Source organism: Coloeus monedula (assembly GCF_965178545.1).
Source record: "Coloeus monedula genome assembly, chromosome: 6".
Classification (NCBI taxonomy): domain Eukaryota; kingdom Metazoa; phylum Chordata; class Aves; order Passeriformes; family Corvidae; genus Coloeus; species Coloeus monedula.
This window is the reverse complement of record NC_138786.1, coordinates 52,874,711-53,110,792: the sequence shown is the minus strand read 5'-3', so window position 1 is coordinate 53,110,792 and position 236,082 is coordinate 52,874,711. Positions and strand designations below refer to the sequence as shown.

Sequence of the window (236,082 nt, the reverse complement as noted above, 5' to 3'; positions counted from 1 at the left end):
GCCAGGCCGGGCTGGGCCACGGCCATCCTGGAGCCATGGACCTGTTCCAGCCATGGAACCCCCCCCACTGCCTTGCCATGGGCAGCCGGAGCGGCTCGGCTCTCCCCCTTCTCCCCTGCGATAAGAAAAATTCAACATTCCAGCTGCAAAGCTGCAAGGCCGAGGTGAGATTAACCCTTTTATTGCCGTGAAGAGCTGAAAACCTGAGGGAAGAGAGAGAGGAGATGCTTAAAGCTGAAATTCTGTTGTGAAGCTATGATATATCAGAGTATCCTGTTGTAATTCCATGAAGATATGGGGGGTGGAGTGTTCAGCTCGTGAGCAAAAGCACCTGTGCTGAGATAGGCAGATGCTGACGCAGCTGTAATTTCATGAGAAGTTTGGACAGGGAGAGATGAACCAGATGAGGACTTTGGCTCCAAACGGGAAAGGAGAAAACCTCAGTTCCTAGAGATGCTCCCAGAGATAGTCCTAACAATGAAGATGAGGAAGACCCTTTGCTCCCAGGGAAGGAGAAGGGCCTCTGTTTTTGTTTCTGAATGACTCAACCTTAAAATTGTACCCCAAAAAAACTTCAAGAGTGGACCCTCGAAAGCAGTTGCAGGAAAAGCTGCAAGTCGGGGGAAGGGACTCACATCACGAGCAGAAAGACCTCTTCCTAAATGGACTGAACAATATTTGGAAGTGGGCGGCTGTCTCGTTGTGATAATGTTTTCATAGCAAGAGCAAGAAGAGACTTCTCTTCCTAAATGGACTGACCAAGGTTATGGAAGTGGTAAACAGACTGAACATCTCAAGGGTTGTCTTTTTACATTGTCAGTGGGAGAAGGGAGAAAGGTGGGGGGAGGAGAAGAGTTCTGAAGGTGGTATAATTTTTTTTTCCTCTTTTAGGTCTGTTAATAAACTTCTTTATATTCTTTCAAGTTTGGTGCCTGCTTTGCATTTCTCCTAATTCTTATCTCACAGCAGATAAACAGTAATGAGTATTTTAGACCAAACCACTACACTAAATTGGTGTTTCCACCCGGTTACAAACCGAACCCACGACAATGTTTCTACACACATTCCCAAGGGAGGGAAAATAGTACATTTCCAAGAAAACTGAAGATTATTGCGGTAATTTAAGAAGTCACAGATTTTCTGGCTTTGGGCAAGTAATTCAATCTCCCTATACCTAATCTTCTCATCAGCATAACTGGTGTGTCCACTGCCATGAAGACACTGCAAGAATCCCGATACATCTCAGAGAGCCACAAGTCTCTATTCAGGAGTAAATCATGGGAAAAGGTGGAAGTAACAATATTAGCACCCATCCTACACAAACACTCCTGTGAAAATATGTATATATTAAAAATTTAAAGTGCTACATATATCTTTCCCCAAAATCATAGTCATACAATCATAAAATGGTTGGGTTTGGAAGGTACTTTAAAGATCACCTAGTTCCAACCCTCCTGCTGTGGACGGACACCTTCCACCAGACCAGGTTTCTCAGGGCTCCATCCAGCCAGGCTTCAACACTCCCAGGGATGGGGCAGCCACAACTGCTGTGGAAACCTGTGCCAGTGCCTCATCACTCCCACAGCAAAGAACTGCATCCTAATATCTAATCTAAACCTGCTCTCTTTTAGTTTGAATCCATTCCCCTGTGACCTGTCGCCATATACCCTTGTAAAAGTCCCTCTCCCTGCTTCTTGCAGGCTCCCTTCAGCTACTGGAAGGCTGTGATTACATCATCCTGAGCTGTGCAATAAAAAAGAGGAAGTTTGACAGTGCACCACCACAGCAGGCTCTCAGAAAGGATTTTATGCCAGCCTACATTGCTAGCACTGCAGAAGGACTCCTGGCTGTGATGGAGGGAGGGGATGTCAGGACTGTTACTGACTTTCTGACTGCACTTTGAGCCGCTTTCCAACCTCTTGCACATTTTCTGCACTTTAATGAACAGAAGATGTAGTCAGTGACTTGGCAGCAGGCTTGGAGAACCAGGAGCAGAGGGATGCACTCACCTTCCTGGCCTGCTTTTCCCTACCACCAAGCAATAATGTACTCTTTATTGCATGATGATGTCAATGTGCAAGCCTCTACCGTTTTAGCAGAGGCTCTTCAGGTGTTAGACAGTAAAACACAGCTGTTGCAGTAGGAACAGTGATAAGCCCCAAATCCACTGATGATGCTGCTGCACTACCAGTGCTCTCTCCAGAGTCAGTGTCCCTATATATTTTTCTGCAATATTCCCAAACCATGTCTCCTTCAGATCTCTGCTTTACGCCTGTGAAGAATCTATGAGATGCTACCTTATATTGATAATGGTCTTTTTCCTTTGCAGCTAGCTGATTTTAGGTGATTTTACAACCTCAGAGCTACTTGGAAATTAGAAAGAAAACTCAGCTTTAGAACTATAAAGCATTATTTTCTGGGACTTTGAGATCAGCTGCTAAAGTCACATGGGAAAGAGTTACTTCAACTGAAAAACCTGGCACCAATGAGTTCAGAAAAGAGAACTTTTTCTAAATGCCAGCATTATTATGAGCTTATGTTAAGAGGGGATATATACAAAGGAATTTAAGACATTTTATCTTGCAGAAATAGAAAACAAGTGAAACTACAATGATATAATTAAAGCCTTCAAGCAAAAGCAAAGCATCTCCCTTAAAAATACTGCTACAAAGCAAGTTTAATGCCAGAGAAGAACCCCATGTTGTTGAGGGTGCAAAGAGCCTCTGATACCTATCCTAACTTGATCAATACTAATTCAGGGATCTCTGCCATAAATCTTTGCAAGCAGTGTGCACAGTCCTAGTGTAAATATAGACCCATTTCAGCAGCAAGTGTTCAGTCCTATTCCTCCATCATTAACTTGACTTTTTCCATTGGCCCAACCTGGAGAAAAAATAAAATCTAAGCCAGAAGTTTCCATAGCTTTTTCAGGAGCACTCCCAACCTTAACAAAGAATACTCAGACACCAGTACTAACAGTACCAGGCTCTGAATATCATAGGAAGTTCACAGTCTCACTTATCCACTGACATTAGTTCAGGAGCCACAGGAGTTTTCACATCCCAGAGTTCATGGGAAGTTTCTGTAGAGGCCCAATGGTCATCCTGCTAAGCCTGTTCTTTCAGTTGACAAGAAATGGATGTCTTTACTAGAAGGCTATTGCAACAACAAACATTCCACTTGACAACTGGAAACCCAAAAAATGGCCCAGCAGGAGGTTGGCTTGAAGACAGGCCAAGATATTAAAAAATTGTCCGAACATAAACATTTGTGGGTGTGTGTCTACTCTGTTAAACACCTTAGCATTTAGATTTAGCTGGACACCTGGTCTCCCAGTCATTGACTTGGCATGTGAATACAAGTTGTGCCAGAGGATTTCAAATACATGATGTTGAAAGTATATTTTTATACCTGTTGGCAGTGAAGAGCCATTAGCCTCCCAGAGAGGTTCCTGTAATAACAGGGTAACTTAAAAACAAAGCCATGAGGCAGGCAAAGGAGTTGTCCTCCTAGTTCTGCCTCCTGTTCCCCTAGGACAAAACAGTGTTACCAGTTCTCTTATCTATAAAATAGGCATAATTGCACCTTTTTACCTCACAGAAATAGCCTGAGGCTTAGGTTATATTGTCTGTAAATTCAGACTGGAAAAATACTATGAAGATGCCAGCTACTGAGCTTTTATCTTCCTTTCCTGAGTGATTTCCCAACAGTTTTTGCTCACTGTCACCAATCACAAGCGTGTTTGTTGAGTGACTGAGTGACATGCAGAGGGTAAATCTGCTGGGCTGGTAGGTAGTTATTAGCTCAGGTGACTGGACTCAGTGCCCACTCTCTTATCTCAGCGTGCCTCTTTGTGGTCCCTGGCATCTTCAAACTGTGATGCTAAATAGCACTTGGGTTCTGCTGGACACCTGCTCTCAGTATCACTGACTGCATGTGCTTACAGTCTTCTGGCCTTCTCCAGGGAAGGCCAGCAGCAAAGAAACCTGCTCCACCTGCAGCAAACCTAAGAGAACATAGTCCTCGTAATACTTCAAGTACTCTGGACTCAAGTCCTTCCCCAAATACACATTAAAAAAGTAATTATAATTTCTTAGCCATCATAGTATTATCACAGGCCTGAGACAAAGATGGGACCTATGGTAAGAGAAGATAAGACTCAGCATGGGTGTGTGTAGGTCTGCCCTCTCTGAGCCTTCTTGTTGACCAGAAGCAGGACAGAAAAGGGAAAGACTCAGCAGTTTAGTTAATGAAGCCCAAAATATGTATGATCTTTGAAAATAAAGACAATGCCAAGGAAAAGACTTTGGACTGATGCCTATAGGCAGCTTCTTCTGGTTTTTTTGGTCTGGTCATTTCTCATTCACTTCCAGGGAAGTACCCAGAGGTTGGCTATGGATTTCTATTTTGAACAAAGCACAAGACAACTGACTATGAATAGGGATAGATTCTTCCTCAGAGTGAATATAAACGTTGTGGACTGTTTAGTGTGCAGGTTATGCTTCTTTCTCTTGCCTTCTCCAACACACCAGTAAGCCCAGACTAAACACATACACAATTTTACGTGGAGCAGAGGCTGAGACAAACAGCAGAAGGTGCATGTCAGAGCTTGGCCACTTCTGCTTTAATTGGAAAGGGGCAGGCTTTCCAGAAGGTATGTGTGCCCGATAATAAACATGTTTCCATTTTACCAGGATAAAGCATGAAAAGTTGGAGCTAGACCAACCTTTCAGGGCACCTCACAATTTAGAGCATACTAAGCCACTCCTGTCCTGCAGCACCTCTGCCTCTGCCTCTCACAAGTTCAGCATTTCAGATATTAGCCAAGGCAGTTGTTTGTCTGCTGTGTTTCCCTGGGAATGGAAGAGGCCTTACATGCTGGGATCCTGACCAGGACATTTTGGGGGATCACAAAGCCCTTACCCATCAGCAGATCTGTAAGCAAGGCAGCTCTGTCTCAGCAGCACTCAGCTCTTGTACAACTGCATCAGTTACATTTCATGCTTGGAAACACCAGTCTTATCAAGGGATTTTATCAGGCTGGGAAGTTTCAACACTTGATATACAGTACCTTTGAAGCCAGTGGGACAATGACATCAGAGAATACCCTAAAGCCACCCAAGGTCATAAAGTTAATGGATAATAAAGGCATCTAGTCCCCTGAGAATAATGCCTTAGCTGCTCTGTCTTCAAATACAGATGCATCCAGAGGATCTGGAGTATCCCAATGACCTGACTCAATAACATAACATTGAGTGGGACAGTGCAAACAACAAGTAGGGCAGCAAACACAAGAGTGTTTAGGAAAACAAAAAAATGGACTTGAATCCACACAAAGACACCCAGCGAATTCACCTGGAGAAGATTATTTTTCAGACAAAGGGGTGGTTCCACACAGCAGCTTGGTGCCTGCTTCTTTCCTAGGTACGTTGTGTCCCAATGTTTCTCTCATTTCACCATTTGGGTTTATTTGTCACTGTTTGAGATGCCAGACATTCTGCAAAGCACTCGGTGACCATCAAGCCTGGTTATGCTGGACTGCAGTTTCTGGGAAATGCAAGGTTTTCCTTGACAGCAGTTTGCTGCTGTAAATACTATGATCACATTGCACAGGGTCTGAATGCCACCCACGTTCACGTAACAGGTGGGGCACACAGAGAGAGCTGCTGCCCCAAAGAGACTTTGAAGAGTGATTCTGGGAACCAAAGCAGGTGCTAGGAAAGAGAAGCTCAAAATCCAGCCACAGCTCAAAATCCAGCCACAGCTCAGAACAGAAAGAGAATCTGATGCATTTTTCTGGGTAACATGATGAGTGCTGAAGTTGTGATGATGCAGCAGTGTGTTACCTTAGAAGTTGAGGAAGGGTCTGAGGACAGAAGGCTGTATGAAAGAGAATTCTCATGCAGAGTAGTCCCAGAGCTGGCCAAGCCCCAGCAAAGCTCTAGGGAGCAAAGAGGAGGCTCCCCCATCCACCACCCATTCCCATTGTAGTGGGACCTTTCTGTTGGGACATGGCCAATTGTTGATGCCAAATTTACAAGCAAACAGAAAGATTTTGAAACACCTGAGTCAACAATGTATATTTTATTGCATGCCATTTCCACCAGAATTTCTACAAGTTTATTACAATTCCGCATTTCTGTTCCTTTCCTACTTCATTCTGCCCGCTGCCCTTTTGCTTCATGTTGTACTTACCCTGCAGTGTTTATTCTGTCACACTGCTTGCTTCTCTGCCTTGTTCTGTTCCTTTCCCTAGTCTCCTGATCCCCTTGCCCAGGTTTCAGTTTGGTGTCACAGATTTTCCCTGGGTGCCATCGGGGACAGCAGACAGACAACAGGGTCACTTCTTGCCACAAGAATAAGGAGAAACCTCTGCTATCTCACCCCTCCAGCACTCTCTGCAAAGCCTCTTCCACCTAAAAGACAATGGGACAAAGGGAAGAGGTTCTTTGAAGGATTAGATTAAGTTATAATCTTTTCTCTCAGACACATGGCAGTGCAGCTGCTGTACATGCTGGTAGACTCTACATGTTTCCCAAGTTGCTCTTGGCTCTTTCTTTTCTGACTTCTTTATTTTAGGGGCCTGTATTTCACCATCCAGCAGGGAAGCTCACTGCTCCCAGAGAAGAAGAAGGCAGGAAAAGCACAACCCCTCGCTCCAGCACTCCAGAGGATGCATCCCAGCAGTCGTAAATTACGTTTGGAACAGCCTTAGCAGAATGAAAAGGAAGGCAGTCACAGCTGAGCCAAATCCATGGAGCCTGAAGGGCACAAGAGTCCCCATAGGCATCTGAGTCATGCTCTGAGCCAGAGGCATGACACACCAACAAAGTGGACACAAGATCAGACACAGCTTTTGAAATATCTAGGAAAACGGCCTGAGTGAAGAGGGGAACCACTAAATCTGGGTTTCCTTCACTGTCAGGTCAGGTGTCCCTTCCAAAACTGTATCTATACTGCATACATAAGGGCCTGGATCAATATTCAAAATGCTTGATCTAAGAAATATTACCAAACTATAAGAGCTCCAATACTTCCTTCCATTTATCACACAAATACAAGCATCTATATTGACTCGCTGTCCCACCCACACACAAGATTAATAAACTCATCCACATTCATGCAGCGCTGCCTCACAAGTGTAACTTGAACTGAAAACAAAACAAAACACCAAGCAAGAAAAAATGAACAAAAGAGAAATTCCCCACTGGGACTAAAGCCATGCTCATGCCTTAGTGAACCAGCCCTGGACGTCTCAGACTTTTTACCAACAAGCCCTTGATGTTCTCTGCACTTGTATATAAAGTGCCCCCCACCCCCTCTGAAGTGCTCCCATGGGGTTCAGTAGCATTGAATAAAACATTCTGTAATATTAAATAAAGCGTATTAGGAACAGCTCAAGCATACAAGAAGAAGACAGGGAGATTGCAACAACCGGGGAGGGGCTGCACAAATATCAACAGAGGATTAGAATTCAAGTGATCTTGACAAACTGGAAATACAATCTGGAAAAAGCAATTTAGCATGAACACCTAGGAATGACCTGCAAGGTCAAGGTAGGGAACATTGTGGCACACAGCTGATCTACTGGAAGGGACATGGCTCACATCATGTGTCACAGGCTGCCCATAAGTGAATAATATCATGTCATGTTATGTTATATGTTATGTTATGTTATGTTATGTTATGTTATGTTATATGTTATGTTATGTTATGTTATGGCTCTTGTGAATATCTGATCCCATATTCAGATACGTGAGCAAGAGTGCTGTCTGCAAATACCCAAGGTAATCTCCCAGAACTCACTCCACAAGGCCTTAGGGTGTGGTTCAAGGAACTCCACATCAGCTGAGGAAAGAGTGGGATAAGAAGGTTCAGAGATCAGAAGATAATTATTAATATAATTTAGAGAAGAAAACACTAAGACTGAAACCATCTTCAGGTAACCTAGAAGTGCCTACAAAGAGAGAGGAAATATTTTCCCTGACCATTGTGGGCAAACATTAGAATTACAAAACCACTTCTAGTAGAGAAGGTAATTCCTCTGAGGCAGGTCAGAGGATTTGAGTAACAGATTAAAACCACTTTGGCAGGAACCTTTTAGGCCAAGCTGATCCTTCCAAGGCTTGTGCTACAAGACAGATACGTGTAACATCCGGATTTTCACCTGCAGAGCTCTGCACATGACTGTAGCTCTGCCCATGGATCCAAGGTGTACAAGATTCACAGAAAGTCACTTCCACTTATACCTGCATAAAATGCTTAAGGAAAAACGACCAATCAGGGATTCCTGTCTGTTCTCAAGTACTGGCTGCAGGTGTGTGAGTTCAGTAAAATCCAAGGTTCCTGTTAGGAGGTGGGTGATAGAGCAGGAGTGGGCAGCTCCCAGAGCCACTGATGCTGTGTCAAAGGGCAGGACCAGCCCACCTACCTGCTCTCTAATACCAACTGGTCATCCCCAGGTAGGACAGGTGTGTGAAGGAGGGAACTCAAAGCATCCTAGAGACACTTTGGTTCTTGATTTGATTTGACGGCTTTTAGGGATGAGAAGGAACCCAAATGAGTATTGGATTGGAAGAAGATATGGGGAATGTCAGGGATTTATTGAATGTTTTGCATTTACACTTTGTCTGCTTATTAATTGTAATGATGGTCCAAGAGCTGCTAAATATGGGACAGGTTCTCACTTTTTTCCTCTAGTAGTAGTTTCAGACCTCTTGTCTTTGTTTATTAGTTTGTGTGCTTTCTTTGCACAGAGGGTAAAAGCTGGATTGATTTTTGATGTGCTATTCCACTGCAAGATTTTATTGACTTTGTATTGAGCTGCTACATCTAAGAAACAACTGCCATACCATGGAAAACAATTTTTAAAAAAAGAAAAGTAAAAAATCCATCTGCTTTTCCATTCTGCTTCTGGAATTTACCCTCTAAAAGCTGACTGTGCAGGCCCTGAAGAAGATCCTGTTACTCTAAGCAAAGCTGGAATAGGCTACTTATTGTTCCAGGCCACTGGTCTTCGCCTTTCTCAGACATTGCCTGCAGAAATAACGAGCCGCTTAAACAGGGCTCCCTTTTGAAACTGTCAACAGCTTGAGTTCCCCATTTAAAGGCTCTGGCATCAGGGCACCCTGAAGCCAAGCAATGTTAGCAGGAAAGCAGAATTAATACAGAAGAGGAAAAGCCTGCAGGGAGGGGAGAGGCCTCTTCTGCAGGGAGAAGTGCAGCAGTGCTGTGTAAGACTGAGATCCAGGGCTCTGCAAAGGTCACTGGTTTGTGGCTTTTACCACCAAAAATAGGGTTTCATTCCCTCACTTCTGGTTGTGTCATGGGGTCAGCATTTAGCACAGAGCCCATATCAGCTGGTGCAACCCTTGTTCCCCTCTCTGGGACAATATTTCAGGGGGAGTCTGGTAATAGAATCACAGAAGGGTTTAGGTTGGAAGGCACCTCAACGACCATCCAGTTCCAACCCCTCTGACACAGGCAGGGACGCCTCTCACTAGACCCGATTTCTTGAAGTGCCATTCAATTTGGCCTTGAACACTTCCAGGGATGGGGCATCCACAGTTTCTCTGGCAACATGTTCTAGAGCATTGTAAGCAGGTTGAGGGAGGTGATCCTGCCCCCCTACTCAGCCCTGGTGAGGCCACATCTGGAGTGTTGTGTCCAGTTCTGGGTTCCTCAGTTCAAGAGGGACATGGAGCTCCTGGAGTGAGTCCAGTGGAGGGCTACAAAGTTGATCAAGGAACTGGAGCATGTCTCTTATGATGGAGCTGGGCCTGTTCAGCCTCGAGAAGAAACCACTGAGAGGGGACTCAGCCAATGTCTATGAGTATCTGAAGGGAGGGTGTCAAGAGGATGGACCAAGGCTCTTCTTGGTGGTGCTGAGCAAGAGGCAGTGGGCAGAAATCGATGCACAGGAAGTTCTACCTGAACATGAAGAACTTCTTTACTGTGGAGTGACCGCAGACTGGAACAGATTTCCCAGAAATGGTCTGGAGTTTCCCCTTAGTGAAGGTATTCAACAACCACTTGGACACAATCCTGTGCCACGTGCTCTGGAATGACCCTACTTAAGCAGGGAGATTGGACAAGATGACCCACTGCGGTCCCTTCCAACCTGAGCTGTTCTGTGATTCTGTGAACAGGCTCTCCCTGGAGCTTTCTCCTCTCCAGGCTGAACAACCCCGACTCCCTCAGCCTTTCCTCGTAACAGCTCTTACAGGCATTTTACCCCTGTTAAAAGGAGGCACCCCCTCTGAAGACCTCATGATATCAACCACAAGCACTCAGGGATGCCTCTCCCAGGAAGCAAGACCCCCCCAGCCAGCCCCCTCGAACCACCCAAAACAACTCAAACGCTATTAATGATCGACAGCAGGGACGCTCTGTCCCCTCCCCCCACCACCTCCCCAGCCTTCCAAATTTTTTTCAGCCTTTACTTCTGGTTCATGATGCAGCTGTTGCAGAGAAAGAAGTGCCAGGTCGAGGGCGGGGTGGGGGGGAGAGAGGGGGCTGCCGAAGGGGAGCCCAGTCTCGGCATCCCCAATCCCAGCAGCCGCATCCCCTTCCCGTCCCTGGCCGGGAGCCGCCCCGCACGGCCGCCAGTGGCTGGGGGCGGCCTGGGGGGAGTTGTCCCTTCGCCCCCGCCCCCGGAGGCGCGGCCCGGCCCCTCCGCGGGTAGAAAGGCTGCAGGGCGGGCAGGCAGAGGCAGAGCGCGGGGCTCACGCTGCCGGCATGGCTCTGGATTTCCTGGCGGGATGCGTTGGCGGTGAGTGTCGGGGGGCTGCAGGGGGGAAAATAATCATTAAGAAATGGTGCGGAAGGGGGAGAAAAAGGGGAAAGGATAAAGAGAGAGAAGGGGGTGAGAGGCGAATAATAACAAAAACAAGCAGAATAAAAGCTTAAAAAGGAAAAGGGGCGTAAGGGAAGGAATGTAAAAAGGTAGGAAATAGAGAAGAGGCAGAGAAAGGGATAGAAGGAAGCGCTGTTAAAATGCGGAAGAAAGGCAGGCAGGTCGGCGGGGAGGGCTGGGCGCGGCGCTGTTATTTTGGGAGCGGAGATGGTGCCGGGGGCGATGAGAGCGGCCCCCGCTGCAGTCGGGGCCGGGCCCGGGCGGGGGAGGCTCTCGGGGGTCCCGGGGCGTGCGGGCCGAGCCCTCCGCGGCCGCGCCGCAGCGCCGGGGACCGCCCGAGGCGGCCGGGAGGAGCGGGGCAGGGGGTCGGGGGTCTGGGGTGAGCGCCCCTACCTGAGCACAGGGACCCTGGGCAGCTCTAAGATGGAGAGGAGAGAATGCGAACACGCGTCCTGCGCTTCCCCGTGCATCTGCGGCCGGCCTGCCGCCTGCTATTTTTAGCAGTTATTAAATTGTGTTCAGGAGATTTATTCTCGCGTCTTTTCGGGTATTTGCGCTTGCTGTTTTCCTTGCCAACCTGGCAAAGAATTTTTTAAAATCCCTTTTTTCAGCGTCTCTTTGGCTTCATCCTAGTGCTCGTTGCCTTCCCTGGATTCCCGCAGGGTCGGCTGTACCGCTGGCCTTTCCGTGCCGAGCACAGTGCACATTGCTGTTGTTCTATCTTGGGTTATGTCGCTGCCGTGCTGGCCTTAACCAACCCGGACTGCACCATCCTGGAGCTGCTGCCACATCTTCCCCGGGAGAGGGAGGGCGGCTATCTTGCCACAAACGTGGGAAAGCTGCACTGACGCTCTTGGAGCTCTCGCTGTTGCCCGCGGCCACTAAGGACTGCTGGGTCGCAGAAGTACAGAGCCAGAGGATTCATTGCTCCAGCCTGTGTGCAAAATGCCTGTGTTCAGATTGGTGTAACTAATAGGCCTGCATGTGACTTCTAAAAAGTCCTTTGGTGCTAGGATAAAGCAAAGGTTTTTAGTAATGCATGGCCCTTCTGCAGGGCTGCTGTCACATCTGGAAAAGGCTGTAGGCAGAGAGCTGGGATGTTCTGCTGCCTTTGGAGATGCTTACACAGAGCTATATGTACATGAAATATTGTGCTTTAGAGGAAACCTGCATTTTCTGCCCACGGGACTTGCCTTGGGCTGAGGCCAGGGGTCATGGCTGCACATTCCATATGGCATGGCACAGTTTGTAATCACACACCTCAACGCCTACCTGGGGCTCAGAGGCTTGACTAGAAGCATAAAGGCACCTGGTACTGGCCTGAAGGACTGGATTGTAGATCTCTTATCTCCTGACCTGGTAGGATGCACTTTACCTGGTTTGCCAACCATGTTGTGCACTCACACCTCAGACTGGTACTCCTGCTTGGGCTACTGTAGCCCCAGACCTAGGAAGAAAATTCTGAGTAATAACAATGGCAATTTGTTTTGTTTCAGGTGCTGCTGGTGTGCTGGTAGGACACCCCTTTGACACTGTTAAGGTGGGTTGATTATGAAATATATTTGCCTCTAAGTAGAAAACTTAGTTTCCCCAAGGAGTGGGGGAGGAAAAAATATCCCCAGACACTGTAGGAGTGAAAATCTGTGTGGGAAAGCTTGGAGCAATCCTCCACAACCACTGTTAATAGATTTTTCGATCTCTAGCTCTTCAGAAGTGAAAACTTAGTAACATAAACCTTGGCCTTAAACTGCAAATGCAGTGCGGTAACAATGTGGTATTTGGAAATACAACCTTACATTTAACTAAATTTTGTTCTAAGCTTGCTTCTCTGCAGCTGTTCAACACTAACTGCTAAAACTTCCTCTCCCTGCATTTGTAACTCAAACCCACTTTGTTAGTAGGTTGAAAGACTCTGTTTTGTTTTCCCTTCAAGCTCTGCTAGTACTCCTTAATTTGTAGCACTAGCCAAAGGGTGGAAGTCAATAAAAATCCACAGTATGAAGCTTGTCTGGGGGCTTTTTCCTCCAAGTATTATACATTTTTCTAACTTTCCAAGTTAAAACTGATTTTCTGATGGTCTGTTAGTTGTGTGTGTTAAGCATACTTCAGCTACTATAAATACAAGATTTGACATCTCCTGGAGGGTCCCTCAGCCAGGGCTCTCAGAAGTCCAAGCCCATCTTTCAGAATGGAATGACAATTTAAGTCATCTTTTGGCAGCCTTACCCGAAGACTTGCGCTGGAAGAATAGAAGGGATAGCAATGTATTCCTTGCTAAAGTAATATATTGGGTCACTTGACTGCAGCAGACAGCATGCCACGTAGTAAATCTGTATTTGGAACACCTTTACCTTGCTGAATTTAGATATTCAAAGACTGTGGGCTGATAGTGTTACCAAGGACCCCACCATATATTCTGTATTCCAGTGCATGGTTAATTCAATACAGAATTCCCAAGCTAGTGGATATTGGTCCTCCTTGCAAGCTTGCAGTGCAAGCTGCTCAAACAGCAAAATCTGTCTTTTTGTTGCTCAGAATATGGTAAATTTGACAGTTAAATAATTCAGCTGAGTTCCAGAATGTATTTTCAGGAATGGTATTATCCAGGCTTGCACAATTTTTCTTATGGTGGTACAGGGCCAGCTGTCTTTTTCTCTCCCATCCTGCCAAGTTTTACATGCTTAACTGAAGGTGATGGGTCATTTCATTGAATCCAGCAGAACTACTAAAATTCTATGCTCAGACTAAAGGTAACTATGTGTGGGTTTTTTAGTTGTTTTTTTAAAGTGGAACAGCTTCTACTGTGTGAAACTAAACATTTAACTGTAAAAACTGGGGCTCCTATGCTGGTTTCAGCGGATGTATTATTGCAAAATAGATGTATTGTCTTTGGAAAAAAGCATCTTGCTTTACAACAGAGCAAATAATTTGTTTCTGGATGACTCTAAATTTTTATTGAAATCCAGTGTGGCACATGATATTTTCCATAAGAAGGTATTGTAGGCATTTGTCTGTGTTTTGTTAGAGCAAATACTAATGTTTGTGTTGTTAGCTGGCATAGTCACCACTGTATGTCGAGAAACTAACCCTAACCACCCCTTAAGGAGGAAAAAAAAAAAAAGATGTTGCATAACTTGTGTATGTATATGCGTTAAGAATTAACTCTTCTCATAGTTCTGCAGTGTTTAAAGGGCTCACTGGTAGTCACCTTAGACTGTGCATTTTTAATATAACTGAACAATGGGAAAGCTGCTTAGATAAGCCAAAGTTTTACTTCTGTCATGGCATTTAAGCTCTTCTTTTTTTTGGCTGGTGCTCATGTTTCACAGGGCGGGGAGGGGGATGGTGGGACACACAGGGAGACATTAAGCCGGTAAAGTCACCCTGCAAAACCTGCAACTGAGCTGATCTCAGAACTGGCAAACTCCTTATCCCTGGTTTGTTGATGTAATGTATAAAATTGCTTTTTTGCTTTTAACTGCCTTTACTTTCTGAGCTAGGGGCTGTCTTCATTAACAGCAAAAGTGTTACTTTGTTGTAGATGACAGATAAGCCTCATCACGGGAGAGTTACCTAGTAAGTATAGCCCAGGTGAACACTTCTGTTTCTCTCAGTCTTAATTTATTCTCAAATGTATTAGTTCAAGTAAAGAACTGAAAGACTTATGAAGCTTTTTCCCTTTTGAGTTTTAAACTGATGCATCCCTCTTGTACAGCTATGGCATGGAGGGAGCGGGGTTTAAATATCCCTTTTTTTTAATGTAGTTTTATTCTGAACCTTCTTTCTGCTATGCATTTCTGGCTGTATACACTCCCACACACAGTGCCTCTAAAACTGAATCTCAGGCACACTGCTGTTGAGGTCTTATCCACTACATATTTTTGGATGATGTTTTCATTGCTCAAATACTTCTGAAGTCACTGATTTCCCACATTATTAAGTGCTTGGACTGTTTTGGGGATGTGGTGGTTTGGGCTTTTTTTAGTCTTGAGTGCTTTTATAAAAGTCTTTAGTGATGTTAAATTACTGGGGGTTACTACTGGACGTAAAGCCTTAGTAACAGTGTTTCCACAAGAAAGAAGCTAGAATACTGGGCAATGAATGGAATAGGTGGATAAACTTTGCACATGATTCATCTTTCCTGTAGTTGTACACACTAAGGAGCTTCTTGAATATGGCATTACCATGCATGAAAATGCAAGTTTTATGTGCACTCATTGCCTTACGTGGCAGTTTTCTAATGTGGGTACCCTTATGTGACCAGCACTGTGCTCAAGAATAAGAGGTTTTTTTCATTCTTAGACCTGGAGAGTCAGTACTCTAAATATCCTACCCTACAGCAATGCTTAATTGGTTAATATTTCACAAATTGTTTAGACAAAAATAGTGGATACTGTATGCCACTAGGAAATTCAATCCATATATGCAATATGACTAATTCTAAACTACTAAACACAAGCAGAAAAGATAAAGTAGGAAGGTTCCTAAGCTGCAAATCCCCCAAAGCCTATACATGTAGAAGTCACAGACAAGGTTTGAAACAATAACAGTAAATTATAAATGGAGTAAAACCTTCTGTTTGTGCAAATGTGACAGCTTGTTAAGATTTGCCTTTGCTTGTAGACCTGTTCCTTTAACAGTTTTGACAGTCTGTCTACCCCCCAAAAGTCACTTGAAGTAACAAAGGATTTATTTTCTTTGAATCCTACTGTAAGCCTGCTTTTAATGCTGAGATGTTGCAAGACCCAAGGTGAACTCAGCCTCCCACTGTGGCTAGCATACACTAATGCATATACTAAAAAACAACTGAAAACTAAAGTTCTGATTTACAAAGCATAAAATAACATGTTGTAGGAAAAATACTAAAACTGTCAATTTAGTTTTGTTTTGAAGAAAGCTAACCTGAATACAGGATTCTGACAAACCACCTCCATAAATCATTTTCTAGACCCACATATTACAGGTCTTTCATTGTTGTGGTGGTGTTTATTACTTTAGGCAAGCAGATTAAAAAGAATTAAGTTCAGGAATTTTCACACAGACATGATATCTTTTTCTTTTGCTCAGAATAAGGGACTGAACTTTTTTGCCCTGGAGCTGCTGCAGCAGCATTGAATGGTTGATAAGCGTCTTTTCTGAAGAACATTGCAGCCCTCCATGCTGGAGATCAAACACAGATTTATAACTTTATCAATCCATGGAAATCAATGTATTGAGTTTATTGCAGTGTAGGGCTTTGCCTGAGCTAGGTAGAACTGAGACTTTTTAAAAGGGTGTTGAGGGCAAATAAGCATGAAAAAACAAAATTGGAATTTTCCATTAGAGGTTAAAAAGCATCTGGAAAAGGGCCTATCTCCTAAGACCACCAGTTATAGTAGCATCTGTCTCTCTAGCAGAACATACTGTTTCAGTTTTGGAAAAGTTAATTGATAACTAACATTTAAAGGTTTAAAACAGCTGTACCCTCACCAATTGCTTACCATTCAGCAGGCTAAAAAAACAAAACAGACTAAAATTTAAAAGGACAAATGGCTTTTTACTCCTTCCCATATGCAAAGACAGACATCTTAAGAGTCACTGCCCTGCTACCCTCTGAAAAAAAAAATCAGATCTCAATGAATGGGCCCAAATCTGGCAGTCAGAAACACTGTGGGTATTGTTGAAAGTTATCCTTTTAAAATTATCCTAATCTGATGCTTGACTTGCAAATAATTTTTTTATTAAATTGTCTCAGGTTTACACAGGTATTCCTTAGTGTGAACAGAAGTATTCTTGGCAGCTAAAGAAAGTCCCTATTGTAGCATTTACTGGAAAGCATCTATTTGAAATTCTAGATGGCAATGTACCCTTCCAGTTACTGGTTTGCTAAGAGTCACAAGAAATTAATAATCCTCTTCCCCTCATATTTTCACTCCCAAACTCAATTCAAAACACTTACACAAGATTTTTCAAATTATTGTGCCACATATGGCATTCCAGTGTCCAGCCTGCACTCTTGCATATGCATTGCTATAGCAAATCTCCACATAGGTACAAGGCAGTAGCTTGCCCTTTAGGCTGTTCCTGATGTATGAATTGGTCTCTCACACAACTTTTTATAGGTTCGTCTGCAAGTTCAAAATGTAGAGAAGCCTCTCTACCGTGGGACTTTCCATTGCTTTCAGTCCATCATAAAGCAAGAATCTGTAAGTACAAAATTAATGCTTTGCATATTGTTTTTATCTTTGTATATTTTGGCTCAGGAGGGTGGGGAAGCTGTTAAAAAAAAAAAAAAGACAAATGTTGAAGATCAAGAGATAAAAGTATATCCTGAACCTCCCCTGATTGTACAGCAGATATTACAGTCAGAACTTTGCCAGAAACTTGGTGAAGAAGATCACTAAGTCAGAAGATGGTATTTTGAGGTTAACATTTTAAAGAAAGTAAGTTATTTAAATAACTAATTTTCTGAGAATCTAAGCAATGAGTGAAGAAATTGGTGGGTTGTTTTTGGTGCTGAAGCTTTAGGACCATTGCTAAAAGGGTGGCTTCAAGCTTTACATAAGCTATTTAAAAAGAAAAAGTAAAAAAATTGCCAGAAAACTCTTCTCTGGATAGAGTAAGATTATTTTCTGGATGTGTTCAACTATATTTTTGTACTGCTAAATTGCTTAGATGTTTGTGTCCCAGGCAGAGATGAAATTTTTATTACAAAACAAGGTGGTCCTGATCTGGCCACTGTTAGAGAGCTGGGGTACAAGGGAGAGCCAGAAGGGCTGTGTTCTGCAGCTTGAGGAGGTTATCCACACCACTGCTAAAAAGGGTTTTTCCTCCCTTCTTCCATTAGGCTTTTGGACTCTATAAAGGTATTGGGTCACCAATGATGGGACTTACATTCATTAACGCGCTGGTGTTCGGTGTGCAAGGAAACACCCTTCGTGCTCTGGGCAAAGACACTCCTCTGAACCAGTTCCTTGCAGGGTCAGCAGCAGGGGCCATCCAGTGTGTCATCTGCTGTCCCATGGAGCTGGCAAAGACAAGGATGCAGCTTCAAGGAACAGGAGAATATAAACTAAAAACAAAAAACTACAAAAATTCTCTGGACTGCTTGATCAAAATCTATCAAAAGGAAGGGCTGAGGGGTATCAACAGAGGCATGGTCTCTACCTTCATAAGAGAAACTCCAAGCTTTGGCTTTTACTTCCTGACCTATGACTGCATGACTCGGTATTTAGGCTGTGAAGCTGAAGACAGTTACGTTATTCCTAAACTGCTGTTTTCTGGAGGGATGTCAGGAATTGTGTCCTGGCTCTCCACCTATCCCATGGATGTGATCAAATCGCGGCTTCAGGCCGACGGCGTCGGAGGCATCACACAATACAACGGCATCCTGGACTGCGTCCGGAAGAGTTACCACGAGGAAGGCTGGAGGGTGTTCACAAGAGGTCTCACTTCCACACTTCTCCGTGCTTTTCCTGTCAATGCAGCTACCTTTGCTACTGTCACTGTGTTCCTAATGTACATGAAGTCAGAAGACAACCTTCCTGAATGTGAACCAGGTCCAGTAATCCATCAGCCTTCCAGTTTGTGAACCTCATCTCTTTGTTGTCTTCATCCAAAGCCCAACTGGTTGGGTTTTGTTGAACATGAACACTTGACCCACACAAGTAGTGTAGATTTATGCTATCTATATAAAGAATCCCTAAATGTATCAAATGAGGATTTCATCTCACTACTTGTATAAACAACATCTTGCCTTATTCAGGACCATATCAGTAGTATTCAAGTAAGAGAGGGATCTGCCTTTAGAAAGTTGCTGTTGTGGCTCCAGAAGAGGTTCTGGAGAGTGTTCTAGCACCAGAAATTGAGTTTCCTTTCACTCAGGTTCTGAATGACTGAGTTGAGTTGAATGCAGAAATGTTTTCATGAAAGAAGTACTCATTTTGTATGTGACAGGAGTAAGTGTACTCCTCTAAGGTGAAGAAAGGGGAAGAAGTTTAATGTTGGAGGCATTTTGCAGGTAACCCCAAACTGTAAAGATGTGGACTAGCATTCAGCTAGTCATGTGTTTTACTTTTCCTCTGCTTTTATATGTCAATGGTTTTAGTAGCAACTTTGTTCATACTGATTTGTAAAAAAAAAAACCAAAAAAAAAAAAAAGGAAAAAAAAAAAAGAAAATATTTGTACCTAAATTACTCCCTGACCTTTTGGCTTCGAATAAATATCTTAAGCACAAAGTTAGCATCTGCACTCAAATGCACTTGTTCCTTTAAATCTCAAGGCTTGTAAGGATTTAGGGAAACTCAGATCAAGTAGGAGTGAGGTTATTTGCCTTCACCTCTGTTTCTCCTTTGGTGGGTGCACAGACTGTATTGAGTAGTTCAGCCCAGTAGACTTTGTTCTCTGAAGTTAATGCAACTTTGCACCACTTCTCCCACCATGCCCCATAGCAGCCAGTGATGTACAGAAGTCAAAGTCGTGCCTGTGGTATTGCACAAAATGTTTGTGGGTGCAATGTTAGCTTAGCAGCTTGAAGTACCTTAGAAATACATACATATTTAGGACTGGAGGTTTCATACCTTTCCAGAAAGTAGGGGTGTAAGTGTCTGAAATGGTTCCTGTTTAATATACTTGCATTATGAATTTAAAGAATACTGATTTTTATGTATTTAGTTACAGTGCTACTGGAAAGAAGACTGAAAAGGGTTGTAGAGAACTTTCTTGTTACATTAATCTGCTCTGATTTTTTTCTTTTCTTTTTTTTTTTTTTTTAGTCTGTTCAAGAACAATTGAATTAGCCAAAGAGCTACAAACAGTTATTTAAGATTTGAGATAAAAGTTACACATATTTGGCACAAATAGCTGTGAGGAAGGACTATATGTGTGTGAGCAGTGTTTTAAAACATATCAAACTAGTTCAGTAAGTACAACTTGTTACACTTTTGGTTGGGACAAGTGCAATATGTGTTTAATTTATATGAATTTTCTGAAGAAGCGTTATTTCATAGTATTTTGCACTGTAACAAAATATGCTGGAGAAACCTGTAAAACTGATATTTTTTTATACCTTGAAGGTATGGTGGATGTTTTAGTGCCTACTTGCACTGAGATTCAAATTGAATGTTAAATCTGTCTACTAAGCTGCATATGCACAACAACTCACAGCAAAGACCATTTACATCTTTGTACAGGAGTAAGTAATTCTTGTATATATATTGAGGGAATAAATTTTTTTAAAATTTTGCCTTTGGTTCTTTGAAGTTTGCTTTTTTGTGTTGCTCAGATGCTTCTTTGTGTTGGATTGAGCTTGCATGAGGGTGGGGTTTCTGGCTTTTGCCAGGGGAAACTTGCTCCATATCTGCCTTCTGTGCACCAGTGGGAAGGGCAGGGTCTTGCTCTGGCTTAGCTCCCATCACTGGAGCAAAGAAAGGAAGTTGCCTGACCTCACTTCTTCAAACTGACCTTTCCTCTACCAAGAGAACAATCCTGCTTTTAAAGCCAAAGAGCTGGCCCTGTGCTGGGACCCCTTCCTATTCTGCATTTATTGGTTTAAGCTGTGCTGGTCACCAGCAAGGCTGCACAGTTGTGCCTCTCCTCCGGACTCACTCCAGTAGGTTCATGTCCTCCTCTTCAGAGGTTACTTCAGGTACTAGCTCTACTAATTCATCTTCTTAAGGGCTAGATGCATGTGACTGACACAAACCCTGTCAAGCATCAATTTCCTGGATCAGGAAAGGGAAAGGCCACCACCTCTCTACCTGACCATGACCAGGGTCAGTTCCAGTCAAGTACCTTTTGTTCTCTCAGCGGGAGCAACAACTGTGTTCAACATTGAACTATGGAACAGAAACAAATACTTGGAATAAGCAAACAGTGTCTCCTTAGAAGACTAATACCATTAAAACAGAAAAGGGCTACACAATGTTTTACTTGCAGTGCTTACTAAAGCATTCTTTCCAGAAATTCATCCATCTGGAACTTAAATAATCAGTAGCAGACATGGGCTGTTACTCAACAAGCCTGAGAAGAGGGTAAAGCCAGCTTTCAGCCTAGTCTGATTTCACTTGTGTGAAATCCATGTGACTTCTAACTATCAAATCGAGCTAGACAAATGCCTCAGCCTTTTAAATCATGATACAGTTCTGTCCTGATAGATTTTTGAGATGTGAGCCAATTCAGACAGAACTACATCCTGCCTTCCCAGATCCTCCTTCCCGCACCATTATCAAGCAATTCCCCAACAACTGAAGGGATTAAGAAGGTAAAAATCACTGAAAATGAAACTCACTCACTATCCAGTCCCTCCTGCTCTTTCTTAAACTTAGATGGGTCATGCCAGGGTTACAAGTTACAGCCACAATCATGTCCAATTAAGACGAGGGGAAAAAAGTGACCATGTATAGCACTATATAACTAACTATAATTAAGTTACTATAGTAGAACAACTAGTGTGAAATTCATTTATCATGTCTGTAACATGACAATGTTTTTGTCCTCTCTGCCTTGTCTTTCTCTGCATATATGTATTGATAGGACAAGGGGTAATGGCCTTAAACTGAAAGAGGGCAGGTTTAGATTGGATATTAGGAAGAAGCTCGTCCCTGTGAGGATGGAGAGGCCGTGGCACAGCTTGCCCAGAGAAGCTGTGGATGCCCCATCCCTGGCAGTGTTCAAGGCCAGGCTGGATGGGGCTCTGAGCAACCTGGTCTACTGAAAGGTGTCCCTGACCGTGACAGGGGCTGTTGGAATTAGATGATCTTTAAGGTTCCTTCCAACCCAAACCATTCTAGGGTTCTATGATACAGCTTATTATTTGTTCAGGGAAAAGGGTAGCAAGGCATTCAAGGGATGAAAACCTGTCCAGTGCAGGTGCAGCACTGGCAGCATACTAAGGAAAAAGACTAAGACACGAATGTAAACGTTAACCTTGCAAAGAAAATATGTGTTAGTTCTTTGAAATTAAAGATATTTTTTATTATGCTGGAAAACAGGCAACAGTTTAATGTTAGCTGCTGTTAGCCCGACTTTTAATCTGTAAATAAAGAACAATTTAAAACCTAGCAGTGTGCCAAACACCATTAGATTAGCAGAGTGTGCAGTTAAACCCCTCTTCTGCCAGAAAAACAGGCAGAGAAAAGAGAAGCTTACCCAAGGCAACATGCCCTATCAAACACCACAGCCATGGAGACAGATGAAGGATCTCTGTGCCTCTGGGAGGCACAGCAAGAGATCAGGGAAGCAGAGAACTTGCTGGGCCAAACCTAAGGGAGACAGGCTTTGATATCAAGAGGAAGCAAATTCCATGTTCAGGAATTTATGCATGTCCATGGGCAGCAGGGGAGAAAAGCAGAGGAAAATAAGCCATTTTCATCTTCCCAGTACAATTGTTCTGCAATTTTTGTATTAGGGTTGTCCTCACTAATTGCAAAAGTGATTATCACCAACAGAAAAAGGGTGACATAATATGCACATTAATATGTAGGATATACAGTAAAAGCTTTTCTACTTATAGTTTACTACTAGTTTTGAGTTGACCTAGAAAGTGATTTTAAGCTATACAGGTTCATCAGTAAATAAACTGAAATCAAAGCAAGGTCTGCAGTCTGAATGCTCTATAGATTGATATAAATGGAAGAAAGTCAAGTTCTAATGTTCACAAAATATTCTTAGCGTGTATAAAATATAACAGCTAACACAGTCAAATTGCTTAGTTATCATTCACTATTATACCTTATTATGACTGTTTTTTCTTACTGAAAGAGCACAATGCATTTTTTATTAACAGTAAAATAGACTTGTACCATTTTAGCCATATCCATGTGTAATCAATAAAATACTAAAATCATAATGAAGCCTGACCTCATGGTCTGCACCATTTCCTATGTAAATCAAAATAGAAAGAAGTGTTGCTCAAGTAATTTGACTTGGCCAGATTAACGTTGGCATGAAATAAAATGAATATTCTTTTTCTAGGATTTGATCTACTTATTTTAAGCAGAGATTTATTGTAGATCAGGAATACCTCAGTGTTGCAATCAACCAGGCCATACGCTTTCTTCCTTGTGCACCGAGGTATTTTCACTTGAGGAAGAATTTATAAGAGGTACTTTTCAAACAGGTCAGTAATAAAGTTCAAACTTTTTAACAGCAATTAAAGGAGGTAAATGTAAAAATTACTTCTACCTTTAAATTAATCCAGGCAGTTACGTGCTTCCCTGCCAGCTCTTAACCGAGAGACTGTACATATTTTCATTTCACACTTCAGAAAAAATTGAGATTAAATCCCCTATCCCTAACCTATGCAGGAGGAAAGAATAAAAACAAGAGAACCAACCAACCAACCACACAAGAGGGAAACCTAAAGACCTCCCATAAGTATTATTTCTTACAATCAGTTTTCAAATCATAAACATTTGTATGCCCTTTGAAGCTATGGGAGTCACTGGATTAATATAAATCCATTGGAGGTTCAGTCAAAGCATCAGTTAAGACTGAAAACTGAAGGATTCTATATCAAAAGGCCAAATTTTCTGTTTTGCTGAGAAAAAATAAATGTGTTGGAAAATAAGTCAAAATATAAGCTGCATGATGCCATACATGTGAGGCAGTCAAAACCTTTGTAAGCCAAAATTGCAACTGGCAAGGTCAGTGAGGTCCTTGGCAAGCATCTTGCAGCTCTGAAGGAGACCTGACTTTGTGAACCCTTACATCAAAACACTAACCAACAAGGCAGTTTTCCACAGATTTGTCTTGCAACCAATTCCTGAGATGAGCTTTAGCCAAAGGACATTAGGACCTATCTGGTCACCAACATGTTTTATGTATGGATTTTCCACTATTTAACAAGCAGTACATATGCCACAGTCTTCATACACTCTATCATTTTTCTCAAAAATACTCGTTTTTCACATCCTTCTGAAATGCACCTTTTCTGTGGACCTGCTCCAGGGAGGAAAACAGGTTACTTGAGATCTTTGAACCCCTTAAGAGCACCAATGCAGGACTCCAATGCAACATTGGTCCTGTTCTGCAGTCTGCAATGGCCTTGCACACATTATGAGCAACAGCAGACTGAAGCAAAGGCCCTAATTGCCTCAGGGGACCTTGGACTTTTTAGGAAGCCACTGCTGAAGAGAAAGTGATATTTTACAGGTCTAGCAGTTCATCAAAGTAGCCACTCACAACCAAAAGCACATTCATTAACACCATTGGTAACTAGATTTCCACATTTCTCTCTTAAAGATATTAAATACTTGATGGGTGTATCTATACATGACCCATGTCACACTTGATGGTTTTTATTTACAGTCTTTTCATTGCCTTGCTGGTGCTTTTAACGAATGCACAAGTACACTCAGGACTCTCAGAAATCAGCACACAATTGTACTTCTTACTCTCCTGCAGGGGTGTGTGGGCAATTTGCTCTTTGACGCTGGCACACTCCAAGTCTGTCAAGGTCCACTGAACGCCACAGGACACCCTGCACACACTTGACCTCGCAGGGGCACCCTGACACTGCCGTTCTGTCTGCTGGTCGCACTGTGCAAACAGGTAATTCACCGCCCTCTCCTGGCAAACTGCTACCCGCGAGTTCCTGAACAGACTGAAACAAAGCACTGACATAGGTGCCACCCTATACCAGACCGATTAGAGAGGAAACACACGTAAACCTACACCACCACTTAAAAAGTGGTGGCAAAAGGAGCACCCGAAAGTCCTGCAAGGCTCCGTTTCTCTCCCTCCCAAAATTCACCAACATTTGCACAGAACTCCAGGCTTGCTCCTGAAGAGAGCTCCCAGCAGACACAGGAACCCAGCAAGAACAGCAGCTCGCAAGAGGGTATCAGGTCCACACCATACCACACAACAGCAGCCGTGGTACCCAACCAGCACCCAAGCTTAGAGCTTTTTCTCTTAGAAAAAAGTAACAGAAGACTTGGAAAACCCTAAACCAGGAGTTGTCTAATAGCCAGTTGCTATCAGGAACCTTATTCATTTACCTACAGCAACACAGTGTTTTCCTGCTACTTTAGGGGAAGCCAGGACTTGAAAAGTTCACATTAACTCTTACACAGAATCTGATGTGCTTGTCCTCAAAGAAATTCAATACCTTCCAGACAATTTCCAGAGAAAACAACTGAAAAAAATTCTAAGTGAAACTGCCTTAATAATATAGGATGATTGAGAGTACACATAAACTTGCCTAAGCTGGTTTGCTTTAGGCAGAGAGAATGAAATTGAGAAAAGGACCACTGATTCAATTACCTTACAAAATTAAACCAATAGCCAACCAGGTGGCATTTAAGCATTGCTGTAAAGCCATCATCACGCTCTGGCAACCTGACACTAGACCAATTCATATTATCAAACTGAATATTGAATCTCATAATACAAGCGCATACATCCCTGCTCTGGTTTGCTTCTACCTTTACAGATCACTGTGCAGATGTTTCTGCTCCTTGTGTTCAGCAGCAGGGTCACACTCTCTCTGCTCTATTCACTTTCCCATTCTTTTGCCCTGGGACTCTTCCCAAGGAAAGTGTTACTTATAAAATTATTCCATTTACACAGCCAGGAACAAGAATACTGAAGTCCAACTCTTATTTTTACTCCTGCCTGCAGAATTCACACCCAACATTCAGTTTTGAAATCCACCCTAGGTTCCCCTGGGTAGCTTTAAGTACTCCAGGAACATTAGTGCAGTAAAGTTCAATGCTGACACAAATAATCCTTTACTTCGCTCCTCAAGCCACCATCACACAGCAGATTTTAAAAGGTGCTGTACAGATGAAAAACTTCTTAAACTTATTCTGAAGTGCCATCATTATAGATGGCACATTGCAGACCAACCAATGCCAGTAGCAGGTGCCACTTAACCGATTAAGACTTCCGAGACAGATTTGTCTAGCAGCCCTAACAAAAATTCCAGATTTTCTCAATTTCTTCAAGGCATTAAGGGAACACTCAGAAGAATGATATTCAATACTGTCCCTGAATTTATTCATCTTAATTGAGCAGAACTAACCAGCCCAGTTTTCCAAAGCATACTGACAAAATATCCTGTGAGCTATGTGATGAGCACATGGAAAACACCTGTTACTACCACTGCCATGCCTCTTCATCCAGCACTTTGAAGTGCTTCACTTTCTTCAAACATTTTAAAGCCTCAATACTTTTGCCATTTCTAGCAATTTTTGCATCTTTTGCTTTTTACCTACTGTAGAATTAGCAGAGGGAAAGGATCTCCACCTGCCCTCAAAATTACATTACTGCTGACAAGCTATGCTGTCAGGATGTGTTTAGTATTTGGCTTTGTTGATTGACAGCTTGCAGCCATTATAGGGAAAAATCAAAATGCACGACCTCAATTCCAGAGTGACCCTCTTCAAGCAGAAGATGACTAAAATTAAGTGCAGGTTCAGCTGAGGTCCTGGCATTCCATTTCACTAAGGATTTATTGTCTCAGCATTTCGAACCTGAACCTGCAGCCCTCCTACAACCTTTTCAAGAAACACACTCTCCACAAGTAATTAGCATTTAAGTTCAGTTTGTTTTGTATTTACTGACAGACCATAAATAGACAGAGAGAGAAAAATCTAGTAAGTTCTACCTTTAAAGTCGGTCTGAGTCCAAAGGATATACAGCTACAGAATTTGCCTCCTTTCATTTCAACAGCAGCAGAACCAAACAAGGTAAATGTACAATCCAAATGAGAAGTAGAACGTGTATAACGAGTCAGCATGGAACTGTTTTGCCAGTTTTAAAACCACATTTCTGCCACCCCTCAGACTCTCCTCCCCTTACCTGAACTTGCTCACAAATTGGTGGTGTAATGCAGGAACTTGTTGATAGCAGGCTGGGAATGGTGGTTTCAAAGTCAACTCTCGCTATTCTCAAAGCCCATAATTTTTTCATTGAAAAACCTTGAGGAAAACTCTGGAATCAATTAAGCATGATGTTTTAAGAGCAAGGTGTGCCAATTATACTTTAAGTGCTTAAATAAGCTATAGCAGCTGCTCAATGCAAGTATTTATTCATACCCAATATGGAATTAAGTCCTTAGAAAGCAAGACCTTTCAAGCTACTGAGTGTTGTTGCTACTTACACTCAGGAGTATATCAAGTGCTACCGATCTGCGGCCTAGATGGAAATGTCTCTCTGTAATCAGATGCAATATAACCAGAGGCAATAACAGTTACAGCTCCCAGTTGGTCCTCAAATCAATATTTAACATAATTTAGTCTCAAATGTATGCTCGAGGTAACATAGTTCAGTCCCTAATATATGTTAAAGGATGAAGTACTGACACCTTGCAATTCAATAAATGACTTCATGACACAGGAAAGCAAACTTCTGTGCAAGCCTAGCACCATCACAGATACTGCTTAAGAAAAAAATATAAGGTCAATTAGAACTAGACTGAATTAATTTTATTTCCTTCCAAAAAGAATAGACACTAATTTAACTGTATACAGAATTTAATTTAACTATAACTATACAAGTTTCAGTATATTGTCCTGTTCAAAAACTGCTTATATATAAAAGAAAAAATACTGCCAAAATTCTAACGCATACTTTACAATTAAATGTCCCAACTTTCTTTCTACCCCTAATAACCTCAGACTAGAGTTGCAGTGTTCAGATTAATTTATGTATGGATGAAAATTCCCTTGGTCTTAAGTGCAGTTTCTTTATTACCCATGTTTTTGCCACTACCACCAACACTGGACTCAAAATTAAGTTTTACAGTATTAGCAATGAAAACTTTGATGAACCTTGTAAGAACAGAATTCAGAAAAAGAGTAACAACACTTTTTACTGCATTAAAATATTTTACATGCCTCTAAAAAATAACTTATGCATTTATCTGCATTTTCTTCTGTTTATTAATCTGTCACATTTTACTATAGTATCTGCTAAGTTTTCTTTGAACACTTGAACAAATGAGAAGTAACCACTCTTAGTTAGACCATCAAAACTCAACTCCATCAAGTTCTCTGAGAACTTCAAGTTCTTGTTGTGAAACAAAAGGTGTCCATAAAGGTTGCAAGAATTTTTATCATTACACTCAAACAAGTTAGCCAAAAGAAGAAACAGTTTCTTTTTTTTTTCTGGTATGATCACTCAAACCCTACCATTTCTCCACTTTCTATTGTTACTGCATTTAAACTTCCAACATTCCTTACCTTGACTAAACAAAGGTTCCCATTTAGTTATTTCCTGTACTGGTTTACCTAGTTGCTGTCCAGGCACACAGAACACTCCCCACTACACTGCCAAGTCTCCAAATCCACCGTTCCAGTTAATGGAAGTCTAGGTCACTCAAAACCAGAATTACAGTCAGCAATTCTGTTTAGACATACCACCTGATGTGGCATTACTTAATTGCATCACAAATCACTGTAATTGAATGCAAAGTAAAGGAAACTTGAGTTTATTTAGCTTCCAATTTCTGGGAGGTCAAGAGGAACTAGAACTGCTCTGGACAACAAAAGAAAATAGACTGCGCTTACAGATCATTTTCTGCCAGATTCTTTCTTTAGGACCACTGTTTTATTGTTGCCCTTTCTATTACATGGGGGATGTACATATTATCAGGTGTTAATAAACGGTCAGTGCCTGTACAATACATTCTACAACTGAGCACCACTTTCCGTAACTGAACAGGCAAAGAAATTACACTGAACATCAGCATCTGGCAGTATTTCTCCAAAAAAAGTGACTAAAATGGGTTTAAATTGATTAACACTATTAAATCACATCTAATATTTGATACTACATGATTTCATTACAGCTATACGATACAATTATACAAAATGTGTTAACATCAAAGAATACAACCAAAATTAAGATAGCAAACAAAACCTATATAACTTTTTTTCTTTACAGGAAAATACTTTTGAAGTATGCATGTAACTGCCCATTCTTTTAAAGAAAATCTACCGCAAGCAAGTTATCAACCTCCAGAAAATCACACATAGCATTACTACGCATATCCCCAAAAAGTGTACAATATGCACACTTGGAAAATACAAAATTAAAAAAAATTGTAAGCAACAGGTGAGCTTCATATTTATAAGAATGTGAAAAGAAGTCCAATTTTAGCACTGTTGTATAAAGAATTGTCTTTTCTGATGCAAGTTCATGAGCTGACCCGTCCGGTTGGGGCTGCACTTTACAAAACACCGTGTTCTTGAAACGGGGTTACAGAGCAAGGTGGAGCTTCTTAGCAATGTCACCTTAAAGTTTTCTGTGTGGTTTTTTTTTTGCTTTTTATTTACTACTTATCAAAACACGTCCTTTAGGTTTGTAGGGTTCTTTTTTTTAAAATTCTTTCCTAGAAACAATATACAAAGGGGAGGCGTATTTCTTTCCAACTGATTTTCCTGTAAGATGCTTTGAGTTCAAGAACGTTCTACTCAACTTTCACTGGTTGTTTTTGGCCTTAGCGTGTGTTAAGATGTGAGATTTCAGGTTGGTTGATTGCGCAAACTTCTTATTGCAGCCGTCAAACGGGCAAACGTAGGGCCTGTCACCAGTGTGAATTCGCACGTGTGTGCGTAAATTGAAGTCCAGTGAAAAACGCTTTCCACATCCTTCAAACGTACACTGTTGGAAGGAAAAGACACACTCTGTTAAGCTAATGGAACTCATCTCCATCACTGATCAGAAAAACAGTCTTCTTTAAATCACTAGACTGCACAAACATGAAGCTGGAGGCTGAAGATTGTTTGGGGTGAAGCTGTGGGCATCCCCTGTGAACTGCACTAAAAACTGCAGTAATTCAGTATATAGTATACACTATATACAACAGCATATCTATTTTCAAAGAGGGAAATAAATTACTTCCAGCTTGCAAGCAAGCACTTCCACTAAAGACACCTTCTCTGCATGTGAAACAGTACCTACCCTATATGACAAAACAGAAACAGGATTTCACTCAGAATTTCCTTCTTTCAGTGATGATTTTCAAAGATATACTCATTTTACCTGCTTTAAGATGGGCTTAAGGACAGAACATTTAGTGATACTTATATTTACCACACAAAATACTCAGTGTATGCATCTAAGCAAGTGCCTGAGGACTGCAAATCAAGTTTCTCAAATAATATATTTTAGAAAATAATCAACAAAAAATGTGACGTATCTTAAGTGTGTTCTGGGGAACACATATATGCTCAAGACTAAGAATAACTTCAAAGATTTATAGGAAGTATCATACGAAGAGGGCAGGGGACCTCTGGTGGCAGAAGCCCATGTGACTTGATATAAATGGAAGGAGATTCAGTGATTCCATCATTTTGCTGAAAACTGATGTTAATAACCTTTACTGAAAATTAGTACCCTGAGGTAACTGAGCAAACACACTCAAGTCTCAGCTGTCCTCAAGCACTAAGTTGAAAAGATGATGAGGAGAAAGACATTTTCTTAATTCTCTAGTAACTGCAGACTTCATTTTTAAAGAGGGCAACTTTACATCGTATTTTGAAAGGCATCTCCCACGTATATACAATTTGCCAGTTTCTAAGAGAAGTCCATGTAAATAATTAAATGATAGCCTAATTAGCTTAAGGGGACCCCCAGTTCTTCAGGTGCCTCAGTTGATTTTAGAAAAGCCCTAGTATGCCCAAGTCCTGTGGAAGCCAGGTTACAGTTCCAGTCTCCAGTGTTCCCAGAAGCAGTGGGGGTACTCATGCCTGCAGGGTAACAGTACCTGAAAGGGTTTCTCTCCGGTGTGAACTAGCTGATGCCGCTTTAGTTTCGAGCTCTCCACAAAGGCCTTGCCACATTCTGCACATACGTGTACTCGAGGGCCGTGAGTGTGCAGATGCTTCCTCATGGCAGAGTTGTCCCTGAACATCTTTGTGCAGCCCTTAAAAAGAACAGTGAAACTCAATTAGTAGATAAGCCAGTTCTCATAGAGAAGGTTTTATCTGCTACAGTACAAGCATTTTAAATGCTTTTATATCCTGAATACTTTCTTAAGAGTTGGCCTGAAAAGAACATCCCTTACATTTATTTTTAAAAAAGCAATACAAGAAAACTAAACATTTGAAAAGCTGACAAAAAAAACCCAACCTAAACACAATCCCAAACAAAAAAATCCCAAACCCTTTCCTCACTCAGTGTTATAAGCCATGTGCAGCCAAATGAATAATAGGACAGTCTCATGGAGAAGATGCAGCTCTGACAGAAGCAAATTAATAAACCAAACAAAAGCACTTAACAGGTCTCAGAGGAAAAAACAAACACAAAACAAAAATCCAACCAAAAAAAAAAAACCAGAAGAAGAGTTCATGGATACCTATGGATACTCTTTGAAGTGCTATATTCCAAGAACTACAGTACTACAATACATTATATAGTCTCTAATATACCACAGATTATTCCCTAGTACCAACTGGTATGTGCACCATCCCCCAACATTCTGTCCTCTTCCTTCTCTGTCCTCCTCATTTCTGAGAACAAACGGAGCAAGAGCGCTTCCAGCACATAACAACTTACAGGAACTACCTTGTCCAAACTGGCAGCTGCAACTGATCGCTACCATCATGAGACAGAGTGCCACTGCTGCTGCAGTTTAAATCTACAAAGTGATACTGGGCAGCTGAATAAGGTGGGACAACAGCCTGAGTTAGTGCCAACTCAATCGAAAAGCAGAAGATACATTAACTCAGGTACAGCATCAGAAATCTTAACCTGGGGGTCAACCCTTCATTAACAGAAGAATACCACTTTTGACTCCAGAGTATGCTTAAGCCAGCAGTGACCTGGGGCTCTATTTACCTAATCTTTCTACATTTTTTCACCTCTTAGAGACAATCAATAGAAATCTATCCTATGTTTTATAAATATCTTCCTCAAGATTCAAAATGCCTCATAAAATCCTATTAATAATAATAAATTCTATTTGTACTACAAGTGATGCTGTTTACATAAACAAGTGATGTTAGTTTACATAAAACTAACATCTACCAACATCACTATGTTATGAGGTATAAAATTTAACAACAGAACCTAAAGGACCATTAAACTGCTAATCTTAAATTCTGCAGGCTTCTATTTTTTTTTTTCTGAAACAAATACATTTAAATAAGCTTTGTTTCTTATAAAAAGGGTGAAATGTCACTTTCAGGAGTTCTCTCTTCAGGTACTAGAATCTCTTTGGGTAATTTTGAAGTACTGTGCCACCATTCATTGCACATAGCAGAACTGGGTGGGGCAAAGCAGCGCCAAAGTAAACAGACCATCGACTTTTTTTCTGCATTTATTTCAAAGTCCCTTCTTGCCTCTGAGAGCAGCAGCTACAGCTACAATATTTTTCTTTTTTTAAACTGAATTCATAAATGCACAAAGCCTACAAACACCACAAGATAGAAAATGGAAGGATAGAACATTCTTTCCCCCCCCCCCCTTCAGATGAAATTGAGGCTATGAAAAAGTAAATCAAAGAAATGAAGGTAGCATTCCTTGGTATAGTAAAAAGTAACTGTTCCTGTATTTCTGCATACTGTATTACAAAAAAACATGACACTTCTAGAATGTGGAGAATTGGAAATCAATATAAGCACAAAGAGGAATTCAGAAAATTCCTTACACCATGGCTGTCAGAAAGTAGCCTTCTATTCATGCTCTCTAATGGCTATGTCTAATAGCTATCTGCCCTCATTATTTGCTTAGGCTCACACTTATCTAGACCAGAAGTCAGCAAGATTGTATTTGTCTTTTTTTGTTACAGACTAAGTCAGCTAAAAGAAGCACTACAAAAGCTGGATAATGCAGTAAAGCCACATGCTACCAATCTAGGTGACTGGCAACATTTATTCAAGACAGAAGCTTCCCTGCTACCAGTGTGTCAGAATCGTTATCTCCAAGATGCCTGCCTCTCTCTTTCATGATGATGCACTTTCCAGCTCTGTGGAATGTAATTCAGAGTCTTCCAATAAAGCTGACTTTGGCATCTGCACCATAAATTGCTGATTCCTGATCTAGACTCCAAATCTGTCATAGTTTCCAAGCAGAGGATATATAGATCTTAGGAACGTACTTTGAACAGCTTTCAGAACATTCTTTCAAGTATGTATTCTTGGGTGTCGGGAAATCACAACAGTAAAACCAGCATGTTAGGGACTGTGCATCATGGTTACCAGAAGATTAGGGATGCACTAACCTTAAGACAAGGAATGGGAATAATATATTATTCAGTGAAAGGTTTTAAAGGAAGCCTCTAGAGAATGACAACTAAAATACATTTAACTGAGTATATTCTATTAACAGTAAGATATTTTAGTTATTCATTCTCAAGAGAAAACATCAATACAAAATTCTGATCTACAAATTCCTATCTACTCAGAAGCTGAGCAATTCACTTACTTTGTGAGGACAAGCTATCGTTCGTGGAGCATCATCTTCTTTAATTTTTCTTGGTTTCATTCTTAGAGATAAAAAAAATACAAAATATTAGTAGAAACACATTAGTAGACAGCTCTTTTCCCCTAAGTGCCTACATAATGAGCACATTTTATCCCCCAGTATTACATGTGTCAGTGGTACTCACTTTAACATTTTCAAAACCTTCACAAAAATATTACCAGTATAATTTAGCAATTGGAATGCTCTACTTTTCCAGAAGGACATCTCAAATACAGAATAAGACATTTAATACTACCTTCTTAATCCTCTGAATATGTGGAAATTGATTTTTTTCCCGACTTATTCTAATTGTAATTAGGAGGTTTTGTTTGAAAACTCCATTTTTGTTGTGCCAGTACCCATGTGGCCTATTTAACTTCACTTTCTCTCCATCCCTTCAGCAGAACATGAAGGAGTATAGGTTCAATCATTCTTCAGTATTTTCACCACACAAGACTTCTAAAGAAAACTCTACAGAAGCAGGGAAAGCAGGAATCAGGCAAGTTGTAGAATCTACACAGACCATGTAGACATCCGTTCCACTCACAAAAATGGTAATTATTCTTACTTTAAGCTATTGTACACATGGATTCCATTCTGGGCAACTGACAAGTAATCACCAATTTACTCCTTGTCACTAACAGGATCTTCACCATTATTTTATGGGTGCCACTAGTCTCCACTGCTACATAAGGAGCCCAGGAAACTATTGCTTGTATGTGTTAGATCTATTTCATATATAGTAAGACTCTCTGTACAAAACAATCTTAGAACAGTGTTACAACAACCAGTCAGAAGAGCCAGATGTGATTCTGGGGAAGTGCACTGCACTTTCAGCTGTCTTTATTTTTCAAACCTGTAGTGCTGTCTTCAAAAAATCAAAAAGAAAAGGTTTATCTCCTTTTAACAGTTGCGCTAGGTGGGTATAAATAACTGCACCCGCATACAGCTGGAGATTCCCTTAGGTAAGCAATGAGATTTTGCCCATTCCCAAACCTTGCTGTGGCAGCAGAACTAGTCTGTTCATGCGGGTTACTGAACTGCTTTTCCTGGCAATACAGCACATGACAGTTCCGTGTGACAAGGTGGCTACATATCACATCTGTAACTTAATCCAAAGGTTTGTTGGTGTACATCCTAGTCTCAATTAAATGAGTGGCTTGAAATTAACAAAATAATTGGAATTATCAGAATCACTATTCTTAATGTCAAGAAGGAAAAGTGTCTGTTGCTATCCATGACAGTTTTTAACTTGCATGAGTTTTGCTTCTGGAAACTGATATGAAAAATACAGGGTTGAGGGAAGACATTTCCAAGCAGCGCATACATGTACTTTTTTACATCTCTTTTTAACAGCTGATATGAGACTCGCTAAACAGCAACTCTTAAAACTTCCCAAGAGCTGTAGGGAAAATAAACTAAAATGCCTCTATTCTGACCACAAAAGCATTTGGTTTTTGCAAGCAGAGTCCAGACTTCTTTGGTACTGTCCCACTCCTACAGCTGAAATCTGCTCTCACCTGTGCCCTTTACAGGGACTGCTGAGAGAAGAGAGTGAATTAAGGCAAGAGCAGTGAAAAAACTCCCTCAGAAGTCCTGAAGACCCAGGAAAATTATCTTACAGCTGCCAATGGAGTCATATGTGATGGACAATCTCCTATGGCTCTGTCAGCTATCACTGGTCCCTCACTCTGTGTCCTTTCAGTACTGCAGATGTAGCACAGTTCAAGTGATCATCTACAAACTAAAGCACTTGACAGCCACTTCACAGACACAACACTAAAACCCAGGGATTTAGAGGGTGCTTTTGTTCTTTTCTCTAAGTGGGCACTCAGGAAACTCCTGCTGACTGAGCAGCTCCAGACTACACTTGGTACTTCCACACTACAGTCTCCTGCAAGGTTACAAACACATTTACAGATATTAACAGTGACTTGCAAATGGGTGTAATGTATTTGCATTGACAAAGTTCCTCTTGTGTACCACAACCAGCAGCACAACTAAAATTTCATCAACTTAAGGGCAGAAACATTCTGAACACAGCAAACTACATCTCTTCCTGTACAGCTGTCGCATCATTATCTTAATTTTCATTGTAACAATTTTTTTCAAGACTACAGACCAATTCAGTTTACCTTACTGATTGCATTTAACTTACATAATCCAACTTCAATACAGAATGGTTGTGCTGTGTTTAGTTTACATAGTCTCTTTGAGTAAAGTATTAAAATACCTAACTCCAAACAAGTGATTGGGATTAACTGACTGACTGTACTCTCCAGTGAGGTTCCAGACTCATAATACTACAGGTACTGAGGTTATAGGAAAAAGCACACACAAAAGTGGTCTTTACAGGACCCTTACAGAAAGCTTTCAATTACCTTTAGCATGGGATTCTCCTTATTATGTCTCTGTGATTTTTGAATACAAGAAAAGGGACAGAAATGAGCATCTGTTATTTTCAAAATGGTCACAGAAGAATGATTTGACAAGATGGGACATGAGAGAATAAAGTGTCATTATTTAATTCCATTAGAGAACAAACACCCTAAGGAGACAAAGCTGGTGCCAAAAGCACCTCCTCCTAATCCAATCAACCTGTTAAATGTTGGCTGAGTCATTCCACCAGCCCCAAAAAAAATGAAGCAAAAAAAATTTCCTAAGTCTGAGATCTGTGTCCCTGACATGATCAGAAGGAGCAAAACCACTATTGTTCCGAAGTCTTAACTGGCCACCTGTAAAGGGAGTGACTAGACCAAGAGAATTGCTAACAAGAGATGCGGCAAATAGCTTTAGTGGGCAGCGCCTGCATTTTCACACTTTGCGTTAAATCATCGTCCTGACACTTGTGTCTTGCCCCTGTTATTAAGTCAATCTTTGAGAAAGAAATGCTGCAACAGTGTCATCTCTAACAGGCTGTTAAGGTAGAGGGAGAAGAAAAATACCCCGGGGTCAGGGCAGTCAGGGAGCTTGAGGAACCAACTGCAGGTGAACGGGATGGTCAGACATGGGACAGACTGCAGCATTGACACACACCCTACATTTTTCAGTTCAGTGTCTGAGTAGGCATAGAACATCGTAAATGTCCATCCAGGACTTTTTAATGTTCAAGCTTTGTTTCTATATTCAGGAGTATCAGCCCAGAAGTATACTTGAACATCTGAACACAAATGACAAAACAGCTCAGCTAAAAAATGAGCAATTTTACATCTTCTCGCTTTCCGTAGAAGCACAGCAAGTTAAGCCTAAGATGCCGAACAAGACTGTGCTTAAGCACAGAGTTATATAGATAACCAAGCTTATCAACAAAACAGCAGCAGACACTGCAAGAGAAGAGATGGCAAATGGTGTCCAGGTTGTATCTCAGTGCCACAGGCAGGAGGAAGCTGCTGGGCCCTTTGTGCACCTGGATTAAATGCATGAGGGCATGAACAACACAGGCACAGCTACAATAGATCATTGTGTCAAAAACATCATCTTGCTCACAAAGCTGCAGAAACCATATGGACAATCCCTCAAAGAAGAATATAAAGACTTACATATTCACATGTATTAGAAAAAAAAGATCTTGGTCTTACTTTAAAATTAACTTTCTGCAAAAGGAGACCAGACTAAAATCTGGGCTGTTGATCTTAATTACACTGGCGCAGGTAGCTCTTGCTGGTGGTGGTTAGACTTTTGGTTCCCACCTAGTAGAGCAGCTCTACCAGCTCCATCCAAGTTTTCTTAGCCTGAAACATTAACCAAAAACAGAACTCTAACAAATATCACTATTTAATGCAACTGCAGACACATACATTAATACAGGGGTGGAACTTCAGAAACAGTTGCCTTTGCAGAAAGTCAATTTACATGGCAAGACCAAAATTTTCATTTCTGCGGTATGGTTACATGGGACACGCCTAGTAGAAACAACTGCAAATCAATTAACTGTGAAAATTAGGAAGGGTACCTTTTGGATCAAGTCACTGGAACACTACAATTAAAGGCTAAGTCTTAACTTGCACTGGGGGAGTGGAGGGAGGGGATGGATGACAGCAGAAGAAGCAGGAATGTGTGCAACCCAGCAGCATTACAGAATAAGCTCCATAAAAGCACGCTCCCATATCCGTAAGGAAGACTGAGTAAAATCACAGGTATTAAACCACTCAGTTTCTCAAAATAAAGAAAGCAATATTGTCACTGTGCAGTATCTGAAAGTTAAATCTAACCACCTCCTTTCATCTACACAGCTGAACTGAGAGTTCTTTACCCTAACAGAACCTTAACGCCCTCCCCAAATCCCTGTCAAACTCCACAACCTATGTACTTGTCAATCGATGCAGTTTTAAAAGTCAGCCATAGAAATGGCGTTAAAGCTGGGAAGAAAGGAAATATAATTCAAATAACAGTATAGAACTTTCCCCTTGCTCCATAATCTCCCTTTTTTTGCCACTGTTAAAGAGTTCTGTGTTCTCACCTCCTTTCTTCTCCCTCTGTACATAAATCTAAGCTTAACAGATTTACTCTCTCTCAGGCAACTCCTTTAACACATCCTAGAGGTTTCTGATGACCAGCAATGATATTCACCCGTGCTGATGGCCACACCTCCTGGGAACAGTCAGAGGTAGAAGAAATTACTCTCTCTCAACAGTGTTACTGGCACTGCTGGTATGTTCCCCTCATTTTGCCATTCCCCTTGTGCTGCCCTGCTGAGCAGAACCGACCTGAGCGTCAGAACCCTGTGCTACTACAAGAGTTCATTTGTGCTGAACAACTCCTGGAACTGGCTAGACTGGCTTTTGGATAAACAAGATGAAAGGGGAGTGGCACGAGGTGTCCGAGGAATCTATCTACAGTCAAGAACACCCAGTATCTTACCTGCTTGAGCCACAGCTAGGAAGAAAATTGTCATAAAGAGGTTCTTTCACTCCATGATTCTGGCAAAAATTATTACTAGGTTTGTTCCAGTTATGAGGAATATCATATGTGTAAACAGGGACAGTTACCTGTGCAGTATGGTACAGAGCAGGAGATTTCCCCTCCCCTAGAAGAACACTGGGTAAAGCAATTGTCACTTTACTGCCCTTTAAGCTTCTCTGTAACAAGAACAAAACCAATACAAAAGCATACACCTAATAAAGAGGCCTAAGTCATAAATCTGGATGACCAGAAGGCTTTGTCACTTCTAAGAAGGGTGTCCAATTCCAAACTCTAAAGCAGTTTCCTCTCCTTTGTTTTCTATGGGTTTGGAAAGTAGATAGAAAGGAAGGCCAGTCCTCACAATGGCTCTCCTTCAGAAAAGATATCAAGATCAGCAGAAAATAAAACCACAGAGATTAAAGTTTTTACCACCAGGACCCAATACTGTGCCAATTTCCCAGCTATAAGATACTCCTTCTTATTTCTTTGTTTTACCAATGTCTGTGTTCTGCTGTCTTTAGCCAGTTTAGTCATGTATCTGGAGGACAAGGGGGGGGGGGGCAAACAGGGATATCCTTTTCAGTGGCTTCCTTTGAGGGAATTTGCCATATGCACATTCTAGAAATATCCCTGCTACCTCCCCAAGTTTTCACTACCAAGCAGCTATGATTTCTTCGCAGCTAACTACTGAACTGTCATCAATTTAGATTTGGATTAAATATTTTATTCCACTTGAAGGGATTTCCAGTTTCCCAGTCAAAGGTGTCAAATGAAAACATGGTAATTTATTAGGTTTTGTCCCTCTGAGCAGATCATTCACAATTAACATTTCACATTCTGATATGATAGCCTAAGAGAATTCCACCTTTTTTTTTTCTTTTTTACTGCATTTTTAAAGCATGCTAGAGAAAATTCAAGATTCCTAAAACAGAATAAAGTAATCTGTAAAAAGTGATAAACTGCCAACCAAGTGTAACTTATGGTCATTTGCCTATGCATTACTGAACATGTCAATGTTCTGACACAGACTGTTTATTCACAATGTTTTCAATGGAATCATAGAATGCATAAAAGCTGTTCCTGGAAAAACTGCCAGAGTTCCAGTTAAAGGGTCCAGATTCCTGCTACATGACTCAATGACATATGCTCTAAACCAGGCAGTGAAAGACAACTGTATCACAAGAGACACTGCAACCACTCACTCTGTGAGAGCCACGGAGCTCTGAGCACTGGTGGCCACTACAATGATCAACTACTACAGGTCTGAATTATTTTTTTGAAGGGCTGTAGAGCTACAAACAACTTCAAGCATCAGGTTTGTCCCTGCATTACTTTTCACTAACTAGATCAGAACACCAGAATCTTGCTCAAAATCTATTACCACTAGAACTCAAGCTTTGTTTGTTTAAGCTTAACCTCAAAACTTTGTTCCTAATTATCAATGCACATATTTCAAGTCAATTATCCTTAATCAAAATAAGCTGCATTTGTTATAAACAGTGGACCTAGCCTGGTTTGGAGTAGGTAATTTCTACAAATGTAGGGTGAGATTCCTTCAACTACTTTAATGAAAACGAAAAAGCAACCCTACATAACTTTCTCTCAACTACGTACAATGCACTTAGCATAGAATTTTACTAGCCAGTTCACACTTCCTTATATGTGGACTGTCACAATTCTTTTTTCGAGTAATCTAAAAACAGATTTGTTATTCAAAGCCTTACAGCACATGAAACTACTTAAGTTTAGAAGTAACTTTCAACTTCATGTGCTGCTAAAAGTTTTCAGCATACAGCTACTGAGAATTTTGAAATTCTAAACTGTAAAGCAATGAGCAATGTTTGACAATTTCATAGAACTTTACACTAAACAAACATATTTTTTTAGCATGAAAAACTGTACTCCTTGAACCCCCAAAGCCAATTCCAGACATGTAAGCCCATTTTTTTCCTTCCAGCTTACCATGTAAAGTTTCTAGTAATACTGCACACTGCAAGGTCAACAACAAGACAACTGAACAGTAGTCGGCAGATATCAGTACTTGAATCCGTCTTACAAGCTAAGGAGTCCCTTCAACACTCTTCACTGCAAGAGGACTAAGACCTTAACAAGAAATATTCAAATTCTGATACACCCACACTCTTCAGTCTCAGAAGAATAAACAAACACAATCATTTAAGACATTAACCTACAACTGTAAGGCAAGAGTAAAAGTTTGACGGTCATCAATTCTGACCAAGAAATCAAAAAAAACCCTTTCTTAGAAGGTGCATGAAACTCTCATTTATCTACAATTAAGCTAAGAGAAGAATTTTTTACAGGTTTTGAGCAACTTGGGAATATTACTAAAGGCCATGTCCCCGCAAGGTGCTTACTCTACTGTCATGTATTTCTCTTCTGACTGAAACAGATTACATTTTATCTGCTGTGAGAAAGGAGGCTGTACACATAAAACTGAATCTTTTCACTACCCACTATAAATTCTAGCTCTGGAACTTCCTAGAATATTCTACTATAAATATAAAAAAGTGATAATTTTAAAATACTGCCAGCAGCCACTATTTTCTCAATGGAAACCTAACTAAAACATTTTACAATATTCTGAAATATGCAGACACATCTGATAGAAGCAGCCTGGTCATTTCAAGAAGCCCAAATCCTGACAACTGTTTCAAGTATTCAACCCAATCTGGAGAAAAAATATTCAGTATTTGCATGGAGAATACCCTGAGAGAAACTATTTACATTTCCTAACAAAAGACAGCTATTCAGTACTTCAGTGTCTAATAGAACCAAAGGTTTTAGCATGTTTAAAAATAATGGAGAACACCATTCTAAACACAACGAGTGGAAATAATGTAACAGTTTAGAATTGGAACGCTATATACACTCAATTGGAACACTGTACACTCAAGACATTAAACATTTGCTTTCAGAAAAAATTGTAGGAACTCTTCAGCAGATCCCAGAGAAAACCACTGTAACTTTGATAAATGATAGTAAAACAAGAAAGAAGAGTATCAATAGCTAGAACCACCCATCACTTTGGATAGAACCCTGTTTTCAGCTGTTTGTGATGTGCTTTTATACATCTCCAGATCAGATAGCCTGAAGCAGGAAGCAAGTCCTGCAGAACTATTTTACTAGGATCCTTCAAAATTCATAGTTCAATGGCTTTACAGAAAGTAATTGTGGGATGAGGACATGCTGTTATTCCTCCAGCACACACTACACTGTAACAGGACAAAACTAAAACTTGCAAAAAGCAGCAAGATCAAAAAGGTGAAACAGGGGTAAATGCACACACTGAACACCAAGATCCAGCTAACCAAGAAGCCAGACCAGAACTTGTATCAACAGTCCCTGCCATCTAGCAACTACCTGGAAAAAGACACACTCTCTGGCTACTAGGTAGTAAGGATAACAACATCTGACTGTTCACCTGCTCTGAGTATCAGAATTGTGCACCTGAGCTCTGAAGAATAGCCAGCTGCTAAAAAAATGAAAATGAATGTGGCTGTATACATGTTTTGCTTCCAGCTTGGGAAAATCTGGCAGTAGCAGCCAGAGAAAGCCGGCAGCCGTGCTGAGACATCTGGAGACACTGCACTGAGCGGAGCACAAGGCACCAGACCAGTGCAGCAGGGCCAACCCCAGGGCAGCACTTCAGCGGCTTCTCCGCTGCCCTCGCGGTTGCCCTCTGGTGGCCATCGGCTGCCCTGAGCACCCGGCACCAGAGCCGGGCCCAGCGGACACTTTCACTGCTCCCGCCTCCCTGCAAGTCACTCCACCACCACTTGAAAGTAAAAGTCACCTTGTCACTCAGGTCAACCTATTGATATGTAAACGAGTGACAATTGTGACTCACCAAAGAAAATCCAAGCAGTATAGTTACCAACGGAAACTGCAATCATCAGTGGCACTTGAAAGTGCAGGACACACAATTTAAGACCTTGAGCTTAAGCAGCAAGTGAAAATAAGTGGCTTTGCCAACTAAATACTGTAGCCTTGCCACCCAAATGCATCGTTTCACTTATCAGATCCTTTGGTGCTCAGGAATTTAAGGCTACTCACATGAAAAAAATGTTCTGTCATGTAAAATCACAGAACTGTTGGGCCTGGAAGGGATCTCTAGAGACCATCTAGTCCAATCCCAAGGCAGGGTTACCTAAACTGATGAGTGACGCAGTCTATCAATGTATTTAGGTCCTGTCTTATGCAATGGAACTAAAGACCACAAGTCATTGAAGAATTCACTGCTGAAAATAAAATCCCATCTCTTTAGTCCAGAACAGAGCGGCAATGCTGTGGTAAGTCCCTTGTTTCAGAAGATAATTAAATGGAATAATAAGCCATACTAAGTATACCATTTTGCCTAACAGCTTCATAATTAAACCAGTGAAGAGAAAACAATTTTGAAGTTCCTTTCTTCCTACTTACCTAGCAAATTCAGCCAGTTGCTTGGGGTCTGAGAGGTCAATGCCAGGTATTCCACCAGGAGGAAGTTTCTTCCCTGTCATGTACTCTGAGTAATCTGGAGGAGAATTCTCTCCAATTATCTGCTCTTCCACCACTGTTTCATGGTCAATATCCTTTTTATCATCTGAAATATACAAAATACTGAATTCAATACATACTGAAGATCAAAACAGCATACAAATTATTAGGCTACATCTCAATACAAATTCAATATTGCTGCACATTTAAAAGAATACACTGCACTTTCAGATTTCCACACTAATTGTGGAGAGCAAAAAGACACCCATACAGTTACAGCCTGAAGAACACAGAAAGAATACAGTGAGAAAAAAAAGCAGAAATTGCATATCTACTTTAAACACAAATACAGAAATTAGTGGAACAATCCTATGAATGTTGGCTGCACTTGAAAGATAATGTACTTCTCCTGAAACAATGCCTAAATATTTAATTCCCTTAACTTCTTCAGGACTAATCTTCACTACACCCACTCTGATACTCAGCAGCAGTCCCTAACTTTGCAGGCCTATCAGAAGAGCAGCAGACACTTAACCCTGAGATGTCAGGACTACCGATCTTTACTTCAGAGTCTTCAGACTCCCCTAACTTCCAACAGAAGTGTCATAGAGAGACAAGAAATTTAAAAATAACTGCTGATGGGTTTCAGCACCTGCCTGTAAAATTAGGTTTTCCTAACACCTGCAGACAGGTCTCAAAGAAAGCAAGTAACTTAACTGTGTGTCTCTCCCAAGGGGGCTTCCTCCTTCTGTGGCAAAGGCCAGCCTAAGCTCTTTCCCACTCTACTGTGTGAACAGCAGACTGGGATTATTTAAAGCTTTGATCTGCAAACCAGTTAAGATACTGCCGTTTTGTCTGCTCTAGAGCTCCTCCTATGAATTTGTGCTCAAGGACTGCAGTGAAATCAGGTGGAAGACCTGCTGTTGCTGTCCACTCACATTCATACCTCAGAAAACATTGTACCATGCATATTCTACCTCCTCTTGCTATTTTATAACAGAAATTGAGAGACACAAAAATGAGAGAGAACAGAAACATCCATCTATGTTCCTCACTGCAGTATTCACAGCAGCAGAAAGAAAGACCCAGCACCTACCCTCTTTTACACCCTCAAATACACCTAGGACAACAGAAGTATATATGGCTGTAACGACTCAGCTCAATGTAACAGACCTTGAGAGTACTTCTGCTATGTGTGTGGGGAGCAGATTCTGGAAATTGTTTTATACACAAGAGGCTATACAAAAATAACAGGAAGTTTTATTTTACAGATATTGTTTAAGTGTGGAAACACAAGGTGGTAGGACAGAAATAGTATTTCACGAATTAAAAAAAAGATAGGAAAATGTAAGGCAGAAAACAAAAGACAAAATGTTTTGGGAATTTTTTTTCCCTAAACAGAAACACAGGAAATAACATTAGTCATTACCAAGTAACTTAGGCTAGGAAAGAGAGAACAAGACACACAAATAAATGAAATACACCACACACAAATTTCTATTCAATTTGTAATGCCTGCTTTTAATGTTTGCCACTGAGCTATTTCTAGAAATGTTACTGCTAGTTTGGGGTTTAATCTGATCTACCAGATCAAATAGCAGTTCATGTATATTCCGTGGTGAAAGAGGAAAACAGGCTCCAACGCTGCAAAGACAGAAGTGTAAATAAGAAAATACTATTTGCAGCATTAAATTCAAACTACAAAACTGATTATTGACCCTTTCAGTTGTCCCCTCACCACACTACCTTTCAGCCCCTATCCGTGCTTTAAAAAAGCAACTGAATTTACTGTAAGCGAGGATTATATGCTAAATTTTACAGCAGTTGAAGGAGTTACAAATTCAAGACAATAATCCTCTAATTTGGCAACAATTTGTTCTTTCTAACCAAAGCTTAGAAAGATTATGTAGCAGTGCCTACACAGGGAGAAAAGACATCAAGCTCAGAATGGCATGGAATTTTTGCTAAGCTAAAAGTGACACCTTCTCTGTGCTGTAGACAAGAATAAGACCAGCTGCCCTCAACATGGCCATTTCCAACAGCTACCAAGAACGTGCAGTTTGTCTGTTTAATAACATTCATAACACAGACAAGTTTTCATTTCCTGCCTCACATGAGACGCATGAGTCAACCAGGAAATTCTGTACACATTCTTAAAGATCTTCTTTCCTTCCCTAGTGTAAAGGTTCACTATTCCACAGTGCTTTCTTGTTATTTCAGGACCAAACTGAAAGCCAGCCTTCAGTGCCTTTACCTTCCAAAAGTCTGACAACACAAGTCAATTCCACAGCTATTTAATTCCACAGACTACTGGAGCAAAACACAAAAAACTATCAACATATTGCTTGGATAGAGTAAAACATAAGAGAAACTATTGTTTCATATATATTAACAGTTGTGTGAAAATAAATAACCACCTTATTTTCCTGTAACAAAAAACTGCATCTCTACAGCAGCACACACCTCCACGTCTAAAAACAAATTTAAACCAAAACAATAAAATACGAAACAGTTACCTTGAAGTATTATGTTAGGCTAATACTTCTGAAAACGTAGCAGAAGACTTCAGGAGCTCTTTGGTATCCTGACCATCCTATGACATTATCAAGTCATTGGGAAAACAAAATGCTAACACGCAAAAGAAACCCCCACACTTTTTTGGAGGAAGTTTGGAAATGAAAAAACTTTACCAATGTCCTCTGTGTAGAAATTTAGCTTATTTGTGATGGCCTACAAACCTGGACTAGGCAGCTCAAAGTCTGGAGGGTAAAGTGCAAGCAAACTTTCACTCAGGCTGACAAGTTAACTGATAATTCTTGCTGCGAACTGGGCTAGTTAACTGCTTGATGTTTTTTGCCTTCAAGCAAGTTCTGATGCTCACTGCAGGCAAAACTAACTCCCCCTTTTCCTCTCATGAAGCATCAGAGATTCAAACATGTTGCATCCAAAGCAAAGAAAAACACAGACACAACCCTGAAATTACAGTGACACCTCTGGATGCCACCCATGCAAGTTATACACAGAGAGAACCATGGAGCCAGTCAGGAAAAGTAAATTAACTACTATATATACACTATCTGATCTACTTTGTTTTGTCCCTTAAAACCACCTGAGAGTATAGCAGACTCACATATAAGGCATTCAGCTTAAGCACTACTCTCAAAGATCCAATGCAGCTTTCCGTAATGAACTTGGAACGCAATTTTAATGGCCTTTTCTGAAAGGCACAGAGGATCTGAACGTGTGTCAATTAGTTAATAATCATCTTCACAAAAACATCCACTACCAGTCACTGCAACAGCTACATCCAGTATCCATCTATTTTACATAGCTGTAAAATACTCATTTGTTAGAGACACTACAGATATCTCCCTACATCCTTCTTTGCCAAATTACAATACGGTAGATACTCAGTCTAAACTGGGTTGCTCTATGCACCTTTTTAGGACATATCCTAACACATCTTCATGTTCAGTGTCCTCCCATCTGCACTTCTCTCACCACCCCCTAAATATGGGCAATACACATGTTGAACTGGACCCACTTAGGCCCTTCAAAGCAAATATGCCAAACATTTTTTTTTATTAAGACCAGTGAAAGTACAGTGTTTAGCCAGTCATGTCTTTTGACTACAGGTTAAACAACCTGAAGTTTTAACAGAACCAAGCCCAAGTACCAACTGAATTATGAAGAAGGAAGATAACTGGGGTAAAACTAATAACTGCAGACTCCATGCAAGAAATCAGAAACAAAACATTACTTTACTGATCACATTTTGCTCCTATTACCACACTTTCTCCATCCCTTGCAGCCCTTCTGTTGCACAGAAAAATCCATCCACCTTGGAATCCCATTATTTTGTACATTTCTAGACCAGCAGCTAACTCCAGCTGACAATTCTGGAACTCCCAGCTTTCTAAGATGACCCTCTTAACTCTCAATCCAAGAAGCTCTTGTCAGTATTTTTTCCTCATTTATTCTTGATTTTATCATATTCCAGTTCTACATCACCAAATCTCTAAGCCATCCTCCTCCCCTATTACTGAGCAGGGAAAATGCATTGTTGTTCAATCAGTTTTCATCTGAGGAAAACACAGTGCAAAAGAACTCGGAAGGTACACCTGGTAGCAAAGCAATGAGACCTGATCCTATCCTATAGCTTCCTCCTCAAGGCACCAAATTAAAATACATTCTACTTACCCACTAAAAGGATGAACAACATTTAGGCTTAAAATTTTCTTTTTATGATCACACGGTTAAACACATTTGCTTTTAGGAACAGCTGAAAAGCAATTACAGGATAAAGGATGTATTCGGCAGCTGTGCAGCACCAAGGCACTGTGGTAACAGCTTGGTTATTGCTACCACATTGCAATCTCCTCAGGCGAATTAGTTCATTGGTCATGTTTGGAAGCAAAGAACTGTAATTAGCTTGTTAAATAATACAGTTATTTAGCAGACACTTCTGAATGTTAAAATTCCATTTTGCACAGTATGTCATTTTTTAACCTAAACGGCTGCTAGGTTACTTTCCCTGACGTGCCTTGCACACAGATGGAGAACAGGTTCTTCTTTCCCTGTGTCACCCATCTCTTATTTCACACCACTGAGACATGAACTGACAAAACCAGTGCATATATCAGTAGTCATCATCTGACTTCAGCATTTATGAGACTGTGCTGAAGCACTATGACCTTCTGAATGGTCAGCATACAAGCGACTCGAGCGTCCCTGGGAAGGATGCAATAGCAAGTTAGACATTGTAGTTTGAAGGTGGGCTAAGAACCAAATTAATTGAGTTACTTTAGACGGTGAACCACATTCATGTATTTCACTTTCAGAACTGAAAATACATTTAAAACAAACACAGAGAATGGTCTACCTTATCAGTGGAAAATATGTCAGGGCAGACTCAATACTTATTATACAGCAGAAACCTATGTCATTGTCTTAATCAGAGTCAGAAACAGACTGTCATAGTAATATTTTAAACCAGAGAAATTATGACAAACTTTATAAGAAGCTCATTACCCATCTGTCATTGCAAAGCATTTTGGCCATCCTTGATACAGGCCCACAACTGAACTAAATGACTCATCTATCATTTATACTATGTAAGACAACTGGTCAGACAGCAGATGGTTATTTTTCTCACCCCTGCAATCTGATGAAGTAAAATGAAAACCCTTCTGATTTCTGAGACATTGAAAGTTTAAGAGATTTTGAAGAACCTTCTAGAAACCCAAAATGAACTCCCCAAGCTTCGCAATAAGGGTTCACAGCCCAGGCTTGCTGCAGTATCAAAAATAATTTCCAAAACACACATGTAACTTCTGTATCTTTGTTTTTCCCATCTAGGGATGGGATACTTGAGCAGTTTAACACCTGTGGGCAATGTTTGGTCGTGCTGTTTCAGCCCTGAGCTTGTAGACCATGCTAACAATCACAGTTAAAGCAAACACCTATGTCAGGTTTGAAAGCTTGAAAGAATCATTACCTAGAAGGAGATGCAGTTACACTAATCCATTTTTCCCCCCTCAAACTTAATCCCCAATTGCTTGAAATTTCCAGCATTTGGTGCAACCAGCATTTAAGCACCACCTTCCCAAATGTTCCTGCATCCAAGAATCAGTTTTGCAAGCACCATCTGACAAAGTGATTTCTCACGATCCTTCCCCTCCCCCTTCACTATTGTGTGTGCACCCAACCTGGAAAAACTCACTAAAGACAATGATTCAAGGTGAATGCAGCAAAGGTGCAAATGAATTCCACTAGATAAAAACAATTTTTCTAGTACAAACTGTGGTGTCTCACTTGCAGAGCTCCATTAATTATATGCAATTTTCTGATACATGTATTTGATATAAAGGAGAAACACTGTAGAAACATGATTGAACTATCCACCATATACGCCTCTTCAACCCTTTCAGAAATACACCTTCATTCACTTCTTACTTTCATGAACACATGAAGAAAGACATAATTCTATTCTGAATAACTGAAAAGCTGATCTGAACTAGAACAAGGCATTTCTGTTTCAAACTAAACACTTTAATCATGGGTCACAAGCTTGGTATCACCGTAGATACCAAGGTGATAAGAGAAGCTCTGGTAAGTCTAAATTGTTGCCAACAACAGTACTGCAATTTCTAAGTAACCACATAACAAGATGAGGATTAAGTAGTCTCCTTTAGTCATGTTGCTATATATTTCACAGATTATTTCTACACATTTCAAGAGCTGCTACAAGACATGTTATACTCGTTTATGGAAAAAGATTCATGATTGGCTAAATTTGGTACCACCCATGTACAAGCCAATATAGTAGCACCAGCAAACAGCAACAAGGAATTAATTCACATTGTCTTCCCACACTGTGGTGAGCAAAGTGTCCTTGTTCCCAATTCAAAATCCCATGCACAGCAATATAGGGCTCATTGTTTTATCTTGATGCATGGCCTTATTTACCATTTGTATTTTGATTAACTTTTCACTTAGCTTTTAAAACAGTCAATTGAATCAGTGCGCAAGCCAGACTTTAATTATGTTAAAATACAGATGCAAAACTACTACATTTCTTCAAAATAAAGTATGCTTGATTCTTTAGGGAAACTTTAGAACTACCTTTTTGCAAGCCAGTCGTTCTGGGCTTTCTTGGCATTGATTTAGTTTGGGGTTTTGGGGGGGAGACTCAGGTTGGGGGTTTTTTGGGTTTGGGTGTATATCCCTCTGCCTCAAGTTTTGTTTCTTTTTCAGTTTTCTCTGGCAACAATCCAGCCTCTGCAACTTCAGAGAAGGAAGGGGCGGGGAGGGGGAAGCCCCAGCATTTGACCACATCAGACCGCTTCTGCAACATTAAATAAGCTGCATATGAGGCATAAGAGCCTGTCCAACATTCTCAGTAAAACTTCACAACACTCTCAACTGAGCAGGTTAATACCAAAGGCTGTTTGAAGCTGGGGGGTTGCGTATGTGCAAAAGGAGGGGAGGTCAAACCTTAACACTTTTTCCCAATATATTTGATTTTGCTTTTGGAAGGGCGTTTTTTGGCATTAGAAGTCAAGTCAGACTAGGTATTCTTTAATCTTCTGCATCATGGATATAATTGAGTTAAATGTAGCAATGCAATTCAATCTCCAGTATATTTTAAGTGGGTATCATTCCTACTGAGCTTGCATGGTCATGCTCCTAAAGAAGAAAGCCACCAAAATCAATAGGGCTACCCCTGATGTAAAAGCTGTGTATGTAGAAAGAAAAGCAAATTTATTGATTATACACATGCTTATCTTCAGCCAATAATAATCAGCATGCAGTCCTAAGGAAACATCCTATCAGGCACTCTGAATTTCTGAGTGCAAATACATGCTAGAGACTGTCAGTTGATCTCAGTGAAGTCCTGTATCCTGCCAGCTCATGAGTCATACAGCCACTTGCATTCAGCTACCTCCAGCAGCTTCCACAAGCCAGGGGATTATATTAGTTTCCACTATCTTTTATCTTTCTTGGATGGTCAGTTCTAAGAAAAATACCAGGAAGGGAATTTATTCAGTTTCATACACTGATACACAGAAGAACACCATTTGGGAAACTTAATAAAGAAGAACTTCGATCAAACTCATTGGGCTGTCAACTGACAACATGCCAGTAGTGTCAGATGCTCAGTGAAACTTCCTGAAGTAGTCACCTGTATTTAAAACGAGAGCACAGATCCATACTACTGTGCTTTCCATCTTTTCAGGCAGGAGAACTCAGCTGTCCAATACACTTTCCCGTCGACACTGCCCTTTCTAACAACTACTGGTCATTTGCAAACATCACAGAGTGCAAACATTTTTGACTACATCAAAAGCTTCAAGTATCTCTATCTTACTAGACCCTTCCTAAAAAATTCGAAAGAGTACAAAAATTATGATATTCAAGACAGATTACCAACTCACTATTCAAAAAGCACCCGCCAATTTAAATATTACATGAACTGTATTATTTGACCTCTTTTTTTCACATTTACGTAACTTATGGACAGAACTCTGATTACAGAGCGTTGCTGCCGGCAATACATTTTTGTAAAAAGGAAAAAAAAAATAAAGTGGGCAGGGCAGGTGTATTTTAGGTTTACTCCAAGTCCCACAGATATTCAACACTTCCACAAGATTTTACTACCTTTAAAAGACACTCCCACACACACACCAAAAAAAATGCAAAAAATCCTCAAGAAACATAGAATCTCATACGACAAGGTCTCCCTGTGCCTACTTAAAAAGCTTATTTAAAACTTCAGACCTAGGCGAGGAAAAGCCGGACGGTTTCCGAGCGCCAGCAAGGAATTACCCCTTTCCTCACCGCGGATGCCAGGGACAGAGGTCAGCTCCGGAGCCGCCCCTCTCGGCTGTCACCCCCGGCGCCCCTCAGGCTCTGAAGGGCCGGTTGTTTGCGGCCGCCCCCTCCGAGCCGGCGGGAGGCGCGGGCAGCCCCGCGGGGGCGAAGAGCTGCTTCCCCTCGCCGGCACCGCGGGCTCCGGGCGGGGAGGCCCCACCCACCGCCCGCCCGCCCGCCCGGCCACCGCAGCGGGCCCGGGGCCGGGGCCGGGCGGCCCCCGGGCGAGCTGTACACGGTATTTCGGGGTTCGCCGCCCCCGGGCCGGGGAGCCGCGGGGTTGGGGCGGGCGAGTCTTTCCCCGCACATCGCGGTCACGGCCCGGCGCACACGCCTCAGCCGGGGCCGCGGGGGACAGGAGCGGAACGGCAGGCGGGGAGCCGGGCCGGGACACAGGGGAGAAGGAGGACAGAGGGCGGCGGCGGCGGCCGGGGGAGGGGAGGGCGGGCGAGGGGCAGGCGCGGAGCGGGCCCCGCGGGGAGCGGCGGCGGGGCGGGGACGGGGGGAGCGCGGGGAGGTTCGCCCCGCACCCCGCCTCCCCCTGCTGCAGAAACTACGCCATTGCGGCCTGGCCCGGGAGCCGGCGGCGCTGCCGCCCGCCCGCCCGCGCACCCCCCGCCGCCGCCATCTTGGCAGTCGCCGCCATGTTTGCCTCCTTCCCCCCGCCGCGGCCGGGCAGGAGCGGCGGCGGCAGCGCAGACCCCGCCATCTTTTCGGGGAGCCGCCATACTTGCCCTGGCGATGAACATGGCGGCGCCCATCGCACACATCAAAACATGGCCTCCCTTCAAAACAAAACTGTCCCGGCCGCACCGCGCGGCCACCGGCGGGGCCCGCGGCCCAGGGAGGGAGGGGTCCGGCGAGCACTTACCCGAGGCCCACATGGTGACCGAGAACTCCCCCTCCAGGGTCTTGATCTGCACCTGCTTCTGCTCCCATTTCCTGCCGCCGCCGCCCTCGGCCCCGCCGCCGCCTCCCCCGCTCAGGTAACTCTTCTTGCTGCTCTTCTTGCCGCTGCCGCCCTTCTTAACGCGGCCTCCTCCGCCGGCCGAGGAGGAGCCGCCGCCTCCGCTCTTGCTGCCAGCGGCGGCCACAGTGACCAGGGTCTGCTCGATGTACTCGTCCTCCCCGGCCGGGGCCGGCACCGGGATGAGGATCTGGTCCTCGAACCCGTCGTCGGCCCGCAGTCCGTCCGAGTCGTCCCCCCCCACCACCTCCTCGCGGGTCTGCACCAGGATCACCTCCTGGTGGTGGTGGTGCAGGTGGAGCTGCCCCCCGCCGCCGCCGGCCGCGCCGCCGCCCGCCCCGCTGGGGTCCCCGTCCGACACCAGCGGCTGCAGCGCGATCATGGGCTGGTGGTGGTGGTAGTGATGGGGCGGGTGGTGCGGGCCGCACTCCTCGCAGCACTCGTCCTCCTCCTCCTCCTCCTCGTCCTCCTCGCCGCCCACCACGGTGGTCTCGATGGTCTCCACCGGGATGGTCTCCACCTCGATCTCGTGCAGCTCCACGATCTCGGCCGGCATCTCCGAGCCGTCCGTGGCGATGTACAGGGTGTCTCCCGAGGCCATGGCGGGGCGAGGGGGGGGAGAGAGTGCTCCGCGGGCAGCGAGGGGGCTCCGCTCCGCTCCCCTCGGCGGATGGTGGGGCTCGGGCTCCTCTCGCCTGCCCTCCTTCTCCTCCTCCTCCCCCTTCCACACAAACACCAGCGCCTCGCAGCCAGCGACAGGGAGGGAGGGAGGGAGAGGGAGGAGGGAGGGAGGGAGGCAGCACCGCCAAATCCCGGCCGCGCTCCCTCGCGAGATTTCCGCCGCTGCCGCCGAGACGGACCCCAGCCCCGGGAGGCCGCTGCCGCCGGGCCCGCCCCCCCGCCGCCAGGCGGCCAATGGCAGCGCCCGCCGCGCCCAGGCGAGAGAAGCAGCCAACGGGGGCGCGCTGTGCCGCGGCGCCCCGCCCCCGGCCCTCGCCGGCCTATCAGGGAGCGCTGCGAGCGCGGGGCGCACCCCCGGGCGCGGAGCAGCCAATTGACTCGTGGCGCCGTCTCTGCTCCGCCCCCCCCGCGCGGAAGGGCCGCCCCGGCCCCGCCGCTCGCGCGGGCTCCGTCGTTGCGTCCGCGCTCGGTGGTAATGGCCGGGTCCGCGCCGCTAGGGGGCGCTGCGGCCGCGCGGCCGTTAACGGGCGGGGCGCGGCTCCGCCGCCGGGCGCGCGCCGTGGCCTGGGCCCGGGTCCGGGTCCCGGTGGGGCCTCGCGGGGAGCGCGGGTCGGGAGCGGCGGCCTTGTCGAGGGCGTTTCCCGGCCGGCCCCGCAGCCGAGGGCTGAGCTGCCGGCCCGGGGTCCTGTGCTGCAGCCGAAGGTTGTCGGCGCCGTACCGGTGCGGGCGGACGGACCGGCGAGCGCTGAGCTCCGCCTGAGCCTTGGGACGTGGGCAGGATCGGCGTGTTTGAATTTTACAGCTGAGCTGTATTTGGCACGTGGGAATTTTTCTCTCTCCTCTCTTTATTCCTTTTCCTTTGGAGGGTGGTGCGTTCCCCGCTGCGCGTGGCGCGGTGCTTTCCCGCAGCCTTGAACTGGAGGTGCGCCCGGACGCGCCGGGGACTTGCGGAGCGCCGGCTGTCGGTGCCGCCGGCAGCCCGGCCTGAAGGCACGGCCGGCGGGGCGAGCACCAGCTGAGTGCATGAACTCGCTTATCGAGAAGCGGCGTTTAAAATAAGCGAAGCACTGCAATTCAATGACTGTACAAAATTCCTGTACGTGAAGTGATCCCCTCGTTTAAACTATCGAGTGTAGGTATTTGCCTTAATTATTAACACATCTCTCCGTCCCTGAACTCCGTTGCTCCCCAGAACCCTTCCAACAACTACACAACAGTTCGTGCCTTGCAAATGCAGCAGCTCCGCGCTCCAGTCACACTCCACTTCCTTCCCCTTCTGCCAGCTGCTGCAGGACATCCTTCCTTACCCTATTAAGGAACTGCCGTGTGCAGGGGTTCCAAGGGAAAAGCAGCACTTCTGAGTGTATTGCACTCATTTGGTTATTAGCTTTGTAAGGGGTCAGGCCTGTGTGCATATAAATCAGGAGCAGAATTTGCAAAGAGACAGCTGCCTGTCTTGATACGAACAAGCAGATCTGAAAGAGTTACAAGTAGGAGATGCAGAGACATGGACTGAGTAATTGTAAAATGCTCCCTGCGGGTAGCAGAAAGTCCCTCAGAAGGACAGTATTTTATCTTCGGTCAGGGGTTAGTGTGCTGGTGGCTCTACAAGTACGTACATCTTGTACATGGAGGAAGTCTTGGGTTACACAAAATGTTAGTACTACCAAAGGTGAGGATTTTAAAACAAGTCTCACAGGCCTTCTGTACTCAGGACAAGATCATCTCCTCTTCCTCACTCCTTTTTTTTTTTTTTCAGCTGTTACATTACCTTTGCTTCCCCTTTTATGTTAACTACAAGTGCAGATTTACCTTATAAGTATTTCCAAGGCTGCTGCAAGTATATATTCCTCTTTAACCTTCAGTTCTTACTATGCCATTGCTTTGTTTGTTCATATCCCAAATTGCCATGATATAAAAACTGATATAAGATTCCTGCTAATAAATACTTTCTTCTTCTACCTCAACATCAAGTGTTCTCCAAGTCAGTCTAGTCCAAGTCTCAAGACACCAGTACTGAGCTTTGCCCTAATGATGAGATTAGGAATAGCAACAATTAGAAATTAGAAATAGCAACAAATTTACTTGTGGAGATCTGGGATTTCCTTCTCTCCAGTCATACTCAGCACTCCTATTTTAACAAACTACAAGATGTAGTTTATCAAGGCAAAATTCTCACAGACTGAAAGGCTGTTTTTAGATATTGTAAAGAGATTTCCAGAACTCTACGTTTAAATTCTGCCCCTCTGTTTATAGTTGGAAGGACACATGTACCAGCGTGGGAAAATGGTCTGTAGCTTTTAAGAACAAGATTTCAAAATTAGAATGAAGTCTCCCTAGTCCCTCCATAAAAGCTACATATAATAAAATTTTAAAAAAAAAAGAAGTGAGTCATTATGGTGTTCTTTATTTTTTTTAGGAAAAGTATACAACTCAGTTATACTTTATATTCTGAGCTTGCATGGAGAAAATATTAATGTCACCTACATGTTAGACATGCACTCAGTCCTGCTCTTGAATTCTCATCAGAGCTGACATTGCCATCAGAGCAAGTGGGACTGGGCACTGAGGCTCCCTGACTGGATTATTTTGGGTGAAGGGGGTTTTTTTGGTGTTAGTGTAAATGAGCTTTGTCAAATACAAGAACAAAGTCACGAGTCTCTCTTGTTTATTGAGATAAAATTTTTGGTTCAGGTCAGTGATAATAGTTAAATAATCTTGCACAACCTTGTTTCATTTTTGTGGTTTTCTTTTTTTTTACTGCAAGCAATTATATAATTTCAGACAGAAAAGGCACTTTTAAGTTTGTAAGTATCACCTAATTTTCAATTGTACTTTCTGCTTTCCCATACTTTGGCTTAAAGCTAATATTTTAAGACTTTGCTGCAACATTCATATTTCATTATTTTTCAGTGAAAGGTGCTACACAATACAAATATACTGCATCAGCCCTGTGTTTTCTTTATTATAGTTCTCTTTATCCTGAATGAGATGATCTACTTAACTTACATTATTTTCCATTAACAGCTTGACAAAAAAATACAGCAACAAGGAAAAATAAAGACGTGAAAGCTGCCCAGTGAAAAAGTGTTTAAAAGAAAACTTTGTCCCCTATCCAAATAGCAGCAGAATTTGTCCCCTTAATAATCTCTTATCTTCTTGCCCTATGCACCCCATTTTGCTCCCCATGCTCAGAACTCCATTCTGTTTCCTAGACACATTTAAAAAGCAAGGGGGAAAAAGGTTTAATTTTAAAAATGTAAAACCATCAATTGGAAACAAAAGTTATTTTTAAGCATCCATAACAAGTGTTTAGGAATATATATTATTTGCAAGCTCTGGATGCCTCAGATTTAGCTGTTTTATTGGGGGGGGGGGGGGGAGGTGGTGGTGGTGGTGTTCTTTCTTTGTTCCTTCCTTAAAATCTGCTGCAGGAAATTGTAGTCCGCCATCAGTCTGAAGAAACTAGATTTCTACTTTTCACATGCACACACCCACCAGCATTGTTTTATCTCCACTCTCCTTTCTTGCCACTGCAAAATTCCTGGTAGTGGTTTCAGGTGCACACCTGACTGAAAGAACAAAGTGTCATGGGTTTTCTCCTGACAAACCCAGCTTCTACTGTCCTCACAGCCCTCCTTTCTTTTGGATTGAACTGACTCACACATCTGCTTTTCTTAGCACTGGAAGGTGCAGGGAAAACCTCAGGATTCAAAGAGATGGCAACTTCAAAGCCAGCACAAACGGTGTAGTAGTTTTGTACAGAAATCATTTGGACAAGTTAGAAAGCTACGGGTTACTGAGAACTCACCTCTTTTCATTTTGGTGCACTCTTGAAAAAAAAAAGTAGACATCCACATTTACCTGAGCCCCTAGTACCATGCACAGGAAAAGGAAGGCAGGAGAAGAAAGGAGAGGAAGGAAAAGGAAGACAAAATGCATGCTCTCAAAGACATTTCTTACTCCTCTGAACTTCCTTCAGCTTTTAGTTTTTACATACACTTGGCATCAAGTACTACAGAAGATTGTATGTGTTGGGTTCTTGCTTTAGGGTGAAGAGGTACATCAGTGTTAAGTAGTAGAAAGGTCTGCTGACAAGTTACTGCCACCATGTGCATTGATGGGATATGAGGATAATTTGAAAAATCATGTTTTGTTTCAATTTACCCCAAAGAATACTAAACGGAATGAGAGACACTGACCTCAGTTTCACAGGATCACAGAAGGGCAGAGCTGAGATTGCAAGGGATCTCTAGAAACGGTCTAGTCCAAGCCCCTGCTCAAAAGTGGGGTCAAACAGAGCAAATTGTTCTGAGCTGTGTTCAGCTAAGCTTTGAACATCTCCAATAATGGTGACTCCACAGCCTCTCTGGGCAACTTGTTCCTGTGTTTGACTGAAAGAAGTTCTTCCCTGATGTTTAAGAAAAGCTTTGTGTATTGCAATTTGTGCATGTAGCCTCATGTCCTTTCACTGGACACCACTAGAAGAGCATGACTACTTTTTTTTTTTCCAATTTATTTGTAATTTTATTTTGCAATTCCTGGAATGCTTAAAGCATTTGTTAAATGCAGACTACCTGCAGAGAAATCAGCAGTGCTGCTCATAGCACAAGACGATACAGGGTGCTTGAGGCATTGCAGCACCCTGGTTTGGGAGAACTCTTACAACCCATCTCTCAGATATGTGCAATATAAGTTACCTCTATACATATATATTATACACCATATAATTTATCAGCACGTAATAGTCAGTACTCAACATCATTAGCCACTCAATCAATATTATGCTTTTACTCTTGTGCACCTTTTTTTCTTGTGGTGAGCTAGTAGTTTGCAGGAACCACGGTTGTCACTCTTATACTAGTCCAACTTTGTGTATAGTATCCAGTTGTGTGATATTTATGTAAAGAGCTATTTCTTGTTTCATACTACCCAACTAATTGATTGTCCTGACCCTTATCTCAGCTGCACCTAGCCCAAACTGGGTAGCTGTTCTTTTGAAAAGAATTACTTGGCAAATGCAAAAGTCTGCTGTATTTTAAGAAAAGAAAGATCACACAAAACAAGTTAATCTTTCACAAAGTATGAGTGAATTAACAAAATGATCAGTGCTTGTTTTCTAAATCTTTGGATGATTTTTGGGGTTATTGTTTTAGTCTTATTCCCGCCCTCTTCATTTTACACCAAAATAAAGGGCAGACATTTAAAGTGTGAAACAAGCGAGGTTTTCATAGCCAGCATCTACAGCCTTATCTCTTGCCTCTAGCAGGGTCTACACACCCTTTTCCTGATTTGTTTCACCCAGCCTTTCAAATTCACTGGTTTGGAAATTTCTGATATCCTATTTTTCCTTCTCTTTCTCACACAAACTATTTGTCTAAAGTTTAAGAAAGAAAGAAAGATTAGTCCTCCTATTGTAAGCCAACACCGATCACTAAACTGATAATACTTACATATCTAGTTAAATATGTGACATGGATAGCTTTTAAGATATTTTTGCTCTTATGTAAAGAAGACCAGATAGAAAGTCACTTACTGGAGGAAGAGAAAATCAGTAGTTGATAATAAAGGGTTCTCTTGTTAACACCCGTTAAAGATTTATCTAGGACTAATGAATAAGTTCTGCTAATTCAAGATACCAGGTTTTCCTTGTTATCTTCATCTAGAATGGCCTATTAATCAATTAAAACAGGAGAGGTCTTGAAGAGGAAAAAAAACCTCAAAAAACACCAGCCTTACTCAGGAAGAAATTTAAACTGGGATTTACAATGCCATTAAAGTAATTCACTAAGTAAAATGTTAATTAGCTGTGCCATCTTTCCCAGAGTCCTTGTCCTAGCTCTTTGCAGCTTCGCAGGAAATGCGGTTTTAACTTTACCTTTATAGTCCTTCGTAATTTAGCCTCTTTCATAATTTAGCTTCCTCATCTCCAGCCGATCTAATATAACTGCCACCATGCCTGGCTTTATGGCCCACTACCTTCTGCTACAAATGTCGTTGTCCTCTCTCCTCAGATTGCTAATTAAACATGAGGGAAATCCCTGATCCCAATTTGTGTGTGGACTCCTACAAGATACATTTAAAGCTTCATTGTGTTTTTGAGGCTGAGCACAGCGAGGAAGGATTTTCTCTCATCAGCCATCTTGCAGAGTAACGGAGAGAGGGTTTGGAATGCCACCATTCCAAACTAATTTCTAAGTTATGGTCATTAATCACCACAGTTTTATTAAACAGGTTTTTGTTGTAAGGACAAGATCATATGATCGGTTTTTCTTACTGTATGAAAGGATACATAAATCAGTGGGACTAATCCTCACTCCAGAAACTTTTAGTCCTTTAATTATTAATTGAAAATAAAAAAAAAATATTATTGAGTTTTAAAGCTGATGATCATAAATGAAGTTTTTGTCCTCCATGCCTGATTTCATGGCTGAAGGTATGAAACTACCCTTCCAAAAATCCTCAGTCTTCGCAAAGGAGTCATTACACCAACATAGGATATGTGTGGGCATATGAATAGTCTGTATCCTGCAAATTATAGACAACACAAAACCAGAAATTTCTGGGGAAATAATACCTATTAGTTGAGCCAGCATGGTACGATTTCACACCTGCCAGCACAGGCAATGTATGTGAATGAGTGTCCTAACTGCTCACACTGTTCCCTGGGGCCAGGGAGCAAATCTGCAGCTCCTATTCATGCTGATTGTCCTGCAAATAGCTGGGCTTCCTTATGCCTTCTCCCGCATATGCATTCCCTTGCATTACAGACCTGATGCTGGAAAGTGCTCAGCTCTCAGCTTCTATTGAAGTCATCAGATAGATCCCAGTAGCATTAAGGAAGATGTAGCCCTAGAGTTAATATTACATTTTAAATGAAAAATGGATTGAAATGAACAAGGCTAAATAAATAAAAATAAATAAGACATATAAATTGCTGCAGTCTCAAGGAAAGCCCAAGGGCAGCTATTTTTTTTATTAAACCAACTTAGCGAGGTTTTCATGAAGAAATAGATACTGTGACTCGACTGACAGTTTGCTAAACTATGAGCAAAGCCTTATACTCCTTAGGCATAGGCAAAGCTGATCAATGGTTTTTCTACTGTGCTTATACTAGAAGGATTTGTAACTCATCAGAAGAAAGATTATAATTTTGCTTTGTGAATTTGTAGTGAAACCCTAGTCCATCTTGGAGGGTCTATATATGTTGCTACAATATAAATACTAACTAAAAATATTTCTTAAAAATATCAATAGACTGTATGACATAATCTTTGGAATTCAGCACAGTTTGTTACCAAAGTTGTTCTCCAACTGTTCCCTGCAGAGGCAATTCTTCCTACACATCCACACTACAGACACACAGTGAGACATTTTCAAGTGGCTTTTTTATTCCTCTACTCAAAGTTTAGTCTCTGACTTCAAGAGGCTGAACAAGTATCCCTCTTAACCCCGTGTCACTCCTATTGTCAGAAGTGAGCTCAGCAGCACTGAAATGAAAGGTTTTAAGTGCATCAGGTTGAAACCTGAGTATCGGGAAATACGTTTGGAAACGCAGATCTGCAAGGGTGAGTTACAGTCCAGAGAGCACTACCAGACAGACCAGCGATGTACAGTAGTGTGAACTTTGAGAGAAGAGTGGCATCAATGTTTAGAGGGGAAGAAGAGAAATCCCAGTTTAATCTGGTGCTTTTCTTCACAGGACCCACGTTCTCTCATAATTCTGACAACTTGTCCACAGTGAACCCCTTGGGTTCTCATGTTTGGATAGATTACAAATGTTGTTGCTACTTTTTGTGTTTAAAATTTTTGCTGTGGAATAGAAGTCTAGCTCCCACACTCCGCTCAGGAGTTTGTACCAGGCTGCTAGTGAAGATTCCTGAAATGCCCAAGATTGCAGGCATGGTAGCATAAGCTATCCGTGGGAGAAGTACTTAGAGTGTGTAACAGCAAATACATCTTGTGAGAGAAAGCAATTGCAAATCCTCTGAACAACATAAACCACTCCGTGGAATAAATTACTTAGTAGAAAGCTTGTGATTCTTTGGAAAAGCTAAGAAATGCATCACGAGAAAAAAGTATTTATGTAGAAGAGGAAGTTGTTTCCATGTGAATTCTGCAGGAGCGGTCTGTCTAAATACATAACGTCCTGGAACACAGTGGTGTCGTTAGTTGCAGCAGCCCCGCATTTGCTAACCTCCAGACAAAACAGTTTAAAATTCCTTGAGGACGTATTTCTGAAAGAAGCGAGAACACTCGAGAGGTACCAACCAAGTCCGTCGCTCCTGCGAAGCGAGCCCTTCCTCAGCCCCCCTTCCGGTGATCGCTGTTACCTTCGAGGGGCCGTGGGACTTGGATGAACGAGAGCTCGTGGCTCGGCGGCACAGCGAGGACGGGGCGGAGCGGGGCGGAGCGGGGCGGGCGCGGCGGCGGCAGGGGGCGCGCTGCGCGCGTGGAGGGGGCGGCCGGGGGCACGGGGCGATCCCGGCTCCGCTCCCCGCCCCGAACGGGCCGGGCTCGCTGCGGGCCCCGTGCGGGCCGGCACTGCCGCAGGGAGGGGCGAGCCGAGCCCTGGCTGCAGCGGAGCTGTGCCGGGCAGCCCTTCGGCGGCACAGCCGCCCCCCGCCCCAGTGCCCCTCACCGTGCGGGTGCTGGTGCAGCCCGTGCTGCTTCTCCCGTGCTGCCCGTCCCGTGCGCTTCCCGCTGCTCTTAGCCTACGAAAGGAGCATTCCCACGGCTGGAGCTTTCCGCAGGGCCTGCTGCGGAAGGCGGGGAGGGATGCGGCCCCGCACAGATCTGGGAGAGCTGTGCGCAGCGGAGGAGCGGTGAGCCTGGGCAGCAGTGAGCCCATCTCCTGGGGAGCTTTTTGCTTCTTGGAACCTCACGTCTCATTTGGGCAGCTCTCAGGCAAAGACACCATGAGCCAGCCAGCATCCACCAGCGCTTGCCGAGTGCTGGGCAAACGCGGCTGTTGTGAACCGCCGGGCTGTGCGGAGGGTGCCTTACACCTAATATAGCCAGGTGTATCCAACAGCTTAACACTGCCAAAAGGAACATGGCTTTCTCCTCTAAGGCTCTTGCACCAGCTCCTCAGTACCTTTGGTGAGTTCAGCTCACAACTCTGGCATAGAGCTAACCCAGTGGAAAGAGAGATCCAGGATGACCCTGGGAAGGGTCTGCACAAGTGAGAGGGGGAAACAGCAAAGGGCTTATTGGCAAATTGTTTCTCCTGCGTTTACTTCAGTGTGGGTGTGTGTTGACATGGCTCATCTACAAACTATGCTGCCTATGAAAATTTGACTTTGTTCAATAAAGTATGTCACATTGCATACCAATGAGAGTATCAACCCAGAGAGTGGTTGCTATCAACCCAGAGAGTGACACCCAATTCTTCTATAAACAAGTAAATATTATAGCTATGTTTTCTTCTGGTAATGAAAGAAGCTCCAATTTATATAGGCAGAGAAGAAAGGTAATGCAGTAGCAGAAAATACAAGTCTGTCTTGGGACATGGAGCTCTTACTTTGGAGGAGAAAACACTTTATTTAGAGGTAAAATTCCCAGGTGACTTTATTTTAGTTCCAGAATAACAACTTTAACAAAGATTAGTTGTTAAAAACCACAAGGAGAGGAGTTAAGACCCACACACCAGGGCAGAATTAAGATACCTCAAACACCCAAGGCTGGCAGTAGTCACTAGGAGAGGTGTGAGCTGTTCCTCCTGTATTTCCTCTGTCACCTGTCCTTTCCATGAGCAGAAGGAAGAAGTAACTGGGTTGTGTAGTAGAAATATATTCATGCTGGGAAGCCAGCTGATGGGTATACACCTTTGGGTGAGGTAGGGCAAGTCTGCCTGGATGTGTGGAAATGTGAACCAGTATGTCTTGCTTCAAGTGAGTATATCGTAGGCCATGTCCTCAGTGGAGCAAAGGATTTTTGTCTTTTTTACCCTGGGATGCTGGAGATGAGTGTGAAGTGTACTTAAAAATATGTAAATGAGATATTTTGATGGTACCTTGCACAGAGTCAGCAATTGTGCTCTTCCTCTGGAGCATGCTAGGAATTTCCCTCAGCTAGGCTTCCCAGTAGTTCCCAGAAATCCTGAACAAGTATGGGAAATTAAATAAGAAAGGGAGGCTACAGCTGAGAGAACCCGACCATGTGAAGCACATTTGAACTGTGTAAAGTGTAGTGACTTTGTGAATCACAGTGTAGAGTTCACAGTCATTACAGTATTCATTAAAAGGGCTATTATTGCTGTGTGCCATTAGCACCCCTCCCTCCCTTTTCCATTGTGAATGATTTTACTAGGATGCTGTAAAACTAATGTACCAAATGGTCAGAACTGAATAATACTTTTGCCAGTTCTAGAAGACGTTCTAAAGCTGGTGTTTCTTGTTTGTCTGGCATCCACAATTACTCTTGAATTAGTATGATTTGTTTGGCTTATTATAGAAATATAAAGCATGAAATTCTATTCTCGAAACCAGATGCCAACTCACTGGAGACAGAAAAGTTTTCTGTTCTTCTTATGTGGTCAGATTGAGGCTATAGTAATGAGCTACATGAAGGAGATGTTGTTTGCCTACAAAGGAGATACTTAAGTTTCCATGTGTAACTTACCACATGCAATAGCACTATCCTATTGGACAAGCTTTGGGATGAAGTCATATTTGTTTTCTTTGTAACTGCATGGACTGCCCCACTAATTTGCTTTTTTAGTCACCTTCAGCACACCTGAGCAGGAAGTGACAGAAGGGTGTCATCACATTCAGTGTCTTTGGCTTCTCCACTGATACTGTCAACACACCAAAACGTTTGAGTCAATTAAAGGTTTAGACTGAGATACTGATGCATCTCTGAACAATCCATTTCTTCTAGAAACCTGTAATAACCTTAACTTGGATTAACAGTCTGTTATCTGGGTTCTCCTGCAACTTCATGGGAGAGCACCAACCGTGTGTTGGAGCAATGGTGAAGAAACCATCATACTTACAGAGAGCTGAGCTGTAACAGCAAAGTGATTAAACTCCTGCTCTTGCTGTAGGTAAAACTGTTTCCCTTTACACCATCATCCTTCCACTCAACCTGCTTCACACCTTTCATTATTCAAGGGTTTGCATTTTAAGGAAGTAGAGAGCATCCAAAGGAGGGCAACAAAGATGGTGAAGGGCCTTGAGGGGAAGACATATGAGGAGTGGCTGAGGTCATTTGGTCTCTTCAGCCTGGAGAAGAGGAGCCTGAAGGGAGACCTGATTGCAGTTACAACTTCCTTGTACGGGGAAGAGTAGGGGCAGGCACTGATCTCTTCTCTGTGGTGATCAGTGACAGGACCTGAGGGAATGATCTGAAGTTGTGTCAGGGGAGGTTTAGGTTGGATATTACAGAAAGGTTCTTCACCCAGGGGGTGGTTGGGCACTGGAACCGGCTCCCCAGGGGAGTGGTCACAGCACAAAGCCTGAGAGAGTTAAGAAGTGTTTGGACAATGCTCTCAGGCACATGGTGTGACTCTTGTGGATGGCCCTGTGCAGGGCCGGGAGTTGGACTCAATGATCCTTGTGTGTCCCTTCCAACTCAGCTGATTCTGTGATTCTGTGATTAAACGGGGAAAAAAAACCCCGACTCTCAAAAAAGCCTCCTAAAGCTCTCTAGCAGTCAAGCTTCAGATCAGGGTTTGGGGGTTGTGGGTTGTTTCATTGTTGGTGTTTTTTAGCCCTTATAGTTTCATGTAACTGTTCTACCAAGAGATCTTAAATAATTCCACTAGACTAATATAAGAGGTGATAGTGTTGCCAGTGTTTGTAGGCAAAAATTATTGCTGAAAAATATTTACATTTCATATTTATACATTTCAAGGCTGCATTTTTGTCTCTTTTAACTTCCAGCTCTAATAGGCATTTTTAAGGGTAGGAGGGAATGGAGGGTGCTAGAGACATTCAAGCTGAAACAGAGTTAAACAAAATTGGAGCTGATCCACACGTGATGTTGTTGTTGGAAAGACTAATGATAGGGATAGGGATAATGAGTGAAGATGGACAGGAGGTCAGGTATGGACTTGCAAAAGAACATAGTGGGAACAAGGGCAGCACTTTAATTTTGGGTTGTGTGTGTAGAAACATCACTGTGTAACATGTAACTCTGTGAATCAGAGAGGCTAGAGAGGTACAAGGTTACCTCAGTTTTAAGGTTAGCAAGTCCTTTGCCTGGTTTTGTTACCAAGGTAGCAGTGTGATTTCCTGCTACTCCAGCGGCGACCGTACCTGGGAAATGGGCTGCAGACTACCAGGAGTGAAGTGTGACGCAGCCGAGGGCTGGATTCTACCGGGACGGCTCACGAAGATTGTCAGAGCGCCAAGGAAATGTGTGTCACCCGCTGGTCACCTTTGCACTGTTCTAGGTCTTCCACCCCTGGGAGGAGCTCGCACAACTGGGGCTTGCCCTAATCCACGGTTCTGCTTAGGGCTCCGTCTCTGGATTTACGGCGTTTGGACTACATTTGCTTTCCAAAAGCTGTGTCTGGAAGTGCCCGGGGACCTGCAGCGCCGGAGTTCCCCTCGTGCTCTGGAGCCGTCCCAGGCAGCGATGATATAGTGGCTCTGCCGAGCCCCGGTGCCGGCACGATGGCGATCCTGCTGCCCTGCAAACACGCGCACCCCACACACCTCTCTTGGCTGTCTTCGAGGTCCCTGCAGCACGGCGAGCCTCGGCCGGCCGTCCCTTGTCCCCAGACTCAGCCCCGAGGCACCGTCCGCCCGCCGGACTCCCCTCGATACCCGGGAGGGGCTCTGCAGCTCTCCCGGCTCCTGCACACCCGCGCGAAGCCGCGGAGCTGTCCCGGTGCCCGCCTGCGGCGGCCGCGGGGCGGGGGCGGGCGGAGGAGCCGCCCCTCCGCGGGCGCGGAGCTATAAGGGCAGGGCAGGGCAGGGCAGCGCAGCGCGGCGCGGGGCGCAGCGGGAGCCATGGGGAATCGTGTTACCCGCGAGGACTTCGAGTGGGTCTACACGGAGCAGCCCCACACGCAGCGCAGGAAGGAGATCTTGGGTACGGCGGGGGGCTCGGGGGTGGCCGCTCGGGCAGCCGGGCCGGGCTGGGCTGCGCTGCGCTCCTGGACGGGAAGGGACGGACGGGGTGGGGGGCTCCGCGCCGGGACCGCCCGTGTCGGTGCGGCTCAGGGTGGTGTCCAGGCTGCGGACCGCAGCCCGGTGGGCTGTGGGGGGTTTCCCCCGAGGAATGTAGCGCTCTCAACTCTGTGCCTTCTGGAGGCAGCGGCGGAGATGCCGGCGGCCGAGCCGAGCCCGGCTGCGCCGAGCCAGGTCAGTGGGCGGCAGCGGCGGAGGGGCGACAAGGGCTGTGGCCAGCGCTCGCCTGCCCGCAGCGCCGCTGCCGTCCGGGGGTCCTGGCGGGCGCGGCTCTGCCAGGTGTGCCCGGGGCGCGGGCTGGGAGCCCTCCTGCGGGCACGTGTTCCCGGTGCCTTGGTTGTGCATGAAAGTAAACGGGGATGCGGGTGAGGCGTGCGAGAGAACAATAGCAAGTGCCCGCTGCTTGTCGGGGACAAGGTACACTCCTGTATTTTCGTGTTGTACACGCAGCGCTGAACTGCGCACAGGAGTGTGGTGGGTCGGGAGGTTTATTTTTGTGGGGTTTGGGCTATTCTGAACATCGTTTCTGAGAAGATCTGACAATTCAGAATCGTCACAGAATATTGTCGTGTGTCTCCTGAAAATACGTTTTCAACTTTTTTTTATTAATAAAAAAGATTTTGATTTTTTTTCTCCTCTTTTCATTTGGGTGAGTTGGTTGTTTTCTTCCCTCTAACGAGGTGAATAAAGTTTTTAAAGAACTTTTATAAAAAGGCAGTGGAGTTTCTGGCTGAGTTGCTGCACGAGGTATATGCTAATTGGGTGCAGGTTTTTAACTCCCCCACAATCTTACAGATTAATCCATTATTAATCTAAATTACAAAAACATTTCCGGTATAGTTGCAGTCGTGGAATATCCACGTCCAGGTTTGAATTGCATCCAGGAAAATAATAATTATTGTACTGTGTAATCATGATAGACAAATGATGTCAGTATAGAAAATGACACTTCTTGGTGTCGTGCTCCTCATCCCTTCAGTCAAGGGGACTACATTTTGGTGAGCTAAGGATAGGAGTGTCTATGGTGGGTCTCTGCCCTTGCTGCTCTCTTGCCTTTTTGGTTGTGCTATAGAATGGGGACTGCAAATCATGGTGAAGCTGTAAGGAGGTACTTGGACTCCCTTGTTGCAGCAAACTCCTTTTATGACTTTTCAGCTACACACTTGCAGAGATTTTGCCCACCCTCTCTTGGGGTTAAGAACAAGCAATTGGAATCAAGGGCCATCTTCTTTTCAGCTTCCCCTGCTCCAGCTGTGGGAGTAGAAGGAAGGGCAGAGAGAAATACAACATGGGAAGAAAGACATGAATGATCTGTGTCTGATGAGGCAGAATGGGTTATAAAACTAGTGTCATAAATACCAAAATGTTACCAAAAGTTACTGAAACTATCATAATATCCCACATAATATTTGTATAATGATCCTCACTCTATTATTCAAAGCCTAAGGTCACATAGTACCCAGAGTATATACTTATCAAAGTGCTTACTGTTTATTAAGCTGGAGTAGACAGTAAGAATCTTACATACATATGAACAAAAATCTATAAAAATCCATGTATTTTACATTTTTGTATGCAGCAATGCCTTGGGGACAACATTCCATGCTGGTAAAGGAAGTATTTCCTTCCCAATAGGTTAATGATTTAGTTGCTAAGCACTGAAACTTGATTGTTCTGTGTTTAGGCTGCAGCTTTTAAAAATGTTGGTCTCTCTCAGGCATGGCTACTTGGATTTAAATGCAAATGGAAATTATCTATTAGGAGAAAAAAATGGGCAAACTGACAAACACATAAGGCAGTTTCTTTCTACAAAAGTGGTGTTTCCTTGGGCTGTTGCCCCAATATGTTCCTATAGAGCATCTGAGAGGTAGAAAAGGTTCATCACAAAGTTGTTTATCTTGGCTTAAGAATTTGTAGCCCAGGTGTCTGTAAGACTTTTGTAGTCAGTGACTGCATCTGAATGACAACTCTGTGAGTCTAGTCTCCCTACCATGGGCAGGGACATCTTTTGCTAGCTCAGGTTGCTCAGAGCTCCATCCAACCCGTCCTTGAACTCTTCCAGGGATGGCCCATCCACAGCTTCTCTGGGCAACCGGTTCCAGTTGAGATGCAGAGCTGTGAGCTGTGTTTATCAACTGGGCTGGCTGGAAACTGGTTTTGTGGCAGGACACTGTTGCACTAGATGAGAGTTGTGATTCCTAATGGTTATAATTATACCAGCAAATAGATCAACATTTTGCACAAGGGAGAGGAGATACTTTCTCTCTTATCTCTTTGTAGTATCTAGGTATTAAAATGTAGCTTGTGCTTAGTACTGTTTGGGTGCAACTGCTTCTGAGTTCCAGTGGAGATCTCTTGCCAAGCTGGCACTTCGACCCTGATCACGTTATACATGTTCCTGAACACGTTATTCACGCTTTTCAGTTTATGAAATGGAATTGTTTCATTGCTATTCTCTCGCTGTCTTGTTTATGAAAAGCCTGTTACTGCCTTGTGTCAGGACTGGGATTTGTGTAATGCTGCAGTAAGCCCTGTTAGGGAAAGACCTGTTAAAACCTTCCTGATGGAAAAGTTTTTTCATCTGTATCTGCTTATCCTTTCTGTATAGTTACAAAAATGCTATTGGGGGAGATATAAAGGGGACATCTAGTGGAAATAGGATTTATTTTTCTGTCAGTAAGGATTTCTTGGACTGAAAGACTTGAAGAAACTATGGTTTTGCTCAGTGGAAGTGTTGACAGCTTTTCACTTTTGAGAGATGAAAAGATCATTGCTTAAATGCAGGTAACACCATAAGCATACAATGTATGGTCATTTCACCTGCAAACAATTTCCCAAATGCAAGCAATGAGCAATATGTTGTGACATGGGAAGAGTGAGATCATATTTGTGCCATGGGTTGGATCTAACTTTATAAAATTACTGCAGGTTGCTCAGAAAATGTCTTGCCTCACAGCATCCTTAGGGAAACACTTGTTTGCTGGTGAAGATGAGAGCTGAATCAGTGTTGCTCAGGATAGCCCAAGAGCATCTGAATATGATCTAACATCCAAGAATGCTTAATAGTTATGTAATTAGTTATTTGGCAAGTTATTTTGGAGTGGAGATGGTGCAAGTGTTTTATATGTGCTTTATCCTGTAGGAAGGCTGAGATGTTAGCCCATGGGGAGGGGTAGAACAAAATTAAAAGCCAAAATCCATTTTATGTTAGCATTTAGCTGATCCAAGTATCACTTCCAGCTCTGCTCTCTTATTTAGAGATTAATCTGCTATTTCTTCCAGCTGTCTCTTCTGTTGCCTTTTTAAACCTCACATTTATGAAAATTCTGATAAGTTGTACCTGCTGAAATATGCAATATATCATCTCCTTAGTTTAAATCAAGGCTCTCAAGTACATGTGCTTCTGGCAAAGAAACTATGTTTGCCCTTTATGTTGCAGCATGTGGTCACAGTGCTGCCACTGATGTGCACATCCTCTGATGAGCACACCCAGGAGCTGCTCTCCCAGTGCTCTTGCCAATTCCCGGTGGGCATCACCTTTGAAATAAATCACATGGGCAGAAAGTCACTGATTTAGGCATTTGGTCTTCTGTGGGAAATGTATTAAGTACGACTGAAGGCTTCAGTTTACCCCAAATCGCAGTTTTTTGTTTCAGAAGGAGCTAGAAGCCCTCTTTCTAGCATTCCTACCTCCCTTTACCCTGAACTAGCTAATAAACCAACATAAGCAAACAGGTTACAGCTGCTGACATAGTGACATCATCCACCTCTGTTGACACCGGCAGTGTGGCACCACTGCAGTACTTTCCCTCTGGTGGCCACTTCTGGGTGACCCACTGCCCTTCGACCAGCTACCACTAAGCAATTTAGAAGCTTGTGGGTGACAAATACAAGATTAAGACGCTTGTCCTTGCACAGTGGACATAAAAAACTTCAGTGTAATTAGTTAGGCCAAAAATGTTTTTTATTATTTTGCATGCTGGAGGGACTAGGAGACTGTGAAAAATCAGAAGGTGTTGTCATGCATGTTGTCTTCTGTGTGTCCTGACTCATACATTGTTTGAATTAATCACAGAATCACAAAATAATTTGAGTACCAGGTACATAACTACCTAGATCAGGTTGTTGAGAGCCTCAACAAACCTGTCCTTGAATGTTTCCAGGGATGGGGCATCTACAGCCTCTCTGGGCAACCTGTGATAGTGTTTCACCACTCTCATTAAAAAATTTCTTCCTTATGTCTAGATTAAATGTCTCCTCTTTTAGCTTGGAACTGTTACCCCTTGACCTATCACAATAAGCCCTACTAAACAGTCAGTCCCCATCGTTCCTATAAACCCCCATTAAACGTTGAAAGGCAATAAGGTCTTCCTAACACCTTTTCCTCTCTAGGCTGAACAGCCTCCATTCTCAGCTCTCTCAGCCTTTCCTCATTGGAGAGGTGCTCCAGCCCTCTGACAATTTTCATGGCCTTCTTCTGGACCTTCTCCAGCTGGTCCACATCTTTCACTGAGTACTTGGGTGTGCTGTGCTTTTATAAGCATGTTTGTGACCTGAGCTGCTACAAGGCAAAATACTATACTGTCAGTAAACTGTCTTCTTTTGTTTTGTTTATTTATTTGTCACAAATACCAGCTCCAGCATAGGACATGGAGTAGTAAATTGTACATCCTGTGCCTGGTGTCTCTTTTATTTGTTTTGGCAAGGACTCGTAGTCAATAGAATGTAGTCCAGGACAGCAGTATCACAGACTTTTTTTCCTCCTTCCGTTTAACAAAGCTTCTAAGTGACTTATGCTCAGGAGTAAGTCCACTTTGACTATATCAGTACGCTGCACTTGGTGTGAAAAGAAAGGAAAATTAAGAAATTAAATTTCTTCTCTTTTTACTACTAGTTTCTTTTCTTTTAACTACTAGTTTCTCAGAGATGTGGGCATGGCTGCTGCTCCTTTAAACCTCCATCACCATTATCTCTGTGGACAGCTCCTGCTCTTGTTCACTTCCAAATTCCATTTGTGCCAAGATGTGCAGGTGTGAAGTATGTGATATCACATCAATGAGAAATTGTGTTTGGTGCCACCACTGGGACTTGCCTGTCAGGGAGAGTGTCAGTAGGACAGAGGATGAGTGAGAGTTCAGAACAAGGTATTTGCTGTTGCCTGAGGAGGAGGAACAGCAGGACCTGGCAACCAAAGGCCTGTCCAGGAGCATTTGCTCCAGGCCTAACAGAGGATCACTGTAGGGCTATGGTGAGTGCTCTTGGATCTCCAGAGAGAAGCACCAACGGAAAAAAATACGGTCAGACTGATTTGTCAGTTTAAGCACTTGTGGCGAGTGAGACCTGCCTCTAGAAAGATGCTTGGAACAGTGGAGTGATCTCTGAAAAATTAATTCAGTCGATGGGTTGTTTCAGAATTGTGAACCCTTCTGAAAATATATTTGCAGCATTTGTTCTCTCTTGACTTGTGCAAGTGGGGAATGCTGTCTTTCATCATTGTGGAGCAGAGACTGACTGGGCAGAGTTAGTAACTACATTTACCTACTGTACTAAAGTGCCTGTGCTGCTTTGGCAGTGTGCTGACCTTAGAGGCAGAGAAGTCATCCTTGTGCCCTGCTGTACATCTACACCAGTGTCCCCACCCTTCAATGGCAGTACAGTGGCTCATTCTGGACAGATGGAAGCAGCACACATGGATAAGCTGCCTGCTGGCCTCAGCTAACAGACTCCCTCAATGAGCTGGAGGCTGGAAGATGTGCTGTGTAGACATCAGGGTAGCTGGGTCTCTCCTGTTCTCATTGGACTATAAAGGGCAAAACCTGGTCCCATGCAGTTATATCACTTGGTGGGTGTTGTGTCCTGTTCTGTGTTGTGTGTCCATGCCCTCATCCACCCCACTCCCTTCCCACCTTATACAGAAGGGATAAATGACGGGGTTGGGTTTTTTCTCCTCTTTCTGTGCCCTCTCTCTGTGCCTCTGATTCTCTGTTGCCTTTTTTTCACACAGGTGGGTGATGCCTGCTTTGCGTAGCACCTACAGACACTTGTCACAGCAGCCTTACAGGGATGTCCAGGCTTTTCAGCAGCAAGTGAGGCTCTTGCCTTACTAGCATTCTTTCAGCTAACTGCAAGGCATGAACATGGGGGAAAAATGAGATAATTTGTGTTATCACAAATTTGTCAGCACATTATACATAAATTGCAGTCATCAGGATCACTTAATCTGCTTTTCATGTGTCTCACTGAAGAGTGCTTGGCCTCAAGTTTGGAAAGGGTCAGCATTCAACATTCTGCATTTGAAGTGTTCCTGAACCAACATGTCTTTGGCAGGCTACTCCACCAGTAGCTTTTAGCCTCCAGTGAGCTGACCAGCACCACCCTGCTGCCCAAGCCATGGTTTCTTCATGAGGAGAAACCTGAAATTTTTCCATGCCATGGAAACAGGGTGGCTTTATCAACATTAATGATAAACAGCCACAGTATTGTGGTTTGAGTAGTATGCAAAAATTTACTGTTGGAGAGGAGTTAATCATGTGTTGAATTTAATATTAAACCCTGGCAAGTTACTTAGTAGCTGTCACCTGCAATAAGTGCGACCTACCTGCATTGCTGCCATTTGGCAGCGACTGCTCTGCTCCTTTTAAATGGAATCTGCAGTCCTTGTTGGCTGCCACAGAAAGAAATAGGTCAAAAACTTCCATTATTCTCAAATGACTGTATAAAGCATCTCTAAGCAATTTTCCCATCCCATTAAAATTTCTTTTTTGTTTTGTTTTGGGGGTCAATGTGGCCTCAATTTGACCAGGCCGAGGAACAGATTTGGTTGTTTTACATTTCATCTCTTCTGATGATTGCAGTAACTTATCTCTACCAGCTGCATGATGTGATAACCTTTGAGGTGCCTTGATTTATTAAAGAGTTTTCTGGCTTTTGGACAGATACCCCTAAGAAAGACATTAAGCTACATAAAACTGCATGTCTGTAACAGTTGTTCTGACCAGGTCATTGTATCATTATACTTTAGAGTGAACTTTGCATAAGCAGCACTTCGTGTAAAATTTTGGTACCTGTTCAGGTATGCTACTTCTGGCATGTTAACTTTTCTGGTGTGAAAAATAAAATTTCAAGAATAGTGAAAACAGCAACAAAAACAAAGCAGCAAAACAAAAAAACCCCTGGACTTTCTGGAGATTTTTATTAAAAAATTGTCTGACTTTAGAAAGATACGAACTTTTACTACAGCTTTCCTACCACTTAGAAAATATTTTTCTTTCCTGAACACTCCTCATGGTGACCTTGGCCTCCTTGTCCTGACAAGATTTGAGAATATCTTTTGTCCTCACCTTCCACAGCACTTGTACAATCTTTGTAATCTCTAATTTCTGTCAAACTGGGCTGAAGTTGGCCAAGAGGCTCAAAGGTTGTCAGAATGGCTGCAGAGCATTTCCACATCAACCTGCTTCCTTAAGTAGCACTTCATCTCTTTGAACTTCTGCAAACTTCTCATGGTTCACTTCTACAAAAACCTTCTCTGTGTCCAGCACTCAGTATCTGCCACTGCTTTCAAGGTCACATAAATTACATGTATTGTCTCCAGCATTTGTTTATAGTATACACAGCTGCATAGATGCAGATCATTGTAATCTGATTTTATTGTATTGGTATTATACTGTGACAGTCAGATGATGTTTACTTTTCTATTCATAAAATGGGCCCATGAAACTCACAGGGACACACTGTGTAACCTCGGGGTTCAGAATGAGTGACTTCTCTATGCACTTATCTGTGTAAGCTGCAATTACTGAGAAATGCAAAGTATGAGTTAGAGGAGGGAGGTCAGTTGTGGGTAAAAGCCATAAGGCAGCAGAAGGAATCATGTGCAAGTTAATACTGGAAGTGAGAAGTGTAGATCCACAAAGAGGAGATGTGAATCAATGAACAGCACCTAGAGGGTAAGCTGTACTCTGTATTTTATTTTCTTTCTTAAGGACAGATGAATGGCAGGTGGAACTGAAGATCAGTAAGCTGGTCCTGGCCTGACACAAGTCAGATCTGGCAAGCCTAGCCTGCATCACTCTGACACTGTACTGCAGTATTTGTGAGGCCTCATGAAGCTGTTGTGTGATTATCTGTCTGGCTTTTATGCCTACTTTTGGTATACGACATGGAAACAGAGAAAAATTTTCCATGCTTTACAAAATCCTGATAATATTACTGACTTAATTGTGATGTTACTGTGTGTGAAGAATTGTATGTTTTGTGAGCACTGGTAAACACTCAAATAATTAGGAATTTTTTTTAAATGCTGTGTTTGTCATCTAACCACAGAGCAAAACCAGGTGAGCCTGTTGCTCAGCTCTCTTTCCTCTGCTTGTGTGTTTGAAACAACAGTGTGAAAAGGACTACAGAGAAGGCAGTTGTATCCCTTTTGTGCAAAGTAACATCTGATCTGAGCAAAATACAAAAGGACATTAAAAACATGGAGAAGGTGTTTCTTAGAGCTTAAGTCCTGTGGGGTTTGGCATATTACTACTCATCACTGTGAAGCAATGCTCATTGTGGGGAAGGGACATGATGCCACAGAGTGACCATCAGGGTATTTTTTTTTTATATGTCTATATATATATACATATAAATATGTATATATCAATATCAATCACAATTGGATATGATGCTGGAACTAGTAAAACTTTCACCATAGTAGCAACCCTATTTTGGAATTAGCATTTTATAAAACCAGGGCCTCAAACATAGTGTGATAAAAACCACGGAGTCACAGTGTGATTGTGTTTACCTAACTATGATCTAACCAAATTTTTCTCTGCATTTTTTCCTTTAGCAAAGTATCCAGAAATCAAGACTCTGATGGGCCCAGATCCACATTTAAAGTGGATTGTATCTGGAATGGTTTTCACGCAGCTGCTGGCATGCTACCTGGTGAAAGACTTATCTTGGAAATGGATTTTCTTCTGGGCTTATGCTTTTGGGGGTTGCATCAACCATTCCCTGACCCTCGCCATCCATGATATTTCACACAATGTGGCCTTTGGCAACAAGCAGGCCAAGTGGAACCGATGGTTCGCAGTCTTTGCCAACTTGCCCATTGGCATCCCCTACTCTGCCTCCTTCAAGAAATACCATATTGACCATCACCGGTATCTGGGAGGGGACAGTTTGGACGTGGACATTCCCACAGACTTTGAGGGCTGGTTTTTCTGCACGCCGCTTCGGAAACTGCTTTGGCTGTTCCTCCAGCCTCTGTTCTACAGTCTGAGACCACTGTATGTGAACCCCAAAGCAATTACACGGATGGAAATTCTCAATGCTCTCGTCCAGTTTTCTGTAGACCTCATCATTTACTACCTGTGGGGGCTCAAACCAGTTATTTACTTAATAGCAGGTACAATTCTTTGCTTGGGTGTTCATCCCATTTCTGGGCACTTCATAGCAGAACACTACATGTTCCTAAAAGGGTATGAGACATACTCTTACTACGGACCTCTGAACTGGCTCACCTTCAATGTAGGCTACCACATGGAGCATCATGACTTCCCCAGCATTCCTGGATGCAGATTGCCCATGGTAAGGATAGCATGAGTGAGTTGGATTTTTATGAAAGCTGCTAAACTGTCTCAAAGAAAACACTCCAAATCATAGCAATTGATGAATTTAAGAAAAAAAGGGGAAAATAAAGAAAACAGCTTTTTTGATTTGTTTCTAATTAATTTTAAGCCAGAGGTTGAGAGAAATGTCTGTCAAACTGCTGTAATATTTAGTTTATTTGATGCAAAGTAGAACATCTGAGCTTCAGAGGGCTTGAGGAATACCTTTTGCATGATAAAATCCTCCAAAAAGGCTTTAAATGTCTTGATTTACATCTCTCAGCCACCAAGTTTCAACTCTTTGAAAGTTTAAAGGCCCATCTAAAGGGAGGCAGGTGGCAATTGCTACTGGAAATTTGTCTAATGATCAATCTGCTAACTATATTGCTTGATTAACATCAAAGAAAATTCTTCTGTTTTTGAGATAAGTTTTAGGGCATGTTCCAGCCTGACACAGATAGCACTAGAAAATAAAGCCGCACTCTCTGTGACTCCTTTTAGCTCTGCTGCCCCACCCACAGAAACTGAGGAGGCCTGGTCTGTCATTGGGAAAGTGCTGTGGCTTTCCTCCTTTGAAAGGCAAACCCATTTTTGTTTATGTTTTATCAGTTGTGGGAATCAAATTTGCAAAGCCCAGGTGTCTAGGAATGGTTTTCAATCTCCCTCCAGGTATGTGGCTGCTCTTGTGTGTTTTAATACCTGGGTTCCTCAGCAGGTGCTCACAGTGTTAGAGGTACGTGAGTTTGAAGGATTACTCCTACGTACAAGTTCTCTGACGTAACAGGAAGGAAACCTCTTTCTCTGGCCTGATGCAAAGTTGGGAACTGCTACTGCAATATATATCCTTTGAGGTGGAGGTAGACCTGAGGAACCTGAGGTTCAGGAGCTGTGACCTCCCCATTACTGATACCACGTGCAGCTTCTATGATGGCATACCCAGGCAAACCCTGCTGTATGGGTTCATGTTCTCCATCACAGAAACACTCTCTGAGAGGAGATTCAAATCAACTGGAGATTTTCTTGTGTAGAAGAGTATGGGAAGCCTCTATATAGCCTGAAATTGTGTTTCATTCACCTTCTTCGCTGCTGGAGGTCTGTCCTGGAGACACTGCCTGTTCCTGGCAAGGCCCAGAGGAGCTGGTACAGCAGCTTACATTCAGATACGAGGTTCCCCTGTGAGGCACTCCCATCACTGATACACCTGATAGCTCAGAGGGGAAGTGCATGTGCTTAGCTTTAGTTTCAAATGTTCAAACTTGTTAGATGGGCTTAGATACTTAGATTACCGAAATGTAAATAGAAGAGAAGGAGGTTAGCTCTGTATTCTGCACAAGGGAGGTGAGTGACTAATTGAACTTGCTGGGACTGTTGCTCCAGCCCTGATTGAGACCTGAAAAGCTCTTCTCCACCCACACCACAAATAGTTCAGCCTAATTCCTTGAGGCAGCACAGCAGCTGGAAGTGTCTGCCCTCCTGTGTAAAGAGGATGGAGTTATTAGCTGAATTTCATGAGCTTGTGTTTGCGTGTGTTTTGCTCTTTGGTAACTGTGACTCGCCCTGCTGGTGGAGGAGAGAGCAGACTTGTCAATCACTGTTGCCTGACAGAATTATATAGAAGACGTGGAGTCTAATGAGTGATCAATTACAAGTAAAAATTCCATTAAAAAGTGAAAATTCTTTGGCAAAACAGTTACTGTAGAAAATGCTTTGACCATAAAAACAAGTTGGTTACTCTTTTCTGCAAAATGAGAAAAAAAAATCTCTGCCTCTCTGGTGGAAAGAAATAAACAGATCCTCTCTGATTAGCTTTAAATCTTGAACTTCATAGCAGGTAGGAAACCTCACCTTGCTCTACTTTCCTTAACCTTCTGGCAAATTCTTCACTCAGCAAAGATCTGTTTTTTTTCAGATTTAGTCTCTTAGACACTTGAACTTCTAATAGTTGCATTGTGTAATGTGGATGACCTCTCAGTGAGACTATTTTTATTTTTAATTACTGTCAAGTAGAAAGTGGAATAAAGATTTCTATTTTTAAAAATCTATCCTGCATGATTGAGAGCAAGGGAGAAATAGGATTTGAGAATAACTGGATCTTAGTCTTGGAAAGCAACTGGCTTTTCAGCTTGCTTATCAGGAAAGTAAATTCAGCTTTGTCCTTTGTTACAGGTGTGTCATTCAGAATGTTCTGAGTAATGTGTTTGCCACTGGAAAGACCTTTACCCTAGGACTGTGACAGATGTGAAAGAGGAAGAATTAGGCTCTGCTCATAAGCTTATGGATATTAAAGATGAGTGACATGGGTGTGCAGTAAGAACTTGTCCCACTAGTATAATGAGAGATTACACAAGAGACCATGAAATTTAACACTGCAATGAAGGACCTGCTCTAAAAAAACACCTGTAGACTTAAGACTAGATTAGTCTTTCAATGAAGTCTTATAACTTTAAAATATTGCATTGTTTACCAAATGAGTAAAGAGATCCATTCTTCATTGTCTGTAGGATTGAGTATACTTATGGAGAGAGGAGACTGGAGAAGAAGGAGGAAGCTGCAATAAAAGTGGCAGTGTTACCAGAGGCAAGCTAGTTACTCATTAAGCTTGTGGGAAAAGGAAAAGACATGGTATGAAACCAGATTTATTAGACAGACAAGACTGGAAAACATGGTAGATGTGCTGGTTTTGAGTTGCAAATTTCTTTAACCCTATGATGGCCAGGAGGGCTAGCTTGAGAGTTCTTCACCCTGTGGTCGAGATGTAGGACTATAGAGGGAACTTCTGTAATTAGCCTTTGAGCATTCTAAATGTAATTTTGCAGCTTTGTGTCATAAGGTTCTCTAGTTTCTGTATAGCCCCAGGACAAAGAGCGTGTAACAGCCATGCTGACAGACTAGGCTGCATTTGACTTTTGTGCCTATCAGGTATGATGGACTAGGATTAGGGTCTTATCACTGTGTTCTACAAGCACAGAGCCAGAACAAAAGTTTCAGTCCAACAGGTATGATTTCTTACCCTGCCAACTTGATCTGCTTGAAGAAAAGCCTCAATATATCAGGTGCAAAGTGCCTAGTAATTGTCCTGCAGACTTTGCATTCTCTTGTTATCCTTCTCTGATAACAGAATCACAGAATGGGTGAGGTTCAAAGGGACTGCAATGGGGTCATCTGATTCAGCCTCCCTGCTCAAACAGAGGCGCCCCAGAGCACATGGCACAAGATTGTGTCCAGAAGGTTCTTGAATATCCCCATCTGACTCCGCATCACCTCTGGACAATCTGTTCCAGTGCTCGGTCACTGCACAGTAAAGAAGTTCTTCCTCATGTTCAGGTGGAACTTCCTGTGCATCAGTTTCTGCCAGTTGCCTCTTGTCCTATTGCTCGGCACCACTGAGAAGAGCCTGGATCCATTCTCTTGACACCGACCCTCCAGATACTTATCGATACTGATGAGGTTCCCTCTCTGTTGTCTTTTCTTGAGGCTGAACAGGCCCAGCTATCTCAGCTTTTTCTCATAACAGAGATGGTCCAGTCCCTTGATCAACTTTGTCACCTTTTACTGGACTTGCTCCAGGAGCTCCATGTCCCTCTTGTACTGAAGAGCCAGAACTGGACACTGCATTTCAGATGTGCCTCACCAGGGCTGAGTAGAGGGGCAGGATCACCTCCCTCGACCTGCTTCCAATGCTCTCCGTAGTGCACCCCAGGATTCCATTGTCCTTCTTGGTCCCCAGGACACTGCAGGCTCATGGACAGCTTGTTGTCCACCAGGACCCCCAGATCGTGCTCCTCAGAGCTGCTTTCCAGCAGGTTCCCCCCAGCCTGTGCTGGTGCCTGGTGTTATTCCTCCCCAGATGCAGGACCCTGCACTTGCTCTTCTTGAATTTCAGACAGTTCTTTTGCAATTTCCGTTTACAAACTAGCAATGAGTTAAGACTTACAGTTGAGATTTGTAAGGAAGAAGGTGGGGAGGAGTTGAAGAAAATGGACCACCTACAATGCAATAAATGAAGAGCTTGAGGAGCAGGATTTTGAAATACTTAATCACAGTGCCATCCTCTTTAAGGCAATCTATGATCTGGCCACAAAACTTGCTACCTGGAAACTGCTGCCTACAGGTTTTGTACTGTAATCAGAATGTAACACAGAGGATGACTCTTCCAGCCTCAACCATACTTCACAGATATCACAGAATCATTAAAGTTGGAAAAGACCTGCAAGATCATTGAGTCGAAACTTTGATCTAATACCACCATATCAGCTAAACCATAGGATGAAGTGCCATGTTGAGTCATTTCTTGAACACTTCCAGGGGTGGTGACTCCACCACTTCCTTGAGCAACTGTTCTAGTGTTTGACAAGTATCAGTGAAGAAATTCTTTCTGCTGTCCAACCTGAACCTCGCTGGTGCAGCTTGAGGCCTTTTATCTCTTGTCCTGCTGCTTGTTGCCTCGCAGAAGAGGCCGATCCCTACCAGGCTACACCCTCCTTTCAAAGATTTGTAGAGTGTGATAAGGTCTCCCCTGAGCCTCCTTTTCTGCAGGCTAAACAACCCCAGCTCCCTCAGCCACTCCTCATATGATGTTGCATTTAAAAGGGAACCTGCATTAAACTCCAATTACTTTCTGCCCTCCCACTATCCAGATTTTCTGTTCGATAAGGTGATAATTCTGTTTTATGTATGGAGATGCTGAAAGAAATAACCAAAAATGAGATGTTTTTGCTGGGAAACTTTTGTGTAGATCCAGTGTAAAAGAGAAACCTCTTTTAAAATTCTTTTCTGCCTTGTGATAGCAAGATGGGAACATGTATCTTAACAAATTTCCTTCTTTTCCATAAGAAAATCCTTCAGAAGCCCCACCTCTAACTGCATTCATTAAATTTTCTCTTTTCTCCGTTCCTTATTGCAGTTCCACCTTCCCCTCTCCATTGTTTCTGTACATCCCACATGGTTGTCCTGCCCAGAGCAGAGGGACCTTGCCAGCGATGCAAGTGGTGCCTGCCTTCCTGCACAAGATGCTGCTCGTGTTTGCTGAAGCTATTGGGCTGAATATAGGCAGGCTGTTTATTGGCCTCTTCTCTGAGCCATTTTTAACTACTTTGTCAATACTGCTTTTCAGTCAGCCTTTGGAGCCAGAGGACACAGCCTGAGGCATTGTTCCTAGGAGCTGAATGGGTTTCTCTGAATCTCCGTCCTTCCACTTCCATGTGCAAGGGGCAATACAGGAAAACTTCCTGAAGCTCTTGTAGTGGTCAGAATCTAACATGGTCAAGAGCCCTGCAGAATAGTGTAACTACCTAAGAAAACATGATTTGGTGCAGAGGGCAAGAAATACATGGGGCTCTGGAGAAGAGAGAATGGTAGACTTGCCATATGAACTTGAGTATCGTAGATGAGGGCTGAATTGCAGTTGAAAGGCAGAATTCAGGCAGAACGTCTAAAATGGAGTTAGGAGGGAAGGTCTAACCAACTGTGTGCTAGGGAATGACCATGTCAGAGCTGGAGTGGAACTTTTGGAGCCGGATATCTGAGCCCCCCTTTGTGTTTGCATCAGGCTTCATGAGTAGCCTTCATTCAAGGGAGTTTACTGTAGAAATAGTCCTCCCTCTCATCCTCTGGCTATTTCAATTACCCAGCTGGTAAAAGGGAGGATATAAAATCCAGATTAAATTATTTTTGACCAGGGTTACAGAAGGAGCATGGGGAACTAAATCTGCATCTCCAGAGATCTTAGCTGGCACCTGGAAATCACTTTTCTTCCAGTTATTAACAAATACTTCTAAGGAGAAATCCTGATATTGTCTGAATCCCATTGAAAATTAACTACTTTGAAGTACAAATTAATGCTTTAAAGCAGGATAGAAGAAATAATTAGGAAGCTTGAAGTATTCTGTGAAAGACAGAATACAGTCAGACCTGAACTGAATCTCCCATCTCCAGCACAGCACTACCATGCCACAAACACAAGGTGTAGGGACAGAGGTACAGAGGTGAAAGATCTTAATAAGACCTGTACATTATCCAACTTACCTCATAGAGAAGCATCTGCCAGGAAGCTGAATTAATGAGGTAATTAGCAGGGAGCCATAGTATCTTATAATTTAACTTTCACTGGGATTCTTACCTTTTCACAGTCACAATGCTGTGTTAAGGTTCCACTGTTACACCTTGGGTGGTGATGATACCCTCTTCTCACATGATGATTTCTGTGTAACCCTTTCACCCTTCACTGGAACTCTGCACTGTGCTCAGCATAGCTGGCTGTAAAATTCTGCAGGGTTTTTAAAGGGAGAAGTCATGGTGTCCAGCAAGACAAACTGCTCTATTCTGGAGCTTTGTTTGTCTAGGAGGTGGAGCTGCAGTAAAACCATGCCCAAGCAGGTAGTGCAAGTGTGCTATAGTTAACAGATTCTGCTGCTTTATAAATGTGTTCAAAAAGCAGAGCATCTAGTTGGAGCAGAAATAACAGCTGATGACTTGGGAATCCTCACAGTCCCCTGAACCTGCCAGCTCTGGAACCTCTCTGTCCTCCGGTTCTGGCCTTACTCCCACTACAAGCCCCACCCCAATGATGCACAATGTTTCTCTGATGGCAACAGTCTTAAGACTTGGGGAATTATAGCAGGGATGAAATTTTATTAGACTTGTGACCTAATAATGATCTCGCAGTATTTTTAATATCAGACTGCAGAGAACAGACCACCCCTGCAATTTTCTTTGCCTGCTGGAGGAACATGTCTCTTGGATTTGTATCATGGTAGCAGAATGGAGAGAAAACAAAGTGTAGGCAAGGTTGTGTCTGGCATTTTCTCAGTTGTTAATTTTCTCTTACGCAGAACCCTCAACAGAAGAATATTACAAGTGGAAAACAGGGCTTTAAATACAGTGTGCTGGAGTCTTGGCAATTGATAAAGTGGATAAGACATCTCATTGTGGAGATGACACCACCTCTGAAATGAGACAAAATAGTTCTGAGTGAAGGCAGGATCCATCGTCTTTCAAATTATGACACTGTGAGGCAAAACTTACATCAGAAATCTGCTAAGAAGTATCTAAATGCATTTAAGTACATCTCATTTGGCTGAACTTCAGAAGCTCACAAGCAATAACAAGTAACTTCAGGTTATGGCTGTGCTATCAGATCTGAATGTCAAGGTTGAAACACACCTGACTCTGTGCAGCCAAACAGCTCATTCTCTCTCTTCTTCTTCCAGGTGAAGAAGATTGCAGCAGAATATTATGATAACCTCCCACATCACCAGTCCTGGATTCGAGTTCTGTGGGACTTTGTTTTTGATGACACTCTTGGTCCTTATTCAAGGGTTAAGAGACTGTGCAAGCTGGCAAAGGAAAGCTAACAGGGTAGGTCTGCCTGCTGCAGTGGTGTGTGTTTGTTCATTGCCACGACTTCAGTTTTCTGCAGAAATAGAAGGATCTTTGTGTGTGCTGAATTAAAGTTGGTGCATGCTGCTTACGCCAAGAGGATGAGTGTGAAAATGAAGCAATTTTAGACTACTGATACTTTTTAATAAAGGATATTTGTATATGTAACCCTCAGAAACTACATTAGAGTGAACTATGATTAAGTGAACCTTAGGTCTAGGCTTAGAATTAACTTCCTGGGACACAAGAGCCTAAGCCCAAGGTTTGGCTTCGTCCACAGGGGAGAATGTTTGCTGTGTGTTATGTGTGAGCATGCATGTGTGCAGTTCAGGACTGGTTTCTCTTGATGCCAGATTGGAAGTAGATGCTCTGTGTGCACAGGACTGTGGAAGCAGGGAGGACTGGCATGCAGAAGTAAATGATACTCTCTGGAGAACACAAGGGTGCTCTTAGCTCAATGTCTTGTCTAATCTCTCATTATCTTCCAATAATTGCTAATAGCAGAGATTTTATATATGCATATATGTTTATATTTTTGTACGTCTGTAACATTATTTTAGTAGCTGCGGTTGGATCTTTATTCCAGGGCTTTGTCTAAACCTTTTCTGAATGAACTTTCATTCTTAGGATCTAATACTGTCACTAACTGACAGATCTGAACTGTGGCAAGGAGAAATCCTTTCTTTAGTCTTCCACCTACTGCCCTGATCAGCAGCATGGATGTGCCTCTGGAGGAACTGGGTGGTCCTTTCTCATTCACCTTTTCAACAGTATTCATAACTTCATGTATCTCACCTTTTTCCCTACTGTAAGTCCTCTGGGAAAAGGAGAGGTTCTAGTTTTAATTTTTCCTTGCCAAGACTCTTAGCATCCCTAGTCACCTTTCTTGTGTCTCCTCTGTATTACACCCCTTTCTGTGCATGGGAGTTTGGAGTACGTGTGTGAAGACATGGAGATGTCTTCATCTCCATGGTGGTATTTGTTCCTAACTGCTTTCAGAATAATGGTAATTTTTGTCCTCTGTCATTCAAGGGGCACAACTTGACATTTGGGAAGCACAGGATACTCTAGCTATATAAAATTGCCACTGGTGGTGTTAAGGGGATGTACCTGGAACACAGAGATAGGGTTGTTTCTCTTGCTATATTTCTTACTTGGTGGTATCGACATTAACCTTCATCTCTCATCTCCCCCCACTGACTACTAAAATCTTCCTGCCTGTCCTCTCCAACTAGAAACTTCTGGCTATCCTCAATAATTCTGCATCATCAAAAATATTAATCAACATAACCTTTCTCCAAGCAGAACAATATCTTGGGAGTCAGGAATTCAGATGCCATCTAGTAAATTCCCTCTACCATGGAAAGCTGGCAAAATATTTCTGTCCTTACTAAGTGGTTAAAAGAGAGACATATATATATATATATATATGGGTTCTCTTGCCCTGTAACCCTCTAACAGTTTGGTTTTTTTTTTCTTCTGGAAATCCATGGCTGTAACAAAGAAACGGATTATTGTGCAGCCTCATTGGTCCCTCAGAGTATGTGATTAGACCTGGGAAGCCTGATTTCCTCACTAAATACAATTTTGTTCCTTCCTTCAGCAGCACTGGATCCAGTGAGCCAGTTCTGTCTGTTCACAAGGCAGCTGAGCTAACCTGCTGCAGTTTGGGTTCCTCCTTCATGTACCCTTTCTCCATTTTTCTCACCCATATGATTTTGGCAGTTGGGTAAATAAATACCCAGGTCTGTTCAGCAGAGCAAGATCCTTTGTAATACAGGGGCTGAACACCAGTTTATTCACAGATACTGTTTTGTGCTTTTGGATAAGAAGAGCAAGAATGGGGCTTCTTCCAGCACTTCAGCCTTCACTGGTTCCTCAGTGAAACATACTTAAGACATTATGTCCTAATTATTAAAGCTGCTTCTCTCCCAAAGGAGGAGGCACTGGTGTGGGAATTTTCATTACCTTCTTTGTATCAGTGCTAATGTCAGGGAATTTCAGTTTTTTATTGATTTACTTCATATTTGCTGTCACTCTGATCACATATTCAACTTCCCATGTCTTTAGCAGCTGTTCCTCAACTCTCTTGTCCAGCTTAATAAGTTAATATAAAAACACAATAAAGATTATGCTGTTTTCCTCAATTTGACTATTGTCCTTATCCTCTTTGATGAGTGACCTTATGCTGTAGTTCCCTTACTCAGCTGTTTCATGATCCAGTTATCCATGTCCTGTGGACTACTAACCTAGCCTGACACAGAGGCTCTGGTGTAAATGAGCCAACCAAAATTGTCAGCCACTTCTTCACCTGCCTCCCATCAGTATTTCCATCATGGTCCCAGCTTGCTTAGCCTGGGCAGCCCCACAGCCCTCCTGCTCAGCATTGTCCATCTCAGAAGGAATTTGAAGTGGCTGGAAGCCTGCAGTGCCTGCAGATGTGGAAAAAGAGTTCCAGTGTGTGGGGGTGCTGCTGGAGAAGGCTGTGATCCCACTCTCTCCATGAGCACTTTGCTACTACCAATAATGTTGGCAGAAGGGTTTTTTTCATTAACCACACGGCATATGGGTCTGGGTTAAAAGTATGCTAGGGCTATGTATAGTTTTATTCCCTTTGCTTAAGAATTGATCCAGATCTCCATTGTGCAGGCACACTAGGGCTGTGGCAAATAGCTGCATGATAGGAAGGAGTGGAGAGTAATGTCCCCTTAGATTTCTGCCATGTAAGATGCCTGTGGCCTGCCCTGTTGCAGTGGCTCAACAAGCCCAGTATGAAAGGACACCCTTTTCTACAGAGGCAGCTGGCAAACTGAGTTACTGTCTGGAAGGAGGAAATCCTCTGCTAGAGCCACTACTGGAAATAAGCCACCTTGCACATCCCTGTCACTGGAGCTGTGGGCTGGGAACCAGCACAGTGCAAGTGATGCCAGGACTGCTCCCTGCCCCTGTCAGCCAAGCTTCCCCTTCCACCCCACACACTTTGCTCCCACTGCTGTTAAGTGGCCCTGTGCAAACTTCAGCTTATGATGTCATAATTATATGAGGCCTGCAAAGGCAGATGAAGAAAGTAAGAAAATCCCATTTACAGCAGCTGGCTGAAGTTAACACAGCGGCACGCCATATCCAGGCTGTACAACATGATTTTTACTGACCTTAGGCAGAATGCCACATTCCGAGGCAAAATGTGAACCATGCCAAGCACCAGCTTCGAGAACCTTAATTAGGATTATGGGAGAGTTTCACAAAACAGATGTGATCTTCAGTGGCAGCAGTTTTGAAGAGTACTTGCCATCATCAGGTATGTCATTAAATGGGTTTATAATCAGGAAATGCATGAGCTACTGTAAGAGATATATGCAACAGAGCATTCTAATCTCTGCTGTTACTGATGCTTGTCCGGGTTCTTCATACTGGAATGGCTCCTTCTCGTGGTCCCAGGGTTGTTGCAATGTGGTGCACATCAGTGTCTGCCTGCTTTAGTTCCCATGTGGAAATCTTGCTGTTCAACCTCTCTCTTGCCTTCTGTTGGCATTAAACATCTAACAAACATCAGTCTCAGTCTGGATCTCACTGTTGCATTAAACTCTGATTTCTCCCATTTCTCCCATATTTAATCTACAGTATAACTAGACTGTAAAAAAGACTAATTTCTAAAAGGCATTTGGGTTGCTTTGAAGAGTGCTGAACACCCCAAAACACAACGGGTAACATTTTACAGCTGATGGCCAAACAGGACCCATCCTGCCTCCTCTCCTGGGTCTCCTGAACCAGGCTAGCTGTCCCTCCTGTCTGCTGCCTGCTCCACCAGCAAGAGGACAACTACAGGCCCTCCTGAGCTGCTGCACCAGGCTCTGCTCCCAAAACCAACTCTCGGCGCCTGGCTTTTAAAACAAAATCTTTTTGGAAGCCTGAAGAGACAAAGGGAGCTTGGAAAATACTTGACAGATTTCAATAGCTGAACTCCACGCCCTTGGCTTTTGCACGAGGTTACCAGAAGATGGTATCAAGATGACTCCCAGGCAAAACTTGCGCCAGACCAAGTCGAGCTGAAATTCCCAAGATTGGTCTGGTGCGAAGAGCGGCTGTAAAGGAAAAAATTGCATGACCTGGATGATATGACTGGCTATGCACTGTTAAGTGTTTGGTGTCCTGTACCAATAAAGCTCAAGACCTGCACACCATTAACAAATTACTCCCCTTAAGCCCCTAGTCAGCAGTGCTGTGCTTGGGATTTCAGTTTGCATCCACCTAATGCCTTTAGTAGCCTTGTTCTGCATAAACACCTCCCTTTTATTACTAGAAACCTGCAAGAGTGTAGTTGATGAGGCCTGTGGTTTTTTCAGTGATGGCAGGAGATACAGTGGGACTGTAGAGAATAGTGGTGGCCTGAGAAGAGCCTTAAGCCACTGTCCTTCACTCACTTTGGCAAAAAGTGGCTGAGGTTGTGGCAGCCTGACTGCAGGATGTGCTGCTCAGGAGTGACATGACAGGGCCGGTCAGGTGAGAGAATGTCTGCCTGTGAGAGAAGGCAGGGCTGCTGCCATTGCACCAGCCACAAGGCACTTAGGCTCTCTTCCTCTGCTCTGCAATGCAGGAGGCAGAGCTGCCACCCCACAGTGAGTCTCAGTCACCTTCCTCTTATCACCAAGTGACAAAGAAGTGCAGGAGCTCAAGGGACAAATGAAACAAAGAAAGGCAGGGCCATGTGGACAATAAACAGTTTATTACCAATATGAACACAGATACTGTGATGCACCGACGTACCATTTTTTAATATTGTGATAACTCTGAGACAAAGAACTTGTTGGCTGACAACTAAACATGTCTCTTTCTTCTGGTGATGCCTCAATACATTTCTGTTGGCAAAGGATCTTCATTTACATTGCAGACTACTAGTAAAATTACTTTGAAGTCATCTATCAAAAGCAAATGGTTCACGTGTGTTCTTATCTACTACTAAAAAGAAAGGTAATACATTTAAATAAGCAAATACAAAATACAAAAAAGGCTGACAAATCCAATGTGCAGTGTCAGATGAAATCTAAAAAATCCAGAAATTTAAAATTTAATAATCTTTAGATTAAGACTTGTAAAATGAAGCAAATCCAAGGCAGCAGCAAGCTTCAAAGTGTGCTGAGTCTGCTAATAAAAAGGGTGTAAGAACAAAGACAGTGCCGGTGTCCTCTCTCACCATCTTGCATGACCTTGGTACACTTAGAAATGATCCAATCTTCCTAGCATTCTTAGTACCGTCCAAATGCTTTGCAATCATTATGTTGTACTGATTCTACTCAACTCCTGCCGTATGGCTAGAAAAGCAAACCAGAAAGTTAGTGCATAATGTTATATCCAGTGTGATGGAAAATGCTAAGTAGAGAGGCTGCAGAAAGTACACGCTGGTAAAAGGATGAGTGGAGGGTAAAAGGATGAGTAAGGGTAAGCAGTCAGCTGCTGGCTTGCAAACTGCAGTACTACTGAAAGAAGTTGCATCTGTGGTGTATGTGAATGCCTTATTTTGCATTGGAATGAACTAGGAAGGCTCTGAGGGCCAAGCTGCTGGGATGGACAAGGGTCTCTCCAACTGCAAACTGCCTCCAGGTTTTGTGAGCACACAGATCTAGGGCAAGGGGACAGGGAATGGATTCTAGCTATTTTACAGTCTCATCTTTTCCCCCTTCCCTGTGAATCTAAGGTGGGGAGTGCAGGGTGTGGACATACATCTTCATATGCCCTAATGCAGCCTTCAAATGGGAATTCTGCTGTACATTTCGGTAATGGCCCTGAAAAATACCTTCAGTTGTAAACTGCAGAGCAATTTATAACAGATACATTTGGTATAGCTGCTGTACTTTTCAATTAATTATAAAAATATGTAGCTATTTGGAAAGCTATGATTGAGTGAAGGTCTGAAATAACTCTTCAAGCGTAGGAAACCTACAGAAGATTTTTGGGAAGGATTTTCAGTTAGCTTCCTTTGTCCCCTCCTCATCCCGGACCTGTGTGGCTGGCAAGTTACAAGTGATTTCACGCTTGCTGATCGTGATAAATTGATGTGCCATGGGCTACAGGCAGGCCCTTTCTCACCCTCCCACCTGTGAGAAACACCAGCCAGCAAATTTCTCATAGGTTGGTGGTAAAAATGCTCATCAATAGCATAATAAAGGATGTAAACGCAGTGTTACGGTCAGAGCTCAGATAAGGTAGATGCTTGTTCTTCAAATGTGTATATAAATCAGAGCTGTTCAGAGAAGTCTGAAAACACCAGGGAACTCTCTGCAGTTCCTATCATCTTATCTATGGAAAATTAGTCATAAAGATGAGAAAAATAATAATTTTTCTCTTTCTTACCATCAATTATCTCCTCTTTCACTTTGTGTAACTCTCTTACAACTTCCTCCAATATTTCCTGATGAGACAAAACACAAGTCAGCTGCTCAGAATTTCCTTCTAACTGGTGGAAGAAAATGCAAGTTTAACACGGTTGTGCTTGTCCCCCACCTCCGCTGCTGGTCAGAGCCTAGCACTGCTATCAGCTATGTCTGCACTCCCAGGCACAGATGCAGAAGATGCTGGCATAATTACTTGCACATTTCTGTGCAGACATAATGATGAAATAGCAGTGAGATTGTGCTCTCTTGCTGCTCACCAGCTAGCCCTTCTCTAGGCACCTAGTTATAGAGGAAATCAGAAGACTGAACAGCCGTTTTGCTTGTACAGCGCATGCATGGGGGAAAATGGGTAGCTCGCCAATCCCTAAAAGCGCAGATGACATTTTCACTCACCTGTTTCATTCGATCAAAATCTAAGGCATCCATAGCCACATCATTGCTGCTGCTCACTGGCTTCATCCTTGAGAAATGGAAGAAAAGCATAAAAAAGCCAGTCAGTTCCTTGCAATGTGTGCTGAGCTGCACCCACCTGATGGTGTGGATGAAATCCACCCCTGAGCAGCATCACCTGTGTTCGAGTGCTGGACAGGAGAGGCTCCTTATTGTGCTGCTCAGGAGCATTTGGCAGCCAGAGAGCAGTACTGCTCCTGAATGCACAACCTGACCCTCCAAGATGCTGTAAATTTATTTTTTTTCCCCCTGGTGTTGGGAACCTCAGTGAGTTCAGACTAGGAAATGCTGAGGGGATAAAGCCTGTTGAACACTGTATTTTACTATGGCATTTGCAAGTTGCAAGCTACATGTCTGGTTTTCTCTCACAGTCTGTTTTCTGTACAGCAGCCCTATCCTGGCAACCTAGGCTTTCACGGGGTGCTAAAGTAACAGTAGATTACAGGTTAGAAAGATATTACAGGGAAAATAATAACCCACTAATCCTTTCCTTGGAAGACTTGAATGAGTCAAGTGTGGCTTGTTGATAGTGTTACGTATCACAGTAATTTTTTATTGACTCAGAAACAAAACCAGTCTGGCCCTAATGGCTAGTGTACCTGAGTGTTATCAGTCTTTCTGCTGGTATTAGTCAGTGGGCTGAGCCATGATGACATCTGATAAAATAAATTAAGGAAGCAGAAGCTGTTTGCCTTTTTCTTTTACTCAGTAACTCTAAAACATTTGAAAAACTAACCATGCTATACAAAGGCTTCAAATGACTTTGCCACCATCTTTGAGCCCAAACTGGGGGCTGGTGGAGATGCTGCTGCTCCTGAGGGTTGCTTGGTCTTGCAACCCTTTCTTGAGAAATTCTGACATGTGTCCTACCATCTTACAGCTAAGGGAGTTAAGAAAGATACAAATGCCATCAAACTGATCAGGAATGGAAACAGGTCACCAGTGAGAGCTTTAGAAACCTGCCCTGCTTCCCCCACAGAAGTCCTTCAAGCAAGCACTACTACTACTGAGCACTACTCCATGTGCTAAACTAGGAAAGCAATTTTTCCCACTGAACTCCTCCTCCTGGGATGCACTGCCATTATAGAAGATAGCTACTGAAATGTGATGGCTGCTTTAAATAGCCCATGTTTCATTCCCATTTGCAAGGAGAAGGAATGGTCTTCTATCTATTTGAAGCTCATGTATTTCCTAGAACCAACATGTTTCATTGGTTTTAGGAAAGCTGGAAAAACTATATTTTGCTATAGTAATACTGATGCATCTCTCTGAATGTTTGGGTAGAACATGTTACAGCATTTTTAACAAAGCAGCAAGTATGTGCAGATAGTTGCCATTGGCAACTTATCTCTCTCCAGACCATCAGCACTGTTGTATACCTAACAATGTAAAATAAGGGACAACCCTTCACAGTAAATACTAAACATTTGTAAGCCTGTGTTCTACCTCCTTATTCAGTTTATCCATCCATCTCAGTGTCCAGTAACACTGGGTGGTCCTGGACCAGCACTGCAAGCAAGCCTCTCTTTAGCTGTCCAACATCAAACAATCTCTGTGACTAAAAACGTGGGTACTGATCCTGAAGCTTGGCTGCTCTGACTGACAGGACTTCTGGAGTCCTGTCAGTTTCTTGGCTTTTGACACCTGCTAGTTTTTGTACCCCATATGTCTGAAAGACCTGTCTGTGGCTGGGCCTTTTTACATCTTGATTTTATTAATTTACTGCACCAAACTCCACTCTCCTTTCTTATGCACCCACTGCGGTTGCATGGGTAGAAGAATAACTCCCCTTATCCCAGCTGCAAACTATTCAGATCATGTCTGCTTTTGCTTTTTAATTTCTGCAGAGGCTGGGCAATGAAAGCTTCACCTATTGGCAGGGTCACCCCGAGTGTGCTGTAGAAAGATGTTCCAAAATGTGCCTTCCACGTGGCACAGCACTGCCAGCCCCGTATCTCTGACTCACACACATGGATGGTTTAAGTGCTGGCTCCAGTGTGATTAACATCTGTGAGGCCCAAGTGAGCAGGGAGCTGTTTCCATGGAACAAACCTCTGACATGACACCTCCACACTTTGTGCAGCGACAGACAAAGCAGATTGCAAGAGAATGAGTAAAAGACATGGCAGAGGACGAACACTAGCGCTGAATGATGGGATGAGCCAAAGGACAAGCCAAGACAGTTAAGAAGCCAGGCAGTTAGCCAGTACCTAGAAGACACGTGGGATTGTGTGGGGCTCTTAGCTTCACAGCTCTTCACCACTGATGGATTTCTACGGCAATGGAATGAAACAAGACATGAGTCGTGCGCGTGCCACAGGGACAGCATGACCATCCCGCCTGCTGGCCAGCCACAGGGACACCCCATGCAGCTCACCTAGAAAGTAATGAAGATACAGGCTTTTCAACAGAATTGCTCCTTTCCCATGGCTTCTTCCCAGAGTCTGAAAAACAAACATGAAAAGTTAGTTTATTCTTTTTGCTCTAAAAATAAAAAAATCCTGAAGTTGATTGTCTTATGCAGCTGCTTTCATTCAATGAGGATGAGTGACTTAGGAAGAACTAGGAAAATGGGATTGCTGAGTGAGTGCAGTTGCCTACATTATAGGGAAAGCATTGGCAAAAATCTGCTTAGTGATCCCTTTAATTAGGAACCACATAGTTAAACAATACTAAAAAGGAATGGAACTAGAACAGTAGGAGGAAAAGCATAAATAATTTCTATTAGGAAATACAGGGTAATTGCTGCAAGGCTTACTTTATTCAGTACAACACTTATTTAAAGTTAAGAAGTCTTAGGTTTTTTGTCTGCATAGTTGGCAGAAAATGTGAACGCATCTAAAAAAGGGCAGTAAGACCCCACTACGCAAATCTCCACAGAGAATTTATTTAATGTTGTGTATACTTCTAACTCACAGAACATTCCCAAAAGCTGTACTACGTAACCCTTGTTGCTGAAAGTGCTTACTATCATCCCAATCTCCTCCTTAAATGAACTGTTTCAGAGACTTGACAACTTTAAATGCAAGGATTTGCTTCCCTGTAAGGTCCTAAAAATCCTTTTAAAAGAATTACAGGCACTTCAAGGAAATCTCTAGATCTCGTTTACATACACCCTTCTCCTGGCTTCTTCCCCTTCCCCTGCAAAGCACACAAGTCATGGCTTTGTTCCAAAAGGAAGCTTGAATGGTTAAACAGTCATTCCCCTGGGAAAGATTTCTTTAAGCATGCGTGAAGGCCAAGACTGCTGCAGGGATGAATGTGAGTGCTTGCAGTTCATCTACTCAGATACAGTTATTTCAATTAATTGTAGGAAAAACAACTTCATCTAGGAAATCTCAGGATCAGCCTTATTGCAACAAACTATTAGATTAAGGAAGAATAGCAGTTTGAGATTGAAACCCCAGCTGTACAGATCAGGACACCTACACTACAAAAAGTAAAGTAATACAGTTTTTTCCTCTTAAAAGACTTAGGTGCATAATGTTGAAGGCACAGATCCTCAGCTACATATCTAACGAAACTGGCTGTCTTGCAATTTTCTTGATTGTGAAGCATATAAAAGTCATAACTTCTTTCTAAGTACAGTTTTTAAAACAATAGGTATCTGGGAATTTTTCTGTTAGTTACTGCTGCTGCACTCAGAAGTAGGACAATGAATCCAGAGTCTAGAGGTGGCGGAGTAGATTAGATTAAGAAGACAACTACAATGCCAGTAGTTCAACTTAAATAATACCTGATGAATTTTGCTGCTGCTGGGCAGAGCCTCGTGTACTGGTTGAAGGAGAGGTGCTAGCATCATCCTACGAAGAGAAAAAGAGGGTATTACTGAGTTTTGGAGATGAAGCACAGAGTCCTCTTCTACTCTGGAGACAGCTGCAGCATATGTAGTGCAAAAGCAAGTTTCCTCCCTGTCCAACAGGCACTGCTGCCAAGGTATGGGCTCAAGGCCATTTACACTTGAACTTTTCTCTCCCTTTAGGATGGCAAAATAAATCCTTTTTGTTTTATCTAGTATGGACACCTTTTCATGATTACACTCAATCACTCTTATCTCTATATACCAAACCAGGTGAAACCACTCTTAAGTACTGTCTGCTGTTGCCTAAATACAAACCATCCATTTCCCAAATTTAGAAACTCTCTGAGATGTGGAAAGTGAGCCATCTAAAGGAACAGTTGCTCAGATCCCAGTCTTTCACCCCAGGACAGCCACCAGTACCAGAGAGAGGAGTCTAGGTACTTACAGAATGTAACTTAATCAATCAGTACTCCTCTTAAGTAGAAGACTTCATCAGAGACTTGGATTCTTTTATCTCGGATTTATGTGTGACAGATCATAAACCATTCATCCATATATCTGACATGACAATATTATCTAGCAACGCTCAAAACATGCTCAGGCAAAGCATCAGCTCTGCATAGTAAAATGGAATTGCACCCAGTTTCAAAAAGGATACCCTGAACACGAAATGTACTCAAGACACAAACTAACTTTTCTGAACAGTTTGGTGCTATTGAAAAGTTTGTTTGGGGATATAAACCAATGTAGAGTTTCAAGGAGAGAGAAGAAGGGACAGAAAGATGAGGCTGAAAAGTTAGAAGCTAAATAGTGCCTTCCATCTTCAAGTGTATGGTTCAAAACCAGCTTTGGGGCAAGATTAAGAGCAATGGTTGCACAGCGGGTTCAACAGGCAAATTCCATGCTTGAAGCATCCCTCGAGGAACGTGCAAAAAATAGCTGCTTTTCTCCCTGAACAGTGAAAAGTGCTTATTCCTGCTCTTGCCACAAACCTTTCTGCCTGGGGCAAAACCAAAATTTTTAAAATGGATTTCCTACTGATCAGCTTTGTCTTTGGAGAAAACATCTCTACACAGGCAATATGAGGCCCACAGGATGCTTTATGATCTTGCAGCCATGGCAGAAAGCCTTCACGAGGGTACTGGCTAGCAACAGGAATGCTGAATGAGCAGCAGCCTGGAAAAGCACCACATGGGAAAGGACACAGTGCAAATCCTCTCCTCCCCTGAAACAGGAAAGGTCTTCCATGCATACCAGTTCAACTGGTAAAAAAGTGTTTTCATCTGCATGTTGAACTAAAAATTGCTGCATCAAGATCAGTCTACAGACTGAGTCAAATAACACCTCTCACATAATCGCTTTTGTGGAACAGAAATGAGTCAAAGTTTCCCAAAGTTATCCAAATTCTATCTCAATTTAGTGTAGGTATCATGAACACATAATTTGACTTTTGCATGGTCTAATGGTTAATACACCATTTCCCCCTCTTTACCCAGACATGTTCTCTGTGCACTCTGGGGTCTGAAGTGAGCTGATTCTTGCTTTGCATGGAGCCTGGCAATCCAAAGTTACACTGCAGGGCTCATAGTCCACTTCAGCTTATCTGAAGCCTCAAATATAAAATAAGAAACATGAACTTTATCTCAAACTAACTTGCCAGAAGGTTCAATGCACCTTCTTACAGGGCAAGAATCTCCTGTTCCCTACAACATTGGGATCAGACCATGAAGCAGAGCCCATTAACCTGGTTTAGATAATACCTCCCCTACGAATAAAGTAGCTATTCTTGTTTATAGGGTGCTGTTCCCAGGAAAGGTGGGAGCAGCTACATTCAGCTTTGGACTGAATGTGCACATCTGTTCCTGGATCAGCACTGCTTGTTATTGCCTGCCAGACACAGTGAATGAGCACAGGGCTTTGGCCCACAAGGAATCTGCAAGAGCACATCAGGAAGGAGTGTCTCACTTACGTTTTGGCTTTCCTCTTCCTTTTTGTCAGCTGGCTTGTCTGACTGCGACGCTGCTTTCCTCCTTTGCAAAGGAATAGGAGATAGGGCATTAGCCAAACTGGATGATGAAAAGAAAACAAATTCTTGATTTTTAAACCCTGTTTTGGTTCTAAACAGTACTCCAGTGGGCCAGGTGCTGAAGCTCTAGACATCCAATTTCCCATTTGAGACCATTAGGAGAACTGCAGCTCAAGCCTCAACGTGGACTTCGGTTGTGCTGAACTTTACTTTTACCCACCTGTGAACACCACCCTTAGCAGATGTTTTTTAAAACACCAATTTGACAAGTTTTTCATTTAGTCTTGGTTCTGAAAATTCAACTCACAGAAAAAAAAAAAATCTCAGGAAGCACTAAGAAAGATTTCTGAGAAAAGCCTCACTGGATACACAACTTGAAGGATTTGATGAAAATTTGACAAAAACCCAAACAAACTGAGCAGTATGTGTCTGTAGGACACAGTGCTCTGTGAGAATTATTTCCTGATATTCAACTGCATTAATAATTTTATTAGATCAGTAATATTTTTTGAAGTCTTTTCCTAATATTTACTTGATTCTTCTAACAAAAAAAAAAGGAGTTGTAATTATTACAAATCTAAGGGAGGGAAATATTTGCCAGAGTGAGAGACTAGTGTTAGATTTATGTCCTGCAACAAACTTAACTCGGCTGGGAATGATGGTGGTTTGTGGGTTCATTCTTCTGCTTGCACTTTAGTGCTGAGGCAAAGGGCTGCTCTCACAGGGCCCACTGAATCTAGAGAGTGGCATTTTATAGCACCTGAGCTCTCAGAAATGTTTTCCTCCATTACTTACTGAGCATTAGACATACTACCTGTTTCTGAGCATGGGGTTTACTGCACAGAAAAGGGCCCCTGAGATCCCATGCTCATAACTCTGATTTCTGTTATTGAACATGCTCAATTAAAAAAAAAAAAAACAACAATTTTTTTTTTACCTCCTGGTAATAGTAGGTAAGTAAGGCAGGTAAGAACAACCTGAAACACACTGCCAGGTTCCTCCTTTCCCTATGTCATCACATCACATAAAAAGAAATTTGCAGCCAAAAGAAATCCTCTCAGTATCAGCTTAACAGCCCAGACTGCACACTTGAATGGCATTTGTGTATTTCCAGCTACTTCCATGGCTCTGTGAAGAAAAATTTAGGGGACCATTCTGTTGCTATCAACTCCCTTGGAAAAGATTTGGAGCTCAGTTATTTTCAGAGTAGAGGCAGCACAATGCTCATGGCAGTGCAAGTGCTTTTCTTAAGATACCTGGGGAATTCGATCCTTAGTACATGAAGACAGATCCTCCTGCCAAAAGCCATACTGGAGTACACTTTAGACTAGAACACACAAGTGTGCAGATTTTCTATATCCAAACATATAAGATGTCCATTCAGCTTGCTTGCTTGAACAGAGCTAGTTACCCCAGCATCTAGTCACCAAACCTTACTTTGCTTGCAGACAACTTCCAGTTAGGGAAGGTCACTCTTGATACAGAGCAGGCCAAGAACTAATAAAAAACTATTAAGAGCTGGCAAGCTATTTTAATTCTGAAAAGAAAGAAAGTTGTCTATTTGCTATTTTATACTGCTGGGAACCTTTTACAGTGTTGTGTATTTATTTAATACTTTTCAAAGGATTACATCCACAGTCCATGTTCAGAATTTCTTCTGAAATGAACAGGACACGGCAGAGAGTTGGAATCAGATCTTTTGAGCTGGGAACTGTCTTTATACTAAGATAATATTATTTAAAAACTCCATCTCTGTGCACCCTACAATTGTACTTACCCTTTGTTATTTTATTCATCCTTTTCTTTCACTATGAATAAGTTTAAAAAATTTAGATCTAAAAATACAGCATCTTACTCTAGGGAACTTGGGAGTTTGAAAGAACATTACTGATGGAATCAGGGGAAAAGAGAAAAAAATCAGAAAAATCAACTGCCTTTTAGCAGCTGGTAGCTCGATAATCACAATTTGCTTCAGTGGAGAATAACTTGGCTAGTCTGTCTGAAACACACTGAAAACCAATAACAGTTTATCTGCCAAGGTGTTGTCCTTTTATTACACCTGTGTTTATATTTTTGGGCTCAACATCCTGACTGTGCTGCGTAAAGAATGATTTGCCTAAGTTCCTTTCATTGTTTACTCTTACTCAAAACAGTAACTTTGAAAACAGATCCGGTAAAATGGCTAAAGCCCAGAGGATGTATTTACCACCAACTTTGAAGGTACTAAGCTGCAGGATCTGCTGCAGCAGCTACGCCCTGCCAGGTATCATTGCTGCAACACCTTCTGCATTAAAGTCAGGCAACAGTGGCGACCAACATCTAAGCAGGACCTATCCAATTGCAAAGAAGCACCTGCTACCAACCACAAAAATGACAGCACCTTGTTCCACAGTTTGCTGCAGACCTCATGGGGCTTACTTGAGGTGTCAGTACAAACCTTTTTGCCAGTAATTTATTCATTTCTTCCATTAGTCCTCCTCCGCCTCCTCCGCTACTTGTTCGATTGGCATCGCTCTTAGAGACCCCACTGGGGCTGGACCCTCCTGAACCATCTTCTGGCTTAAGAGAGAAATAATGATTGGAATTAATGAAAGGTTTGCTTTACAACCCCGCCCTTAATGACTAGTTTTCCCAAGTGTTAGGAACAGCAATCACAATCACAGCCCAAAAGCAGAGATAGGATGTGTTCTGCCTTGGGAAGAAGACCCACATGGATGTTACTAAAACCAAGACAGATCTGGGTGACGCAAATATATGGGCAAATGATTAAAAACCCAGAGTGCTGCTTGTTCATAATTATGTTTATGCATGGTTAAGCAACCCTTACCTAAGTGGACAGCTACTGACATGAGGCCTCAAAAGTGTACACTGGTTTTTTAAGTATAGTGTAGTTTTAACCCCTTAAAACAAGTGAAAACACTAATACGTAGTACAATGGTGGACTATGTCGAAGAAATGAAATCCTGGCAATGTGAGAAGTCACAGCCATTTTCTAACTAATATGCTCTGAAGAGCATAAACTCTACCCAACATTTCCTGCTCAGCTTTATTTGCACTGCAAACTCACATTTAAAAGTTCACCCAATGGTCAGCTGAAGCGTGTTTCACCATGTTTCACGCTGGGTTTGCAGACCATTACACCAAGCTGTGCCAGGCTTTCCCGCAGCAGAGAAGAGCCCATCGGGGAGTCCCAGCGCCACCTCCTTACCCGTTGAACTCTCCTTAGTTTGGCACCAGCCAGAGCTGCTGCGAGCCCTGACACTGACCCATCTTCAGCGCCAGCCCCTTGGCCGGCGCCGGCTGGCAGTGGGGGCGGTGGGGGGGGCGCGGCTCCCATGGGTGGTGGAGGGACTGGGGGGGGTGGCGGAGGTGGGGGCCCCCCAGATGAAGCAGGGATCACAGCAGCACCACTGGGGTGGCCAGGTGGAAGTGCTGGGCCTGAAATGCAGAGAACAGGAATTAGATGTGAAGCATGATCTCCTCCAGCTCACAGATAAGGTCATGTTCCCACTCCCAATGCCACGGCCTGACTCCAGGACAAGTGGTCAATGCAAGGAAGCACCCTGCACGTGGAAGAATGGGAAGAGGTGGTTGTATCACTGGTCAGTCAGCTACAGTTGTGCCCTCCTGTGAGACCCTGTCACTGCCGAGCAGTCTTCTCCCTCCTCCCTGGCTGGGCTAGTATTTCATTCTCTGTCAGAATCAGAACACAATGCTTCCCAATTCATAAGTGGCATATTTTTCTGCTTCCCCCACAGCCCTCTATATGGAGATAATAAACTCCATGGACTTTGGTTAACATCAGCTTTCCAGGAGAATTGTGGGCTACAGGGACACATCCTTCTTTCTGTCATGCAGAAGGTGTGTGGCCTCAGCCAGTTTTGCAGAATAACCAGGGGACACTCCAGCTCAAGTACCCTGAGGTTCAGCAAAGCTCCTCGCAGCAGCAGCAGCCTGCTGGAAGGGCTGACAGTGGTAACTCCATTGCAGTGTTTCACCTGTCTGTAACAGGTCAGCTGAACAAATACATCTCCCCTAGGGTATTTCCCTGTGTACATCATGTCAGAACAGGCTGCTCCTGGTACACATTCACAGGTTCAGTTGTTCAGTAAGTGTCACTTTGAAAGACAGGTGAGTTTTGACTGAGAAACATTTGGAAACCATGTTAACATTAACAGCCTGTTTCTCTTCTTATCTAGGTTTTCTTATAATACTGCCTTATTTCTGTGGTTTCTTCTGCCATTATTTCACACTCCCAATTCCATTCATGAAATGAACCATAGCTGCTATTAGAAATACTTTAAACATTTCAAGCCCTCTTTCACTCATGAACATAATAGCTAGTAATTCATTGTGGGTACATTTAATTGTAATTGCAAAACTACACCCACCTAATTAGAGGCCAGCCTCAGGCAAAAATTGAACTGAGTCAAAATAATGGACTGATGTGAGTTTAAAATAACTTTATTGAACTAAGTGGATTTCAAGGACTTACATCAGCTGAAGGACTGAGCCTCCAGTGGTTGCAGTAATACTTTTAGCAGAAAGTAAAAGGGAATGTCTTAGTTTTCTTCTTTTTCTAGGCACACCACTTTAGCATTAAATGTGGTTATAAACATAGAGCCAAGTCACAAAACATATGCTCTGAATTGCAAATAGGCATTGCTTGCAATCGTTCTCACTCCGCAGGCTTTAGATAGGCATGAGGAATCAAGACCATATGCAAAGTGGCCAGACCCAAGCCCTTGATCTACCTTCAATGAGAAAAGTTTGCTAGAATAGTTACAGTGACAAGCCCACAACTATAAATGCAGTGAATACCAGGAAGAGAGTTTCTTGAATTAAATAAATTGCACAACCACAGGGGATTCTGGGTATCTTAGACAAAATCCATATTCTATGTTTCACTGGTAACAGAAATACCACTTAACAAAAAGAGTAAAAATCACCATCTCTACCAATATTCCTACACAGACAAGAAACCTACCACAGACCTGGCCTCCAGCTTCAGAAGAGCCCATCCACTATGTTTGGACCAGCTGAAAATAGGTTCTATATGAAGCTCTTTGAAACAATTTGACTCTGCCAAATGACAAAAATCTTGGTCTGGGATAATACAGTAGGAATATGCATTGCAACAACCCATCTACAGGGTCTGTAATTCTTACTTTTTGCCTGGTCTGGAGTGATTTTGGTATTTTTGCACCCCAGTGTCAGAAATCACATACAACAGGGGTAGCTTTGGGGCTCTCAGCCCTTTTTCTATCGGTCAGGGGCAGTGCCAGCCAGGCTTTTTGAATAGCTGACAGCTGAGGCTTTACACAGGTTGCAACTCAATCACAATCAGTACTTACTCAAGTGGGCAATGGCTGATGATGTCATGTAAGGAGGGATCCTCCTGGGCATAGCCACCTCAGACACAGCAGCGTGAGGGGGAGGCAATGGAAGACAGTGTGACATGGGCTGACACCACTGCTGTGCAGGACAGGATGACAGATGGCAGGATGGGGAGGGAGCCTGGCCAGAGGAGCTGGGGGGGCTGGCGATGGTGGGCAGCGGGGAGCAGGGTGCAGCTCCTAGGTGTGGAAAGAAGGACCCATCCACACTTTTCACCTGGGTTCCAGGGGGACCTAAAGCAATTTGTTCTTCAGGATGGCCATTCAGGGGTACATTTGCTGAGGTCTCCCACCCTGCTTTATCTGTGGGTGCCTCGGCCCTGTCAGGTGGGACAGGAATCACGGGCAGGATGGTGGGACCACGTGGCTGCAGGACGTCACCCTTCTGCAGAGATGGTGCATTTGTGGCAGAGGGAGCAGAAGACTGAGGAGAGCAGGAAAGAGAAGAGCCCCTGAGAGGCTGGCGAGAGGGAAAGGGAGAATGGGAAGGATGGAGAGGTGGTGGAGACAGCGAGGTTCGCCTGATGCCTGGCATGACAGTCCTGCTGTTTGGGCAGGGTGGAGGGGAGGAACCTGGGGCTGTTGGCAGCTCAGAGACCGAGTGCCTGTGCAGGAATTGTGGGGGCTCTCTGGCTCTCTGCTGGGATAGGAAAGGGGACTGACTAGTGACCTCAGGGGCAATGGGTGCTGAAGAGACAGCGCTGGCTTGAGGTAATGGGGGGAGCACAACACCAGAGGCAGGAGCACTGCAGTTACTAGGTATGGGAGAAGGAGACTGGGGAAGACAGGGGGGAGAGCATATGCTTGGTTGAAGAGTGGAAACTAAAAGAACAGAAAAGACAAATGAAAAGAATAAGGTGGGTACGCAGGAAGGAACGAAACCAAGGCAAAGTGGAACAGAGGAAAAGGAACCATGAAGTAAACGCAAACAGAAACTCAAACAAAGCAAAGAGGAGATGGTGCAGGCACCAGCTTGGGGATTTCCAGCCCTCAGCAGATCCAGAGGGGTGTGTAGAGCAGAACCCTGGCAGTACGGGATGGGCTGCATGCTCTGGTGCCAGTGAGGCTCCTCCAAGCCCCACGTGAATCTGAGTCAGGAGCACGAGCATCACCTTTGCACCAGGGACGGGTGCAAGTGACATGCTGAACACAGAGGTGGCCACCCTATAGGCAGAGAGGGAGCAGCCAGCACCCCCTAGGAGCCACGACCCACTCCTTGTGTATGCCAAAGCAGGATTTTGGCTAAGTTCCCTATACAGAACAGCACACTAATCTCTGCTGAAACAAGAGTTCAACTCTTTCTGTCACTGAAGGCATGTGTCTATGTCTGAGCTGGTTTCTAGTCAAAAACTAAGAAGTTTAACAGCTGAGGAAAAACATTTCACTTATGTCGCCAGATTAACTGAAAAAAACTTGCCCCAAACCAAAGCCCAAACACAAGATGGCCATCTTGGCTTGCTTGCTCTGCTGCCTTTCAGAGGCAAAGCTATCCTTTGTAGCTATAAACTATTCCTGTCATCTCTTCTCTCAACTTAGTGCAACTTAATATGCTATAGAAGATTTTTGTAAGCTCATTAAATATATATATATTTTCCATTAAGCTCACAGAAGACTTCATGATCACAAAATCCCCAGTGAAGAACATCTAGAGCTGTATCTTCCTCTGTGCTGTAGTTTGCTTTGTGCTGCAGAGCAATGGGGAGTGCCTGAGCACGTCCAGCACATCAACTCCTTCATGCTGACATCCCCTGGAAACACAGAGTCACTCCTGTGGTGGCTGCACTACCTGCTCTCCTCAGGGGTGTGGAAGAAGCATGGGGAGGCCCCCTCAGAACACCAAAAATGCCCCTCAGCTGTACAAGTTTTGCCAAGTGCAAAACCTGCCTAGCTCCACCTGCATGCCCCAGACCTGAGCCCCTGCAAAACAACACAACCATGCCCGAATGCATGTAAGTCTCTAGCTGAAAATCTAATCTCTAAAATGTAATCATAACTATAACCACTTTTAGCAGTTTAGCTCTTGTACATCACCCACAAACCCCGACAACAGCAAGAGGAGACAATCAGGGAGAGACTGTATCTGCTTGATTTGATACATGCCTGTGGTAGAGGTTCTTCTTTCCAGCGATTCCTGGCGTTGTTGCTGTTGCTCCATCACTTGTCTAAAACAGCAATGAAAAAACCCTTGGTCATTAGGTATTCTTTATAATTTTGAGTAAAAGCTTTATACCCTGAGAAGCACTGTGTGTCTGGGGCAAGAGCTGATCCTGTGAGGTGGAGGTGGGTCTGATTTCACTTGTCCTGGCTGCAGCCAGTTCCAGTTCACACATTGGGAAGCTTAACCAGGACATAGCCCTGCATGCACCAGACACTGAAGGGGTTGGTTGATCCATTTAAGGTAACTCCTCAGTGGCTCTGCACAAGGAATAGGCAATGCCCAAGGCCCAGGAGAGCACAGCAAACATGCATGCTCTTAACCTGAAGTGTATGAGCATTGCAAAGAAGGAGTAAGAGGCATCTCACATAAAATCACAGGATCACACTTTGGATAAGGGATAAGGCACCACTGGAGGCCATCTAGTCCAGCCTCCCTGCTCAAGCAGGACCCCCTGGAGGACACAATCCCCAGGATTCTGTCCAGACAGCTTTTGAATATATCCAGGGAAGGAAATATTCAAAATGACACAGTCCAGAGTCATTTACGGATCAGGAGTCCAAAGCACTTACAGTTAGAATGAAAATATAGCAAAGCTTGATCTGTGTTTTGGTGCTGACTGCACAAAGCCTCTGTTGTCCAGGTGCACATTGAAGCCCTTTTTAGCACTGTCCAGTCCGGCTGACAGCCCCAGCACAGCTGCTCCTGTGCCACCAGCACCACCACCAGCACCACTGAGCTTCCTCTGCAAATACCCATCCCAGCTCTGCACTGCTGCTCTTTTGGCACCTTTCCCCCCAGGAGCTGCCAGCTCCCGTGCTGCCCAGGCCTGCTGGCCCCCAGGGAGAGGCTTGGTACAGAGGTCTGCAGGGATGTGCAGTTCCAAGGGCCCATCAGCAGAGGTCTGCTCCTGCACACTGGAGCACTCTTGCGGGAACGGATGTCCCTGACCCCCGCCACAAACCCACCCTCACTTGGCTCCTCTTAAAGAAACTGATAGCTAAAAACTAGACTGCTTGCCAGGCTTCTTGGCAATGGATATGTGCATGGATGCGGACTAAAGATTTCAACAATATTAAAATACAACTCTGAATTTACCCTGCTGAAGCACTTGGTAATAAAGTTTATTACCATTTTCTTCCACAGTTTCTAGGTCAAATTTGCCTTAATTAGCTTCATTTATCTTTAGCTCACTCTTCACTGTGCAGTTTTCTCTTTTCTCAGCAGTTTACTTCATGGTCTGTACAGTAAAGCAAGCTCAACTCTAAGCAACATTTCTATTTTGACTCCTTGCACAGTATTTTAAGACACCCTGTTACATTTTTACTTGTACTTTCCAAAGTCTGCAATGCTGAACAATTTTATCTTATTTATATACCAATAGAAGCTTTTAAAAGATAGTCCATAAAAATAAAGTTATATTATGCAGAAAAGAAATAATATCTTAACCTGCAAATAGATTTTCCGTGTTTCAATTCTAGTTCAATATATGGGACAGGAAAATACATGATTTTGCTGTGGAGGGATCAATCCTAAAGAAGTTTTATGCTCAGGACATGCAATACATGCAACTTCCAGAAAATTGCAGGTTTCTGAGAAAATTATCATATGTGCAAAGGTGAGTGAGTTTTGAGAAAGTCTTAGTTGGTTGATTCAACTGGTGTCATTTAAGCTATGACACTTTAAACCAAATAAATAGAAATCTTTACTTTGATACATACCCTAGCTCTTTCTTGGTTGTTACGGATACAACAGCATCAATTGCACTGCTAAAATTTCAATTGTAAACACATGTACTAGGAATTTCCTGAGCATACTCTCCCCTACCTTAGCTTGGCATTTATCAGCAAAATTTGATGATGACGAACAATTTGATACATACATTTTCCTGATTAAACCTGGGGGAAATTCTAGGTTTATCTAGAGAACCAACTTGGAAAATTCCAGTCTGACAGACCAGGAAAGAAATATGGGTAAGACACTCCCAAATCATTAGAGCTGCTGCAGAACAGATTGAGGTGCAGGGTGCAAAAAACCCAAACCAGGGGTTAGCCACTGCCACTTGAAGTCACTGGGGTCCATACCAGTCCTTTCTGACCTTGGTCAGAAGCAGTTTATATGTGCCAAATGCACCCTCCTACACATGCTAAAAGGAGAAGTTCTTAAACTCTTAGGAAGTCAAATTTATTCCAGTCAAACTAAATAAAGCCTGGGATTGGCACAAGACTACTTAAGGAGTATGCAAGGAGTAAAGTACAAGAGAGGACAAATTACACTCTGACTTAAAAAGATATTCTTTAAACATTTGTGTAAAGGTCTCTGAAAAACCTTTTAAACAGACAAATTTGCAGGGTAGATACTGTAACTTAATTTCCTTGCCTGCTTATAAGATGTTAAAAAAATACCCCTAGGCTTAAAATTCAGTCTGCTTAAAGAATGCATCAGCATAATTAAAGCTGAAAGTCCTCTAGTGCAGATGCAGTAATATCTAACTGCATCTACTGGCATATCTTATTCCACTCCAGTGGAGCAAAAGAAGCTTTCCCATGGCCATGTGCCCTGTAGCAGCCAAATAATACCTACCCAAAGGGCTTTTACTGTCTCTAAACAAAAAAGAATAAATAAAGTATTTTTATTCTAATATAGTTAAGCTGCTCACATTTTAAATGCACGGAATAGACACCCAAACTGGAGGTCTGAATTACATATGGTCTGCAGAATCAGTGACTTCCTCTGGTCAAAGGAAGAGCTGGATCAGGTTTTTCAGGAAGGCAGTGGGAGAGGTGACATCGCCTGCCTTGGGGTGAGCTGGGGCTCTCTGACCTTTATGATAGCTCTGATATCCCCAAGTAAATCTCAGGTGAAATATCATCACTGCTGACCCATTTAACAGTTATGGGTAAATCCCTAATAAATCTCAGATCCTTCACAGTTATTCATAAAGGTGCAAGAAACTAGTTTCCCTACACTTTCCTTATAGTTTTTGGAGGCAGGAAGACTCCTGAGTAGCCACCAAGCAAAGAGTTTACCTAGAGCATGAACTTTGGCTTACTTCACCCTTTAAAAGTCATTACAGAATCATTAGCAATAATTACAAAACATTCAGAACCAGGTTAAAACATATACAAGTTAAAAGAGCAGTGCTTACTGGTGAACAAAGGACTGCATGTTCATCCAAGTTACAAACTAGAACTCTGCCTCAGCTGATTAACTCACCTTCTCTGTGCTTCCATCTCATCTGGAGATGGACCATTCTGGATCTGGCGCTGGGCAGCTGGACCTACAGAAAAAAATAAGAGGATGCTATTAAGAAAGCAAATGTGGCTGACTTCCAAAAAAGAGTGCCACTCAGATTGTTTCTCCATCTTACCATGACAGATAAACCTCAAGCATTATTGTCTTTTCTTTGCTTTATTATTATTTTTAGCTCTTTTTTTTCCTATTAGACAAATCACTGCCTCCTGTACATTTTTAGTCCCACTGGGAGAGTCCAGTGGCTAAATGTGAAAGCTGATTTGTCCAGAAACTTGGCACCACAGTCGCTGTAGATTACATACTAATCCCTCAGTGATGGTGAAGACCTGTAGTGTTGCAAAAGTTGTCCTGTAGAAGGACAGTGTCTCACACTGGGAAGCATTTCTAGCTTTGGCATGGTTCAGCTCCATCCTTCAGGGATTATTCTGTGCTTGAACAGAAATTCAACCACCTTGCTGAGTCTGGGTGCACACGCTAACTTGTGCTGCTCTGATGCTGAGCTGGCATCAAAAGCTGCCTGATGGAAGGTGCAAAGAGATGCAAAGGTAAACAAGCCTTTTACAAAGGTGGCTTTTCTTTTTACAATGCTGTGGAGGATGCTGCTTCTGCTTCTGGAGGATCCACATCAAGCTGAGCTTTCACTGGCATCCACCAACAAAAACTGACTATGCATGTCACCATTTCAGTCACGTCTCCTCTCTTGATTGATCATGTAATCTCTGTTCTCGGACATTTAATCAAGGACACTGACGCTACATCCATTTTCAGAAAGAAACAATTATTCTGAAAATAAAAGTAACTGTTGGTAACATAAGTGGTCTTGCATTTATTACAAGGAGGATTGTTCCATTGATTTGAAGAGGTGGGGTTCAACTGGGATTATACAGCTAAGACTTTTATTACATCCAACAGCAACTTTCCTGATAAAGTTAGGAGATCAGTTATGTGCAGGAAATCATTATGCCTCCTTATTTTTTCATTTTCAAATGTAAAACTTCACCCTTTAAAAGTTATCCAACAAAAGAAAATCAGAATTAAACACTTACAAACCTAAATATGTCACTCTCAAATTGTTAAGCGCATTTATCTCTATATTCTTTATGTATTACTGCCAGGCTGAACGTTATCTGAAAACCAATTTAGAAACTACGAAAACAGGAAAGATGGCAAAAATGCATCATAGTCAGAAATTCCAGAGCATTGACTGATCCTGAGGAAATCGTGCATGTTTTTGAAATGTGTTTAAGGACTAACATTTGAAGGGTACACAGCACTTTCTGAAAACCAGGCCTGTGTATTCTAATTTTGGGTCTCCCAAAAATGAAGCCAGTGACAACCACTAAGTCAAAAGCTCTGACAATTAAAAATATCCTATGATTGGGCAGGAAGTGAAGACAGTTCACTTCTTTAATGAGTCATGACTGACAACTTAGTGTTGTTTATCATAGCTCTTTGGCAAACTGTTTACACAGAAATGCCACATTTTGTAACGATCACACGAAACAATGAACGTGGGGGAGCAGGTGACTGTTTTGGGAAGCAAGCCTCAGGGAAAAACTTAGCAAGTATTTGGGAACCACAAAGCAGGCGGCTCACATGAAAACAGTTTAGGGTGTAGCAAGGATCTTATCAGAAACTACACGTGAGGAAGCCAGGGACAGCTCTTAGCCTGCTCAGCCCCAGCTCACAGACACGGAAGGCAGGGATTAATTTCATGCTTGGTTCCGTACATGTGTGCTCTGCTGTGCACGTACGGCAGACAGCTGTGAGGCTGAGAGGGTTTAAATTCAACTGCATTTCTAGGTTTAATTCCTCTCCACATTCTTAGGTATTTCTCAGACAGAAGAAGACATGAACAGAGAGTGCTCTTGGTGATGCCACCCTCATTTGAAGATGCTTCTCTAGTTGCCCTGTGAGCTGCCTCTGACCCTGGCAGCCCTTGGGAACAGCCTCACAGAGAAGAGCCCTTCTCAGCACAATAACCAGGAGAAACAGTTTTGTTACTGACCCGTTTGCAGCCTCACAGCTGCTGTGAGCCACATTTTTAACAACTAATTAACGCAGGAGATAACTCTGCGAATGTCTGTGTTTCCTCGCTTCGTTGCTTTGCAATAATAAACCACGCTTTTATATCAGCATCTTGTGATTCAGCTGAAGGCAGACTTTGGGAGCATACAGATGTTTTTCCGTGTTTGTTTTTTCTCCTCCTGCTCAGCCCCACCCCAGCGGCCCCTCTGCCCTTCCCCAGCCGTCCCTACAGACAGCAAGGGGGAACTCCTGGCACGGGGCACTGCTTTGTGGTGGGTGTGGAGGTTTCCATGTGCCGGTGGCTGCTCTCGCACCCCTGTGCAGAGATGTCCACGTCTGGAACGGCGGCCAGCCATAAATCTGGAACACAGCTGTCTCATGCTCCGGCTTCCACTCTGGTGTAGCTGTGCCAGAAAGGCACGAACTAACAGGAACAATGCCATCCTTTCTCTCCTGCCGGGGAAGCTCCAAGCGATGTTTCTTTTCCCTTTTTTACTTTCGCTACAACTGCAAGCAACGCTGACTGCATACACGTAGGAAAATGTCGAAACGAGGACCATTTGTTTGGCTGAACAACCAGGATTTTGTGCTTCTTCAATACAGCAGGTCCAATCTAACACACTCTCATTTATTATACACATTGGAAGCAGCCCCTGGTTGGGGTTTCTGCAACTCCTACAGCCTCCATGGTGCTTACGGGACAGCGTGGTGAAAGTGGTGGGCTAAGGAAAGGGTCGAGAGTCAGAACTGAATTACAAATATATATGGGCTTAAAATTCATGATACTGAAAATTTTTGCTTTGCATATGAGAAAAACAAGATGATTTCGTGAAAAAAATACAACCCCCAAAAACCTCAAACAAACAAACAAACACAAACCCTCAGCAGATTATGGGAGCAAAAGAGGTGTCAGATAGACAGCTCTCCCTCATTGTTTGATGAGTCCAGCATATACCTGGATTGTGGGAGACTCAGGTTCAGCCATCAGGTCTGACCTGTAATCATTTATATTCTGGCAATGTGACATAAACACTTGCTTATCCTGACAAGAACAGACGAAATCATTCCAGATTACAAGTTTCTGCAAGGCTTTTCTTTCCAACAGCAATATCTTTCAAATAAACCGGCATTTTCTGTCATAAAACCCCAAGATATCCATTGCTGAAAGCATTTCTGACCGATGCCAATCCAATCGTCCCTGTTCAGGTCCAGCCTGGGCCAGCGTGCAAACCCATGCTGGGACTCAGCCGGGCAGTGTATTTTGCTTTGTTCGCCATAACCCCTCCTCTTCCCCCCTGTGCCCTTGGGGCTCTTTGCTCCCGGCGGTGCTGGTGCCCGACTCCCGAGTGCCCCCAGGCAGGTCAGCCCCACAGTGAGGTGTGAAACCCTGTGGGTGCTGTCCCCACTTCAGCCAGAGCGGGAAGCGCTCTGTGTCCCCATCCGCCACCGCTTCCCCATTCACAGCCTGCCTGTAAGTTCATCTCTCTTGCCGCTGTTGAGCAATGTCTGGGTCAGCACTTTAAACACCTGCCTCTGCCCCGAGGACCTCAGCCTGCTCTCTCCTAGTGGGGACTGCACGTGCTGGAGATGTCCTGGCACAGCCACACGCCACCATAGAGCATCCGTAGGAGTGGGCGCTAGAATGGGAGCAACAGCGCTGGTGACTAACTGTGCTAGAGACACTCCCTTAAACTCATTACTAGAGACAATTATCCTGGACAAAGCACTGATCTAATTAGCCTAGATAAGGCCCGTAGATAAAGCAGGGTGCCTGCCTACACTACTTCTCGGGTCCAAGTGAGTACAGCCAGAGTTGGATGTCACGGCAGGTCAGGTAGACCTAACTTTCCATGGGGAGTTGAAGGACTGAGAAGAGGGATCACTGCTCACTGCAGTCCCTCACTGCAGCTGGGCAGAGCCATGGGCCCTTCAGTGCTGCCACACTGCCACGGCACTCCCGTGATAGGGGGTTTGGACTCCACGTGTCCTGCTCCTGCCTTGTTTGGTTTGACGTGCAAGGCACCCTGGCAGAGAGAGGAAGCACACCCCACTAAGGGAGGGTTTGGGTACAGCGTCACAAAGCCTGCTTTCAGGCAGTTTGCCTCACTCCTATTAAATATTAACTTGAAATAGAAGGAGTTTCAGTGAGTGTTACTCACAGGCTGGGTGCCTCGGCAGCATTTTAACAGAGTACATTAAATACCTTCTATAACATCATTTAGACATTGACCAAACTTCTCCTCTGAGAACTGTGAAGAACTTTATCAGCCTTAATTAAGCTTCACCAATGCTGTGAGGCAGAAGCGACTCAATTACACCCAGGCCGTGTCTGCACAAATAAAATTTGGTTGCAGCAATTTACCTACAGGTGAGATTTGCTACTGACGCAGTCAAAACTATGCAAAAGGTCACCTAAGGCATTCTTATTCTGATGCAGACCAAATTTGGTTTGACCTGAGGCAGGTAGAATGCAGGGAAAGGAGCATTTCCAACTGTGTGCCAGAAAACCTTCTCTACCTCCCTTCTTTGTTCCTTGGTGACCAGAAGTGCCGTAAGTCTGTGGCAAAGCAAAGTAAAACACATCCTCTTAAATTCATCTCCAGTAGTGTTTTACATAACCTGAGTTTACCCTATACCACACTGGATAAGGAGCAGGTACCAACTCCCAGCTGAATTCTAGAAATTCCCATCTTAGAACCTATTAAAGGCACCATTCCCAAGATTGCAACTGCTTTGCTTTTATCTTTTACCTCGAGATTACTTTAATCCAACATGAAACAGGCCCCGCTTAAAGTGAAATAAGGGTGTGAGCACAGGGGGTCTGTATGAAGTCTGTTCATTTGAACTAAAAACTGATTTAACATTCACTGCTGAAACTTTCTGATGTAGATAAGATTTAAGGACAGTGACAGAGCTGGAAAAACAAGCCTTGTATTAAACATGGGAGTGCCCTACCCTCTCATTAGTTCACACCTCCTGCAAGGACGTGTGTACAGGTGCATATGCTGTGCACAGTCCGTTTTTTCCTTTTTTTTTTTTTTTTAGGAAAAATCAACAGATGGAATTGTAGGGGTCCCTACATGCACAACCACACAGCTGTGCACATGCACTGAGCAGGATGGAAGACATGAGATGCGGAGGAGAGTTACCAAAAAGAAAGGCCATGCAAAGATCCAGAAAGATGATTAGAAAGAAACCATCTTTAATTCACCAGAAGTGCTACTGAGCACACCAACAAGAAACCAGTGTGCCTTTGGCTCAACTACTGAAGCTGTTAATTCCATTATTTTGCATAAAATTTGATGACACTTGTTGATCCTGGTTGTTTGTTCATCATGGCACTGGCACAGCATTTGATAGTTTTTCATGCTGGTGTCTTGGTTGAGCTGGTGGAGAAAAACTTAATTTTTTTTCCTTCTGAATACAATACAGATGAGACAGTGCTAAAGCAGCTCCTGCAGCAAGCAACTCCACTCTGACAGCAGGGGTCATAGTAAATATAAAGGACATGGCTCGGCTGCATCTATCTCAGCAACAGGGCCTCAGCTCAGCAGCACAATTCGGGTTACCTCACACATAAAAACCAGCACAACCAGCTTTAAAAAAGATTTTAAAAATACACATAGGTGACTGTGCAAACAGGAAACCTTTCACATGAGGTGGGTCCAGGGCTATTGGGGTCAGCATGTTCCCCAGAATGCAGCCTGGAGTGGTTGGGAATGCATCCCCATAGTTAGGGCAAGCAACAGGGACAGGAGCCCATGTGTTCTGGTATGGGACTCCCTGTATTTTATCTGGTGACTGATTAACATAACATGTAAGAACTGGAAATTATTTCCCTCTCAGCAGCTCAGCTCTGACAAGAAGAATAAAACACACACTGCTCTAGAATAGCACAAGCTTGTCAGGGTGGGGGGAAGGTGAGCAAGGAAAGCTGCAGTTCTGCCTGGGCAGGGGAAGTGGCTGAACCTTGGTTTCCTGTTTCCTGAGGAAGTGCTTTGAGCACCAGACCTTGAGGATGGCAGCCCAAGGAAAGGTGATGGCTACACATCCAACTGGATCAGGCACCAGTGCTGCAGAGCCTGCCACATGTGCTCAGACAGGACCAGACCTGTGCAGTGGTGGGTCTCCGAGAAACAAAGAGAAATTCTGTCAAGATGAATGCAGGAAACCTCCATGCAGGACAGGAAAAGATGGACCTGGAGCTTCCCAGGGGAATTCTGTTTACTTTGCTGAGCTCTGAGCAAAAGAGAACTAATTCAGCAGCGGCTCAATTATGCGTGGATGAAATTGAGGTAGGTAAGGCAGCCACCTGCCAGGCAGCTCCGGGTGGGGGGACTGCCAGCACCTCCCTCCTTGGCAGAGCTGGTGCAGGCACTCTGATGCCTTTAGAGAAGAGCCTTGTTTCCACAGGCAGTTTCATGATAAGTAAGCATCTAACTTAGTTGATGACCAGTTGCATTTGTTAGGGGAGCTGCTTCTGGCTCTGAGAAAAATGTTACATGCATAGAAAAGTATAGGGAGAGTTATTTTACTTTTTTCGTATTACAAAAAACAAAGGAAAAAAAAAAAAGCATCATTGACTTTCTAAGGGTGTAATTCCAATATTGGTGGCCTTATAAAGACGCTCAGGATAGATGATGGGAGAAGATGTCAATCAGTGCCAGAAGTAAAAAAGCAATCGATAAAATCAGGACCGTGAGATTAGCTTAAGAAAAAAAAGAAAGTAAATTAACCCCACAATTATTAGTGTCAAGTAAACAAGCCCCAAAGCACTTCTGTTCCCTCCTTTTTTTGATTGTTTTTCAGAATGTGCATCAAGCCTATTTTCCTGAACATCCAGGATTGAAACATTTCAATAAAGGTGAAGATTAGCTCATAATCTTGTACCTCTAGGCAGTAATGGAGCTTTAAGAAAAACACCAAATACCATCAGAATCTCATTAAAATTGAGACCATGTGCCATCCTGAGCAGCTGGCACCCCCCACCACTGCATGGGCATTCAGTTAATGCCAGAGTCCAGGCAGGGGATGCTCCAAGGAAGCTGAGAGTGGAAATCAATACGCACCATCTAAAGATATGGTTAATATTGCAAAGTTTTTTCCTGAATTTGGTTTTAGTGAGGACATGAATTGTTTCACTCCAGTATCAGTTTGACAGGTGTTGTCCCAACAGAGACAGGGACACTGCAATGCTGGCCTCGTGCTCTGCAGTAGGAGCATTGCTGAGCTCAGAAACCACTTTCCCTTGGATGTCTCAAGCCCCACACATCCATTCTGTGAAATATAAACTGAGTATCTGCTTTTAGCTAAGTGTGACTGTGTGTGTCTGCACCCAAGTAAGGGCATACATCTGTTCATTCCCACTTCACACTTATATTTCTTTACATCAAATAAAAAGCAGGGATTTGATAATTTTTTTTTTTTTTTGAGATTAACTGAAACTCTGAAAATCTCTGAAGTCACAGGGAAAAAGCACCCAGCCACTGGCATGGACAGCAGTTCAATCAGCTGATATTTACACACTTAGCTGGTCAAACATCATCTCTAGTTTTGCCTAACAATAGGATTTATGACACATTAGATCAGAAGTGTATATATATATACCCACTGTAGCCTGGTACAGCACCCAAGGCACCAAGAGCACCACAGCCTATTCTTGGCCCATCTCTACATGCAACCTTTCAAGGCAATGCTCTCTGTTTTCAAGTGTCTCCTTCCTGTTTCACTACTGCTATCACAGCAAACCCCTCAGGGTAGTTTTTTCCACCACGTGGAGAACAGCAGGGCCCATACATGCACTGAAGCACCATGCACACAGGAAACACCGTATTATAAACACACTTTTTGCATCTAATTAATGGTTAAGATCCAGACAAGATCCATTTTACCAAGATTTAAATCCCAACATTTCTGTAAGGCAACTATGATGGGTACCTGCACCTGGGTAAGAGTACTGGACAGAAGAGGACTCTTCTACGAAACACAACTAAATGGAGATATATTTTGGGATTTATGAAAAAAAAAAACCAAAAAACCAACAAACCACATGTAAAGATATCATTATGAATAGGTAGGATTCCTTGATAATTAAGTCACAGTCTAACGAATTAAACAGATAAACAAAATATTCAAATACAGCACCTGATCCCATTCACACTTATACCCAAAGCCAAGCTATCTGCTTAAGGGAAGCAGAAGTCCCACTAACTAGGAAGGCCCAGAGTAAACCCACTCATCTCTGCAAATCCTCATTTCCAGAAGAGCTAACAGGAATTGACAGTCACAGGTAGGTCGTTATGGAGAAAAAAATAGGCAAATATCCCATTAACTATAGCAGGTATAAAATGCTGCCCTTGTTCATATCTGTTTTTTAAAACCATTATCTATTCCATGAGTACAGATGCCATTCACTAGCAAGTGAAGACAGAAGCAATCCAACACATTGATTCAGAAGCCTTCGTCCCACATTCTTGCTGTAATGACTTCTCCTGATTTAACAGCCCTGACTAATGCTGGCATCTCCTCAACCTAATGGGTCATTTCTCTCAAATATTATCTCAGCCTCCTACTGCCCACCTGACAGAATTAAAAGCAAATTAAAGAAAAATGATCCATCAATGCAGTACAACTGCAAGTGGTTTCCCAGCACAACAGGATGGCGGCACAGAACATCTCCATGCAAAAACGCCCTGGCACGAGCATCCCTTCCCCCTTCCCAGGAGAGCTCCCACAGGAGCACGGCATGCAAGGGACAGGACGTGCAAGGCAGCGGGGAGATTTCCATCACCTACAAGACATTCGGCACAGGATGATGCAGTCACAGTGGCAGAGGCAGAAGCAGTGCCAAATCCATTCCCTGCTGACCATAGTATGGCCACAGCCGCCTCAGCGCACTCCCTGTGGCACCCTCCGCATGCCCGGCACTCCCCGCAGACCAGGTTTCACCAGCTGTAATCAATCCCCCACTGCAGCAGCACAGTGGGCCTGGCCACTTAAATATTTAATTGGACCCTTTTCCTCACCTATCACAACACTTTGGGGTATCTGAAGCCAGACTTCATTGTCTGGACTTTCACATAATACTGTGAAAGTAAGAAAAGTTGCATTTTCTGCCTCCTGCCCCAATCAGATTGCCCTGCGTTCACCTGCGTGCAAGCAATTACAATAAAAGCAAAGTGTGAATAAACAGAATGTTCAGTTGTCCTGGGGAAAAAATGGCTGCAATTGAACGTGCAGGATCAAGTTCACTGGCAGAGTAGCTTCAGAAGTCAAGGAGGTGCAGTGATAAATGTTGAGCACTAGTCTTAAAATATAAGTGTGAACAAGATGGCTTCAGAAATATGTATATATGGCTTAAAATCCCCATCTGCTATTAAATTTTCAGTACTCTTCATCATCCCATCATCCCAGATCTCCTCTGATTCCAACACTTCACTCTTTTTACTTTGCCTGCTAATCACTTTCCTCGTCTATATTTAAGTGTGGCAGGTCTTATAGAGGCAATCCAGTTGAAATTAATGGAGAGTTTGCATGAGGAGGATAAACAGAATATTTATTTGCTCTCCACCTCTGCCTTATCACCTTTGATCCATTTCCTTACCTCCTCCTTGCCTTTGCATTATTCTGTCTGCTGGGGACTTCACACAGCCTAATGCTCTACTCCTCAAGCAGACTGATAGCTGGTTTAGGGAATGTGTCTCCATAGCTTCTGTGACACTACTCTGATGTAGATCAATTAGTGTTTTGACCCACTGAACTCAGCAGCTAAGTCTTCTATCTAAATCTGATTTTTAGAATATGCTGAATAAAAATGGTAAGTTTCTATAAGTTACCTATGGTTACACCAGGAGAAACCCAGGTGGAACAAGTTCATAATTAGCAATGTACCAGAGCCACTCCTATCCTTCCCAGACAATACTTATTCATCACAACTCAGTAGCTGCTCACTCTCCGTACCTGCCTCCCACAACATTCTCAGAATGACTGATATGTAGATATTCTGCTAGCAAAGCTGCTTATCATATGTTTTCTAATGCTTGCTGCTATGAATTATTTATGACCCATTTTAAGTCTACAATATCAATACCTCTCAGGTATTCCCCACTATCAGATGGAGCAAAACAAGCATTAACTAATCAATATCTGAGACAGCAAAAACTCTGTTAATACCAAACTATCTTTTTCACTATGGCACACAGATGGTCTAAACTCTACCTGTATTTGCTCGTTGTTTTCTTCTTGCTGGCTTATCAAGCCATTACAGGCACACCAGAAACAGGAGTATTAAATTCAAACCCGAGTGTAAATTCAGGGTCTTACAGCCATAAATGCCAATGGTTTTGTGTAATTACATTCTGAGGATTTAAGAAGATTCGGAAATATATTTAAATGAACAAAAATAGCATTAAAATTGTAGGCCATGTTTTATATTCAGGACTCTGGTTTTCCTAGAGAACACGGTATCACAAACCATTGCATTCTCAGTTTTGGGAGCACTTCAAATCCTTTTTGTTCTCCTGTGCTTTCTTGCTGTATCTCACACTGAAGGACTGAAGGGAAGCATCTGGCTGATGTAAAATATCACCTCCAAAGTGCTCGCTTATCCTGCAACACCATTGGAACCACCTGCTCTTTCAAAAGAAAACAGTATTACACAAATGTAGGCAATTTAAAACACTGTATCAAACTAATGAAAGAATCTGTAAACCCAGAGAGGTACAACTTAATTCTGTCATAAGAATGCATCTAACTCTTTCAGTGACTTATTTGGCCGAGACTATGTCACCCCGTATTTTCTTTATTATTTGCTTACACACTTACCTTTTACACAGTGAGGTTGTGGTTTCTATGGGGTTAAATATGGTCATGACTAATAAAAAGCTAAAAAACATCCTTGAAGGCCAAACAGCATCTCAGAGACTCTCAAACCGATCTAATAGAGATTAACCAACTCCTGCAGATCCTTTGGCAGACTTACCACCTGCACAACAAACTCCCTGCCAACAGTCTGCCATGGAGCCAGAAAACCAGGGAGTGGGTGTGATAACTCCTGCCTCCACCCCAACTCCACCCTCCTCCCTAAAACTGATGTAATATTTTTAAATAGCTCATTCAAACACAGTGTGGAGCAGCAGAGCCAGGGTCACCATGTGACTAAGTGGCAGAGTAGGAGAGCACATTTGGTTTGGGAACAGGTTCTCTCAGCAACTCCACCATCACTTCTGACTTGGAAATAAAGATTGGTATCCACAATCCCACCAGCAAGAGAGTGACCCCTTGAAAGTGGAAATAGCAGCATGGCCCACAGGAAAAATAATTGAAGACCCTCAGAAGGCAGTTTCCCCAGAGAGTATGACACAAGCCACCACCTTTTCTTCTACTTCAGGTAAACAAAGTTATGACTTGCTGGACACTATCAGTGTCGATCCAAGTTTGGGAAAAAACCCCAATCTGGTGCAGCCAAAAACATTGTAAAAATACTTTCATAACACCTGCACTGGGATTCCTAAGCTGTGATACATGTGCCACCAGCTGCATGCTAGTCACTTAGAAGGGATACTCTATTGTGCAGTACTGGGCATAAAACCCCCCCAGAAATCTTGTAATTTCTTATTAGCATTACTTGACCTTCCCAAAGGTTACAGGCCAGCTTGCCTGTGGCAGCACAGATGATTCATGAATGAGGAGCACTTGCAGATGCTGTGCACCTGAAGAGATTTTAAGTAACAATTCAACTGACCACCTCTTACTCCTGTATATAAAAAAAACCTTGACCTCATTTTGAGCATGAACCAATACCAGCTGCCTGGAAGGCAAGCGCTCCTCCAACTAACTGCTCCTGTAGTCCTTGCAACAGGAAATCAACTGTGCAAATTGCATTTTGACAAATACAAATCATTACTGACAAAAAGGCTGACAAATCCCTCTTGATGCCCAGCGCTTACCTGGTGCAGCAGCCCGCTGGAAGGAGAGGTGCTAGAAAAATGCTTCTTTTTTAAACAGTAGTTGGAAAATACTAATTCCACAGTCTGCAGCAGTGAAAAAAAAGGACAGCTCTGATCCTGCAAGCGGTAGCAGGCACGCAGGTGACTCCTACATGAAGCCTTTTGCAGGAAGGCTGTAATTATCTGGTTGAGCACCTACTGATTGTATCTGGAGACTGTGTGCATAGGAGCCAATATGCAGCTGATACAACTCATGTCATTTTACTTTCTGTACATTTTGTCCCTGATTGAAAAGGTTGCCTTCCTTTTTTATTCCTAATATCTATTATCCATGCTTGAGAAGGCACTTAACAGCACATTAGACAGCTAAGAACCCAGAGGCCGTGCCAAAACTGAAATAACACTATGAAATGAATTGAGTGCTTGGTTTCATTTTAGTACCACTCTGAGAAGGTTTGTACTTTAGAAAGCTCTGGAAAGCACTCAAGAAGGAGAACAATGAACTTTTAAGTTCCTCAGCCAGACAAAATATAAGAAAAAAGCCATTGTCATGCCATTGACCAGATCTTTGCAGTTCTTAAGATGGAAACTCATTTCTGGTATTAAGGGTCAGTGTCAGATGTTTTGTTATACCTGTAGAAGCTGTTTATACTGAACAAGCCTTAAATTTTTATATTGCCTTTTTCTGCTCTCAACCTCCATTTCCACCATCAGTTCCAAAGGACTCCTGGGTACTGTCCCAAGGAGAGCTGAAGTGTTTCCCAGTAGTACACTATGCTTTCGGGATGGCTGCTATTCCACAGACAATGCACTCACATACCTTAGCAATTAGGCTTGGGTAAGACTGTATGGAGCAGATTTAAGACCTGGGAGAAAGCAGCCTGCTCACCTCCACATTTTGTCTCTCTGGAGCTGCTCCCTGCACGGAGGCTTGGCTGAATCCATGCCAAGCCAGGACTAAGTTGATGGATCCTCTCGTGAATTTCAGTACCTGAAGTACAGGCACAAGTGAGCAAGACCAGCCGAGAAATACAGGCTGTAACCTTCAGTTCTTGCATGGACAGCCCGGATTTAGGTGCCTGAATCAAGACTCACCCATGGGAGTGAGAAGACCCAGCTGGCACAGCATCTATTTAGAACTAGCCCCTAAGACGTATTTCCAGTTACAAACCATTTTTAATGGGACGCAAGCCTGAAAGTTTCTGCCAAGAAATAGAAAGCAAGAAGCATTCAGGCAAATGCAAGTCTCACAGACCAAGCCCAGAAAAACCCTGTCAACTCAAGTAAAAATTAGTTACCAGAAAATGATCTGCATTGGAGCATCTTGTACTGATGCCATTCTCCAGTAATATGCTCTGATTAAACCATGCCAGTGTTTGTGGTACTAAATTAAACAGTATTTAAAAGACTGCTTACACTTCCCATATCTCTTCTTTGCAGGGCACTGCTAAGAGCAAAATAGCTGCAAAGGAAAGATGAAGGCTGGTAAATCAGTCATTTCTCATGACAGTTGCCCCACTTACAAGTATTTAAGCTGCTGTCTGTCAGTAGCCTGTAGTATAACAATTAAATAGTCACTAGTAACATACCTATATTACTGCATACTGCTTTCTAAATTGCCTTCTACAAAAAAGTTTCAATCAATTTAACTGATGGGGAAATTTGAAGTCTGCTACACTGCTACTAGCATTATTTGGTATAAAGGAAGTGCAGGCATGCATTTGATACTTCTCAGAGGGCTCGACTTAATTTAAACTTGCTAATTAATTATGATCCACTTGAAAATGCATTCTCTTCCCTGAGAGTATGAACAGGCACTTCTGGGAAACCATGATGAATTTCTCCTAAGATGCAGAAAGCCTGAGACCCAGGAAAAAGCCCCAAACTCCTGTACAGAGGCTAGCAAGCACAATTCAAAGCCCTTCAGCTTTTCAAACTTCTAGTTGCATCCCTACTGGTGCCAATCTAAAAGAGGGATGAATCCTCCCCGGCCATGTGTCTCTCTGCTGATTACAGGAGAAGCCTGGGTGAGACTCAGTCCTATAAATACAGCTGGGATGAGTCCAATCCTAAGAGAATAAGCCTCTGCCAAATTACCCATAGATCCAGGGAGGGTTTGGAAAACCCAATACCATGCTGCATCTTGGCTCAGCACTCTGCTCACCGCTGGTGACTCACGTTGGGTGTGCCAGGGGGAGCCTTGCAGGGGGCATGGGGAGCAAACGCTCCTTGCAGTGAGTAACAGATGCCTGTTTGGCTCTGCCCGACCTTCCACAATGGGACCTCTCCTGATAAATCAAACAGGGTTTCCCCCTCCCTGTTCATCCCCCAGAATGAGGTGTGGAGGTTTATTCATCACTGAGCTTGGGTGACCAGCTTTCTGTCCTATTATTGATCTCATTATTGAAAGGAGGCTGGGCGAGGTAAGTGGTTGTGAGACAACTGTGACAAAGAGCACGTATCCTTTCTCCCAGCATAGAGAAAAAGCACTTCCGAGAATGAGAGTTAAAAATAGTTGGTTTGCCTTAGAGGGTGTATTCACTTTGAAACACAGAAAACAAGTCTAAGCTGCACCTCTAATATGACAGGCACCTTTAGCAGCCTGCTCTCTGCCAAAATACCTAATTCCCTACTCTTTCTTCTCCTTAAATTTTTTACCATTTCAAATTGTAGATGCTTTTCACATGCTATGAGAAGCTTTGGGGGAGAGAGGGCAGATACAACCTTCTAGGTTACATTAAACCGAGCCTTTTTTTGGAACAAAAAATCTCTTCAAGGTTATTTCTTGAAATCTCTTGCAGTCCTGTCTTTATTCCCACATTTCTTACACCAGTGGTGTTTCAGCTCCCCAGCATCCTCTTTTAGCCCTGCTCTGTGCCTGTGTCCCAGGTGGAGGGCAGGCTGCCCACATTCCACCCAGTGCTGAGATGACTGAACAGTCTGGTTTGAGTATCAGCATCAGCAAGGCAGCTTGATGCTTTCAGAGCAAGGTGTATCCTTTCAAACACAGTATTTTATTTACCAGTGATGGTAATGAGCCAGTTGGGAAAACATTCCTGGGGAAGTGGTAGATTCTCTATCACATGAAGTTATTACATCAAGACAGTGACTTTCTAAAGTACGCTTTCACTTGGTAAAGAATTTGTGGCCAGAATACCAAAGGTTTGAACAGAGGTTACAGTGGATGGCTTTAACCATCTCTTCTGACTCTAAAATTCTAGGAATCCAACACCATTGCTTACAGGCTTCTTTACACCAAAGATCTGCTTGACTCTTCTGGGAATCCATTAAAGCTTAAAAGCTTGCCAGGCTGAGAAAATAACCATGATATTTCCAGCTGCTTTCCCCAGAATGTTACATTAATCCTTCCCCTGGCCCTGAGCAAGCCTTGCCACTTTACTTTCGAGCAGCTTGACAAAGGAGCACGGTTGGACTGCTCCTCTCTGTGGCTCCATAAGGGCTCCCCGCTCCCCATAAGTTTGCTCTCAGGTATTGCCAAAGGATTTGGGAAGCTTTCCTTGCTGTTCCCTGACATGGGTAAAAGCATTTCTTTACAAGTCTGGAAGCTGGCACCACAATTCCCATTGATGACCAAGCAGAGCCTACCAGCAGACTTAAGTGATAGCCTAAATAAGAACCACTAGGAATGTCATTCATCATAAAGCTGAAAAACTATCAATGTCCCACTTCTCCTGCATGCAGAAGTGACAAACAGTAGACAGGGCTTGCTGCCAAGGATGGGACCTGGCTGAACACCCCCTCTCCACCACCAGGGCAAGCCCACCTGGGCACCCGAGAAACGTGAGCAATTCTGCATCGTGCTGATGAAGTTCTTAATCTTCGTGTCACCCAAGCTGAACTGCAAAACACGGCTGCCTGCCCTAGTTATCAAATGACCTGAAATTCAGCACGATCATCTGCCATAACAGCTGGTTCACTGACAATGAGAGAACAACTCCTGCCTGACTGCTGAACCAGAGCCAGCAGCGGGAGCCCAGGACCCAGCACACACAGCCACCCACACCGAGATGCTGCTCCCATCCCCCTGCATGGCACGGCCTCAAAATGTCTTGTGTTCTTTGAATTCTGCACACTGACTCCTTCCTCTACGTATTCATTTTTCATCTGTGTCATTAAAAAGAGATTTCAGAGACCTGGTACTTCAAAGAGGGGCAAAATAATGAAACATCCTTCCCAAGGAATTAAAATGAAGGTAAGGTTGGATCTTGTCAGTTTTCTTTCTTTCTACTTAGGGTGAAAAACTTTCTACATAAATAATACACAGCACTAGCAAATTCACTTCTTTTTACAGTAGCAATCTATATAGGAAATAGTACCAAACATGAGAATGATTGTACGACTAAGACTTAAGTGCTCAACACAGGCAATGTTAGGGAGCTAAATAACTTTGACAGGTGTTATAAAGTATTTTTTAGAAATTACTTATGTTCAAACACTGATACTTTTTGAAGCTGCTTTGATGTACACCAAATTGTATTTTTCTATTCCACTGAAAAAAAAAATCCTAATCGTGTATTAATAAAATTTTAGTTTTATTAATGTGAAAGTTAACATTAGCGATATTTACTACTCCTTAGCAATTAAATAAGCAGAATTGTTTGTAGTATATCTTAAGATAGGTGCTTTTGCCCTTCTTCCCCAATTAGAAACGAAGAGTGAAAGCTGTTACTGAAGACCAGCCCCTCAGCTGGAACCCAAATGTTACTCCATTGAACCCAATGGACAAAATTTCCTGCTAAACTGGACCTAGAAGATGATGTTTTCTGTGTGGATCTGTCCTCTTGGGTAAATACATTTTCCTACTCCCTGGCTGAAATGGGGAGTGAGGACTGCACATGTTCGTAGTGTTCTGTGTCTCAGTCCTAGAAAGACCAATGGGTTCACACTGCTAATGTTGTGCCTAAGAAGCATCTGTCTGATTTTCACACGTGTAACTTGTTGTAGCTCTTGCTAGAGCTCCTACGTGCATGAGCAAGAGGAAAGTTTGGACTGAACATATGCCTTATTCCCTGTGTTTACTTCAAGGTAGGCTTCAGAATCCTTTCTGTAAGTGTGAATACAACCATGAGTATTTGATTAGGGACAGACAGAAAGAATCTGAAATCATATGGCACCAAAGCTTTAGCTGAAGTATACATGAACAAGCAAAGTAGCTAATATTAAATGTATGCTTGTATTTTTCTTGTTCTGCAGCCTTGTCTGCACATCAGTGTGAATTAAACAAATTGAAACATTGCACATTGAGCAGCATCAGATCTAATGGCAGTGCAAAATGTTTCCCTAATGAATTTCAGTTTTCATATTTTCTCCTACAAGTAGTGTTATCACTCTACTGAATAAAGCAGTTTACTAATATATACGGGTATATGTGGGTATATAGAGCTAATTCATTTTAAGCTGGTTATTTTGGCTAATTATGAGAAAAGACTATGAAAAGAAACATTTTTATCTGTATTAATTTTACTTGTGGGCTACTGTCAATAATGCCTTGATTTTAGTTTTTGATGCTGTTTGCCAGGTGCTGACAAATGCATGACTGGAGTTACTCCCTGTCCTAGACAGATCATAATCTAGGCAAGTAAGTCTTGATCTCCTAATAATGGGAGTCCCTTAGCAAGGGGGACTCCAGCCCTACTCCATTAGCCAAGATCTCCCATCAGCCAGATGGGGAGGAGGAGGAGGAACACTGCCAAGCCCTCAGCCTTGTGGTGTCCTGAGCCTTGATCTGGGAAACAATCACACCAAATACACTAAGGATGGCTCAGTGAAAACAAAAAACAGGAGTCTTCCCACTGGGACTGGCTGTGTGCTTTTGCAGCCAGAGCAGAATTCCCATCTCTATCACAATCCTTGTTTTCATCTCATGGAAGAAGGCAGTAGTTAACACACCTTGTTTAACAGTCATCATGTGGTTGCCTGATTTGGGATGATAGGCTTCAAGTGGCAGGTGGACCCAGTTCTGCAAAGTGCTGAGCTCTGCATAAAGAGATGCCAGCACGCTGCCTCTCCTGCCATTGCAAGGAGCCAAGAGCACATTCCTGAGATGTGTTGAAGTCAGCACCTCCTGTATCAGTTCCACCACATGTCCTCCTTGCCATTCAGCTTAATTCTATGTGTAGTTTTTTCTAATACCTGGAGGATGTTCCTCAAGAGCCTTTTCTTAAGCCCCTCTTTCATTCATTAGCTGTGCTGGGGCAGGACAATTGATATCTGAAGGTTTATATTATGTTTGCACCTTCTTGGGCCATTTTCTAGACCCTTCCTTTCATGAGTGAAGACAGATCAGCATAATTTTGCCTTAGGAACTTCTAAAAAAATGTACTTTTTTTAGGCTGGCAATAATAATACAAGTAAGTTTATCATAAAGCTTCCTGCAGCAAAATCTTACTCAGCCACACGCAATCCTAAAGTGTTGTTCTGGGAACTACAGACAGGCTTCTTGGGAAATGCCAGAGGAGGTGTTTGGCTTTCAGCTGTAATGCAATAGACAGCTAATTAAATGCTTTGCTAATAATAGTATCCTGTGTATGAGGAGATAAGCTCAATTACTTACTGGATTTAAGTGGAATTTTGCAGACCTGTTGGCATATTCCTGGTAGCTAAACCAACTTCTGCTTAACAATAGAATTCACTCTCCTTTCTATTTCTCTAGTTTAGATGTATCATTAATGAACATAAAATGTCAGTGATGGAAAGAAATAAACAAATCTGACATTTCTTAGCTAAAGCTCCATTACTGCATAAAAAATAACCATCAATACAATAATGGCAGACATCACACAAAAACCTCAAGAAAAGTCAATGGAAATCCTCCTACTGACTTAAAGAGAAACTAGACAACATCTAGGATTGTTGTCATCAAAATATGTTTGCAGTTTGTGTGGAATCAATGGACCACGCAATGCTGTGAAATTCAGTACTTTCAACAGATAATCATCAACACTTTGGCAGTGAGCAGGAAAGCTAGAAGGCACTTTCCCAGATTCTTTGGGAAACACACAGCTTTCCCACTGTCACAGCTGTTCTTAGATTAAGATACCGGACTTTTTACCCTTCACGCTCCATATTCTCAGAAATCACAGCGATGATTTGCAGCTATAGTACACAGCCTAAATGAAAAGAGAAATGTATTGCTCAAGGAACAATAATGCCATTTGTCTCATCTCCTTAGGGCATGCCTACTCAACTCAGCAGGGCCATGCAAGAAAACTATTGACACAGTGCCATGATCCAGGGAGGGGGTTCTTCCCCTCTACTCTGCTCTTGTGAGATTCTACCTGGAGTACTGTGTTCAGCTCTGGAGCCCTCAGCACATGAAAGACATGGACCTGTTGGAGCGGGTCCAGAGGAGGCCATGAGGGCTGGAGCACCTTTCCTAGAAAGACAGTCTGAGAGGGCTGCGGTTGTTCAGCCTGGAGAAGAGAAGGTGCTGGGGAGACCTTATAGCACCTTCCAGTACCACCCAGAGCTGACAAAAAAGATGGAGAGGGACCTTTTACAAGGGCATGGAGTGATAGGACAAGGGGAAGGGTTTTAAGGTAGGAGGGTAGGTTTAGATTAGATATAAGGAGGACATTCTTTACTGTGAAGGTGGTGAGGCACTGGCACAGGTTGCCCAGAGAAGCTGTGGCTGCCCTGTCCCTGGAAGTGTTCAAGGCCAGGCTGGATGGAGCCCTGAGCAACCTGTTTTAGTGGAAGGTGACCCTGCTAATGACAGGAGGGGTGGAACTAGGTGATCTTTAAAGTCCACTTCAACCCAAACTATCCTATGATTGTATGATTCTATGATCCTGTGATTCACTGGAGGGTGATGAAGATGGCTGGAGGCTGCAAATGGCACATGAGGAAGGGGCCAGGGGAGTCATCTCGTTTGGCTCAGAGAAAGGAAGGCTGAGGACCAATCTCACTGTTATGCCAACATCCAACTGGTTCATGATGGAAAAGGCAAAGCCCTGGAACAAGGGTCTGGTCACGTGGAGAAGTTTCCATCCCTGGTGATTCTCAAAACTCACTGGATCAAGGCACTGAGTAACCTGATCAAATTTTGAACTTAGCCTTGCTTTAAATAGGTGCTTGGACTAGATGTTCTCCAGAGACCCCTATATAACACTGGGGAAATTAGGGGAGCAGGTATCACTAGTGTCCACAGCATATGGAGAGCAAATAAAGGAGCTTCAGCTGACCATGGTTTTTATTGCAAAATTACTTATCTATTAATGCCCTGGGGTCCACTAAGCAGCTTCTAGGTCTTAATTAAGGTAGTTATTTAAAAGATAATTCACATTTACTACCTAAGTATACTTAATAATCTCCTAAATGGTTGCCTGAATTTGAGCTCTGCTGTAACAGATGACCTTCTACAAAACAAGGAACCAAAAAGCAGAAGGATGCTGACTTAGTATTAAAATTCCCCACAGCACCAAGCCTCTAAAAGACACAATGCTACTCTACTCACTACAGCAAAATAGTCCAAACCAAAATATTTATGTTCATTTAATAATAAATAATTACATGGGACTGTGAGAACTCAGGAACTTTGGCCTTGAACACTGCAGACTTCAAAATTTCCAAGTGAGGTTAAGTGAGCTAAATGATGACAACTCCTCCAGTGCTATTCTACTCTTTCTGTGTCAAGGAAGAGTTGTTCTAAGTTGCGATTTCTCTTGTAATTAAAAGGGGGGGTTGGTACAGATAAAGGCCTGTGCTTCAAAACAACACTCGTATTTGGAAAGGAACAGAAAAAATGCAGAGCTAAAATGGACGGTGGCAAGAAAAGGAAAAGAGAGATTGAAAAACCAAAGCAGCCAGTGGCTTAATGAAACTTGACTTTGAGCTGCATAAATAAACACAGCTACAGCTTCTTGCAGAATTTAGGAAAATGCCCTGAGCACATGAAATGTGGTGGTTACCATGGCAATTTACATACAGTCATACATCAGACAAATCCTGTAACTCTTTTCCAGTTTAAACTCCCAGTTGAAAATACAGGATCAGGTACCCAGAACAAACCTCTTGCCCACCCTGGTGAGAGATTATTCACATCCTTCCACAGGGGTCGGCTCACACCCTGTGATGAGTGACCACCCTCCACAGCACAGGGCCTTACACTCTGGGAGCAGCAGATTGCTCTACACCTCTGCTCTGCCTGTTAAAAACGTGTGTATTCATGGAGAGTAGCACAGAGCAAACCTCCTTCCTCTAAGGGATGTGACTGAATACAACACAGAGCTACTCCTTCTACCCCTGCCACCTCTTTGCATGGCATCCTGTTCCGTGGTGATGTACAGCAGCTCCTGTGAACCTGCATACTGCACTGCTATCTCCAGGACCCAGCACTGCTCACTGCATCAGCCTCATGGCATGGGAAGATCAACTGTTGGTGCTTTGTGCCTGCCTGGATGCCCAGAGTGCCTAGCCTTGCCCAAGCCCTGCTTTGTCTGGGGGCCAGGTGTGAACAGCTATGAGAATCCCTGCACAAACAAGTGCGTATCAAGTCTGACTGGGGTGGGGCTAATTTTCTTTGTAGCATCTCATAGGGTGCCATGCTTTGGGTTTGTGTCTAAAACAGTAAGACACCAAAGTGTGCTATACTCCTTTTCAATTTCCCAAATTAGGAAAGATTAGGGAAAACCAGGAAAATTAGAGAAAGGGCAGACAGGGTAAAGGGAAGCTGGGGAGCAGCTGCCAGGCTGAAATGGCAGAGGAACCTTCTTGCCCTGCACTACTCCCCTTGCATGTCCTCCCAGCTGACTGTGGGTAACACTTCTGCATGTTTGAAGGTGAACTGAGGATGAGGTAAGCATGTGCCTGCTCACGGAAGGGACACAGGCTCTAGGGCCAAGAATGGTGACAGCCAAGGGAGCAGGCATCCACCACCTCAGCTAGCAGGTGATGATGCTCCACTGATTTGGCTTGCCTGGGAGCCTCCCTGGATGTGGTGCTGGCATTGCTGGAGTCCAGGCAGCTCAGCCCTGAACACCCCAAGCAGCCCTGCAAGAGCTTCAGAGAAGGTTTGTGCAAAGACTCTGACTCAGGGACAAAAAAAGAAGAAAGAGTCAATACATCTGGACACGATCTGAAAGGATGAAAAGGCAAAAAAAAAAAAAAAAAGTTGTTCTCAGGTCTATGGCCAGAGAGAAAGTAAGGAGCAAAATGGTGAATGAGTCATGGCTCTCAGCTGCCAGAGCCATTAACAGAGAGGGACAACAGCATGAGTGAGGGGTTGCATTGGAGAGAGCACCTGGGTGCTGCAGATGGGAACTGTGGCTGCACTCAGCTCTATCTCAAGGGCATCCCTCCTGGAGGTCTTTCTTCCTGGTGGATAAACACGCTGCACAGAGCTGTCATGCTGGAGCTTGACATCCTGAAGAACAAACAAAGGTGCGTTTGACTGGAGATGGGAATGACAAGAAATATCGAACAACAAGGAAAGGCTGAATCAGAAGTTCCCTTGGTGATAAAGGTCTCTCCCTGTCAGAGATCACACTCTCCTCAGCAACACCCACAACCACTGGAGCTGAAATCTCACTAAAAACACTTGTATAAACTGCTTCTTACCTGTGCTAATGCAGCCATGCCCTGAATGGCACAGCTCATGGCAGGAATGTGCTGTACTGACCAGCTGGAGACAAGGCTTGTCTCCTTCCTGCCCTGGGGGTTTAGGAAACTTGGGACAGAAATTGGCAGCTCACTGAGTCCTCTCCAGCCTCCTGATGCCAACACTTTGCTCTTCTTCACTGCAATACTGCAACGCCACTTGGGATCCTACCTGGACAAGCAGGCGAGCATATGCTTAAACATAAACCTCTGAGCCATCACTTTTGACAGCTGGACTGGTCATAGCCAAGCACCATCAGCTGCAGGCTGAACCTGGGCTGCAGGGAACAGACAGAAATGATGCACTGTAACAGCAGACCTGGAGGAATCATTATATTGTGTTCCCACTGTAACAGCTGAAAATAATTAATTTTCAGAATACGTGTATGTGAAAGGCTTTATGCTGCTTCTGTGCCAATGCACAAGGTGTTCTGTCAGACTTTCCCCACCTGCCATCTCTTAGTGTCCTAAAAAAGGATGAAATGAAAACAGGATTTTTTTTCCCTCAGCCTCTTTACAGTTCACAAGGAATCTTCCAGTATCACTTAGCAAATGAAATTGTACTTCCTTCTCCCCTAAACCCTTCTCCAGTGTGAATTTTAATTCAAATAAATCTTGGCAGAATAATAAATCTATTTAAATGTTGTATTTTTCTCTGAAACATTGAGTGCTTTTAGGATGATTGAACTGAAAGACTAGAGACCAAAGCCTATCCTTTTCTCATTGAAAAGGCTTGATTTGGACCAGCTGCATACATTTCTGGTTCCTGACTCGCTGATGTATTTTGCTTATGTTTTCCATAACAAATTAAAAAAAAAAAATCAATTACAGCAACGAGAAATCAGGACAATCCACAGGGCAGGCATTTTGGTTTCTCTTCTGAGACCAACAGAGACAGATTTTTGGATGTACACTCTGGACCAGCCAGGGGCAGACAGAGAGCCAGTACTCACAGGCTCTAAAAAGGGCAGACAGGTTTTGAAGGACATGGAACACTTTTCACTCCCTGAGGCAGCACAAAGTGTTGAGCTGCTTGGGCCTTCCCAAATAGCTGCAGAGCCATCACTTGCTCATTCCTGGGCTGGACTTCTGTGCAGCTGGGATGTGAACAAGGAAACAAAGGATGGAAAAAGCAAGGAAAGTGCCCCATCCTCCTGGTAGTCCCCTGAGCAGCTCATCACTCCATCCCATACAACCTGACACACACTTAACCAGTACTCTACACACACATGACTGAGCTTGCTTTAAATAGTACCATAGACTAAAGACATCCTCAGTTCTCAAGAAAGCACCAGGAGACAAAATGCTGCTGGAGGCCACAGCAAGTCTGCTGCCTGCTTGCCACAAAAATATAAGAATATTCTGATAAACCAATTATTAAATCCTACATGCCCCATTAAACTTACAAATGCACTGTTCTAAGATGGCACAACAAACCACCACCAGTCCTCTGCTGAAATATGCCATCCTTTTTGTCTGGATCTTCTCAGGAAAAGAAAAAAAAAGATAAATAAGCATAAATACCACACTTTACAACTGGAAAATAAAACAAAACAGAGGTGTAATTGCATATCTGCCTTCTTTTATGCTGAAATTAATTTTCTAGTGGCTCTATGAATCTCTTCACATAGTTCAACTGCAAGAGAAAGGTGGAGGTGACCAGACAGGTCGGCTGAGTTAGTAAGTGGAGAAAGCCTCTCATGCAAGAAGCTTTAACACAGATGGTTCGGAAGAGAAACACGCACACTATGATCATCTCATGTGCTACCCTCACTCTTCAACAGGAATAGATCACATTTTATAAACCTGTTAGTCTCAACAAATTTGGCTCCCACCAAACGTGTAAATCAGAGGTCACTGCACAAAGTCAGTGCAGTGTACAAAGGCCATGTAAGAGAAGGAGACCTGCAGGATTTACAGTATACAGCAACTGAGGTTCACACATGAAAAAAAATGCAATTTTATTTCTGGCTACAGTGCAACTACTCAAAATTAATATTAGCTAACTTCTTCTGGATGTACAAATATTTTATCCCACTGTGGTCCCTTCCAACCATACCCATTCTGTGGTTCTGTCATTCTGTGATTCCCCACTTGCAATCCAGCCAGTGAAAGTACTGACATCTGCTTTAGCAACCATGTAGCTGTCTAATTAATATTTATCATTACTCTATTTTAAAAACAACAGTTTAAAGATATAAGCAGGGGAGAGCTACATGCAGTTATTTTTATTTTGAAAAAGTGGAACTGAAAAACTTTTCAGAAAAACAGACCAGCTGTCCAAGGCAGGACTTGGTAGCACTTTGTAAGCACCATTATTCACATGATTGTTTTACTTCCAGTGAGTACTTTGGCTGATGGCAGCCCAAATCACCCCTTCCAAAAGACACAGCTGAGCCAGCTGGACTATTTTATAAAAAGCTTCCTAAGTGGAACATGAACAGAGACATTGACTTAAGCAATCAGACACAGTGTCCAGATGAGATGCTGGGGAAAAGCTGGCACCTAAACACAGACCCAGTGAATTCCAGTGTGACCAGGGACATCCTGTGGGATGAAGAACACTCTGGGGAAAGAGTGGGATCTCACCTCAAATCTGTCACAAAACTTCACATCTCCTGAGGCTGGTTTGTGCCTCTGCTCACACAAGTGGTAACAGGAACAATGTACCCAAGCTCTGCTAGACCACAAATCCTGGGATCAGGCAGATCGAAGCCTGAGGCAGGAGATGGCTTTACCCACAGCCCATGTCACCCATCTGGCTGGCACCACGGTGTCTGTCTGCTATCAAAGATTTGCTAAGCAGAGCTTGAAATACCAATGTGACACATAAAACTTCTCAGTTTCAATGTTAAATGCCACTGTGCAAGGGTAGTACCTCTTGAAAGTTAGGAAAGTGCCCATCCCAGACAGGGAGTGGTCACAGGGGTATGGCAAACAGCGTGGGGCTCCCCAGGAGCGGCCACACCAAAACCAGAATATAGAGGCTCTTTTGAACCTCTCTCGTTCAGGTCAGGAGTCCTTTGCAGCAATACTTACTTAGCTGGTGAGATGTGAAGGGTTTATTAACTCTTTACTTATTTTAGCAAAGCAGTTCTGAGGTCCAAGTGTGAAGATGTCTCTGAACAGCAGGATGGGCTGCTGGTGTCACTCCCTTGTCACCCAGACCAGCTGGGCAGGTATTTACGTTTTACCATTCAGGCCAAAGTAGTACATGTTCACATCACAGACAGAAAGGAAATTGTAAGATGTAGTACTAAAAAATTGGAACTTTTAAACCCAGGGACACCAGGGGCACCAAATATTCACACCTTGCATAGTAACATGACATATTATTAAAGCACATTATTAGAGACAACTTTGTATTTAATAACTGGTTTGCTTTGTTCACCATATTCTAATACATAAATACAAAGGCAACTGCTGAACAGCTTTTGTCAAAACGTGTTTGCTTTTGAAGGTTCTCCCTTAAAAGAAATCTTATAAATAATTTTTGCAATCTTGGCGTGAACAAATAGATAGAATTTTTTAATATATACATAATTCCAGATTTGTGCTGTGCTATACTGGCAGAGAATAATTATGATAAGGTTTCTTCTCTGTATGTGCAGGCTTACCAGCTCAATGTTACTTTTCCTCAATATCTGGTGAAGGCTCCCTTAGTAGATCCCTCTCGCAAAAAGTCGTGGTAGCAGCACATCTCCTCCCAGGATCAAATATATATAGCAAGGATAGCAGACCAGGCAAGAGCAATTCAGTGGCAGAATTGAGCCATGGAATACCTTTAAGAAGTTGTTCTATTTTTAATCAGTCATCTTAGCTGAGCTGAAAAATTGTGAAAGTAGCCATGAATAACACCTCAAGGAAATTTGGGGAACAGACTCACAATATTATGAAAAAGTGATACACTGACACTTTAAATAGAGATGTTGTGAAGTAGCAGGGTCACAGCAGTCTCTTACTATCATCAGTCAGAACCAAAACAGCCCTGACCATGTTCATAAATCCTACAGTAACTCACATTTGGGATAGGGGAGCATTTTATCTCCTTTTCTAACCAGCACGTTTTACTGGCAAGAGCTAACCTCTCACTGAAATACCACGAAGCCCATTTCATACCATCAGCACATCCCATTACCCTCTGGCTCAACATTATTTTCACATTTTAATAATTCTTCTCAATGTGAAGTACAACAGCTGAAAATCCACTTCCTTCACAGAAATTTTCTTTTTGCATGAAATAGCGTTTCCCTCAGAACGCTTCCTCAGAAAATCCTCCTGCAGAAGAGGAGGCTGAACTGGGCACAGAGCAGGAGAGGTCTGAATCCTACAAAGCAGCACTTGTACCTGGCACTTAGCAGCTCAGTGCTCTCAGTTAATACTGGAATGGGTTGTCTGGAGGAGCTGTGGATGCTCCATCATGGGAAGTGTTCACAGTCAGGTTCAATGGTGCTTTGAGCAAACTGAGCTAGGGAAAGGTCATAGAATCACAGAACCATTCAGGCTGGAAAACACCCTGTCATGGCTTCAGTTGGGATAACTTTCTTCCTCGTATCTGGTTCAGTGCTGTGTTTTGGATTCAGTATGAGAATAATGTGCATAACACAGATGTTTTGGCTGTTGCTGAGCAGTGCTTACCCTAAGTCAAGGACTTTTCAGTTTCCCGTGCTCTGACAGTGAGGAGATGCACAAGAAGCTGGAAGGGAGCATGGCCAGGACAGCTGATCCAAACTGCTGAAAGGGTATTCCACAGCATAGAGTGTTGTGGTCACATAAACTGGGGAAGTTGGACTGCGAGGGGCTGATCACTTTTGGGGGATATTTCCAAAAATCCCTTCATAGCCAAGCTGTGATCCTATGAATAAAATTAGTGTATGTTCATACATTGTGTTGGTATTGTGCAGACTTTCAGTAAGAAATACACCAACGTTTTTTGCACTCCTGGTGTGGGTGATCACTTTGCAGAAGGCTGGTGTGCTGGTTCCAGCTGCAATAATGTTCTTCATAGTAGCTAGGATGGAGATATATTTCAGATTTTTGCTGGAAATTACGTTGATAATACAGGGATGTTTTAGTTGTTGCTGAGCAGTGTTTACATAAAGCCTCTCACCCCATCCCACCAGTGAGCAGGCTGGGGGTGCACAAGGAGCTGGGAGGGGACACAGCTGGGACAGCTGACCCCAGCTGACCCAAGGGATGCTCCACACCATGTGGTGTCACACTGACAAAGACAAAACTAGGGGGAACGTTGGCCAGGGACTGCTGCTCAAGGACTGGCTGGGCATTTCACGGCTGGTGAGCAATGGTTTTCACTTGTATCACTCATCTTTCTTGGGTTTTATTTCTCTCTGTGTCATCTTCCCCTTCGTTACCTACTTTTTTTTTTTTTTTTTGAGAGACGGCTCTGATCGTGACTGCAGTGATGGGATGTGGCACGGGAAGCTGGATCCACACTGTCTGCTGCCTGAGACACAGGAGATGAAGCACCATTCCCTGAGGGAACTGGTAACATTAAAGGATAGGCAGCTCTGCTTTGTCTTACCAATTGTAAACTTTATTCCCTGTGGAGCCAGAATGACCTTTAATTTCTTTGAAATAAAAATCTGTGCAAATACGGTGAATAACTTGCATGTACAATGTGCTATCTATTTTTATATCCATTCCAAATACAGAAGGATATTAATGTATTGGAGTGTGTGCTTCCATCTGATAATATAAAATTTCACTGCAATTCAGCATAGAAATCCACCAGAAAATCTCATAACTCTCATAACTGCTATCTGTATTTAATTCACATAGGGCATGGCATAAAACCTTAATCTGACATGCAAATGAGCTTAAATCCCTGCATAATACTCTCTCTACACAGTCATCATTGTAAATGTGCCCTCATCTTTACCACCCCAAAATAAAGATCTATTCTGACAAGACAAAGCCCTGCCGATAACTTCTGAAAGTCAGTTAATGAAAGACTTTAATGAAAGTCAGTGTCATGACAAAGGGCTTCTTTCCCTCTGCAAGGCATTTGAAGCCCACAAGGTACAGCTGTTAGCCCTCTTCTAGAGACAGTTTCATGCCAAGGATTCCTGGCTATTGTGTTGTTTGACCACAGTCCTATGATTTTGGGGATTTAATTCTTATCCCATGTCCTATGTGCCTTGTACACGGAGCCCTATAAAAATGCACCACCTGATTGGTTTCCAAAGCATCTCCTTTCAGGAGAACTTTATGTGCTGTGAAAATACACCATCCCCAAACGGCTCTGTTTGGTTGGGGTTTTTTTTTTGGTTGGTTGTTTTGGGTTTTTTGTGTTTTTTTTTGCTTGAGTCTGGATTTTTGTTGTTGTTGTTTTGTTTGTTTTGTTTTGCTTGGTTGGTTGGTTTTGGGTTTTTTTAATGCTGTGCACGAAGAGGCCAGCACAGACACTATGCTTCACCCTATCAGCCAGTCAAATTTTGCTCTTTTTAAAAATAAGTCATTGATAACACGATCAGAATACTTAAGCAAAAGCACTGGAAGACCATTCCACTACTGACAGGGAGAAAAAAAAGATTGATTTAAATTGGCTCCAGCAAACCACCCCTGTTGATAAACCCATGGCAGAGGTCAAACCCTGAACAACTTGGGCCATGGAGGAAGGAACCCTAGAGATTACTAGAGTTCATCCTTAAATGCTCTCATGTCAACAGGAACTCACAAGAGAGGAAAAACATGCTTCAGCTGAAAAAATGAAAGAAACTAAGATTGAACGGTAACTTCTGTAGGCACTGAGCTCAATGAGAAGACTGAAACGTGGTGAGGAAAGCTCAGTGAAAAGCATTTCAATATCTCCAAGCAAGGTTAAACTGGAAGAAATAAAACCACCTAATTTTAAAGCACATATGTACATCATCACTTTCCCAGTGTTGCAGAACAATTAAAACAAAACCCCAAAATCAGCTGATTAGCACAACAGACACTTTCAGAATCATGTGATAAAAACCCCAAATATCCTACTCTATCTGTTTCTCACGTAGTATGAGAAAATACCAGTTTAATTGATGTGGTGTGAAAGCTGACAATATGTTTTGCAGTTTTGTTTAAATAGCTAATGTTCTCACATTAGCTGTAAATGAATTTTGACACTAAAAAGAAATGTAATAAAAATAATGTGCAATCCAATAATTCAAGATGCTGCTGACCAGGACTCATTGCTGCATTACTGTTTCTAGTGCAGATATGAAAAATGAATTTTTGGTAGAATTTTGGGGTTTAATTAAAATATTTAGCTTAAAGACAATTTTTGAATTTGCACAGAAATGTATGGAGGTTTGAGTCTCATTAAAGGCTATTCCTTTTCTTTAAAAATATTGTATTTCCTTTCATCTTTAAAATTAAAAGGGGTATTTTTACAGTTTTGTAATTTGCCATGAATTTGAGCTTCAAAATGGAAACACAAAATAATGCTTAGCTTGAATTTCTCTTTATTTTGAATCAGAAATCTGGGGTTTTGTTATTGCCTTCAAGATTACCAAATATTGTCATTTACATTATGTGCATTTGAAAACAAAAAGTGAAGCAAAATGTAATTTCAGAATGAAAGATACATCCTTCATCTCTTCAGGAAGGTGTAAAGTTCCTCTTTGATTTTAGTAAAATAAAAAATACAACCAAATGTAACACATTTCTGTGAAAAAAATTTGGTTTCCATTAAAAGCACCTTGGAAACCCTTGGTGTGGACCTCTCAGTGAGTTCCCCGGGCTTGAGGCACCTTAAGAATGCTCCAGAAGAAAAACACAGCTCTGTGTCATATCTGTAATTTAACTTTGGAAGCTGAAGAGACCCTACAGTGAACATAAGCCATGGCAGTGAAGTGTGTGAGAAAACCTGCAAACCTGCCTGTAAAGCAGACTTTGGTGCAGCTCCTGCACCCTCAGGCCTCCCTGATGCACCCAACACGCTGACCTTCACAGCATGACCAAGAGCACAGCTCTGCACACTGAGGTTTTTGCCACGGTTTCTCACTGTACTGCTGCAAAAAATAGTTTCCCTGTGTGTTACACTTTGCTCCTGCCCCCAACTCAACAGCTCACTTTGGTGGCTGTCTGCCTCTACAATGTTCTGCACCATTTGCAGCGTCAGGGAAAATGTTATTTAAAAATACAGCGGTGTTGAAAGATCTGACTGTAATATAATGTGATGTAAGACAAGAAGTATATACAGCATGACCCTCGTTGGGCAACTTCTGGACACACCAGTAAACTCTGATAAGAAAAAGAGGTGCACTTTCAGGCTGATGAGAGAATGTAAAGCCACCCAGGGGCAATCTCATCTGTAACAAAATCATTGCAGTAAGAGTCAAAAACCAAAAAATGCAGTTACTCTGTGCTCATAGGAATATTACAGCACAGAGCAAAAAAGGAACCAAATGTCAGCTCATCTGAAGAGCCAAATATCTATTTTCAAGCTTTAAAGTTGAAATATTATATTTAGAATAATCAGAAAGGTCAGAGAGATGAGAAATGAAATAATCAGCAGGAAGCATAAGGCATGCTTCCCTTTGGATCCTCACCTTTGTTACACTTTTCAAATCCCTCTTCCTTCCACAAACTAGGGGTAAATAACTCATTTATCTGAGCCAGGAGTTTTCCTGCTGACTCTGACAGAATCAAGCTTTCTCTTGGTGCCTTCTATCTCCACTACAGATCCAGAAACTTGTCCACACACCCGGGCCATGCATCTCCAGAGCCTTTGGCTCCCTACATCCCTCTACCCCTCCCTCCCTGATCGAGGGTGCCTCTCCTGCTGCACTGTGCATGGTAACTCTTGCCAGCCCTTGCATTAGATGTGCCACCCTTGTTAGTCATCACCAGCACTTAGTGCTTTGGCAGGCTCCAGAGGACACTGAAATGCTCTTTCTTTGTGTCCAAGTTCAGTTAGCCCTGCTGTTTTGCTGATTCAAAGTGTTTTCTTTTGCATTTAGCAGGGATCCTGTAAGATCTGCTGGCAAAGCATCTTGAGAAGTGAAACTGCAAGGTATGTATTTGTAAATGGTGCAGGGGAACCTGGGGACCCAGATTCAAATGTGCAGAGTCATTTCTATTGTGGATGCCAGTGGTGAGCCAAAAAAAGAAAAAGCAAATACTCCATAATCGAAAATGCCTTAGAAGGGATATCCATTAAATTTCAGGACAATCCATATTCAAATGGATTTCTGACAACATCCAACCTTCTGAATGTTCTCCTGCTCCTGTCTGCAAAGCACCAGACCAGCACAGAGGTACCTGCAGTTCCTTCTCCTCACTCTGCCACGCTTCAGGAAATGCACCATTTCTTCACAAGAATGAGAAATGTGCATTTAGCAAGTTTAAGCAGTCAAAAGAGGTGATAACCTCAATGATTTTGACCCCAAGTTTATTTTTAAAGATGTGAAAAACCCCAAGATACTCGTCAGATCATCTCTCCTAGCGTGCTGTATGGCACAGCGGATGCTCACAGCTTCCCAGGCGCTGCTCTAACCACCAGAGGGAGTCCCTGGAAACCAGCACCGGAGGAAGCGGAATTAAAATTCACGTTTTCTGCATAGATCTCCAGAATACCAATCAAGACCAACAGATAGAGCAATCCATGCAAATCTGATTGACGGTGATTGCTTGGCAGGGTTTGGCTTTTCTGTCAGTAGAGGTGGGGCAGAATCTCAAACGCACCGCCAGGACCTGAATCACGCTGTGTCCTCCTCAGCTGTGCAGCTGAGCACGTACAAGGGCAAAGGCTGGACGCTTGGAGACCTAAAATCACCTATTAGGAGATTACCTCCTTCCTGAACTGCAGTACGGCCCCATGCTGCTCCGTTCTATCACACTTGCAGCTTGCTCCCTGCTGTGTGGCAGGGACTGTGCAGCTTGTTGGGCCACCAGCCAGCAGCGCAGGACTACAGCACTCACCTCCAGGTGAGCCCTCCTCGCTCCGTGGAGAGGAAAGGAAGCTGCACAATTACTGTAAACTAGATGCCTAGCATTTAAATGGATGAAGTTCAGTTAAATGCATCCCATTTTCAGCTGTATTGCTTCATTAGAATTAACTGGAGAAATTAGAAGTCATTGCCACAAGAGTCTGAGATTCTCCTTCCAGAAGGCAAAACAACCTAGAGCTTTCGAGGCCCTGACTTGGTGTAAAGTAAGATGCTGGATGACTGCAGAGAGTCACCTAAGAAGGCCACTAATAGACTTTGTGTGAGCTCCCCAGGGAATACCAGCCAGCAGGAGAAGCTGCTCTACATGCTTTGCTGGCAGCAGCATATGGCAATTCACTTGGGGGCTGGAATTAAGGAGACTTTCCTCTCAGCTGAGCCTGCTGCTGGAGAAGGTTTCAGAGCTGTGCCCTGCCTCCTCAGCTGCACCACTGGCTGTCCCTGTGCAGTCCCCTGGCCCTAAACACTGTGCTTTGACCAGGAACAAGTTTTTAGTGAGTGCTGTTTGCACAGTGAACCATGGCACATAATGACAGCATAGTTTAAAAACAAAATTAAAAATACTACCAATTTTATCAGTGAAAAATCCTCTTAGCCCAGCAACTTATTCCTGACTCTAATCTATAAATGTGTGAATATCTTCCTAAATCCACTTCTAGTGTAAAATAAAAAAATTTGCATGCGAAAAGCCCATCTGTTTGCAGAGCTCAGGCAGTCGGAGCAGTGATAATCTGATGTGCACTGCTCATGTGAACACATATATGGACATGCACAACACATATGTATTCCTGGGAATTCTCATTAACTGTCCCAAGAAAATCCGTGGAGCACACTAAAAGTATCATTTTATGCACATTAGTTTCCATGTCCCTAATTTATTATTGCTAAACTAGAGCTTTAATTATCATTGTAGTTACTAATTAATTACATCGTAATTAGAAATTATTTATTCATTAATTAGAAAGTTTGGAAGATGATCGTAGCAAAATTGTCTGGAACCAAAGAAGGGCTCTTAGCAGCAATCCTTTACAGTCAGTGATGAAAAAGAGAGGGAAAATGGGATGAATTTTGCCTTTAGGGACACCTGGTATGTAACTGACTGTACCACGAGCATCTGTTACTGTTCCATTACCACACAGACATCCCAGCTCAGGTACAAAACCCGGTGCTACAGATGCTTAAAGTTTTCCTCCCATTAACAGGAAGATCATGGTCACACAATTATTAATTGTTAGGAGTGGGATCACAGCTAGGGGAGTATATGAGTTATTGTGCAGAAACAAAATATTACAGTGTCTACTAAATAAAAAAAAAGCAACCAAGACCAGGCTGGATGGGGCTTTGAGCAACCTGATCTAGTGGAAATTGTCCCTGCCCATGGAACTGGGTGGTATCCAAGGTCCCTTCCAATGCAAACCCTTCTATGGTTCTATGATAATTACTCAAACCTATCTTAATCCCTATACATTTGTGTGTCTCCTTTAAAGTTAATTGCTGATAAAAAAATTAGATAGTACCCAACAACTGGCATATGGCACCTGTGAACATTATAAATTAAGCAGTTGGAGAGGGTGCTAGAGCACTAATATTAGACCACATTATCATTATCAGAATGAAGCATTTCTGCAAGATGATTCAAAATGAATACAGCACTTATTCCTGTGTTAGGTATATTGGGATATTATTAGTGCTGTAAAAAGTTGGAGATGTCACTTTCTGTACAATCTCTCGTAAATTTCTGAAGTTCACTTTTCCAGAAATAAAAACACCATTTGGAGAAGCACAGCACCATTGTAAAAATCGGTCTAGTTTGGCTGATTCAGGTTTGGAGGTCCTGTTAACAGTTATCACTCTTTGCAAATCTGGATCTGTGTAACTACCACCACAGCACACTGCCTGGTCATTCTTTTTAAATTTTTTTGTTTTGTTTTAAGAATGAGGGCATCCCTTACTTAAAATAGTACATTTGTTTTCAATATTCTTTCTCCTCTTTTCTTCTAGAAAAATTTCACAGAAATGTTCTTTTTAATGTATTCTATAACATTATATATCATGAATTATACCAGTATTTGGCTCTAGAAATCAGTGTGAATCAATCCAAAGAGAGGGGTAAGTGCCAGTGCATGTACAGAGGTAAATACAGCACTGTCGTGCATGGAATTACAGCACCTCTAACTCATGCAGGGTCTGAAAAGGAAGACAAACTGCCTTAAAAAAGGCAATTCGTGTTCTGACATAAAATCATGTTATTTTAGAGAACACCCCAGGACACCAAGTATTGAAGCACTTTTAAGAATGAAAGAAAATGAGCGCAAAACTTAAAGAAGGCTTGTGAAAAAATACAAATCTCTTCCAAGAAGCAATTTCTCTTTCACTAAAAGAAATCAGATAATCAATAAATAAATGTCCCATAGACTGTTCCTGGTGAGCAAAACAAAATGCACTGAGACTCAACATGCCAACGTATGGCATTGGAAAAGATAAAGAGAAAAATACTGTTCTCATCACAAAAAGCCATTTGTTCTTCACATGCTTCAGATTGTTTAGAGCTGTGAACTCTAAGCACAGACCGTGGGTTTCTGCAGGAGGTGAGAAGGCAGCCAGGTGCAAACCCAGTCCTTTGCTGGCTGCCTGTGGAGAGCAGAGGGGCAGGGGCAGGGGCAGGGGCAGGGGCAGGGGCAGGGCAGGGCAGAGCCCACCACTGCCCACTGAGGAGCTGAGCCTGAGGGTGCTGGCAGCACGGGGCAGGTACTCCTTCTCTACCACATCCCTGGATAGAGGAGAGGAAGGGGAAGAGGGAGAGTGACATGGAGCTGCTTCTGAGTCACAGCATCTCCTGGTGCAAGGCACTTTTACACTTCTGTGGCTCGAGGCTGAATTCCACTCACACCCATTGCCTGGAAAAGGACGTGATGCATTCACAGTCCAGAGTAACCACAGAAAAGGAGCCCTTGACAGATGAAGAGGCACATTCAACAAGGAAACACCCCATAAGTGGTCTCCAAATGAACACTGGCCAAAATCTGGCCTATACTGCTGGCACATAAATTACTGGACTTGTTAGATTTTAATAATTAATTTTTTTTCCTAAGCTAATATATTCTTCTGCCACTTACTATACTCTAGTGAAAAAGCCGCATTGAATCTTCTATCACTGAGCTCTGGAAACTTCTCCAGTTTGCACCACACTCAGAAACACAGGGGTTTGAGGGCAATAGTGCAAGCGAATCTTGCTAGCACAAGTCAGCATGTGAAAGTCTCTCTTAAATCTCTCAACAATTTTTTTTCCCACACACAGTTTCCTTCCTGGAGTGGTTTTCATTTAGCGCAGAAGAGCTCAGCATAGCAAAAAACATCAGCAAGAGACTCAAGAGCCTTTGGGTTTATAATGCTCTGCAAAGAACAGAGGCACCTTTTGTTATTCCAGATGTTTGACAGCGGCTCCGGTGCTGCCGCCGCTCTGAGAGGGGATACAATGGAGTCCTGCAGGAAAGTGGCTGAGATGCACACAAGCAACATGTCATGGGTTTTTATTTGCATAACACTGCCAGAGCACTTCAGTGCCCTGGAAAACTTCCTGCTACCATCTGGGGGACTGAAAAACTGAATTGAAAAAATGCCTACTTCTATAGAGCAGAATAATTAAATAATGGTTTGATACTTCCTGACAGATGAATAATAGCAATGATATTTACAGTTCTAGCACTGAAAGGAGTCTGTAATCCCAGTTTATCTGTTCACAAATGAATCAATTCACCTCCTGTCCTCCAGTCAGCTGGAGCCAAGCAAATACAGAAGATTAACAAGTTTTACTCACTGCTTCTCCTGGCTGGGACAACTTCTTCCAGTTCTGGTTTTAAACATGTTTCTCTTAATATGAAGTGTACTCAGAGTCCTATAAGTTGGTTAGAGCCTTGTGCTAATAATGCCAGGGTTGTGGGTTTGATCCCTGTATGGGCCATTCACTTCAGAGTTGGACTCAACAATCCTTGCGAGTCCCATCCAAATCACAATATTATTTGATTCTGTGAAATGTCATATATCCTATTAGGAAGCCCAGGCTAACCTGAGAAGAGCACACTTGAGCAGTTTGGCAGGGGAAGCTTGCAAGGAAAGTGCCTATTATTCCGGGAGAAGTTTGGCTGTTCTGGAAAGATGGGCAGAGGGCTTGTACCAGGACTGTCATCCCACACAGCACAGGCAGAAGAAGCTTTGGGAATTAGACACAATGAGTGGTCCTGTGCCTGAGCTGATGTTTTCAGCTGGGGTCCCAAGGGACTCCTGTCCTCACAGGGTTGGGCAGAGACCTGTCAAACGTGCAGTGGGCACTGCCTGGGGTGTGCCTTTCACTGGCTGCTCCGGGAAAATAAATTCCCACCTAGTTTGCTGGATAACAGCTCATCCCTGTCCAGCTGGCAAAGGAAGGAATTTATTTCTATAGTAAGCAATATACTAAAAGATTCTGGATGTCACGTGGACTTTTCTGGAACAGTTTCAGTGATAAAGCAATGCACCAGATGAAAGGAAAAAGCTCATCATCTTATTTGAATTTTCCCTCCCTCTTCATTGACTTACAAAGCAGAGTAATTTAGATCAGAAACCCCCCTATCTGCAGAACATTTCTGAGTGACTAAAGTCAATACTGAAACTGGTGTAGGCATGAGGCTGGAAACGTTGTGAAATTTATTTCTCTAAACCTTTCTCTGGTGTTTTTGAAATATGTCAGTCAGAAAATATTTATTCCCCTGGGAAAACTTTTGTTTTTTAAAGAAGCAGAAGTTTTTTGTATTTTTCACATGCACCCAATTAACCATTGCCTGCAGGCTGCTATTTGGCTAGCATGAGGTGTCTGACCACATGGATCATATTTACACTAGTGAATCCAAAAGTTTGTTGTTTACAAGTTCTCTATGCCTAAATTATAAATAGGAGCAACATCTAGAATGACTTGGTTCAAAGACCTGCAGCAGAATGCACGCTTACAGTTCTGCAATGCCTATGCAATCTGAAGTTACACGTCTTTAAATGTTATTATCACTCTTAAAAGTAAAATGTGCACAGAATACACCATCTTAGTGCTTTATAATGAGCACCAACACACCTGATAGTGTGGGAAATGAATCCACAGTGCAGCATGCAAAGCACCTTGCATGGAGCACATACCTCTTTACCCCAGCACGGTTTTGGAACCAGCTGGCTGCAAGTGGGCGTTGTAGTCTATGGTGGGTCCCTTCCATTATTGATGAGTTATTTTATGTATTATGCAGTGCTGTAATGAAGATGCAGTCTTTTGTCTTCCCACACTGTGTCCTCGGTGGTGCTGGGAAGTCTTGGGGCAATATTATCAAATAAAACAGGCACTGCTTTTTGAAGATGAATTCAGATGACTCCGTTTCCCAGAAGTTACACTTTAGAAAGTTACACTGAAAAACTGAGAGATGCAGGACTAGTTGGCAAAATGTTAATGAAAAAATGAACTGAATATAACATTAGAAAAAATATATAAAACCCTGTGTCTGAAATCCAGTGCACCACAATCTTCGCACACATCCTCCACTGACAGAAACCTTGCAAACACTTAGGGCATCTAATTAGGAGAGACAATGTATGGTACATTCTGCCAGTTTATCTGCTGTTTGATGAATCAATGCTTTATTCTTTTATTTCTCCGAACTGTTTTTCAAGAAACTTCCTCCCAGAAACATAGAAATGTCACTTCTGAAAAAGGATAAGAGCAGAATGACTGAAGGAATGGAAAAAGATCTCAAATTCCCAAGAATTTAGTAAAATCCAGATTATGGGAAAAGGGGCTGGAGAAATACATGACAAATAATCCACAGTGGTGGAAAAGGCAGCAGATCTTCTAACCAGAGGAAGAGGAGCAAGGAGCAATCCTTCTGACTACCAAAACATCCTCTCTGCAGAGGTAAGGCTGGGTCTGTGAAGCTGAAGGCACAGGGGCTGAACTCTGCACCCTCCATGACCTATGTCTGTATCGCATAGTTTATAAGACACTTAGAACAAGAAAATGGCTTTCTTACAAGGAATAAATAAAGAAATAAATCACTATTAGTTTTCTTCAAACCTCTCTCCTTCTATTTCAAGCTTTCCTTCAACTTCTCCCCTCTTAGTCAGATAAGGCAGCTGACCTCTAACTATGATTAACTCTGCAATGAGCCCTCTGCATAAGGCTTTTCAGCAGCTGGTGTTTACATTTAGAAATAGAATTTTCATACATTGTAAGTCAACAATAACTATCCAAGTCCCCAGGGCACAGACATCAAAAGGAAAGTGAAAGTTCACAATATGTTATAGTCACTATGTCCCAGGCAGCATTTACCAGCAGCACAGATCAGAGTCTTAATTCTTCTCCAAGAGGTACCAAGTCTTTAAGCCATGGAAGCCCAAGATGCCCTCAGAGGTGGTCACGCCAAGCCACGAAGCTGAACCACTGTCCCCTTATGCAACATGGGAACATGCAGGTGCTGCCAGCAACCAGCAGGGACTCAATGTCTGAAGCGAGCAAATAAGGAAAGAAAAAGATGAAGAATTCCTTTGCCTGTCCCCAGAAATTTGGGGAACAAGAAAGGAGAGGAAATAGTCTCATTCCTTCTCTCAGGGAAGTGTAACCGCTCACTGGGAGAAGCACTGAGTGTACAGGCTCCATTAAGCCCTGCAGAAAGTTACCTTCATTACAGGCACCACTGGCTTTCCTACAAAATTACAGCAGGGAAGAACTTGCCCATTTTAGCTTACTAATGTTCTCACATTATGTCCTGCTCCAATAACCATGCTGCCCTGCCACCAGTCATTGCATCTGGTAAATCTAAGAAGATGTAAGCCCTGAAAAACATGAAAACTCAAACAACCTGTGGGTAAAATCTGTGAAAATTTTCCGACAGTCTCCTGGGGCAGGAAGGGGTGACGCTGTGCCCCCAGTGAAACCTGGCTGTAGTCGACAAAGTAAGCTAGTGACACACTACCTTGTACCAGGTAACTTATGCCAGTAAAAGGTCTGACCTCACAAAGTGGACACCCATGAAAGATAATTAAACTGGAAGCTGTTTGTCATACTAATGGTCTTTAAATGACACCATTAAAGCACTGTAAGCAAGAGATTGGTAATGAGCAAATCAGTGTTATCATTTGCTCTCATTTTGCAGGCTGGCTCAGGACCAGCATTTCTCTTTTTGTTTGTAAAGGAGAACAGATTAAAGGGATGTATAAGAAATCAAAGTAATTAGACACATAAACAAGCTGACAGGTAAACAATTGTGATTCAGTGAGGCAACTGTCAACCCCTAAAGGAAGGATGGTACGTATTTGTAATATTATTGTGGTTTTAGTCCCATTTTATCTCATTTCGGATTACTCCTAACATAATCATTAGCATCCTTACCAAGCACAAGATGAGCCAGGTCTGTGTTCACCTCTTTCAAGGCTTGCTTTAGCCCACCCTGGGGATGTGCACTGAGAGCAGCTCCCACCACAGCACTAAGAACATGGACACGTGTGAGGTGGCCAGCCCTCCCCATGGGTAAGAGTATGAATGCATCCACTGCAGAAACACAACCAGCCAGAGAGTTTAGACTATGGCTTTTCTCCCAACTTTTGCAAACTTTGGGATGTCACACTCCTGGGAAGATACCTGCCCCAGCACTGATCTTGACACGTAACCCAGGTAAACACAGGCTGGCTATAGGATCAGATTCAGCCCATTTAACCTTTGGCATTTAAGAGAGCCCTTGGTTTAGTTTTCACTCATGCCCCATGCAGTCAGTACAGAGAGATCAGTGCATTTTAGCTTCTCTCATGAAGAAGAGGGACAGTACAGTAATTCCCATCACTGATTCATAACTCTGCTCATTTGAGGGGACCCAGCCATTTGAAAGTCAGCACAACCTAAAAATTATTTCCAACTCCCCAAAACACAGACCACTATAATTTTTTTGAACTAATTCAGCTTAATGCACCATTCAAAATCCCACACCATTACTGTGTGCCAAGACTAGTTATTTTCCCAAATGTAACAGTACCCTGACTCCACGTCTGCTGAAGATACGATGCAGTCTCACATTTTCTGCTGTAGTCTACCATGATTAATTTTAGTTTATGGAAGTGGGTGGTAGAACGAAGGGAGAAGCAGCCATGGAATCCAGAATCTATTCAACTATGGGAGGATCAGCAGAACTCAAACATCATAATGTCTCAGTGGGGAATATAGGAAAAAATGAAACATGAGAAATAGCACGTGCCAATAGTGCACACAGCATATTCCAAGCTGTAGGGCAGCAGATAGGGTTTGCTGCCCTGTGAATGTGGCAGAGGGAGCCTCTGTTTAACCCTGTGGTTTTGGTTGAGCATTTTATGAGTGTATGAGCAGTTCTGGGCATACAAATGCACCCCTTAAAGCTGCCATCCATCTGCATAAGCGCATGGGCAACGTTAATACATGGATGCATAGATATAATAAATACGTTTTTTTCCTAATGATTTTTCCATATGAAAAAGCAGACCCTAATGCAGCATGCAGGCAGCAGAATGGATGGAGTATGCAGGCAATGGCTGTGCCTGAAAAGATATATGGATATGTGTGTTTGTGTTAATTCCTATTCACATTAATTCATGCCCACAAAAGGGCTATAGAAGCCTGGAAGAGCAGATATGAAAAAACATTTTATACCTTATATCCATTATGTACTTTTGCTGTAAACTTGCATGCTGAGATCATGGCAGTAATGGGAAAACTTATGATGATATAAAAGGCTTCATTCTAATCTATTATCAGTGTGTAGCTAATATAATATTAAAGAGAAATACCTCTGGAAATAAATTTCATAATTAAAAAAATTGATAAAAATGGGTAATTGGGGAATTTGTTTCATAGAATCAGGTTTTTTTAAACAAATGCTGAAATTTTCTTTAATCCAAATTTCAGTTTTTGACAAGCTCAGATGTAAAGGATGGGACAACTGGAAATCTTTGAAACTTCTAACACCTTATGTATGAGAGAAGAAGGGTTGCTGAAGACTGAATGTTTACCAGACCATTCTTTTTTTCTCCAGAAATGAAGTTTTGTATCTGTGACCCAATTCATGTCTTTGAATGTGACAACTACAAACTCTAATTACAAACTCTTCAGCATGGACTGGATTTTAAACTGGTAAAGCATCTAAAGCACACTTTTGGTGTGCTAAGTAAATGAATAAAAAAATACCCCCAAAAAGGCAAAATGCAAATTATTGCTTACTGTATATGCATAAATTTCTCAGAAATTCAATAGGCTTTCCAAGTGCTCAAAAATACTTTCTTAAAAATACATGTTGTTCATTGCTAGGAGTAGTTAACATAAATAAAGTGTCCACTTTAAGGCAGTTTCTTGTATTTAGCCTATGAGCAATAAATTCTCATCCTGAGACTCGTGTTTCCACAAGGCACCTCCCTGAAGCAAACTCAAAATCCTGCAAAAACCTCACTCCCTTTGACTGGAGGAGACAGATGGGGAAAAAAAACCCCAAACAAATTTAAGGGCTTTTGGAAGAAAGGCAGAGTCATCAGAGACATTAAACCAATTGCTACACCCAGACCACAGTCAAAGTATCCAAATTTGGAGGTCTAAAAGGGCTGGGCACATCTGAGCAGCCAAAGAGCTCTGTACTCTTCAGACTTTCATGAGTTTAGGACTGGTGAATCTTGGCCAGATTTCCTCATGAAGTCTCCTGCTGTGGCACAACTACAGCTGAAAATGTTCAAGCTGAAGAAGGCAGAATTAAATCCTCAGTACTTCTAAATATAGCTAAGAATTTAAAATATTTCTTGATTTTTGATGACTTCTACATTTTCCAGCTTAATAGAATGAAAATAGCAAAATAAAAAATCTGAACTTTTATATTACAAGTACACCTTTTAGTGAGACATATTTGTGTATTGAAGGTTGTCAGGAGACAATCTCTCTCTGAAGAGCTGCTGTCCATCACCAGTGAACACTGCAGTGAAACCTGGATGGCAGTAAGTGATGCAAACCTTGACTCACCATGTTTGCAAAAGGAAAATAGGGCTGTGGCGTGTGTTTGTGCAGGAAAAAAAAAGAGACACCACACAAGCACTGCTCTGTTCCCAGCCCAGGAGCTGCAGAGAGGTCATAAGCATGTGACTGAGGGCAGTGCTTCATCCAGCTACCACAAACCAGAAATGGGTTTTCACTGAGAAACCAGGACTTTATTTTGGGCCTGTGTCAAGCTAATGCAATGTCAAATTCACAGAAGAGCAAACTTCACCACAAACTACTTCTACAGTCAATATAGTATCCAATGACCAAGGTGCCACACACTCCTCTTTTGGAAAGCCGACCCACAATGGCTGGAGCTGGCTCAGCACACTGGAAATACCAGCTCCGAGTCCTATCCTGTAAGATTTTGCTAACTTGACTCTAGCTTCTGTTTATGTTAAGTTTTATTCTGCCACCTCATATGTAAAACAACACATATACAGATCCACATAAATCAGTGGGGCTACCTGCCTGCTGAAGCACTCCCAAATAACTATTGATTTCCTATGGTGAGTTAAGGCACCATGAAAAATGAGCAGAAAGGGAAATAAAATCTGGAAACATGTACAATTCATACCACAGCAAATGCTGATCTAAAGGCTGTCTACTGGAAGCTAAGGTTTTTTATTATAATGTGTTTTATAATGGCATAATATCCAATACAACCGCACTAGGTGATTGGTAACAAGCACTTTAAAATGTCACAGATATTAACAGAGATTAATTTACCTCCATCTTGTGAGTTCATGATATTCAGAGCAAACAGCATTGCATTGGAGAACGTGGTAGCCTCTTCTTTGCTTGCAAAATTCAAGCCATAGACCTGCCGTGCGTCGCGCCATTGATGAAAGGTAGGGGTTGCTTGATTGTACTTCAGTCCTTTCACAATTGAGTAATTAATCACTACCTGTGATTTGAAACAGAGGGGTAAGGATTAAAAATAGTTCTGTTTTCAGTGGGAAAAAACCACCCAACCCTTGTGTAAAGGTTACCTAAATGGGTAGAGGCAGTTCCTATGGCAGCTCCTACATGGCTGCATGGTAAGTCAGCGCTTGTTTCGATGACAGAAGACCCGCATCTGGCGTGAGATTTACAGCAGTTCAACGCAGCCCCGCAAGCCAGTTTTGCAAAATCTATTACCTGCTTGTGTTTTCTACAGCACCTCTACAGGATGCAGCTGTGCAGATGCTGCAGACAGCTGTCAGGAGCTAGCAGCCAGTGCCAGCAGCTGTTTCCATCTTTTGGAGGATGATCATGCACAATTGTTAGAAAAACAGCTCTTGGCACTAACCCTACCCTATAGCACATAAATGTTTGACTCATTGCACCAGTTTTGCCTTCCTCCTCCCATGTGCCTGATCACCAGCAGCTTCTTGTGCTTAGACTTTTTCTTTAGAATCAGTCAGGCAATGACAAAACCAGACAACCATTCCTCTCCCACCTTCTCTCTTGCTGTACGTGTGCGTTCTCCAGGGAAGGGGTGACTGCAGCAGAAGGCTGTTTCTTTTGAAATGTAATCTGCTAAGTAGAATGCCCTGTTCATCCCTGAGCAGAGCACAGGGACACCCAGCTACACAACACAGCTGGGATCCAGACAGAAACCTTCAATTTTAAAGTGTAGATGAGGGTGGACAGGCAGGAGTGTCCACTGCACCACTGTACCACTTTGTACACAGAATTTATGTTAGAGGTGGTTCCCACATACCAGAAAACCTTCCAATACATGTTTTTTGCAGTCTGACCAGCACTTTGGAAAGTTTTCTGTTAACGCTATGATTGCAATTAAAAAGCTTCAGTGTATTTAATTCATTCAACAATATTTTTGTTAGATGACTGACAATTCTTAATTATACAGGCAGACTTTAAAAACTAATTTCAAAGATTAATGACTCCTAGCTCTGAGTTTTAAATTTTCAGTGGGTTGCCAGTTTAAATTGGCAGAGAAACATTAGATGAGCACCTAATAAGGAACAAATTGTTTTACACACGTTAGTATTTTTGAAGGATAACACTGTCTCATTGATACAGATGTCTTGTAACTTTACTATATTAATATACAAAAAATTATGGAAACCGTAGCACGAAGCAAAGAAGCCACTACACCCCTAGATAATTACAGATATACTCTTATTTCTAGGATGCATTTACTTACTGAGCCAGCATTAGAGAGTGATGTAGAAGATAGTCTTTGAGTACCTGGTCTAGCTCTAGACAAAAATATGATGGTCCAACAGTTGTACTCAAATGAGTATCATTATTAAGGCTCCATGAAAATGCACTGAGAAGCAATCAGGCCTACACTGCTTTTTTGGACACGTTTCATTGAGATTCCTGACCAGTGAGCCAAAGGAAGATGCAGCCCTACACTGGGTACACAGGCTCCCAAGAGTTAGTCCCCTAGAAATGGGAACCGTATCACCAACATGCTGCGTGGGAAAACACCCACACCAACCAGAATGAAGTGGAAACCGGTCACAGCAAAGGCATTGAACTTCCTCTTGTATTTGACAGCTTGCATAGCCTTTTTTCTTTGAAAAACTGTGACATCACCCCCATTCTTCCACTGAGCATTGGGAGAGCCTGTCCAATGTTGCTCACACTCAGAGAGTCTCTCGAGCATCAAGTAGACTCATGCCTGGATTACTAAACCAACAGTTTTAACATGAACCAGTTTTTAAGTCTTCCAACCCTTTTCGAGTAGATTAACCAAGGAAGGCACAGCCAATGTATTTGAGGAAATGTTTAGAAAGATTGTGAGCTTCTACCAGGCTTTCAAAGTGAGTCTTTCTCACCTACTAACAGAAATCTCCGTTTCAAAGGACACCACTGTCAAAGCCCAAAGAGCACCAGAGGGTGCAGTGAAGCTGTTCAACAACTAGGCCAAAAATTGTGTCATGGAAGTCAGGTAAACTGCTCAAAACCTGCTTCCCCAGAACACTGACCCAAGGAACTCCAAGGATCTGCTTTGTTCTGAAGGTTAGATCCCCTTAATTGAATAAAGACAGAATTTGAATGTTGACCTTCAGTTATCATCAGGATACCCGCACATGTAATACCTTGTCTTCAAACTCAAATCAGAGAGTTTAAAACTAGGAAATGGAACTTAAAATAGCCAGAGTTTGATTTTTACCTCCTTTGGCTCGTGTTTATAGAAAATGGAAAAAAGAGGAGGGGACCTCCTGCTGTTGTTAAGAATAAGTGCACAAAGGTGTCTTGTACAGATGGTGTGGAGACTCTGCAAGGCAAATGATGATAATGAAGTGCTTCAGAGCAGTAATTAAAATAAAGAAGGTCTCCCTGTTTGAAGCACAGGGTTTTTTACAGGTGCTTCTAAGGGATCTTTACTCTATAGCTTCGTCTGTCAGTAAGAGAGCACATCTGCCAGGCTGAGCAGACCAAGAGTTCATCTTTTAATCTTCAGTTTGCAGTCTACAATAGGTGAATTGGAGAAGCTCACTGGAAATCTTGCAGAAATAAATAATGGATTTGTTTATGACAAACAGTTCTTCCGATAACTCTTCACCTAGAATTTGACTTAAAAGCTGAAACGACGACATTTTATATGCCACTGTTTTTCTTTTCAACCCCCTTTTAGTATTTTATCTTCCTGAAACAATGTAGTCCTGTTACTGATATAAATGTCTGTGTTGTTTTGAAGCCTGTTAAATTCTGTATTTCAATGATCTCATATGGCAAGGAGTTTCACAGACCAGTTATGCATAGCATTATATTGATACTTTTCAATGTTCTCATCCCTATAATGTTAAAAAAGAGATTTGCTTCACTTCTACCCTGTACTTCCCTTCACCCTTTCACCTCAGTTTCAGGTGTAGGCTCCCTGGGACAGGCAGGGAATTTTAGAATCTATACAAAAGCTCAAAACCAAAAAGCCCTTCCTTTTAGCTGTGGAGCTGTGAGCTGTCAGCAGTGATGGTGGTGGTGCTGAAGGGACTGAGTGGGCTTCAGGGCAACACCTGAGGTGTAAGCATAGCCAGGATCATGGGAAGAGTTCCCACACAAGTCTCACCACCAATATGTACTTGCTTATTGAACCAGGACAAGAGAATTGCTTGTTTCTCCAGAGCATGAAATGGTTCAGCAGGTTGTTACCAGCTTGGGCCCTGCCATGCTGCCAATGCTCAGGCTCATCTTACAGGGACCAGACACAACTGCTAAACCAGGGAGGATATAAAAATTGCTACAGCTGAGGCCAGATTCTTTACTTCTATAGGCAGGCCCAAACCTGATGAACTTCTAATAAGTTACAACAGTGATTATTGGTTCTTTCTTTTTCAAAAACTGTGGTTAGCTTATATCCCAGGAATCCCGTCCCTGCCTCAGTTTTGGCTTGGGTTCACATGTGAAATGTCTCACCTTCCCCAAGGCCCTGTTTTTACATTCACTTCTCAGCCACATGAACACACCAGCCCCTCAGGAGATGTGATTCACTTCTGAGTTGCACCCTTCTCCCTGCCTGTTTGTTCAGCATGTGTCTTTGGTTGATGAGATCATGCTGAGCTGACATCACTTGATGTAAAGTCCTAATTTTATACCCTCAGTTGATCCGGACTCTGGACGGGGGAACTACTTCTTTTCAGCTAAGCCATAAAGATGGACTACTTGTATGTTTTTAGCTTTGTGAACTTCTTGCATGGCGACTGAAGCTCACACACGTCACCTTTACAACAGGCCAGGTGACAACAACAGCTGGCAAGTTGCAACATGGGTGTAAAATACATGGTTGCAACTGTTTGGCTTCAAGAATCACAGAATCATGGAATTGCTAAGGTTGGAAAAGACCTCAATGAACATCGAGTCCAAAATGAAGGCCACAAGGGAACATCAAAGCTCATGACGTTAAGCGATTGTAACACTGATCTGGCCTTAGCTTCAAACCACTTCTGGCCTCTGTGGCGACTTCAAAGCTTCAGGACTGTACTTGTGGTTTTCTGAAGGCTCCTGCTCAGGCCAGCATGAACCTCTGCAAGGCTGCACTTTGTGCAGAGCAGAAAGGGGAGTTCAGGTACAGCTGCCACACACAGTGAGCACCTCACCCAGACACACATCAGAACGAGAGCTGGGGGCCACTTCCTGGGGGGAGAACGATGCTCCAGTTCTGCTACTCTACAAACCATATTTGTCTGTGATGAGCTTTTCAGACACTGTCAGCTAGAGAAGGAGATAAGGAGATAAGGAGATAAGGAGATAAGGTAAGCAGAATGAGAAGACAGCATCATAAGCTCCAGCACATGCACCAAAAAAGGGCTAGGAAACAGAAAGGCAGCTAGAGAGAGACAAGACAAGGAGTCTACAGAAGAAGATACGTAGAAAATGAAAAAGCAGATGAAAATTAAAGAGAGATATTATTAGAGGTGTATTATAAAACAACAAAAATTAAAAGGGAAATAAAGGCAGGCAGGGATGAAGCCATGAAGACTACTCTAGTCTGTGCCTTGCCAAACAGTATGTAAGAAAAGTTAGAATTGTTTCTCCATGGCATTGTTATATCACATATTTTAAACTAGTTTCTCAACTCTTCAAAAATCGGTGTAGCTTCATATGTCAAATCACATATTAGCTGAAGATTGGTCCTTTTCAGATAAATATGTATTTTCTAGAAAATCAACAGCTTTACTAAAGCCTCAGTTTCAGTGAGATTTAACAGAACCTGAGAGCAAGCATGAAATGGCTTGAACAGAGAATTATTTTAACTGAAATTCATTTCTGTTCTCTTTAAATGCAAATACTTAGCAAGCCTAGCAAGCTTGTGATTCCATGTGAGACTCATATAAAATAGATTAAATTCTGAATCTTGAGACTTTCAGAGTGTTTCTTTGAATACTACTATGCTACACTGTCTTGACTTTGTTCATAATACTGGATTTTTGCAATCATATTTAAGATGAACACTTTGTTTCAGGCAGTTTTAAATGACTAAGGTAACCTATACTTTCTATTTATTTGAAAGAGGGTTTTTAGTCTTTAAACTCTAGAAAAATATATTCTTCTACCTGTTTCCTTCTGAATTGAGATGATTTTTAGATAACATACAGCCTCTTTATAAATTGGAATGTTTGCAAGCAAATAAAATATTACAGTTAATGCAAAGCATGTTCAAAGTGCAGCTTAAGATTTGACATTTTAGTATGTCCTACTCTTTAAACTGCATACGCTGATTAAGACAGACCTCTGGTACTTAGCCTCCCTTACATGTTGACTTCATGACTTCTGCTTGTTTTACACCAGCTATTCAGTCCCATCTTAGATTGCAGTCACATGAAAATAATTTACATTCACCTGCTAGCAATGTAAAAGTGCTAGTATGGCCTAGGACAAAGCAGCACTGACCCTTCACAACTGACTAAGAAGCCATTGTATTTCATTTCTTTTTGAAAATATTTTCTATTTCTGAATGGAACTACATTCATATATTGCCTTTGCTCTACAGAGAAGGATAAAACCAGTCACAAAACTTTTGGCTGATGTTTCAGAAGTGCACTGCAAGGAGCTGAAAACCACTGCACTCAAAGCCCACCTATTTTTGTTCTGCTTTTCCTTTTATAGAATGATGACTCTGTATATGCACGGCATAGCAAAGTCATTACCACTTCCAGTAAGCAACCTGAGTAACTCTTCCAGTTGGCCCAAGCATCTTTACAGCCATCAGCTGAGGATCATCTGCTTTTCCATAAGCAGATCAATCCATTCAACATTTGTGGCAGCTGAGAGGTGATGATGCCCTGGCTCCTGCTCTCCAGGTTGGCCTGATCTGGCTCAGTTTGGCTGGACTTATCTGGCCCCTGCCCATCTCTCACACCAGCAGCAGTGCTCACCTCACCTTCCCAGGAGGCAACACCACTCCTGAATCAACAGGCAACCAATGGTCCACTTTTTCCTGATCCTTGTGCCCCATAGAGGGCTTGAGGTGAGCACAAGAAGTGGGCACTGCCAACCAGCCTCATGCCAGTGCACAAAGGGAGCCCTCAGCTCTGAAATTCCTGCTCTAAAATGCAGGTATTGCACTGCTACTCAGCTCAAGTAAACTTCTGTTTAGGGTCTGATTGTGACACTGGGTCAGGGAGCTCTGATGGCATGTGCTGCCCAGCACACCACAAACCAGGCTGTCAGAGCCACACCGTGGCAGCCCTGGGCTGAGCATCGTGCTTTGGTGGCCAACGGGGTTCTGATCCCAGTTCTGATAATCTAAATCCCACATAACTCCTTTAATACCCAAGGAGGTCCTGCAGAATTAGTCCGCTGTAAATCAGATCACAGTGTGCACCTAGGATTTTAAAGTGCATTACAAGGAACTAATTGCTTATCACAGTAATGTAATAACCACACTTTGTGGGACAGCAGCACAGAACAATTGATTTTTATTTGTATTTTTAATATAGTACTAAAAACTAAGAGTAATTTGGGGGGAGCTGAGAGCAAAACCTGCAGAGTGAATAAGACTCATTTCACAAGAAAAAATGGAGGGGGGGAAATAACATTCAAATCTCTTTGGCATCTACCAAACATTCTTTTTTCAAATAAGCAGTAATAACTTATGATATATTCTGTGTGCAAAAATTTATACAAAATCTAAATGACTGGAGTATGAACAGGCTAGTAGGCGCCTTGCAGGGTGCAGGAAATGTTGCATTAGGTATAGAACTGAGGTTCCCAAATGAGATCAAAGGTTAATTTACAGGAAACTTGATACAGTTACTCACTTGTTGATCCTGCAGTTTAACTCCAACTACCCTGAAGGTGTTCGTGGCTGTATTGTGGTATATGTTGATTCTGCTGAATCCCTGCTGTCCAGGTTTGATTGGTACCCATTTCTTACTGGTATCGTCATAGACCATAACTGAAGCTCGGGCTTGGCAAATACTCTGTTCACTGGGGAGAAAAAACCAACAAAATCAGGAAAGAAAACAGTGAATTTACTGCTTATTACTTAAAACTTCTGAAGGAAAAAAACCAACAGAAACTATCAGTACTACTTACAACATATGTTTTATACGACATCTGCTAATCCTTTGAATGCAATCTGTTAAATTAAAGCTGACATGTATGTGTTCACAGACTTAAAAAACCTCTTGTATGCTGCTGTTTTGAACCGATAATCTATTTTATATAAAACATTAATCCCCGAGAAATAACCTGCATCACATAAACATTATGAAAACTGTCCAACAGTATGAATGCTCTATTTATTTTATGCATCTATTGGCAAGCAAAGCCTTTCACATTTGCATGAAAACCCACCATTATTTTACAGCTTACTGACAAAACAAACATGACACCCACAGCTGAGTTATACATTTAAAATTGGGAGCCAGCAGACCTTGAACCAAAAGCCACGTTAGGTAAACTGAAGAAATCAATTAAGTTAATCCAGCTGATGCCTAATACCCAGACCCACTGACGCACTTGGAAGTCCCAGAATACATGGTGCAAAACACACAGGAATGCTTTTTTCCTTCATCCTAGCAGCAAAGAAAGTGGGGAAGGGGAATCCACGAATGTGGATGCATGCCAGCATTAAAGTACATAAACATTATTTTGTATAGCGTTAATAACTATTTTTCTCCTTTATATTCACAGATATTCCATAATACATTACCTTTTATTAGTCATATCCTGACTAATATACATATAGAGAATCATAATAAAACACACCCTTCAGGAGCAATAAATGCCACTGGCAAATGCTGTGACATGTCAATACAGGCCAGAATTTCAGTTCCACTCTCCTGACTTCCCAGCCACTTTTCTTATATCAGAGGAAATAAAAGTCCCTTATATGAAGAAAAAAATGAATCCTCCAAATGTTGAAGATTTGAGATCTTGAAATGTAACATGGATTTTCAACAAGCAAATAGTGCACTTTATGATGCATTTATGATTCAGTTAGTGCATCTAAATGGAATTGTTGAGATCTATGTCCTGCAAAAATTCTAAGTTCATGACTGTCCTGCTAACTTTAGACCTATATATAGGTATATATACCTTCCTTCCTTAGCCCAAGCCATATTAAATAATGTCCAACAATGCAATACCAAGTGGTTAATCCGCTTTGCACACAAATCCTTTTCCCCCTTCTTGGTTTGCTTTTGCCTCCCCAGCACACACACACACACACACACACAGACGTACAAATAAAGGAAAAGCTCCTGGGTGATGCTAAACGATATTGCTGCACTGCCACAGTGCCAAATTACACCACTTGTAAATTATACCAACTGCTGCACACCCAAACCTGCCTGACCCCATCACTGTCATCATTTTAATGAAAGGGGGCAAGTTACTGCAAGTATTAAGAGGATCTGGGTTGATTACAGCAGCAATTTTCAATCTTTTCTGATTTGTGGGTCTCAAACAGATTTTCAAGGCAGATGTATCCCCCATGGTACACTAAAGCCTACTGACTCTGGCTTGTTTTGTCAATCACTTTGCACAGCCTTCAGGTAGTCCACAGACCTGCTCCAGGCTGTGGGTAAGAGCCTGGAAAGTCCTCACAGCATTTACAGAGGGAGCAATGATGCTGGCAGACATCTCTATGAAGAATAAGGTAGGAAAATTCAGAATAAATTGTGTTTTTATTGCGTATCATAGAAACAGCTAAATTCTGTTACCAGAGCAATATATTCAGATCAGAAAGACTAAACACTATTTTATTTATATTGTTAAGAATTCGTAAAATCCAGCTCATCCACCAGTTGTTGTTGCTTTGCGAGATACCTGGAGAACAGCTGTGCCTTTGCTGATGTACTTAACCAGCAAACACCTCTCCCTCCTGCTTTTTAAGGTAAGCTAATGTCTTGTGGCAGCTCCTCCATATCTGACGTGAGCAGCTGAGGGATTTGAGCTCCTTCCAGCCTGCCTAATCCTCCAACTGGTGCAAGAGCTGCAGCCTGGCAGCAGCAGCAGCATTGCCTGCATCCTCCAGACCTGCTGGGGGATGCTCAGTCTGCCTTGGATTCACAGATGGGGAGCATGGGAGAGAAATATACCAGCAGAAAGGCAGGTACACTGGATTACCTTTGTCATATGGAAGTGGAAAGGCTAAAAATAATCCCCAGTGCAGTCTCATGGATGGGTGGTGGCCACCTACCTGTCTTTGCTACCAGGCGTCTTGTATCACCTGCAGCTCCAGAGGTGGGGGGAGCATCAGCTGCCCAGGGCACAGCAATCCCCTGACTAGTGAGCCATGGGCTCCAGGAGAATATTGTCCCTGGGAGAGTCACACTCAGCCATTGTGACACCATGTCCTTCTCCTCAAGCCTTGTCAAGCAGTACAAGCCTTGCTGTACAGTAAAGTAAGCAAGAGCATGTGTCTGGCTCCATCAGAGCAAGTCTGGAACCCAACACTGTCTCCATTTCAGATGAATTTTGGAATCCACAATTACCACAAGCTGCTAAATCAGTCAAAATTAATTAAATTATCCTTACTTACAACGAAGAGAATACACCTAACCATCCAGACATGAGGGCCTTAACATGGCACTACTCATAATGCCATACCCAGATCCCAGTAGGTACAGCAACTTTGCCTTCAGGCTTTGCTGCCAAAATCAGCAGCAAAGGACCTGCTACCGTCCTGTGACTGAAACACAGATACAGACCTCAGGAGCAGAGTTTGATGCATGACAACCAATTGTTACTGTAACATAAAGCCACAACACATCAAACTCAATCCCTGCTCTCCTTCAGTCAATGGAAGTTTTTCATCATTCATTTAAATGGAAACAGGATTGAGCCTGTTATCTGGCCTCCAGTGAAATAACAGAAAGGAACATAAAACAGCACATGAGGGGAATCCTTTCCTGCAAAGCACTTCATCAATCTTTCAACATCCAAAATGCCTCTAGAGACCCATTGCTAGCTTGCTGTCTCACCCTAAATGGAGGCGTAACTCTTTATCCTGAAGACTTCTTACTCCTCCTATGCATAAAAGGCACAACTATCCCACTTCTGCTTTAAGAGACTTCTCTGAAAACAGCCCAGAAAATGTTCTCTTTATAAAGGTCACTGAGAATCTCTGTATTACTCTCTGTACATTATTTTAAGCACAAATCAAGCACCAGTGGTTTCACAAAGGCCCAGCAAAATTTTTAGTAATTTTTAGGACCATACATCACTGATACTGACATCTACTACATGTGACAGGTAATAAATATAGAGCTTAGTAACACAATTGTGAGTAGCCACATTCCTTCTTCATGATAAGAGTTTGTTGTATATTAGTATTTATATGCAAAATTATGCTTGCAGACTTCTGGAACTTGCTTTATTTTCCTAATACACAGAAGTTACTGAAAATGTGGTATTTGTTGGAGGTCCATTACATTTCATATACCATGTCAAATATTACTAATTCCTCTATTGATACTTTATTTTACATTAACATGCAATCAGACTCATCCATGTGAGTTCCCACCATAGGTAATTATGTCTAAAAATGCATAAAAATTTAATTGTAGAGGGGTCTTAATTGCAAAATTGTTCAGGTTTGTGCACATCATGTACTCCAATGCTCTTCACTTTACTATAGGGCAGATTAAAGACATCTTCTTTAAATGTGGAGGGGAAGGGGTTCTTCCTAGGGACCCCAAATCCTAATATTCACCCTTGTTTTTTCTGAAAGCATTACATCTCTGGGATGGCAAACCTCTGCACTAGTACCCCTTGTTTGCCTGAAATTAAAGCAAATCTGCTTAGCTTTTTTCACAGGTGATATGTGAAATCAAGTGTTCATCATTGAGATTTATAGAATATTGTTTCAATACTAAAAAAATTGTCAATTTAAGCAGTTTGCAGATAATACTGTTTCATTCTGTGCGACACATTTTGACTCACTCTCATCCATCTCTTCTGTCTAGGATTCATCTTCAAGAATTAGCAGATTGGCTAAATTGGACCTAACTCTTCTTGAAAGGGTCAGCATTGCCCTTTCTTGCCCAGCCCTGGTGAGAATGGGCAGCCACTTTGATACAGTGCTGCAGGGAAGGTGCCTTCATCCTGAAGTAACATTCTTCTCCTCTTCCATCTGTTCAGAACCTGAAAAACACAGTCCTTTCTTCCTGGCTTTTACTAAATGTATGAATACCGAGATCTATAGCCAAAAAAGAGCAAAAAATGAGTATGGAATCATTAACACCAGGAATCTTCGGGAAATTACCTATATTTTTTTGTGAATTATCATGACACTTAATGTGGTGGCTTGACATGACCTGGCTGACTGCAAGTAATTAAATAGGAGGAGAAAATACAGGATGAGAGGGGGAACCAAATGACAGAAATTACTGTGGAGGTTGGTAGTGGAGGAGCCATGGATCAGATACAGGAAAGTCCTTCTGCTCCACTTTGCCTATCCCAGTGGGTTATCCAAATATACAAGCAAAAAACTCAGGTTGGAACCACAAAAGACCTGTCACAGAGAATAAACAGGAAAAAGAGAGCAAACCATAATGTTTGGAGGAGAGTCTGTGGCTCTGAAGGGTCTCTAAGGCTTCTCCCTCTTGCTCCAGACTGAGAGACTAAGTCGAATGGCCAAGCTGCACTGTGCTCCTTCACTGACCTGTTTTCTCTACTTACACGGTTATCCTCTTATGAATAAAACTTTTACAGAGCTTGGTACTGAGTGACTGAGCCACCTCTGACCAGCGGCCCCGTGCAGAGCCTGCCATGGCGCAGGGTGATCCCACCTGGACCCCCCGTCCAGCACCAAACCACGCAGAGGTCACACCTCCAGGGGCAATGGGAGAGGTTTAAAATACTTTCTCCTGGAGCCAGGACAAGGTCATACAGCTTTTGGAGGGTCACCAAATCATGCTCACAGAAGATGTAGCAAATATCCACAATTAGCTAACTTCAAACACTGAATCCTGTTGGCTTTACTCCAGCATGCCAGGTGGACCTGGAGACTTTCACTATGCTTCATATTTACAGATACAACTGTGTCCTTGTGGCAGACATTCCCTTAGCATAAACTCTGAAAGCTCTCTGATAAAAATCAAGATCTCATGCTTTGAACCTGTTATGGATCTACCTTGTTTCAAGACGCTCATGATTCTTTGGCCTTCAAAGAAGCTCTTTCTGGTATTTGTAGAAAAGGCAAACAGCCATTTATACAAACATTTACCTTATTTTTCATTTCCATCTCCCATACATCCCCCCTCAACATTTAAATTATTAATAATTACAAGTGATTTTAGACTGATCTAACCATTCTTATTGGTGTGAAAAACTGTTGCTATTACTTAGGCCCAGGCTTGTCTTACTTGAGAACAAAACCTCAGCCCAGAGAATGTGTGAGATAATGCACAAGTCATTTAACACATCTTACTCCACTTGTCCACTGAGTCTGCCACAGGAAGTCACCCTTGTGTGGTTAAACGTGACATGCCAGAAATTGCTGATGCTGATTTAGGAAGCTGACAGAATACTCTCAATGTCAGCTAAAACAGCTAATGTAAATAAAAAATCCTGTACACAGAGATATGCAATTTGTGCAGTACAGACCTGTGCTAACCTCAGAATCAGCAAGCTACAAGTCATGTTCCTGCAGCATTTTGAAGTGCACTTCAAACACTAATAGACTAATTTGCTAAACATTTTAATAGCTTTCACTTTATAAATATAATAATGACTGGGATGCAGGAAAAGTGTTTCAGTAGTAACGTGAAACAGTGGACATTTCTCTCTGACCACTGGATTTAGAGAACAAAAAACCTGAGACACCTTCTGAACACAAGACAGTCAGGTCATTCAGGCTTATATAGACCATAGCTGAGATCTGAGCTCATTACAGAAAAAGCTGCTGTAGTGCAGTGGCTCTCCAGCCTTCCCACCAGAGATTCACCACCAGCTCTGCTCATGACCCCACTTCTCCTTGGGAGACTCATTTCTCCAGCACAATGTCAGTCATACTTGTGACTCCTTCTGGGACCCCCTGTTTCAAAGCCTACTTCCCCCTACAGCCACAGTTGCAGCACAGCCAGTGTCACCATCGTTCACCTTTGTCCCAGAGCCCTGAAGGACTTCCTCAAGCAACGCAGCAAGACCTCATAGAGAAAATGCAGCATTTAGCCCCTTGATCACACCAAAGGGCAGCCCCATGGGGGCTTTACATCCAGAAAGGTGCTTTTAATCCTCAATGACATGCACATGCTTGACTGTTTTACAGCAGATATTTAAATAGTAGCAGTCACACTCTCATATATAATATGGAGGTGCCACAATGACTTTCTCCATTTGTTTTCTGAGTGCCATTTCCTGGCATCCTTTAAAAAACCAACCCATGGACCCAGTGGTCAGAGTTTCTCAATTTGTACTCTCTCCTGGTTGCCTACCTGTGCAGACAGACCTACCCAACAGTGCTGCCCTTGCCCCAGTCAGCCTGAAGTGAAGCGCAGTTCCAAGAGAAGCTGCTATTTTTTGGTCTCCTGCTCAGCTTGCACATTTACATTGAAGCCCTGCCTTTGGTACTGGGGTTTGGCTGCACTGCCAGGGGAGCCTTTTGCACTGAGCATCTGCTGCAGGTGCCTGGCCATCACCTTTCTCCACTGTTAAACTCTAGCATCTAGCCAGTTTAATATTAAATAGTTACAAGAAAATAGTAAAAATATGAAGCCTCCTTCATAAGCAGCTCTCAGAAAGACTGACGCTGTTAAATAAAGTCATGACACACCTGCAAGACAAATACATATTTTACAAAGCAGGAAATGGAAATACCAGTACCTACAGTGCTATCAAGAGTAAGAGGAACACCAGTTCACCTCCATAAGGAAGATTATTCAAAAGTTACTTTCTGTTAGGAATAAGATATTAATCTTGAATTCTCTCTTACTACACTGGCATACCCAGTGGGAACTGCCTTGTCCAGTATCTGCTGCAGATACCCACAGCAGACACATCCGCTGGAAACCAGACAAGAGACAGTTTATGAGGCACCCAGGTTGCACACTAAGCCAGGAGTTTGGCAGATGAGTTGCTAAATTTGGGAACACGCACGCAATCCTGGCATGACCAGAGAAACTTGCATAACCTTCTGTCACCCCTCAGTGCTCTTGAGCAGGGGAAAAGTGAGTAAAAATACAAAAAATTATACAGTATGCAAAACATGACTGCAGCAGAACAGATGTTTCACCTGGGCCTGACTGGGTCCAGACCAGCTCAGTCCTCAGCACTTCCAGCCCCAGTCCGTGGAGAGCCCTGACCTCTCAGTGTCCGCCACGGCACTTAAATAGCACATCTGCCAATCAGGGGAGATTTGGGGCCAGCACAGAGGCCACAGATTGATGTCCTTGTAAGCCAGCACATCTGCTTAGTTTATGCTGCTGAGACTTTTAAACCATGCGGTGTTGTTAATTTTAACCCATCCCTTCTCTGGTAGGTTCTGCAAACTGAAGCGTAAAAATTCAAATGACTCTAAGGGGAACTCCAGCTATCAGTATTTCAACTCAGCATGTTAAGAAATGCTTAAACTGATCTGCTTTGAAAAAGGCACTTCACTGAGGAAGTGGTGTGATTAAGAGAAGTGCCACTGCTGCTGGGCAGAGAGACTCCCAGAGCCAGGCCATGCCCCAGGAAACTTTTCCTTCCAAGTTCCAACAACTGACCGCTAATGAACTCTCCTAATGGAAGAACTTCACTGCTCCATTAATGCTTTGAATCATGTAAAATTTCTTTCTGTTAAGTGGGGTTCACTTTCAGATTTTACATATCACCTTTATGATACACTTTGGGAGTTCCTAAAAGTACATATCAAGTAAATGCTTAGAACTTCCTAAAAATGAGTCAAGTAAATGTCCTGGAGAAACACCAGGAACTCAATTAGTCAAAAACAGTAAAAAAGCAACTCGACTGGATCAGGTTGCTATTAATACAAACTATTTCCCTTCCCCCTTAAATTACAGAAATAAAAACAAGAAGTACCTAATCTTGTAAAATATGAATTATGCAAAACCCAAAACTGAACTGTCAAGTGAAAATACATGACTGAGGGCTCTCACTCATGGGCCAACCGCATCTGTATTTCAGAATGATACCTTAAATAAAGGCTTTGAAAGATCATAGTCATAACTAATGACCAGGAAAGGCAGACTCATAAGTGAACAGAGGAAATCAACATAATGATCTCTCATTAATGCTGGCATCACTTTGCCTTGGTTTCCCTACAATCCCAGAAGAAATGTAAATAAACCTGTGACAATTCCCCTTGAGCTGATGGAGGCAGATCAGGAATGAAGGAACGCTCGCTTCATGAAGTCAGCTTCTCCCTCACTGCCAGGGGATGCATATTAATGCAGCATTGCCATAAAAGCTTAATTACCATTTTATACAATTATAAATTATCCTACCAGGCTATAACCAAAACACAAACCTTCTGTGTTTATCACAATACATGCTCTCCTTCACATCCAGTCACATTAATTTTGGTGAACAAATTCCCTGCCAATAGGCACGGTCCCCAGATACTTACGTGCCTGCCATGGAGGAGGACCTGGTCAGGCAATCCCACAGAAGTATATGCTCAAATCCAGCACGTGTGCTCAAATCCAAATAGTCTATTTCACCTGAGCAGAAGACAAATTTGGCAGGGAGACAAGCCAAGAGTCTCTATGAAAGCTTATAACCAAAACAGGAAAGGGAAGCGCTATTGAGAGAGCAGGAGGGCAGGAAGTAACACTTATACAGCAGGGGCGGGGAAAGGACTTTAAAGAAGAAATGTATTATTTCTTATAGCTGCTTTACTGAGCAAAAGTACAAACAATATAGATTAAGATTAGATGCGCCGTCGTTGCCTCATTGGAGGCATGGATATGAAAAACTTTTTGCGTATTTTCTCAAGGCACAGGTCCACTGTCCAAGAAAAAGCAAAACCAAACAAAGCTCAGACACAGAAAAAAAACCCCTTGCTGTTATTCATTTATGGCATGGGCGTTTACACAGCGCAGAACCAAACCCAGGGGCCCCGGTGGTACCGAGGGCCCCACACTGCCTGGCAGCCAACCTGGCATCCTGCTGAGGTCCAGCTCCAGCACAAAACTTTAACTGGCACAGCACAGTGCAAAATTTTCTCTCTCTCACCTACTTTGATGCCTTTTGCACATCTGCCCACACTTGACCTGGAGCAGAGGACACAGGGTGCAGACACCAGGTAACTTCCCAAAGCACCCCACAAACTGCAGAGCTTCTCAGCTCTTGAAGAACTGCTGGAAACATGGCCAGAAGCCATGATTTTACCATGGAGGCACACAGGCTTTTTCTGGGAGTCAGCACCAGAGGCTCTGAAGTCTCCACTAATGAGTGCAAAACCTGCAGAGCCCTGAGGAGACCAGTCCTCAGGAGAGCACGATTCCTGACGTCCTTGCAGTGGTTTCAGAGTGCAACATACATTTGTAAAACCTTAGATCCCTGTTTAATATAGCAAAAAGAGAGATGTGTAAGAAATAGGGTGAATTTTGCAAGGCATACCAGCTACACAAACCCTTCAGTGCAGTTTCTGCTGGGGAGCAAGGGCTGCAAATGCTGCTCCACCTAAGCCAGGAAGCAGAGCACTTTTCACCTTCACTGTCTTTCCTGTTACAAGAGATTACTTTCATGGTCCAACTGAAAGACCTAAAGAAACTGCTGCTGAAATGGCACCGAGTGAAAACATGGGTATCAAAATCTGGCTGCGCTCACGGCTGGTAGTACACAGCCTGTTCAGCTGCTGTTTCTGCTTCCTCTGCAGAAAATCTCTGTATGACTGAAGAGTTTCAGTTTTTTGGTGGGGGGAGTTTAAAAGACAACAAGAATTAAAGTTCTCACTGACATTTAAGCACAGCTTTTTCTGTAGTGTTTTTTTTGGTTTGTTTTCTCTTTTTATTTTTTCTGTTTAATGAAGCATTTTATTATCCCTTTCTTGGGATTTCAATTTGGCTGCATTTTCCTGACACTACATCTTTCTGCTTTGAGATCTGTGTGGATGTTGGGCACTACCTTATTTCATTCAAAAAATCCTGCTCTTCATGATTTAAAATCTGACATTATTTGGAGTCAAGTGGCAGTTCTTCTGTATAGCTCACACACTGCTTATTGTAGAGTACATCAGTGCAAGTAGTACTTTACTGCATGTATTAGGAAAGGACATAACCTGAAAAATGCATCTCCAGGTAAGTACGGACACAAATCACTAATGGCCCAGATCAGCCACACTGACTCCACTGTTCTAGGCAGAAGGATACAAGAAGATGGACTAAGCAAATATTTGAGGAGCCTTTTTATTTCTCTGCTGCCATGTGCCTGAGATAGATATGATCACTGATTTGGGGGTAAGGAGACAGGACTTATGAGATAGAACAGTTTTCCTGCTAAACCAAGCAGCTATTATTCTCCTTACACACAAATATCAGCTACAAGAATATCAGCTAGAAAACCCTGGTTTAAACATTTGGTTCTCCCGAACAAATGCCTTCGAGCACACCTGGAGACTCCCAGCCTCCTCCCTCCTGCTAGCACCATGCATGCTGAAAGCACAGCAAAGAGCAGGTCACTACTGACACATCCAGTGTCACCCTGGGAAATAGTGACAGTGAGTAGGACAAAGCCCAGGGCTGCCTCTCCATGCCCTGTCATAAGCCAAATTAATTTCATTAAGCACCACAGCATACATTCCAGCAGAAGTGCCTCTAATCACCTCTTTGCATTGCTAAAATGCCTCCATGGCCCTGGACTAGACAGGGAGTACTTAGAAGGACACAGCACCCTGTGACAAATGACACATAAGACCGAGTAACTGACTTCTATCCAGTCCTCACAAAGAACCATATGCTGGATAAACAGATTATTTCAGTCATGTGTTGAGATCTGTGTGAGCAGATCAGGATTCCTAAACACAGAAGCAAGGCTTTAGTTGCAATTAAGTGAATATTCCCATAGGTTTCCAAGCAGCACGTCTGCTGGCCATGTACCCAGCTTTCATGTTCCAAAGACTCCCAAATATTGTATTTGCTCTCTTTCGTAGAGTTTCCTTACCAGATGAATCGTGATTTGTGTAAGACAATAATGTTATGTATTTTCAATCCTTAGAGCTATCGGTTAAGCCAGAAAGGTGAGTGCCTCAGCCTCAAAATGACTCATCTCCAAATACAAAACCCAGGCTATTTTTAAGAATGAAATGAAGCACTGTAGAATTTGTCGCTTATGCTATTAAAAAAAACCAAACCACAATCATAATATAAAACTGTACCCACTTAAGAATTATTTGAAGGTAGACATGATTAAAGTATTTTTTTCTTAATAAGAATGTTTCACACCTTCCAAATAACTATTTATACTTACATATCTGTTGGGCTTAGTTCTGTGTTATCCTCAAAAAGCATCGTGTTATATTGCACCAATTTCAAAATTTGCATATGGCAAGTCTTTCATTTAACGATCTCATGATTAAGAAATCTGGAAGTTCCCACTGAAACGGTACACTCAAATTTCATAAACTACGAGACAGTTTCATGAATATATGCACAAGTGATATGCAAGAGCATGTAAAATATGCAGTTATATATTCAGATTTGTAAATCTAATTTCACAGCTGTTAATAGTCTTTGAATGTAAGACATTTCCTCATACACTGAGATTTGCAACTGTTAAACATGCTGATGAGACAAAAAAAATTCCTTGTCCTCAGAACGTTTAACCCTGTATGTTAATATATGCTCTTGCTCTCACAAATCTCTTTTTTTCCATGCTCCCCACTCATTTGAAAAGAGCAGGAGAGAAATGAGAGAGAAGAGTAGAATACACTCACTTACTACTATAAGAACTAAAATTGTGCAGTGAGGTGAGGTGCCAGCTGCCACTTCAACAGCCAGACAACTGATCCTGCACTGAGCATATTTCGCAAATTAGTCTTTTTGGAACTATTAATTTGGGATGCAATCCCATCACTGCTGAGGTCCAAGGAAGTCTTTCCATGGGCTTAAAAGGGACTTGATTTAGCCATTTGTATAGAGCCATTCAAGTAGGGATAAATAAACGTATGTCAGGAAAAAAAATCTTGTAAAGGTCACGAGTTATGCAGGATTTGGGAAGCCCTGTTTTTTCCTTCTGGGAAGTCCCTGGTTCTCAATTCATGCAGTGCCCCTTGCTAAGATGATTTCATCTCACCCTCACTCCACAGAGGGAACAGTCAGGACTCACCTGCTTCCAAGGGGATGTTTGGGCTGATGCAAACAGCTCAGGTATTGCCTTAAGGAAATGACTGTATTGCAAAGAATTAACTCCATGGCTGCCTTCAATTTTCCTCTCTATAAACTGTGATGAGCAATGGGCAGTAAGCCCAGACCCCACGGTAAGCAGCATGGAACAAGTTATAGACCATATGGAGAGAAATAAACTGCCACTTCATACACAGGATATCTATAATGCTTTTTTGCTTGAGTCAGCTAATTGCACATCCGCAAATCAGCACATTTATAACAAATGGAGCATTATGATATCATGGGAAATCTATTTAATATGATCAAAGTCTGCCAGGAAAAGTTCCCCTGAAATTATGAAAGTACTTAAGAGTCCTGAGTGCTGGGGACATTTTACAGTCCTTATTAAACAAACATTTTCACATTGTTTCATGGCAGCTGGTGATACCAAGGGCTGTATCTTCTAAGCCTCCATGTCAGCAGTCTCCCTGCAGCCGCCAGCATGGGCATCTCCCTGCTGCAGGCAGAAGGCACCTCTGTACCTTTAGTTAGAACCAGCCACACCACCCACACCTGCTCCAGCAGCAGGGAAAGAGCAGCTACTGCTCCCGCCAGTACCTCAGATGAGGCATGCCATCTCCCGTCTTTTCCAGAAGCTGAGATTTTGAGTGTTGCAAGCCCTCTTCTTAACTGCAGATTTTAAGGGGCATACTCAGCTTTTCCACATAACTTTTTTTTTTTTTATGTTAAAGCTTAGCAATACTCCTGATCTAAAGAGCTATTAGACATGGTCTGAGTGTAAATAGAAACTTACTTGGGGTATCAGCTGAAAAACATTCTCATATTTATGTCACCAAGCATATGCTATGCCCCAACATTGCTCCACAGCTGATGTATTTTCACCTTCAGCTGGCATTTTTCCTTAAAGTTTAGCAACCACGATGAGTGCTTTTAGCAGCTGTAGGCAGTGGTCCTTTCAACTGCCTACATTACTTTTTTGTAGGTCTTGATTTATGGCATGGCCATATAAATTTCTGGGGTTTGTATTTGAAACAAGAAATTCCAACTTCACAATAGTCCCAAAGGAAGACTAGGAGCTTCTCACTCAGAACTAGCACTGCCTCAATTCTGATACTAACCATAGCTATGTAATGCTATCCATCATTAAGAAATGCAATTCAAGCATCATATTTTACTGAACAGATAAGATACTTGTATCATGAGACACCTCCATGGCATGTTGTGGGCACCATAAGCCCATGGAAGTGTTTCTATCACAAGCCCTTCAGGGGCACATGGGTGGGTGAGGTACAGCCTGGCAGGTGTGACGATAAGGAGAGGTTTTCTGATGTAAGGGATGCTGGAGTGAAGGCGTGTAAACACAGCTTAAGAGACTGGAGAGGAAGCAGCTGACCAAAAACTGATCAGAAATCACACTTTAATGTATTTTTATCACTTGCAGTTCCCTAAAGGCATGTGCCTGTCTGATGTTCAGGGCATATAGTTTGAGATTCATTGGGAAAGCACTTTTCAAGACAGCAACCCCATCCCTAGAAAGTCAGGGCTCAAAGTGAAGTTGTGCAGGCTCTAGAAGGATGAGGGATCGGTTCACACCAAGATGAAGAATGCCTTGCCTTTTCTCTAGCCTTGTTCCTGATATTTATGTTTCTTGGAACAGGACAGGTTGGAAATAATAGCTGACTTACAGGCACAGGGAAACTTCAACTTGCAGAAGGATCCCTGAAGGTGGAATGGGTACAGTCAGCAGTTTTTCATGTCAGCTCACCACATCTTTCACTGCCATGTAACACAATGTGGTGCACACAGGCAGGGAAGCTCTCTCCTGTAACAACATTAAAGCATCCATATCCCTTCCACATTTTTTCATGTCTTACAATAATCCCTAAAAGCATTTAACACGATGCTGAGGTAGTTTTGCATGAATCAATTCATGCTTTATCCTGGCTGAAGTTGGTGGCAAAATTCCTATTAGCAATTAGCCATTCCAGCTGCAGCCAAAACTTATTTTTTATATCATCTGTGTGATCAGTTAGGCAGTAAAACAAGGTAAATTATACTGGTCTATTGAAGCCCCATCTTAAATCCAGAGTCTGCACTGATGGACAATGACTGTGGCCCCGATATTTCCAGATATGCTTTGGCTGGGAAGAATAAAAAATTATTGCTGGGCATAAACAACAAGCTGCACAACTTAGTCATAGCGTCAGATTAATTATCTTCATTCTGATAAAAAGTGAACATTGCAGATCTGACTGTTTGTGTTCCATCAGGGCAAAGGTGAAACCTTCTTGAAGGTGGGCAAAACCAGCACCAAATGTCAATAAACTCTACTTAAAAATCTGTATTAATTGTGGTAATCAGTGTGGGGGGATGTCTCCTAAATTACACATGAAGAAAATTTTCAGATTATTTTAGTAAAAATAAACACAAGGAGAGCTTGCAAATGGACAAATGTATGCAAATCCTTCGTCCAAAACTACCGACGATACTTATTAAAACAAAAATTATCCCGGCAGCCCCTTCTTTTTCCCCTTTCTCTCCTTCGATTATTTATTGGCAAAGATTTTTCCCCATTTCCTGGCAGATAAAAAGATTTTCTCATTGCCAAAACTGAAACAGAATCCCTGAGCACATTTGTGCACCAGACTTGTTTGTGCTCAGTGTTTGTCAAATAATGGCAGAAGTATTCCTGCTTTACCACGATTTTTACGCTTTTTCTCCTAGCAACCTTCCCCCCTTATCTCTTCCAAAATTATTTTCTTGTCTGTGTTATGTCCTCTGTGACTTTCCCATCATCATGCAGGGACACCATAAAGTGCCACTTCTCAGGAGTTGGGCATCTACTAAACATGTGCAAGTTGGCAGCAAATTGCTGCCCAACCTGACCGTGTCCTGCCTTTACCTCACAAAGGACACCAGATTGAATCCCTCTCCTCTCCATCCACTTGGTGAGTCTCATAAACCAGGGACTTTTATTCCTCTGTCAAACTAGGCTGACACTTCTGAACCTGCTGGTCAGCTACTGGGAAGGTGGTAGAGAGAAGGAAGAGGATGGGCAGGCAGGTGAAGCAACTGCATAAACCTTATTTTCTCAGGAAAGCAAACTAAAGACAGGTTGGTAGGGAGGGCTTCCCAAAGAATTGCTGCTCATCTCCACTGGTATCCTCACCAGTTTGTCCATCTCATGACCCACAATGGCATGCACAGTCCCTTTCAAAACCAGCATCAGAATGACAGACTTCTTCCAAAAGTACAACTTTCTAGTTGCCTGGCATTCTTTTCACTGCCTAAAATATATGGGGTTTTTGTCAGCACTTCAGACTCGTCAAAAGATAACCCTTCCATCCAAAGCTCAACATAAAAGTTCAGCCCTTGAGCCATTACACAGTGGGAGTGTTCAACAGCCTCTGTCTTTGTCAAGACGTGCTTTTTATAATAGCACCCTGGGTTTATTATAACAGCACTGAAATGTTTAAAACTGTTCTTTTGCATTACTGATACAATGTTTTGGGGAAAAAAAATTAAAAAGAGAAATGAAAATCACTCACAAATCAACAAATTACAGAAAGGACAGGTAAGAGAAAGGATACAGAGAATGGGGACAGTTTCAGTAGTAACTCAGCTCGCTGTTCCTGCTAATGGCTTTCTGAACCTTCTACAGTTCCACCATCTCCCAAGATCACAAATTGAGGACTGAGGTAAGGTCATTGAGGATTTCTAAGGAGTAACATAACACCTGCAGTGCATCTTCCACTGGGCCAGTGTTAAGGCAGTCCAGCCTCCACAGTAATGCTAAAAGCCACAGCCAGGTGGGATCAAAAAGCAAATTCCTGTTTCAAGTGCATCAACCATTATTTCTAAGCCCCAACAAGAATATGGAAAGCAGCATTCAAAGCTGCATTATGATTGAATTTTTAATTTAAAAAACCCAAAATAACACAAAAGTTTTGAAAGATTTAATAATTTGCCATAGCCTTGGATGTCTTGCCCTACATCACGCCCTGGCTTCTCTCTACGACCCAAAGAGCTTACCAAAATCAAAAGCGATACAGAACCCTTCAGTCAGCTCACAGCCAGATCCCTCACAGTGGACTTTATAATTGGTGTGTTGTCATCTGAGCAATGTTACAGCGTTGTTTGGTCTGCTGAAACCAACTCCCCAAAGTGCAAACAGAGCAGAAACCAGGCAAAGCTCTCAATCATCTCTTGGGCTGCGCACTCAGTTTAGGCAGTTACAGCTTAGTGGATAAAGCACTGACCTCCAAGAGCCCAAATCAAATCCAGCTCACTTTCCCATGAAGGGCACTGGAACTGGGTTAGGGAGCATAAGCTTCAACGAACCATTTTCCTTAACACTGACTGCATTTTTTGCCATGAACCTTCCCTCTTCAATATTTCTGCCTTCGTTGCCTGTCTCATCTCTTTCTGCTTGGGATGACTGGCTCCTAACACCCAGACCATGGTCCTTATTCACTTTATAATACAACCACAGCTGCAAATCAGACCATGGATTTGGGGAACACTTGTCTGAAATACATGATGTGTGAAAACAGAAATTCCCTGCCTCACTCTGATGGCATGGTAGCCTACACAGAGAATGGTTTCTAACTTCCAGTTTGGTGTTACACAACTTGTGGACTCTTTATCATTTGCCTGGTTTTCCATGCCTCCCCATATCTTTTCTAGATAGAGGTGTTTTGCTCTTCAGTGCTTGTCCCACCTGTCCCAGAATAAGAGAAAAGGGAAAACAGAATAAAGCAAGAGCTATGAATTGGTGTGCCAGCACAGCCAGATGCCTCATTCCTCTCGGTCTCTCACTTCCACTGCCACTTAGAGTTAGGTTCACACAATTTAAAAAATGAGAATAAGAATAAATCATACTGATAAATGAGGTTTTCTGTATCTTGCTTTCTATGCAGGCTGTCTTGGTCTGTGCCATGCCTGAGGCACTGTGCACACTGTTGCCATGCTCAGTGCCCAGCTCTGATTTTGGAGTCTTAAGGCACTGCAGTTTTTAATAGAACCCCTCCAGAAAACAGGCAGAATACTTCTCACTCAGCAGCATGCACATCCACACTCACCAAACTGGCTCTGAGACTCAACACTCCCTGCTACATCATTACCACACTTGCTTTGTTAGCTGGTTCGGGGTCAACTAAAAAGCCTCTGGATGAGCATAAAGCTCAGAAAAGACAGGGGCTTGCGGCAAATTCCATTTTACTGGTCCTATTTCATTCTATTCTGTTCTGTTCTGTTCTATTCTATTCGCACCCCTTCAAGACATGTTTTGGGATCAGTCTTTTCAAATTTAGCATCACCACAGGGTGATCTCAGATGCCAAAAATGAGACATGCTTTAAATGTGTCTGTTCTTGTCTTAGACCATAGACATTGTGCAAGATGGAGTTCAGTGGATGGAGCCCCTTTGCCCTGAGCAGCAGAAACCATGGGCAGAGCTGGAAGCAGTGTGGTACCTTTGGGCCAGAGCAGCACTTGAAGCTCCAAAGAGGGGAGGCAGACCATGGTTTTATCAGGAACAATTAATAGTGGCCTCCTGATTTAGTTGGTTGCGTAAATGTACAAAGGAAAAGGGAGTGTGATGCAAACCCTTGGAGGTCTCTCAGGAGTGAGTCTGCTCTGTTGGAATGGAAACTTTCTGAAAGCAGAGGATGAGGGCAGAATCCCTCTGTACAGCCATGACACCAAAGAGCCAGGAAGCAGAAGGCTGGCTGAATGACTGGAGAGAATGAGAGGGGATTTGTAGGCTTAGATTTTTCTTCACTTTTTCATCTGTACATTTGATAAACATTTGCAATTCTATCATCCACTTCAGTTACAAATAAGTACCTTTGCTTACATTTTGACACAACCCAGCTTGAGATAAGGTTAGCTTCCAGGTGCCAAACTAATATTACAGTGTCCCTCAAGCTAAATTACAGCTCTGTTTATAACTGTGAAGCTTTAATGAGCACCCAGCTCATTATAATAAAGCATAACACAGCATGCAATGAAGTGTGCCTTTAGAGACACTGCGTGGAGCTGTGTGAGAGCCAGCACTGGAGGGTGAGGAGAGAGAGGAATGCTTCCTGCTGAGCAGGGTGACCAGCAAATACCAGGGTACAGCCGGCGTGGCTAACATGTTATCTTTAGTGCGAAGCCTGGGGAGACTCAGGTTTCCAAACCAGGAGAGCTCCCCAGCTCATTCCTAAAGCTACTAGCCAATTTGGTAGCCATCCGTGACCCTCTCTGTGTCTCCTTCGTTAGAGGAACAGAGAGCATCAACTTGATCAAGAGTCAGGATAGCCCTCAGGAAATACTTGTACCGAGTCAATAGGAGCCAAACTATTATGCAAACTAAGAAACTTGTATTTATGTATGATCTCCATATTAAACTTGTTTTATGCACGCACAACAGTCAAAATTATTTCATGCTTTTCATCTGCAATGTTATGGTGCACACATAAGGACATTCTTACTCTGGAAAAGAAAAGAGGAAACAGTATGCTTAGTCTTTTTGAATACGAAGTGGAAAACCTAATTGAAAGTCATAGGTCTGTGCTGCAGTAATGAAAACAAATTAAGCCCAAATCCATTATTTCAGTTTCATTTGGTATTTAGCATTAAGACTGGGATTTCTAAATATATGTTAGGTAAGACTCTAAAATCCGAGGAAGACTTGGCACCTGGTATCCTGTATCTGAGCTTCATTATAGGAGCAGTGTTTATGTTGGATATGTGTTGGATGGTTTAATTCCAGCCTACTGAAGAGCAGCCTCCAGGTCATAGATCTGCTGCAGCTAATTTGGCAGAAGCAGCACTACCTCTTCAGGGAAGGGCAACATAAATCTGTAAATACAGCTTCTGTCTGGGGTAATGAACAGCTTTAATTTTCTGCAGAATGACAGTCACTGAGCAAATGTAAAAAAAACCAAACCAAACCAAAAACACCCCAAAAGCCATAGCAGTAAAGCACAGATCCTCCAACACACAGAAAATCTCCAGAGCTTCAACTCCCCTGAGATGTCAGTACTGTGCTGGGGGCACAGGAGAAAGAGAGAAGAGAGTTTTCTCTGCAACACTGCAAGCACTTTCAGCCATTTCAGGTTTCCACCTACCAATTCAATGTGATGAACCTTCCCCCCACTAGTTAAAAGCATGTTTCAGTGCCTTGCAGGGGCGTTCAGGGAGAGGCAAAGCATTTGAGCAGTTGGCAGGCAGCAGTGGGAAGGCAGCAGGCAGAGCCCTCCACACCATCCTCTTGTGGAGGAAGCAGCACATCCCAGCCCATACCCCAGGGACCAATTACAGGCAGTTCCTTGGATAAGGCAGTGCCAGACAAGCAAGGGATGCCCACCAGTGCCCACTAGTGCCACAAGGCTTTGTGCATACTGTGTGCTCAGGATGGGTTAGAGGAGGGATGATGGAATGCTGTCCTTTATGCTCTCCATGTGCTTCAGGTTTGCTGGAAGGTACAGGCGAATGAATATTTCATCTGTAAGGAGTCACTCACAGCACCCTGATCTGCTAGTGCCACATGGCATTGTAGGGAAGAGGAAATGGGCAGGAGAAAGGAAGCACAAGTGGCTATGCCAAATGCTAATGAGAACAAAACACAGAGAAACAATACCCAAAGCATTTACTGTCCATCTTTCCTTGGCACTGTTCTTCAATGTGCTTGTCTCTGAGGATGAAAGACTGTTGTGATCTCCTCTCTACTGCTGGCACTCTCCTTCCAGAGAAACAGCTAGCTGAATTAAAGCATATACAGTAGCTCATGCCTGTGTTAGCTGTTGATTATTAATTACTCTAAGGAAAAATCCTGCAGTTCTGAAATCTGAGCATTTCCACTGGAGACTCACCAACTACTTATCCACTAAAACCCAAGACTACAGAGATAAAAAATATTACATAAAACCCCCCGAATTTATTAAAAATATATTTAAACAAAATTCTAAATATTTTTTAAAAATTGAAATAAAAATGTTACGCCCATAGTTATCTAAAAATAATTTTCTGTGTATTTCCATAAGGCAATTTCAGTTTTGAGAGATGCATATTGCATTGGAAGAGAAGCAATCAAATACGTCAGAAAAACAGGATGATCTGCAAATACCAATCATATCTTTTGGATATTCAAGACAGACAACACTTTTTCTTGATCTTAAATGGAAGATTTACCATTATGGAAATTACGCTAAATTCTACTTTAAAACGAATCAGAAAAGACGAAACCAAACTGGTGTCTCCAGCAGAGAACCCAAACAAGGATGATGGCAATTTTTCCTTGCATCAGTTTTAAGGGATAGAACTATATTTCTCTACCTTTATAACCTTCTACAACTTACAGTACTGTCATAATTTAAACTCTCTGGGAACATACACTTCTTGTGTTTGAATGAAACTAAAGCAATACACTCTCTCACATAGGCCAGACCTGCGGCGAGCTTGGATTGCTGGGGAAGGTTTGCTTTGCAGCTCAGGCGGAGGCTGAATCAGTGGAAGGACAATCTCTTCTGTGTATTTCCCTTTCTGCAGTCAGCAAAAATGCCCCACTCTGAAAACAGCATTTGCAGGTTGCCACAGGATAAAACAAACCTCAGAAACATAAATCAAGCTTAACAAAGGAGCTTCTTCTTAACATGGCTAATGGCTCGGGTTCCTCTGCAGACAAAGACACTGTTTGACCTACTGCTCTAATTAGAGGAGTAGTGATGTTGACATTTGTGTTGTATAAAGCAGACATGTTAACAGCCAGAGGGAAAGCTGTCAGTGCCTCTAAAGATCACAGCATTCATGGCAATGCACGATTCAGCCTTTAAATATTCAAATAATCAATTCAATGCATAACTTCTTTTACTGATAATAAGAAACAACTCCAAAATCAGAAAAAACTAAACCAAACCAAAAATCAACCCCAACTTCAATCAGCGTTAATGATGAAAGATTAATATGCAATACATGAATCACTTTTATTCTGCCGAGTATAGTGTTTCTTTTCAGGTTTATATAACCCAGTTTTCTCATGAAGGAACACAAGCAATTTATATTCTCTGGGCTTTTCACTTACTATTAAAATAATACCAACCGCCAGAGACTGAGGTTTGTACATTCATATGTGTCAGGTTCACCAAAGCAGGAAAACGGATACAACTGCTCATTTATAAATACATGAAATGTGTTTTAATTTAACTCTGATCTATTGCATCCCATTCCCTTGACATGAGATGCACCACAGCAACAGACAGGCACTTCATGTCTTACAGATCAGAATCCCTGCAGTTAATCCTCTCTGTGAGCACCCAAGTACCCCAGAATGACAGCAAGCCCTTAACGCTGCAGCTCAATTAGCTCCAAACCCCTCCCAGATTTTTTTCCCCCAAGATGCTGTTGATGTTCCCAAGCCCGCTTTTACCCAAGGTGAAGCTGAACACGAAATACAACAGCCTGACAGAAGGTTTTGTACTGCAGTCCAAGCACAAAGTTTTCCATTCTCACCACCTCTGTCCCAAGGAAAGGAGTCGCCTACAGGCACAGAGATGGAGAGAGGCTCAGCATCACTCATCACATCCCACAACATGATGCTAGCTTGACAGAACCCATCCCCAACACTTTTAGAGCCTGTTTTGTAATTAATTTCTGTAAGTGGATAATTGACTCATTAAGCTGAATTAGAGCAATATGATAATGCACAAACCAAAAATGTAACTGTCATTTATCTCGCTGTTCAGTCCAGCCTTCAAAGCCACTTCAATACAATTGCTACTGCCAATGACTTCTGAAGGAAACAATTTAACATGGCAGGCATCCTGCTGTCCAAGCTTAAAAAAAATAAGAAAAAAGACATTTTAAATGGGATACATTTTGTTTATATGTAGATCGCACAAAATGCTTCCCATTACTTTCTTAATGCTTTTAATTTTTTTCCCCAGCTTTCTAAGACTGTTTCACTTTCCTTTTCATGACATCCCATGTGGCCAGTATTGCTCTAAGGGAAGGCACATGAAGATCATCTGTCTTCCCCATGCAGCTCCAAACACAGCACAAGGACATATATATATCTATGTGTGTGTGAAAGGTAACAAGATGAACTTAAAATGCATTATGGTGAAAGGATCTGTGAGCCTGCAAATGTGCTTGGAGGGTAGATTATGAAGAGACACACCTCTGAACGGCAGCAACGTTTTGGGTTGCTTCAGTACAGCAAAATCTATACCTTCTTTTTTGATAATCAAGAAAAATCAAGCTTGAAATGACTCTTGTATAAAGAAGATAAGGAAACAGGGCCACAGTACACTATACATCCCACCAGGGGAGGAAAAGTTAACTTCATGTCATTCACTCTTCATTGCACAACTGCTGCTATTCTCTATCGATCTCCACATCAATTGTAAGTAGCCACAGAAAGCCATTTCCAGTGCCAGGACAGTGCTTACCAGAAGCAGTTTTGCTGTTTACAACAGTTTAGGGAAAAAGATGGAGGCATGAAGAGGAAGGAAGGAGATTCTTCCCCCTCAAATTCATTTTATACTGACAGAAATCCATTGATTTTGTAGGAAGTTTCTTCCTCGTTTGCAAGGACAAATTCCATTCTATTCCATGAAATTCCCTGCTCCAAAAATCAGACTACTTAAGCATAATTTTGGGGCTCTAGAGGCAGACACAACAAACACCAGCACAAAGAGTAGGCATAGGCATGACAGCAAGAAGACATGAGGCCATAGCAGAGGGTTTTACATCTGGCTGGGCAAGAGAAGGGAGCCAAGGTGAGTGACACTGCAGGTACATCGGCACTAAAGTGACCCAAATGGGTGAGGTCAGAAATGCAAAACTCCTGCTGTCAATGGATTCACTCCTCTGCTCTCAGAGGAAGGTCTCCTGAAGAACACAGCTGAGACTGTGTCTTTGGAGAAGGGGACAAAAGCAACAATCACTTTGGAGCCAACACAGAGAATATTTGGGTGGAGAGCTCTAGGTTAACACTGCAGTAGAGAATTTAAGGATGATGTAAACGCCCTCCCTGAATATGTCCAAGACTCAGCCTGTGAAAGGACAGAATCAGCCCATGGAATGCTCCTATGCACAGCTTAGTTAGGACATTTAAACAGCATTTTGGTGGTGTCCTAGACCCACCTCCTCCATGTCACCAGTCAGATCTCTCACAGCCACAGCAGGCTCAGCACTAGCAAGAAAAGGAACAAGCCATGGTTATCCTAGAACACCTGCAGTTCCTGACGGATTTAGAACATCCTACGGTGAAAAGAAATAAACACTATTTTCCAGTACTGCAGTTAGCACTTGCACAACTAAGTGTTATAATATGACACCTGAGTGATAGTGCTCTACATAGTCCCTGACAGGACAAACCACCACCTGGAAGAATACAGGGAGGAATCAGCCCCTTTTTCAATAGGAGTTTCAAGAGAATGATACCTCAGTGAGAAAACTTTGAAAATTCATAGACCAAATCAGTACTCTATTTGCTGTTTATCTGTTTAGCATGTGACTGGCACACAATTTCCAGGCATTACTATAAAGCAATTCATTTCTGTAGACAATAGGAGGGAGCAGTAGGTTTCTCCAGAGTCAGTACTGCTCCTGCTTTTAGGCTTGGCTAAATGCAGCCTGTGCAGACTGTGGCAGCTGGCAGGCTCAGCCACAGACCCTGCTGTGAATTACTGCTAACAAACACATTCGGGTTTATTAAGCCTTTCTTCCTCCTCCAAGTGTTATAGTCATGGCTCTGGACTAATCACAGGCATTGTTTAGAAGCACTTGGGGAATGAGTGTTTGAAAAGCCCTCACAAGGTTCAGCTCAGAGCTATTCAGCTTAGGGATCTACTGGCTGCACCAGAGATGTACCTGCAGCCTGTGGGGTCTGACGTTTCAGGAGGGATTAGCCTCAACTCCACAGTCCCCAGCTGCTTCCTCCAGGGTGTCCCCCTTACCCTGTCAGGATCCCCACCCATCCTCTCTACCCTGGAAAAGGTCTTCCCTGACAGAAATTAATGTTCAAATTCAGATTAAAGTGCAGCAGCTCCTACTGTGTGTGCTGCAGACCAGCTCAGCTATGAAGTGGGGACACGTATGAACGGAGACCCTGAGCCTGAAGCCAAGCAGGAAGGGGGTGGGGGAATACACAGGAAGAGTCACAAGCAAACAGGGTTGAGGAGGAGGGACTGGTGCTGCTGGATGGGGTGCAGGATAACAGCAACAAGCTGTGAGCCTACTGCCCTGCAAATGGATCTGCTTCTCCTATTGTCCTGAAATTTCAGGCTTGGTTCACACTGTGTTCAATTAAGGTTTGAAGCTTCCTCTTTTTTCCCCCAAAACCAGTGTTGAACTATAATGCTTCTGATTAGCCAGCAAAAGAGAGGGCTGTGCCATTGGATTGAAAGCTATAAGGCATCTGTAAAGTCTCAAAAGGTACCAATCTGGGTACCAATCTGACGTAGTAGAGGCAAATATGTAATTTCAGGCTCATATATTATAGAGCCAAAGCAAATTACCTGCTGCTGATGTCTTTTTATAGCATTGATGGTGGGGGTGGAGTAATGGCTGCCAAATGAAAACCCGCTCAGCCTTGGGAATCAACTGATGTTCCTAAAGCCAGGAATCACGTTGTTGATGCTCACAGCAGATGGAAATTGATGACTGTAATCTCCATGAGGAGGATGGTGGCTGCACAAAGGTACCCCTGCTCCCCACCCCACGTGGCATGGCCATCAATCTGATGTGTGTTGTTAGCACAATTCAAGGCTGCAGACCATCGCTGGAGAAAGAAATAAAAAGTCCACAATGAGCAATTGTTGAGGGAAGCAGAGAGAGAGGATGTCACTGGATGAAGATCTGACTCTTGAGCAGTTCTGAAGCTAACACCTGGGTATTGGAGGGACACAGGGATGTTTCTGTTCCTAGAGCTACACGGTGTGGTTCTCTCTGTCTGGCCACAGCACCAGTGCCGCTGCTTTTCCCAATGCTGGGTCACACAAAGGGGAAAGAGCGATAGCGGAGGTGACCTTTAGTGTGGCACCAAAGGTATATTTGGAAGTGCTGCATTTCCACTCAAATCCTGTTCAGCTGACTGCCACATGGGTCTGTGAGATGCTGACATTATGAAGAGTGAAGGCTGGTGCTGGGCAGGGCGTGCTCCATGCTGTATCCAGCTGCATGAGCACGCGGAGCACGCCCACGTGCCTTGCGGTCGGCACTGCTGGTTCAGGGGATTCGGGGCCGCCTCCGTTTCTCTGACTTTCTGGAAAAGACAGAATCAGGCCAACTAACTTTTCACCATGTGCTGTATTTGCTGCCAGCAGATTTTCTAGCGTGTGCACGGCCACAGCAGCAGCCAGATTTTGCTCACCCTCCCTTACCCCCGTATTTCCACGGATAAATAACTTAGCGTACATCAAGATAAATTTATCTTGGTTGTAACCTCTGGAATGTCACTATGGTAAAAACAGAATTATGTGAGCCATAGTACAGATGAATCCATGTCACTGGAGAAAATAACATCAGATGCATTTCTCTCAGAATTAATAGCCATTAACCTTTTTAGAGGAAGGAAATGTTGCGAAGATTTTGCTAAATGCAAGCTTAAGAGAAAACAGCACATTGATTTTAGAGAATAATTTTCAAATACTTGTAATGATATGGCATTCTTCTGATACGTAGTTCATAAAACAACCCCAGGCCAGAGTAGGTGGAGGCTAACATTGATTTCATTGAAGCAGACAGAGTATGCATCCCTTCAAAAGCTGGCCTTACCCTTTCCCTTTTTTCAGTCAATAGCAGAATGGCATAATAGGAAAGAATTTTTTAAAATATCCACTGTGGCTGATACAGCTGAAAATATGTTCTGAAACAGCTCTGATGACATAGAGAATGATAGAAACACTCAGAAGCCCAAAATAAGACACACAGTTAGGTTTGTGTTCTTTTGTCTTGGTATTGGTAGACACTGCTGCAGTGTTAATCCTTAATCATAAGAGGATGGTTTGTCTTTTTCTCCAAGCCTAGCAGCAGTGGCACATTCTGCTTTCAACAAATGGTCCTGAAAGGCTGCTTTGCTCTTAAAAAAGAATATGAAGGGACTGGAGAAGGCCAAATCAGCTTGTCCTGACACTGTTTTGTAGCAACAATTTGCTCTCCAATTGCATTGAGATGCTGTGGCTGAACCTTTTCCAGTGTCACCCTCCACACACTGGTCCTACTGCCAGGGCTGACTGATCTTGCTCTCCATGTCCAGTGCCAGGTGCAGCATCAAACCCAATGCATTTTTCAGCTACCAGATTTCACTGCAGATCTGGCAGCTTGCTAAGGTACAAAGGTTATTCAGCACACATTATTGCCTAGGGATCATTTGCCTATTCATAGCACATAATTTACATTTTCTGGAGTTTTTAACAAGGTTTTTCTGTGTATAGTAGATATTATAATAAAACATTCAATACATATTGAAAAGTCATCAGCTCTTTTTTTATTTTTGCAGATTGGAGGGTACATTTCAGGACAGCATGAAGCAGATATTTCATTTTTTATCCCTTGTAGTGGTCTCAATCATAGAGTGAATGACCATTCTTTAACAGCAAATTCTATCCAGCAACAAAGACATCCCTCCAACATCAGAGGCATTTCTAAGGATTTTGCAAGATATCCCCATCTATGCCTTTTTATACCCAGCTGTTCTCCTCAGAGATCCTTTCGCCCATCTCATACCTCATTTTGCATCCACCTCACACATCCACACCAAGTTCAGTGTCTGAACCTGCATCTCAATCACTCTGCAGTCAACAGAAAGGCTTTCTCCCTCTCCCAAACCAAGGCTGATTGATATTTTCATCAAGCTAAATTTGTTTAAGTGGAAATTTTAGATATAAACCCACAAACAAGAAGTCCAGAAAGAAAATCACAGCAGTGCAGCATAATTATGAGGTGTGAGGTGTGCAGACTGCCCTAAACTGCGAAAAACTGTTGTTGTACAGGTCATGAGTCCTTTTGACAAAGTAGAAAGCAAAAAGTTTACACAATCCTACAAAAAAATCCAGTTCCTCCTGTGAAATCTTAAGTCTTTTAATGGATGCTGTTCTCTCTGTGTGGGCTCCTCTGCCTCTGTGCATGGGTTTATCGCTGCCTCAAATGCCACCAGAGCATCCCATGTTTCCAATGGAGCAGGACCCCTACTACCAGCAACCTTTCCAGGCATGAAACCTGTCCAAGTGCCTGATGGCCTTCTGGAGTTTTTTCTTTGGAGCCAGAGTGAAAAACTGCTTCTGACACATGCAGCCTCCGTTTTTAAATTTTGTTTTAATTAATCTGGGGCCAACACACAATACTCTGATAGCATTTTCCAGAAACAGGGAAGGGAAGGGAAGAGAGAAGAGAATCTGTCTCCCTCTCCTAAATGCACAACCATCCATCAAACAGGACTCTTCAGTGTTGACACCTCTCAGGGACACAGTATGGGAATGCTTTTAATTATTTGCCCCTTGGCTGATGTGCTACAGTCTTTGCTTGGGAAGATCAGGTAAAGAAGCATGGGAGGAAACGTGGTTTGTGGCAGTTCTTGGCATGGTGGTTTTACTGAGGGTTGTTTTTTGTTTTGTTTCGTTTTAATGAGTCTCTTCTGTCTTGCTGTCAGCTCTGAAGCAAGTCTTCCTGCACCAAAAGCCTAAATTTTCCATTGCATGGAGACAGGCGACTACAGCACCCAGGACTAAATGCTATGTGTGGTTATTTTCAGCTGGTGATGCCGGGAAACTCACTCAAAACCACTGCGCGGGCGAGCGGCAAAGCCAGAATCAGACAGGAGCTCCAGACCAGATTATAGCACAGCTCCTCCTCTGCTCACCCTTTTCAGTCAAACCCCCCCGTCTGGGTCTCACCCCAAGCCCTAGACAGCTACATATGGCAGAAGGAGAAGGGGAAAAGAGAAATATAAGTACTAACAGGCGACAACTACAATGTCTGAACTTTTACTGTCTGCATGCTGTAATTCTCCAGAAAAAGAAAAGCCTTTTTAACGATGCTGAGGATTAAAGCCCAGTGAAACCTGACAAAGAAAAGCTTATTCAGAAACTCTGATTTACTTCTTGGGGATTAATGACACTTGAAAGCAGAACAAACCATCACACCACAATAAACAAGCATAAAGAGAAATCAGCACATGATGCTGATTGATTTCTCTGTACAGAAAACAGAAAAATTGCACTATTACAGATGAATCAAATGAAACCCATCATTTTTGGCCATAACAAACCTTTTATTTCAAATTAATGTAGCAACTAAGTGTTGCATTCCAATTTGGGATACTTTAAAACCTTTCTAACAAAAGCAAAGGCCAGTCTTGCAGGGTGGCTGCAGAGTGGGATTTCACAACCACTGCGGAAGCTGCCTTGGGTCTGAGCTCTGTCAAGGCCAACTCTCTTCTCTGGAGGTGAGAAAGTCATGCAGAGGTGCAGTGAGCTGGGGTGGGTGCTGCAGCCTGGGGTACCACCTCCTTCCCCACTGCCCAGGCTCCTTCCAAGCCCACCTTCATTTCCAAGAGGGCCCACAAGTTGTTCTTGCAAAAGCAGTAAGTTATAATTATGGTATAAATCAGTAAGATTAATTAAAACAGGGTGTCCTGCACTATTGCCATTTTGGTTTGCATTTGTGATTTTTTAAGGTGTTTTCCCAAAGGAAACTCTTACTGGTTAGAAGAAACTTGGTGCATCCTTAGGTGCACCAGAATACTTTATTCAGTATCGAAATGCAATAAGCAATTACACAGATTAACCACACTTGTATTCAGAATTCTTAATTTTTACATTAACTTAGGCAAAAAAATGAATGACGTACATTTTGCATTTCATAGATTTTTCTTTCCTGGTTTTGATTTGTCACACTGTGTAGCAACGGAAATTTGAATTTTAATTAATTGCACACAAGAATAAGTTACATAACTCCCTAAGTTCCATCTAAAAATTAACTTTAAAATACTACAAAATAAATATACAATATCATCTGCCATAACACTGAGCTGACAGACTTTAAGCTTGGTCTCCTCCACAGCTTTAATGCTACCAGGCTACATTTTTATTCATAATTCTATTCATAATTAGAACACGGAGGGGGAGAGAAAACAAACCCCAAAACTTTATGTTTGTTCTATTCAGTCTGCAAATTTTGAATTCACATTACTCAGCCAATGCAGGAGAACTAGCAGGAACTAGTGCAGTCCTCTCCATGCTTCTGCTGGAAGAGGCTATGGTGGTTCAACACTTAAACACGAACAACTTTCTGACTTCCCCCTTTTCTGTAAGCAGGCATTCTTTTTTGACTTCAAGACCCAGCATGAAGAATTTACTAAAATATTCTTAATTGAAGGCAGATTTTAACAATTCTTTTTTAAAGATATAAAACTAGCAGAGAAAAACCTTCATCCATAATTCACAATTAACAAAGACACTGATTTCTGATCTCATTCACGATTTTCCACCTGATGCTGCTTCTAATCAAGTAGAACTTCCTCCCACTCCTGAAGGCTGCTCAGCCATACATTAACATACAGCTATAGAAGTATCTCAACATCTGTAGCAAGACTTCAAGGAGAAATCTCCTACCTTTTCCAAACAGTGCTCAGAATAATGATCATGTAATCAGATCCACTGAAGGCAGAAAATAGTCTAATAATGGCTTTCTTGGCCTCCAATTTTTCCAACATCTGTTCTTATTGCTGTGTTTCATATTTCAAAACCCTTTTTAAATAAAAAGTCCTCATTTTAACCACACCTGCTGAGTATGCCATTAATAATGTCCCACTAACAGAGACACCAGGATAAATACAAATAAATTAATACACACTATTCAAGATCAATTTTTAATCTCATTAACTCCATTACCTTTTCTGTTTCCCATTTAAATGTCTTCTTTAACTGTCTGTTCTTTTTTTTTTATCCAATCAAAATAAATCCTGAAAATAAAAGATTTTTCTTTTTATTTCTTAAGTCAGTCAGTGCTTGACAGGTGATACCCTCCCATCTGAGCAGACTCATGCAGCAATACACTTGATGCAAAATTGGTGCAAAATTGTTCAGTCCTCTCTAGGAATAACCACCTGGAATAACTCTAACGGGTCCTTCAGTAGGACTTGAAGATGGAGTTTCACCACCAAAAGGCAATTGCCCAGCCAGCACATGCAGTCCAGGAATGAGACCTGCCAATGTGCTGTACCAGGGCCTTGTGCTTCTCAAGCTCTTCCCAGTGTCACATGCTGGAAGATCCAGGACCACAGGATCATTCCCACAGGGCCATCCCAACACTTCTACACAACTCACTGGTGCCAGCACAGAGCTGCTATACCCATGTGTGACAGGAGTTCACCTGCCTCTTGTGGGTTTTCCACTGGTCTTTCTCAAAACCAAAGACAGCATTTGCTTCCTGGAATATCTAAGTGGCAGGAAGGCAAAATTGTTCTGGGGTTACTCCAGACTAGCAACTGGTGTGTTCGTAGTTCTGATCCTTGTGGGAGGAGGAAGGAGGGAAAAGATGAGAAAAAGAGAGTTGGGGAAAGATAAGGGGGCAGGACGGATTGCTGAGAGATAGAAGAGAAGGGGACATTGCTGGTTAGAAAGAAAACAAGTGGGCTTTTTTGGTGTTGTGTTAATCTAGCTGTCCTGGGTCAAATCCAGAGGATGCTGGCCAGCTTCCATTAGCTAAGCAGCCAGCCCACTGCATGTTCTGCTTGGGGATTGTCTCATTTCTAGAGGCCTTAAAGACACCTGCTAGGGCTCTCTGCTCCCATGGCCAAACATTGCGTAGAACTGAAAATATGCTTTGTTTATGTAAATGGAACTTTAACAGACTGGGGAGCTTGTGGACCACTGTCAACAGCAGTGAATCTGTTTACCCAGAAAACAGGTGCAATGGAAGCAAGGGCTCTGCCCTCCCTCGGCACATAGCAGGACACTGGCAGCAGAAGGAAAGGGAAAAACCCACAGGATAAGAGAAGTCTGAAGGATAAATAAGGCCAAGAGGGAGATATTTCAATCTGCATTCCCCAGCCCCTTTTTATCCCGGGGGATAAGATCCCACATTCACTCCTCTCTGTGAGATAAGATGATGCTCTTTGGCACTAAGATGATGCTAAATGATACATTTTTAGGAGATTTTCCCTGCAGTAGTCTCCTTCTGGACCACTTCCCAGCACTTTTCCTGCTCCACCGCCCCACACTCCAGCCATAACTGGATGACTGGTCACACATCAGCTGCAACTGTGGGATCCCAAGCTGTGAGAAGCCTGTAACATACTGTCCAAACATGAGTCACTTGTTCCCCATGCAGGCTGTACACAAGTGGACAGGCCAGCCTTCGTTATTCTCTTTAACCACTGCAATCACTCTCTTCAGTTTGGAGTTAGACACCTCTTCCACAGGCAGGCAGCACACCTTGCTCTGAGATAACCCATGCTGGCAGACAGATGATGTGTTTGGGAGGAAAGGGAAGGAGCAAGAAGTCTCATCTTGCAAAGAAGATGTTGTGACTTAAGTTCATTCCTCCAACATGAGCATTTGGAGAGAAACAGAAGTCCAGAGACTCCACGTCTGGTCCTCTTTAGACAAAAAGCCAAGGAGATCCCAGGAGCAAAGTGCCATGGCTGGCAAATCAGAACAAAAGTTCCAGGAAGAAAGAAGAGAGGCTGTGTGTGTCCCCACAACTCCAAATATAATACCCACAGGACTCTAAAACATGCTAGAGCAAGACTATGAATGGATATTTAAATAGACTGTTGTCATCTAGTACATCTAACAAATCTAATCAGAAGTAACAAATACTGCTAAAAGCCTGCTGCAATGGCATCAGATGCAGTATTTAAGAGTCAATTTGCTAAGGCTATCAGTTTCTTTCTTCCTTTTCAGATGTGTTTTGTTGATGTTTTGTATCAGGTTCTGCTCCTGTCCTAATCCATGTTTACTTCAGTTTGTGACCATAAAAACACCTCTGTCTGTCAGATCCCCTGCTTCCCAAGGCCAAAAGGGTAAGATTCACTGGTAAGAGGTGCTCAAATACAAATCTAATGGATTCAGCGCGAAATCTCAAAAATTAACAGTAAACAGGACAATTTCCTGGCAAGTCAAGAAATCTTTATCAGAAGTGCTGCTGTGCCTCATGAGGGAATTTGCAGGCAGAACACTGTAGTGGTAACAATCAGTTTTAAACAGGAAGACGCACAGGAAATGTCAGGCACACATTTTGGTAAGTGTAGAGTTAAGGATGTGGCACAAAGCCTGCTGAAGCCAGTGGGTCTGAGAGCAGTCTTAGAAACCAAAATTTAGGTACCTTTTAGGAAAAAAAAATATGGATGTATTTGTGATCCATGACTGAATACAGCTAAAGACAGCTAAAGGGAACGGCTTTTCCTAATTATATTTATCAGGAGAATCTTTTTGATTTAAACACTTGCATAGCTGTAACAATGTTATCTAATTTTGGCAGAGTAGAATGGAGTAGACTGACTAAAATTAGGTTTGCAAACATGCACTAAGAGACACAAGGCTTCACATGACTCATCTACTTCTCTACTAACCGCCTCCCTGATAGACTAATGGAGGGATCCTCAACAAGGGATCCTCAGCAAGGATGATAATTTTCTCAACAAAGGTGGAAGATTTAAAGTAACCATATTATGAGCAGTAAGAAGATACTGCATTTGCCCCGAGGCAGCACATTCATTTTCAGGATGTCTAGCAATAGAAAACCTCTTATGTGGAGAAGGTACTTCTAAATATTCTCCTGAAAAGGTAGTTAAATCTGAATGGATGTGTTAAAGCCTATATATCCTCACCTCCTGCCACAGGTGGGCTTTGCTGGGAAGTCACATTATAAAACAGTGTGACATGGAAATACAGACATAACTTTGTCCAGGAGGGGTCATTCAAGAGAAAAACACCTGAGTAGAAGCTGTTTCCAAAAGAAGAGTGTTGTGACCTTAGTAGGTTTACACTCCAGGAGTCTCCCCATCCCCATTTTGTAGACAGTGAACCTTTTGTCCAAGAGACCCCAGTACTAGCACAAGCCTAGGAAGAAACCCCATGTCTTCCCAGGCCCTGCTCCCAATCTATCCACCACATCCCACCATCTTCTTTCTGAAATCCATCCTGACTCTGGGTCTCTATAACAGCACTGGGAATAAGAATAAATCCAACAATGTTCTGCACCGAAATGGTGAAGCTGCTGAGCTCAATACTTTCTACCTTCATCCTTCCAGCTCAGAGAAGAGCTCCTACATGCCATACACGCCTCGTGTCCTACAAAGGCTGGGAAGACACAACACTGCTAGAACAAGGCTCTTGTTATCAGTGCCTCCAAGACCATGCAAGCAGGCAGCAGGGTTACAACACTCTCAGACACAGGGGGTCTCTGTGATGATGCATTCTAGAAAATGCAAGCAGTTAATCAAGACAACGCTGGGTGACGCACATTGGTATAGGAAAGACAAATGGTTTCACTGACAAGGATGGCAGAAGGACAAACACTGCGCCTCTCCTGCAAACAAGAAGTTTGACTTCAGGTTCTGTGCATACAAGTCAGTCAAAATTATCACAGCACTGATAAACTGGGATCATGCCAATGCAGACATGAAGTTCAGCTTAGTCGAGAGCTATCTGACCAGATGAGCTTCGTAGTCTCTGCACCAGCCCTGCTGCCAAGAAGCATCAGACAACAGCCTATTGAACACAGGCAACCACAGCCCCGCTGACAGCTGCAGAAGGTCTGACTAACACTTTAAGTCAATGATAGATAGCTGATGGGCAGGGCAGGTAGGCAGAAACGCCAGCCCTGGGGTTAAAAGTGGTGAACTGGCAGTTGGAGCAGCTCAGGGAAGGATATAAAATGGTCTGCACCAAGGGAGGAAGGCTTGGAGGCTATGGAAGAGGGCAGAGTGGTTTGTACTTTCAGTCATAGACTAAGATTTTGATAACACTTACCCACCTACCTTCTATTCCTGGCTAGACTCTTGCAGCTCTATTCCAGTAATAGCTTCAGATTGGGTAGCCAGGAAAGGGAATGAGAAAACACCCACAATTTCTTGTTTTACCATACTCTCACAGGTTCAACTACTCTGGTGCCCCTGGCTCTTCCTCTCCCCTCAGGCTCTTGGGTGTCTTCTGTGAGGAGCTCCCACCTCGGGAACCAGGCAATACAGAACTGCTCTGGTGTTTGAACGGCCAGGGCGGGCTATGAAGAGCTTCTCATTCTGGAGGCTGCACTAGAGAACAGGCCTGTGTAAAGCAGGGGCCTTGTGATAACCAGGAAAGTTATTATTTAACTGATTTAATTGCTGTAGTTGAAGGCACCATGCCGCATTTTATTACAGGAACATGAAACAGACACATCTCATTCTCTCTTCCACCTTACACCCAGAAACATAATGGCACCACGACTTGACTGACTGGAAATAGCTCAATTTTCTCTGCAAGCAAAAAGTCAAGGAACTTCATATTTTTAAAAATGAAAACTGAGATTAGACTTGACATTTAGAAGCTTCCAAAACTGGAAGGCCCTAAGGCCAGGGACTTTGCAGTCCTGAGAGGGCAGCTGTGCAAATTCAAAGAAATGAAGTGCAAGGAAATTGCATAAGTTGACCTCCTCTTCTGTAGCGGGGAGAGAAAGCCCAACACTTCCATGCCTCACTGGGCAGGCATTCATGAAGATGAGTAAAATATTATGATCAAAAGCTGTCTCCACAAGGAAACTCACTGAGGCAGCTGGTCTCCATCTCAGCTTAAAAATTCAACTCTGCTGGTCCCTGTAGAGGAGCAGGACCCTGACACAAGCATGTTACCTTCGGCTTTCTTTTCTTATATGACTTCACAACGCTTATGTTTGTAGATGAATGAAGCCTCTTTGCACAAGCACTGTCATTTCACTTGCAGGCTCAGGCAGCAAACTCACAGAGTGGAATTGAGTCCAGCCAGCCAGTGAATGCATCTTTTCTGTCTTAAGGAACTGCAACACAGCATTTTCTGCCAGAAAGAAGGCTCAGTTGTTCAGCACCTTTTGAACACATGCTTCCAGATGAAAAATATCTGCCACTATAATTAAGGGTAGGGTGCTTAACTAAATATTTCTTTTGTCAGCCTTACATTTTAAAATGAGAGTTTGTTGCCACATTATGCCATTTCAATATTGGATTGCCCTCAACCAGAACATCTGTGTACTTCACCAGCTGCTTTAAACAACTGCCTTCTTTAAAACTAAGTGAAACAGATTATATGTTTTATTCTAGTCAAATTTCACTGTGAAATTCATTGTCTCATGTGCCACAGTTGGCAAGAAGAGAATTATCAATTCACTTCCAAATTAAACAAAAAACTAAAACCCAAACCTCTCTTACTAAAGGGACAGCAACTGCCACCTTATAAATGCGATAAAGATGTTAGCACAGGAACATTTAGTATTATTTACATATTCATCTGCTTAATATTTGCTAAGACATTTGGAAGCATGCCCCAGGAAACACACAAGTTCATTCACTCTGCAGCTGGCAATACCAGGGAAGAAGAGATCAGCTCCTGGGACATGCAGATAATTGTAGCCCTTAGTTCAACATAGGCTTGGTTGGAATAACCATCGGCTCAGGATATTCATGTGCACTTTTCAGTGCACAGCAGTACCTCTCAGAGTAGTGAGATGCAAAAGCTTAGTCAGGTGTAAGAAAGAATATAGGATTTCTTGTCCAAGGGTTCAGCTTTTAAAACAAAAGGTTATCAGTTATCCTTGTGACAAAGAATTTAAAATGTAAACTGGATGCAATGGGCCCATATTCCCAAGTTTTCAGAAAGCATGGACCATGTTTAAAGTCCATCCTTATTCCTTGTTATTTCAATGGTTAATGAATTAGAAGCCAGTGTAGGAATAAAGTAGTACTGCATGGAGAACATCCCCAGCTACTCTACAAAAAGCACAACAAATTGAGACTTTGACAAGATCACGTAAACAGGAGCATGGGGATTATTTCTTGAAGGGAATTTCCTTTTTAGTGTTTGCAAACTACACCAGTGAAACCAGGCTGGTCTAGGATGACATTTAAAACAAAACACTTCAGAAAAACAAGTGGTTTCAGGCAAATGTCAGCTATCCCAGTTTCATTAACTAATTGATTCAAAGTGTAAAGATAGTAACACCCAACTGAGATGACAAGAGTTACACATTGTCAATGTAAGTCACAAACCAAGAAAAGCTCAGATACACTCTGACATACCCACTTTGGTGTTTCAGGTGTTTAATACACCAGGAACCTTTTGAAATCCCCTGCAATTCTCTCCACAACTTCTCCAGCATTCCAAAGGGCTAGATAGGTAGAACACAAAGGAAGCTGTTCTCAGTTTTCCTCATTTGGATGGGTTTTACTATCCAGGAACAGGTAGCTCTTCAGACTTTTAAATACCTTTCCCTTGGAAGTCTTCATGACATCTCAGTACAGAACTTCAGTGGTTTAGGTGCTATTACATATACATAATAGAGCTAAAGCACAACAAAACCACAAAGCACATCATACAACTTAACATAGAGAAAGGGATTTTATAAATAGCCTATATGGATACACAGGAGCACATTAACCTAAGAATACTGATGCAGTAGTGCTTTGGGTACCCCTGCAGAAGGAGTCTTCAGATGGCTGTGTAAGGATCACAGGCACTGCATTCCAAATATTTTTCAAGGAGAATTTAAAGTAAACCAAAAGAAAAAGAACATCCCAGGGGATGGGGTAAGAATCAGGGTAATAATGAACAGAACCCCTAAAATGATCCCTACAAGAGGGCAGTAGGTGATCTTGTTGGAAGCGGTGCTTGTACCCCAATCAGAAATCAAGTTCTGTCTTGACTAAAATCATGTTTTACAAGGGAGCTTATTTACTCCATTTCCTGCAATAAAGAGATGCATTCAGGCAATAAACTGAATTCAAAGCTGTGGTCTCACCCAAGTCAATGAGACAGTACCTGGGTCATTCCCATATTTGTACTCTAAAACTGTAGTTAAATCTAAGGGACATTAAAACACAGGGGCCAGAAGCTGGAGTAAAGATAAAATGAAAAGTGGCACATGCAAAACCCCACTATATAAAAGATAAACTCCTGTAAGCCACAATTTGAGCCAGACAAAATATTAGAGCCGCTTACACTCTTCTGAGTTCTGCTTCACCTTGTCCAGTCCAGGCAACCTCTAAGTGTCAGTTCTTCATTTGGGCTCCCTTAAAATCAGAAGAAATAAAAGTGTTTCTAGAGCATGCTTCACCTACTCCTGAAGTAGGTGGCTAAAACAGGTCAGGTGAATCACATTAGCAGCAGTTTTTTCTCTCCATTGATTATACAAGGAGCCTACAGGGACCTGTACGGATGTAAACATTCAGAGTTAGGAGAAATGAAGCTCATCTCCAACATCTGCACAACTGCATCCATAGCACTACTAGTCCTCTCATGGCTGAAAAGTGGGGGTAATTTCCACTGCAGAAAAAAGACAAAAGTAGAAGACAACCAGCTTTCTGAAGAGTGATCTCAAATGTAAATTCCCAACATAGCAAGGTCTTTCCATTTAAACATTTGAATTAAGCCCATAGGTTGAAAGAGTCTGAGCCTGTTCCTTATTCCCAGCACTACATCTAATTTGGAATCTGACCTCTGGCATGTCATTTAACCTTACTTTTCCTACTAACAGCAAAGTAGGGATAATTATAACAACTCTGCCAGAATGCTGAGTTACTTGATGAACATCTTTAAAGTGTTCTGGGATTTCTGTGCTCCTCATCAAAACAGTCATACTATTAACTATTATATGAACACTAACATGAGTACTACTACAAAGACAGCATTTTTCTGGTATTCACCTTTAAAACAGCTGATACTAATTTTCATGTGCTTTTCTTTGAACAGTCCCTCTCAGTCATGTTCCCACACCTATTTCTCTGGGATTCTTCTGATCTGACACTTTGCAAGTTTATCACCAAGTTCCCTTTTCCTGTTGCCTGTTAAAATCATGTCCTAATGAAAAAAACCCATTCTTTCCTTTCTGCCTAAATAGGTTTATATATAAATAGATCTCTCCAAATATATAAAAGCCCACACATTCTGCCATTAAGCATAGCAGACAAATAGATTTGAATTGCTTTAGTGTAAACAAACATGCAGCTTTTTGCCAAATCTAATGGACAGATATAAATAAATCCTGTCTAGAAGCCACACTTGAATCACTGTACACAGTAACTTGGGCTAGAAATCAAAACAAAGTGTCATTATCTCCATCCTCTATTCTCAAAACCCCAGCAGGGAAAGTTCAAGGAAAGTGCTCACATAATACTAACTTTCATTTACAGAACAATGTAGAAATACACACACAACAATATTAAAGTATGCTTTTGTACATATACACACATACAGTCCTGTTTCAGAGGGAAAGCAGCCTTGGACAAGGAGAGACCCATAGAGCAGGGCTTGGATCTCACTCATCAGTGCCATTCCCAGGATTTAGGGCACTTTGTACCTTAATTTCTCTGCATTTAACAACTGGTCTGGGGACAGCTCCCTGTGCCCATGAGCACACAGGTACCATGTCTGGCAGCACCTACACTAAATCCTAGCATTAAAGACAAATCCTCAGCTCTATGGCACAACTGCCACTGTCAGATTTGATCCCCTCTTGAACTGATAGTGATTTGGACTGAAGACTAGAGTCTGCATGCTGGACATCCACTACAGAAGCCCAGATGACTCTTCCAGCCCAAGTTCCTGGATGGATGGCTTCCCATGACACACATTTCTGAGGACTGCAGTGAGAGGCTGCAATTCCAGCTAACTCAGTGCACCTGCACCGCCCTGCTTGCCCACCAGCTCTGTCCCCACTTGCCTTGGCTTGCTGGAACATCGAAGTAAAACTCAAACTGACAAGCAACACCTGTTTCCACAGCTATTTTCCACACCCAGCTGCATCTAATCCTTGCTTCATTGCCTTCTTTAAAGTTTAATAAAGGTTTCAGTGAGCAGTCTTAGTCAAGTTTCTGACTCTTTTACTTAATGCTTCCATGGCTGAGCTCAGACATCTGAAGGAATCTGGTTTTAAGTAATCTGCTCACAAAGAAAGCCCTGGAAATATGCTTTCTGCTTGTCTTAAACCACAAGTGCAAATCTGCAGTACGGTGCATTTTTCTTATGTAGCAACACAATGGCATGGTTTTGCTTCCTTCGCATTGGATTTTCTCAACAACTGCTCTTCCAGATGGACTCAATATAAATCAGGATGTACATTTCAAAATGCATTCCTAAAATTCAAGTTTCTATTCATGGTACCCCCCAAGAGGCTCAGTATCATCCTTCTGAAGTCTGGAGAAACAACAAAAAGATGCAGTGGAGCTCACAGATTAGTTGTTTCAATTTAAACATGTGTAATTTCCAGGCATGCAATCTGACTATAAAGATTTGAAAATCTCAGAAATTCTGAGAAAGCACCAGAAATTTTAATTTGGTGAAGCATGGCCAGCTGAGTGCCGATCACAACACATACTGGGGAAGGTGGTGGGGTAAAGCCCCAAGAACTAAGATCGCAGCAGGCTCTCAGTTTGGTGGGACCCCAAATTTTTCAGTCCCTGTGTGTGACACCAAGGCAGAGCTGGGGCTCTCATCCTCGGCATCACCAGGCCAGACAGACCAACCTCAGATACTTCAGACAGAATAAACCAAAAAAGCAAAGTAAAACACATTCCAGACCTCAAGAGCCAAATTGTGCATCTACAGGGAAAACTGGTGCAGGTCTGACCCCTTGCCTTCCTCTCACCCACACACACAAAAGCAGCCAGCTGAAATCGCCAGTATTTGGCAGTCAAGGTTATCCTGATGCAGACCCGGAGCACACAATTTTGGCTGGAGCTCAGAAGGAACATGGGAAGCTGCAGGGACTGAGCTCACACCCACACCCAATGTTGTGCACTTGCAGGCACAGATGTGACCCTTTCTGGGGAGAGAAAATTCCATCTGAAAGGAGTGGAACTGCAGTGGGAGCTGAGGTGATGCCAAGTGCTCTGTGCCCCTTCTGAACAAACCCCTCCACTTCCTAAGTCTTGGTGCTAGGAAATCACATTGTATTTCAGGATTGATTTTTCTCTTACTTTGACCTTCAAAACTAGGATATTGTTACATCTTGGTCAGCGATGTCAGGATTTTCCACAATAAATCAGACATCGTTTTCATGTCAAATTACCTAGATGCTTTGCATGGGCTGTACACTGTGGGTACTTCATTTCCACCTTCTTCTGCAATAGCACATTTTCTTTCTTCTCCTTTTCACACTGAACTTTATAAATAGTTTAAATAATGCCTATCTTTGTTTAATGAGCTTGTGCTGTCTGAGTGAGCTTTGAAAATACCATTGGTTATATGGAGTAGCTAAAAATTACTATAGGGGAGCTACTGACATGAATGCATTACCTCTTATTAGTACTAATAATCTTGCCTAACAGGCCAGTACAGTCTTTGAAGTGTCATCCTCACGCTTTGAGAATGATCCTTTGCCAAAGGTGGAGGTGGTTTTTTCCCCATCCTTTATATTACTAGTACTTAAGATTCTTAAATCCTTTGCTGTTTCTCTTGCACCAGAATTGTCCCAATACCGTAACAGGACCAGTCCAGCTGCACCACACAGCACAGTGTCAGGGTCAAAATGCCTGCTCCCCCAATTCTGCAGTGCACACAGACAAGCTTAGAATCACATTTTCCATACTGTTCATCACCGAAAAACAAACAGAAACTTTCAAATAATTCAAATACTCCACATCTATGTGAGTCTTTAAAGACAAAGGCCAATTTTCTACATAAATAGCATCCAGCTGGTCCTCCTCTCTGGAATAATCAGAGCTGATACATGCTCTTGTGAAAATCTGATCCGTGTAAAATGAATTTTTCTTCATTTTTGAAATATGGTTCTTAGATTTCCACTCCCCAATTAAAACAAGAATGTGACTTTGATCTCAAATAATTTGCAATGCATGTCAAAAAGAGTCTTATCTGTTACTTCCATTTTAATGTCACTTTATAAGAAACAGCCCCTTGCCAAACAGCAGCTAAGCTGTGATGGCTGGGCAGAACAGTGTTAACTACATGAAATAGCATCAGAAACTGCTGTCTCATGAAGCAAAGATAATCTGTGGAGGCAAAGCTGGCAGGAATTTTTATGATAACAATTCTTACAGTCAGAAGAAAGAACAAGCTTTTTGATACAAAACCCTCCTTCAATCTGAAAAAAAAGTTTCAATCATCTGTTTCCCTAAATTTTCACCTGTCTTTTTCTCCTTTTATTTCCTTTCAGCCTATTTTTTCCCCCGCCTCGCCCTCTCTCCCATGGACAAATTTAATGGGAAGTTAGTCTGTGGCTTTACACCACCGAAAAGAAAAGCAGAAGTTTTACTTCTGAGAATTACCTTTCTTCTGTGAGGCTTTGATATTTTCTTAGTTTCTTAGTGAGAAACTTTCATTTCAGATCTGTAAAGGGTTGTGTAACTATAATCTTGCCTGGCTTTTGCAAGTTACAGAAGTTGGTTTAATAAAACACTTCCTCTCCCTTCAAACACTGTCTCATTTAGATCCCTAGATGACGACCACTACAACAGCACTAGAATAGCATGTTTTATGGAAATACATCAGTTTCCTTAAAGACAGCACAATCCCTCATGCTCTGTAGCTAAATGCCTAAGACACTTGTCTAGGATGTGGACAACCCAGATTTAAACCCAACCCTGTATGACTGTATGAAGAGTGTTTCATCCCAAGTCATCCAGAACCAGGGAAAGTAGAATTCCAGTTTTAGCCTTCATATCCTGGACCAACAAGGGGACACCACACCGCTGACCCATCCACGCCAAAACTATCGTGCTACAGCAGAGTACTGAAGGGTGTATTTTCACCACAGAAGAGCTGGAAAAGCTTTACCTACATCCAGTTTCAGATTAAAACCCTTAACTCTGTATCTGTGAAATGGAGCCATCACCCTTGAGCTCAGCCTAGCAATCATCTTTGCTGGGCTGCTATCCCCAAATTTCACGACACTTGGCAATATCAACTCCATCTGCTACATGCATCTTTTGCTTGGAGAAGTTTTCCTCTACATTTCTCCCACCCAGGTCACTTCCTTTCTTCTTCAGTCTCATCTTTGCTTCCATTGCACCTACATGGAAAGAAATGGGCTATTTCACAGATTCTTCAATCTTCTCACCTTCCCCTGCTCTACATTAACTGCAACGAAGTAAAACCAAGTCTCAGCTTTCTCTACCTGCTTTTGAAAAGTAATACTGCAAACACCCAGTGGACAATTTTTTCTTCTGATAACCTTACTAAGCCATGTTATTGTCTAACATGGGGGCAATGGTTTCTAAAGGAGACAGACCCAGCTCCCAAAGCATGAAACTAAACCCATGTTACCCCAGTGTGGCCTGAAGAAGCTCTCCAGTTGCTGGTCAGTGAGTAACCTGCAACTACAGATATCACCTTTAAAGGAAGAAACTAAACAATTAACTTTAATTCTGTATGATCACAGCTCATCGATATCAACAAACACAGCAGCACATTGATATCAACAAACCTCAAAATTTGTTTTGAAGTTTGATTTTTCAGCTATCCTGTCACCTCCTTTTTATTTTTCTATGTGTGTGCTTTAACAAACTTCCATGAAGCTTGTATGAGTCACTTGAACTGTGAGGTTTTCAACTTCATTTTACAGGTTGTTGATTTAAACCATAAGTTTGTATGATCCCAGTATGAGATAAGCGAATGGACACACCTTACACAGAAAGTCTCCAAGGAAAAAAAGGCACCAGGCTCACAAAAATCTTACAGCTAAAGGAGGGTTTGAGATACAGCTCTGGGCACAGCTCTTGTGTAGGAATGGCAGGGAGCAATTTCCCCTAGTTTCTGCCTGTTGTCACACAAAATCTTGAAGGGGAAGGGAAAGGTTCGTTCCTTACAAGAACAGCGAGTTCCTCAGATGAAAAGTGATTCCAGCAATGAAGCATCAGCTTCAGTGTCAGTGTTCTTTTCCACCCTTAAGCACTATATCTTCTCCACCTTTAGTTCATGAACACAAAGCTTCTAAGGGTAAGGTTTTGCAGTCAGCCTCTCCTAGCAGCAGATGTTGGGAGATCCTACCCTTCCTCCTCTGCACAGAGAGAGGCATGGGTCACCCCATCCTGACTCCTGCAGGAATCAAACTGGCTCCCAGGAGAAGAAGGTCAGGAGTCCAGCCCTAGCCACACTAGAATAAATAGAAAAAAATGTCTTCCCCTTCAAAATCAAGCAATGACCTTTAAGGATTAAAATGTATCATAGGAAGAAGCCCCCATATCCTGTATTTACCTTATAAACAGCAGAAATAACAAGACCAGCAATTTGATCCATCTGGCCTTGTTACACAAGAAAAGGCAAGAGGGAATTAGAACATCCACACTGTCCTGTAGCTGAAGATACGGGCAGGGACAGAGATAATGAGCATCTCTGGGAGACACCAGGGTATCAAAACCAAGCATCCACCCCTACGAAGCAGGCACTGCAGGTAGGAAGCAGTGGGCAGCAGCTGTTTTCCATGAAAGTTCAGCTGAAATGCTTCAAATCGTTATAGACTTCATGCTAAGGCTTAGAAAACACAGGACTGAGAATGACTTGCTCTAATGGATGCCCATAGGTGGATTAAAAATTATCATGAATTCTGTTATTTAGAGAAACCATCAGTACTCATGTTTGTTTTCATTTTAGAGATTGACATCAATTTCCATGTGTCTTGATAACTACCTTCAGTCCTCAAAACTGTGTCTGGATCTTCAGTAAACAACAGCAGACACTTCTTGTTTGGAAATATTACTACGAGGTTGGTTAAAAGGGGGGGGGGGGGGGTTAAACATGCTTTGGAGATGAGAAAGAGAGTTAAAAAAAGAGAGAAAGGGATAAACATGTTTTGGAGATGAGAGAGATGAGAGAAAAATGCAAAAGCAGGTTATCATGTGTAGAAGGCAAAGGGAACAGAGAGGAAATTCCTTGGGTTTGGAAATGAATTACACTGCAGTAGATCTCAGGTAGCTGAACCAAGCCTTTGGCACCAGTGAGAGTGGTGCTCTATAGGGTTTACAGTCCAAAAGAAGAAAAGATGGAAACACTTCATACTTCCACAGACAGCCTCCTGTTTTAGGCACTAAATACACACACCACAGACAATTTACACTGATTTAACTGTGACTGGAAATTACCTCCTAACATAGACAGTGGAGCTCCTCCAATCCAGTGAATATCCTGGGATATATCTCCTTTCATATTTATATTTGGGATACGATTATATGCCCAGGCATCAGAATATTTTCCCCTTAAAATCTGGCCAAACCTGACTCCACCACCTCTAACAAAGAGTCTTTATCTATTTTCCTCTTCAGGAGAAATATTTCAACAGAGCCACTATGAGAATAGTACGTGCTTATCTTCATTTCCAGCAACAGCATTCCCACATTACTTTCTTAGAAGCATTTCTCTCCTTCTCTTCAAATGTCTCAGTGCTAAACCACTAAAATCTGTGGCAACTGCAGTGTCAGTTGTCACAGGGAAAAATATGTCAGCAAAAACATTTGATTCAATCTGCTGTTTAAGGAAGCAACATTTCCTCAGGGTGTATGCCTTGTGTGGATAAATAACAACTGTCCAAAATCCAAGGATCTAAAATCAATTTCCAGTATCAAAGAGCAGATTTGAGGCAATCACCTTCAGCAAAAGAAAAATGCAAAACTAGTTCCTTTTCCTCCTCTTCTAATTTAGTGCAAGTTTGTTTTGGAAAAAAAAAATTATAAAATTTAGTCTTTCAGTCACAAAATGAAGGGTGCAGGATTATGCAAAGGGTATTATAGATCCTATTGGAACCATAATTTTCCCCTCATGCTTGTGCATTTTCTCTGACAATATGGAGTATGCACATTTGCATATTGAACAACTAGACTTGCCAATTCCTGTAGATAATCAAAAACTTCTGTCTCAACAATGTATTTTTATCAAGTTTCACATTCAGCTCTGAGGCTCCCAGCATAAGAAGGTCATCAGCCTCTTGGAGCAAGTCCAGAGGAGGCCATGAAGATGATCTGAGAGTTGCAGCACCTCTCCTATGAAGACAAGCAGGGAAAATTGGGGTTGTTCAGCCTGGAGAAGAGGAGGTTCCAGGGAGACCTTCCAGCACCTTCCAGTACCTAAAGGGGCTACAAGAGGCTTGGAGAGGGACTTTTTACAAGGTCATGGAGTGATAGGACAAGGGGGAAGGGCTTCAGACTGAAAGAGGGGATGTTTAGGTCAGGTATCAGGAAGAAATTCTTTACTGTGAGGATGGTGAGACACTGGCACAGGTTGCCCAGAGAAACTGTGGATGCCCCATCCCTAGAAGTGGTCAAGGAAAGGTTGGATGTTGTTTTGAGAAACCTGGTCTAGTGGGAGATGTCCCTGCCCATGGCTGGGGGGTTGGAAGGGGATGGTCTTTAAGGTCCCTTCCAGCCCAAACCATTCCATGATTCTATGAATTTGTGCATACCCACAAAAGGGAGGAACATAAGCAGCTGGTTCACTGGTGGACACTCCATTGCAGAGAGAGCCTTGAGCAAGCAGAGACTTGGCAAGCCTGCAGCTTCCAGGTTCACACATTTGCAGTTATTTATTAAGCACCTACAGGATATTCTGAACATCATAATGCAATTGGAGAGTTCAGCTATGCAGGTCAGAAGGTCCTGCAACTGATTATGGTCTGCCAAGATACCATCCTTGAATTTTCTCCATTTTTAACTTGCTTTCTCCCTTTCATTTTAACACCTTTTGAACTCAGAAACAATTACTCCACAAATTTTTTCCCCTCTTGTCAGAAAAGATTAACTGCACCATTTGGTGTGTTTCTCACTAGCTGCTCCATCTAACCTGGAAGGTCAGAGTCACCAACTTGGAACAACAATGTGTTCCACTTCTGCGTAGTGCTGCAATCCCATTACACCTCTACACAGAAGCTACACTCCTATAGCAACTTGAAATAGTATTTTGGCAGCTCTCCTGATGCTTCTTATTCATCAATACGATCATATTTTTTGCAGCAAGGAACAGGAATCCTCTTCTATTGTCATAGAGTCATAGAATGGTTTCAGTTGGAAGGGACCTTAAAGATCATCTAGTCCCAACCTCCCTGCCATGTACACTTTCCATGTTCTTGGGATTTCCCTGAACCAGATGCAGGACCTTGCACTTGGCCTTGCTGAACTTCATGAGGTTCACATGGACCCACCTCTCAAGCCTGTCAAGGCCCCATCCCTCCAGTGTGCTGACTGCACCACAAAGCTCGGCGTCATTGGCAAACCTGCTGAGGGTGTGTCCATGTTGCCAACAAATATGTGAACAGTGCCAGTCCCAACACTGACCCCTGAGAATGCCACACTCACTCACCAGTGGTGTCCACTCTCACATCAAGCTGTTGACCACAGCTCTTTGAGTGTGACCATCCAGCCAACTTCTCATCCCTCGAGTTGTCCATCTGTCAAATCCAAGCCTCTCTAGTTTAGAGTCAAGGATGTTGTGCAAGACAGTGTCAAACATTTGGCACAAATTCAGGCAGATGACGACAGTCACTCTTCCCTTATCCACCAACACTGTAACCTCACTGCAAAGGCCTCCATATTTGTCAGGGATGATTCACCCTTGGTGAAGCCATGCTGGTTGTCACCTCACCTGCAGCTTCCTAAAGCTGCTTGGCTATTCAAACTGCAGTTCCACTTCTGAAAATTAGGATTATTTTAAAGGCCTCCTTCTTATGGAATTTTCAGCAGGAAAAACTACAGGAGACAGGCCTGCATGCCTTTGGAGCACCAGCCTTTTGTCCCTCTGATAAATCATCTTACCATTTGTTGGGGAAGGGGGCAGGAAAAGTCACCTGCCTTTTACTGTAATATCTGTCTTTACAAAATGATCATGCTTGTCCTTTATACTGTTCTTTAATAAACATGCCATGTACCCTGGAAATACCTAAACTGTCAGCAGTGAAATCACAGAATCATAGAATATCTCATGTTAGAAGGGAACCACAGCTATCACTGAGTCCAATTTCCTGCTCCTCACAGGACTACCTAAAACTAAACCACATGACTAAGAACATTGCCCAGACACTCCTTGAACTCTGACAGGTTTGGTGCCATGACCATGTCCTTGGGGAACTGTTCCAGTGACCCACCACCCTCTCAGCGAAGAATCTTTTCCTAATGTCCAGCGTGAACTTCCCATGATGCAGCTTCATTCCATTTCCTTGTGTCCTGTTGTTGGTCACCAGAGAGAGAAGAATGCTGCAGTCAAAGTCAGAGCAGGCATTCTGCCACAAGATTTCATTTTTGCAGAATCATATTAAACCAAAATTCTTCACTAATTTGGGGTATTCAGGTTTTTCTTGCTTGGCAGCAGCAAAAGAAGCTTAGACATCAGAATTCTTGTGTGCTGATCCAATTGTGCAGCTAAACACAGCCATGAAATGCTTAAAGGTACAATAAACTCAATGCCTCCATCTGCCCAAAGGCATGGGGGATCACCTGTTCCCACAGGACACCTCCTGATCCTGTTGCTGCTTTGGGCATCAGCAGGTGAGAGGCTTCCCATGCACCACGGCATCCCAATGTTCTACGTTCATTCTGAGCTTTGCTTTCTATTCATCGGTGGGTTTCAATTCCTCTGTTCAGAGCCAGCTTGCTTTGAGAGACTCATTTTCCTTCCTGTAGCATTCTCAGTTTTGCTCATTGGATGAGGGAATAGAAGATGTAGTTAAAAATACTGCGATGCTGTGGTGGGCGGTGTAGCAGAAATAGACAGACACCAGCTCACTGCGAAGAATACCAAGTAATATCCCAGAAAGATAAAGGCATAGCAACAAAAGAAAAGAAAAAGCATTTGTGTTCTGCCACTAGAGAGCTAAATCTGGGCGGAAGATACCAAATGAGGAGTACTGCTCGTGGCCAAGTGCACCATCCTCCTGATGGCTTCACGTGCAAAGTCATCTTACAACAACACGGTCAGCAGCAGATCATAAAAGCACGGCTTATGCACAATCCTGCCTCCAACTATAACTCAGATGTACGTGAGCTTTGGGGTTTTATGAAGACAGTGCAGAAATCAGCAATAAAATGGGCCCAGCCCGTAGCATACAGAAACCAGAAGCCCATATGGACTGCGAAGGGGCTCAGCTCCATTAACCCCTGCTTTAAAAGCAATCAAAGTTTTTCAGGGGATATTAGGTTCTTTCCAAGAGGAAGATAAACCAAGCTTGGCTGATACAAGGAACTATGAGATTATTCGATGGATTTACTCCCTATTTTTTCAAAGGCTTAAGTCTCTCCTCATCCAGCCAGTAACCACATGGGTAGGATTTCATCCCAAAGGGCTTTACAAATAGTTTTTCATGAACAGTACACCAGAGTCACTTACAGACTTTAAGTGAGACAATTCTTCAGAGAGGTCCAGCAGCTGCTTAACACTTCACAAAAATAACCTGGCACCATTTCACCAGGGAAGTGAAGATGGCTGCATCAAAATGAAATTGGGGGAACTTGGGTGGCCTGACTGCAGGGATGCCTCTTGGCATGGGCTCAGGGTGCCGCAGCCTGCACCACCCATCTGGGGAGTCCTGCAGGTCTTTAAGGCTCCGTGTGGAGGCAGGAAAAAAAAAAGCAGAGTAACACATACAGAGATGTCATGGATGGGTCTGCATGAGTAGGCACCACTGGGATCACCAGGATGGATCTGCATTAGCAGGCACCACTGGGCTCCCCAGTTCTGGGGACACTTGGGTACTCAAGGCCTGTGGGTGCACTGGAGCCAACAACCCTGCTGCAGCAACTCACACATGAGCTTTCACTTCAAGTTAAAGTCAAGGTGAGAGATGAGTGCAAGCCTGGGTTTTGTGCACATGGAAGACAGGAACCTTTGAAAGAGAGTGGGGCCTCCATGGAGCAGAGGCCCATACACCAGAGAAGAGTGCCCTCTGCTGCTCCAGCCACTTTGCTTCCAGGAGCCCATGGGAGGGAGGCTTCCACCCCACTGCTCAACTAGACCACTTTTTCAGCTTTATCTTGCAAGATATGTTTTGATATCATCAAAATCTAAAATAGCCACAGGCACAAGAATAATCACACCATAAAAAACCCATCAACATGCAGATGCAACCTCAACAAAACGCCACAGAAATTCCTAATAAAATAAATGCCATTTAAGTGCTGCTATACAGAAACACCAGCCCTGTCAGTGCAGAAAATTTAAAAGAAAATGTCTAGCAGTCTGCACATCAGATGTTAATACTATTTTCAAATCAAGTCTAAGAGAGGATGACAAGTAATTTAATAAGCCTAATGGGTGTGTAATCGGCATTTGACCATTCCTGCCATAAAACTAGGTGTCTTTCTGGCCCACGATGTCTAGGAAAGCCACTGAAAGACAGCTAAGGCTTTTACAGCAGAATTTTAAAAACATCCTTTTTTTTTTCCTCATTGTAGATTTATTGAGAATTTCACTCAATTAAGAATAGGACCCAACCAACTGGTTGAAATACAAACAACTCTGTGGGCATAGAAAGTAGCACAGTAAGTTTGGGGCCCATTTGCACCTTAATTTACTGCCAACAATCAGCAATGTCAAGATTCTGAGCATCTCCTGACAGCCCTGACAACAGCAGTTACACAGCATTATCTGGTCTTCCAGTAAAATCTTTCCCCTTAGACAGCATTCATGCTGCATTTCACAACAGGAGGAATATACACAGCCAGCCGGGATCCCTCAGCCCTTGCAGCTGGAATCAGAACATTTTGGGGAGTGGGGGTGTCCTGTACCTGCTTTTTCTGCTTTTGCCACCACTCACACACAGAACTGAGGAGCAAGTCACAAAATAATGGAAATTGCCAATATATTTGCCTAACAAAAGGCAGAAATAATATTAAAAATATCTCATCTGAGGGTAGAAAGTTTAATTTTAAGGTACTTGATAAAGAATGCTCATTGTTTATAGAAAGAGAATCCATCATCTCCTCTAGTTACATACTTGGTCAAACAATCTATTTTTTGAATCAAGAAGAAAGGGTATTTTTAAGATACATTATAATAATGATATACAGACAAACATATTGTGAGGTGATGCCTAGTGCTGTTCCAACATTGTCACCATTTTATCTGGACAATTTTATAACACAAGTTATAAGAACTGAAAACAAAGCAAAAAAATTTGTACAAAAAGTGAGACACTCCCTACCCCACAACTACTGACCAGAATTTTTTCAAGTCCCAAACTCAATAGAAAAATAATTTTCTGTTAGTGAGGGTAGAAATTCCGGTTTATGTCTTCAACTATCTGTTACGGTTTAATAGACCTCAATACTTGCATAAGGATGGAGTTATACTGGGGGTGGGGATGGAGGAGGAGAGGGGGCAGAGGCAATACTGAGCAGAACCAATATCAAATAAAAAGTGCTAATTTTATATTCTAACAATCACAGTTGCTCAAATGTTTGCAAACAACAAACCAACCCCAGCAAACTTAACAATATTCTGATTTTAAATGTAATTAATAAGGAATTCTGCAGCTACAAGGTTATGAAAAAGACATGTACACTCTGCAGCAGCATAAAATATAATCCTGTGTACAATCCAAGCATCAATTTTCTCTTCTCTATCACCATCAGTATTTTATCTTGAAGGAGCATCTGTCAGATTCTCCAGAACTAAAAATAGCAAAGACCCTTTTAAAGAGAACAGTTTCTGGTTTATATTTATAACTACCCTGTACTCGCTGTTTCTGGCTGCATGGCTATGAAATTTGTGCAAGATATAATCAATTACCCAGCTTTGCACTTCATCATGCAGTTAAGCTAGCGTTACCTGCACCGAACCCTTCAAGCACTTCTCCCCATGCACAGGGTAGAGATTCTAAAACGCAATAAATATCTGCACATTGAAGAAACTAGCTGTAGAGCTGACTGACATTACACAGCAAAAACCTTGTGAGAACAAAAACCAAGCACACTGATGTATAAAACAGAGAGCCTACCTGAATTCTTCAAATGCATACATGGCCTAGCAACTACACAAATGCTCTGAAATTTAAAATAATCTTCTTAACGTGCAGGAGGACCATTTAGTTTGTCAAACTGCAGCAAAATGCATAATGACGAGACAGTATATTTGAAATATTCTGAGGAGAAAGGGTATGCAGATACTGGCCTGCAGCCTACAGCTCAGCCAGCTGCTGACAAGCAGCAGCTAACAGGAAAAGGCGATAGAGTACCATGTGATCATTCCTGCAAGTCTGATTAATGCAGTATACTCCAAGAATACAGGCTGATATCTTTATTATTCAAGCCAAATAAGTCAAATATGGTACACGACAGGCTTCACAGCTAAATTATCATTCACATGCTCCATCAAAATCAGCAAGCGCAAGCAGAGGTTACTAAAAAACTAAATATATATCGTAACCCAAGAGATTAATTAGGCCCATTCAAGCTGGTTTTCTTACCTTGTAGTGATATTTTAGTCTGTGTTTTTATTCATCTAAACCATCAGTGATGGAACAAAAGACTGCATCCACAAACCTCCCCTTCCATGAATGTCAGAACATTTAAAGTAGTTTATCTGCTAGAAATCATTTCCTCTGTAGTCTATCCCCAACCACTTTAACTCCTTCAGCCCTGAACTCATCGCCATAAACCCTATTTGCAGTGCCACGCGGGCTTTTTAGGGTTTACAGGGTTAACACCAAGCAATCGCAGCAGTGCAACTGAATGAAGCGGGATAAGAGCCAAAGGAGTCATATCTGCGAGATCACAGAAGGGAGATAGGAATGAGGAAAGTTGAGCATTTCGTGGCATTGCAGTGTGCAGGCGAGGATGCTTCAGCTGCCTAGCAACAGCGCACGCAATCTCCATGGCAACAGCGCAGCCAGCGCAGGGGGCAGAGCGCCCGCTGCGCACCCCAGGGGCGACACACGGGGACAACTTCCCCGGCACGGCCACAGCAGCCTGTGCTGGCCGCCCAGCACAGCCCGGGGAGCCGGGGCTCTCCCCGGGGAGAGGGATCCACGCACTCCCGGGGGAGCCACGAGGCACCCCGGGCTCAGGGGTGCAGCCTGCACCTACTCTGGGTGGGGGGGTCCCACTGCGGTGGAGCGTGGAAGCACACGGACGAGCTCCTGGAACAGCTTGGCAATGGACGGCACATCTGCTGCTCTGAAACAACACGGCCCAGCAGCGAGGCACACGGAGGTTGAATAAACACCGCTCACGGCGCTGGGGAACACACCTCAAACACCAGGAGCCAGAGCTCGCCATCCCTGTAGCAAATCCCTTGGAAATTCTGCATGTGCAAGAATCACAGGCTAGATGACTCCCATCACCAGGGATGCTTGGGATTGTATGGGTGTTAGCTGCAGGAGAGACTGGAGAGGCTTTGCCCAGGAAGACAAACTCGGCAGCATGATGGGGAGGGCCAGGGGGAGGTTTTACCCTGGGGCTTTGCACACCCCAGAGCAGCCTCAGCATCAGCCACCACAGCGTGGGGACACCCAGGGGTGCCAGCACTGGCCAGAGGGGGGACAGGCTCTGCCACTCGCCTGCTGGCTGGAGAGCAGGTGAAAGGTGAGGACTGCTGGAAATGAGGGAGATTCAAATCCTGGGAAATCAACCCCAACCCTGGGAAGGAGAGAGAATGGGGCAGTGGGAGAACTTGCTGCCTGGGAAAACCACAGGAAGACAGGAAATTCAAAATTACCTCTGGGGCTGCTCCCCACCTTGGTTTGCCTCTTTTACTGCTAGGGCTGGTTTCTAGCACAAGGAAACACATGGAGGATTTTGGCTGGAGTCCTCAATGTCTAAACCCAACTACAGCTCCTGAGGTTCACTGTGCTCTAGGGCAATGGGTGTCCCACTGAGCTGCAGGATTTGGAGGCTGGAAAAGTATCCAAAGTGTACAGACTGCCACGTCTCCTAAACACAGTGATTGCGGACAGGCCACGGTAACTGTGGCATCTGATCTCATGACTCTGAAAAATATAGGCAGAAAGGGCTGGAATGAAAGGAAAAGGCACTCATGGCAAAAAACCCCAGCACTGGAAACAACAACAAAAAAATCCACATTTATTTGAGACATGGTGTTTTTAATGTAGTAGTGACCTTGGGTTTCATTTTATTTCCTTTAAACAAATGTGATAGTGTTAAGTGACAATAAAGGCACGCTGTAGGAGCACTAAAACACATGCAGTCACACCATCTGACAGAAACTAATTCTTCCACAAGCATCCAGCAAGAGAAGGACTGTGAGGTAGGTGCTTCTGGCTACAGCCTAATAAAAGATTAAAATTGGCAGAGAGGAGAACCATGCAACCATCAAGGGAAGCTGCCTTCCATATTTAGGCTGAAATTCACTACAAGTATGCTCACTGTATACAGCACTCAAGCAGCTGGGCACAGGAGAGGCTCTCCTTGCAAGCAACTGTTCTGCTACTGACTTTGTAGGAGATAGTTTTATACCTCCAGAGCTAGCCAAGATCCCTCATGGGGGAAGGATGGAATTCTGAACTTCTGTTTTCTTGCTCACCCCAATCTTCCTCTAACTTCAATCAAGTGGAAGAGGGCTGGTTTTCACTTGAAAAGTGTTTCTTTTTCATGCTGTAATGTAAAATAAAGCCTTTCTACAGAATTAAGAGCCAACATACTGCTTCCCCTAAGCATTCTTCTTGAAACAAAGTTGACAAAATCACTGTCTGGTCTTCCAATTTCTGCAATTTCACAACAGCCACTATGCAAATAGTCAGCTGTTCAAGTCAAGGCTTCTGTCATCAATGACTTCAGTGTGAAGGACTAGAAAAGCAAACATCCTCCAGAAAGTTTTCATATATAGCAGAGGTCAGCTGTTGAAAGGTTTCATTAGGGTAACAGCTCAACTTTTTTTCTTGGCCAGCACTTTCACAACAGCTGATAGCATTACAGACAGAAACAGCAGAACTTCTGTCTTGGGAGACAACCAATAGTCTCAACTCTGGTTAATCAATTACTAGGATTCCCATATTCAACAGTAAGATCTGAGACCATCATGTCCTACTGTAGGCATGAATGAGGCTCAGCATGAAATTTTACCAAACAGAACTCACAGGGGCTTCACAAAGTCACATGAACACATGCAATGGCCAAACACATAAATAAATGCAAGGCTACAATACCTGCTTACAACTTTTTAGCAAAGACTGTAACTTCTTATGCCCTGAGCCAGACTGAAGGTCTTGAGAAGCAGATGGAAATTATGTCAGAAACCACAACCATCAATGAAATTTTGTACAAGAAGTTGTTTATTCCCTGCCTGGCAGTATAACCAGTCCAGACCTTTCATGACAAATGTTCCACACTTTACCAAAAATTGAAATTATGTCACATGAAAGAAAAATTTACTAAACATTGGGTGGGACAATTAATGTAATGGGAACTGTGGGACCCAGACCCCACCTTCTGATCAGAGGCCAAAAAGATGTGACATTGAGTGTCCCTCCCACTGAAAACAATCAGTAGCTTTTGGGAAACAATTTGCAATTTTAATGCTGGGCTCTAACAAAAGTGAGACTGTAATAGAAGTGGTTATCCTTGATGAAAGCTTGTCAGAAAAGCAAAGGATGCAAAAAAAGCCTGGAAACATGACAAACCACAACAAGGCAGAAGGTAGTGGTGAAATTTCCGGCTTTATCTAGTATTTCACTGACATCCAAGGGCCTGGTGCTGATACTCTGCTAAGAGCCTGGTTTCCTCAAGTGTAGCATCTTGCATTATTGTTGTTCAGTATATCAGTGGATCAGTATTTGTCCTCTTGACCTGAAATTCCACCAAAGCCTTTGCCAGATGCTTGGTGACATTATCCGATCACAAACAGACTGAGATATTTTAATGAGGTAACTACTTATTCCCTTGCTCAAGAAAGGAAGAAAGCCACTAACACAGTGGACTTCTGTCATTAAGCCTGCATTATCATTATGTTGAAGTGATATTCAGACCACTCTAAAAAACCCCCTGTGCTGAAAAATTCAGCATTCACTTCAATTCATGAGGAAGAAAACAGAAAGGAGAAGGGAAATGAGCCAAAGAGAGCATATCTAATGAGTGTTCATTCACTGCAGCTCCAACATTTCTGCACAGTGGAGAATGTGGCAATCACAGGCAGCATCCCAGAATATGTTGAAAAATCTCCTTTCAACAGGATTGTCTCCAAGCTCAAAAATCTTTTTTGGGCTGAAGAAAATAAGATTTAAAATGTTTATTGAAACAGGAAAGGAGCGGCTACCTTAGTTTGTTCAGGTTCTGGGGAAATAGTGAAAATAATTGCAGTGCCCTTAAGTTTACTGAACAAGGATGTATTACTATTGGAGTATTCACTCAAAGCTTCAGCTCTTAAAGGGAAGGATGGGTGGGGCAAAAAAGAACATTTTTTCCCTCCTTTTATCAATGGGATTTCTGTTACATGTTGCCTTAAAATACAATGTGAATTTTGATGCACAAGAATAATCCAACACATTTCAGGCTTCTCCTTTCACTCTCCACTTTTCAGCTTGACCATGAAAGTTTGGCTCTCTGATGTCAACCTTCACCAAAAAAATCCTACCTCATTTATATAGCTTGGAATTATCACAGCACATGAATACTTGCACAGAAAAAATCAATTTTTCCCTCTCAACTTTGGCCCAAGTATTCTGCATGCTTTGCAAATCTCAGAGCTTGAGATTCCTGATCACAGGATGGCTGATGCCTTCCCCACATTCTTCTCCCAGGGCTTTACTCTTATCATACTGGGAGTATCACATACCAATTTCATGAACAGATACCCTGTACCAGGTGCAGATGAATGCACAGCAACTCACAGGGCTGAGAGGGGATGTTTTTCCAAATACAGCCTCATCTGCCTTATTCTAGTGCTTTAGGGAAGATGCACTGGAGTGAACCAGAGAGAATGGGGTTCTTACTGATTTTCTATCAGCCCTTGGGGATAGCACCAAGTCACAACTAGCAATCCAACAGAACTGAGCCAGTCGGGGTGAAAACTAAAAGCTCCATACGGATTATTAAGTTATTGATCACTGCAACAGTGCCTGAAATATGCAGTCAAGTGTAGGAGTGCATGGTGCTGACTGCCATAGAAAGCTGAAAATGGAAAAGCAGTTTACATAAACAACAGACATGGATATATGAGATAAATTCAAATTAGCAAAAGAAGAAATATGGTCAAACTGCCAAACATCCAAAAACTAATTCAGTCTGTATAGGTTGCAAATGTTGGTCGATACGACCAAGATTTGGGTATTCCTTCCTGTTTATGAGAAATCATTTAAAATCACACGAAATGTAGTGACACAACATGGGACAACTGCTTCAAACTGAAAGGTCAGTTAAGAATAGGTATTAGGAAGAAATTCTTTACTGTGAGGGTGGTGAGGCACTGGCACAGGTTGCCCAGAGAAACTGTGGATGCCCCATCCCTGGAGGTGTTGAAGCCCAGGCTGGATGGGGCATTGAGCAACCTGGACTAGTGGAAGGTGTCCCTGTCCATGGCAGGGGGATAGGAACTAGATAGTCTGTAAGGTCCCTTCCAACCCAAACCATTCTATGACCCTACTGATTAAAAACAAACAAAAAAATCCCTTCCAAGGAAAGGGACAAGGCTATACAAATTTGAAGTGCAAGGCAGTAATGTATTATTTCTCCTAGATAAACAATTATCAACCTTTTTTTTTCAGTTCAGCACAGAAAAATTTGAATCATGCTGCAGACAGAAGTCCACTTTGTAAAAATGAATTACACTGCCTCAATATTCACCTGACAGCCAAAGTGTCTTACACCTGCTACATCTTTGCTGATTAGTATCTGTACAAAACCAGAGCGTAACACAGAAGACACTATCAGAGAAAATAAATGTATGTTGGAAACTTCCTTAAAGCCAGCTGAAAATAGTCAATTTGACTTTTTCCAAGTTATGAGGGATTAAGTGGGGAAAAAGGGGAAGTGAGAAGCTAAAACTCGACCAGCATTATCAGCACTATCAAATGAAATGTCAGTGGAACTGAAAATAGAGTCTGAATAAGCCATGGTCATCCACTAAAAGGCACTTCAAAATAAAACATCTGGATGCTCATGTGGGGTGTATACATCATATCTCAACAAACACACCTGTGTACTTCAGACATGAATACAAGTACACATACCACCACAAACAACCTGGCTTCTTGTCATCTCCAAGGAAGACAACTGTACAGTGGCATGCTTGCAGGCAAAAGTAGCAGCCACCATGAACCAAGCAACTTCCCCCACACAAATGGGCACATTATTGCCTGAATTTGGGATTCATTATCAAGTATACTGGCAAGACAGAAGTTACTCTGCAAGGAAAATATCAGTGTCTACTAGACATTTCTCTGGTAAACACTAGAAGAGCATTCCTAGTAATAATTGGGTCTTCTCATCGTGAGAGACTGAAACAGTTAGTGGCTTAAACATTTCCAAGATCATAGAAGGGCTTTTGCCCACTGGAGCAAATTGCAAAGCAACAGCTGTCCACCTGCAACCACCCCTGAAGCCCACACCTCCAACTGATATACCTATCAACTGGAATTTGGACTGTGACAGGAACATGTGATACTATAATGGGGATATTATTGTCAAATCATCCCAGGTCTGGGGAGAGGAATGTATCCACAAGTGGTACGGGAAGAGAAACTGGAATGCTGATGGCCCAGACATTCAGGGGGAAAGTCCAGGTGCAGGGGGTGAGCACAGCCCTGCAGGCTACAGCTGGTGTTGAGCGAGGTAAGGAAGGAGGCAAACCCTGCCAGGAGGATTGTGTCTCCTTGTCCTTACTCCAGTGAACTCAGCTGTGATAACTCCCCTGCCGGGCAGTACCGTGGCTTGAAGGTTTTAATCTCTGCTGATGGGCCATAATGGGCTATAATGGACTCAACCACTGATGTAACAGGCATGTATCATCTCAGAAAGTGTCAAATACTCCCGCAGTGTCCCATGATCCACAACATTACATCATCCGTTGAAAGTTCCCGCCCCAAGGAAGGTACCTGGGCGTTCCTACCTGAACCTGAGTCAATATAAACCCCATAGGTGGGTGTTGGGGATTTTTCTCTGCTGCCTATTTGGGATTACCACCATCACCTGATGGAATCAGTCTGCAACATCCCTTTGACCAACAAACATCAAAAATAAAACAACCAAGCCTCAGTGTGAGACCTGTGGGTGGTGAGATCTTTCTACTCTTATCCTTTCTTTATCTTATACATTTTCTTAAGTGATACTTTTATGCTTTCATATTGCCATATTGCTATAGATAACAACAACCAAAGTGACTACATACCTGTTTTCCTGTGCAACCAAATTGTTCTACAATGAACCCTGCATGTGTGTATTTACAAACACTGATCATTCAGTGTCCTTTCCCTCTAATCTGCCCCAAGGGATCTATTAACAAGAGCCTGGGTTACCCTTGCCTTCTAGGGTGGGTTGTAACACTTACACCTCTGTACTCTCTAGTTAGATGGTAGGATGTAGACAAGAGAAAAATGAAGGCTAAGTTTTATAGCTCTGCTTCTTAGCCAAAGGTACCTCACTGCAGTTGATAAAACTCCATGGCTGACCTATCCGTTGAGCAAGCTCCTTGCAGCACAAGATCACAGCACCCAGGTCTTTGGACCTATTGGCTTACAGGGATTTTACATGTGCATAATGTGAAAGCTCAGATTGAAGCAAGGCCTGGAATTTCACCTGGAACACAGAATTATAGAATGGTCTGGGGTGGGGGGGACCTTAATATCATCTCATTCCAACATGTGCAAGGGGTGGGGACACCTTCCACTAGACCAGGTTCTTCCAAGACCCATCCAGCCTGGCCTTGAACACTTCCAGGGATGGGGCAGCCACAGCTTCTCTGGGCAACCTGTGCCAGGGCCTCACCATCCTCACAGTAAAGAATTTCTTCCTAATATCTAATCTAAACATCCCCTCTTTCAGTTTGAAGCCATTCCACTTGGCCTATCACTACAAGCCCTTGTAAGAAGTCTTTCTCCAGCTCTCCTTTAGGTCCTGGAAGGCTGCCACATGTGGGGGTTATCCAGTGTAAGGTGCTGTTGATGGAGGATCTGCCAAAACTGAGCTGCATTGCTATCACATTATTCTCCCTCTTCTTCCTACAAAAAAACCACCCACAAGTTTTTCTTTCCCTTGCAACTGATGCAAAAGATGTTATACTAAATGTATGCAGGAATTATTCACACACTGTGGAATTCTTTGTTCAGAAAACGGCTTCTGACAGCAGCACCAGACCTAAGCTGTGGCAATTCAGAACAACATTTCTTCACTCCCATGAGAACACATGAAGTTCTGATTCCTCCAAGGCTTCATTACAGCCTACCACTCATTAGCACTTCTACACACTAACCCAAATGACCTCGCTGGCAGGAGGGAGTTGCCAGTGTGTGGTGCCACTGGAGCTGTGCTTCTACCCAGAGGAGGGTGACACCATTGTCACACCAGCCAGGTTCTGGCCTGCTCTGCATGGACAAGTCTTGACTCCAGCAGGGCTTTTGACATAACATCATTATAGACACATTCACCACTGTGTAAAAATACACAATGGGGGAGGTAAAGAAGACAGTCAGACTCTTCTCAGAGGTGATGGGACAAGAGGGAACAGGTACAAATTCTGAAATACAGGGAATTCAATTCAGAAATAAGAAGAAAATTTCTACCATGAGTGCTCAAACACTGGCACAGGTTGCCTAGAAAGTTTGGCATCACCATCTTGGGAGATATTCAAAACTCAATGGGACAAGGTCCTGAGCAGGTGTTGGACTCTGATCTCCAGATGTCCTTGCCAACCTCCACAGCTCTGTGGTTCTGTGAGCAGGGCCTTCCCATCCCTTGGGCACAGAACAGTTTGCTCCCGAAGTGTGTCTGGCTGCTACAGCAGATGTTCCACAAGCAACATCAGGTCATTCCCACAACCCCTTCCCTTTTGTGATTCCTCGTGTGGAATTTACTTACTGACAATGCCTGCTCCCTAAGGAAAGCACACATAGGAGTGGAAGACTGTACATCATCTTTAACGAGAACCACTGACACAATTAGTCCACAATGTTGAGACTTCATGCTACTGTCTTCCTTTAAGGCTGGAGGAAAGTTAGGGGTGGCCACAAGTATATTCTGCAACCCAGGAGACACCTCAGGGGGGCCTTTCTCTGAAATGCTTGGCCATGCTGACCTCTGCAGAGGGTCAATGGATATGTGCAAACCTCACCAATCTCTTCTCAGAGCATCCAGTAAGAACCAGTATTTTTGAGCCAGACCTAGCAAAGGGAAATGTTTTATGATATTCTATGGCAAATCAAAATCAAAGCAGGAAACTTATGTTGCAAAGTATTGTTATGAATATCATGTTTCTATCCCTCACTTGTTCTTCACATAAAGAAAGACTGAAGATTGAAAAACTGTGGGGTTTTGGTTTGTTTTTGTTTAAGAAGCTGAGAAATATCACAGTTCCTGCTTTTTGCTGCTCCTGCCAGACATGTTGGAGAGGGTCCACTGGCTTTTTCAGTGAAACAGTATTGGGTTGGACTCTTTAATTAAAGGATGTGTCAAAATTAACACAAAAAAACCTTTTTAACATAAGCTGCGTGTTACACGTTAGGGTCAAGTGAATAAAAATTACAAAAAACGCATCACAGCAAAAGCCTTTACACAATCCATGAATTCAGACAGCATTTAGGACCCCACATCATCTGAACATCATCAGTTCCCCAGTTTCCACTGGTAGTAGGGATGAGATTCAATTTCCTAATGAAAGGACAAGCCCTAAAATTCGTAAAAAAGCAAAACACTAACACAGACCCCATGTTTGGGGCACTTTGTTTTGTGTTCTATAACCAGCATTTTCCATGCATCTCCTAGTCTTCTTATATCTTCTATAATAGAAACAGGATTTCTGAGGTGGTGGCTGGAATAGCGAGTAAAGCCCCACTATTTGCTTCAGGACTGTGTAGCAAAGTTACTGATGGAGTCTGAATTCTCTTTTTGGCTCTGCCAGTCCCCAGACCTCTGCTCAATGCACAGTCTGAACTAGGGAGGTCTTCAACAAATCAAACCATTATTGTGACCTCATCCAGCAGCCATAAGCCCTGGCCATCCACTGCTTCTGTTCAAGACTCAGCCAGAAGAAACCAGGACAGCTGGGGAGGGAGAGCAGAGCAGGAGGCCACACATGCACACTACTCACCCACCTATAATTGCATGGCTTATCATTTCTCAACAGAATGATCCCATTTTCTCACTCTCTCTTTAAAAAAACTGCCCATTTAGCCTGTACAACCATGATTAACTGCCTGTGGTAGAGCTGGTAGCATTTTTACAGCCAAGTAAGGAGCAATAGTACAAATTGCCCTACACTACCATGAATCAAGCTTAGTACAACACCAATTGCCTCCCTACCTGTGCTGAGGGGCCCTTTTCATCACTTAGGCTAGACTAACAGGCAAGCCATGCAGAACACATCCAGTCTGCCCCACAATCAGGTCATAACCTTGGGAAAAGCAACGGGATACATTTTTGTCCATCCCAAAACTGCACAAAGGAGGTAACCAGGACCAGGAAAGGACAGAAGGGGAAATCAGGAGTGGGTTTTGCAATCACAGAGATCTGGTTTTAGTTCCACTGACTCGTACACCAAACCCCACAGCAAACTGCAGCAAACAAAAGCTTTTCCCTCCCAGCAGTGCTCACAGCTGAAACATCACATATTCCTGCTGCCATCCTGCCTAGCATTGCTTGGGGTTCAAATCCAGGGGTCTGAGCATGTGTACAGTGTCCGGCATCCAGCTGGGCTCTGGTGATGGCTACCAGCCACACATCCAGCACTTGGATACTCCAGAGCGTTTGAAATGGAACTGGGCACCAACTGAGTTCAGACAACTGACTCGTATCTTCAAGTATTAAATTATTCATGAGTCAAATCCTACTTCCCTCATCTTTGGAGGGAAAGAGAGGTGAGCATGACCTGTCCTTTAACATGAGATACATTTGTCTTTTTAGGTATGAATGACTTCCTGAAGCAAATGGTTCAGGTCACCCCAGATAAACATCCTAGTCAAATCCCAGCTTAGCTAATTTCTAATGAATGAAGCTACCAGTGCATCCCAATGACCTTGACAGGGAAGACAGAAATAGCCAGGCTCTGGAAATCAATTCACAAGACTCATAAAATGAGAAATTATTACAAAACTTCAAATACTATCCAAAAATTATTCCATTTGCTCCTGAAATTCCTTCTAGGTTTCTAGCCACAGACAAGAATCCCTATTCTTCCACATTTTCACTCACATTTCTCTCTCAGAGCACTGCACATTGGCCTGACACATGCTCCTTCCAGTCCTGCATTCCTAGATGCATTCCCCACATTGGCTGCAAATAGCTCAAGCTCTCTCAAGTTTCCTCTTTCTTTCCCATCCACTGCCATGGGCACTGCCCTTTTGCTACCTCAGGCTGGTATTAGATGCACACAATATTAAGTGATGTTAGTATTATGCTGGACCCTTGGGTTGCTTCTGCTCCAGGCACTCTGCCCTCTCCCCCTGCCCTTTCTCCAAAGACACACCAGCACCAGCCAAATATTACCTCTGCCACTGCAGTGCAGGGCTGGGGACAGAGCCCAGCCTGTGCAGCTGCCTCCCCACCTCCTCAGGAGTAGAAAGGCACTGGACAGAGCAAAAAAAGCTGAAATTGTTGGGTCAGTACAAGCACAGGAATGACAAGAACAGGTCAAGGGAAGCCCAGTAAAGATGCTGAAGGAGAGGATCCAAGATCCTGGGGAGAAGGGTATTTTGTAGCCTTTGTAGGAAGCAAAATCTGAAGGATATGTACTAATCCCACAGCCACTGTACTGACCTCACCCTCTTCCCCTCCACTTCTCAACTTCCCCAAAACATATAATTATTTAAGAGTATTGTTGATGCTTGAGGGTGTCCTTTCTGGTATCCATGTTGTGACAGATCCATGTGGCATTCTTCATCATTGTGCCCCAGGTCTCCAACATCAGCGTGGCCCGAAGGCCCTTCTTCCTTCAGAATTCACTAAACTGTGCAGCTTAAGTTTCTGAAGTAATTTTATATTCCACCTCTATATCATATAGACAGGGGATTCAGAAACAGCCACAGTGATTTTTAGGTTATAATCACACCTTTCTTCTCTAATTCCTCTTTCTCTTTTTCAACTACCTCTTTTGAAACCCTTTCAAAATGCTGCTGAGATAATCTCTCTCCTCTCTCTTTCTCCCCAAACAATTCCAAGCCTAAAATGCTTCTGTCTCTGACACTCTCCCTTCAGTTTATTATTTATCTTTATAATGCAGGCTCTTTTATCCCACCACAGTTTCCAAGGCGTTAGGAACATGAAGGAAATGTTCCCAAGGAGTGTAAGGATCAAAAGTGTGATGTCAGACCAGATTATTCCTAAACAATCCCACACTTACATAAACAGAAGGCAGCACTCGCCAAATGAGTAGTGAGAAAAAAAAAGTGTATAGAGAAGTAATTATGATAAAAACATGTGAGTTTGCTCAGGAATACTGAAATACCAGGAAATTTTTATTTTATCTTTGAAAACCTGCTTTGGCCTCTTCTTACCAACATACTGGTTTCTCCTCAAGCAAATATTCCTGGGAAGGGGTAAAAAAGACACACAACACTTGCAAGCTATCACTGCACAAACCCAGGAGATTCCTCACTGAAGAACCATATAAAAGAAAACTGTCATGGAGCCAAAATATTCTCTTGTGGCAGCCAAGCTTCTTGCAACTTCCCAAATAAGGCCATGACTTTAAAGAGTATGTCTTTTCAAAGCCTCATTGATTTTCATTGCCTCGTGAAGAAGCACATTGTTTATGTGTCTGGGTGTGCTGATATTCCAACAGGATGAGATGGGCACAGCTTGGTGGTTTCAAAGCCTGGTTTCCAGACAGAATGAACCAAATAATCACAGGAAGCTTCTAGAGGCTGACAGCACTGCTTTGGCCACTGTTTGGGAGTGATTCCTGGTGCAAACTGAAACCAGAAAGTGTGAAGATGCTAGCAGGGACAGCCAGCATTTCCTAGTACTCTAGGGATAGATCTTAAGTGAATTTTGAAGCAAATTATATTTCACCTCACTTTCCAAAGTTCAGAGGCTTTTGCATCAAAGTTAAGGTTCATGTGAAATTTCAGGACATGTTTTGGAGAATTTCTCTGTTCTTCAAATACCAGTTTACCCTTATTCAGAGAAATAAATAAAAAAAAAACCAAACCCAAGCTATGGAATTAGATAATCTTTGTTGTATCTAGTTCATATTTACCATCCATTCCTCTCCTCAAGCCTCTCCAGTATTTTCAGCTTGGGAAATTGTTGAAAATGATCAGGTGCTTCAGTTCAAGTTCTACACTTGAATCACAGCACCATTTTGCACAATTCTTTGAAAACAAAGTCCATCCTAATTAAACACCCTACATAAAGACTTGCAGGTCTCAGCCACTTCAGCTATCCCATCTTCACAATTATGGTGTGTCCATTCCCTTCATAATCATACAGCAAAAAGCATACTCACAGAACTTCAGGGACACCAACAGAAAAGGAAGAAAAGCAGTCAGAAAGTGGGTCAGTAGAGCTCGTGTACATTGAGGGCACGAGCTGTTCAGAAGCCACACGCTGTGTAGTACTACTGAGGCGCAAAGGAGACAAAAAGCCAGAGGAGAAGAGTACAAGCCAAAGCCAAGCAATATGTCACAGTTGTACCTAAACACCAAGAAAATCAAATTTGCTGGTATGTGACTTTAAGCGACTCCAGCAAAGCTAATTTCTTCCGTCCATGTGCTGTGTAACCCAACAGTGTGGGTGGAAGCAGGGTGTCTTGTGCACAAAAAAGCATTGACCTGAGGTGAGTTCCCACCCTCTCCACCTTGATCACACATTCACAGTCCTGTCTTCACCCTGTGGAGCACCACGCAGCCACAAATCAGGTGAAAGGGTGACTAAGACAACAGAAACCTGATGAATTTCCTTTGCCTGGATTAACAAATTAACAAAACATCCCACAACAAAGTGCTCATGAACTGCCACAAGAGGAAAGCAGTGGGAAGGTCTAGGTCTAGAGCCAAGGGGGAATAAACACACAATTACACCAGTTTAGGCATAACTAATAAACTGTCCTGTAAGGTTTATCTACATGAGAAAACTCTAGAAAGGTAATCTGAATTAACATTTCTGTAATGAATCAAACTATATTAGATCCCTGCAGACACACTCATCATTAATTAAATCAACCCTATTTCATATTTAGTATCCTTTACTCTGATGTAAGAATTAAGCTTAATCAAATTAAGGTCACTTGAATGCTGAATCAGATAATATATACAATGGTTTAATTTAGTTTACCTAGTTTACTTTATGTTCACTTTTTTGGTCATTTGGATTCGTTTTCCTTCAAATCTTTGTTCAGACAGCTTTAGAATAGAGAGACACAGCAAAAACCTGAGGAGATGCTAGAAAAACTCCCCTCCAAATCAAGAGTTTTGAGCTGTCCATGAATTCACCCCACAGGAAAGGGGTACTCGAAGCTGTGTATCCCACTGAGGACACGCTGGCAGGGCTGCTGCATGCTGACTCTCCATGAAGGCTCTCCCCTGTCTCTGTCTTCACTAAAGCTCCTTTGGTGCCCAGAGGCTGGAGAGAAAATCAGACCCTGCAAGTCTTGACTCCATCCTCCCGCACTGCAATAGCTGAACAGATGTTGATGGCCCATGAGAAATGCATGTCCTGAAGGAAAATGCGACAATCCTCAAGGAAGCTGAAGCATTTGATGTGGTTATTTTTTAAATAGCAGGTCACGAAAATATCTGACATGTTTTGTACTGTTGGGAAAACACAGCAGTTATCAAAGTTCTTGTTTGTAGTAAAATAAAAAAATCATAAAAGCCTGCTTCTTTAGGCAGACATGTTACATTGAGTTGCCATATTTATTCACAGTTTTAAGGTCTTCTCATTTTGCTTACCCTACTCCAACACTTAAAAAGTCACCACTGAGTCTTCCAGCAAGCTCCCTTCACATTCTTCTTACGTGACTATGCTTTTTACCATTAAAGAGATTTTTCTGTACACACAGATGTGTAGACAAATGCACTCTGTCGTATTTAGGGCACTAGTCATCTAATATTTTCTGTGATGCAGGTACCATCTGTGAAACTGAACTGCAGTTCAGGCCTATCATACTGAGATGGGTGTTGGGGAATCAGAGATGGAAATTGATATTAGATTATAATCCCACTGCATTTAAATAGAAGACAAGGGCTCTTGCAAGGTCAGGCTTAACCTTTAATACCCAGGCATACCTTTAAATGTTTTTTCAGGGAACCTTTAGCTGTGTTGTTTGTCTTGCAGTGTCCACTCAGGACTGTAATCTTTTAAGAGTCACAAAAGGTGTCCAAACCTCTGAAGCAAAAAGATGATGAAGAGGCCCTGATAGCAACAACAGATGACAGCTGGCATCAGGGTGCAACTAAGGTTGCAGTGACAGACTTTGATCAAAGTGACAAAGAGATCAGAGACTGGAAACCATAGAAAGCATTCCTAGGTGAGGAAAAAGGACTATTGTTTTAGCAATTTAGCATGGAAATCCTTAGCAAACCACCAGGTTAATCAGACCATGCAGTGATCTAAATACAAGCTCTTGCAAGGATGGAATCAGCACTGCGTGGAGGGTCAGACACGGAGCATCATTTCCACTTGGGCTGCCCTGCTGCCTTGTGGGGCATCACAGCCTCCTCTGCCACTCCCACTGGTGTGGTGCTGACAGACATTCACACAGCTCCTTGGGGAACTGATTCAGGAGACGGAGCCAGCTGGAAACTGGGAGAACTGACTAAACCAGACCTGCACCAGTACTCAGGATAGCGGTAACAGCTAAATGCACACGCGAGGCATTCACCCCGCACAGTTCTGAACACACTTCATAGCTAGAGAAACGTCCTTGTGTGCATTTATTGCTCTTACAAACTTTTTCCACGTTCCCTAGCTTGCTGGCTGAGTGTCCCCTCTGCTATTTCTGTAACACTCTCATATTAAATACCATGAAATTTTAAAATAGTATGCTGGCTCAGGTTTTTTGAGCTCCTGCAAAGGGTTGCAGTCATGCAGTTCCAGCAGTATTTTTGTTTAGTAAGCCAGGACAGAAAAGACAAGCAGACCCTTGCAGCTCACCCTTGGGTCACATCTTGAGGAATATAAAATGAGGAGGCTTTCCCTGGGGTCAATACAAGCCCTGGGGGACCCCCCAGTAAGACACACACACTCCTCAGCTATGCTGAACATTCTGATCATCTTTCTGTTCCCTTCTTATTTCCATTTTTGCTTGTGAACCTCTGAAAGGGAAGGACCCACCTCACCTGCCTTGCTAGGATGGCTCTGGCAGCCCCAGCCCTCCACACTGGTTCGCAGCAAACCTGCTCCTTGTACCACCTGCCCACCTCCTCTGCTCCCCCAAGGGCGGGGGTTGTTTTTGACTTACTGACAGGTCAAATTCACTGGGGGTGAGGGGCATATTTTAAACAAGATGCTTATGTTCCTATTTGTATATGTTAAAGGTGAGGACTTCCATGCAGAGGGCAGGAATAAGGTAAATTTTGTCTCCCTTCCTAAAAGCTACAAATTTCCCCTGCTGAGTTCTGCCCTCAAATGAAGAAGAGAGCCTTTACAGCTCCATCAGACCCCAGCCCCTTCAATACTTGCACATATAATTAAATTTATGGTCAGTGGTCTTATCACACTGGCCATTAGGTTCACAAACATCGAGGATGCTGTTGCCAGTAATAAGGTCAAGAATGTGTACAAGTCTTTTCAAGATTAGGGCCTTAATGCCGTAGCATCAGCCAGCTTTCTCCCTGCCTCCAGCATTACATGTGGGCAGCTGAAATCCCCAAGGATGGAGGCTGATGGCTCCAGGCTGACTTGCAGGTACAGGCAAGTGCCTCTGGACTGCTCCCAGGTGTGTGATGAACCAGACATCCCTGGGCATAACCCCTCACCACGGCGGCCTTGGAGGCAGCTGTGTGTGACTCCATATGCTGTGAACTAAGGTTTGACAGTTCAGTGCCAATTAAAACAAATAAACACAAAGCCAAGAGGCAGCAGGTCAGGCTCTGGGAGGATCCATCACAATGCTGGGCTACCAGTGGAATCTGAGCTGGTGTTGTGAGTTATGGATCACTTTGGCAGTAGCTGACAAAGCAGCACCTCTAATGGACAACACTGCATGTGCCAAAGTGTGATGAAGAGATGTGGCTCTTTGTTCCACCTACTCTTAGATGGTTCTTACTACCAGACAAGCAAAACAACAAACAGGGACAGATAAAGGACATTTTATTAAGCATACAGGTAAAAGGAACATATACATCCATGTTTTCTCTCTTCCACTTACTGAATAGTCAAAAAACTAACTGCCCGAGAAGCCTGCTTTATTTGGATGATTCAACCCTTACTTCTCAGCATAACAGCTGTGGGATCAAAAACTGACTTACATTCACCTAGGTGATGTATTTAGTTAATTAAAAGAAAGATTAGCATGCAAATGTGTTGCAGCACTCAACACTAATTCATGATGAAGTCATAATATTAAAGTTACCTCATTCTGTCAAAATACACTCGTCCAGTATTTCTCTCATTTTAAATCACAAATCCTTTTCAAAAAGAAATTCACAGATTATCTCAAATCCCACTACTGTTTGGCAGGTGGGAACTAGTGACAGACAAAACAGAGCCATGTAATAAAATGATGATTTTAGTATCAAAAGTATTTTAAGTGGGTAATAATAATAGTAAGGAGCTAATGGGAATAGGTGCACATATACAAACTGCATGAAACATGTGCATATGGGGATGATTTTAAACTGCCTTGTTTCTGATTTTTAAAATTTTTGTCGTCATTTTTTGATCTCTCTTTTGATATCCTCTGGACTACGAACCTTGAATTGAGCAGTGCTAGTGTGTTCAGTGCTGAAGACATATTCCTACTCATCCAGCACACATGTAACAGACATTTCCAATTACAGCTTTTACACTTGAATTTACGTATTTAAGCTATCCTTTCGCCATGAGCATTCAGCAGCCCTGGGTGTGTTCAGCCATTCCTGTTGCATGCAGATGCACACCCTCGGAACATCTCTGCAGCCAAGCTCCTGAACCGTGTACAGCTGTGGAAAGAAAAGCATTCAGCATGCAATTAAAGGGATTATGGTGGCCACAGCCCTGCTTCTTGTTAATTCCACTGTATTTTCTAGATCTCCTCATTACTGAGGGAGTGGCTTACTGATGAGGGATAAAGGAAGGAAGCAACACACATGCTGACTAAGAAGCAGCGAATGATGGGAACGGGAAAAGAATAAAGGGGAGGAAGGAATGAATGGATGGCAATACACAATGAACTTTGCTGTAATGCTTAGCACTCACTATAAATATGGTTGTCATCCTCAGAAATGCTTTTTGAACAGGAGACTTCAATCTAGCAAAGCAAGGACTTCAACAGGACCAAACTTAAGCCTTAAATCCTGTGCTAGACTGAGACCCAGCTACTTAATCATCTTAATTCCCTCTCAGGTAAGAATTGTCATCCTCCAGCAGATAAAGCAATGATGCCAAAAAGGTTAAGAATTTAGCAGCTGCAGACCAGCTGAGGAAGCACAGTATGCCTGCATCATGCAGCTCACCCCAACAATAAGGGCCTGACCAGCCTTGCTGCAGAAACACAAACTGCTGGAGCATCTCCCTGTGCCTGCAGCTGTGGCACACTGTGAGTCACAGTACTACACAGCTTGCCTTTTTTTTTGTTTTTTTTCTTTTTTACTCTCTTTTCACAGAAAAAGATGTCTATCCGTCCTGACACCTATGTGAAGCTGAAAAAAGACAGAAATACAACTGTGAGATCTCAAGTTGCAGGAATGACACCTACTGCCTGGGGAATGAACTGCTCACCTAAATGAGATCAAACTCAATGGTGAGGAGATTCCACAGAACAAACCAGCACATGGACATGAGCCAGCAATGTGTGCTCACAGCCCAGAAAGCCAATTGAATGCTGGGCTGCATCAAGAAAGGGTTGGCTAGCAGGTAGAGGGAGGGGAATTTGCCTCTCTATTTCATTCTGGTGAGATCCCCCCTGCAGTGCTGCATCCAGCTCTGGGGTCCCCAGCACAGGAAAGACAGGGACCTGTTGGAGTGGGTCCAGAGAAGGCCAAAGATCATCAGCAGGCTGGAGCACCTCTCCTGTGCAGAAAGGCTGAGGGGACTGCCTGGAGAATAAAAGGCTCCAGGGACACCTTAATGCACCTTTCAGTACTCAAACCGGCCTTATAAGACATAAGATGGAGACTTTTTTACCAGGACCTGTGGTGACAAGGGGCAGAGGTTTAAAACTGGAAGAGGGCAGGTTTACACTAGACATAAGGAAGAATTTCTTTATGATAAGGGTGGTGAGATAGTGGAACAGGTTGCCCAGAGTGGTGGTAGGTGCCCATCCCTGGATGGGGCTTTGAGAAACCTGGTCTAGTGGAGGGTTCCCTGTCCATGGTTTTTAAAGTCCCTTCCAACCCAAACCATTCTGTGATTCTACAAAATAGGTCCAGCCCTAATGCTGACTGTGAGGGTGATCACATGAAAGCCCACAGGAAATTCAGTCAGGGAGGGAGGTTCAGTGATTTAAGAAAGGTGTTTAATTCCTGTAAACAGTATATATAACTCAGGGCAGGTAAAAACACCTCCATCATGAACTCCGGTGAAAAATACGTTTTTTGGACAGGGAACGTGGTTAGTAGTTAGAAAATGCTCATCCACACCAACAGTTAGGCTACACAGTTTGTACCTCAAAGCACTAGGGAACCTGCAGTGGGAGGGTCTGCAGAGCATAAGAGGAAGAGCAGGAGCAGCATCTCAGTAAAAGAAGTATTTTAATTTGTACTAATAGCATTCCCTGAAGAAATGGTTTCTTGAGCATTTCTGGTGTCAGGGAGCATTGTCACAACCTTTCAGCTTCCTGCTTGCTCCTACTGTATATATACACCCTTTGCATATGGAAAGGGAATTTTCTTTTCTTTTGTCTTCCTATGCAAAGACTTCATGACCCAGCTCACCCTGCCAAACCACAAGTGGCTAAATTGGCACAGCTGAGGGGAACAAGAATGGGAACTCGGAAGAATTATATAAACTAACACTAAACTTAAAATAAATGTAAGGCTTGAATGCCTGCATCAAGAAGGAAAGTCAAAAGTTTCTGGCAGCCACATGTCTCCACGACTTTAGGACTGTGAAATATCCAGTGAAATGTAATGCTTTGCTGGTTCTTGTGGTATTACAGAATGGCACTCTGGATAGTCAGAACTGTGAAGGTTTCCAGGCTCAAATTTTTGGTAAGGACTTGCCCACTCTGTCTCCTCTGATTAATAAAGATAGATATCTTAACACTTCTACAGCTCTCAAATGATGAATAGTTTGGGAAAGACTGTCAGTAATACTCCAAGCGTTTGCTCAATGCTAAAATGCAAAGTCTCACAGGAAGAAGCATTCTGCAGTGCTAAATACACCAGAAATGGAGGGGCGGGGGGAATTAAACTGTTTTCAGTTTCACAGGGTCACAACCTGGACTGAAACACACTTTGAATGTTACTGGGTGATGTGCATGCCCAGCCAGGAACCCAGAGCTGTCACCAGGAGAAGGAGATGGATGAACCATGAGGTTCCTACAGCGCAGGGTAGAGACATCTGCACCAGCCCAGTCACTGGGAAACAGCCTGCCCTTACACTGCAAAGCTTTCCGTGGGCTAATAAGCCAGGAAAAAGGTAATTAACTCAAGCAAGGTTGTGTGCTGCCATGACTTGCACCCCAGGGGCCTCCTGGCAGCCTGTCAGACGGTCTGGTGTCTTCTCCCCAGGTGGCATCAGGGCTGCACTGCGACAGGGACAAGGGCTTTACTGGTGCACCCATCAAGGGTGCCGCGGTGGATTTCGGTCGTTTCCCCTCATTACAGCACATTAGATCAAAAAGCAGATGAAATGGAAGCCTTGGGCAGGTGACTGCAGACGAAATCTGCCCGAGGGCGAACAACGGGCTGAGATGAAGAAATGGTGGCACGGGTTACTCCACCTCTCCTCCCTGCTCCTGACAAACTGAGCCCAGGCCACAAGGCTGAGAAAAAGAAAAAGGAAGGGAAGCACTGTGGATCCCCAGTGTTCTGCAATGGCTATGAAGAAAACAGAAAATATGTGGGGGCAATGGACAGCTGGGGCAGCTTTTGCTGCTTACCTACTGCAGTGGAGGACAATACCAAAACATCAGTGAGTGTTTTTAAAATGTAAACAGAAAGTGGATGAGCTGATACTACGGTCCTGATTCCACAAAGAACCCTGAAATATTTGTAATGACCTTCTCAGATAAAGAACACCTCATTCAGCTTATTTTAACTCAACTTATTTCAATTCTGTAATTATTAGGATTGAAAATTAGTTATAATTAATTTCATTTTGGCAGCAGCTTTAGAAATATTTTCTAAAGAGGTTCCATACTGCTCCTTACACAGTGTTCAGAACTGAGTGAAACTATGACATAGCAAGAAAAAGGAAAGAAATAACAAAACTGCTGACTTGCAAGATATGGGAAATTATTTGAAACTGAATTGTGTTTGCACTTCGGAAAGATTTTGAGGATTTCTTACAAGAAATACAAATACATAAAGTAAAATACTTCAAAAGAGAGGAGTAGTGTACTGCCCAAAGAAGTACCCAGCCAAGTGCAGACAGACTAAGCAGACACCTTTAATTGTGACACACTTCTAACAGAGCTGTTCTGCACTAGGATGTCTCTTGTTTAACAAGGTCTGAGCAACCCAGGAACGGACAGAAAGGACACACCACACAAACCCACAATATTGAGTTAAACAGACGTGCACATTTGAAAGATTACCTTCATGCTCAGTTATACCACTACAAAAAAACAAGAAAAAATACCCAAAAAGTGAGGGATTGCACAAGAAGATATCCAGAGTCTATGCTTTATTTTAGAGAGGGAAAAATAAGTTAAGAGTATACATGAAAGAGGCACAGTTGGACTGCCTGGCCCACAGCCTGACAGTCAGGGTACACTGATGGAAACCCAGTGTCGCCTGTGCCCAATGAGACACCACTGCTGCCTTTACATGGGCACAGCCAGCGTGGTGCAACCTTCAGTGGAGGTCCAAAACCTGCTGACAACGAGTTTGTCTGCAGCTAGAGCTTACCTAGTCCTCTAAAGATCAAGGCTGAGCTAACAAAAGCAATTTTCTGTCAGCAGCATAGTACCCACACTTGGGATTTTGCTGACCAAACCATGGCAGGCAAAGGGGTGGGTGTTTTCCTATGGAGAGACGCTGGCAGAACTGTGCAGCACAGTTGAAAGGCTGCAAACCTAAACATATCCAAAGGCAGGGCTGTGGAGGGTGGTCTGACAGCTCCCAGCTGACCCCAGGAACCCACAACCACACACCATGATGCCACAGCACATGGCAGGAGTCAAAACATGGCAGGACAGAGCCTTCGAATTAAACAAAAATTAGCTAAGCTACAGGCATATTGCTCCAGCTCAGAAATCAATTACTAAGTGACAAGGTTAAATGATATTTTATAGACAACTTGATTTTATTATCCATCTCAGGGTGTGCTCCTGCTTTTCTACTGGAAACTCTGAGCTACGAACAGTGAGGCTGGTGACCCCAATTTTGATGACATTATAAATAAAAACATCATATTCTCTCTAGGTTTTTACAGATGCAAACAGAAAGAAATGGTAAAGAGAGAAAGTTAGAAAATAACACCGCATAGATACAACTCCAGTTACCCTCCACTCAAACTGAAAGAATTAGCAAGACTCTTGATTTATCTCATGAACTGCTTAATGAATAGAAAATGGGGAGGACACTGAAATGCTCCATACATTTATGGTATTTGGTTTAAAGTTTATTGGTATAAATGTAAGGACTTTGCTTGCTTACGTCTGAAAACAAAAGGGTTAAGAAGAATGATGTATATACCTTCCTGTTATTAAAACAGGTTTGTACCATGAATATTCAGTCCTTTTTTTCTCAACATGTTGTTGCATCCATTTAAATTAGAGCTAAACACAACAGCTTTTTTGGATTTCCCGTTGGTAGCTATACAAAAGCATCAGAACAAGAAGCCTGACTTTAGCTAAATATTAAGGTGCTCCATGACACTGCTTTCCCCCGTAACTTCTGTGCTGAACTCATTACTTTGGCTTGGATTAAAGCACGCGTTACCACAAAAGAGTAAGGAGGTACAGTTTTAATCTGAATAATCCTGTTTAGAGGCTGGTTCCATCTCTGGATATTCACTGTATGTTCTGTTTAGAAAAACCCTAAGTGCCTAAAGTGGGAGGCTTCCCCCCCATCACTGCCTCAGGACCACAGCACAGAGAGCAAATGTACACTCACTACAGCCATGGCAAAGAGAGAGACGGATTTTTTCAGGGATAAACCCAAAATGCTATATCTGGTTTTTATTTTTAAGAATAGGGACCCCTGAAACACAGATGGCCTTATAAACTACAGGTATGACTAAGAAATGACAGGTTACACCTCTCTTGACAGAACGTTAAAATTTTTATTTTCATCTAGAGCAATATTCATAGACATTTTCCCAAACATGAGCTAATTCTATTACTTCCAAGAATAAATTAATATCTGCTGTCAAATAACCTCTACATTTGTTGTACTAAAGCAGTATTTTTGTATACTAAAAAATAATAACACCTCTGCACCTTAACATTTTCCACCCAGGGATCCTAATCCACTTTTGAGACAGAACAGCTATTATAATCTGTTTTATTACTAAGGTGTGTGGTGCACCCACTATTCACACACTTCATACCTTTGAAGTGAAAATATAAAGAATCATCAAAAAATGGAAACCATCACATAAATGCAATTTATGTGCAAAGAATAGCACTGTAAGCTATTCACCACAAAAAGTGACATAAATAAAACACACATGGCTAAGCAAATGTTTCAAGGAGGTTTTTATTAAATGATTATATAGCCTGCCAGGGTATTTTGGAGTTATACAGCTTGTATTTATTAAACAAGAATTGTTATTGGAAAAGGTGATTTACAGACACATGTTTACTGACAAGTGCAACCTAGTCAGTAATGTCTGTATATGCAAGGGAAAAGAATCAGTAATGGAAGCCTTTAAAATCAGGAATTCCAACAAAATAATAATGTACATTAAGTATAAAAGTGGTATTTATAACAAAAGACTACTTGAAGCATGATACACCTGCAAGATGCCAAGTGTCACATGGGGAAAGCAGGGAAGGGCAGCTGCACAAGGATACGCCCAGCAGCACACACAGACCAGCTCCAGCCACCTCACCTAGAGCAGAGGCAGCCTGGGAGGGTGCAACCTAGAGAAGCACCCCCTCCCTCACTGTCAAAAGTGAGGATATGGGGAAGTTCTGGAGCCTCTCCTGGAGTTAAGCTGCTTTTGCCTTCCAAAACACCCTGTGGCTGACCTCCTCTGAGAGTGCCCTAGCTCTCCTGGTGGGGATTACTTTGGGTACATTATGATACCCTAATTCACAGTCTGTCTGGGTGGGTCCTGGTCCCCTGCTCCCTCTTCCAACAAAAAGTGCAACCACCAACCGTGGAAATTCATGTGGCGCAGAACATCTTCAATGGGAGAAACCCAAAATCGTTGCAGCCTTCCAATCTGCCCATGGTGCCTCCTTGGGGTTCTGAAAGATGTGCTTATGAGTCAGTAAGTCAGCTTTCCCTCTTCCTGGGGAAAGAGCTCTAGCAACCCTTCTTCACAGAGCAAGACTTCTCCCAGCTGGGCTGCCAACTGAGCAGGAGGGAGCAAGGGAAAACTTCGCTACCATCTGTTGTGCTTGATGATTTATCCCCGGAGGTCTCTGACTCGCATTCGGATCAGACCAGGTGAGACGGATGCAGACACACCTTTTGTGTGGAGACCAGAGACACAAGACCACCAGACACATGACACGGCAGGTTTGTGTGCTTTTGGCCCTCCCCAAGAATGCAATTTTAAGCAAGTGAGGAAAATTAATGGTAATGTAAATGGCTAAAAAAATCGATGCAGCTCCAGGTCTTCAACACGCATGATAGCCCCGGGAGTAAATGCAACTGTAAATGCAGGCGAAGGCTTTTTTGGACTCCCACTGTACTTGCTAGGAGCAATGCCAACCTTGCAATTCAGCAATCAGGCACCACTGAAAGATATCTGGCTTCAAACTGTTATTTCCATTTTTAAGGTTTCCCAAAGCAGTTTTACTTTGCTAAAGATAATAATTAAGTGGAAAAATTCACTAGTATTAAAGATGAATCAGGGGCTGGGTTGCTCCGAGACACTGACAGCTCAAGGGAACTCGAATAAATGAGGAAAGAGAGAGGTTTGGACGAGCATAAACCAAACCAAATAACGTTTCCCCTCCATCCTTCCACTAGGAAATCAGGTTGGTGGGGCTTCTTTGCCCTTCCTGTTCACAAATGACAAACTGACCTCGGGAAAACTACGAGTTGTAGCACCCACTGCCTGAGGAGAGGGAGACTCCGGGAGATCCGGCACGGCCCATGCTGGATGCTCTTGAGAAATGTCCCGTCTCCCCTTCTCCGGTGAATTCCTCGTTCCCTTCCTCCCACACCGCCCTCCCCGCCCGGGGGTCCTTCGCCCGAGGAAGGTCTCGCCGTTCCCCCGGGCTGCACGGCCAAGCATCACCGGGCAGATCCCGGCATCACCGGGCAGATCCCGGCTGCACGGTCCGGCAGCACCGGGCGGATCCCGGCAGCAGGGCAGGGCAGCACAGGGCAGGATCCCTGGCTGAAGGACACGGCAGCACCGGGCAGATCCCGGCTGCACGGCCCGGCAGAACGGGCACATCCCGGGTGCCGGGCACGGCGGCACCGGGCACATCCCGGCCGCACACCGCGGCACTGTTCCACAGACGCTTACAGCCTTTTGTAACCGCGAGATAATCTGTCAGATGGACTTAGGCACTGACAGTCAAACACGCCAAAAACGTCGCCACCCACTCGTACTATCCATCCGGTGAAGGACTAGGAAGCGCCGCATTGCTTAACCTCTCCTCCGCCTTCCACTCGCACAGGAAATCCCCACCCCCCACGGCGTGACACCGCCGCGGGGGACCCGAGGTCCCCCCACCGCTGCGGCGGGGGCTCTGCGGGCGCGCTGCCCACGGCGCTCGGCGCAGCCCCGCCCGCCCGCACTCACCTCATCTTCCCGGCGGGGCGCGGCGGCGGCGGCCGGGGCCGGGACCGGGGCCGGGACCGGGCGGTGGCGGCGGCGGGACGGGGCGGGGGGGGGCTCCGGCGGCGGCGCCGCCCCAGCGGCAGCGCCGGGCCCCTGTGCGCTAGCCGGGCAGCGCGGCGCCGGGCAGCCCCTCCGCCGGCCCGGCCATGTTGCCGGCTCCCGCCCGGCTGCGCTGCCTGTGTCTGTGTGTGTGGGCAGGACAAAGCGCCGCCGCCGCCGCCCGCCCCGCGCCGCTCCGCTCCCACGCGCGGCGGGGCCGCGCCGCCCCCCCGCCCCGCCCCGCGCCGCCCCCGCCGCGGGTGTCGGGGGGAGCCCCGGCCCTGCCCGGCCCTGCGCGGGTCCCCCGCCCGGCGCAGGTGGGGCGCGGAGCGGCCGCGCACCGTGTGCGGCACCGACCGGCGGCTCCGGGCTCCGCCGGGCTCCCCGAGCCGTTCCCTGGTGGAGCGGGGCAGTGCCGAGGTTGCAGACCTCTTCTCTGCACAGTGCTGTGGGGGTCCTGTACACCTGCGTTCAGAACCGCTGCTTTTGTGGATGGAAGCAGGAGCAGAAATGGCATATCCAGCTAATATCGGAGGGCAGCTGTGGTTCCCGCTCCGTCACCCTTCCCACTTGTCTCAGCGAGTGTCCCCGCGAGCTCTCCTGCCCTGCTTTCAGCCTGGTCCTTTCTCCACACCCACCTTCCCACCACCCACCCTGGGAACCCTGGGCTGCCTCCCAGTCCTGTGTTTCTCCCATCCAACTCTCCTCCCCACTCCACGTCCCAGCCCGTCCCTAACCCTCTGCCCTTCTTCTTCCAGTCACCTCTTGCCAACTCCCTTTTGTGCAACCCAAACCACAGGGTGATGATCTGGACCTTGGAACTTCCCTTACCCTTCTCCATGTCTCTTTTCCTCTTCCCATGCACCACCCAGTAGAAAAAAGATTATGTTGAACTTGGTATCACTTGAATATCCTCAAGGATCTGCCATGATACAGGACAAAATTATGCAGTTGTTTCTCAGGTCTTCCATACATAGGTCACCATAACTTGTTTGCCATTTCTCAAGAGTACAGGTTCCTCACACTGATTCTCTGTGGGTCATCTCCCACTGATCGCTCCCAGTTCTGTATCACCCAGTTTAGACACAAAAACCCCCAAACCACCATGTAATCCCACAGCAAGCAGTGGGTTTCCAGGCAGCTGGCATGTGTGTGCACATGGTGTCGGGAACAGTAAAGGCTTCTGGCCCTCTCCCTCTCTCTGTGTCTGTGTCCCAGTTAACACTGCCCACATCACTCCCTGAGACCTCCATCACGTGCCAGGAAGGGCAAGGGAGCTGTAGCCCCCTCTCTGTGTGCAGGGTCAGTTTTGGGAAGGTGCAGGCAGTGTGGCTGGGAGGGTGGGCTGTGCGCAGTGTGGGTGGGAGGGTGAGCTCCAGGCAGTGTCTCCGATGCAAGGCTGTGCGAGGCCTCAGGGGAATGTGCCCATGGTGCAGATCACACTGTGGGACTGCACGGGATGGGACCAGGAGTGGCACAGAATGTGCAGGAGATGCAGAGCAAAGCAGTGGGGGCCATTTTCAATAGAAATACTTT

The 236,082-nt window shown here is 43.1% G+C and overlaps 4 protein-coding genes across 4 annotated transcripts; 2 read left to right on the top strand and 2 right to left on the bottom strand.

The window, feature by feature from the left end:
• Positions 1-10,669: 10,669 nt before the first annotated feature.
• Positions 10,670-20,078, top strand: SLC25A29 (solute carrier family 25 member 29). The gene is made up of 4 exons (XM_082283756.1): positions 10,670-10,771; positions 12,352-12,395; positions 16,957-17,040; positions 17,682-20,078. Exons 1-4 carry the CDS (start codon positions 10,738-10,740, stop codon positions 18,423-18,425), a joined length of 906 nt encoding a protein of 301 aa, XP_082139882.1. The 5' UTR covers positions 10,670-10,737; the 3' UTR covers positions 18,426-20,078.
• Positions 20,079-27,250: 7,172 nt separating this feature from the next.
• Positions 27,251-52,733, bottom strand: YY1 (YY1 transcription factor). Its single transcript, XM_082283978.1, has 5 exons — positions 51,892-52,733; positions 42,591-42,753; positions 33,210-33,270; positions 30,550-30,708; positions 27,251-29,444 (listed from the first exon to the last, which is right to left on the bottom strand). The coding sequence occupies exons 1-5, from the start codon at positions 52,586-52,588 to the stop codon at positions 29,262-29,264; spliced, it is 1,263 nt and encodes a 420-aa protein (XP_082140104.1). The 5' UTR covers positions 52,589-52,733; the 3' UTR covers positions 27,251-29,261.
• Positions 52,734-65,627: 12,894 nt separating this feature from the next.
• On the top strand, positions 65,628-82,758 carry DEGS2 (delta 4-desaturase, sphingolipid 2; the record flags this gene model as incomplete). Its single annotated transcript, XM_082283185.1, has 3 exons — positions 65,628-65,709; positions 74,644-75,386; positions 82,615-82,758. 3 exons carry the CDS (start codon positions 65,628-65,630, stop codon positions 82,756-82,758), a joined length of 969 nt encoding a protein of 322 aa, XP_082139311.1.
• A 4,837-nt stretch (positions 82,759-87,595) lies between these two features.
• EVL (Enah/Vasp-like) lies at positions 87,596-234,556 on the bottom strand. The gene is made up of 15 exons (XM_082283920.1): positions 234,469-234,556; positions 156,565-156,733; positions 149,576-149,753; positions 106,218-106,281; positions 102,947-103,008; positions 100,805-101,668; positions 98,659-98,888; positions 97,888-98,009; positions 95,394-95,454; positions 93,359-93,425; positions 92,000-92,066; positions 91,833-91,895; positions 89,566-89,632; positions 89,132-89,189; positions 87,596-88,092 (listed from the first exon to the last, which is right to left on the bottom strand). The coding sequence occupies exons 1-15, from the start codon at positions 234,471-234,473 to the stop codon at positions 88,055-88,057; spliced, it is 2,115 nt and encodes a 704-aa protein (XP_082140046.1). The 5' UTR covers positions 234,474-234,556; the 3' UTR covers positions 87,596-88,054.
• Between the last annotated feature and the right edge of the window lie 1,526 nt (positions 234,557-236,082).

Coding starts and splice junctions, on each gene's coding strand:
- SLC25A29 (XM_082283756.1), top strand. CDS start 10,738: ATGGCTCTGGATTTCCTGGCGGGATGCGTTGGCG. Junction 12,396..16,956: donor ACCCCTTTGACACTGTTAAG/GTGGGTTGATTA, acceptor AACTTTTTATAG/GTTCGTCTGCAAGTTCAAAA. Junction 17,041..17,681: donor CCATCATAAAGCAAGAATCT/GTAAGTACAAAA, acceptor TTCTTCCATTAG/GCTTTTGGACTCTATAAAGG.
- YY1 (XM_082283978.1), bottom strand. CDS start 52,588: ATGGCCTCGGGAGACACCCTGTACATCGCCACGGACGGCTCGGAGATG. Junction 30,709..33,209: donor CGATAGCTTGTCCTCACAAA/GTAAGTGAATTG, acceptor GTTCTTTTTAAG/GGCTGCACAAAGATGTTCAG. Junction 29,445..30,549: donor CCGGAGAGAAACCCTTTCAG/GTACTGTTACCC, acceptor TCCTTCCAACAG/TGTACGTTTGAAGGATGTGG.
- EVL (XM_082283920.1), bottom strand. Junction 106,282..149,575: donor CATGAACTCACAAGATGGAG/GTAAATTAATCT, acceptor TTTTTTCTGTAG/GTCCAGCTGCCCAGCGCCAG. Junction 92,067..93,358: donor GCAGCAGCAAAATTCATCAG/GTATTATTTAAG, acceptor TTTGTTTTTCAG/ACTCTGGGAAGAAGCCATGG.